Source organism: Buteo buteo, chromosome 1 (genome assembly GCF_964188355.1).
Source record: "Buteo buteo chromosome 1, bButBut1.hap1.1, whole genome shotgun sequence".
Taxonomy (NCBI): domain Eukaryota; kingdom Metazoa; phylum Chordata; class Aves; order Accipitriformes; family Accipitridae; genus Buteo; species Buteo buteo.
In genome coordinates, this window is record NC_134171.1 from 74606648 (window position 1) to 74895005 (window position 288358).

Genomic DNA, 288358 nt, shown 5'->3' on the forward strand with positions numbered 1-288358 from the left:
TCTGATACAATAAATGTAATAATCTAGAACAGGGATACCAAAGAGAAGAATCAACAGAGTTGTACATGGCGGAAGAGAGACTCAATACAATTTTCCAGGAAGGAAAAACTCTTTGGTTTCTCCCTCTCACCACCATAAAAGAGGCTTAGTTCAGCACAGCCAGATGTTAGTCAGAAAACCAGTACTATGGTTTCAGTGGTACTTGAAGACATTCTCATTGTATGACATCTGCTAAAGCATCTAATGGAAAATATATATTAGTATTCATCTTTACAAGGACAGAATTAATATATTTGCATCCCATGTAATACCACCCCTACAAAACTTACCCCTACAGTTTCTACTTTAGGGTTGGATTATGCATGACAACTGAGAATTAGACTTCAAGTATAACAGAATTCAGCTTTATCACCATCAGGATAAAACTCTCCGTGCATCAAATAATATCAAATTATACTTCTCAATAAATTATCACAGATCTTCACATTTATTGAGATTTTATTATGTGAAAGAACAAGAAAAAGTAGGAAAGCATAATAATGATAAAATAAAACAAAACACTTGGGATGTTTACATTTCAAACCTTGGAACCAAGGAGTGTGAGAAAAGAAATTAATGTCAATCTTTGCTCCCTTTAAGATCAGTTTACAGCATTAACTTTATAGATGTACTATGTATCATAAGATGTAGGTGTACATTGACAACTGATAATTTTGTGAAGCTAACTGGGTAGGCATATTAATAATTTTCAGATGCTTTTGAATGGGACAGATATAAATGTGAAAGATTTTAATTTACATAACTGCCGGTAACATTTATAATCTCAAAATAATTTATCAAAATCGCTCAGACATGTTTTGCTCTCCTCCTCTGTCTCCACTTTCTCTTTATTTAGTATTTTCTTGCAAAGGAGAGCTTCATGAGCAAAAAAATGTGAGCAAAAAAATGTGACCAAAAAAACGGTCCGTAAGAAGTCTGTAAATACTGATTGTTGTGTTCATTGGCTGACTCTTACTTTTTTTTTTTTCCCTTCTCTGTTGGGATTTTTGGTTTGTTTTCATTTTTTGCCCAGAGAGGTATTCCTGAACTGCAACCACCATAGCTTCATCTTTTCTGATAAATATGCAAAGACAGTTTTGAGTCCTGTGAACTTTTTTATTATTATTAAGTTTGTCAATTGTCAGCATTTGTATTTCATTGCAATGATGAATGGAGGCATTAGATTTCAGCATTAAAATGTAGTTAGGATTGTAATGAGCATCATTAGGAAGCATAATGGGAATCAGCACTAGATCTCATTTCAGGATTTTTTTTTATTTGCTTTATTTATTTATCTCCTTTTCTTGCTAACAGGCAGGTGAAAACTCTACAGTGCTTATTTATATATCTTTAAACAGACAGCCATATCTTCTTATCCAAGACTTTTGATTCTTTTAAAGCCTGTCTTGTTTTTTTTGAAGTCAGAGCTAGAAAGTCCTTGAAAAAGCATCACCACAATGCATTCTAACACACATACTTTGATTCTAAATTTTGCTTTGTAGCTCAATTGTATGTCCTTACCAAATACAAATTTTTATATGAGTATGAGACATCCTTGCACATAAATCTGAATAGATACAATTACTTTTTACAGAAATGAATAGATTAGTACTCTGAGGTGGCCCTATAGCAAAGAATTGCAAAAATGAAAGATAATCCATATTCCAGCTGAGTGACTGGCACATTTTTATTTTCAAAAGTTTGCAAAATATTTGCCATACCCTAGCTCAGGTTTCTGTACAATAAAATACTAACACTAACCAACTGACCCCGCAGGGAATTCTTCTAATTTGTGAATGTGAGATTCAATTCTTTATAGATTAAATATAGATTAAACCCTGTGGTCTGCAATTTTATTTGAAATTGTATTAATTCCTTGCTCAAGCATTATAATTTCTACTAAGACATACTTTAAGAAAAATTGTTTCTGCAATAAGACTATGCTCATAAAGTGCTTTTTCACCTTCTTTGTGCAGACTGTAGACTAAATCAGTTAAACACATCCTTGGATACTTTGTCATTGAAAAGAAAGAAAATAGCACTGAGGACAAGAAAAGCAAACCCAAGATCATTACTAATGAGTAAATCAAAGCACTTTGCACTTTCTAACACAGTGCAAATGGGGTGTGGTACACAGATGGAAGATCACTATTTATGTAATCCCAACTGTCTAAGAAATAGAACCCTGTAAAAAGCAAGGCTAGAATGCAAAGAATCCTAGAAGGGCCTTCACAATGAATCTGGACAATCTACCTAAAAGGGTTTTTTGTACTTCAGATGTAAATGGAAAAATGAAATCAGCATCTGCCTATGTGCTGAATAAAAGATACATATTGCTGGAAATATATTACTATGGGTGATTAAGATCACTCTACACATACTTGGTCAGTACAGAAGCATCTCCATGAAGATTACTGACGTGATTTTAGAAACTTGACAAAACATCAAGAATGGAAACCAGAGATTGAAACTTGTAATTATACCATGGGGCTTGAGTAATCATAAATGCATTTCTGCAACTGGGTCCTGACATGATCTGTGGTCAGAAAATACTTAGACAAAAAGCAAAGGGAAAAGAAAAAACAGTAAAAACTAAGTCTGTTCCCAGAAACTGTGTTGGATAAACACAAACCTGTTTTGGTTTTTTCCCCTATCCCATTATTACTTGTCTGTCTATTAGTATACTTGCTTCTGCGTATGACGTCTAACCTTCTGTCCTAGCTCATATATCTATTTTTGCATTACTAAGGCTTCTTTCCATGCTAGCAACACATTCATACAAATACAGGCACGATTCTATCATGAAAAAATAAAAAGAACAAATTCTGAAATGAACAGATTAAATGAACCTGATGATTTATTAAGCAGAAGTACAGTCACTCCTGGCCACCTCATTCTGAGCCATCAAGATTATCTACTGTTTGACTGGCCCTGTGACACTACTCACGTCTCATAACCATTTTCCATCCCGGTATCATATCTTTCTGGCTTAAATTGTAATTGTGTAATGGGAGGGGTTTGTCCCAAACCTGACGTTACTCTTTTGTTTAGAATTCTGTTCCTTTGGAAATCCAGGCTAATTCCCCAGTTTCAGGCTTGCTGATGGTTTTTTGTATACAAACTGTAGTGAAATGAAATACAGCATGTGGATATCCATTTTCATGTATGCCATAGACAAAATGACTATGGTTATGTCACAGCATGCAAAATCAAATCTATTAAGAACTTTGTTCTCTTCTGTAACTTGCAGAGTTGGTGAAAACGTTCACACTCAGAAACTGCAAAATCTAAATCATCATGAGATACACGATCTTTGTATGAGTAAACTAAACAGCAATTGAGAAATATAATAAAGTGTTTCTAAAATTGGTAATCCAAGGGTAAGAGTGATGAATTTGTCTTCTTTAGTAAATGATCCATCATGGTAACATTGTTGAAGCAACCTTCCTTAGTTTTGTGAATTACAATCCATTTATTTCCATTTGTGGTTCCATAACAAAGATAGATTACTAAAAATATTGGACTTTCTTCCATATGCATAGCTTCAATTTTACCCTTTCATGCACATTAAGTGCCCCGTTGGGAGTCTGGGAAAGGAATGGATAAGAAAAAAGAAATGTTAATTAAGTCTGCTGTGTGACATGGGGTCATGGCCTTGATCTTCTCCATACCATCTGTCGGATCCTAGCTAATGCTGTAGGGAAACTCATAAAGAGTGAGTCAGCTAGAGAAAGAGAGAGTTCACCTCTCTTGCATACTGTTTTCCACCTATGTGGTGCAAAGTGCTTTATATAGGAGATTTGTATCACTTTCCTTTTAAAGTTTCCTGGTATGGTTGCCATCCACAACATTTCACAAGGTATAGTGGTTTTTCATTTTATACTCTGGCTCTATGTTACATTTCACAAAAGAAGAATCTTTTTACTTTTATATGCCTGTTTATCTAAATCAAAACAGGAAAACATTTTTGCTTAAAGGCAAAGCAATCCTTTCTTAAGGCTATTTTAAAGAAGCAGACCTATGTTCTGCATACGCACATTACGTTTTAATTCAGAAACAGACTTTTTAGCTCAAAAATATTATCTTATAAATGGAAGAATGCTTTAAACTGTTAAAAAGTACTTCTAGGTGTCTCAACTCCCTCAGCCCTGCACCATCCATTTTCACTGAAAAATATATTCTTGTCCCAGCTAGATGTAGGAGTTTTTGAGAGAGGAAGCAGGGGGCAGGAAAGGGCCATTTTACTTCTACACCTTTTATCTGTCCTTAACACTCATTCTTCTATCTGGCTGTCCTGAGAACTCACTTTTAATATGAAAATGAAAACCATGGTTCAAAAATAATAATATTTTTTAAAAACTGCATTTCAGATTCAATATAGTTTTAGACTAGCTTTAGGTGTTATAAATACAATGATCTTGCATTGAATGGGATTCTAACTAGAGGGATTAGAAGGATGTTACCCCCTTAAAAAAATTAAGCACTCCTAAACTAACGCATTTAGAAATAGCAGTAGAAGAATTTTAAGCATTGTAAGTTTAAAATTGAGCCTGCTAATCTTTTGACTACAATTGGTATTTGCCTGTCACTGACTGACTTTGGTCTTTATTTTATCAGAGTTTACCAACTATGCATAATTCTATTTTCCAGGAGACTGACCAACATTAGTCCACTGCACCCATCATCAAAGTGTCTTTCATTTCTTAGCAGAACAGCGGGCAACAGTTCTCATTACAGTGGTTTCATTTCCTGCCTCTATTCCTGGTGGTGGTTTAGATTTCTCTAAACACACACTTTGTCATCACGATCTTTAGATGATACCAGCCAGAGAAGAAAACATTCCACTGCTGTTATTTTTTATGTGCATATGTCCAGCACTCTTTTATGGGTATTTTGCCAAATATCGTATGCTGTGTTTTTTAGGATGCGATCAGAAAGAGCCTGCATGTGAGTGTTGTACTTGTATGTGAAATAATACAGATACATATGCTTTAAGGAAGAATTTTCCTAATAAATTACGGTTTTGAAAAGACAGTATTTCAGGAGGAAAAAAACCCACAAACTTGATCACACTGTGGGACTTGCCCTTTAGTTCTTAATATGAAAGAAATCCCTACTGAGTAGCCCCACTGACTTAAAATAAGGAGAATACTCCCAGGATTTACAGTTGTTGGATCAAGCCATCACATGCATTGCTTTTGCAGTTGTTTTTTCTCCACAAGGAGGTTTTATTTTCTCTTCCTTCTTCCTTTAGAGCAGCTTAACCCCACAGTGAAGTCAAAATCTTTTTACTTATATGATGCCACAGCAAAAATCTGTGCTGCTATGGAATTCAGCAGTACAACTTCACTGTAGGGATCAAGTATGAAAGGGAGATTGGCTGAGAACAAGCAAGCTTTTAATCTCTCTCGTAATTATCAAGTGTGGTGAGACAAATTATGAAGAACAAATGAAGGGTGAATATTTTAATTATTTTCAGTCCGCCATGTTTCAGAGTTTCTCCTGTGTCCTTAAGTTCATCATTACTGTTCTGTTTAGTTAGTAAGCATATACAGACACAAAGTATAAACTACACAAAAGCCCAAGTCTTAATCATTCTTACAGGTGACAATTATGAATTACAAAGGTCACAAAGGAGAACTCCAGGTCCACCACTTTCTAGCTTCTTATTTGCATTCCAATGAAATTTTCTCATTAGTGAAACTGATAGAAAGGACAGACCCCTCCCCCGAAATTGAATATTTGGGGGACACTCATTTCTCACAAGAAAAAGATTATGACTTAGCTGCAAATCAAAATTGTTAGTCATTACTACTAAAGATGAGTGCAATTTCTTTCCACTTAAAAAAACAAACAAACAAAAAAACAGAACAAACCAAAAAAAGCCCCCAAAAAACTCAAGGACATGGAATAACTTTTTTGCTCTAGACAGTCATTTTCAAAGTATAGGCAAGTGTCAAATTAGGCTATTCATCAAAATAAACAAACTAATTTTATTTCTCACCTATAAGAAATCTCTATTCTCTAGTAGAGAATACCCTACAAATACAGATAAAATACTACTAAACATTTTTCAATAGAGAAGGACAGCATATACAAATAAAAAGCCCCAGACAACAGCAAGCACATAATACAGTATTATGCTGACTGTCTTATTAATAAAATCAGCAGTGTAAGAGGAAGCACGGTATAATTAGTAGTTGTTTGTCTGTGATTAAGGACAGTTGTAAAATGGCTGGTCTGAGGAAGAGTCACCTAATTTTTAGGGGCATGATGACACTGGATAACTATGTCACACATGATCCTGCTCACTTAAAGCAGTTCAGTCGAGGCAATAGAGTGCTGTACAGACCATTTATCGTCCTAGGAAACAGCGTATCTTCTCTTTGGTTTCCTTTCTTATTTGTTCTCTGTCTCATTTTAGACCTTAAGCTCTTTGTAGACTGAATAGCCTTTTTTAAGTATTTGTTCATTTATGTATCCTAGCAGATATTAATTCCAATTACATCTTTCAAGAATATCCAAGAGACAAACAATAACTAAATTACCCATAGTAATAAAAAAAAAAAATTAAAAAGGCAACACTGAATAATCAACTTCAGCACACAGACCAAAAAATGAGCTGTATAAAGCATGTTAAAAGAGGCCTAAACCAAATATCTAATCCCCAAGGGAAGATAAAAAAAAGTCTGAATGATTTCTCTGACAGCTGAAACTTAAAAGAATATAATAAAACCTCTTGGTGCCACTATAAGGACAATTCCCTTTCCTCGGCTTGTAAGCATAAGACAAATTCTGCTCTGCTGACAACAATGACCCCTCTGGCTGAAGTTACCTTAAGGAACAAGAGACAGCCAGTGGACCCGATGGACAAGAAAGTTTTTGCAGCAAGTGGATGCTGCCTCTTCAGTCAGGCTTTCATTGATTATATCCAAGACATTTCATATTTTCAGTTGTTTGACCCAGTTCAAGACTCAGAAACCAACTTTAGATTAGAAAACACAATTTTTTTCTACGTTATAGACCTATGTTTATTAACCATACAAAGGTCCAAAATATAAATTCTACAACTGAACTAAGTGCGCAAGATGACTTTTATTGATTCTTATTTTTTTTTTAATCTTCTCATATACATTGCCAGCGATCAGTGGAAACTACAGACTTAGGTTCTCATTTGTTCAAGTATCACAGCAATAGGTCCTGCATGCGTTCTAAGACCTACCATTGCATTGTCAGACTGCAGATGGTCATCCTGCAGACAGAAGGACATTTCTTACTCTGTGGGTGTGAATGGAATTATCACATAAGGTTGTATTTTAAGGTCTAGTCTGGATTTCTCTTTATTCCTTATCTCATTCTTTTGTTATTGTTTCCTTCTTTACTCATCTTCACTTCTAATAAACTAACGATTATATTATTTAACACAAATGCATTGGTAACATGTAATGGCAGTAAGAGAACTAGTTTTGAGCCAAAATCTGAAATTACAGTGTGGTTGCATACATGTGAGTCTAACGTTGCCTCATCCCCAACCTCAAAAGCATAAAAATTCAGTCATTTACACTGGACATTAACTGAAAACATAACAGAGATGCAAAATGACAAATTAGAAAAAAATAACAACCACGTGCATACAAATACAAAACCTGGTTGGAGCGGAAAGACAGACAGAAAGTAATCTCCTATATGCTGTTTGGAACAAAAAGGGGGAACTGGAAGTTCCCAGTTAATTATACAATGTTCACTACCTGCTTTGCAGGAGCACAGTAAACACAATTAGTTTTGAGCATGATATGCGAGATAAAAAAGCAGAACTGACAATAGCATAAAACAGAGCGTTTGCTTGCCTTCCTTCAGTGACAGCACCAAGCACCCCGATGTCAGCTCTACGCAGAGAAATCGTGTCAGCTGCATTCTCTGATGACCACTATTTCCCCATCCATGAGACATTCCAATTTCTTCCTGTACTAAACTTTAGCCTCCCAAAGCTACAGCTGCCAAATTACAGGCTCCCTTCCACATTATGAATCTGTTCCCTTAGGAAAGATAGTATTTTCTTATTTCACTTTTGACCTTTTCCTGTTACTGGTAAGAGAGGATGATAATTGACCCTATTGTAGAAGAGAGGTTGGTAGGAAATAGAAGCCTTATGGAATACATAAAAATTACTTCTCTATAATCCCCATACTTTTAAAGAAAAAAGAAAGTCTTTTCGTCCAAACCCACTAAAGAGAAAGCAAATAAAAATGTTCTTTTTCCTTTAACTAAAAACTGTAGCTCTTATTTACTCTGCTACTGTGTACTAGGGATTGCAATGCAGTAATAAAAGTTAGCATGTCTATAAATTATCTGCTCTTTTGAAATATTCTTCTCCACATCTGAATCAGTCAGAGCTCAGTATTTTTTTTCTGGCAGGGTGTCCTTGCTAATATTGAGTTTATTTGAATGGAAGGTCAGATGTCCATTATCGTGTAACTGAAACAAAAGATTCTTGAATTTCCGTCTGTCATGCATTTACTATTGGAACCCATAACTCCGCCTGATCTCCTGGCAAAGGGCAAGCAGATAAAAGAAGGAAAATGTTTAACCACTTCTGGTCTAGAGTTCATGCATAATTTATTTTAAACTTCTTGTTTAAACATCAAAGTTGTCTTGTTGGTTTGGTTTTTTTTTCCCAACTTTGTGATGGGTCCTATTCTGAAGCCTCTACACCTTAACAGTGCTTCCACTCCCACAGCACAGATTTTGGTGTTCCTGTCAATCAACTTCACCTTGTGAAAGTGCTGGGCAATGGTAATTGATGTGAATGGAGCTACTCCTTATTTATCCCACTGAAAGTAAGCAAGAAAACACACTCTGTAGTGTGCGTTTCTCATACATTCCAGTTCACTGCACAGTGGAAAATGAATGTTTCTTGACTGTTAACTATAATTTAAGACTGGAAATTGTGACTTTTCAAGTCATAAGTGTGAAAAAGCTTTCACTTTAAGGGTACTCATGTGCATAAGCTTTGGCATAAAATATTTTGTTTTGTAAGCAGAAGTTAAAATTACCCCAGTTTGAAGCAAAAGCCATTACAGATTGAATTAAGGTTTAATTCCAGCGTTTGACTGAAGTAGCTGGCTGAAAGAACGCTAGTAGGAGTAGATCACATATTTTAACGGTATACTGAAGGCACTGTGGTGCTTTTTAGATTGATCTGAAAGAGCAGATTAGAACATGATGTTCAGCTTCCCACTGAATTTCTATCCAGGTAATTGTTCAGCAGACAGGCTGGGAGCTGCCTTTAGGCTGCTGAGGACAAGCTGTGTGGCAACACGTTATCGCCGCCCTAATCCATCAGGTTCAATGGGGCACACCTGCTGGAGGCAAATGCGAGCCATGCTGGGGGCATGCCCCGAGGCTTGCAGTGAGGCACATGGCAGCTCTAGGGGGGCAATAAAAATATAACCTATATAGGCAAAGTTAGGGCTACCACACTGGTTTGGCCCGTTCCATACATCTACATTTAAGCTACACTTAAGCACAGACTCTTTGATTTCCACGTACAACAGTACACTTAGGACTGTGCCAAGACGTGCCATAAAAGCGTCTGTATACTTAAAAAGATCTCATATTGGAGTGGTCTGACTTGGATCAAGCCGAACCAACACAGTTCTCACTTAAGTTATCAGGAAGATAACGTAGAAACTTAACAAATACAAAAAATTATATCCCTGATCATCTTCACAGTTTGCACTGTTAACAAGCAAAAATCAAATGTTAGTTCATTGCACTCAACCTAATCTAAACCTACAAGCTAGGTTCTGGATAGAAAAGGCTGCTGAAACAGAATACAGATAAAAAAAAAAAATCTCTATTTCATAAAGTCAGTTTTGAAAATTTGTTTTCTTTCCTTCCTTCCTAGCTTAGAATATTGAAATATAACTATATATTAAAAGATGATATTTTCTTTGTTTCAGAGAGGCTATAAAAAAGCGTTACACAGTGACAATCAATCTGAACTTTAGCACTGGAATTCTGCTGTTTCAGCTCTTTTCTGGCTGTGTCATTAGTGGAAAATAACTCCCAAAGGCTTACTTACACTTTAAAGATTTATTTTTTTTTTTAAGTGCTTAAAACAAATATTTTCAAAGGTAATCAACAAACTTGAATTTCGTTTGCTTACACTTAGTCGTCTAAAAATACTGTTCCTAGAATGTTCAATGACAGAAATATTTTACACAGTATGCACCTCAGAGTCCTCCCTGGGATGCAGTTATACCATGCAGATTTGCATTTCAGTGTGGTTTTTTTTTCACCTCGACCACATACAAACTGACAATCCATGAGCTAAAAATCACCCAGTTCATGTAAACAGGCATGTTTGACTTTTCTATATCAATCTGCATCCACTACGGTAAGTTACAGCTCTTAAATTTATCATGCTACTCCGTTTAGGAAAGCATTGAGATAATCACAATACTGCCATAAGGGTATCCAGATAGCCTCACTTTATCTCATGTAACAACACCTGGTAACAGCAAAAGTTGTGAAAATAGAAGTATTCCTTACAAATCAAGAGAACGTAACACTAAAGAATGTAATTTAGGATGTATTCTGTGTTAAATGTAAGTTTATTCTGATAACAAACAGCATGGTATTGAGCCCACACTAGAAAACATTCACAAGAGGTAGACTCTGTTAGGGTATTAGTCTAAGTGATTTAGTCTGCTTGGAGGTCAGGCAACTTTTGATCAGTTTCTCATCCACTCAGTATAGACAGAGGCTACAAAACACTGTAACAACAGCTTCTGCACCAAGTCCATAATTTGCTTTATCTGTATGTAGTACAGCTGCTAAAAATATGGAGTCTTCATGTAAACTTCATGTAAAGATTACAAAAGAAGATGATTTCAGTGGTTACTTTCTTCACCCAAATGTAAGGTTTTATTCTAGACTGCTTTTGTGTCTATCAGAAAAAGATGGGACACTACTTCATTTTTAACTTTAAGCCCTTCTTTCTTCCTTTGCATTAAGTGCAAGGCACCTTACAACAGTTAATTTGCTGTAGATTTGGATCCTAGTTTCTCTTTTGGAAACGTACTGTCATGCCCAAAGATCAGCATTTTTGAATGAGCTCAAAGGACCAAATTATGTCTATAGCAAAGGAAACTAACTGGCTTTTTCCCCCTCCTGGATAGATAATGGCCTGTGATTATTAATAAGGCATTTGTACTCAGTCAAGAAGTTTCTTTTTCATTTTATTTGGGTTGTACATGCATAGGGGTTGCATAGACATGGCTTGCACATTGAGAAGCAGAAGTGCAATACCAGAAACTATCATTCAATTTTTTTTACATTGCCCACAAGCAGCAATTGTCTTTTATCCTGCTGAGTATGTTTGCACATAAATTGAAGAGGATGGAAGATATTTTGAAACTCTAGACCTTCTTGCTGTATGCTCACATACAGAATGATGTCTAGCTCTTTAAAAAGCGTAGGTGGAAAAAGATTAAATAGAAGAAAATACAGTGAGGAAAGAACAAAACGTGCCCAATTCCTTCCATAGAGAGTTTGGAGATGGTGAGGGTCAACACTACATATCGGAATGTCTCCCTTACTTATTTTCATTCATCTTAATATCTCTTTTAAGAGGTTTCAACTCATTAGCCAAAGATAAAAAATTGAAAAAGCCCTTCTTACCCTTGTTTTTCCATATGAAGGAGGGAATTGAACCATTTTCCTATTATTTCATTACCATTTCTCCCACAAGTATATGAGTAGGAGGAAACATTAAGTAAAAGACTCTGTGAGAAGTAAGATGCATTCCATTTGCCTGCATGAAGGCTGAGACCTGAAGGCTCAGGGAAGTCCACTGTGTCTGCTCTTAACCTACCAACCAAGTAACTCCATTGCTTTCAGGAAAAGCTTCATGTACTTCGAAAAGGTTCTGTAACAGCCTTTGCCAATCTCCCTGACCTTACTGAGTTTGGCTTAATGAATGCAGCCCTAGAGGGATACACGTGCACAGCCAGTCACTTGTTTGCTCTCTCATGTTCCCTAATTTCCTTTACACTTCGGTATGTATCACCACACCAACTCCAGCCTCTTCGCTATGTATGCCTTCGAGTCTGCTGATCTCTAATACAAAAAGCCACAATCACAAAATTAGGAAGGAAGAGAATTCACCCCTTACAGAAGATTGTCAGAGCCCAGCAGCTAGAAGAAACTCTTCACTTTGCTGGGGAAGACCCAGCACATTTCACTTGCAACTTCGAGGTCACATCAGAATTTCTTCTCATTTTATCACATCAAATCAGAACTAGTTTTTGTCAAGCTAGGGCAAAAGTGTAATCAGGCCAGTATGTGTCAAGTTATGTAAAGAAAAAATGAGTACTAAATCAAATACAATGGGAAGCTGGCCTTCAAGGTATTCTTTTTATTGGAAGCATGCCCCTTTGGAGTTGTCTGTGGATGTGAACTCCCTATGAATAAATCTGAAATTATTGCAACTGACATTTCTAATGACTGGTGATCTAGCTACCAAACATCTAAATTTTTTATTATATATCTAGGGCTTCATTTTTACACAGAGATACGACTCGTGTGCTTACATTTTGCATGGGAGTTTAGGCCCTAATCCAAAGCCTGAAGTGGGCATAAATTTAATGGAAAGATGCCACTTGCTTCCAGTGTAATTTTGAACAGATCATGACTGTGCCTGCCACTAACAACCATCCAAGACAATTATCTGTATCTGCACACCCTGTGTGCACCCATATACACATGAGCAATTGCAACAAGCACGAACCCAAATTTAAATTAGGATGAGGGCCTGTAAGTTAAAACAAAGAAAGTGGCAGGTACTACTGGAATTTAAAATAAAAGAAAATATCCAGAAACTTTGAAAATATTGCTATATTTCTCTTTGCAAGCAAAATCACAATAAGAAACACAGCACCATTTATTCATTTTATTATATAAGGGAACAGATGTCTCGTAATGACCTGTTATGTCAATGACATAACAGGTCAAGGCATTCAAAGCTGTTAACATAACTCTGGCACTTCTACAGAAAGCTTGGGTCATGATTTCAGGCTTCGCTCATGATCAGCATTACAGATCTGTTGGAACAGCCTGTTGTTAAGGAGAGAAAGAAATGAAGGCAAGGCATTGCACAGATCTAGTCTGAAGTTGGACTTGGTTTTAACAGTGACCTTACTCCTTTCCCATCGCTTCTACTGTCCTCTCCCACTACTTCCTCTTTTCAACTGTGTTTTTGTTGGCATTGACTACCCTTTATGGCTATTTGGTTAGAATGACCTAAAACATCCTTTAGAGGAAAACAAGACAGGGATGAAAAAGAGCAGAAAGCAGGTAGGACGGCAAAATTAGGGGTTTCTTTTCCCCTCCCAGTACTGATTTTTAGTAACCTGGCTACTGGAAAAAGACGTTAAACTGGCAAAAGTACTGCAATTTTCTTTTTGGTGTGTACTGTACTACTTGCTATTGCTGCCAATATTAAGAGCTTGATTTTTGAAGGTACTTAAGGTAGGAACAATGACAAACCAGACAAAGTTCCAAATGAACTAAACACCACAGGAAACCTGGGAACTAGCTGAAGATGTCTAAAGTAGGGCTAGTTTTTTCCAGTTCCCAAGAAAGAAATGACAAGACACAGCTGGGAGTTGACCATGATAATCTATTGCGATGAGAAGTTCCCTAGAAGACATGGAAGAAAAGCACCTAACTAATGCAGAAAATTCAGCAGAAATCCACTCTCAAGTTTCCAGTGGTTATACCCATTTCTGTTACTGAATTTCATCTATTACTCTAATCCTAATGGGATCTAGCCCCTTATAATGTCCCCACAAGGGAGGAGGATTTTCTTGTAGGATCAAGTTCTCATACGGAAAAACCACAGAACTACCATGCTTAAACTGGGCAGCGGTGAAGTATTTTTCTTCCTCCCAAGATTTTAGAATAGGAAAGAATACATGAGCCTTTGGAACTTCCTAAAAACCAACGAAATGAACATCCTGATGTTTTAACTCACCTAGAATTTCCGTGACAATGTACAGTTCAGATTAGACTGTTTTTATTTTGTTTTAGCATTTCTCTTGAGAGGAAGCATTTCTTTTGAAGCAAAGTAATTAATGTAACCTAACCATCCATTCTACAAGGATCATTTCATAATTATCAAGATGCTTCAATAAAGTCAGTATTCTTTTCTTCTATATACTATTGTACATTAAGAAAAATAAGAAATATTTATGCATCTTAATCCAAATTCTAGTCTTAGCAGTATTAATCCAAAGTTGGGGGTTTTTTTTCAGTAGAACAACATGCAATATTTAAGGGTTAGGATAGTGGAAAAAGGTGACATTTTAGTAGTTTCATTCTTAATTGCCCTTTTTCAGGTGTTCATTTTCATTGTTCGCCATATTAGTAACTAGAATCAGTTCAAGTCAGTCCTTAAGCACTGGTTTCTTGCTGTTTTCCACAATGAGTTTTAAATAGTCCCAAGATTCTATTAAATGAAGTAGTCATTAATTTCTTTTAGTTTTTATCAATTGCTTCCCACTCGTCAGCACTGTCTGCCAAATAAATATTGCCACTTAAATTTACAAATTATTCCAAATCATATATTTTGGTAGCACGCATTGTACAGAAAAAAGGTAAACTTTACCGTTTCATACATCTGATCTACAAATAACTTCCACAAAATTATTTACATCAAAAATGAGTCACCAAGCCACATTCGTGTTTATTTTCTAGGTCTCTATCTTTAGCACTCTAAGTAGCCTGTTTTTCAGAAGTACAGGATCAACACTATATGTGCTCTGTCTTTTTAGGAGAGGAAAAATCAAACCCAGGTAGAACTGTTATATGTCTGTTTCTAGACTAGTAAAAAAGAAAGATACAAACAAAACCTTAAAGACACACATATTTAATCTTATTAATGACTTCTCCTTAGCTGTGCTTAATCAGGGGTATGAGTTACCCTAATTTGTGCTTAATCATGGCTGACAATTTCAGTATGATTGAAAAAGTAGTATGTTCAAAAAGCAAAGCTGAACCATGGGTCTGCACTTGGACTGCACCAGACTCCACAACCAGAGTAAGAGGTCAGAAGGCTCCTGCTCTGCCCACTTAACCCTCACAGAAGAAAGGTTACACCTGCAAACACGAGAGCTATGTTTCCCAGAAAGGGCTTGGGCTGAGAGCCATGACATGAAAGCCAACATGCCCTTCATCACTTTCCAGAAGGACACCAAGATGGTGGATTTCAAAGCAGCTTAAAGAGTAGCAATATCCAGGGAAGATATGCAAGTTGATGATCTCTCACACATCAGAGATCATTCTTCTCAAACACCCAGGTTTCCCTTAATCTCCCTTTTCTCATTCTTCCACAGTCATTGATAACAGTTATTGCAGGCATTCGATATAATGATCTTTTCTAAATAGTCTTGAGGCAGGACACAAGAGCAACAGCAGGTGAGGAAAGCATCCTATTCCAAATCAAATCTTAGTACTAGGCTTTATATCACATCACACTGTGCCTTTGTGGAGTTTCTGAGAAGTGGCCAAGGTTGCCTGCTACTTGAGCAGCTCAGAACCTCCACATCCTTAATTAGCTGTGGATAGGAGAAGCAGAAATTCACCCTTTATGAGCTTAGGTAAGATTTATACAACAAGGAAAGCACTAGATCAGCATCCTAAAACTGCACAAGTGACAAACATTACAATACCAAGAAAAAGCACAATAACAATTATTTCTAATTTCACTGTGCAAATGTCTAATAGAGAGTGTTGTGCTGGAATCTAACATCACCCTTTCCATTCATAGTTTGATTTGGTTACAAAAGAGGATAAAAACCCCTTTGAATCTCCAGACATAATACAATCATACCATTTATTATTTTTACTGCCTTTTTTTTTTTTAATCATAGGAACATCAGCATTATTTGTTAATTCCCGATTGTCAACATCAATAAAAATTAGCTTTTAGGGCTCAGACTGATTCTACTTAGTTTGGCAATCAGTGTAAAGGGAGCTGGGGAATGTCTAATGTAAATTGATGATGCTGTTGTTATGCATCTAATTAAAGAGATGCCACTGGTAAATAACATAATGGTACAATATATGGACAGTTCATTAGAATCAAAACAGGAAGAACTATGAAAAAATTAGGCATAGATTAACTTTTTTTTGGTAATACCCAAGTCCAGCAAATACAACATAAATGGAATGTGCCCTTAACACACTTCTCAAATAAGCATCTCACATTCTTCAAGTACGAGACATATCACATTACAGACTTCCTTATTTCAAGTTTCTGCCAGAGGCAAAAAAAATAGACATACAGAAAGATAGCATGGCAAAAGCATGCAAGCATAATATAATTGGCCTAAACACAGATTTTCAGCATCAACTTCTAGAAATTAAATCTCTTCTAAAACTTTCACACTGTGTTTTTTAATCTGTAAAATAACAGTTGAAAGCTGTCATGTAAACTGCTGATGGTAAGGTTCCATTCATTTTTATTTTTTTTATGACTCACTACAGTAATTTGAAATTATCAGAAGAGCATTATTAGCAGTATAAATCAATAAAATGAAGGTGCTTCCCGAAGTAACTAATATGATAGTTAACCCTGAAATACGAGTATTAAGATGTACAATCACAAAACAAGTAAGAGGTTATCACCACCAGTAAACAGAACAAAACCCTTAACAAAATAGCTAAGTAAATAGAGAGTAAACAAAAGAAAGCCATAAAATGATTGTGATTAATGATGTGTGAACTATTCTGTAAAATCAGAATGTTGACTTATCTCCAGTGGTTTAAGAAACCTAATGGTTTCTTAAAGATATGAAACATAACTGCAAGTTTACCAAAATTCAGAATTTAAGAACTGAACAAGCACTTAGATGAGAGGGGCAGATGAGACTGCTTATATTGTTTATTCAGCTTGGGCAAACCAGGGAACTTCCTGGAATGACATGAAATCAATTTCATTTCATAAGCAAGAATACAGCTGAGCATCACAATCTTCCACACTTTTAAAACAAAAAACCCACCATAAATTGTAAACAAAGTTTAGCATTGTCGACAATCTGAGAAATAACATGGGGTGTAGTCAAAAACTAAAAGGTACACTAATCTCGTTTGAACCATTCAGAAGTGAAAAGACAGATAACCAGCAAGCTGCCTGTTGACTATGTGCATTACATCATTTGACACAACCTATTGTCATACTTTTATGTAGGTAAACATAAAAGCATTGAAAGAGCAATGATGAACAGACTGTCAGTATTCTGCTGTTTCTTTTAGGCAGAGACTGTTAAAGTATTTGGCATGTAGCAAATTTCAAGCAGACTCCACAATAACTGGATGTGCAATAATGAAAATTAGAAAATTGAGGCAGAGTGAATTGTATAGTACACATCTGGCTGCATGTGGATGAGTGGGCTGCCCGAATACCAGGTTATAAGACTGGATCTTAATGATCATAAACTCCCTCTTGAGACAATAAAGAGGAAATGAGGAGTACATACCAAGAGTATCAGAAGAGATGGGGGGACCTCAAAGAATTCTAGGAAAGTAAAAGTCAGATGACTACCTAAACTGATAATACAGAGGCATAAGGTCAAGCTGAGCTACCTAGGCTAAGAGGTCCTAAGCCAGCAGAGTTCTTGAGCAGCTCAGGGGGGGAACAGGACAGCAATGGTTTCCTTAACCAGCCACAAATAACAGAGATGACATCTCATCTCGTGTTGAATATTAGAGGCCATGGTACAGGATAGCAAAAATTCACCCTTCACCTCTAAATAAATGTGCCACAAGGAGTGTATTGCTTCTCGGGGAAATGCCTCCTTACAAAAACAAAAAAAAAAAGTCACCCTTCCAGTGTCATCCTTTACTCTTGGCTACTGCAGCTTGCACAGTCCTTTACCTGAAGATAAAATCTCCTAATTTCCAACCAGTCATCCCAGAATCTTTACAGCTTTCAATGCCATCTGATCCATTAACTTACTTAAGAACCCATCAGCCATCACTAGCAATACTGGAATAACCATAAAGCGATAGCAGGAGTTGACTTTAAATTCTATGTGGTAAGTTACAATGTACCCTTACTAACAAACATTTCTATACAGGCATTTGAAGTTGGGCTTAGTATAACACTTTCCATATCAAAGCATGTTTCTGTGTAAAGAAAGTAAACAAAGATGAGTAATAAGAAACATGAAATATACCCCTCTAAGAACAAAGTTAAGCAAGTTAAAATATTGATGCTATATTTCCAATAAAGACTAGCAGGGACTACATCAGTTTGATTTAAATGGAGGCCAAAGTAATTTTGTTCTGAAAAACATTGCAGCAAAATCCCCATCTCCAAATCCCAAACAAGTCAGACACTCCCAAGCTGTACCTGCTCCGGAATTCTAAATAAATTTGCTTTTCTGTATGGCAGAACTGTTACAACAGGGGAGGTGAAAAGCATACCCAAATGTCTGCAAGTTGTAAGCTGCTCACAGAGGCAGGCACAGCAGAAAGAGATTTCTGGAGATAGCTGCCTGGTTGTTAAAAGATTAGATGGAGCTATCACCGCCCGTCTCCACCTCTGCCTTTTTTAGATGCACTTGGAAAGAAAAAGCAAAGACTTTCAGTCGCTCTGTGTATACAAACCCATTGGGGTTTTTGTAAGCATTCTCCAAGGACGCCAACCAAATACGGGCCTTAAGAGATATTGCAGTTAAAAAAAACAACAAACCACATGCATCCCAGACCTCAGAGGAATGAAGCATGCTCAATGGGGGACCCACAGCCACCCACAGAGCAAGAAAGTGAAACAGGGAGGCCAGTGGTGACTTTTAGCTCCTTTCCAAGTTAGGCTTACAATCTTTCCCCAATTCCACATAGGACCTGCTTTGGATGCTTAAGTCTGCAGTGGCTCTTGTGCTAAATAGTTAAAACCTATTAGAAAGTAAAGGTGGTTTGCTTTTGAAAACCCTTTAAAACTTTAGTTACTTCTGGTTTTGCGCTATGAATTTGTGCTTGTTAAAACCCCCCAGTTCTTAAAGATGCAGCATCTCTCACGATTACATGAAATTACAAGGGTTGCTTAATTAAATAGCACCTCTAGCATAAAAGTCATTACCCCTCACAGCTCTCAAGTGACTTTGTTCAAAACTCCCTGGTCTCTGCCCATTCCCGGGTGGACAGGTGCCGACATTACAAAAAATACCATCACAGTATGAGCTCATCAGTGCCATCTCAGCAGAGACAACAAACAAGCATTAACTGGGTCCCCCTACTGATGGTGCTGTCAGACTCAAAATCAGTATTTCTAGAAGAGTCTGGAGTAATATTAAAGGACTCCACAGGAGCTCTGTATTTCACCTGCTATATTGTATTTCACCCACATCCTGTGGGTATGTAAAAGTTGTTCAGCATCCCGTACATTCCCCATGGCAATTTCAAGTCTTTATTTGCTTTACAAAGCAGAACTTCTTACTTCCCAAGTTTACCTCAAACATTAAGATTTGAGATGCTTGCATATTTCAAAATTATATCTAACAAGAAAGAGCATCACGTGATTTTTTTTTACTGGTAGATTTTTAGCAGTTCTGTATAATACAGCACAGCTGCATGAATACTTCAGAAATAACGTGCAAGACATACTGCCTTATTTCAGCTACTAAAATCTATAATCAACTGCAGACTCATGAAACCACAGTTTAAAGAGATTACACTTTTAAATCATATTTGTGCAAACGAAAAGGTAGCATTATCCCACTCTTAAAAATTATTTCCAAATTCCATTTTTTTGTTCAAATTGAACTGGTACACTCCTGTAATTTCTCAAACATCCATTCATCAAAGTATAATTCTACCCTATTAAACATAGAAACAATACCTTCTTACCTCACAAATCTATGCTGTTATCTCGCAAAACTGGCAAAAATATGGGTTTAATTGATTATTTTACTTCTATAAAACTGTTGAGCCAAGACAGCTGAAAAATTCTATTCCATCTTCTGTATCATCATAAATACCAACAGCTCCATGTAAGACCTGTGAGTTCCATGAGCATTTTGAAGACAAACCAAAATGGTTGCACGGCTGCAACACACGACTTATCTAACACAATCTTTGTCATCACTGATGATGCATAAAATAGAAATTACCCCCCCTGATTCAAATTACTGTATTCTTAGAAGCTTTGAAATAAACCTCTCTTTGTTTCATTGTAATCTGGGTGTACACATTCTGAAAATTAACTGAAGCAAAAAGCCATGAATTTCATGAGAATTTTACAGACTCACAGGAATAGACTTGCCACTAAAAAAAAAAAAGTTTCTCTGTTGGACTAGAGACACATTCCCCTCCCAGTGAACCTTAGAAGTAGATTAACTGGAATAAGGAGGAAGAAAATATTCTTTACAATATATTGTCCCACATGCTTCTTGTCAGACCACATCTATCACAAGAGCACATAGTTGTTTGCCGGGAATGTATGGTAAGAGCCTACTAGACTGAAATCCCACTTATCTGTAATTTACTTTTGATCACCCAAGGCAGAATTGAGTATCAAACTAATAATTTTCTTTAACAAACAGAGCATTCTATGAGGTACTGAGAGCCTTTCACCTCCCAGTAACACAAACAAAAGCTGGCAGCACCTTGCTGTGTTGGGATCTTTGCATTTAAAATGTAGACACCTTGAATTTATTTGTGAGGAATTGATTGCACCTTTTGCAAGAACAAAGTTAATTTAAAACCTTAATGTGGGATACTTTCTTTCACATTTGTTATCTTTTTCTGGGAAAGTTCTGGGAAAGTATAGTGGCAACATTGCTGTAAAAGAAACAATACAAGACTGTAGATGAGAATGACAGCTTTTCCAAACTATTAAAATATCCAAGGAAGATATGGAAAACATAGGTTCAGTTTCTCTTACTCCTTTCTATCTTTTTATCTCCTGTACAGACAGGTATTTTAAAGTTTAAGGGTTGTAGTAGATATCAAATTTTGCCTTAGGTGGTACAGCATCCTCATTGAAAAACTGCTCTCAAAACCTACGACATTGCCGAGCATTTCAACACTAGTGTAGTGTTGGTCTATTACTTTTTTTTTATATTTTCCTTAGCATATATGAATCCACTTTTTATTTAGAGCAATACTTATTTTTTCTCTCAACATTGTCTCCTTTTCCTTCCCCTCATACACTCTGATTAATTCCAAGATCCTGCTTTCATTTCTTCAGTTATAGAAGTTCTTCTCTAACCATTTTTCACCTTAATTGATTCGCAGTAATGCTAAAGTTTTATTTAAGGAGCTAGCTGATTTCAATAATTAATTCTACTGATTTATCAAAGTTCCATATTAAAATAAAAATCTATTGCTAGTCAGTGGGTTTTGCTTTTGTTTAATCTGAATCAGCAGCAATCACTCAATTCAAGGCTACCCTGAACCCACTCTTACAACTACTGCTTAGTAACTTCTGTTCTTCATTAAGAGAGCCCCCTTCATGCTACAAGACACACCATTCTAGCAGGAGTTCTTTTGCCCCCAGCAGCACTAACATCATCTGTAGATCAAGCTATACCCAAAGCTAAGGAGTCTACAGTAGATGCATAGCACTACCCTAACAGAAGTTAACTCCAGCTCCTATAACTGTTCCCCTAGCAGCAGGGAAGACCAAAAACTCAGCCCTACTGATTTTCAGTTTACTATCACTTCAAGCACTTCTTCCTCAGTTTAAAATCCTCTGCCTAAATCAGACCCACCTCCTCGTTAGGTGTTAGCAATTAAACACCAGCAGCAATCAAAAAGAGGCTTCATGTGTGTGGTCTATCAGAGCAGCACTAATGACACAAAAGGCTTGTTCCCACCCTCCTTCCTTACCGGGGGTAGTCCTATACATACTTTTGTTTTATTTACTATTGCTTTACCCTTCTTTTAAGATGTAGGAGATCCCAATTCAATTCTCTGTCCCAGTGTATACTTAGTGGTATGTAATAAAGTGGGTCTGAAGGAGAAACATGCAAGAATATAGCTCCATTTATTGTCAGGTAGTCATTCCTAGCAAAACAAGAGGAGAGGTTTAAAGTTTTGGTCTGGATTTAAATCCAGTTCTGTTTTGTTTGGTGCAAGAACCGAGAGAAAAAAATAACTGGACTTGCTCAAGGTAAAGTTGTGTATCTTCAAAATGTTAGTGAACTTTTCCAGAGTTTCTGCGTTTGAATCCCTCTCTGGATTTTTTGAATAGACTTTTTTTGTATTAGTAATTTTGTTATCTCCAGGAGAATGAAAAAGCTATGAAGTATTTAATTTCAAACAGATAGATGAACAGGAGTGCACTTGAAATTATAAACAGGAAAATTGAATGATAAGAAATATGCTTTCATTACTTTCTAAGTACAGTAATAACACTTGCTACCTTGGGCCAGAAGATTATTTGCAACTAAAGTTTTAATCATCAAAATTGAAAGATTTTGTGTGTCTGGGAGATAGCTGTTTCTCTACAATACATTTCTTGATATTTTGAGCTTTGGCTAATAAACATTTAATAATGATTATATTAAAAGTTATTGTCCTTGGGGCTTGCTTTTGATGCGTACCATATAAAACAGGTGTCTCGTATTATTTTACTGGCACTGGGGCTTTCCGGTTTGCACTGAGCTTAGAATTATTAGTTTAGAATCCAGTTGCTATCTTTGTTATTGCTTTGTAAAGTTCTAATTAGAATTTGGGGAGTCTAAAGAAGTAATATGCTTTATGAATAGCGCTATGTCTTTTAGATGCACGATTGCTATTCACTTTCTTTCACCTGTTTTATTAAGCAGAGAACAGCAAAGAAATGTTTGAATAATCTTGTATATTTGATCTTTGTGTGTTGGAAAGAATTTATTAACAGTAAGAAGATGGGATGACAATCAGTATCCACTTTTAAGGTGTTAGAAAGGAGATGGTGCTAATTAAAGAGTTTGAGCAGAATCTGGTCATTTAGACTGTACAATTCCAGTATCTTAGGTTCAAAGGGATTTCTCAGGTCATCTAGCCCAGATGCCTTCACAAGCACATGTGACACTACAACCTAAATGTTGCACCAAGTTTCCTCTCGAACACCTCTGCTGCTGATGGCCCCAAGATTTACAAGGTAATTGAGTGTCCAACCTCAAAGCAAGGAATCTTAAGCAATACTACTTTTAAAAAAATTCTTTTTTTCATACACACTTCTGCTTTAACACACACATAGTTCAGACTGCCATTTCAATGGAGTAATATGCAAATGACCTTGAGTCCTACCTTCTGGCCAAACCTCTCTGATATCTTACTCTTCCACAGACATTGCTCCACAGATTTTCATATAGCTCGATAAATAAAATGTTTATAAAAACTCAGTGATTGTGTGGAAAAATCAACGGACTGACTTCTGAGCTCTCTGTCCCTTCAGTAATGAAATAAGATCACAACAGGACTGCAGGTTTTCCACAAGGACTGATACACTCTCCATTAAGCTATCACATAGTCTACTACATAAAAGCGGGGTGAGGAATGGGAGGTTGAATATCTTAGGCAAGAACGGAAGTTGTTGAAATGCCCGTATCCAACAACTGGCTAGCAAAAGAGAAACATGTAGTTAGAGATCTGTAAATAATTGATTTTTCAATTTAGCTACTGACTTGAAAAACCAAAGGAACAAATTCAGACCAATTGACCCAGAATAGAAGCGTTTTGGGGTGGTCCCCCCCCCACCATTCTCTCTTTTCAAATACACTGAATGTGACAGGCTATTGAGTCTCTCTTTTGTTCTTTTTTGAATAGTTAGTGTTGATCTATATAGTAGAAGGGCTTCAGCTGATGAATCAGAGAAAGGTCCATCTCAGAAGGCCTCTGGCTACTTTTGAGAGGCATAAGATGCCTGAGTTCAAGTCCATCTTATGAATTAGAAAAAGATTACAGGTCAGTTCCCTAGCCACTGGCTTAAGAAACCAGAAATGCTTCAGTTCAGAACAATCAGACAGAATTATTTTGACATTTCAAAACTTTTTCTTTTCTTTCCCCAAACTAATTCTCAAATTCAATCTGGATATGCAGTTTTAGTTCCAAATAAATACGTACACATTTTCTGCCTGGATAAATCACTATTTTTAGTTTGGGTTTGGTTTGGGTTTTTTTTTCCCTAGGAAGGGGTTTGGTTTTGGACTTTTTCCCCTGAGCTCTCTATGCAATCAAAAACATATTATCTTCAGCACTGTGGGCTATTTTCTTCTTCTCTTTAATGGTCCAGCAGTGGAGTGGAAAGTCAGCCAACTGGAGAAAATCTCTTGCCTGTGTTAGGCAATCCCTATGGAACGCTCACCACTGATGTCATTAGTAGGACACAAAATGCCGTGTCATTTTACCCGAGTGTCTGATCTTTGGCAGCTGTAGGTAACTTATTACAAGATCTAATAGCATGCGTGTTCATTTTACTCTTGAAAACAGGAAAGCTGGACTTCTGATTATTAACTAGATGTAGCAGCTATTAGATTTCCTGCTTCCACTGGTTAGTCACATTAGTTAGGTCCATGACATTTCTGTATTCCCTAGTTCATCTGTGTGCATCTGTTACGTAGGCAGTGCCCCTGGGGGTTATATTTGTTAAAAACTTAACATTTTAAGTTTGGTACTCCGTGCACTGTAGAATATTTGTGATGTCTCTTGGACTTGATTAGCAAAGATGATTAAGAGACTGAAGCATCACTCATATGAGGAAAGGCTGAAGAGAGCTGGGACTGTTCAGCCTGGAGAAGAGAAGGCTCAAGGGGATCTTATCAATGGGTATAGATACCTGATGCAAGGGAATGAAGAAGAGGGACCCAGGCTCTTCTCAGTAGCACCCATTGACAGGGGCAAAAGGCAGCGAGTAAAAAATAACAAAACATGAAAGAAATATTAAAACAAAAAAAACTATGAGATTCAATCCAAACACAAGAAAACAGGTTTTTACTGTGATAGCAGTCAAACACTGAAACAAGTTGCCCAGAGAGTTTATAGAGTTTCTATCAGTGAAAATAATCAAAGCCTGACTGAACAGAGTCCTAGACAACCTGCTCTAAGCTCCCACTGCCTGAGCAGGGGGTTCCTTCCAACCTAAACAACTGTGATTGTGAACCGAACAAACCTACCGATGCAACGTAACACAAACTATCGGATACACCGAGCTGGTGCTGAATGCGTACAAATAACACTTACTGAGGGCAGGGCATCGCCCTGCTGCAGTTCAGTGCTGCGTCCCCTTCCAAACAGGTCAGCACAGTTTCCAAACACAGCACAGCAACTTTGCACCAGCCTGTAATTAAGCACCCAGGGAGACACTTTCTTATCTGTCTAAAGTAATAGTCATTTACAAAAACTCACTATGAGCAGCCTACAGTCTCCTTTCATCCAGAAAAGCAGTAGTTAAAGCATGGGCTCAGGCTGCCCACCCTTCTCCTATGAGCAGGATAAAGCCTCCCATCCTGCAGGTGAGTGCTTTTGCCACCTAGGATAGAAGGAAGAGAAAGGGCAAGCAGCACGCCTTCCACTTACTCATGCAACAGGTTACAGAGCCAGCACGATGCAGGATGAGAGCGAACAGCTCTATAGCCTCATGAGTCACACAACTGTAACATGAGCCAGGTCTAGAACTCAGGGTTGCCTTTTAGTTTTAAATACTTTATACCACTGCTAACTGCCCTGAAAAGAGAAAAAATTAACTCTGGTTATTGACCTTTTCTAAAAGCTACGGCATTCTCTTCCAAAGGAGAAATCAAAATTTACAGCCAGTCCTTTAATATGATTTCAACTTTTGCACATTATACACTGCATTGTAGTTCCTAGCACTAATACAAGGTCTCAGAAGTTGCTCATCTTCCATGCTGCTCCCATACTAAGAAAGTTGAATAGCTGCCAGATTTCTGAAGGTATTTAAAATGTACTCAGGTGTCAGATGGGGTTTAAAATAACTTTAAAAATCTGGCTCACAGCAACTAAATCTGTCAATTTTCATGGGGTTTTTTCCTTTTAAAAATGGTTTCCTTATTTGATGGGTTTTGACCCATTTATTATTTTTAAGGTGTAGCTTTTTAGCAAAACAGGTTAGTGCTTAACGACTACATGGAAGCAAAGTGAAGAAATACTTCGATTGCAAATGAACAACAAAATATTTAGGATGCATTTATGTTTCCAATGCTTTTTAATGCCCTTGGAGCATGTATACTGACACTATAACATTTCATATGTGTTTTATGTCCTTTTCCTTAGTTAAAACTACAGATAGAAGTTATCTGATTTGTTTTACGTATTAATATTCATTTACAATATGAAACAAGGAAAATGTGGTTAAGTAGGAAAAAGTGGAAAATACCTTTTCTGTTTCTCACTAAGGGTCAATTACTTATAATTGCCTCTGTTTTTAACTTTGTGGTCACATTTTGTCATCTTTTTTTTTTTTGACAAAAAAAAAATCTAGTGTTATATCTTTAAAGCAAATTTGATAGCCCACTCAGCAAACCACCAGTAGCATAGTGGTTGAACACAAGATCTGTTCCGATTGCCTCGTTCCAGTAATCTAATGGCACAAACGTGTGTGTGCCAAAATATATATATATATATATGCAAAATGAAGGAGTCATGAAAGTGTTGGTTTGGGAAATATTGGGAAGTATAACAAGTTTGGGTTTTAATGTGCTGTTTAACAATTTTGTGCCTAACCACATACTTAACTAAATACACAAGTAAAAAAATTAGCTAATACAATTGGATAGCTAAGTAGAATGCATTCATACAATTGTGCTTTGTGTTAAAAAAAGCCAAAACCCACCAGACTTCTAGCTAAATCTTAGAATTCTCCTAAATTACACTGACAAAATGCTCTGATATCCCTGGTTGCCCTAAAATGGGGAGGTCATCTGACCAAGGGAACTGATGAGCAATGATAGCCTATTGCTCTGTTAATTAACCCTCTGCCTTGCCCAATAGACAGCAGGTGTCCTCTCTTGCACTGAAAGGTTAAAAATACCAGAATTCTTAAATGGGAATGACAGAAGATACTCAAGTTATGGTCTCTTCAGTGGTTTGCCATGAGTTTAAAAGTTAGCATAGGAAGGAGGAATAAAGAAGTCCTTCCCTGGGACATGGCCTAATGAAAATTCTCTCCTGTATTGCTGTGGTACAAAACTTATATTTCATGCCTACAAGATTTGAGCCTTTGATTTTTCTGATTCACTGTTGAAGCTCTCATCTCTTTCACAGTATGAAAGTCACAGTACATGGTCATTCACACATTTTATTAACAGGGGAAGGACTGAAACAGATACACAGAAATACAGTAAGTAAGAATACAACAGTGTTCACCTTGGGGAGCTCAACTGTCAAATATCCTGACCTGTAGCAAAGCTATAAATAACAGCTCAAAAAGGGACAAGTTAAGTAAATTAACTTTTATGGAGAGGATTTCTACTGAACTCCTACTTAAGTATTGCATAGCTCACAGTAACAAGGCTCACTCTTACTGATACTTTGAAAAAATCAACAGCAAAAACACCATACAAATTCAGCTGCCCACATGTAAAAATGGCAACACCAATGCTCAGTATTCCAAAATTACTAAACTAGTTTGCCTCAACTTCATTTAATTTTGTAAGCATTAATGAGGCCTGTGAAAGAAGAGGGTATGGTTTGGTCCTATAGGGGAATGTTTGCAAAGTCATGGTTACAATTCAGCTGGTAAACAGCATTTGTATCTTTGAAATTATCCCCTACGGGCTTTAGTCAGTTTGCCTGTGTAGAGGGTTTTTTTCCCTTATAACACTACTACAGAATTAAGCACTCATACGTAGAACACAACTACTCACTAAGATGGAGGGGAGAGTCTGTCAGTGGGTACAGTCTGAGACAAGATCACTGCAAGCCCATTTCTGCCTCCTGATGGGGATTATTCAACCTGCAGTCACTGTGGCATGACATTTTCTTTGGTTCCATGCAAAGCCTACTGTAAGAAGAGTTAAAAAAAAAATACACACAAAAAAACACCCCTTAAACAATTCTTCCTTAACCAAGCAATACTGTCCAGGCAGAAGGATAGCAGAGGACTACTGGTAATTGCAGCACATACTGCCTTTAACAGTTCTAGAGAAAACATATCTGGTTTACAATACCACATCTAGGGCCATGTTTGTCTGTCACTGAACAGAAGCAAGTTTATATTAATTCTTATTAAAGATTTTAAGCAAATCTTTAAGTAGGAAAAATATTGCAACTTGAAAAAAGAAACCCCAAAAATTCAGACCTCAGGCTGACATAGGGACATTTTAGTCTGTATTGATTACTTTTCACATTTGAGCGCTGTGCTGTATCAATTTTGTTACCCCTTGAATTTTTTCCATTTATAAATGTTAATAACAGTCAGACCATAGGGGATTTTTTAGCAGAGCTTTCTACAGCTGTTGAGTTACATGTACACTTTCTGTAGTGAGCCGAAGCAATAGAATTGAAGAGACAGTACCACTCCAAAAAAAAAAAATCCTCTTTTGGGCTAAAGTCCAATACTTTAATTAAAAAAAATCAAAAGCATCAGCTGAAGTCCAGATTTCTTTTATTTTTTTTAGCTGTTGTACAGTTCTGGTTTCCCAATACCAAAGAACAGATCCAGTATGTCTATGAAAAAAAGAACAATAAGAGCATGTAACTGATACTTTTGTAAGATCCATTCAATTAATTCACTAGCCGTTAAAAAATAATCAAGATATAAGTTTACAAGATTATGAGCATAACAAATTGAATAAAGAAGGACCTGTTCCCTGTTTTCTTAAACACGATGCCATCCCATGAAACTAATAAGCAGCATGCAGAACAATCAAAAGGCATAAAGGTAAGCTGTAGACCTCCTCACTGGGGCATACTGTAGATGCCAGAAGTTGACGAGGCTCAAAAGGTGTTTGGACAGATTCACAGATGGGGGGGAGAACATCAAGGATCATTATAGACAAAGGCACCAGTTCATGCATTCCAGTTTGGAAAATCCTGAATCAGAGTTCACTGAGGACTAGGGAAGAATAAAGAAGTTGCCTCAGCATTTACTGTCAGAGACTACATAACTGGACAAGATTAAACTTCATTTTCTTCCTTAATCTGATGTTTATCTACCCCCATTGGTTAAAACAGGTTCCAGATCAGATCCTACAATTAAGTCAAAACAAATTCATGAGACTCGTGTGATAAAATAGATTGACTTCTCTGTTTATCTGTCTACATTTGAATTTTAAGAAATAACCTATTTATTTTGCTTCAACCTAATAATTTAAGCATTTCTCAAACTCACTCTACTGCCAGCCCTGTGATCTTCTCAGCAACTGAAAAGGGTAATGGAGCTACCATAGCTTTGTTACTTAGAGAGCTCAGTCTCAAGTCATAAAAGGTATCCCAGTTCTGTCATGCCATAAGACATCACAGACCAGCTTCTCTCAGGCAACAGGAACCCAAAAGATACGGACAACTGTATTCCAGAAATTGGAGAAGCAATGTACAAATTCCAGATCCTCAGTAAGTTAATCTTTCTGAAACCCTAAACCAGCATCTATTTACTAAAACGCTCTACCACTGAGTAAAACAAACTATGGATCAGGCCCTTGCAACTTTGTCCAAGGGGCAAGGGAAGACATGCAATAAGGTAGAGTTAAAAATTTCTTCATGTCCTTCAAAACTCTCACAACTAGCTAAATAAATCTTCAAAGATCCCAGTAGTAGATATTAGGGAAGTGTTTCCCAAAATGAACACTGAATCCTCCCCTTGGACAGCTGTTGTTATTATGCACATTCAGACATTTAAGGAACAAGGAGTTCACCTGAAATGCGTTAGGGGGTTAATTAGGTTTTCAGTAAGCACTACTCTAATTCCTCCTCCATGCATAACATTTAAACTGGATCATTAGGGGATAGCTGGCAGCTGTAAACATGAATCATGACAACTACAAGTAATATTGGCAGTATAGTGATTTACTGTTAAGGTCATTTAAAGATAATGTCTACTCTTCATTATTCAGTCACATGCAATTCATGTGGCTTAAGGAAGACTGTTACTTAATGAGGATGGTCCAAGTATGCTTCTATCCACAATTTTTCTTTTTATATTTTGGGGGTGTCTCACTTTGTTCAACAGCTTTATTAATCTACTTTGACCCTTCTGGAGTTTTTGCAATAAAGAGTAGCAAAGTGCTATTGCACAATCACTATAGTTTGAAAATTGCACTTCTGAAAAAGCTTTCTGCAATGAGTGTTTTGGTAGATCTAGAAAGCATCTGAGACTGATTTGTGGTGTATGTTTAAATTTATCACCCTGTACCTATGCAAATTTTTCTTAAAACAGCACTTGCCAGAAGAACATTTTGCCCCCCACTGTCATGTAGTAGCTTTCCCAGATCACTACTACTGTCCTATTGATTCTTTCCCAGGGAAAGTGGTAAGGAAACAACATTGTTTTGTTATTAGTTACTCATAATAACAGAAACAACATTAAAGCAGGATTAAATATGATGCTCACACAGATCCTATAACCCTTCTTTATTTTTATTCTCAAATAAGATTAAGAGGAAGTGTGCTATATATATGAAATAGTTCGCAGCTTTTCTACCTGTACCTCGGTACTAAAGTGTTATTCCCATATTTTAGACACACACAGTAGGATCCAGCTGCTCTTTATTTTGCCCTAATAATGCAAACACTTACAGACCCAAGTAAATTCATGCGTATTGTAAATTTAGTCACATACATAAATGTTTGCAGGATCATGCCTTCGCATATAAATTAGCACCTAATATTGTTTGCCCTTTGTCATAACACAATATACAATGTGTGTAGTTTTATTTTACTAATTTACTGTATTAGATTCCCAAGTAGTGGAGTTGCATCAACATAGGTGGGAGAAAAATATGAGCTACTCTTTTCTATGCAGGTGGTAAGACACCTTCTTATTTCCAGAATATTACTTTTATTAAAAATAAGAAGCATTGTTATACAAGTTATTGAAATGCAATTGATACTTACTTTAAATTCAAAATATTACTTATATTCACTGCAGCTCTTTTAAACGAATAGCTGATAAAAGATTGTAATCACAGTGCAACCAGGAAGAAAACAGAAGAGCCTATTGAGTTGATAAAAGTATAGAGCTGTTAGATAACAAGATATGTTAAATTACATATTTCTGTGTACCAGACAACAATATGTTTTGTTAAACAGCAAAGTCCTTTTATTTAAATAATTGAATGCTAAAAGAATAAAAGTACTACAGTAGTGCAATGGGTTATCACCTAATCAGCTCCCTACACAGTGTGCCAAATACACTTTTATTAAAGTTGATTGTGCCTTAAGAATAAGCCTGCAGGTACTTCTGGAACAGTTCTAATAGCTGGTGCCATCCATACTACTGTAATTCTATATTTCACTGTTATAATGGCAGTCTGTTTTCTCTGAATTCTATGTGTCTCATTTCCCCAGATACTTTTATGATTAACCATCTCAGCACCAGCAAAGCTTAAAAAAGAAACACATTGTTCTATAAAATGAACAACCTTCTGGATTTCACAAATACATTTCCTAACCTCTAGGGTAAATGGTTAAGCTTTCTTTTCCTTTCTCTCTTTATATCCCACTGACTCATGGATTTTTTTATTTTTTTTTTTGCTTCAAAGAGCAACTTTCAACCAGAAGTATAAGAATACCCTCCCCACACAGAAATAATATCTTTTTTTGATAGCTATACTCTTCAAAAGGATGTAGATTTTAATTTCCTCAAGTAAATACAGCAACTGAATCTAAGTTTTCTATATTGAGGATGCTGACTATGGAATAATATCCATTACATTTAAAGAAAGCTTCCTTCTCGTTGTTTATTCTAGAGAAAACTGGTGCAGCCACTTTTCCATCGTATTGTTATTCATCAGGGACATCCTGAGAACACCTAAAGGATCAACCCCTGATACAGCCTACACGTGATACAGTACATCCCTGTCTAAGGTACATGCAAAGACAGAAGACTCTGAACCCAGGAAACAAAGGATAGAAATAAAGACATTTACTGAATCATCCTGACATGGCAACTAACATTTGGTTCTTGCTGTTGGAGCAAGAAGCATCACACAAGTAAAAACTAGGTACCATGTGAAAAGAAATTTCTCCACAGAACATGGGAGGAGCAGAGCTAGAGGAGGACAGGGAAAAAGACCCAAACACCCCACACACATTACAAAGGTTGAAAGTGGAGTAGCAAAAGCATGTGATTGTCTTTAGAAAAGAATACTTTAGAATGGGATGGGTTGAGCCTGTGACTTAAATCCCCTTGAAAAGAATGTAGATCTAAGCCGGTACATATTTTGTCACAGGACTGAGTGTAAAACAGCCAAAGCAACAACCCTCACAAGAAAGGTTTGGCAACCATGGAGATGAACTATGTGAAAAGAAAGCTGCATTTTATTAATTATGGGAATTATATATATACATACAAATATGCATATACAAGTATGGGGATTATATCTATTCCAGTACAATCAAAAGAAAAGTGGAGCATCTCATTTAGAAAAGCTAGTTTATACTGTATTATTACACCAAAACCACTACCACAAAGAGGAAGAATGACCTCATGCTGAGAAAGGAACAGAATCTTACTTTTATTTACTCATTTTCAAGTTCCACAGACAGACATTTATGGGGACAGTCACGTGTGTTTATGTTTTTTTATTACAACATAATTCTCTATCAGATTTATCACCATTTTCTTTCTCAGCACATAGAAAGCACACAAAGAATCTTGTGTCTTAGCCTTCATTTGACAAACCTATAGAGTGTAAGTGGACCATTCATGTACTTAAAACTACATTTGTGGGACTGAGACCTGATCTTACAGTGCAGACATTCAGTTATGAACAACATGAAACATTTCTTTTGCCCTTCAGGCAGGCACAGCTAGGGCCAGTCTGTATTTCTGAGAGCTCTAGGTAAGGTCCAGGTCACCCCCAGAGATCACAGCACACCCCAGTTAGATGCTAATGCACTGAACAACAATCCTTGTCTGGGAAGGCTCTACAAGGTAAGTGATTAAAGCAGGGTAGGAAGAAAAAAAAAGTTTCACAAATACAGGAAGACTAACCCACAGGTCGTGTGTACAGAAAGGTTAGCAGAGAGATTTACACTCAAACCTCCTGGCTTTCTAGTCCAGTGATATAATTAGCTTTTATTGCAGCACAGTGGAAACATGGTCAGGTGTCTATTTTTTCCACTTAATAGCTCAGCAGCTCCTGCTTTTTCTTTTGAACTTTTTTATTCCATAATTTGACACCTTGATTACAAGTTGTCAAGTTAATCAGTCTTCAGATTTTTTTTGTAATTATTTTGAAAGATAGATCAAGTTCTAAATCTTACTATGTAAATACATCAAATGTTTTAAAACCATATTTAATAAACATTTGTCATTTCCTACATTTAAAATGGATTTCTCAAGCCTCCAAGCAATTATGAAGTAACTTGTAATCATGCCACAATTACTGCATATGGACAGGATGGAAATGTAATAGAAATACATATGGAAATCTTTTCTTATCTTCATCATTAAAAGTTCAATTTCTGTTCTGCAGTATGCCACATTTAAATTATTTCTTCCAAATTTTAGTGTCCCAGTTCTAAAATGTTTTATGAGGTTTTCACCTCCATCCAAAGGATATCAACAGCTTATCACACATGAAGAGTTGCCGATGTTTCTCCCTTTGGATTGCCTCAGTCCCTCACACTCACACACTCATTCAGGCCAAAAGCATTTCCAAAATGTTATGTATTAAGAGATACACTTGTCACACACTTCAGTAGGATTTGAGGCTGGTATTTCCAAGTGTTTATTTTTACTTTTAAAGGGTATAAAACTTATGTATTAAACATTAGAGATGGAGTAGAACCTGGAAATCTGAACCGTCTCAAAGTTCAGGACTTTTCAAGATTCTGACATCAGTTTCTGATAGATTAGTAACTCTCCAACTCCAGAAGGTATGTGCAGACTAGGGTTTTGTTTGAGGTCTTCCAAGAGTGAGGTACAAAATTTATATATTTAATTTTACCATCTTCAAAAGTTCTCACATGGTTTTTTTTGCTTTTATCCTGACCTCTTTCCTTTTAAAATAAATGTATTATATTTATTGGAAATGAGAACAAGACTTTACTGATATAAGCTATTGTTAGTTCTTTTTTTTTTTTTAAATTTTTGCACATTGAACAAGTAGAGCCTCATCTTCTTAGCTTCCTGCCATCTGGAAGGTTTTTCCTCTTCAAGCAATAAAACCATTGTATTTATAATTAGAAGTGTACTCTATAATGAAGAAATAACATAGATATCACAGATCACATTGACAGTGCTTACAAGGTGGTAGGATATAAATTAAAAAGACCAACACACTAGCAAGGGGCTGATTAGGTCTGGTTATACATCTTCAGTGGTTTTCAGCATACTTCTCTAAGCAGGGTTAACAAGAAAGACAGAGACATCACATTTATTTTGTAGTTCCTTTAAAATTTAAGGACAACTTAATAAAACCCCATTTGTCTTAGACTTGTACTGCATATTGTACTTCATTAACAATTAAATGGCTTCATCCTAAAAGCACAAGCTGAAGACTCATGCAAAGGCCTTGTTAACTTACATTTTTAAACTGGCAAGAATAGTTTTGATGAACCATTATGTTACTTTACTGGGGTAAACTATTATCCCTCTTGTTGAATTTAATTGTTATTAAATGTTAATTGCTTAGTGTCTGTTCGTCTCCCCCCTCCAAGTAAATTAAACCCTCCCTGCCTTTCATACTCCTATTTTCCTATTCTTTTTGATGACTTCATATAATTATTTCTGGGGAAGTTAAAGAAAAGCTTCCACCACTGTTAATACATTAAAGCCACAAAAACAATCACATAATGCAAATATAGCATTGGAAGAAGCAGCTTTGAAATAAAGAATCCAGCAACACTCAACTGAGTTTTAGATAGATGAGATAGAACTAAACCACCCAATCAAATAGTTGCTAATTGTATGGATTACTAAACAGCATCATCTGCAACAAGCCACATGAATGTTTGCTCTGGCTAAATTAGGCTCCAAAACAACAGTGAGCTGTCAAAGGAGTGGATGGGAAACTGAGAAGCAAGTGTTCCTGCATCAGGCAGATCACTGCCTTTCATTAACGGCCACACCATATTCCTTTAACTTGACACATGTTAAGTGAACAATTTCCTCTCTCTCATCCCTGTTCTGGTCAAGCATATCACTATTTCAAAATGCTTTTACTGATACAGCTTATTCCCTATACACCTTTACAAATAACAGAGGTTGTGCTGGCACAAACACACAACCACACAACCCTGATGTCACTAAACACGAGAAATGAGAGCTTGGGTTTACATACACCCATTTGTGTAGACCAGAATCATACCAAAATGAAAACTGTGCAGAGCAAGTTTAAAAACAAAGTGTTCCATAAGTTTTTCTCTACTGCAGAATAAGCATTGTAAAACTCATTCTTTGGTGCTTGGCACAAGGATTTCCTTTGCAGTCTAGAAATCACTAAGGAACTCAAGAAGAGGAAAACAGAGTTGCTAGTACCTACCATGAAAGTTGCTTCAGTTGAAAGGAGTTCAGCTTCCATTTAGTTTAGTTGCCTATTTAGCCTTATGGAACAGTATTGTTGTACTCCCAGAAGGGGATCAATCTATTATGTTCCATGAATACAGCTTAGCCTTCAGAAGAGATGGTAGTCTTGGAACAGAGCATCTTGGAACTCTCTTCAAACCAGTTGATTAGAATTGGATCACCATTTTTTGTCACATTTCTCTGCTTGCTTGCCTGCCTTAAATTCTTTAAATAATAATACAGGAAAACATCTTAGCCTTCAGTTTGCCTGAAATTCATTTTCATATTAAAAATAATTAAATTTGGACTAGACAAAAATAACACCTGCACTTCTACTCTATTCAAAATCTAAAAGATGGTAGGTATTTTCCCCTGAAATGAGAGTGAAATTGGGAAACTATTTCCATGAAAAGTCAAAGAACATATTTCTCACTAGCACACAAATCCAGAGCTTCATGACAAGCAATTTTACATGTAATCAGTCTCAGTGTGTACTGAAAATAATGACATCACATTTTAAATACTGAAGGTTTTATTACAACATTTAAAAAGAAAGGTCTGATTTTTATTTGCAAGAGATGCTTTTTCCATTTACAAATTAGTTTAAGGAAATTTAAAAAATGGAATGAAACATTTCACTCTTTCTTTTTTCTGGCAAAAATGAAATTCTTATCTGTCAAATCAAAAAGGTATGTTTGTTGATTCAAAAATAAAACGTGAAGATCATACTAGTCAGAATACAAAAATATGAAAGGAATTCCATTGCTTATATTGGTGTCAAGTGACCTGGGGTTTTTTCCTACAATAGTTTGATCTCATTTAAAGCAGCACATTCTTTGACATGTTTCAAAATAAGTAAATCCAAGAAAGTTTAGGAGAGAAGCAAAAAAGCTCAAGGATGTACGGAAAAAAGCCCCCCAGGATATATGAACAAAGATTTAGAGAACAAGGCATGTTCATTTTAACAAAAAAAGACTGAGTGTAGATTTAGCTGTCTACAGATACATAAAGGGATGATATAAAGAAGAAAAGGATCAATTATTCTCATTAGCTAAAGACAACAGAAGAGGATACAGTGGGCTTAGCCGCAGGAAGGATATTTTAAGTTAAACATTTGGGAAAAAACAATAGGTCTAAGAACTGATAAGCAGGGTAGCAAAGGGTCATTTGAAAGGCTGTGTTTTAGGCTTAACTTGACACCCATCTATTGAGACTAGTTTGCAAATAATTAAATGTTTTGGAATTAAGATTGGCCAAGATGTCCACTAAGCAGGCCTTTCAAACAACATGAACTTACTTCATTGTTTGCCATATCAACAGTTGCTTTAAGAAGGGAAATGGAAATTGAAGTGGAGGTTAATATTAAGTAAATATTGGGAAAAGAAACAATAGCAATGAAAGGTAGAATTAAGATGGATATTTCAATTTTTTCAGCAGCTCAGCTGAAGAGAAAGTCTTTTCTGAATGTGTAACGTATCAGATGTATAAAATAGAGAGGTCCAGCATCCACAAGACACTCAAGTATAGTTTATCAGTCACAGTGTTGAAGTGATAAACTGTGTCTCAGCTTTTGAATTATTAAGAAGTTGTATTACTAGGATCAGAAACACTGCCAACATCAAAAGTACCTCATCAAAACTAGGCTTCTTATCTGCACTTAACACAGCAAATTATCACACAATTTGAAGGTTCCCTCACTGGCAATGTTTTCTCAGCTGCTTGGCTTCCTTGTCAGTGGCACACAGGTTAAAAGTTTTTGCTCAGCAGTTGGCTTTTTTTTTCCTCAAATGCTTCAAGTGAACTAGAAAGAGTGAAGAATAGGCTGATATTGACTTGCAGCTTCAAGGAGTTCCTCTAGAAATTTACTTTCATTTCAGTGTCTGAACAAACCATATACTAAATGCAATTATATTTGGCTGCATTAGAAGCCATCCATCAGCTGCCATAGATGGCTAACTGCTTACATATATTCTCCAGCATTTGCCTAGTTATAAAGGTAGAAAGAATTGTCATCCACATCTGTAGCTCATACTGTTCAACCAGGCAACATAAAGAAGATTCTTAAACTGTAAAAGTAATACCAAAACCACATAAACACACATTACATGAGACAGGGTAAAGATCTCACAGCTCTCCTACTGATTTTGTTTAGAATACAAAAGTGCTTATATTTGCTAGAGATGTCAATGAAAAACGTGTAAGGAAGTGTTCAACTGTTGTTAGTAAAGCTTGAAGCCATAATGCAGACCTTAAGCTGTTTTCTGTTGCTGTTTTCAATAATATGTCAATTATATTTCTTCCCTGAGAAACTAGAAGATACAGTGCTGCATTTCAGGGAGACAGCCAGCAGGCAAATTATAATAGGGATCCAGAGTTTGCTAAATGAACCTTAGCAGTGGTGAGATAGTTTTCTAAATTCTTTCCTTCACTCTGGGATAAGGAAGGCAAATGAGGACAGCTACTCTAAAAGGCAGCAAGAATAGCACTGTGAAAACCAGTAACACTCTAGTAAATAAATCTATGTAAGTACAGATGAAAAGGACAACTTACTGGTAAGACTTTATTACACTTTAATGGTCAAGAAAAACTCTTGATCTTAAGACATCTGATCTCTGTGTCCATCCCCCCCCCCCCGCAACCTTGTTTTGAAGTCATCAGGACTGATACTGTAGTTGTATATGTAAAGAGAAGAACACAAGTTTAATTAATTACTCATGAAGACCCCTTTTCCATTCAAGGTGTCTTACCAAAGAATGTGTATTCAATTATTTGTGTTTGTATGCAGTATCACTCCTCACAAGTAGGTTGGATTTTTAAGACATTTGCAAGTTGTTACATATGTATGTAGGCATATTTAAAAAATACTTCAATGCAATAGATTTGTCACTAATAACAGCAACAAAACAGTCAAAATAATGTTATTTGGACATGCAATGACTGAAACTATTTCATACAGCTAGCTTATTTTCCTCCTTTTGTTGCTCTAATCACTCACTTTTTTCCTTCCTTTTTGCTTTGCTTCCTATAGCTTAGTACTACTATTCCATCACCTAGCCACCTTGATTGAAGAAAGTGAAGTAGCAAACTTACACTGCACCTTCCCATCCCTTTGCCCTCAGATACGCTTACACCTCCTTCTCTCAGCTTTTGCTTCATTTATCTCCACAGCACTTCTCAGTCTTTCCTCTGTTAAAAGCTCTGGGGTTGATTCATGTAACAAACAAGAGGAAAATGGTTGTGTGAAACAACAAACATCTCTCTAAAGCCAACAGGTCTCTTGCCCCTTCATCTATGTTTAAGAAAGAACCCAAGTAAAGTCTGTTTGTGCCCTGGTGAGAACAGTGATCATGATCAGCATATAGTGATATACCATAATGACAAGATGTAGATTTTGTGCCATTGTTAAAGATGAGTCAACACCCCGGTTGCCCCCCTGCCTCCAATCCCCATCAAGGCTATTTGACCCCCTCTGCCAAGAATGAGTCTTCCCTCGTTAAGAATTTTATCTCAGATTTATTCATCAGTTTTAAATTCATATACCTCCACTGATCCAAAGAAACACAAGATAACTAATCCCTAAATTGTTAGGCTTCTTTCCTTCTCAGTGAGGAAACTGCTATTTTAAATTAAGTACAAGAAGTTTTCATCAAGAAAAGACAGTTAAGGGGCTGACTATATTTGTCTTCTCTGAGCTGCCATTGATGCTCCCCCGATAAATATGTTGTTTATAGATAACTAATTATCAGAAAGATACTTTTATAAGTAACCAGTAAATCTGTACTGTAATTGCTCATCAATAATAGTTTGTTATGTCTACAGTGCGCACAAACAGATGAAGCAAGGAATATTGTAAACCGAAAGGTATACTGTATCCTTATAATGCGTAATAAAAGTTTAGAAGACTTCATTTGTAATTAATTACTGCAATAATGAAAGTATTGTAAGTGATAAAGTGATAGTAGGTGGAATGCACAGTAAATGTCTTGTTAGTACTGTATTTTTATATACCATAATCAAGAAACAAAAACAATTACACACATATTCCAAACATGAAGCAGAACCAAGTTCAACACCTGTTCCAAAGAAATTTGGCATTATGGAAAGACACACACAGAGTGAGTGGAGGGGGATTGTTAAGTTTTCCCACACACAGACTGATGATGCTACAAACACCCATGTTCAGGAAGACAAATTTACAATCAGTGTGAATAGCAGCATTGAGATTTATATTCCATTTCACTGGAGACAGCCAGCAGTAGATACATCAGGCCATAAGCTTTTCTATGAAGAAGTTGCATATGGGTTTGATACACATTGATTAGTACTGGAATGCACAAGTTAATGCACCAGAAGCCTATTTTTCCCTACAATTCCATAACTGAGTACTTAAGGGGTATAGCAGCACCTCTCAATACAGCCTTTTATCTCCACCTCCTGCTCACAGGTCCCTAGATCCATACTGAACTGTTCCACCTCACCATATAACACAGACCCCAGAATTTCAACTGGGCCAACCCTGGGGAGCCTTTACAAGCTAAGGAGACCCTAATAAGTAGCTTCCCAGCTTCATCTAATTATGAAAGCAACCCAGAATGCATCACATTATTCTATAAGATGTTGCAAGGATAATTTTATCTATCAGAAGTGTACTACTTGATTAACAAAACCAAACAGTTTTTCAGGCTTCAAATTTCTCTCATTTTATCTTACTGTGTCTTTACAGACAAGACACTTGGCAAATAGTATCCATATTCCCCTAAAAAAGATCTTTGATAATGCCATTTTCAGCCCTTCAAGGATTTTTACAGCTTCTTTTTCCAAATGCCCTCCAATTCTCAACAACTTTAATGAACTGTAGTCCCCAATATATTTTAACACACTAACTCTGGACTCACTAGTGCTTCTTCCCACTACTGTTTGCTTGTTTAGTCTTCAGGGCACAGTGTTCATTTCCTTAGCTACTGTGCACTCCATTCAACTTACTTATTCAGCATGATGCCAAAAAAAAATTTCAGAATCATAATTTAAAGAACTGTTCTTCCATCCAAAAGGATAATCTGCATAGGTTTTATGTTGGTTTATTTTCTTCCCTACTCGCCAAAACCGCAAACAGAAGTTATTTGAGTGGGACCAGCTTTTGCAGATGGCTCAGTATAACTGAGATATACCTGAAAAATTACATGAAAGAGACTTTAGAACTCTGAAGAATTACAAGCCTTCTATCTTCTCTGCAGTAAGACCATGCCCATTGTTGAAAATTCAATTTAGTTACACCTGCAAACAGTTACTTCTGGAGGTTTTTTTCCAGAACATCCCCAACACTAGCTAACAGCCCCTGCTTTGTGATCACAGAGGGGAAAAAAAAAAAAAAAAGAAAACCACAGATTTCTTCACATGCTTTCAAACTCCAGTCTTTTGGTAGACTGTTTAAAACTGACTTTTGTAAGTCAGTTATGTTTTAATACAAAGCTTGTTCAGTATTGTTGCACAACTCTAACGCAGAAATGCATTTGAACTAGTGGCAGTAAAGACCCAGGTAAGACTGTATGGTGTGGTGTATGCATTTTATGTCTGGAAGCAATACATAACCTGTTCCTGGGCTAACTGAATGGAACTATGATTTTTAGAAGAGATCACATAATGGCACTGTTCCTGAAACCATGGTATAATTATATCCTTAGTGGAGATGCATTTTTGTCAACCAGTTTTAAAATATGTTATAAAAAGTATACAGATTGTTAAAAGTAGAAGAGTGGAAGAAAAACAAAGTAATTGCAAGTGGAAGTACTTTAGTTACACCAAGTATAAATTTTTTCCTCCTTTAATATAGCTGAGAAGTAAGGCCCCATAGCAACAAAATTCCTTAGATTACCTGTCATATATGAGCCATGCACAGACTAAAGTTTTTTTCTTGCCCTAGCTATAGAAACACTTGGCTTTCCACACCAACAATACAAAGCTATATGATGTCTAATATTAGGCACCATAAGCTGGGGCCACAGCTTGGCTGTTTGGTGGCTTCCAGCTGAAAACTCAATTGGCACCTAGGTCCATGTCCACATCAAAAATATGCTGCTTTGACTGGATCTAACTGGCAGATATCAGCAAAGTTAACAAAAGCCTGATTGAATCATTGACATAAGTTTCACCATATTGATTATGAAGGAGACTGTGTGCATACACACATATATAAATGTGAATATATACACACAAATGAGCGTACAAGAGCACAAAAATGCTCTGGTCCTCACCCAGCTATGAACCTAGATACAGGTTCCACTTCAAACATTCAACCCATCTGCCAACAGATTTCATACTCTGAATTTTTATGAACTTAATGAGAAGTGACATCTTTGAAGATGTCAAAGTAGAATTCTTTATAGGCAATGTAAAAAGTATGTAATTAATATGCAGATAACAGTTGGCAGCAGATATAAAAATACAGAAAGTATGGGTAAGTGGAGACTTTTTGGCCTTGCTTTTCGTTTTTTCGGTGGGTCTAGTAGTAGAGATAACTTCTGTATTTTATAGCAGTATCACAAGGCACAGGATTATCTTAGCCAATTGGTCCATAAGCAAATGTGTGGATTATTCTTTCAGCCTTTTGTAGCTCAAATTAGACTGTTATACTGCATTGTGATAGACTACACTGTTTCAACACGGTTAGTAAGGCAATCCAAAAGATCTCACTTTATCCTCGCTTATACCTGCGCAAATAAGACTGACACAGATAGGAAAGACAACATGACTCATTCTTCCATAATGCTGTCAAGTGACAGCAAAAGTAGAGAAGTGTCTTCTGAAACTGAGAACCAAACTCTAGGCTTCTTTTTCTTTTTCATGGTCACTTCCCATTTCTCAAGGAAATGGTTATCACAGCAGGACTGCTCCATGTCCTTACTAATAACCATCAAAATTCACTAGCAGAAGAAAAATTGTAGTGGACTAAAAGAATGGAAACAGCAGTCTAATACTACTGATATTTTAGCCATGCCCTGAAGACCTCTTTGAGATTAATTTCCCATAGATGTGCATTAACTGTGTTCTCAGCTCTGTTTTTATTTCATTTCATCTCCTGAATGATCATCTATTGTCTGAATTGCAGAAACACTGAGGAAAAAATATAACACATACTGTCCTGGTTTCAGCTGGGATAGAGTTAACTGTCTTCCTAGTAGCTGGTACAGTGCTATGTTTTGAGTTCAGTATGAGAAGAATGTTGATAACACTGATGTTTTCAGTTGTTGCTCAGTAGTGTTTAGACTAGAGTCAAGGATTTTTCAGCTTCTCATGCCCAGCCAGGGCACCTGACCCAAACTGGCCAACAGTGTATTCCATACCATGTGACGTCCCATCTAGTTTAGGAACTGGGAAGGGGGGGGGGCCAGTGATTTGCCACTCAGGGACTGGCTGGGTGTCGGTCGGCAGGTGGTGAGCAATTGCCCTGCGCATCATTTGTACATTTCAATCCTTTTATTACTACTGCTGTCATTTTATTAGTGTTATCATTATCATTATTAGTTTCTTCTTTTCTGTTCTATTAAACTGTTCTTATCTCAACCCAGGAGTTTTACTTCTTTTCCTGATTTTCTCCTCCATCCCACTGGGGGGGGGGGGGGGGGGGAGTGAGTGAGCAGCTGCGTGGTGCTTAGTTGCTGGCTGGGGTTAAACCACAACACTTACTAAACTGGAACACCAAATTAATTACTGCACATTAAGAACTCAAACTACGCTGAAGATGGCAAAAAAGCCTGTAAGTAAATTAAAAATTGTCTTAAGACTAACACATGACAGGTAGGTAGGTTTCAAGGTACAGACCAAGCATACTCCTAGAGACAACATGACAAAGAAAAATTTTAATTATTTTTCAATATAAAAATATAAAGTCCTTTCTCAGAAGGGGAAGGGGTTGCTGCAGCAAAAGATAGCAGTGGCTTGTATTCCCATAATTAAAGCATATCATAATAGATACACATGTGGAATACGTTAAAGCTGCACAGACAGCCTCCATTTTAACACCTCATAAATCTGGGACTGTTGACTTTGCAACCTCAGGAATGTGCTTTTAACAATGTGTGCATGTGTATGCATGTTATTTATGTTATCTATGGAGAAAGTATATATGATCTCATGCTCCTATATAACCATTGTACTTGCAGGCATTTACTAGTGGTGAAACAATGTGTGATATTTTACACAGAAGTGTTGTTTTAGAGCATTGCAGGGAATTTATATGCATACATGCATGTGTATTTCTGTATACACACACATGCTGGTGTATGGTCTTAAATCACAAGCCATTAAACTATATTTAATAACTACAACTGTATCACAAAGTCAAGCTGCAGTTATTAGAAATAAGATTTAAAAGTCATAATTTTCAGAGTTTCTTGAATTATCCAGAATACTTTTCTTGATATACTTTTAAAAATCAGAGATTTCTGCTTTTGTCAGACAAGTGACAATTTTCTCTCATTGAAAACTGGGGGTTTTCTGTTTTAAAAAAATCCTAGAAATTAAAGTTTACTACTCATAATGAATCACAGGATTTGATTTTACATCAGTTATCTAGTTGTCATTTAACTATTCAGTTCTCAGGCTATTTTTAAAATGTCAAATAGCAATAACGAGTGGGACCAGTGACTTCAGGGGACTAGGCAAGGTAGTTAAAGGTCAATTTAGATTATAACATTGTTCCATAGTTTACCATGTATGTTTTATATAATGTATGTACATGCACACACACTTGCTTCATTAGAGTAGTATGCTAGAATTTTAGGCAAGTCCTGAACTTTTTAAAGGAAGCTTTCAGAGACTGAAAGAGGCATATCTTTCCAGAGGTAGGTTTGAATGACAAATACATAAAACCCCCTCCTTTTAAATTCTACTATGTAACAGTATACTGTAAAGGACAAAGCTTGGAGTTTAATTTGAAGAGCTCAAGTTATAACAACCCATATTGATCTGAACAGAACTATATTCTGGGGCACTCTTTTCACATTCAATACCTTTCTCCTGGCTGTACCCCTGTTGAAGCCAAGGGCTTTGTCCATAAGGTCTCCACCAACCCAGTTTTATCCTGCCATGTCCTTCACCCCATTTTGTCCGAGTAATTAAAAGTAGCCTGCCTCTATAGCATCTTTTTTTGTTTATTGTGGTAAGAAACAATAGAAAAGTGCTCAGGCCACTCAAATTTATACACAAAATAACTTCTAGAATATAGAAATAAAGCATAATTCTTCCCTTAATAAGATACCCAAGAAAATCCATTTGCCCAGCTCATCAAATATGATGTTCTTGCTTTGTATCTTATAGAACATAACAGATTTTTATAAAATGCTATTTACCATAGCTGATGTGCAAGTTCAGATACATAAAGAAATCAAAGCTCCGTGTCATTATTTCACATACATTGTTATTACTAATCATCCTAAGATGCAATAATATTTTGCTTTGGAGAAAATATTTTCTAACATCATTAATCTTTTATATCCTACACTTAAGACTTTTTTCTAACCCAGGAAGAAACATTTTGCTCATCAGTTTTTATCTAAGATTCATCCAGATGATTCATTAGAAACACAATACACAGATCCTGAAAGTCAATGACAAGCCAACTTGACAGGAGCTCGGACGGTATTGAAGGTGAGGTCTACACCTAGTTTCAGACTCTAGACTATAGATTACACATCTTGGTTTGTCACCCTATGTTCTCTTTATGGTCAAAAGAGGAGAGAAAAAAGACTTTATGTCATGGTTCATTTAACCACAGAACATGTCTCAAGTAGGGAAGATCTTTTTCCATTGGTCCTACAGGGACTTTTGGGCAACCAGTTGCATTCTAGAAGTCTCAGCTGACGTAAAAACTCCCTTCTGTACTCAAGTAGGACAAACTAGTCAAATCAAAAACCCTATACAGATATTTCAGAACCAAGTTCCTTCAGTCGGTGAAAAAAAAACATTAGAAGGAAATAAACCAGCAACACTGGGAACACCAATGCCATGATTTTGCTCATTTGAGTCCCAGATACCTGGTTATGGACTGAAAAAGTCTCCCTTGAGTTCAGTATAAGCATTATATAAACCTCATGCTCTTCATGTCCAAATTCCACTATAGAGTGGCATGCAAGAAGCATAGGTGCAGAACTATTCGACAGTTGAAAACATACATTGCACCACTCTTAACAGCAACGTAACTTGCATTATTTCGCTCGGGGGGGGGGGGGGGGGGGGGGGGAACGGACGATGACTTCAAATTATTTTCAAATTGAAAAACTGCATTCTGAAAATGCACCAAAAAATCCACCTTCCAGAAAAGTGTATGCTTTAAAATTTGTTCAGTCAAGTATGTCAACTCAGCGATGTTACTATTGCATAATCTTTGCAGCAAAAAGAAATGAGCTGCAACTTTCTAATGTTATATAACCTTGTGCTGTATTTTGTCTATACACAAATACTATATAGTTAAAATCACAGAACTAGTCTCCCAAAAATAAAATCACAGATCAAACGAGTACCTGCAAGTAAAAAGAATTCTCAAAAATTTTTGAAATATATTTCAATAATACCAATACATTACATTGTTATTTTTAAAGGCTGTACTTTAGTGTGGTACAGTTAACTCACTGATGACTTACATGAGTTTGTATCTGAAAGTCTTTGAACCTGGGCAGTCTGAGCTTTCACTTATGAATGATGGCTGACATACCCATTAGAAAAGGTAAAGATGCTTATCTTTGTTTCTGTTGTTTGGTTGTGGTTGTTTTTTTGGTTTGATTTGGGTTTTTTTCAGATGTGCTTCCGGTTCACAAGCTAGAATAAAATAAGTGGCAGCTTCTGCTAGATACAATGGTGGTGTTACATCACCAACACAAAGCCATCACACTGCCTGACACTATTCATAGGAGTAGTCTGTGCTGAGAGGCCCTAGAGTGAATCTGAGGGTTGTGTCAGAGCTGGATTAACCTGCACTGACAACTGCACGTAGAAAGCTAGTAAAATGTCTGTTTATACCTGGCTCAACCACAGCCAGATTTGCACTGCTCAGGCATTAAAGTTAGTTTCTGTAAATAGTTAAACCTGTAAAAATTATTCTTTGTTAACATTAAGAGATATTCAGTTTAGTATTCTTTCTGAAATTGCATAACACTTTGCCTTCAAAATGGCTGAAGAAACAAAGTAAGAAAAATACTATTCTTATCCACATTAAAAAAAAGGCAATTAGATGCTGTACTCACCCCAGATTTCCCACATATAGGTCATTCTTCATTTAAACTAACTTTAATAAATTATTATGAAGAAATACTATTACTCTTCTGAATAACAATAAATGAAAGTATTATGCTTCAGGGTAGACTATTTTTTTGTTCTTGATAAATATGCAGCATTAGCAACTACAAAGTCTTCACGTGTTTTATTGTTTTTGAAAGCAAAGGATCAAATGCAGTTACAAAATGACAGAGGAATCTGTTGGAAACCTTTCAAAGAGTGAAGGTAGTGTCAGATGCCTCTATCCATCATATAACTGATAAAGATAGTATTGTAGCCACTGACCCAGTTGCTAAATTGGTCCTTAGAGTAAAATGCATTTATAATCAGTTAGAATCCAAATTCTATAAGGGGAATTAATTGTCCTTTGGTAAGAAAGGATTGATGTTTTGGCTCTAATTTCTGGAGCCTATTCTCTTTTAATGAGGCTCTTCCTGTTTATATGCATGTTTGTGATGATTTTCATCCTGGAATAGTATTTTTTGAAAATGCACAAACATTAGCAGTCCACTAAACAATACATCACCTAAGGAACACAACTGGTTGAATTGCTTCCATCTGAGAGCAGAACAGACTCAGCAGTTTTCTTAAATCACTAACCACCCAAGAACATATTTCCTTTTCTGACCTGCCTTTTTGCCCATTTCAGAAGTGCCTCAGCCCAAACACCAGTGGTTTAGTGACTCGTCAAAGCTAATTTCAAAGCCTGAATATACCTTTAGCTACTGCCAAGCTTCATGGGCAGTGTTTCCCACAGCAAGGCTGCAGCTCTGACCCCAGCAAGCCCACAGCCAGGACATGGCTGGAGCCTACTGCAGCTCCCACCAGCCTGTTCACCCAGTTTTCCCTTCCTTGTGCCCAGGTCTTTCCTCAGTATGGATCTGGGAAGCACCTGGAACACGTCTGGATGGAGAGCGTACAAGTACTCCAAGTCCTGACCCTGGAAGTGTACAGCATGTAGCTGTGCTCAGGTTGTGCAGGGGATGAGCCTAGAGCAGGGTGAATTTCTCCCCCCAGCCCAGTTACTAGACTGTGAAAGGAGCCTGGTGTACTGGGCCCTGATTTCAGGAGTATTTGATTTTTATCCAGCAGCTACTTAATAACATGCATAACCAGTTCTGAAAAAGCCTACTCCTCAAAGAAAAACCTGCAGTTTCTAGCCAAGATCCCCCCTTTGCTAGGCTAGAAAGTAATATTTCACCTGATGCTTCTCTTAGCCTCACAAATACTGCATTGCTGGCTGAAGACCAGCAGTTTCTACAGTAGCAAGTACTCACTGCCTAGCAGTTGGCAACATCCCTTAGAGCAGGTGAAAGTCTGGTCTATTAACATTTTGCCTGGAGGAACAAGAACAAGCCTAGACCCCAACAGAGACAAATACAAACTTCTTCAGAAGAGCCTTTTCCCAGGAAAGTCTAAAAAATTACTCCATACAACACCAGCATATTCTGTTCTTAAGAGATTTCCAGTATTCCTGTGCCTGAATCTGCATCTCTTCTTCACACAAATAGTTTGATTCCTATGTAAAAACCTCCCTGTACAGGAAAAGAATTAGGCAAAACTGACTCCAGGAATATACAGATGCTGCAGCTGTATCCAACAGAAACTGGTTTTAGAAGCCAGTCAGCACCACCCTGCAAATCACAGTTTAAATGTTAGTGGTTGAACTTGTGAAAGGATATACAACGGTTAATGTGCAGCTTCTTCACTTTCTCTGTAAAGTAAGGCCACAACTAATCTCCACTGCCAGGCTTAAAAGCAGTTTATCTCCCACCCACATACTATTTCTTTGATAGCATTTGGTCACACCCTTCACAAAGGTTGTTTGCATTTGATTTATGTAAATCCCAAATTGTTGGTTTTGTTCATATCACCTGCTTGGGGAAGTGTATGAAGTGTTGTATTTAAAAATGAAATACAGGCATACATTTTCAGTAGCTGATTAGAACAAAAGCAGATAAAAATTACTTTCTTCTGCAATATTCAAAAGACACCAAGCAGAATTAAGTCCTGATGTTCTACTATCCTTGAAGTATTACTAACAGCTGGCTTCTGGCTGGACCTTACCATCAGTTCAAGTCAGGTATTTGTACAAAGAAGTTCTGACAGACACATAATTAGCTAGAACATAACTAGCTCCATTTATTCCACTTTTAGGGAGTTACATATCACCCTGGTGTTTTCTTTAGAGTATAAGGAAAAAAAGATTACTATTACTTTGATATGCTAAGTAACATAGTTTTTTATATATAGATGCTATTTATTGATAAATATATTTTATATGAATACATATAACAGGGCATAATATATAATGTAATATTTAATATTACTGCAATCTATAGTGTAGATAAAAAAAGTTCTGTAAAAAACAGAAATAGTTTCTAGCTCTCCAGACTCAGAATTTTTGTTGTTCTTTCAGTGTACAGGGTTCTCAGCCCCTCTATGTATCCTCTTCCCTTTTTCACACTTTCTCTTGGAATACTATATTATGGCTGAATTTAAACAGAAATACAGCTTCAGTTACAAGTTAGATTCTCCAACTGTAAATCTAATTTTGTACCTGGTCTTACAGAATTGTCAAAATGAATTTTAGTTTTGCTCTTAGTTTGTTTCAAACATCAACATTCAAGTTGCCCTTACCTGGCAAAGGGGCACAAACTCAAAGCAGCTACATCTACATCTTGCAGAGGAGCTCCTGAATTTGTATTGAATACAACACTGGAAATATGAAATACCCTGCAGAATCTTACAACTTCAAAATAACAAAGGATAATTCAGAACTTAATGGTCCAAAGAGAAAACAGCATAACACTGTTGAACAGGATGAATGTCAGAAAGGGGTATAAAACTTTAAAACAAGTAAGCCCATTCCACTGCAATATGTAACAACTGTACAAATCTGGGAATTAATTTTTTGCAAGATGCTAATCTTGGTGACCCATCTTACAGATAACTCTTTAGACCAATAACTTACGAAGCAGGCAACACATTAAACAGTTTCCTGTATACAGACACTAAAACACAGCAACTAGCTTTAGTTGCATCATTCCCTAAAGCAAGGAAGGAACTCTCGAAAGACATCCAGGCCTGGTTTTACTGCATATTTTCAGTTATTGACTAGCCCTCTGGCTCATAACACATTGTATTCTTCCTGGAGAAGTCAGGTACCAGCCACATGCTGCTCAAGGTTCGGCACACCAAAACGGAATTAAAAAGCTGGTGGTGTCACAAGTGCTGTGTTCAGTGATCTTTAGTGGCATCTGACCCAGAATCCCTTGAAAGCCTTTTGTTTCACTATCTTGTGTGACAAAACATCATCTCATAGTGCTACTGATACTATCTCTATTAGCAACTTGATTCTGCATCTGACTGTTAGGAAGAGCCAGTGGCAGAAAACCAGCACACTGCAGGTGGAGGCATTATCTTCAAAACTCTGCTTCCACACAAGTGGACAATATTTAGCAATTGAATCCTTTTGTTAGTGTCGTATATTCAAAATGTAATATCATTATACATCATCAAGCCCAACTACAAGACAGTTTTTCACTGGCAAACCATAAATCCAACTGGCAACTCCAGCAATTTGGAATAGGGCACAACTCACTTGCTGTTAGATTCTAGTCTACCCAAGTGGACATTTGTTTACTTTTTTTTATGTGCACCCTAGAGAAAAGTATGATATTGGACTCCTGAACAGTAGACTAGAGAAGTTTATACAGGTCTAAAGTAGCTGTTCCAAAGGTATCATGAGCCCCTGCACTTGCACTCTCTTATTCTGCACCTTTTTATGCATGCCTAATGCGGGAAAGATTTGGACATGGACAGTTAAGCACTGTGGTGACAGAACGTTGTTGATGCATTACTAGATGCCTTACTCTGAGAACAATCCTGGTCTGCTTGCCAAGGCGGCCCTTCTGGATACCACGAGAGCATTCACAAATAAAATAAAGAATTCATACAGCAGACTGCAGGTAGAGATATATTGGAATCATTGGCAGGATGAAATTGGCAGCTTTCTTGCCACAGCAGAACTACTCTGAAAAAACCCAAATACACACAGAAAGCTACATCATTGGAAATGCTGTACTCCGTATGTTTGATTATGGACTGCAAATTAACATTAATGCTTCTGGATTCCTACCTAAACAAATCTAAAGCCCCTCTTAACAAGAACAGGCACAATATTCCAAGCGGGAGGTGCTTGGATTGTATGTAAAAAACACAAGGAAGCAAGACTTCTACCCATGCAATATTAAAGATTTTGCAAGCACTACAAATGAGTTTCTATCGTGCACCTTAGTCATGGAAAAAAATACATACTTGTGGTAGAAGGATACGGGTAAGAAACAGCAGCAATTTATCCTTAATGATATGAAAAGGATATAAGCTGCCATGGATTAATTGTAATAAGCTTCAACAAAAAAACTTAAACAGAAACGTTACTGTGATTCACCTTGTATTCACAGAAACTCCTAAGTATAATGGCGTACACACAGCCACATTTCAGTCAATTCCTACATTACCCACGCTATGCATTTTAGGGCACTTTGTAATTGCCATAAATTTTTTTACCTTTAAGTTGAAAAAAACCCACACACAAAGCTCTATTTCCTCCCCCTCCCCACCCCAAGGCAAATCCCAGAAGTAAAATAAAACTATTAAGTTTAGACTCAAAGCCTCCAATATATCAGAACTTTCTGAACTCATTTGGTAAGGTTCAAAGCACAGGTCAGCTGACAGGCCTCCCTGGTACATTCAGAATAAAGAGACCCATTAAATAAGATGAAAGACAGTTCCAAGACTCAGTTCCAACACACATCATTTTGAGTACACATTGTTCCCTAAGCCTAATTGCCTGAAAACGGCAATAATGTGTTGAGATAACCATTGCACGGCCATGCAGCAACCTCACCATCCTGAGCCACCTCCAAAGGCTGCTGCGACAGCAGAGGGGAGACAAGGACCAGTACAATAGGTAATCAATCCTTCAGGTTAGCAGGATTTTCTGTTGCAGTAATGGGGAATGTTAAAACTTTTTTTGCACTAATAGCCTACCTCTGGGCACACGCAAGACAAATTTTTTAACAGCTGGATGATAGCATGATAAGTCAAGTTGTATAATTTATTAAAGGGAAGTAATGCAAATGGAGAGCTCTGGGGGGGATACGAGCTCTCTACAGTTACCTTGGGGAGTTTGGCAATAGAAATTTATTTCTGTGAGCTTTTCACAGGGAATTAGATTTTTCCTTTTATAATCTGATGTGGTAGCTAAGATCAGCTTTGCATAGGGCCTCAGTTCAGCTGCTTAGAATCACCCTGTTTAAGAGCTGGTTAAAAGCAAAATAAAAGAAATGCATTAACTTGGGGATCCAAATGACATAGTATCAGTTCAACATATAAACAGCCCTACTACCACACTTGCAGAACTCACTAAGCTTGGTCCAGAAGAATGACATCGCTGTTACCATAGGAACCACTCATTTGGAAGGGGTAATACTGCAAGAGACTGACAAAAAGGGATAATCTAAACAAAATGTGGCACAAACACAATGAGGCACAGTAAAATTGTTATTGCCATGCCGACCTAACTTGTATCAGCATTTGAGACTACAGATTCTTAGCAATGAATATTTTATAGCATTGCATATGATCACACACTCACACTGGCTCCTGCACTCACTCACACCTATATACATAACCAAGCTTTCTGGGCTGAGTTTAAATCATTTCTTCTCTCACAGCTACAGGTCTTCACATTCTACTACAACATAGTCTACCTAGATGTAGCTTAATTTTCTCTTCCTCATAAGGTGAGCTCAGTGAGTCTAAGACTAAGAAAAAAAATCTTCAGTTGAATTGAATTCTTTCACATGATTTCTGAAAGTTAATATTTGGTACCTGGAATGCTATGAACAACTAGCCACATTATTCTTCTCGTTACAAAAGCAATCAAAAAGGTTAAAATCCTTATCACATAACCCAAACCAACAACTACTATCTGAAGAAAACTTTTTGTCCTTATTTAGTTAGGAAACATTTTTATCCAATTATTCAAAGCAATATGTAGTGTACTACATCCATTGAGTTTGTTTATATACAGAGCATACTCTGCCTTCCATGTCCACTCCTGCAGGTTTTTTTAATCCTTGTTGTCTTTTCTATCATTAAGAAACCTAAATGAAAGAAAAATAGGGGCTTTTTTTCTGAAGGTCTTTCAGTAACACCAGTGAAAACTGAGGATACACAGAATACAGTGAAACAGAGCCCTAAATTTTAATATTCTGTACAAAAGTGAACTTTTGTCCTGGTTTCAGCTGGGATAGAGTTAACTGTCTTCCTAGTAGCTGGTACAGTGCTATGTTTTGAGTTCAGTATGTGAAGAATGTTGATAACACTGATGTTTTCAGTTGTTGCTCAGTAGTGTTTAGACTAAAGTCAAGGATTTTTCAGCTTCCCATGCCCAGCCAGGGCACCTGACCCAAACTGGCCAACGGTGTATTCCATACCATGTGACATCCCATCTAGTTTAGGAACTGGGAAGGGGGGGCAGGGATTTCGCTGCTCAGGGACTGGCTGGGTGTCGGTCGGCAGGTGGTGAGCAATTGCCCTGCGCATCATTTGTACATTTCAATCCTTTTATTACTACTGTTGTCATTTTATTAGTGTTATCATTATCATTATTAGTTTCTTCTTTTCTGTTCTATTAAACTGTTCTTTTCTCAACCCAGGAGTTTTACTTCTTTTCCTGATTTTCTCCCCCATCCCATTGGATGGGGGGGGAGTGAGTTAGCGGCTGCGTGGTGCTTAGTTGCTGCCTGGGGTTAAACCACAACAACTTTAAAACAGCTGGAAACAGATATGTACTGACTGTCCCAATACTGCCTAGGCAGGTGGACTTTTGCAGTCCATTGCGATTCCAGCTGTCATCTTTCCTCAAGTTTTAGATCCGAATTCTGGAACACTTAGTAACGCATATTAGCTTTTTCACAATTTCTATAACTTTTTAAACTAAATATTAGGAATTATTAAGAAATACCAATCTATAACCCAACTGCATGTCTAGAAGTTAAAAGGACTTGAAAATTAAGTTGATTGTGGTTTAGCTTTCATTTTAACATACACTAGCTGAACACATCATGCAGATGAAGAAATTGGGTCCAATATTAATAGTAGATAGATTTTGTTCAGTATTTTTATGCCAGTTTGTGAAATGTTCACTGTGCACACCCCATTTACTTTCAGTGTCTGAAACCATAGCAGTGGCACTAGATACACCTTCCTTACCCCATCAGGTAACTGCTGAAATAACACTGTAATAGTTTAAACTATAGAAAATATCCTGCAGTGTTTTTTTTTTTTTTATATATATATAGTATCTACAAGCCAAAGCCTACACTCTTGTCTCAGTACAAACTGATTCCCATTGAACTGCCTGGTAATTGGGTAATTTAAAAGCTTAATTTTAAGAAATTCAGTTAAAAATACATATTTCTCTCGTACAAACTATTAAAATAATAAAAGTTCTGAGTACAATGATTTTACAGTCACAATAGAGAGTCTAATAGAAGCTTTATATGTTTTTAATACAAGGGGAGAAAAGACTTTGAAATTGTATGTTCTTTTCTGATTTTACTTATTAAACAACAAATGTCAGTGTAATTGATATATTGGGGGTGGTCTCAACAATCAAACACAATAAAGAGACTTAAAGTTAACAGTGTGCAAGATCAAAAGTCCCTTATGTATTCTTATTCTTCTATGCGTTTGAAGTAGTATTTTAATTATGTGTTTGTTTACCTAATAGGTGATCTTAGAGCCATAGATTCTAAAATACCATTCCCCTCCTATTGCTTTCTCCACTCCAACTACAACTAAATACAACCATCAAGAATCTTTGTGAGATGCCCATGAGCAAATTCAGACACTTGAGCAGTATCTTAAAGTCTGATATGCATATGTTATGTAAATCTCATTGCTCCCAAACTAGGTACAGGGGATAACCCATGGGACTGAAAATAGAAAATAGCATCTTTCATAGCTGGGTTGTCAGTTTGAGACTTTGAGTTTCCAGTGCCTGTAAGTTGTTACCATCTGCTGAAAATTGCATTACTTGGTGGTGTTTGTCCAGTCTCCACTGGGCAAACACTCCTGTAGCAAAACTGCCCATGACAGTTGGCACTTAATATGCATGGATTTTGTTAGTCCCAGCACAAAGGGTCAAAAGCTACACTTTTCTGCTCTCTCTCATTCTAAAGATTTTTTTTCCCATGTCAGGGTTAGGTTGTAATTCTAAATATGGCAAGTTATACTGTAGCTCCCTATGGACTATCTGCTCTCTGATTAAGTCATAGAACTGCAATGAACATCCTGGGTTCTCAATATGCTCTATCTAAGAGCCAAATCCATTCATTATATCCAAAGAAAGACTCAAATGGTGCTTCCACATCAAAAGTTTAAAAAAAAAAATCAAAAAACAGTTTCATATCTTAATTTCACTGCTAGAATTATAACTCATTTATCAAGTCTTGCTTAATCTCAGAGAGTTGCTCTTACCTGCATTTTTAAGCATCAGTAACTGAAACCTTGAGCAGCTCTATTTGTTAGCTACTGGTTTTGTTCATTCTGTACTGTTTTTACTCATTTAATCATGAAGAGGTTGCAAAAAAAAAACTATCATATGCCCCAAGTTTTGAAGCAATACATATTCATTTCCCAATTAGGAACAGGCAGCTACTTAACCTGCAATATTAAAGACTTTTTTTTTTAACCTCAGGCTTACACACTGAAAACTGAATTAACTTTCTAGTATTTACACTCAGCCTTTATACCAATATACTGTCATGCTGATTTCTACACCTACCAGCAAGAGATCATTTTACACAACTTCAATTATACATTATGGGTGGGCACAGAGGAGTAAACTGATGGTCTGGTGGGCAGTTCTCCCAGTGTGTTAATTTAAAAGATAAGAATATGAAATGAGAGGTCTAGTCTAGCTCCTTCAAAAAGCAAGCCTGAAAAATGTACATTGCGTTTTTTATTGGGTGAGGGAAAACCACTTTTTTTTTTTATACAGGTTTGATGCATGGCCTAACACAGGCCTCAGCAAAAAAGATAGCAAATCTTAGAATTTATTATTGTCAATAGTCTGCATGACCTTTACTTTAACTGCATCTTGGCTGTCAGTAATAATCCAAGGCTGCACTTTCAATGATAGAATGAGAGATTTTGCATATTGAGTCTCCAGGTCTCCTTGAAAGTGTTCAGAAATCACAGTCATTTATTCCTATTGGCAGGGCAAGGTCCATTATGAAAGCTCATTCGTCTTTACTTGAAGATGAAGAGTGGAGAAACTCCATTTTTGCTCTGAATCAAGTACTAACTACTGTAGTTTCCTCAAATAAATCAACAAGGAGGCTTCCAGGTCCAGGGTCTGAAATCTTTTCCCATTCAGGGCACCCGTTCTCTAATGGTTCCCTTCACCTTTGCAACGTACAATTTTGGTAGTAGATAAAATAGCACTTTAACACAGACCTGGGGATTTTACATTCTAACCTTTCTTCATTTGTGGTTTGTTTTACCTGACAGGTTAGAGAGTTTGCAAGTTCAGAAAGAATCTAGCAAGGACAGGATTGCAAGGGAAATAATAATAAATAATGGGCTTGCACTGGCCTCCTCTCCCCCGGGACGTTTTTAAAGCCAAAAATTACTTAAGCTATGTAAGACATGATAGGTGTAGCTGTGTAATAAAATATACTCAAAAGGTGTCTCAGGCTAGGTACAGATCAACCCTGGGTAGTTCTCTGCTGTTTGAGCTGACTGGAAGAGTCAAAGCCAGCCCGGAAGTCAAAAGATGTACTGGTATGACATTATGCACAAGCAGGTATGTTCCTTCTGTATAGATAGTCCTATACAAGTACACAAATACTATGTGCTTTTTAAGGAAAGACTGTGGGACACAAGGAAAGAAGGAAACAGAGGGTTTTCCTACAGTGTCTGTAATAAAAGCTGCATTTGAATCTCACCTCTTCAATCTCTCCCCAGGTTTTATATTTCTGGCATCACACAGGAGACCATTCCTGATCTCCATAGGAGCCCTCTTCAGATCCATGAGGAGAAAAGTTAGGGCAGGGGAAGGAAATTATTCACCCTCTGAGACAACAGCAGCATCCTAAGAAGAGTGCCTAGATCTAAGGTCCTGCAAAGGCAGACAGCTGTTCTCCTGCAGAGTGACTTACTGAAGCCCACGGGGTTCTGCAGAGACTCAACAATCTGTAACACATGGCAAATTGCGAGATTCAGGACTAAGCCTGAGTTAATTCTTCCACAGGGGTAAAGAAAAAATACCCCCAACTCTCCTCCTTCTAATCCCCATTTATGGCAGTTCATCACAAGAGACATTCCAAAGGGAACAGCAGGCATAGGAAGCTCTAGCTGCCTGGGTCTATCACAGCCATATTTCTAGTGAGGCTGGAAAACCTTTTTTCCAAAAAAGTTTTCTCATTAAAACTGTAGTTTCAGGTCAACTGATAGTATTCACAAATTCATTTAGCTCATCGCTCCAGTGAACGTGTATTCATCTATATAAAGTGGAACACCATCAACAGGAGAGACAGACAGCAAGTCCTACAGGCACAGCAAGTATTTTCCTTCGCTCTCTAGTTAAAATGCAGGAGCCCATAAGGTATTTGTTTGGTTTACCATTCTGAGCCTAGATACAGAGTCTGCAGGACAAGATTGAGCCAATTTCATACACAGAAAACACCCTGAATACTCTGTAAGAAGGACAAGGATGACATTAATACACCTCACATTCTATTCCTTATAAATTGGGCTGCAATTAGCACAGCTGAATTCCTTAAAACACAACTTTCTCCGCCCCCATCCCCCACCCCCTTCATGCCCTAACATTACTTTAAAGTATCTAGTTTGCATTATAGGGTTGGGAATTACTACCACAATAAGCAAGAGCTAAAATCTTCCATGCCTTACCTATTTTGCTCTCTAACCAGCCTCAAAACCTTCGAGTAAGAAAAATCTAATTGATTCTTGCTGGGCCACGTAACTGCTGGCAGAAGTCCTTCTGTACTTCCACACCTTCCTCCTCCTTCTTTGTTTGACTTCCAAGATTCTTGCCAAATCTGTCTCACTGCCAGTGCTCTTACATAAGTCTCCACATCAGACACACTCTGAGCTATAGCATCTGACATATGGATTGTGGGCTAAGGAACCATCCAACTTCCACAGCATACCTTCTACTGGCTTAAAGGCATCATGACATAGCCTCAAGCTAGTCTACTAAGTTCTCATTCATAACTCCTATGTCTTCTGACTACAAAGTAAAATACATACAAGAGGATGGGAGAAATATGAAGAGGGAGTTTAAGCTCCCTGATGACATCTGTCTTTAACATCTAGTTTCCATAATTATGAGATAAGCCTCAGAAACAGGAAAGAAAAAAATATGAGCTCCTGGGGTCTGCCAGAGTCCAATGACATCCTGAAGCAATTCTTTTGAGAAATCCATAGTTCTGTGACACTGAGAACTCCAAGAACATAACTGCAGCATAGCATCTGCTTAAGAGGCCTGAACAACTTCCTCCATTCAGTAAATGACCAACTAGCCACAGATTCTTCAGAAAATCAAACCTATTGAGTCCACTACGTCATGGTTCTCTAGCAGGATCTAGACATAACAGATGAAAGTAAACAAACATCCTTAGACCACTGTATGCCCCTGAAGTCTTTTAGTCATTGCTATGATCTACATCACCCATACATCTACATACAGAGCACAGAACCACAAGATTTTATACAGCCCTGTAAAAATCCTCAACTGTCTTTTCCCTTTACCAGTGGATATGACAGGATTTTAACCAGTTTGGACTGTCACAACTTATACTAGCGTATGCCTTCTAGGTTCAGCAAGCACAACATGGGTAGTTTACAGGGTAAAAACCCCTTTTATTCCATGCCACTTTTTCCTTTTTTTCCACATGGCCTGAATGATGGAATATATTCAATCTACAACAGAACATTTTTTCTACTTTACATGTAGAGCCATCTTGTTAGTAAAAAACATATGATTACACTAGAAGATATAGTTAGAATGTCAAATTATTTTGCCAATGACTTGATGAGATCTTCAGAGGTTCACTGAAGTAGCAATTTTTTCCTCAGTGGCAGTGGGTCACTCCTCCCTCCTCACAAGGAGAAAAACATAGCAATGCAGTGTGTCTAGTAACTACCGTAGACATCCAATAAACATTTTTTTTTGCCAATTGCAGAATATTTCAGCACTTAACCAGAAGTTTCCAAAACAGGTAGATGTTGATACTTTTACTCCAACTTCCCCCGTTTTGTGTTTAAACATACCACATGACCCCAGTGCTTCCTATTCACATAGGTTACATTCACTTTAAAGGGGTAATCGGGATTCTTAGCCCATAAAGCCAGCAGCAGGGAAGCACAAATATTGATCAGTAACCCATTTTACAATCATAAGGAAAGAGGTGTCCCAACTATAAACTCTGACCACCAGTTGCAAAATACATCTTTAAATCCTAGTATTAGCAATCTTTCAATATTTTCATTGCCAGGTTACATTAAAAGACAACTGAAATGCATTAAAACATACCTTACACTCCTTTCTGAGCAGCTGTTTTACTTGCTATAGAACGTAAAGAGATCATGAGGGGGAGAACATGGTCTATGCATCACATTTTCAAAAAACCTTGACCAGCGTAATTGTATTCCTTGCATTTGCATCTATTCTTGTAGCAGAGTACAGCTACTTATTGATAGCAGCTTGAGATGCCAGAGGTGAATCTAATTAAACAGATTAAAATGAAATGGGCTCTAAGAGATGATAAACCAAACAGCGAGTCTTCCCAATATGCATCACATCAAGGAATTGAAAGAAAGAAGCTAACCTTCAGATGATTTCTGTTTGGATTTTTGTTTGGTTTGTTAGGATTAGTTTTTTTAATAATTTTCATACCAGGATATATGCTTTCAGGAGAATTCTGCTTTGGGTTTAGTTAGGGATCTGTACGTATTTTGTGCAAAAGGTTAAAGAAAGGTTAGATCTTTCAGGGAAGAACTCAGATTTCATGTTTTTTCGAGGTTCTTTCCAGCTCACCAGGGCCTTTCCCACCACCTTCAGCGGGCGCTGGATCGAGGCTCAGGAGGAGTTTGGAAAGAATACCGTAACATTCAAATTAAAAAAAAAAATAAAAAAATAAAAAAACCCCAAAACACTACACGCCTATAAACTTGGGTTGAGGTGTCAGGACACTTGCCTGTTGTCAGAAGAAATTCTCGGTAGGTATCCCCGCCACTGGTTGAAGCCTTCCCCTTTCGAAAGCGGCGGGCAGGCTCCCGCATCCCACCGGGGGGGGGGACACAGCCCGAGATGGCGGATGGCGGCTGAGGAGGGGGCCGGGGGACGGCGACAGCAGCAGCGCAGGCCGGGCGACGAGCTGACCCCCCACACACACACGGCGGCAGCAGGTCCCAGCCGGCCGGGCAGGGCGGTGCGACGGCTCCGGTCGAGAAAAGCGAGGAAGAAACAAGGGAGGTCCGAGGTGCGGCCAAATGGCGGCTGAGAGACGAGGGCTGAAGGGCCAGAGGTGGGCTGAAATGGCGGCGGGGGGGCGGGCGGGCGGCAGTCCAGGTGCGGCCAGTCAGGGCTGTTAACGATCATGAAGAGCAGTTAATGCCCCAGCGCCTGGCAACAGGTGGGACCTAAATTGCCCCTAAATGGGCTGTTTGTGGTGGAAAATCCCAGCTGAAACAGGTTTGACCGACCGAGTTGCCCAGCAGTTTCTTTGCAGGCCTGTGGCGGTCACCGTCCGTGAGCGCCTTGGGATTGCAGCGCGGACACCTGCCTGCTGCCAGGGAAGGGAAAGGCGGGATCCGTCATCCCGGCTAAAGCTGTTAGGTGAAACACGCTGAATCCTTTTTTTGGTCTTTGTTAACTGAATCATCCCCCTGATCCACGGCAGCGCAACAGGTTGTGGCTGCTGGCGGGAGACTGGAGCGTTGCCTGGTTGTGGGTCACGCAAGTCTGGCCCAAAAAATTTAGGAAGAGAGGTAGGAAGGTGTGTGACAGACCCAGCTGCAAAGGAGATGTCCAAGTAGCCCTGCAACAGAACTTAAAAGCGTGATTTTTTTTTTTTTTTTTAAGTAGGAGAAAGAAGGAAAACCCTGCACCAAGTGCGTATCTTTTTTTCCTGCAATTTCCAGCCACCGCTGAATTTTTCTTATCTTAATTTCTTAAAAGAAAAGTCAGACAACTAAAATTTATAGACTGTACTAATCCTTAGAGTACAGATCCACTCTTTTGAAAGCCATAAATACAGAGTTAAAGAACCACAGGAAATTAGTTCTCTGAGTTATGTTAATTGCTCCCAACACTCCAGTATCTATCTACACAAGGAAGGAATACAATTTGAAGAAGACATCATAACATATCATGGTTAAAGAAACATTATGTTTAATGCTTTTTCTTACGAATTAAAAGGGGTTTGAACCACTTAAGAGGAAAAAAAAAAGAGCATGTCTGAAACACAGGCAGAAAGTATGCACGCAGTAGAAATAATTGATCCGAGTGCTGCGTTATCTGTCACTTTAAATCCCCCTCTCTAGCAGCAGCAGCAGTAAGGGAGTGAAACCCATGAAAAGCAGCTGCAGAAAAAGGGAGAAAGGAAACAACGCACTGTGATTACAGTTTTGAATTCAAAAGATTAGCAAAAATACATTTCAGTATTAACAGGGTGGCTTCAAACAACATGAAGATAGTGAGAAAAGTAAATGACATTAGAAGAAAAACATATTGATCACTCTATTAAACCAGTATAAATCTCACAGAGTAACCAAAAATATAAGCAAGAGCACTGTGAAAATTTAAACTGTAAGAAATCTCTTTCATGTTAAAGGCTTGGTTTTGTCAAATTAACTGTTTATCATCTGATGCAAAAGAGGAAACATGTCATTAGTGTAGTATTCCACTTGACAACTCAGAATGCTAAAGTTTGAATACTGGCCTTGTGCTAGCTGTATCTCAAGTATTTTCTGATTTCTGATGTACAGTTTGTGTTGATGTACTGCTAGTCGATGCAAAGTTTTCACTGTTTAAAACAGGATGAGCATCAGTTGGCTCAATCAATGTGAACTCTGACCTTCCGTGGCTCCGTTTCAAATTTGACACTCCTTGGGGGCATACATCCCCTTCAGCTTCTGCATACTGGTGGCTGAATCAGGACTATGGCTGAATGTAGAGATCATCACTATACTCTGTCTGGAAAACCACTGAATAGGATACAATGGGACAGTGCGTATGTAACCTGTTAGATATGCATATTGATTTACAAATAACTCTTTGTAAGATGTAATCAAAATGCAGAGTTTCTAAAGAAAGAAGCTGATGAATTTCCTAAACTTCCTATTAAAAAATTTTAAAGGGCTATGCAAATCTCCCTGTGCCTGAAAATACATAAAGAATCTGATTTATATCACTGAAATATTAATTAATTCTTAATTTCATCTACCCCAAACAAGCAAAGCTATCTTACTTTTTTCTTTACCATATCAAAAAGAAAAATAGTTTGGAGATTTGGACCATACACAGGTACTACCTTGCAATATACATTCAAGGTTAATTTGAAAACTAGCTGCCGAAAATTTTCTTAGACAAATCTATAAAGAAAGCTTTTAAAACATTTAGATTTTTTAAGGCTCCCTCAACTTGTCATGACTACAGGACCTGCACAGGTCAGCCAACTTGAATATAACCAGGTGGCTATGGCAGTGTCACAAATTTCTCTCAATTATATTGCATAAAATAAATGATAGTTAGGAATGGGAAAATGTGCAGTCCTGCACAGATTAGAGCTAAATCCTAAATCTCTGTGCTAGTTTCAAGTTTGTATAGCTGTGATGAATAGAAGACAGTCTGGCATGTCAGGGTTTTCTATATGACTGATAATGTTAAAAGAGACGCGTCCTCATGGCTGGCTACGCAGGAGCATTCAGCTTTAAAAAAAAAATAATGTCTTTCATTTGCATATTCATCTAATCCTAAAGTTGAAACAACTTAATGGAATTTCGGTGGTACTTCACATTTGTAATTGCTATGCAAAAAGCATTTATGAAGTAGGAAATTACACAAAGGCCTAGAAAGTAGGCTTTTTCTCCCCTAGCAGAAGACTAAAACCAGAAGACTGAAACTTCAATATTTCTCTTTTTTTAGCACTCTGGCACTTCCTGCCCCGATTGGCAGTGTAACCAGAATGACACGCCACCATGCTTCAGCATGGGCTGATCAATGACAGTCCTCATTCCTGATAGTAGCCTAAAATTTGGTTGTCCTTATCTGCCAGAATAACCACCATTGTCCCAGCTGAGCTTCAGGACTCTTGTAATGTAATGGTCACTTACTGGAATAAGCCTTAAAAGAACCATGTCCTAAATCAAAATAAGCATCTGTATACACTGTAGGCTGAAATAAATTCAATTTGGGTATACGTTTTGTGCTCTGTTGCCTGCATTCTCAGTGTTCTTAATTGTCATTCTTAGGTTTGTTTTTTGGTTTTTGTTTTTTTCTTAGATGGTTTTCTTTTCAACAGTTTTGTGAAATGAGTCTTTCATTGCTAACATCTTCTTGTTTAAGTTTGGTTAAATATTTCATATTTTAAATATAGCATGTTAATAATTATTTTTCAGTTCTGAATTGGAACAAGTGTAGCTGAATGCATTATTCAAGAACAGCATCTGATCTTATTTAATATCGTGTAACGCTTTGCTTGTTCTTACTCTTTTTTTCACATAGATGCAATATAGCACGCTTGCCAAATGTGTACAAGAATGTACGTTTCTCCCAAACAAGCTGTTCAGAAATGTTATTAGCCTAAATATCTTGTCCTGAATTTTTTAAAGCATGTTTTTTCTGAGTCAATCATAATTTTTTGTGCATCAGTTATAGTAAGCTATTTCAGAAACGGCTGTGCAATAGGATGTACCATAATACGATAAGGAAAAAGTTAATCTGCTAAGAAAGTTAGTGACCTTTTTTTTCCTGATTTCTAAGCTGCTCACTGAGTCTGCTTGAATCTCTCTCTTAAATATCTCTAGGGTTTGAGAGCCAAATGTTTTCAGGTAGCTGAATGCCTAGGGATTTATGGTTGTGTGGTTTTCCAAAAGTATTTAGGCGTATGCAGTAACTCCAGTGACAGTCGGCAAGTATCACACAATTATGTCCTCCTGAAAATTCCACAAGGTGCCTTTTTACTTCCTTGAGAACTACATTTCTTAGTCTTCTACAAGTTGTGATCCTGGCAGTAAAGTCACACTAGAATTTCACCAGCACAGATCTGAGCAGCCCTGAGAGGTGTTATGGCAGATGTTTGCCTGAAAGTGGCATGTCCTCCCTTCTGGTAGTAACCAAAGTTTCTACTACTGAAAGGATAAGTTTTGTGTGTACAGAAAGCACAAAACTAATTGCTTTTTATTCTCCATCTCCAGCTTCTTAGTGCTGACTCTGACCCTTTTTATTTCTCTGTTTTTTTCATTCAGTAGACAGTGCTAAACCCTTCAGTCATTGTTGGAGCTGTTCATTGTCACTAGCAATAATTTTTGATACACACCTTGCCTTAGGATGCATATGCATAAGTCCATATAAGATGCCAAGCTCCCTAGGGTATACTGACTCTTATTTTGGCTCCATAAAAATGCCTTTTTTCTTTTTTTTTTTTTTCCTTCAAAATTCCTCATGGCTATATAAATATGGCTGGCAATACAATGCTGAAATTTGATATTAAGAATGTTGTGCTTTGGTAGCATACTGGTAGCATTTTTCATTTCTAAGTATCATCAAAGGATTGGTCTTTTGTGAGGAGAAACTACTGTGTCAAAAGCTTCTGTAACTATACAGAATATTCTTCCTTTCCTGACCTTTTTTATCAGGCTGAGTTTCTCTGGCAAATTTAAAGCCTACTGTAAATGCAGATCATTTGTTTTCTCTTTGTAAGGATGGGAGCTGTATGTTTGGCTGGGAGGCTAAACACTGGCCTGCACAAATTGTTCAAGTAAAAAAGATGGGTCTGAATATAGAATCATAGAGTCATGGAATCGTTTAGGTTGAAAAGACCTTTAAGATCATCAAGTCCAACCATTAACCTAGCACTTCCAAGTCCCTAAGTGCCACATCTACACATCTTTTAAATACCTCCAGGGATGGTGACTCAACCAAATATCATGAGCCTGGAACATCTGTGGCCATGTCCAAAGCTAATTTTTTTAATTACTCGAAATAGCAAGCAGGATGTGCAGCCAGTAACTTTCCTCACCATATCATAATGTTTTATAGGCAGTTTTACATTCTGTGTGTTCTTCTTCCCTCTCCGTTGATACTAATTTGGATTGGCTGTGGGATGCGACATATGAGTAAGTGTGCAAACTAGAAGTACACAATGTGTAAATCTGCTTATAAAACCTTATGATACAAAAGGCATCTAAGTTAACCTTTTTTATCCTGCTTATGTGAATAACCTGTTGTAGGGAAGCACACCTCATGACACCAATGGTATTTATATAATGAAGTCACAGCTTCATTTCTGTTTGAATCTTCTCCCAAATAAATGATCAGATAAATAATATAGGGGGTGTGTGTGTTCTGGTAAAATGGATTATGTTTATAAAATAATTCTGAAGTTGTAACTTACTTGACTTCACAAGCAATCTCATGTGAAACATTAAGTCTTTAAAGCTGGTCTAATCAGGTGTGTAGGTAACAAGGCATACACAAAACAGCTAGATGTGTCTCAGATTTATGCTGCATGTATTAGTCAGTGGAGTCTGAAATGTTGATTTGATGACTATTTTCCACCATTATATCATTATTTGCTATTTTTTCCAGTATTTCTTTCTGTAAACTAATTTGGTACAGTATTTGAAGAAGACAGACACAAAAGAAGTGCAAGCCTAGTAAAGCTAAGTTGTTTAAATTTAGAACTGGCTGGGAAATTTTCAGTTTTCTTTCATTAGAAAAATGTTGGTTTGTAGAAAACAAAAATTATTCATTCAATTCAAGCAATTGCCTACTAAGGAAAGAATTGGAAAGGGTTTATAAGCTATTAAAATACCAAACATTTTCAAGTGAAAGGTTTGCTTGCAGGTCAAGTCCTCTTTTAGTATTTTTAATTAAAGTGCAATAAACCTATAATTAAAGAATTAAAAGGTAAGTATTTAAGAGAGACTTCTAAAATTACACAAACTTAGGTTGATCTCATTAAAAACGTTATAAATAAAAAATGGGCTGTCAACTTCTTTTACCAGTACTAGGTATGAAGAAATACAGGTATCGAGAAAAGTGTCACATGATGGAAGAATGGGTGTCTTGCATCCATCACTTCTGAAAGATCCTGATGGTGATGATAAACTGGAGCACATCAGGAGTGGTTCGCCTAGGTCCAACTCCAGCTCTCCATTGACCTTTGTATTAGACTGCGTCTTTCCATTTACCGCACAGGGAATTTTTTGCTCAGGTGTCACAGTTCTGTATTCTGAGCACCTGCTTTATTTCCGTTTTTGTCTAATTTTGCTTTTCCTTTTCCATTAATAAGCTTACTTGGTTTAGAATAACAGATTCAGAAGCTGGGGTTTGGTCCCTTTGTACTATAACCCAAAAACAAGTATTCCAGAGAGCATGCATCTGAGCTGATGCATCTGCACTACAGCTGGGCTCTGCATTTCCATGCCTCCTTCCAACACGTGGGGTGAGCTGGGACAGCAGAACAGAAATCTAACGTGGCTATTTTCCAGTGGCACAATGCCCAGGACCTGACAACACTAAGCTCCTTGGCAGTGGCTTCCAATTTCATTGGAGTCAGGCCTGGACTTAAAATCAGGGAGCCGATCACATATCTCTGCCATCTCACTGGCTCCAAGACTTACTCGTCGCAAGAGAGAATGTGACACCCCCCCCTTTCCATGAGACTGATCAATCATGATTAACTCTGCTAATTAAACTTGGGCTACAGAGCTGTAACACTGGTGTACATGATCAGAACCAAACCCATCAGCCATTTTGGTTCTAATTTTCATTTGCGCAAATGTCATTTCACCTTGTTTATTATAACGTACTGGTCTCTTTATACTGTCAAAGCATGAAAAGTGTCCTAGTATATGAGAGATGTAAATCTGACTTGAATTAACCTACCACAAAAATATATAAATAAAAAACCTTCCAAGTCCAAGAAATTAATCTTTTAAATCTTCACTCTTTGGGACTTCTTGCATGTATAGTGTTAAGAGTAATTCATGTAGACAATAGTTTACATGCTCAAACCCCATTTCTACAACCTCTCATTCTGATCAGGGAAAGGACCAAAGCATTTACGTGATAAATATGCTAACCTTTTGCACAGAATATGCAACAAATAATGCAGGTGAAAAATTCCTTTTATATTTTAGATGTCTCCCATTTTATTTAAGTATCTTACACTTTTACAGCAAATACACATATATATTCTAATCTATTTAGGATAATGTATTCAGTCAAAGAAATATTCATGTGATGAATTTCCCCAAACATATTATGCAAAGAGCATTATTCAGAATTAAACAGGAAGAGTCACTGATTTTGTTTGCTAAGATTACAAGTAAAGTACCATAAGGCAAAATTAGCAGTCGGCAAATGCTATTAAGGGCATCCGTTGACTACAATTAGACTATAGAATGCAATCAGATAGATACTATTCTAGGCATCTCAAACATGTTCATGATTAAGAGTCCCCTGTTAAGGAGTTTACCTTATGTGCTCTGCGTAAGAAATATAAATGGTATGATTTAGAGACATTTTGAAGATCAGTAATAAGCCGGTAGATAATAAGTAATATTAATCTGCAATGTCTTTTATTAGCTGCTGACTTACTCTTTCTACACACACAGAAAAGCTGGTGATTTTGTTACCACTACTTCAATACAAATGTTTCTACTGATTTGCCCGAATTTTCTTTGGGAAGTCATGGTTCCTGTTCTGGTAAGAGGATACTCCAGTAAAAGCAAAGCTTCGTACTGACAAATTCATATGAAACAAGAAGCAAAAAGCAGGAAAAGAACACTGGTTTATAATATGACAGTAGCTGGTCATCAAGGGCTAAATTAAGTAATAGACAATGTAGATGATAGTGGTTTAATTTCTGTTTTTCACAAGGTCAATTAATAACCGTAGCGATAGGAAAGTCTGTATTCCTGAGAAGCAACTGCATTCTTTGATGAATTATGTCAGTAGCCAAGGATATTGGGACTGTTCAGAATAACTGAAGGACAACATGGGACAACACATGCTTTTCTTTCACAACTTGGCAATTTTGATGAGGAATTCAGCTGACTGTAGTTTGCTTGGTTTATCCTCTCTTGTCAAATTAATAGTTGTAGAAATCCTGCATATTTTCGTGGAGGAAATCTACTTCACCACTTTTGCTCCACCTTTGATGTATGTTGCTGGTGTTGCAATTTTTATAAATAATATTTTTATGGATTATGATGCACACAGAACTTGTATGCATATTAGATATAGACAATATAAAATTAAAGATAAAAGATTTAGTATACACTCTCAGAAATGTTGGGGGCAGAGCAGAAGAAAATGAAAAAAAAGGGGGGGAATGGAAAAAATGAAAATGTCAGTTCTTTTGGCCATTCTGCTCATTCTAAAATGTGTTTTCCTGTGAATTTCGCAAAGCTGTTTTTTTATTGATGTAGATTACTTTTTTTCATGAATCATTCAAAAATGCCTTTTGAAGAAGAGGACATGTATATTTTAATGCATACAATGAATTGTATATTATATTAGAATAGCAAATTCTTTCCGTTTTCTCTCTACCAATGTTAAAAAGGGGAAATCCATGTGACATTATATTAACAGGGAAAATGGGAAACAAAACAAAATGGTGACAAAATAAAATGCAGTTAAGAATTTGTTTCATTAAGATCTCAGTAACTTCTGCAGATTTTATTATCTATTATTCTCTATTAATTAAAATGCTTCAACGAGAGAAAATGGGATGAGTCCTGCAAATAAGAACTCAAGACCTGAGTTTGAATGTTTTCTTACGTTCTTTTTTTCCTTTTCTTATTTCTGCATTTTATCACTGTGGCAAGAATTTTAATTCTGGAAGTGAAGCACAGGAATAAGCAGTAAACTTGCTATTTTTTATTTTGTGATAGATTCCCTATGTGGGCAAGTCATATAGGATCTGATTCTGCAGCCCTGACTTACACAGTAGTCGTTATTCACATGAGTAATTCCATCAATATTAATAGGGCTGCTTGTGCACAGAAGAATTACTTACATAAAGGTTACAAAACCATGCCTGTAATTTTTCTGTATCATTGTTTCCTAGCTTCTTGTTGTACTAGGAGTATGTCTACATTAAATGTGTCCAATTTTCAGTAGACTGGATGTTTGATAGAAGTGCATTTTTATCAATAATTATTTTGTTTCATAAAATGGAACAATGGGCTGTGACATTTTATGGCTTTAGAATTTCTGTATAAGAACAGTGTAGATAATAACACAAAATATTCTGACAGAGCTGATTTCCAACTTCTCTGGAATTAAATAGCTTTGATTGCCTCAATCCCTTAGTTCCTGTTCAAACTCCCTTTGAAATCCTATCTTATTTTCCTGCTGGAAACAAAATTGTACTATATTAAGAAAGCAAAACCTTCCCTCTTCCTTTTAATACAGTACTTCCCTAAACTCTTGTTTGTAGAGGGACAGAGCTGAATGTAAAATGCAGCTTTCCAACATTAAAAAAAGATGGTTATGGTCCATTTTTTTAATTATATGGCTTTTCTAACATGAAAAATTAACCTGCCTGCAAATACCTTTAGAAACAAAAGCCCTGCATGTACAGTATGAAAAAAAGATAAAAGATAGCTCAGGAGTATAGTATCTGAAAGCCATCATGGGATCACTTCAGGTTTTTTGTTTTCTTATATTTTGAAAGTGTGACATTTTGAAAGGAATGGCAGTGAATGAACTATCAGATAAAGGGATTACTTCACCATGAAATGAGTGTAGTCATTGTACTCAGAAAAAGAAAGTATTTCTTTCTCTTTTTTTTTTTTTTTTAAGAGTGACTAAGCTTTGTTATTTAAAGATCCCTGTTAAAGTTAGGAAGTTAAGTGCAGTGCTTAGCCATTTTTCTAGTTCTGATGGGGAACTGGTCATCCACATTTTGAAGGGTTAGGAAAGATTGTAAAGATAGTAAAGACAGAAAAGTGCCTATTCCTTTTAAAATGGTTCTATTCTTTTTTGTTATACATTATACATCATAGTGATATTTGAAGGCAGATTTATTACACTCCCTGGCAGAATGCTTTGTACATTTATAATGCAAAGCTTTTATCTAAAATTCAGAGCATTATTTTAGAAAGAAGGTGTATCATACCTATGAGACAAGTTCTATTCCTATTGAGAAACATCTGTAGGAGTTGAAAATACATGCTAAAACTGATGGTCAAGGAAGAGCTGAAAATGAAATCTGTATGGTTTGCTTACTGTAGCATTACTTTTGAGCATTACTATCCTGATCTAGCTGAAGATGTCACTGCTCATTGCAGGGGTTTGGACTAGATGACTTTTAAAGGTCCCTCCAACCCAAGCTGTTCTATGATTCTACAAGACCTACGTCTAACTGCTTCATATGTGAGTTATACATAATTTGATAAAGTAAAACTAATTTATATTGTATGTAAATATCAAATCTGTTAGAATTTGTGGAAATATCCTAGACACAGTAAAGCTGTCTTAAAGGAAGAAATCTTTAAGCTCTGTTTGAACTTATTTCCCAACCATGCCCTTAGCACATGAAAACTTGCTGTTGTAAGGAAAGAAGTCTATCCATGAGAGGAGATTGAGCTGTGTTTTAATCCTATATTGACAACTAATGGCTGGAATTTCCAGAAATTAAAGCATTTGGACAATCAATTTCCACCAACATTTAAAACAGCAGGAACTCTGACACTATGTGGCTTTGAAAATGTAATCTGATCTGCCTGCCCTCATACCTACCTGTCTTTTCAAATATCAGTTGTCACTCTATGGTTTCATTGTCAGATGTTCTTGAACAATTTTGAGGCAGCTTGAAAAAACAGAGTTTTGTATCTAAGTCCTTCACTCTGTGCCCATTATCATTGCTAAAAACATCAGTCAGTCCACTGGCTTAGGGCTTGGAATGCACGGGGCTTTTAAGGGTTTTGTTTTCTAGCGTTTCAGTGTTGGGAATTCAGCACTGAACTAAGAAGCATGTAACGATTTCTCAGAGCTTACCGGCAGTTCTTCTACTTGCAGAGGAATAAACATGATACTGATGGAGTCATACGCTGCTAAGTAAAAAACCTGCAATAAAAGTTAAAAATGTTTTGATTAAACTTAGTCATCTTTAGTAAGTTAACGTGTTAATACTTACAAAAAATTCTTGAATGTTACTGAATAGTCTAAAATTTGCTATGAATAATATTTCTCGAAGCAGGTAAAAATGATAGTCAAACAGCATTTTTCCCATTAAACACATTTAAACAGTAGTCAACTTTCTCTTTGTATACTTCATGACCACTCAACACTTCTTTAGAAAGTCATCCCTGTCCACATCGAGAGTTAACATGTTGGTGTGAAAGCCAAATGTAGCGATCCTAATCTGTGTTAAAGGTTTTATTACTGGAACTAAAAGATTATCAATATTTCATTGTAGCAATGATTTCAGTGGGACTATTTGTGAAGTCACATACTGCTAGGTATGTAAGTACCATAATTTGGATTCCCTGGCTGACCATCTTCTGCATCTCAGTCTGTGATAAGATTCCCTGCATCTGAAATGGTGTGGGACACAAATACATTCTCTTTTTTCCTGTCTCTCTGAGGCCAGCTGTCTTCTGTCAGGCCATACTGATGAGACAGACAGGGGAATGTCCACTTTGGAAATACTTCTAAGAGACCCTCACAGCTTCTGTTTTAGATTAGGTTTTGAATTTCTCATTAGCTGTGGAATCGTATCAGCTTTTGGAGAGTTTATCATACATGCCATATGGCATAGAAACTTTGTCAAATTTGAAAAGCTGAGGAGTGTTGTCTGAAATGTTACCAGTCCACAAGGTGGACTTAGGTGTTAAAAGAGCTGGTAAAGAACCTGAGTATCAACGTGTTTGTAAGAAAAGCAGGTATCTGTAGGTGGCCTATTTCTTCTGTAGACACACACATAAGAAGCTTAAATAACTGTAACTTCAAGCCAGACAATTTCATACCAGAAATACAGTCAAGTGCTTTATCAGTGAGTGTAATTAACCATTAGGAAAAAATAACTAGAGCTGTGATAATTCCTTGTCATAAGACTTTAGTACAAAACTCAGTGTCTTCCTGAAGGAAATGTAACCCAAACATCACTTACCTTGATGGTCCTGTTGCCTCTGTACTGCAAAAGGGATGCCCGGGATGGCCACAGCTGGTTCAGAGCAAAGGGCAGACGGAGGCTTCCTCCCACCTCCATTGATAATGGTGTTTTACTTTCCTTTTTATTTAGCCATAAGGGATTTCATTATTCTAGTGGAAATAATACTTTCATTTTACTTTACGAAGATAGACAGATAGATGCTCTTCTTGGTGCTCCTAAAACATAAATGTTTTAATATTGCAGCCATTGCTAATTACACACTTATTAGCATATCTCCCATATTTAATGTAGTACTTTGGACATAAACCAGTTTCTGTGTTCTAGGGAAATACTGAGTTTGTTCTTTGCTTACTCGGAGAAGAGAAACAGAGTGGGAGGGCATAACACATTCAGTCACATGTCAGACTCATTGCTCCTGCACAGAATGCTCTTTAAGGGAGTGAAATTAATTTCTGCTTTTTGTCACATCCACCCATATAATACATGCCACATGAGGCAAATAAATGTTCATCCTTTAGTAGTGCATTTATGTCTTCCGTGAAGTTTCGTACTTGATTTGAAAGTTTGAAAACTCTCGGTGATACAGTTCACAGATGGTTCAAAATCCACTGATAATTCAATGTCTGTTTAGCTCTAAAGTAGACCGAAGACCTGGTAATTAATGTCCTGAGAGATCTGAAAAACCTTATGCACACATTTGTAGATACACTAGTATTTGCTGTCAGTGTTCAAACATTTTCAGTAAACTGAACTGTGATTTGGAGCATATGTTTCTTGTTCCCTAACTGGTAATCAGGCCCACTGAGGGCAAGATCCACACACTGGCAGGTAGCAAGGGCTAGAAGGTAAAGCATTGACTGAGGATTATAGTTGAGATGATGTTTGCTGAAGTGAGCATCAATGGGTCTGCGTATCTCTTGCTCCGTTCTTAGTTTGAAAGTGTTAAGAGAGAGATTTATAAATTTAAAAAGCAAAATAATCAAATCCTTCATGAATGGAACTTAAGTTTCAATCTAATGGGCTGATTTTGCAGTATTTATGTAAACAGGACAACCACTTACTATTTAAAACATACAAAAAAGTCAAAACCGGCACAGATCTAATCAGTCAAAACCACTCAGATTGATTTTAGTAGTTACTGATACACGTTGTGTGTGTGTATCTGTAGAGGACTTCATCACTGCTAGTGAAAAAAAACATTTTTATATTTTAGCCCCTTCCCTCCTCCCTCACACCAGACATTGTCTTTAGTTTCACAGTTCTTTGTGATACAAACCATGGAAACTCAGAACAAGCATTTCCATAACTCACACTTTCCAAAAAAACTAATGGCAAAGATATCACAAAGCATGGCAAGCCTTAAACAGCAACTGTTAGGAACAGAATCACAACTAATGGCAGTAAGACAGAAATTGAGGGATAAAGAGCAGCTCCTTTTATACCCACAGTCTGAATCTTCCAATCTGACAGAAGGCATTTTTTACAGACAAACAAAGAGTGCCTTCCAGGATGTTCTGCACAATCCAGTCGCGGTGACAAAATTGTTTATAGAACAGTTCTCTAGTAGAAAAAATGTTTACAGCACTTTGCTGAACAGAAAAAGGAAAATCTTCCCACAAAGACTGCAGTCTTTCACACCTTGACACATGCATCGCTTGGGTCTTTTCCCATGAATCAGAGAGATCTGTAATTGGCAAATTCTGTAACGTCAATATTGGAAAGCCCCTGCGCTGTGCTGCTTGCTCACTGGGAGACCTGTAGGACCGAGGACCATATTCCCAGAGAACAGTTTGGGTCCACGTTCCCTGAACTTCCCATTCAGGTTCATCTAACTTTTATGAAAATTAGTAATTTAATCTCCATGTTACTAACACATTATCAGCTTCAAAAGTTACCAGTCACTAGCACATGGGTCAGATCACAGTCTTTCATTTCATACTGTATTAAGGCAGTAACAATAGTCCAGCTTTTAATATTATATGAAATTTCTCCTCTATCATTTTCATTATTTTTCCTGTCCTAAAAGTAGATGGCAATCATTTGTGCTCTCATTATAAGCTATATCTTTATCTATGGCTTTTCTCATCATAATATATGAAAGTGGCAAATACAATCTATAAGTAATAAGTATGGTATGAGATTTCACAAGGTCCTTATCATTCTGTGTCATTCTTGTCTTTGTTTCTCTCTCTTCATAGTAGGAATATTTTTTATTTAGTGTGAGGGGTTTTTTTCTTTGCCTTTTCTTATTCTCTTTGATGACTGAAAGTATTCTGCTGTCTAAAATATAAAAATAGTTCGTGGTCTTTTCAAAATGTTGATTTATATTCAAACTCACTGATTTTTTTTTATGTTTATCTCCCTCTTTGTTTTTCAGTCATTGAAATGCTAGAGATTTAAGGTGCATGTGTGTACTTGTGAAATTAATATAACTGAGCAGAGTGTACCCTGATCTGTACCCTGAAATGGTGTAAATTTTGTGCTAATGACTTTTCAGATCATGTATCTATTCTTGACCTTAGAGGACAACACTTGCCTGCTCTTCCCAAAGATAATTCTGTATTTCCAGGTATATTTGTTCAACTGACAGGCAATTACACTTTTTTTTGGAATTGATGTTTCATTTTGCTTTACTTTTGCTTGAAAATAAGTCTCCTTAAAATTCTTTGTGAGGGAAAAGTCTGAGGAAGCCCAGCTGGTTGGCAGCCGTGAGCCATGGAAGCCTCTGATTCCCAGAATTAAGGACAATCTGATTTCCTTTGTCCACAGATACTAGAAGCTTTGGGTTCACAAAAAAAGCTAGAAAGAAAGAAATGAATGAAGCAAGCCATCAAGCTTTCAAGTGTAGGAAGTTTCTGGTGAAGTAAACATTTGGCTCCTTCTTCACGTATCAGACTAACTGTAACGAAGGCAAATAAAGTTAGGAAATCAGAAACTTGTACCTCAGTCCTCTAAGTAGGCAGCCATGGATCTGGACCAGGTAAACCAGTGGAAAGCAAGTGAGTTTCAGATAGAAGCCTGTGTAACATAATTCCACTTGCATACCAGCCAGTATCCATTAGATTTGAATTAATATTCCCTGAGATTTTTTAGCGATTTAATTGACAGCCACAGTTTTCTGATAATAATTTGTAAATAAAAATGAAATCTTAAGATATGCCAGCAAAAGAGTAACATTATTAAAATGCCAGAGCAATCTAGAAACTGAATACTTCAATTAAGGCCTTACGTTTAACAACTCAAGTATTTCTAAAACACAGTGAATTTTGGTGGGGTCTGAGATTCAAACAATCTACATGGAACCAGGTGGAGGAACGCAGGAGTAAATTATCTGCAGAAGGCAACAGGAAGTGGGCTTGTGTACACATGCAAAGCTAGCCAAATTTACAGCATCTCCATAAATACTCATTGTAGTAATAATAAATGCAAAAATCTGCAGAATATGCAAAATGGATAAACACATGATTATACTAGGAACTCTGGCAAACACATATAGTTGTGGAGATTTTCAAGATTCACTTATTAGAAACAGGACCACATGAAGACTTGAGATTTCGCTTTATAGTACTCTTTCAAGCATCTCTTTGAACCATTAAGAAATACATGAAGAAATGCAAGAACAGCTGAACTGGATCAAAGTAATGATGGCTACTGATTCAGATCAATAAGTGAAACCAGGAAACAGGACAAAAAAAATACTTGACATCACTGTTCAGTGCTTATACAGTAGGAAGTAACATGAAAGTAAGGAGAAAAATGCCTGGCTTCTGAATAGTGGACAGTATCCTGAAGGCACACCTACACCCAGGTGGCACAAAACATGGTTTTCCTTGTGGAAAGACACTAGGGTTTCTATGCATTGGAAGAGGAGAGAAAAAATTTCCCATGATCTCTGATTAACATTCTAACAGAATAAAAAATGTATTTCAAAGGACAGATCATATAGAAGGCACACTACAGTTTGAAAAAAGCTCTGATTACAGTGCTTAAGACTATAGAAAGCAGATTTTTATTAGCAGTCATCAAAGCAGAAACAATGTCTGCACAGAATATTCATCACTACACCTGTTGCAACTATCACAGAATGGCTTAGCTGTCTAATAGTGGTGACCATTAAGAAAAATGAGGCTTAGTACAGATCTAAATCCACTTACTAGTTACTTGAGAAAGGCAGTATTCATTACATGTGACTGGAAATGTCCTGTGTTATTTATCCAGCACAAAAGTATACCCTGTTGGTGATGGGTTTTGACACGCTAAGCTGGATAAGCCATACAATGATTTAACAAACTGTCTTGTATTTCAGACTTTGTGGGTACCAACCCAGCTCCACTGTGCAGCTAGTGAATACTGAACCAGACAGTGGAACAAATCTTGCATGGGTAGGTATGTATATACCTAATTTCATACATAGTGATATTTATATTTACCTATGAATGACACTTATACTGTTGGACAAAGTGGTTTTCATAGAGAGCATGTCCAAGCTCATTATCAATGTGAAAATTCTGTAACAGATGTCAGGAAAAAGAAACTATGTGCGAGTAGAATAGGTGGAGTTGAGCGGAACTGAAGTATTTTTGCTAATATGAAGACATCATTGTGCTTTAAAAGATTTTGGCTTAGCCTTTAAAATACATGAGGGACCCGTGAACCCATATGTCAGTCAATATACAGAAAGAAACAACACAGACTTCACATTTAGAGGTAAGAAGAAACACAGAACCCCAACTTGGAAAACTCCGGAACGCCTTTTTTTCCCCTCACTTTTAATCACTGTAGCAATCATTACTTTAATCTGGGAAGAATTATGCAGAGAAGGATCATTGGAGAACTGCCATCTGGAAACTGAAGACATATTTTTTCAATTTCTAGTGTGGACACACAGGCCACAACACACTTCAATATAATTTCAAGTATGAAATGTTTACTTCAGGCACATTCTCCTGCCTGCCCCAAAACAAAAGGGTTAACATGAAATGAAGGATAAAATTGGAGTAGAATTACCAAATAATTCTCAGGTATGATGACTGATAAAGAAATTCAGAGCTGATATATGTCGTGATTTAACCCCAGCCAGCAACTAAGCACCACGTAGCCACTTGCTCACTCCCCCCCCCCCACCCAGTGGGATGGGGGAGAAAATTGGGAAAAGAAGCAAAACCCGTGGGTTGAGATAAGAATGGTTTAATAGAAAAGAAGAAACTAATAATGATAACACTAATAAAATGACAACAGCAATAATAAAAGGATCAGAATGTACAAATGATGCGCACTGCAATTGCTCACCACCTGCCGATCAACACCCAGTTAATCCCCGAGTGGCAATTCCCTGCCCCCACTCCCCCCAGTTTATACACTAGATGTGACATCCCATGGTATGGAATACCCATTTGGCCAGTTTGGGTCAGGTGCCCTGGCTGTGTCCTGTGCCAACTTCTTGTGCCCCTCCAGCCTTCTTGCTGGCTGGGCGTGAGAAGCTGAAAAATCCTTGACTCTAGTCTAAACACTACTGAGCAACAACTGAAAACATCAGTGTTATCAACATTCTTCACATACTGAACCCAAAACATAGCACTGTACCAGCTACTAGGAAGACAGCTAACTCTATCCCAGCTGAAACCAGGACAGCTGTTTTCTCCTCTTTTCCCTGTGATTTAAGGTGGCAAAACATGGCTTTCTAAGACATAAAACCCTTCCTTTCCCTTCTTTTCCCCTCCTCCTTCCCCTTTGTTCAAGCCTTACCTTTTCCTGAGTATCAACACATTTCTCTATTCCTTCCGCAGTTCCCAGTGTATGCATTCCCATGCTTCCATACAGGAAATACTGTAAAGACATTAATAATCATACTATTGTCAATACACAAAAAGATAATTGTTATTCACCTGGATCACATGAGCAATCACAATGACTACTAAACCAAATTGCATAAACGAAGCATACACGTTTGGCTCGAGATTTCATTGCTGATAGCTTTGTTAGTATGGTAAGCAGATCTTTATCATACCAGACAAAACCTTAAGATCTCTAAGCTGGGAGAGCTATTAAAATTGTATAAACTGTGTAAGAGTAAGAATGGATAGCATGAATAACCATCTTTACTGTATTAGAGCAGTGAGATCTTGAAAATGCAACAAGAGAGTTTACAATCTTTCATTCAGGCAGTATTTGACTGTTCACAAGATTTCACTATAGACCTTAGGAGAAAACTATTTTCCATTTGTCTAAACAACAGAGATGCTTTTGTTTTAATCAAGTATTTTAAATGTCAGTGATCTTAATATGAAATATTCTTTCTCCTCAGCTACCTTCCAGGTTTTAGAACCCATCTTTCCTCCTTGTACTTACCAGGGGTGCCTTCCAGGTACACATGCAATTGTGCCTGACATTGAAAGATTTCTTTTGCTGTCTTCCCAAAGTTCCCTGCCTGTAATCATCACTCATTTTTACTGGTTATAAAAGTATTATAAAGCTTTGTGAATCTCAAATCACAAAGGTATTGAAAATAAAAAGTCATTTTTGTACCTTGTCTCTTTCCCCCTGTAAGATTCACCCTTTGCCTCTCTGGCTCTGGGACTACTTGGGGAACAGCGGGTTCCCCAAGAATCTGAATTCAATGCAGGAAGGACCTTCAGTAAAAAAATCTTTCTTCCATGTTTTGTGTGTTGCTAAATAATGACAGAAAGTCTAAAGGCAGTTCATAACATACGTCTCTGCATTCTGCGCAGTACTAGTAGAGTTTAAGGAATAGCCAAACTAATGGACTGACCATCCAGCAAAACACAACAATTAAGTTATTACAGTGTTTTCATTATCATTGTTGTTTTTTCTTTTAAGTTGATTTAAATAAAATGGCACACAGGCACAGATTTCAGAAATGTGAATTTTATTGAGATTTATTCCACAGAAAATTTAAATACAAGAGATTAAATAGAAAGTCTTGTCAAGTGAGACCCTGTGAAACTAAGTTCCAATCACTGAGCAATGTCTGATGGAATTGCTAATTAGATCACATATTTCTCCTTTCCTGTAGAACAAGGAATCACACCAATGATTCCACTTTTCATCTGCAGAACAAGTTTTCAATCCCTTTTGTAACTGGTTAGTACAGTACAAGGTACAAATTCCTACTGATGCTGAACAGAAACATTTACGTATTTATAAGCTAATATATGCCTAGGGAAAAAAAGCCTCCAACTTTTATTTTTCCAATATTTATTGTCCATTCAAAAACAGATGGTAGGAGGTAAGCCAGGTTATCTCAGACTTCCTGTGATGGGTTCAGTGGCAGAGACCCAAGCAGCCTCACATGCAGCAGAGTACCTATCCCACTGGCATCCAGTTTTTTCCACTCAACTCCTTTTTTCTCCTTGGAGCCAATCCAGGCCAGTTCAGCTCTTTTGTAGGAACTGAGGAACCAGTATTGATTTCCCATTTAAACCAATCTTGCGTAAGCCCACCACTGCCTCCCTTGCTATGAATAGGGGGAGCACTGGAGGAAACCAGCTGCAGCATTTTCAACGCAGAATTGCTTCTTCGAGCTGGACGTGAGCAGAGTTGCAAATTAGAAAAATAAAAAGCGAAAATGGCAGTGTAGATAGGCTTTCTTTTCAAGTCTGATACACATTCAGCACTGCCTTCCTAGAGAGGATTCTCAGAAAACAGGGAATTTGCTTGTTAGAGCGAAAGAAGGAGATTCTGATTATAGGCTTCAGTGCAGTTGTCAGCCAAGATAACAAATCCTTGTACCAAAGTGGCCTTAGAATAGTGAGGCAATGAGGGCTTTCCTAAAAAAAAAAAATCAAATTTGTGCAGTGCATTTTTTACGAAAGTGTGAAAATCTGTTGTAACTGTCTTTACTGAGTGTTTATGGATTTAAGCTGAAGACTGCAGTGATGTATGAGGATTCTTGGGCTCTGTGCCATGAAAGTTATGTTACCAGATTCTGAGTGTTCAGCAAGCGTCCATTGCAATTGGGGAAAAAAATACCTCCTGCACAGATATATTTAGGGACTAGCAGTGAAGTTTTCCCACATGCTTTAAAGGAGAAATTAATGATAATAACATTGATACGAACTTTCCAAAGTCACTCAGCAATAAGCTTCCGATATCTAGGATACAATTGCTGAAAATTGGAACATAGTTTGGTAAAAAATTGGGAGTATATCCTGAAGTATAACATAGCAATCAAATAAAATTTTGAATTGTGGACTGAAAGCCAGAGAGAGAATACTTGATCCCTACATGAAATTACCAAGCTAGCCTAAAAATCATACTTTTTGAGCTCTTACTCAAAATGGCTTAGCAGCTCTCTGACCTGATTCGCTCACTCTCTGTTCTTAGCTGTTCGTAGTCTCTAAAACAGGAATCTATATCTGGAGTTTGTCAGGGACAAATTGTAGGAAGCTCTTGCATGGAAACAGGAAACCTCCTCCTCCTGGCATATCTCTGCAAAACACTTCTAGTAACTATCCCCAGGCACCAGAGAGTTTAGGCACTACTTGTTCCTGATTTTCATTGAGAAACAAGCCACCAAACCCAGGTCATGACTGTGTTCTCGCCCCACATAAACACCATCGGTGCAGCGAGATTAGTCTGCTGACTGTGATTAATAAAGACTGAAAGGACAATTTGGAGCAGCCTGATGGATGGAGCAATTGCAAACTCTACCACATGTATGTAGGAAGCCAGAAATGACTGCAGCTTCCTGACTCGGCCTCCCCACTGCTCATTTTCAGGCTTTGTGCAGCCTAGTGAACAAAGATACAAGCTGCTTTTATACAGAGTTTTCAACTAATGTGGAGAAAAGGCCGGGGGTTTTCTGTGTTGCAAATACACAAAGCAATCGGAAAAAATGGATTCCATTAGGATATTATGAAGCTTAGATGTCAGCAACTATATTTTTTGGTTATACGTTCTTTGTCAGAGAACTTTATGCAAGAAGATTTCCCAAGAGAAAGAAACTGAGAGTTAGGTGGATTATTTTCATATAGTGGAATCAATAACCTGAGTTTCCTTGGTGAGTGGTCAGAAGAGCCAAACATTTGTAATTCTCGATTCTCAGGTATGCCCACCAGGGAATAATTAGCAGCCTAAGCTGCTGGTTTGATTGATGAGGTTGCTGAGTGATTATTTCTCCAATTTTCCCTGACTTCAATTCTTGTGGACTAGGGTCAGTGAAAAGAGAAGTTCACTTTAGGTTTTCAGATTCTTTCTGTATTTATTAATACGTTTTATCTGCATTTTCAAAGAGTGAATTTGGAGGCACAGCTGAGAAGGTAAAAGACTTTACAGGGATTTTTGTGGGAGTTTTGCTGAATTTGTGGCATCTGGTAGAGATTAGAAAGAATGACAGAACAGGTTCTGCCTAGCAGAAAAAGAGTCTGAGGAGGAGGCAGTAGTAATATTTGGAGAGAGTGAGAAAGTTGTGGAAGGAGAGATGAACATCGGAGCTTTATTTGAGACGTAGTGCCCAGTGAGAGAGAGGAATAGGAACAAATGTCAACAGGAACAAACCAACCTTTTGCTTTTTAATGTGGTCATAAAAAACTTACGTGCAGATAAGGAATATTTAAAAGTGTGCCTCAGATACAAAATGTCATTCACGTCTACTGAAAAAAAAAGAAAAAGACTGTTGCCTGCGGCTATGCTAATTCTTTAATGTGATGGCATTCCTGTTAGGAGAGCTCTGTAAGCTTTCCAGGCTGCCAAGCATGCTTGGCGCCCATGTCTTCAAGCACTATTCCTGCAAGGCTCCTGAGTACATTTTCATTTTAATGGGTTCTTAAGTCAAGCATCTCTGGCAAAGTTGCCCTCCTAAAAAATGAGTGAGAGCTCATGCAAGGGACAATGACATTCTTTAATATTTACTGCACTAAAAATAGCTTTTAAAAACAATACAAGGTATACAGAACGTTCTCCTTGTTAAAAAATGGCCGTTTTTAACAGCATTTGATGGATGCAGTGGGCTCTTGGTAAGTACAGTTAATATATTCTCTCTATATATTCCTTCAGTACTAAAGAGCAAATTGCTTAATATGTAATCTTGAGTAAATGTTTCCCCAGTTACATTCGCTTTCTCTTTTTGATATGCTTTATTCCTGCCTGAGTATTTTTCTCCTTTTAATATTCTCAGCAGGCTGGATTTATGAGCCTATGAAAGCAAAGAATAGGAAGGATCTTCTTCTGAAGCCAGCTGCATTGGTGAACTTACTGAATAGCTGACCGAGTACTGAATGATAATCGTACAAAGAGAAGAGCAGGAGAAACAAAACAAGACAAAATCACCTTCATTTTCCAAAAAAATTAGAAAGGACCAACACCACACAAAAAGAGATAGAGAGAGAAGAAAAGAAAAACAGGGAGAGCGAACCCATAGTTTGTTTCATTTTTCATTCTAACATCATTTCAACCACAAAGAATGACAGTATAAATGATCAAACAACTGTTTGCTAATGCATTATAGATAGTCCTACACAATATGGCAGCTTTATACTTGTATATTTACCCACCATGAATACAAAATATACTAAGAGTGACAGGTAATGTAGCCAAAGCTTCTACTCTCTGTAAGCATCTGTGTACTATGAATTATAAATGAGAGTCTTGTGTCCAAAGGTAGCAAGTAATGTAGATAATGCCATCTGAGTAAATGAATAAATGTGAAACAGATGCTTTTTGCATTCGGGGCACACAGGTACAGCCAGGAAGCTACCAGTACAGATTATGGATGCTGGTGAGACAGCTGTTGTCTGCATCCAGTGCCAGGTGCATTCCTACCTGGACTGCGTCGAGCCAGTAAAAAAGGCCTTTGTCCTACTCAGTTTTGACAAGTTTCCAGAAGGATGAGGTATCTTCTTATGTAGATTCCTAAGGTGCTTGGATTTCCCCAAGGCTTTCTACAAAATCAAATCAGCATCCTTATTAGAAGAGTCTTTTATAAGAGGTGGAGAAACTGCCTGAATGGAACATTTAGGTTTTAAGTCATAAAATACTTTTTCTTTGCTTTTTATGCAAGTCTCTTCTTGTTTGCTAATTTTTTTTATCTGACCAAATATTTTGCCTCAAGATGAGATTACATGGCATAAGAAATTACTGCTAGAAAGGCATTAAGAGCTTTTATATTATTTTTTTAATACATGTAGATTTGCTCATTTTATAAGCAGAGAGATGTGAGCTTGGACTCTGGTGAGGAAACTGGAGGGGTTTTGTTGTCAGTACAGACTGCCCCCTTGATACCTAAAAGGTAGGCTGAACTCCCCAGATAAAATATTAAGCCTAACAGTGCTGACAGATAGTTTTTACTTGTGAGATACAGCTACTGCTATTCTTTAAAGTTCAAATAAGTTCATAATACAATTTGGGTTTATATTGCTCTTGCAACTATTCTTTTCCTGTCTAATGCTAGATTGCTGCTGTGTATATTTCCATGTTTGCTGGAGAAAAATTTTCATCCTTTTCACTTGTAAAAAGGAAGCCCTGAGACCCGTTTCTCTGCAGATTGGTCCTGAGAGTTACATTTTGTGGTGTAGGGTGGGTAAAACAGTAGTTTCCAAGTATGGATTGAAAGTGTATACTAATGCAGTTTTAAGAAGAAAATCAACAAAAGCCGTAATAGAATACACCTTTTTCTTGTTTAGTCTGAGTACCTTGAGCTATACAAAACTCTAAAAAGGAAAAAGTTCCAGGACCAAATAAATACCTGTACATGTTCTAGAACGTAATTTCACTGCTTCTTGCATAACTGAGCATTTCAGAGTTAGAAAGTATAATCAGAGATTCATGTAAAGTTTTAGAAAAGCCTAAAAGGATAACATACAACTTCTCAGAACTTACCAAGATGGTATTTCAACCCTTAACAGAATTTATCCAAAACTACCAAGGCAGACATTGCAATAATTTCACAGCATTTTCTTAGAAGTAAGCTACTTTTTTTCCAGAAAATATCCCTAGCTCTTCAAGCTTTTTGGTGTAGATGTGGTCAGTCAGGGGGTTTGCCTGCCATTGCCAGGCTTTGATTTCATATTGAGGTTGATCCACAGTAATACAGATGCTATCCTAAGAGGAATTCTGCATTTGTACAGGTGTCATACAGAAGTGAGCTTTGTAGCCCAAAAACAAAGACTGAAACCTTAAACCAGAACAATACAGCTCCTGCTCTCTACTATCTATCTTTCTTTTTTCTTTGTTTCATTTGCATCTGTACAAAGTCAGCATAAAACACTGTCATTGTCCCAATTTGTCACATGTACATCCCAATTTTTCACTCTGTTTGCAAATGTGGAAATAACAGTACACCTCACTGGGGTGCGCAACAGTGAGATACATGCAATCCAAGTAATAGGGACAGCCGAACCGTTCACGGTCTCTTAAATGACCTCTTACTGCCATTGTGATATTCCAATATTTTTAACCTAGTAAAGAAAGCAACTCCTTATGAGTTACCAGTTTTGACTTACAAAGCAAGGACATTTCAAACTGTACAACTTTGAAAGTCATAATATTGCTTTCCAAACAGCATGATTTTATTTAAAATTAGTGAATTTTAACCACAAAAATGCCATTAATCCACAGGTGGCTTGTTCCTATTTTTCTCCATGTCTTTTCCTTTCTTTCAGCAAGCTGCCCTTCCGTTTACTTCAGTGCAAAAGTTAGGGGGGGAAAAAAGGAGACTGTGTAGGTTTATAAGAAGTTTGAGAAGTAATTTGCAAAGTGATAGTTTCTGGTAATGAAGACTGCTACCTTTGCCCAGGTCTCTCAGTATGATAAAACTGTTTCAGAATGTTAATTACTGAATAATCAGATTCCCTTGAAAATGTAACCTCAGCTTTTACTGAAATATGATATTCCTAAATTATATCAGAGCTGTGGTACGGTCAAATCAACAATTATACTAAAAGAACTCATGCAGTCTTTTCTTTGGGATGAGACTCCATTATCTCAAAAGAATTAGAAAAGCATCTATGATGCATAGCCAATATGGAGACATTCGTCCCATTGGCCTCTATTATCTGAATGGAAATGAGAAAACACTTCCATTACATTTTGCAGTGATCCATGCCTTTCTCTTTTTAAGTCAATAAACTATATCTTTCACTGTAGTAGTTTGTGCATGTGTGCAAAAATGACCTTTTGCAATTTGGCTGCTGAGACACGTGCTGAGAGAGGTGGTACAGGAATTGTAAAAAGAAATGCAAACCATTTTTTACTGCCAGGCACGTCCTACCACGGAGTAATAAAATAATGCCTGTAAAGCCTCTTTCTACATGTAATATTTTATTATTCTTTGTATTGTGAGTCAGAATTCCCTTCCCAAATCAGTTCCCCCTAATCAGTTTAATTGAGGTTGATGCTCAAACCATCGAAAAGTATTATGAAGAGAAAGTCCCTCAAGTGGCTCTTGACCTCTGTGGAAGCGCTGTCCCCGCTATCACATCATATGTCTACATATAGCCCGTATTAAAACTTCCTTGAGAAGAACATAAAATCACATTGATTCATAGAAGAGAGGGCATCGGGGCGGTACTCAGTGCTTCTCTCTCTTTTAAAAAAAAGTGGAAAAAAAAAAAGACTTCAGAAAAAGTACTTTGAAACTGGTGAAATAATCTTCTAAATAAACCACCAGTGGGGAATACCCACAGTCACCGAGGATAGCATGCTGTTCAGCGTATCAACAAAAATACATTTGGCCTGAGGCAATGCTGAGGGCAAACATATCCCAGATGGACTAGAGAGGCCCAAATACCTTCAGAGATGAAAATTTAATTAGAGGAAATGTCACCACAGTGAAGAAAAGGACTGCTTTAGTGATTTTTCATCATTGTTTACTACAAGTGAAGTATAGTTTTAAGTGTTAGGACAGGCTAACTACAGGAGTGTTCTTATGCACTCAAATGGAGATGAAAGGAATGGATGTTGAAGGTCAGAGACAATCATCCACACCTGAGGACTGATCAAAAGGAGTAAACGATCAAATATGGTCAGATAGCAATTTTTAATTGCTTCAATGATGTCAAAAGGTGAGAAAAGGTGTCAAAGGTGGTGCTTTGAAGCCAGTAAGGAGGAAAAACTGACCTTATGCTGTTGGTCCGCTTAGGTTTTTGTTGGGGTTTTTTGTTGTTGTAGGATCCTGAGCACAACAGAAAACTTGGGTGTCTCAGAAATACACAGTCATCCTTGAAAGTTGAGGTGGCTCACTGCCTCTTTACCTCTTTGATAATCCACTGTATAATATTAATTCTGATTCTTGCACAAGTCAGGAGTGAAATTGCTGGAAAAGCAATATAGGAGATGTTGCAGCATAGTCACAAGGAATCAGCCCCCTTAAATGAAAATATGTGAGTTCTAGCATGAGTTCCAAAAGCTGTTTGGGATAAATTCAGAGAAAATAAGACATAGCAAACATTATAGAAAGTCTGTCAGACTATAGCATGTTCCGCATTTGGATTTTACATCTTAGGAATGCAGAGTTGAGATTTTTGGTATGTGAATTTTTATATCTTTTTTCCCATTCAGCCTTCATTTTGTATTTTCTATGGAAATGTTCTTCATTTAGCAAAATAAAATAATCACCTTAATTGAAAGGATGCACAGCATGATTTTCCCATCATAGTATCAAAATAGTGCTAATATAGCACTATTTTTATTTGCTATTACGTAACAGGAATTACATACCATTACGTATGGCAAAAATAATATCTACAGAAATAGCAATTATTACCAAGTATCTCTCTCACAAAGGCCATACCAATTTCACTCTATTAATCTCCTTAAGAAGATCAAGGAGACCTCTACCTATAGACAACTATAGGAGAGGAGATTCGTTACAAAGGACCACAATCTAAATGAAAAAATGAAGACAGCATTATAGAAGGATAATTATATACAATTATGTATAGATCAGTATACTTATTTGGGCTTAAAACAAACTTCTGTTTCGAGATAAAGAGCTCATTTGCTTATTTCCATTGTATTTTGGTTAATCTATTTTTTTGGCCATATTAGATCTTTGCTAGATCCCTTGGATTTTACTCCTGCTGCTGTGATATATGTTCTTCTGGATCAGATACAACTACAGATAGAAGGATTCTTTTTGTGTAGAAGGTACTAGGGAACTTGAAGTCCGCTGAAGCTATCAGGGAACCTTCACACTGATTTTAGCAGAGTTTGGATCAAGCCTCTGGAGTACCTTATTGACTTCCTACGGTAACATGTGCCTTAAGTTTAGGTGATTGATTTTGGTCTCTCTTGGTGCTATTATTATTACCTGTTACTCATACTTTTATATTCTCGCCCAAATAATCTCCCTAGGTTTCAACTGACCAGAGGCAGTATGCTTTTGCTGGCAGTCAGAACTGGCTTTGTGTTCTCCTACATTGTCTTATTAGTCCTTCCTCTTTCCCTCACCTGGTTATTTTGGTTTTTTTCTTTCTTTCTTTTTAGCAGATACAGTTCTGCACAAAGTTTAATCATATGTGCAGAAATTTGTTAGACTGATGCCAAAGGGCTTGCCCAAAGGCAGGCTCTAAACACATTATTGTTTGAAACCTGTGACAGAGAGTCCAACCAGCCTCTGATTAGGCAACATGCCATACTAAGCAGATATTCATGAATCTTGGCAACGAAGTATGAGGAATCAGTTTTCTTGCCATCCTTTCTCTGTTACAGATGGTTATCTGGAAAACCATCCAAACAACAGAAATATACCATATGTAAAACAAAGCCTCTCTTCTTATTTTCAGGTTCACAGACTATCAGCTGAAGATTTCACATTATTTATTATTTTTATAATTCAAGATGAGCAAATACATCAATATCCAAATGCATCCAAATTATGGAACACTGAAGAAAGCAATACTGTGCTTTATGGGATGTGATTGCATTATTGATGCTATGGACTTCTTGATGACCCACTCAGGGTATACAAACTGAAAGGACAAATTTCTTCTGTATCTATTTATCAACACCGATGAAATGGAAGCACTGAGGTCAGTAATGCCAGGTGAAAACACGTAAATAGGTGTTTAAAAGAATATATCACCAAGCTAGATTAATATTGGATTAAATTACAGAGATTCTGAAGAGATATTAAAGACACAGTAATGAAGCACAGACATCTATTTTACTATTTTAGACTTACCAAAAGGCTGTTGATGATAAATCCATCTTCAGCTAAAAGACAATTCTGAAGAGGAAACCAGTTCTCAGTATGTAGCCTTCTTCCTCTGCTGATTATCAACGGAGTAGATTGCCCACTAACTATGCACTGATTGCAAACTTGAAGTCAGTATAGTTTGCGAGACAAGATGTGAGACAAATAAGCCTCCTTAATCAGATGTAGGTGACGCTCTCTGCAGAGACACGGGAAACTTAAACATGGGTAGAAATTATGTGTGTATATTTCCACATGTAATCTCTTATTGCATTTCTTATTAATAATTATTTTTCTGCAGAAATTGTTTATGAAGTTATTTCCCAAGCAATTGAACTAGAACAGAGAAAAACAAATGCCTCAGAGTAAAACAAAAATTAATAAATAGGCAAAGGGTGACTCCTTAGTAAGAAAAAGAATTCATAGATACAAAACATTTGTATGGGTTTTTTTACGTAAGTGTGGAGCTGCTTACATGATTTTTCAAAATACTCTGATGACTTACACACTGTATGAACCATCTTGTAATGCTCCTACTCACACTGAGCAGTTCCTCACTCTGAAATATTAGATCTAAGTTCATTAAGACTACAAATGGTGGAAGGTAGCTATCCAACAACAGGAAAGCACTGCAATATACCATTGAATTAGTGAAGTTGCTCACATTATGTAGAAAGTAGAAAAAGGTGAAAGTCTGGTGCAATAGTTTGCAATGCAACATGAGTAAGAATTTTATATTCCTGCCATAAGGGCTATATCCTAAAAAAGCTCCTAAGTGCCAAAACCAGGATGTATGAGAACTTTTGGCATGTAAGTCCAAAACTTCACTCTGAAATAAACCCACTCACCATCTGCATAAATCTAAAGGTAACGAAGCTCACTAGGTGCTCTCATCTAAGTTTTCCACAGACCAAAACCCTTTATTCCCATCTTTTTTAAAAATGACTTGACTGAGATTTTTCCCTCTTATTTGTCTCAGCATAATCATCAAAGTACATTAATGTCTTTTACCTGGTATACACTACTATCAGCATGGTGGGATTTTTATTCTTCTCTGTTTTCCATTCCAGGATATGTCATCACAGGTGTATTTTGAATATCTAAACTTTACCACTTTTACCTCCCAAAAACTCAATTAAAAGAAGAAAAAAAACCCCACACATCAAAGTCTGCAATCTATTATTTTGGCTCATACAGACTTCCATTGGGATAACTAAGCAGTTAACAAGTTAAAGCTTTTCATCATTAGAAGATGCCCGAGAACAGGGTTATGGGTACCGGAAGGTTGGTTTGTTTGTTTATCTGCCAGTTCACAGGAGCAGAGCCTTGTATGGGGATAGGGAGGAGGAAACTATTACATGCAGCAGACAGTTTGCTCATTTGATATTATATACAGAATTCCATGTGTTGGTTATCCAAATTTTATAATTTACTCTAACATTTCATTTGGTTTTTAGATTGGTTTCTGGATTACAACTATGAGCTGAAGAATGAGCCTAAGAGAAAGAACTATTGCTGGCCCTCATTTTTCCTTTATATATTTATAGCTCAAATGTGTACGTCCAGAGTCCTTCGAAAACTCCAGGTTTTGGTACTGCTTCCTAGGACTGAGGACAAAACCATCTAATAAAGACAGTAGTGCTCGAATATGGATAGTGAATAAATCTGATCTTAAGAGAAAGCTTAACAAGGAATAATTTACTCATAAATCCTTTAATATGAAATTCACCTCAGCCAGTAACCCAAGTACTGACACTGACGTCGACTGGAGGAACATTAACCCAGCTATGCCAAGTTAAACCAGGGAGCAAATAATTTGTTGCAGCTAAATCAGAGGACTGAGTTTTAGACACAGCTCTTCTGTGGCTTCTCTATGTGTCTGCTTTAACCTGTGTGCTAACTGAAATAATTACATTTTGCTATCAGAAACAGTGTTGGGAAGCTTAATTAATATTTGTAAAGCAAGTTGGCTTGCTCAAGCAGAAGATACTACTAAAGTGCAAAGTATTATTTAATATCAAATAAACATACTTTGACACAGATTGAATCAAAATGTACTCCGTAATTTGAAAATGAGCACTAACAGAAACCATTAGATAATTCTTCTTACATTGAAGGGGAAAACAATCTTTTAAAATGTCTTGGCAAAAATCATACAGAGTCAAATCACCTGCTCTGAAGACTTTCTCAGCAGAAATCATGTAGATTCAACTTGCAACACAACTGTGGGCTAGAGAAACTGGAGGCTGTTGTTGACACTGACAGCGGATTAACCAAAACTGATAGCAAAGCTATGTGCCTCCCCAGATCCCTGTTATTTCCCCTTGTCACAGAAAATGGTGTGTATGTCATCACTGAAAGCTAGAAAACGTATTCTTAATGAAACAGGGAGAGAAGAGCCATCATAATATAAACAAGTTAGTAATGTTTGTATAGAAATTCCAGGCACCTAGGGAGGAAAATGAAGAAACGGAATTAATGTTGAAATGCGTCAGGCTGGAAGTAACAGAGTTACCAGAGACATGTTGGAGGACGAGTACCAAGGAAGTGGAGGTATTGAACTATGTGCCCTGCATAGAAAAACTAAAGAACGAAGTGATGGTGCAGAATTTATTGTAGGCAAATGGTATGAAAGACTGCAAGAGGCAAAGAGGGATAACATATAAAACTGGACGTTCTGATGTCAGTATCTTTGCAGAGAGGTCTGTGTACTCTAGAAATTAATGAATATGTTGCCTCAGTTTTCAGTGTGGACTACTGACCTAGGGATGGGAGCATGAGAGACAGTGGGAACAAAATTACGGAAATGGAAATTACCATGATAAAAAGAATAATAATGTAAGTAGTTGAATGCACTGAGCTAAAGGAATGAGAAAACATCAAGCCAACAATTCTGAGAGAAGTGGTGCATAGGATTGCAGGCCCAGTGAGCGGATTTCAAGCAAATCTACCAAGTCATTAAAGAATCACAGCAGTACTGCCTATGTTCAGAAAGAGGACTAAAGATCATGGTAATTACAGCCTGTAAGTCTAATGTCCATGTAAAAAATGTAAAGCATTAGAGTAGATTTAGGAGGAATTAATCATTGCAAACATACAGGAAAAGGGGCAAAAAAGAAACATATAACAACCCAGAAATTCTACATTAACAATATAGAGAATCTACCAAACATTTGGGTATTATTACAGTGTCTGATGCAGTAATATATGGCAAATAATGAATTAAAGCAAGGGATGAGATTTAGCTGAAGATAGCAAGGTGAATGAGCTGCTATTTGAATGGTAGCATATTAGGACATATTAGCATACCTATTAGCATATTAGTATATATTACTAATTTACTATCTATAAACCCAAAGTAAATGTAGTTACTTCTAGTGAAAGTTGTTTTATCCTATCTAAAGGAACAAATACAGCTAAGAATTGCTTATGGTTGGTCTAGCTGTCTGATCTCTACCTGTGATGATCTTGGTTCACATCTCCTTTCTGACATCTAAAGTCGTTCTGCTCACTGTCTTTTTCACTAGTATGACTAAAGCTAAACTTGAGTTCTTACTAATGTGTTGATATTTTGTTACATATATTAGCTTAATTCTTAAGGTAATGCTATGATATTTCTTTCATAATTTTATACTGTGCAATACAGTAATATTTCCTAGAAGAGGAAAAATCATAGGTCTTTACTATTCAGCTGAACATGTCAAGTGAAATATTTTTTTGTGGACTGTACACAAAAATAAAGTGTGCCTTGTGAAGTTTCAGTAGAGCCAGAAACAACCTCTTCCCTCACTTAGGAAATGTTACTAGTACATTACTTGGACTTGCTACTTTTGTATCATTTTCCCTTTTAATTTTGAGTGGAGATGGTTGAGATTTAGTGGAGATAGTTCTCTTTTAAAAGCATTTTGAACAAATACCTTTTAACAGTTCTTTATTTTCATATGTGCTTCACCTAATTCTTTCATCTATCTGGCACTCGCTTTTCTGCGTGTCAGGATCTCAGCCTTTGTTTGCTCTTGGTGACATCAAACATCTTCCTTCAGTCTCTGTTGTTGTCTTCTAATTTCTCTTCTACTCAGCCAATCTGCTGTACTCATTCGTGGCTAGTTAAGTTTGGATTGTTAAACTCTCTTTGATTTAGCCTTTAGTCCTGCTTTCCTACCATATTGAGTCACGTCCAATATCCAGACTGAGCTTTTTCCTTCTTTTTAGCTCTTTTCTTTCTCCCTAATGCATTTGCTGACACCTCAGAGTTTTCTTATTAATCTCACAAGTAGCATTTAGATCTCACTTTTCCTTCAGTATTGACAGAATTTAAATCTGTTACTCACATTAGAAATGTATTGTTCTTTCAGATTTATGTCAGGGTTTCTGCAACTTCATTTTTGAGACTTCAAGTCTCAAGCATTTAGTAATCTAAATCAAAATAGTACTTGGATAAGCGTCCAGCACAAAGCCAAGCTGACTCTTTTCCAAAGAACCAAGATGCCCATGAGTTCCACTTCCACTCTTATGAAAGACAGGTAGCATACTACCTGTTGCCAATCCAATTCTACTTTCAGCTTACTTCCTTTCTCTCACTCTGAAAGGATGTGACATTCTTTAATGTCTTGATTTTATTCATCCCTACTTTGTGGCAAGTCAGGACAAATTAGAAGCCTTTTGTGAGAATCAGAGTATTTGACTTAGTAATCATTCATAAATATCTCCACTTCCTCTTGTGAAATTAGGGTATAAATAACCACATCATTGCGCTTTTCATCAGAATTTTAACGTCTCACGGATGGTAGCTTATTATGTACTCATTTGTAGCAAAGAGTTGCTCTAGGAGGTTTCTGATTCTGTCAGTATCTCTAGAGCACAGTCAGTTCTCTGCCAAAGTGATAAAACGACCCTCAACCAACTCCCTCCATTCTGCTGTGTCCACCATGCTGCTTCTTAGCCACTCTAGCTAGTCTTTTATTAATAAAGGCTTTCTCACCTCCTGAAATGTTCAGATGTCCCAGCTACCTTTTTCTTTTTCGGTGTATAAATCCAATAGTCATGACAGAGCTTTCAAAATCACTCTCACTGAAGTATTTTCTGGAAATATTTTCTCTCCCCTCTCCAATGATGTACAGATTCTCAGCTAATTAATGTCAGAGTTATCATTTCTATTCATCTTGTTGCCAGTAAAAGGTGCAGCAAATATCAAAGGAAGGTGGTATAACAATGCCAGCAACCTTAACATAGCAAAGAAGCAAGTTGAGATTGCACATCAACAACAGCAACCAAAAAAAACGAAGGTAGAAGCACAGATATATAAAAGGCAAATGCTCAGGGACACTGTATGGATATTTTCCATGAGTATCCCGTGGTCTCTTTTTGGAGAGTTAAAAGTTAGCTCCACCAGGTGAAAGTAAAGTAGCATTTTCTCTGCAGAATACGGCTCTTCCCTAGAGGAACTCACAAATAAGGCATCCTGTACTATTAAATTTCCTAACTATTTGAACGCTGGCATTCAAAAATGAGTGATGGAGAAGAACCTCTATGAGCATGTTTTCTCTGCCAGAAACAAATTTACATTGATATTTTCTTTTGGTTTTAGAAAAGAAAACTCACTCTGATCATATTACTTGGGTCCTTTGTTGCTAATAGAGTACACAGCAATGAATTCAAGGCCTTTACTTTCCTTTTACCTTGCCCTCAGGTATTTAAAATCTTTTTATCTTCATTTCCTTTTCCCCTCTTTCATCCTTACTTCACATTTATATAACTTTCCTTCAAAGCTCCCCAGTGCCTCCACCTTGTCTCAGGTGTGTATCTTGCCAGTTTCATCACATAAATTACTTCCAAATTCCATTGCAAAAGCTGCCCACCTGGTAACAAGAAATGCATTGTTTTATTTTCATTGCTCTTTCTAACTTTGGAGAAAGTAAATGGAAATACATATTTAAAAGTATTCATGAGAGGCAGACTATCAGTCTGTATATGTATTTCTTGCAATTCATTTTATGTTTTCATTGTGTGCTTCCAACATAGGATTTAGCTTTGACAAATGTAGGTTCAACAGCTTACTTCTCCTAAAAAACAGATGATAGGAAAAAATTGGATTTTTTTTTTAACAGCATAGAAGCTATATACTGAAACCATATGTGGTGTTTTTACTCAGGAGTATGTAAAGATTCCTTGGTTTTAACTGACATCAATTCACATACACCATACAACATCATTTTTTCTCTGTGAATATTGATTTGAACTAGTTGCTTATACAGACTCACTTGTATTTGTCATATTTTATTTATTTTGTAAGGAAATCATGGGAAAGCAAACATTTCTTGGTTGTGCAAATAACTGATTTTTCAGTTTGGCTCAAAACAAAAAGATAATTTGAATTAATCTGGGTTTTGCTCACTTTTACTATTTCCTCTCCTGATTATAACATTTTAAAACATTCCTCACTTGGATAGTCAAGGCAGTTAGGGAAAAACAAGGATATTTAATAATTAATCTGAAAATTATAATACTTAGTTAAATGAGTAAGCGGGTGGGTGGCAGATCAGGCTTCTATACCATACTCCAGTGAATGGCTTTAATACTTTGAATGTATCAAAGTTAATGCAGGATTATTGAAGGGATACTGGGACAACCAAAGAGTTCTGACCTGTTACATCTTACGGGGATGAACTGCTCTAACGTTAGGATGCAAAGATTCATTCAGCCACTAAACCTGTGTTTTTCACATCATAGATACACTCCCCAAGCTCCATAAATCCTGTGGTTTGAGGAACGGGGAGAGCAGGAGTGGAGAAAGCAGAGGAGAATACTTAACTATCATTTCTTTGCTTTTCAGGAAGTTTGGCAAATATAGATCTGAACATTTAAGCTCGGCAACAACTTTAACAGATTTGATCACTTCCTCTGGATTCAATGTGTTCTTTCCATGACTTGTGTTTTGGAGGTTAACTAATAGAAGCCAGAGCCTGAGGTAGCTCAAGGCTATCTGAAAGGTATGTGAATAGTGTACAAGTCTTCGAATATGAGCATCTGTGAATTTTCGTTTTACTCTGAATCTTCTAGACTATGAAATCCTCCTTGTTTGGGTAACATGAGAAAAGACCTTCACTGGTCCTCCACTCTTCCACAGTGGAAGAGTGAATCAGGTGACAAACAGGAACCTACAGAAAGCCCTGGGAAACGGGACAATTTTTCAAAACATTAATGATGACAGCTCCAATTTGAAGGCACTGAAAAAAGAAATATTAAGTAAAGAAAGTTAATCTTTATTCACAGCATTCTCACAAATTAAAGGTTAAAAACAGGCAGTGCAAGCTCACTAGCAGTTGCCAGCTCATATTTAAAACATTGTCACATCAACTTATTCTTTTGAGATAATGTCACTACACTCACCCTATACACAAATGTTGCTTATTTCCCTTTGCCATTTATTCAGCTTTGTGGCAGTAATTAGCAAAGGACTGTGATTGACTGAGAGAAAACTGAAGACATAAAACAGGAACATGATGTGAAATGAAATTTCTATTATCATATTTACACCTTCCTCTTACATTTCACTGTACAAATCAGAACGAGGAAGAAAAACAGTGCATTTTTTTAGATTCTTAATAATCTTTGCCTCTTTGTTTTAATTTTGCATTTCACATTCAGTTTTTTCTGCTCTCTGTCCTTTTTCCACTCAGTTGCCTCTGTTTACAGCAATTTTGTTCTATCTAAATATTAGACTCTGAGTTCCCAAAGCTAGCTAAAAAGCTCTAAATGTCCCTTGAAGCTACTTCTGCTGCAGATTTCTGCATCCATTAGTTGTCCTGATACAACTATTCTTAGAGCATTAGTGAAACGATCAAGCTCAGAAAAACAATTTAAAGAAAGGTTATCATTAGTTGTTTTGGTTCTGTTTTAGCCATATAAGGACAGCATAAGTAATTGAACCAGCATAATTTAGAAAGGAGTTCAGGAGGTCATACGAGAAGGAACATGACACCAGAGGTGGGGTATGGCAGTAACCTCCAAAACAAGCTTTCTTCTCAGAGATTTTAACAGGGAAGTTCACTTTCCAACTTAAGTTCAAACTGCTTCGAGTGTGAACCTATCTCTCTCTTCTGCTGCTTTTCCTGCCATCCCTGGGGCTTCAATGAAATGAAGCATTAAAAAAAAACCCAACAAACTATGCAATTTACAGGAAACAAATGACTTGTGATTCATAGCCTGATATCCTGCTTCATACTTAATTGATTCCAGTTAGGCATAGCAGGACAGTAGTATTCTGCATTTTATGGCCTAACAGAAATGTCAGCCATCTGTTTGCACCTGCTGAAGTTGCTATGGATAAGTATTACAAATCCTGTAAGCGTCTGGGCCTGGAATTCCATACCAAGAAAGTGTTTTTTGTTAATGACTGTCAACATGAAGGCATTGATAACTGATGCTAGAGACATGTTTGAGAGGGAATGCTCCCTCCAATACAAACAACATGAACATTTTCATCTATACCTAACCTTCAGAAGGACTGAACAGACATTTAGTTCTGGCAATTTTGCTATTAAGTTATGGTGAATGAACTAAAGTGTAGAGTCTATATTACTTGGGACAGATGGGAAATTAGCATGTCATAAAATTCATAAAAAAGTAGTTGATGATGCTGTCTGTCTCAAGAAAATAATTACATAATGATTACCTCCTTTGAGAATACAAAGACTAGGTTAGAGAACAGTCAGTTCTCTGATTTATCTAACAGCGATTTTTTAGATGTTTGATATCCTTCAGGTAAGACGTTTCATATTGTTAACTTATTCCTTTAACTTACAGTTTTAACCCTTAGCTTCAAATTTTCAGATGCTTTGTGTAACTGAGCACTAGTGAAATCCAAGTTATGAATCATGTTTCGAATATTTGCTCTAATTTAGAAACTGATTATTTTCTTACTGAAAATGGTTAAAAAGATGTACAAATATATCTTTTTTTTAATAGACCTCATTGTTTCCGTACAGCCTAAAAAGGTTGCAGCATTCAGCAAATTCATGAAGACCTTTGCCATTGTCTTTAGCAAGTCAGATACTGAGCACTAAAAATAGGTGGTTAGAAAGCAACCAGTAATGGGCTAAATAAAAAGCAAAACCCAAGCAGCTAGGTACAATACTTACTCCTGAGTACAGGAAATTTAGACCACTAAAGCCCGGTGAAACGCTTTGAAAACTTTAGTATTCTTAATTCACTTTAAAATGTACATTCAGAATGAAAATTGAAACATAAAAATAACCCTTTTTGGAACTATATACCACAACATTTTGGTTTTCTTTCTGTTCCAGTATATATTTTAAATTTTTGGAGGCAGGTCTAAAATGGGGGACATGTAGCATGGTCTGACTCCATATCTGTGGAGAAGACACTTGAGCATAAGGGCCGAAGAGCTAACGCATCCTCTGGGAGACCAAAATCTTGGCACACTCCCGTAGGACAGTTTAGACCCAACCATTTTATTGAAATGGACTGATTCCAGAAGAGCTATTCTTTTCCACCTGTTCCCTTTTCACAGATGAGCTTTGAAGCTGAAGAGATGAAAGCCCGTAATTTACTTCATTGCAAATTTTGTCAGGTTGGTTCAAATCAATCTCATCTGCAATTTAAACTAAAAAAGCTAACTTTGCAACGAAATAAATGGTCGATGTTTATGGAGTTCTGTGTAGGTTTGCTGTCTACCAGCTGTGGGAAACTACCCAGTAGCTGAGGGACAGTATAAGTTGTTGAACTGAGACATAGTAAATGTGTCAGGATTCTCCTCTAGAATCCACAAACTTCCTGTGCTTGTGCTAATGTTCAGATATTAAACTGCAGTATAATAATAATAATTTTATGTGCTCTGGAATTATAAATACAGAAAAAATATCTGCAAGCCTGAAGTTTAAGGACACTGGTGCATGTGAGGATTTTCATTAATATATTATGAATTGTTAGCAATGCAAAAAAATTAATTTAACTTTTCTATTTCTTTCTCCCAGAACTCTTCTTCTGTTCTAGGGTACCAAAGATGATCATTATACCTTTCAACTTATTCATAAAGCTAAATAACATAACACAGAAAAGACAATACATCCGACATCTCCTTTGTGCAAGAAATTCAATGTTAAAAGCTGCAATGAATTAAGTAATTCACTTGAGAGTGATAGACCGCAAGATATTGAGGGGGTCCAATTACAGAGAAATTTTACAGCAAAATAAACCTGGAGAAAAAGATAAGGTTAATGATATAAAATCTATTTATTTGCATTCTTTAAGACTTTTTTTTTTATTTGGGGATGAGAAGTTCCCCTACAAATGTTCTCCTTTGGAAGGAGGGAGGTCCCTCACCAGTTCTCAGAAAAGCCCTTGCAGGGGCTCCAGGGAAGCTTGCAGTAGGCTGTCCTTGAATGCTAACTATGAAAGCAGTAACAAATATCTACTTGCTTTTCATCTGCCTAGAACTAGCCACCATTTTAAGAGAATATAATCAATTATTAGATGAGTTCAAACAGCAAATAGTCATCAGAAGATCAGGATAAGGAGAGCTGGCTGGCTTGGGTCAGATAGCACAGTTGGGGATTAAAGAGAGAGGGAAAGGAGTTACAGTATGCAAGGAGGCAAGGGAGTGTTTTTGTCAGGTAAGCAATCCCTGCCAGAACAGAGAGTGGAGGAGTCACTCACTCTCCTCCTTCTCTGCTCCCTTCACGCTCAGATCTGGAATGCGGCCAGATCCCTCCTCTGTCTCTTGCACTATGTCCTGGAAGGTGAGATAATCATGTTTTGCTGGGTAGGACTGAATTGGCTTCTCTGCTCCCCTAACAGGACAAAAAATCCAGGGTGACCTTTGGCAAAGTACGGGTCTACCTCCAGGTCATAAGAGCAGGAGCCCAGAGAAGAGCAGGAGGGCTGCTGACAGTCTCTGAAGTGAAACCAGTGGTTTTGCCCTACCTGGAGAAGCTCTACAGTGGTTTCCGTCACATGCTGTTCAGTGTGCTCAACTTGCAACAGGCATGCTCGTGTAGCGGTATCTATACACCTCGGCGAAGCCATGTGCTGAGAGTGCCCTTTCTTGGTGCATATCGCAGTCTCTCAAGTGTCCTTGCGTATCCTTGTCCCTAGGCAGAGGGGATGAGGATACTTGTTAAGATGAGCAGCATGATTCACACTTTTCTGTTTCAGGATACGTTCATCTGGGAAGTGGGGAAGATTCGCAGCTACGATCTTCTCAAGGGAAAGAACACTTTTCTGAAAATCCTTTTCTCTTAAAGCTTCCTGAAGTTTGCAGCTTCTCCAGGTATCTCTGATCCCACGTTTACTCAGGACAGAGATACACTTCTTTTCCAGGCATACAAGAGTGACTAACTGTGCTATCACTTACAGCTGGTCATCACCACTCCTGAGTTGGAATTTATAAACCACAAAACTCAGCTGACAAAATGAAAAGTCAGAAGTGTCTTATCTGCACCAGTGCAGTGAAATTAAGGCAAAAGGTGTAAGACAAAATGCAGATTTGGGCATTGCAGTGCATGAAGACTCACCCAGATGACTATTTTATGGAAGCAAACAGTTTCCGCATGGGAGTAGTGGCCCTTAAGCTATTTAAACTACTCCAGCTCTTTCCAAGAGGAACATGTGACTGTTCCCTCAGTTGCCTTGAAATCTGTTAGGCACCATAAGAATGAGGGGCCAGATTAATGATCCAAATCTGCTCTCACTTAAACTAAGGACTCTCACAGTACAGTCACCTTAGACACACAGGTATATAAACACACACACATCAAAGCTTTCCTAAAGATTGACAGATTCTGTCAACTTTGCATACACAGATGACATTCAATCCATTATTCCAACCAGTTCCCAAAGGTCTCAGTCATTCAAGATTTATATCTCAGCTTGTTGATGGAATCCACTTTATTTCTGGCAAAGAAATACCGAACAAGGAAATTGGAGTTAAGCAGTTCATATAAATATGAATCTAACTCTTTGGAGAAAAGATTTTGTGCCATATTTGCATTTAGCTGACAAAGTTCAAGGAAAGCTATTTCTACACCCATTTACTCGTACAATCTATGCAATGGTATGCTGAAATAAGGAATATAGGATGTCTGTAGGATGTTTGCACCTCTTTCCATCATATCTATACAATGATTGCTCAAAGACCATCCTCATCTCTTATCGTGGGTTTTCAATAGTTAGTGTTTTCAGGAAAAACAATTCACTATTCAGTGAACTCACATGTGAGATATAACCATATACGATTTTCTTGATGAAAATTCTCACTGATTCCTGCCAGCTCCAAAGAGTGAAACAGAAGATTTTCAGGACCTATGGCTTTTAGATGCTCAAATATTGTTAATATTCTTTATACTCTGGAAGGGCATAAGACAACTAAGCCTGACTTAATTATAGGTTATTGGTGTATTTGTTACTGAGAAACAACAAATTTTTTTCAAATTCATGGTCTGGCTGTATTTTATTAAGAAGTATTTCTCCACCTCCTTTAGAAAGGCTTTAAAAGCAAGACTGCAGTACCTATGATTTCTTTTTTATAAAACCTTTTTTTTTCCTTCCATGTGAATGGTACCCTGAGCCTTTTTGTTTCCTGACAAGAGTGTGCAGCGAGGTCGGTTTTTTCGGTGGTGAACATAGAGATGCGTCACCTGGCATGGCATTGCTAGATGACCTCCTATCACATCCAGATGCCAGCAAGCAGCTCCACTACCAGTCTCTCTCTGAATGTAAGCCATAGCAGTGGTGATGAACATCATGAGGACTACACAACTTACCAAATTGGAAATCAGCAAGTCACAGAATCACTGATCTTTCATGTACGGGAATAAATATCAGAATTTTTATGGTGACTTCGATTCTCATTAACAGTTAGGCTATTTCCCATTACTCTAGAGATACAAGGGGGAGAGTCTAAATAAAGTTTAGTCCCTTATAGGGCCCAACAGTAAGATCCTTTAGTAGTCATATTATATATTAAAAAAATGAATTCTGTTTTGCATATTTCTTCTGTGTGTAACCCTTCCAAAGAGTTCTTAAGTAAAGGTCATTTTTTCTTCCTTGTCATTATTTCCCAGAACAGACTGTTCAAGAATGACAGAATCACCAATACTCAAAGCAAATGAATATATACAATATATGCATGTCACTAAATTTAAGCATTTGTATTAGATTTCAAACATAGAGGCAGTTTACTAACCAGATCAGTACAAAAGCCGTTTCTGTAATCGAGTTGGCACTGGTTCACAGAAAATATAATTTGAAAAGGTTCACATTTAAATGAATATTGCTTTTCACGCTCAAATGTCATTCCAAACTCCTAGGATGAGGTATTAACCCTTTGTTCACTTCTATTTAAAGAAACTCGGCACTGAGCTCGAATAACCTTGACTGCACTTACTCACGAAAATATAAAATTAAAGAAAAAAACCAACCCTTCTTCCCTGTATTGCCATCACTTAAGAGTTCCAAGAAATACTAACCACTAATAGGTGGATAAACCTACTGTTTGCAGCTAAACTTGTGCCCTTAGACTTCATCATGGGTGGGACAGCCTAATCCCTGCCTTTATCGATGATGTCTTCAGAAACGAGCCTCTTAACCCCTTTCGAGCAGCATTTGTTCCCCTGCACTTGGGAAGCCCGACAGCTCACGCAGGGGCAGTCAGGGCAGCTTCACTTCTAGTTCCCCCCTTACCCACCCGAACGGAGGAGAGGGTTAAGCTCTCTTCCACTCATTTAGGGCTCCGCTCCAGACAATGCTGACAAAATTTGAAATACAGAGTATTTGAAATACAGAGTTTTTCTAACTCATTGCTGTCCTGAGGGACTCCGCTAGTCCAAGGGAAACTGAGCATAAGAGGAGCACACAGGGAAGTTACATATTAATCCACTGCTTCCTACAATCAGACAGACCACTGGAAAACATGTCAACACATACAGGCATCTAAAATGAGTGTACATGAGTATGTCCTACATACACACAGACATACATATACACACACATATGCATCAAATATATAGAAACTCATATACATTTGTGCCTATGTGTCTCTACACACAACCTGATCTGCCTGGAATCCTGTCTTTCTGTAAAAACCATAGAAGGAAATGGAAACTAGCTTCTGGTAAAAATGGCCATATAGCATGTTCAGCTGGATGGGAAGATAAGAAACCCAGAGCGATGTGTAACTTTACTTTCCACTTTGCCCCATAGCAATGTTGCTATGTCATGACCCTTGAACTCAAAATCCATCAGGAAGAGTGGTCCGATACATGCCACCTGCTCACAGCCAAAACACGTATCAAAAGACATAAAGGTTTATCCATGCAAATACGTTTGCAGAGTTAGCAGTACACGGGTTTTCTGTGAGCTCTATCCATGCCGGTCCTAAGTGATTTCCCACACCAGAGTCAAATGGTTCTCACAGTTTCCTCAACGGTCAGATTTCTTATAGGAGATGTACAGCTTGAATCACTACATCTCTAAAAGCCCCGACAAATACTCTTGCTGGGTGCTGCCACATTGGCAGAGAGCGGTCGCACCGACCTGCTGCACGGCCACTGCTCCTTGTGGGCACGACAGCAAACGGAGCTGTGAGCCACTCTGGTAGCACTTGGTGCACTTGCTGTGCTCTCAACGGCTCTCTTCATTCTTCAGACCTGTTTGCCTTATAACTTTTTCAACAGGATGGTACTCCTCATTAGTGGAGCTTTTGAATTACTGAAAGGCTGTGTAACATTTAATTAGTCTTTATTTTTACAAGTAATAAAATGAGTACCTTTCGGTAAAAGAAGGCAGTCTCCGGCGTGCTGCTGGATAACAGCAAGTTTTTGATTTTCTATTCAAACAGCTATCAAACAGATTATAATTTTAGCTTCATTATTTGGCTAATTCACATTTCCTTAAAAGACACATGAGAGCAGGTTTATAAATATTGCAACAAAGAAATTTGGAGTCAACAGTAAGAGGGGTTTCGAAGCTGACAGACGAGAACAATACTTGTAAAAATACAGTTTGTATTACCTGCAAACTGTTTGGTGTTTGCTAGTTTCATTTAAATAGAAATATTCAAGAACTTCTGATACTTTTGCAATTTACCTGTTGATTATTGACACACCACGTCTTTGTTTCGAATCATCTTCAGTATTATCATATCATTTTCAAATATTGGAGGTCTCCTTCTGATTTCTAACAAATTTTTAGACCTTGTCAACCAACCAGACTGAAAAACAAAACAAAAAATACAAAAATAACATGAATTTAACAGGTTCAAATTCAGTTCAAATACAGTATCGAGACTGGTTTCTCCCAAAGAAATATTGCTAATTATTTCTTGAATCATCACTGTAGAATTTGCTCTCTGAAAATCTAACTCAGATATCATATAAACTAGAGTAATGCCTTTTGCTACGTGAAAGATATTTTTTGAGTTACATCAGTAAAGAGACAATCAGGAGGAACTTCCTGACTATTGTCTAGTACCTGTATAGAAGCAGGACAGGGAAAAACGCAGCGGTTAGTTCAAGAATATTTATTATGTGAAAATGGTTGGGATTGAACTAGAGGACATTTTCTTTTGTGAACAACAGACGTATTTGGGTGAAATATGAATATGTAAGAGTAAGTCTTGAGTTAGAATCACTTTGCCCTTTTTTTTTTCTTAAGCATTGTTTTGTAAACAAAACCGCAAAATCAGAAATAAAAAGTTTGGGGGTTAGGATATCAGACTGAGATTTTGATATTTCAATAGTTAAAATGAAAGTTCAAGTACTGTAATGAATGGTTTAAGAATTTAAAAATTTTCTAATGTTGTTCACATTGACAATTCTCCCTTAACTGAACATTTGCTACTACTCCTTTCCATTTATCCAGCAAACTCGGTCCAACCAGGAGTAAGCAGGTGCCAGTTTTAACTCTTGCAGCCCAGAAAACAGTAGCTATCTTACCCCAGGTATGCTTTTGGCACCTGTGAAACTTGTCCCTGCATGCACATGCCACTACAGACCATTTGCTTGTCATTAGTGACGAGACTGACTCTGTATCGGCAAACACAGCAGCAGGATAATGCCGAGCAGCTTATGACTGCCTGGGTCTCAGATGAAGTTGGGAGCAGAAAGGAGAGAGAGGGGACTTTATCTGAAGCACGAGGATACCCACCGCAGATGTTCCCCTGGCTCTCGCCACCCTGCAGGGTGGGTTGCATGCACTGCCTCCCATTCCTGTACTCGTCTGCTGCCCCTCCAGCCAAGCAGACGAGATGCCTTTTCTCCTCACAAGTGAAGCCTCGCTCTCTCGTCATAAAATGCCTGCAAAGAGAGGTAGAACAGAGGTTAGAAAAGGAGGGACTTTTAGTGTGCTACTTGGGAACTCTTCGTTCTTCTTTTTTTTTTTATTTTTAGAGTTATCCGTGACAGTCATCCTGATCCACTTGCTAGAGGTTCTTAGCGTACAATAGAGAAGAATTTCCCTAGAGAAAATGTAACCAATCTGTTTGGTGTTTGGGTTTAAAAACTGTGAAATATGTAAAATGTACGGAATCTAAAGTAGAGCAGGGTAATCTCCGTTTTTGTGACATTTCCCTAGAGTCACACCACAGGTCACAACTACAAAAAACGAAAGTACACTCCAAGACACACATAAATACACATCCATATATACATTACTATATTCCCTTGGACTCAGCCATGCTAATTCATAATTCCAACTGCAGGATTCTCCAATGTTTTAATGATCAGACTGAATAAATGCAATTAACATCTACTTTATGGGACAGAATAAATTTGATCTTGTCTAATTCAGCTTTTCAATCTAGCCACCATTCATCAAACTGAAAGTTTGTTTCATTGGACTATTTGGTGCAGAATAAATACTACTTTGTAAAGTAATGTGACATGAATAAATGTTTTGTAACAATAAAAAAGAGTGCTTTGCTTAACTGAAGAAATAAGAGAACACTTGTCTTTCCAATATACTAAGATGCCATATGGAAAACAAAAGAATTTCCAGAAAACCTTTCTGGTGACATATTGAGGTCAATGTGAATCTGTTTCTGCCAGTGCCAGGATAACATTTGCAAACTCTTAACTTATGGGTGTTGTGGAGAAAAAAATGACTGATTATATTAAATAATTCTCATAGCTAGTCAAGGTCGTGTAAGTACTCTTAGTAATGCACAGTATTGCTTATCATTGCTGCTCATTTTGCACTACTTAGATGACAAATGTTCCCTCCACCATGCTGCTCATTGAAGAACAGGCAATCAATTTGAGTTACCTCTCTAATATTGGTTTTTGTTTTTACAAGTGATCTTCCATTTCCTTTTTGACAACTCTTTTGATCTGCCTACTTCCCTGTTCCCCTCAACTTTCAATGCAGCCCTTAAGGTTAATATTCCCTAGGATAGTAAAAGCAGAGTGTATTGCTTCGGTTTCTTTAGGAAAAGAAAAATTAAGACTACAAGCGTAGAAAACTTAATTATGTTGCTTTCTCTTTGACATTGGATAGCTTGTGCATGTACACAGAAAATATTTCCAGCCTCAACATCATTTCAAAGATATTAAATAGGAATTATTCCCTGAACTCAGTATTTGTAAAAATTCAAAACGTGAAAGAAGACTATGTAGTGCAGAACAGGGTTTTAATCAGTATTTGGTGTAAAGAGAAATTATGTCATTCTGATATGTAGTAAATAAAATACATTAGGTAAAAAATGCAGCTAGGAGTATGACACTTCTAGAACCAGAAGTAGAAAAGTTATAAACGATACAGTTAAATTTCCTTTTTAAAAATCTCTAATTGCTATAGTTCTAAATGGAGTGACTTGTCTAAATAAAGCAAGTAGTTACTGCCTAATGCCTGCATGACCTGGAATAAATAAATGATGTTAATGACAGGCAGGAAGACACAAATAATACTACACCGTTGACACTGATCTCTCTACCTTTGTTTTTGTTTTGATTTAAAATAAAAAAAAAATTAGTTTACCTTCTAAATTATAGTGGCAAGCCTTTTCTTTGCATAGTGCGGAGTGACTCATAAAATGCAACAACGTACAGTAAGAAAGCAAACCATCAGGATGAAAAGGAATTCATTTTCACTGTCTCACTGTATTCACTGGAGCAGCCTCAACAATTTATTCTGTTGGGTTTTTTTCCTTCTCTGGGTTCTACATTTACACGAGTTCAACATCCTTCTAGCTGATGAAAAAAGAATGTGTAAAGGGAACATTTTATTTCTGTTTAAACATAAAAGATCTGTGATACAGGACTGCTTTTTCTAGCCTTTGGTCAATATATGCAATAAACAACCATTGACAGTCTGAGAGATTATAGTAGGCTCCAGGTTTCTAGGATTTGCTAGAAAACATTTCCCTTAAATTCACACCTGTGATAACTTATTTTTTAATCGATAGAGATGGCCAATAGACTTTTTTTTCCTTTCCTAGGCAGTAAGGAGAGAACAGGGAATATTCTAAGATTAATAAAATTTAATATCTATAAATATAATTTGACCTAGGTAAATGCCAAAAGAAACCTGAAAGCAAAAGCAAGATAAAACTTCTGTAAAGATATATGGCAACTAGTATTCTATCAATGTTTGTTAGATTTTTAAAACTACTCTTTTTGTAAGAGCTATAGGTATAGAGGGAGAGGTGGTCGCTCGTTCCTCGTTTGTTTGGTCAAGGTTTTGTTATTGCTTTCCCAGTGTCTCTGTTCTCATAATTAGTTAAAGCTTTTACAAACAAGGGTATTACTTCTATTTTCATATTGCATAAAGCAGATGAAGTAATATGGAAAAGTTTAGTGAAAATGAAAATAATGTGTGCTAAAGCAATTTACAACTGAAAGAGGTGTGACAATATTGGCTTCAGACATGCTGAACAAGTATTAAGCAAAAGAATCTTGAGAAATCTGCCTTTTTAGCAGAAATCTGCCTTTTAGTTTAAATATGGCTTAGTGCAGAAGATGAGAGAAAAGTTCTCAAGAGCAGAAAAGGCATTTTACAACTAATTATTAAAAAGAAGACACAGTTAGAAATACGATTACTTGCTACCTTCACCCTAGGATCATTACTGCCAAGGTAGACTAATAATGCAATTACTTTTAGAAGAAGTTCTTATTTTGCTGAATTAACAGAAACTGGTAGATGTACAATTTAATATGCAAACTGAAAAAGGGGGTTGTAGAATTCTGGCAAGAATTCCCCTTTTATTTGTGTGTGCTCATTATTTTAAAAGGAATCTAGATACATTTCTTCAACTTAAATAACTCTTCTTTCTTTCTATCAAGTAATGGCTTCTCATCATAATTGCTACAAATTGAGATTTCCAAAATTGCTGAAGGGAGTTAAGTGTTCAATTCACTGTGAAAGCCAGAGGGAGAAGAGTGTGTTACACTGAGTTTGAAACTCACAAACATTCACCCTCACACTGTGAAATAAATGCCATCTGGATTTTAATAAACCCTTTATATTAAAGGACTTGAAAGCATTTATGAAAAGTTTCAGATTAAAAAAAAATAATAATTTTTTGGAGTTTTTAGGTAAAAAGAAATCGCCATCTAAGATGTTCAGATTCTTTTGGTGCTTCTTATACCTAAGCCTGTCTGTTGAAGACTTTCAGTATTACAACTTCATTTTAGATTGTTTTAAAATATTTAAATATTTTTAAAACAACTGAGGTATGGCCTATTTTTTTTAATGTTATATGACATTAGAACCATATTGTGTTTTAAAGCAGACTTGAAGTCCACTATAAGATAGTTTTTCCATTTAAAAGGTTTTTAAACATTTTAAAATGTATTTTTTACTGTGTATTAGTAAGCAAAACAAAGCACTTGGAATAGTTTCACAGACATGCAATTGTGTTGAGAGATGACTTTGGAGATGGGAGGATCAAGAGTTACTACTAGCTTGGGAATAAATTGTTACCTGAAATACGGCAGTCAGACTTTAGTCCTTGCCTTCCCCATTTGAGAATTTTTCACTCAAGCATTTCATTTCATTTCGTTGATTTAAAATAGGAGCAGATGCTGAAAGTTGAGTTTCCTACATTCTAGCTTGAATTATTAAGCACCCAAGCATAAGCACTCATTTCTTTTTCCCATTAGGAAAAAACCCGTGGGTCTGACCTCAAGAACAGACCTAAGGTCCATAATGTCAGACGCTTCATTTTTTTGGTATGTGCTGATACGACATAATACCAAAACCTCTGTATGCATTAAGGTTATTAATGCAGTGTCTGGAGATTGTTTTAAACTACCTGCTGCCATTCTGACTGGTATTTTTACCGTCAGCTTTCAAACAGAAAATGCTCCTGGAAAAGGTCATATCATTTCTTACTGTCTCCTTAAGACTCGGATGCCCATTCTGGGTTACTGAGAGATGATGCTCCTGGAAAACTCTACTGAATGTAGGATGGGACTTGTTTTCTCTCTTTAAGATATAGGGTACAGTTTTCTTATAAAACATAGCTGAAGGAAGAGGTCCACTCTATTTTTCTAGATTAAGCTCACGACTGAGTTGAAGCTGCTGCTCATGCATCCTGAGGATATTTTTTTAGTCACTACTATTTTTAAGAGTATGCCTGCACAAATGTGTGGAAGCACATACAGCAGAGTTGATGTTCTGGTTCTTCCTTCTGTCCTTAAATGAAAATAGTTACTACTACTGCATTTGTGGTGAAGCTCAGTCTTGGATAAGACATCTTTAAAAAGTTAACATCCTGTAGCCACATGCTGTAAATCTGCTCAGTCTTCTACAGACAAAGTTTTCACTAGATATGCTTCAAAGTCAATTTATTGATACCTGGGGAATCTTCTGATTGAAAGGGAGGCACCTATGGAGGTCAGGTCCCTCCAGAGTTAGGAAGTAGTTGAGCTGCATTTTAGGATTACAGTTAGGATTTAGGTGTCTAAACTTCATCTTCAGCCATCAAGTTGCTTCGTTTCAAAAATCACTACGTGGTCTAACCAGCCCTAGTTATACCAATGGAAATAATTTTATGGAATATGCCTTCAGCAATTAAACCTTCACAGTCATGAAATTTATGAATTTTCCTGATTGGCTTAGGAAAAGGCTAGAGCCATTTCAATCAGATAGGATAAATATTTGATCTTACTTTGCCAGGTAAAAGCGCATGTCACTGTAATTTGTGCTTTCAAAACTTTCAAGAAGTGCTTTACTTACAAAAAGTGCAGCACTGTAGCTTCACTGTCCCTGCCTCAAGGTGTGTGTTATACTACCACCTTTCTGCAGACTCATCATCATGCAGTTAATAGAAAGATGATGAAGCAATAGGAATTAAAGAATGAAACCTTTAATAATCCTAGATATTGCAGTGCTTAGCAACATCATGCGTTTGGTGATATCACCAAAACCAGTGAATGGCAAATTTTGGATTTACTATCTGTTGTGAAATCCAAGTTCCAAGGTTTGCAGCTTTTCAGTAGCTACTATACTTAGATGTTTTTCTTTTTTCTTATTTTCAACCGCTTGGTATGTATTTTACTGCTTTACTTCACTATGATCTGATCCTGCTCGATGGAAGGTGTTAAGAATTTTCACAGCCGTAAGATATTTTCAGGCCGAAAGGACAATAGGTGCAAAACTCCTCTTGAAATTCTCTCCTAGTGTTTTCAGTTGTCACAGGATCAGGTCTTGGGAAAAGAATGCTATGGGACAACATCGTCATAGGTGCCAAAGGCCTAGAGCCTGCAAAAACATATCTCATTGATTAGGAATGTAAATCTGAATTTCTGAAAATAATTCATGTTGCTGTAACTTTCAGCAAGTTAACAGATATGGCTAGAAGGATATGAGACCTTATCTCCCTCTCTGACCATTTTTCATGCTGATTGACCATAAAATAGCTTGGAATTGGAAGTTATAGGGCTACATTAGTGGTCATAGGACTGTATTAATGCACTACTTCTCTTCAAGCTAATTAGCTCTGCTAAGCACCTTGAGTACTGTCCAAGCATAAGTTACTGCAAATACTTATTCCATATGAAAATATTAGTATGTATAATAAAAACAGGAATCACTTCAACGTGCCCTAGAGTCTTCTTTTTTATAGAAACCCATATCTTTATCATTGCGTTCAGGGTCCTTTTGCTGTAGATCATATCCGTTGCGTAAGTATAACCAGGGAGTGCCAGCTACTTCATGTATTAGTAGGAATCTAAGAAGTAATGTTCTTGTCAGTAGGAACAGCAGCTCAATTCATCTTACTATGCCCAATCACAACCTTGTATAATAATGTTGTGCTCCCCCAGAGAGGAACAGAATGTTTCCTTTTGTCTTCATTTAGTGTTTGCCATTTGCCATCTACCCTTTATAAATAATATGCTGCAGTTAGGAATCCTCATGCTGCTAAAATTAAAACATTGTTTTCCTTTTGGCATCCAGGGATCTGCGAGACAACATGAAGAACTGGTACACGTGACCCTTTTCAACAAGAAAAAGTTGAAAGGCTGCATTTTAGGCTTGGCTCCTAATTTGCCTTTTAACAAATGACACATTTGTCTTTTACTGCAAACGCAATATTCTTTGCTCCGGCGATGTCCCTGCAATACCTGTGGGGAACCTACAGCAAGGGAAGAGGGGACTTTATGATAATATATCTTACTCTGAGTATGCAAAGCTGTAGAGGAGGCTGCTGCAACCCTGGCAGCCTCCAAGGAAATATTATTCATTATGTATTTACAGTTATTGGATTAAAACTTTGTAATGTGCTCTGTTCAATTAATAATAATACAGAGTGGAATGAGCTATGAAATGCATTGTGCCTTTTAAAAGATCTAATATAAGAAAAGACAAGCAGTTTGTCCTAATGAATGCATCTAATTGGTGCACTTTATTATAAAACACTGGAACAGCATTTTTCACGAGGCAGTTCTATTTGTAACAGGCTGTCTCCAGCACGTCAGGGTGTAATAAATGTGCTGCAGACTAGAACTGCTGATCAGCATTTCTGGAAGCCTGGGAAGTTAGTGGAACTTGTTTGCCATTGCAGAAAGACCTTCCGAATCCTTACGGAGGGACCCGCAGCACTGTGATCCGTTAGGGAAACGCTTACGTGACCGACCTTCTGGAGATCTCTGCTACTGGCCCACGGTACGCGTGCACAACTGCGATAACTGAACAGCCAAAACAACAAAGAATTGCTACTACTTTGTTGTACCCCTGGTGACTTCCACAGTACTGATATACAAAAGAGACTTTCAATAAATACTGTCTTCAACAAAGTAGAGTTTTCACAGCAATAACTTGAGATAGACGTATGGTTTATGTATGACTGTAACTCACTGTCCACATCATCCTTTGTTCATTTTTGATGCATGTAAAGAGGAAGAAAGAAAGGATGCACATGCAAGATTTCTTTTGAGTTATAAGAAGAAGCAAAAAGCCCTAGAGGCACTTCTGAAAACACACCTTAAAGCCTTAGAGGAAAACAGTCAACAGTCAATATTCTTTTGGCAGGACCCATATAGAGAATGACGTGACAGCATTCAAGCAAAATAGTTTAGATAATATCAAATCTATGCAGAAATCAAATCTATACTGAAGACATAAAAGACTACGAAAGGAGTGAGCTTTGACCCAGGATTCTTTTGTTTGCAGTCTCAATAACTAAAAAGTAGCTTTTCAGGCCTTTATTTCCCAAAAAGCTGTACCAGTAAATACAGTCAATTTTATTTTCTTGCTTTTGAAATAGAGGATACCCAAGAAAGCTTCCCTTGGAAAAATAAACTTATCCTTTCAGGCGCGGGAGAGAGACTTCAGTCCTCACATAAGGAAGCCTTTCAGTCTCAGCAGTTGCCTTCATTTCCCTTCATATTCACCGCTGAAAGGCGTACCTCGCGCTCCTCGCTGGGGCTTGCAGTCCATTAGCCTGAACCTGGGAAACACGTCTCCCAACTTTATGGTGTTATTCAGCCTAACTGCATTAATCTGCCTTAATACATTTTCCTATAATAAGATGGATCCACCCCATTACTTTTACTAATTTATCTGAAAGAACAGAGGCTTCCACAATGGTTGCTTGGGCACTGCCCTGGTATCTATAGCATTCAAAAACCTGCTGATTCTCTCTAATGTAAAGGGATAAATTATATGGCCATATAGGGAGAGTACGACTGTATATTTACCTTCATTAATGCCCCTGTCTCTGAGAAAGGCAACTTTATGATCAGGAAGTAGTAAAAACGAGGTCACGGGTTACAAGTAAACACGCTTTGTATATGTATTTCTGGTAGGAGTCTAAGATATTGTACTGGGTTTGTGTGGTGGGTTTTGGTAGCGGGGTAGGGGCTGCAGGGGCGGTTCCTGTGAGAAGCTGCCAGAAGCGTCCCCGGCTCCAAGTCGGACCCGCCGCTGGCCCAGGCCGGGCCCATCAGTGATGGCAGTATTGCCTCTGGGAGAACAGATTTAAGAAGGGGAACCTGCAGTGAGTGAGGGGGATTGGAATGTGAGAGGAACCCCTCTGCAGACACCGAGGTCAGTGAAGAAAGAGAGGGAGGAGGGGATGCCCCTGCAGCCCGTGGTGAGGCGGCAGGCTGTCCCCCCCCAGCCCATGGAGGGGAGCGGGTGAGCAGATGCCCACCTGCAGCCTGGGGAGAGAGAAGCCCACGCCGGAGCAGGGGGATGCCCTCCAAGATGGCCGCCACTCCATGGGAAAGCCTGTGCTAGAGCTGTCTGTGCCTGAAGGACTGCAGCCCGTGGAAGGGACCCACACTGGAGCAGTTCGTGAAGGACTGTCTCCCGTGGGAAGGACTCACGCCAGAGATGTTCATGGAGGACTGTCTCCCGTGGGAGGGACCCCACGCTGGAGCAAGGGGCGAGTGAGGAGTCCTGCCCCTGAGGAGGAAGGAGCGGCAGAGACAACGTGTGGGGAACCGACCCCAACCCCCAGCCCCTGTTCCCCTGTGCCGCCTGGGGGGAGGAGGGAGAGAGAACCGGGAGTGGAGTTGAGCCGGGAAGGAGGGAGGGATGGGGGGAAGGTGTTTTAAGATTTGGTTTTACTTCTCATGATCCTGTTTTGATTTGATCAGCAGTAAATTAAATTGATTTTGTTTCTTTCCCAAGTTGAATCTTTTTTTTATGCCCATGACCATAAGTAGTGAGTGATCCCTCCCAGTCCTTGTCTCCACCCATGAGCTTTTCTTTATATTTTCTCCTCTCCATCCCACCGGGAGGGGAGGAGTGAGCGAGCAGCCGCATGGTGCTCTGTTGCTGGCTGGGCTTAAACCATGACAGATATAAATGTTTAAATGAGGTAAAAGAAGAAAATAGGCATCAAGCAAGCATAATCAGGGTACCACATGCCACTGTCTGTCAGACAATATACAAACTGATTGGCCTCAATCACATCACACTACGTTTCCACACCAACCGATGCTCTGAGACCAAACCACAGCGAAGCCGAGTGGAAGTTTTGGATGGTGTACACCTCCCAGGACTGGGCTCTGCTGCTCAGACCGCCAGCGGTGGCTGAAGCATGTGTGTACAATGTACCAAATGGTCCAGGGTGTGACTGTTCACTCAACTCCTGCTCAGATTTTGGCTAAGCCAGCTCATGCCAAGGCCTGATGTATGCTGGGGGCAGCACCATTAGGCCAAATTGGGAGCAGCACATAGGCAGGACAGGTGGCATTGCTGTCTCTGGCAGCCATTATCTTTTGTCTGGCAGTTTCCTCAGAATCCGCTAACTTATGGAAATGGCACAGACCAAACCTCCAAGCTGGAGGATATAAAACATCAGCTTACCCAAAAGGCTTTTGAAGCAGATCCAACAGCAGCTGGACTGCTGAGGCTTTTGTGCTTCCCGGTGTGATACAGGGGATGCCCGCACCGTGATGGAGGAGGAAGGATGAGCACTCTCACCATTGGCTAGGTAAACAGCTCTTTTCTTTTGCTCGTAGGTGTGCGATATTAAGTTACAGGTTGTAAGTTATGAAATCTTATTACTTGAATGGTAAGTGAATTATTGTGATAGACTAGTGTGGGTAAAAGGGGATTAAGCCCTTGTTTGTCACGTTTGTTTATTACATTTCTTAATGAGCTCATGAAATAAAGATTAAATAACAGAGTATATCGTCCTGTAAATTTGAAAGATCCGAACAGACCTTGACACAGGGAAAGTTGCAAATCCTGCCTTGGTATCACTCGGTCCTGGCTGCCCATTCTTGTCTTAGGATGAAATCAAAGAAGCGTAACTGATGATCTCGCTAGAAAAATGACAAAGGCTTATATAATTCACAGCATATTTACTGTACTGCTACCCCTTCCTGCCCAAGGGTGGGCACTGTGGGAATAATTATGTTGATCAAACAAGTCCAAGTAACCCTGCATCAGTGAGCTATACTGGCCTTGGGCCACTCTGTACAGTATCTGGACCACTGTGTTCATTATATTAACATAATTTTATATGCTGGTGCTTCTGAATAGTATTTTCCTTGTCTTTTACCTACTGGTCTATTAACTACTTTTTAGCGGTCTCTGCTAATACTGATCCTGATCTGTATGTCATTGTGTCCCCAAATGCCTATAGCCTTCTGTTCTACCACTTCAAGCCCCATTTAGGGGCAGCGGCTAAGACTTGGTAAGCCAGAAGGCTGAATGGGAATGAGTTCGGAAGACTTTCTCTTCATGGCACTGTCTCTTCATGAGGCCCTGGGGCATACATTAAATTCCCAAACATTATTTAATGCTATTTCCCCTATGCTCAGATCCCCCCAGTAAATTTGCTTGTAAGACAACAGCCCTTACAGGTGGTTTGGCATCACAGGTCCCTCAGGAATCATGATTTCATGAGGGAAATATGTATTTCAAGAAATAAAGTCTTTATGAGAATTCTGAAATTCTTTGGAGACTTCAAAGACATGACTGTACAATAGTATGTGTATGGCCTCTTGACATTCAATAGACAGCATGGAAAAAAACAAACCAAACCAAACAAAAACAAGAATGAAAGCCTTCTCTTTTGTGCCTTTGATGACAGGATATAAAAGAAATTGTGAGCTTCCTTTTTAAAAACAGTGGTCCTAATTAGGATTTCTTACACACTGGAAACAATCTGCTTAATAGGTCATAAATAAATCATAGTTATTCTACATGCACAGTCAAAATACAAACCTGAATTAGCTCAGCTTGATGGAAAATATTTGTGTATTTTGTAAATCAAACTGTGTCATCTAAAGGCATATTTCGCCCTGCATTTTCAATTGATTGAGCCTGAACTGAAATGTTCCCTTTTGGGTCAGAGGCTGGTATTGGCCTTTTAACTTGCTGTGCAAGAGCTTCCAGGCCTGAACTTTCTCAAGCATAAATGTCAATACAGTAGTCAAAGTGTTTGGCTTATTCCAGTTAAGACGTCTTTTTGTGCATTTCCATATATAGGATAACATTAATATAAAAAAAATAATCCCCAAGTTCTGTCTATTGTTTAGAATATATCTGCCAACATACAAAATAAACTAAAACATACTGGGGAGATTCCCCAACATGTTATCTCTGGAATACATACAGTACTGTAATTTCTTAGAATAAGTGCATAATGCATAAACATTTCTGATGGTAGCTTATAAAAAGGACATGCACGGTATATGGTTATTACAAACTATTTTTCTATGTTTGAAAGGTTCATTATAATTTTTGGTTTAGTGTTCTTGAACAGTATGGGATGCAAAAAAGATATCTGAAATACATATATATAGGTAAAAAATAAAATGGAAAAAACCATACTGAAAACAGATGAGAGCTTTTAGTAAAGAAACTGTTATTTACATTTCAAATATTTTATTATCCCTTCAGTCTGAGCTAAATTTCAGGTTGTTTCTGCAGCAGAAGGCTTTTCAGAGCCTGCACAAATCTTCTTTAGATGAACAGAGGTAGAAATGAACAACAGAGGTGAGTGTCTGCTCACATTTCAAAGTCTCTTGCAGTCATCATTTTACCCCAAAACAACTTAGCAACTAACTACACTCTTAAATTACTGCTCATTAAGCTAGCATCATGGGTTTATAATGCACCAGCTACTGTACGTGAAATTGTTAAAATAACCACTTTGACTGATTTCCATGTCCCTTAGTAAGATACAGCAGCTACCCTTATGTTTGGGGGAGTGACTTCTCCACATCACAAGCCTCTTACATTGTAAAAGAGCTGAAAGGTCTATTTCCTGGTAGATTACAGGGCTTTATTATTTGTAACGTCATGGGTCTTGGTGTTAATTTTTTAAAATATCTTTATCCTAATTAGGAGTTTTTTCCATTATCCAAACATGGTCACTTTCTTCTACATAAGTGAATAAAAATGAAGTTTTTTATTAAAGAATTTAAGTTTTTAAAGACAAGAGTACAAATATGCAAATATGGTCTCCTCACAGTAGTAGTGAAAAAAGCAATATTAAATATATATCATGGCTAATGTATGTTGCTTTTACAAAAGTGAAAGCTGCGTGACTACATTATACTACGTGTGGTTTATTAACCTGATTTTATAACTTTTGGTGGGCTGGAATGCAGGGCTAAGGGAGCTTCCCTCTGCTTAGAATACTGTATACAGTTAAGTCCTGTGTGACAGACAGCATATTTTTGCCAATATAATTCACATAATTAATTTCCTCATAAATTATTGTACAAAATAAAAATCAAATTCTAAATTTACCTATTAATTTTGACACAGTTTGGAGAGACAGAAAACATTCACTTGAAATTGCCTGACCGTACGTGCAGGGAGATAGTTTGATGTCTTTGAATCTGTGAAAAAAATACTGATTTCTGAGAATTTAAGGGGAGTTAATAAATACTTGTCTAAGACTTTTTGGAAAATAGTTAAGCTTCTCAATACAGTCTTCATTAGCTGTGCTAAGTGGCTGGTCACATTACAGCATTTCTCCTTCCTAATTGTGTCATCTTTTCTGTAAAAGCCCAAGCACAAATGCTGAGTAGAGTGTTCAAATGGCAAATAACGGGTTATTTTAGTCATGCGTAGTTTGGTTTGGAAAATAAATGTATTCCTCAGAAGAATATCAATGTCCAAACAGTCGAGTAGTGAGGATGTGAGCGAGCAAGCAAGAGAGAAAACAGTCAATAACCGTTCACGTTGCCAGCTGTTAATACAGACTAATGGAACCCAAAGGTAAAGACATCCCCTTAAATGCTGGCTCGGCACTGTTTGATCAGTCACATCGGAGGCACGTTCACCCATAAAGACGTCTGGACTTGTATTAATAAGCAGATGAATGTACACAGTCATCACAGTAGAGTCAACCTTCGTGCTAGGCTTCGAAGTATACCTGGCGCACCTGGCTGAGGCATGAGACGGCATTAAGCATCAACCTCTCCAGGCCTTAGTGGCAAAGCTCCAAAAACACCCAACGTGAATATGTAGAAGAGGTGTGAACAGATATAGAAATAGATCTCTGCCTTTCCTATATATTTATACACAAAATTGCTACGAAGGCGATGTTGCAGGTACATATGCTTCCAAATACACTGGTACCCTCTCAGACCAGTCAAGCCCATGAGCTTCTGAATGGTCATACACATGCCAGAGCCAGAAAGCAGACACCTGAGCCTGCTTTGAAGCCCTTGGCCCTTTAGAACTCAGACATTTTTGAAAATAAATCTCTCCAATAGCATATCTATATCCATATTAATGTACTTGTATGTCCACGTGAAAGCATGTGTACATACGAAGTTTGTACATGGCATCCAACCATAAGGTTCCTAAATCTCCAGCGTAGAGCCCTTTAGTGTCTAATGGACTCACCGATGTTTCTTAGGAGTTCAGAAACTGAAATCACCAGACTGTGTCTTCTTCAATTATTTATTTCTCATCTACAATCACTTCATCTCCAAGGATATGAATATGATATTACTCAGCTGTTTACTCCTCATAAACCATTTTACTACACTTAGGTATGTCAAATCGACATAGAAATCTGTAATAGGCTTATTAAAACAGGTCATTACAGTCTTATTATTGCTCAGTATTGATAACAGGACTGAAAGATAATAAAACACGATGTTTCAAAAGTGAGCAATAAAAAAGTCACAAAAGAACAGAATAAAAATTTTATTATGCAGTGTCAGGAATGTAAATAGTTTCAAAAGTGATACTGTCAAGCCTTTGGGGACCCATCTCATGGTGCAGTCTCTTCTCAAAGAGAGAAAATAGAAATAATTTCACAATGCAGACTGATAGTTTATAAAATCAGTGCAGACCACACGGTGCTCAATGATCTACATTGATTTACACCAACCTAAGTTTTGGACACTAACTCTAAATACATACTGTAGAACCAAAATTTGACCTACCGCAGGAATATATAAAATTTGTTAATTTAGGAAGTAACATCCTCCCACAGTTAAATCATCAGTCCATCCATCTACACTCTGAAAAACTTTTTTTGGGGGTTTTCATCTCTCTGGAAACATTCCTTATCTATAAAAGTAACATACCTCTTTTTTTACTGCCTGATTGAGTTCCAGGGTTTATTTATGTAAAAGTCTTCTTCCCAGCACAAATATTTATGCACGAGAAGATGAAATTCTGTTACAAGAATACCTTCACAGGGGGGTTGGAAATGCACTTCTTGGGAATATTTTGGACAGCAGAATGCAGTTACTTAACTGCTGCATGTCTGTGACCTTTTCGGTACCTGCGTATGTTTTCCAGCAAAAGTGAATCTGGAATTGAATGAAAATTCCAGTGTATCTTTTTTTCTTTCTTTCTTTTCATTTAGTATCAAAATTCCACTTGGATTGTATTTTAGTCATATTATATGGAAGTCCCTTTACAAAATCTGGCCCTTATGTTAACAGCCAAGGCTGCCACTGTATTTCTAATATTTTACATTTTCTTCTCATTCACTTGTATGCAACAAATAAGCAAGATGAAAGAAAACAGTGGATCAGGTTTGGGGTTTAAAAGGTATCTCCTACATCATCAGTAATAACAGCAATTGAACTACTGTCTTTTTTTGGCTACTGAGCTGAATAACTGTTTTGAAAATTTCTGCATAAAAATTACTTTTTAGGGAAAAAGTAGTTTCATTTAGTCAACACATAACTTCTTGTAGCAAATAAAAGCAATTTTGACATTTTAAAATTGTGTCAAGATTTCTAGAGGAAAATTGGACTTCTTTTGCAAAATAATATTATTGTAATTAATGCTTTTTTTTCTGTTTATCCTGCTATCTTGCTTTCCTGACTGTACATAAGAATTACTAGAGCCAAAATGGTTGCTCAGCTTTTTCAGCCATAATAACTCCTACAAAGGCTAAGCAATTGGAAAGCTGCTATTTCATAACATCCTTATGTAAGATGCTATATTTTTTCTTCTTTATCTTCAAAGATTGAACTTCATAATTTCATATATTGAAACTAGGAAGAAATCAGTCAACTTTTAAGGACTCAATATGATAGAATACTAAATATGTCCTAAAAAGCGATCAACGTTCCAATCTGATGCTGAGCAAGTTGCTTTAAAGCAAGTTTTGTTTCCCCAGTCTTTGTTTTATGATATCTGGTTGAAAGATAACACTCTTCATTCCTGTTAAACACTGTTGGAAGTACTGACGCATGAGTATAAGCTCGACATGTGTATCAGGAAGTAATAACGATACTGGAAAGAGTGGAGATTGAGTGATGAGACTTTGGCTCAAGACAGTAAGTTTTCTGATTAATTACAAAGGAGAAAAAGATATTCTCTTACAACTTAGGAACTTTGGGTGCATTTTGTCACTCAGAGGAGCCAACACTCTGCAGGATTAGGCAAATACCAATTCTGCAGCTGTTATTCATCAATTTTTGCAGATACTAGATAAAGCTAAATCAGAGTCTCACAGTCTTAATTTTTTTCTAACTCCTAGGCCTTTCATTTTTCATCTTGACAATGTTTCTTTAGAAAAATGATACAGTATAAACACAACTTCTGAAGGAATTAAGAGAGACAAATACTTAGAAGTAACACAGAATTCCTACATCCTTGCCTGGATGGAGCACATCCCACAAATAAAAGGAGAAGGCAGCTTGCTGCTCTTGGATTTTCCAAGCTTCCCTGCTCTGAGAAGCAAAGAGGCTGACAGCAGGAGCAGTGGAGGTGAGCATGTCACTGACAACTAAAATAGGAGGGAGCTGGACTGGTATCAAAAGTTTTTTAACAGATGTTAGAACCATTTTGTGGCCACGACTCAGACACGTCTGATGTTTTACCAGAACGCAGCACAGTTTATCTGATAATTTTAGTGTGCTTTACACATTAAAAGTGCAATTAATAGAACACACACCAAGCAATTAGATGACTTGTTGTGACCTTTTGATTTACACTGCAACAAAGACGTGCACTTGGAATTTACTAGTAAACCATTTTCTGGCTTTCATACAGCCGTTTTAATGGAGTTTGGCAATATTTAAATCAAAAGGGGAGAGATGAAAGCTAATTACAGCCAATATACTAATGCTTAAATAATTTGTATTAATAGAAATTAAAAAGAAAGGGGCAAAAAGGAGCTGGTATTACATGGAGCGAGCACATTTTCCTCTACTAATTTAAACATCACTATGGGATAATTTCCGTGTTGGTTTGTGCTGATATTGCATGACTTTTAGTAACACGAATGGGGCCACTGAATTTATCTACAGTAGACTGGAAAAACATACATTATTTTTGAACACAAATGAAAACAACGCAGGTTCTCACTGCATACTTAAGTATCTGAACCACACAGTTAAAACCCTCCCAAATCTTTGCATGGCTCCCCGGTGTGCTCAACGCTGTACTCGAGGTTAAAAATTTCCTCAAGTAAGGAGTGAATTGTCATTTTCAGAAGAAGGTAGGTGCTCTTTCACGTGAAAGCCCTCTTTTTCCTAAACTCCATCCGCGCTGCCCTCCAGACCCCATCTCTCCCACGGGCGCAGCGGGTGCAGGACCGAGGTGCCAGGCTGGGGCTGCAGCCGTCCCGCGGGACCCCTGGGTGCTCTGGGGCTGCCAGCGGGCCGAGCGTGAACCCTGCACCACGAGCGCTTCGGTCCTCTGCCCCTCACCAGCCAGGGCAGGAGCCTAATACTGTGTGTCTCCTGTTCAACCCCCCCAAAGAAGGGACAATTTCAAGAGAGTCAGTATGCCTCCATGGCTCATCTTCCCAGGAAATGGTAAGAAATGGGCAGTCTGGATATGTTACAGCATGGCACCTTTTTGCAAAATTCTTATGCCTATTTAATAGTTGGTTTAATCAACACGCTTCATTATGAAGTTTACAAAGGCATTTTTTTGGTTCAGGGATTTTTCAGGACGTGCAGACTGAGGTATGTTGAAAATGTGTGTGCCGTGTCCCAGGCTCTCACGGGGATATAAAGAAATGTTTCAAATTCTGCTAATTTTTGTTTGCAGTCAGATGCTTTTTTCTTAACTGATTTGAAATATGAATTATTACAATGATACAAAAGGACTGTGCTAATTATCACAGTTCACTCTAGACAAGCCTACATTTTACCAAAAACAGAGGAAAATCCTGGGTAACTGAAAAACCGAGATAAGTTTCCATCGTAATTTACATTGAGAATTCACCATCTAATTTTCAGACTTAGCAATTAAATGACATTTACTGTTATTCTTATTACAGTCTCTTGTCATGGTTTAACCCCAGCCAGCAACTAAACACCACGCAGCCGCTCTCTTACTCCCCCCACACCCAGTGGGAGAGAATCAGAAAAAACTAAAACTCGTGTGTTGAGATAAAGACAGGTTAATTGGACAGAAAGGAATAAAATAATAATAATGATAATAGTAATAATAATAAAATGACAACAATAATAATAAAAGAATTGCAATATACAAAACAAGTGATGCACAATGCAATTTTCACCACTCACCAACTGATGCCCAGTTAGTTCCTGAGCAGTGATCCCCCTCCCCCGGCCAACTCCCCCCAGTTTATACACTGGGCATGACATCATACAGTATGGAATATCCCTTTGGCCAGTTTGGGTCAGCTGCCCTGGCTGTGTCACCTCCCAACTTCTTGTGCCCCTCCAGCCTTCTTGCTGGCTGGGCATGAGAAGCTGAAAAATCCTTGCCTTAGTCTAAACACTAGTTAGCAACAACTGAAAAAATCAGTAAGTTATCAATATTCTTCTCATACTAAATCCAAAACATAACACTATACCAGCTACTAGAAAGAAAATTAACTCTATCTCAGCCGAAACCAGGACATATCTATACAAACCAGCACATCTCTATAAAAACCAGCCTACCTCTGAGGACATACACTTTGCTAAGACGACATTTTCTTTCTTCCAAGAAGTACCTACTTCCAATGAATATGGTTCATTATTAGGAAGCAAAATTTTGGTAAAAAAGTCACTGTGTTATTCCACAGGCCAAGATTTTAATGACAATCTTATTTAGCCAAAATCATGTTTTGAAAACAGATTTACTACAAGGAACAATTAATTAAGGACAGGAGAGTCTTACTTAGAAAACCAGCACTGAACCACGTACTGAAATGATGTAGTGTTTCCCTTTTTTTCCATGCTCTCTCTTTGTGTTGTTGAGTTCACTTAGGGCTTGATTATGCAAGTCAGTGACAAAGCTGCCCCTTGACTTCTGTGTTACAAAATCCAGCCTTATTGAATTTCCTGTTTATATTTCTAACCTAGTTGGTATTCCTGTCATGCGACCTGCAAATGCTTTCAGTACTGGCTGCATGCTTTCAAGAAGAAGGTCATTGTTCTTTTAGGATCATCAAACGATCATGAGTGAATCATGAATCAAGATGGAAAACATGAGGGCAATGTTCTCCTGAAAGATAAGAAAATACATAACTTCGGCAGCACAAGTCAAATGACTCATCCCAAAAAGGAGCATCGTTTTTCTAACGTTGGAATGGCAGCCTGCAGATTTCCATGTGGCAGTCCTGATGCTCGCTAAACTTTGATTAACTCAGGACAGCATGAAGTGTTTTTGTTTTATGGCTAAGATCAGGCCAAATATTTCTTGTCATCTGCTTAAATAAAAAGATCTCTTTCCGGACAGATCATCTGTCTTTAAAGAGCAGGTTGCAAAAGCCAATCCTGTGTGAATTTCACTGATTGCACTAAGTTATTTATCTGAATTTGTTTAATAGCGCTTTTTGGAAGGTAAAGCTCACATGCCAAAGAGTTAGGATAATGGTGGTTATTATTGATTTTTTTCAACCCTAGGGAGAAGTCAAGGAACTAGTAATTACTATTGTCTTCTAGGATCTATATTTACCATCTGTGTCTTGAGGAGTTTCATGCAAGGTTATCTAACTGTACTGTTTGAAATACAGTTTGTTCTTTCTTAACCTTGCTTTTTTTCCTATGAAATATTTAAACTGAAGTTGTTCAAATAATTAATCTTGTAGTAGGCTGCCAGAAATTTTAAAAGGTTATAAATTCTGTTGTCCTAAAGAATTATCCACCCATCTCCGGGGCAAAAAAAAAAAGCCTTTTCTTGATCAAATCTTTTATTTTGATTGCACATTAACCCTTTAAATGCTTTAAAAATTATGTTTATCCTTTCAATTATCAAAGTAAAATATAACTTTAGATTACAATTCCTGGTATTGCACATTTTAATGGTGAAAAAATGTTTTGACATTTTCATCTTCCTTTTGGGTAATATAGAGCGGACCCCTAAAAGAATCTAGAACTGAACAAAAAAATTACTGAAACTTTGAAAAACCATAAGAAACAACAACGAAAAAAAAAGAATTGCATTTGCTTGGTCTACATCATAACAGTCTACAGCTATTTAAAAGAAGGTTTCAGGGAGGGTGGTAATGTAATGTTGTGCTTATCTATTATGCAAAAGAGAATCTGCTGTCTGAAAGCAACAAATACAATGAGTTTGAACTGCAGAGTGATAGCTGAGCTAGACATTACTGAAACATCTCCCTAATAAGAGGTAGTAAGATGCTAGAGTAGATGCCAGGGGACGTTATTCCAGGGACATTTTGGAATCTCTGAGACTGAAGATTTATAAAAGGAAGCTAGACAAACATCTTCCAGTAGTCTGTCTCTTCAGGTAATGAATTAGCTGACCCCGTGGTGTCCTTTGCATCCTCTATGTTGCGCTAAGATTTGTATGAAACAGAAAGAATTGTCGCTAACCAAAACAGGTTATTATCTATAAACATTTCTAGCTCTTTAGAAATGTTTTAAATATTCTTTTAAAGCACCTAGAAAGGTTTCAAGGTTTTTAGAAATACAGCTCTATGTTAGGCTTATTCTTCTCATTTTCATAATTGTTCATAAGCTTTTGAAGGTAAGTTGGAAGAATATCAGTAGTTCTCCTGGATGTTTTTTTCATCTGGTGCTTCTCTGGTATTTCAGGTTTTGTGTCCCCCTTGTATTTTGCTGTTCAATACCCTTTTTCCTTAATCCTCTGCTCTGCAGTTAATTGTATTTCCAGAACTTGAAATCCTCTCAGACATTTGAATGAACTTTTTAAATTGGTACAAAAATAATCTCTAAAAATGGTAAACAAAATCTCACTTATTAGGCAAGCTCATGTTTTCTGCAGTTTTACATAGGGTTAAGGACATCATCTTGCCTGCTCTTAAATTGTATGGATTTTCTAAAAGCAGTCATCGGTGCTTTAAATATGCTCAGCACAAGTCTCCAACCTCGCTCTTAGGACAATATTTTGTTTTAAAAATTGCATGTAACATACATTCTCGGTCTTTGATGGGAAAAAAATGTCAATTTTTAACGACATTTAAAACAGTCTCATGATGCAAGTACTATGTGTAATAGAAATTATTGAACATTTATAAAGAGATTTGGGGTTTGTTCTTCTGTAAGTTGTTAATATTTTGTGTTTGACTGCGTGTAATTTGAACAAGCTAAGAAGGTGACTGGAGTGAGCAACAAAGCCCCTTCTACGGGTAGTGGGTATATACCCAGTCTAGTGGTGGTCAACATTTTGAGATGCTGTGACCTACTCGTCTCCAGTTGCCCAGCCCGAGGAAGATGACACAGCCATGCAGAACAACGTATACAACCTGCAAGCAGCTCTCTGCTGGTTCACATCGAAAATGCCCTCCGGGAAGAGAATCAGAGCGAGCGGTTTGTGGCGTTAGCTCGTCATCACGCTGAGCTGTGTCTCGTCTGCAGAGAGGGAGTTAGCCACCTCACCTCTTCTGCCTTCCCACGGGCCTCCCCCTGCGTGTGAGATATTTGAAAAGCAACCCCGGCGCACCGCGCAGCCTACTGTCAAAACTCCTTTGAGCTAAAACACTGGAGTCCGCCCGTGTTCTGCGACGCAGCCCCTGCCTGGCAGTTTCTAACCCATCTACCTCGGCGCCGTCGCAGCAGCAGCGGGGGAAGATATTTTGGGGCGCGGGGGGAGCAGAGCTGTTCCGCCAAGGCTGGGGCCGCGGGGCCGTGCCGCAGCAGCGGGGCCGAGCGTGCCGTCCGTCCCGCTCCCGCTCCTCGAAAACCTCGGGCGGAGTGCATCGGCACACGTGCGAGGCATCGCAGAAAGAAGTAAGGAAGGATTGATTTTGGTTTCATTGCCTTTTTTTTTTAAACTAGCCAGGTGGCAACCACCACCTTCTGCCAATTTACAAAGCTGGATTGAGGAACCAGCTGAGATCTCTCAGCCAGAAAGCCACATTGGCAGCTTTCGGCACCTACTCCTGGCCACCGCTGGCACAGGGAGAGCTCTTGAACTTGTGAGAGGGGGATTTGATTACAGTAAGCAGCTCTGAGACAACTCTAAATTGCACCAAGAGGTGCCCGGCCCTAGAAGCCCTCAAGGTCAGCAGAGGGGAAAACATAACTATCTTTTTCTCTCTGCAGATTTAAATGCGCCTTTTATTTTTTTTCTCCAGGAAAAAAAGAAAAATTATTGAACTATTCCGTATTTATTTATTATCATTTCTACTGTCCTTCCTTCATGTCTGAATGCACACATATGTGGCATCTGGCCGTGTATCCAGCAATTCCAAGTTTGACTTTAATCCAGCTGCTTCCGTGTGAATGTTGTTACCAATAGCATCCCACGGAAGTCACTATTTCTACTGCTGCCTTTCTAAAGGACTGGTCACGATAGTAGTATTTACCAAGAGGAAGAGAAGCAACGCTGCAAGATAAATAGATTTCCTTGTTTTATATCTGGACGAAAATAAAATTAACATTTAACGTTAATTATCATGTATTTCCATCTCCCGTCACAGAAAGATCCTGCTGTTTTATCTTCGCAATTTCATCCCCTCTCCTACTGATCCTATCCACAAAACATTTTACCATTAATTCTATTCCTCTCTCAATTCCTAAATGCAAGTAACTTTAATTTAACTGAAGTTTCGTGTTATTTGATTTTCTCAGTTCAGTTGTTTACTGCAGTTACCCCACTCGGATCAGTAGTTTACTGATATTGTTGGGTTGAAAGCTGCCAATGGTGTGTCTGTTTGATGTATAAGCTTTCAAAGCCTCCTCAAGGAAACTGTGTAGGCTTATATAGTCTTTTAGTTTTGACAATTAAAGCTCTAAGGGCCATTTGCATGACAAACTCACTGTACCAGTGGAAGACATCAAAGGCATCATCTAAGGTAGAACTTAGATCTAGATCTATACTGATTAAAGTTTTGATATTCATACCAGTCCTTATATCTTCAAATAATATATACATACGATGCACAGAATGATCTGCTTTGTTTTGAGCATGTTCAGAAGACTGTACACAACTGAGCTTTTCTACTTAGATGAAAAGTTAACACTATCTTACGAAAGAACTGATCTCTCCTTCTTTTGCCCAAAGTCCCTGACCTGTAAAGACTTATATTCTCATATTTACTTCTTACAAGCCTTTTCCTTTTGGGTTCCGTAAAATTTGTGTTGGTTTATTTCAGTGGAAGCAAGATCAGGTCTGTTTACTCATCCTCGTGGCTTGCACTTCTTTTACACATCTGTTAAATGGTTTGTAAGTGATATACGCCTAACAAAGACTGCTTGTGGCAAGCTACATTTTCTTGCTTTACTCTTCTGTGGTTTATTAAAAGCCTTGCACTGCCCAGGGTTAGTAACATCAGTGGTTCAGATTAATTCTTTTTGGTCTTTAGCCAAACAACCAGCTAATTTTGTCACTTGGCTAATTTAGTGATGTGCCAGCAAAATTCATAATTACAGCTAAAAGTATTTGTACTACTATTGCTTGCTAAGCTAAGGTGACTTCATGAATACCATGTACTCCTTCTGCCCTTCAGTCCAGAGGAACATATTTAATAAAAAATGTAGAAGTGGAATCTACCATCTACCCATTTTAAACTTTTATTGCTTTTGTTTTTCTTAGCAAGACACTATGCCATATCCTACTCTGACTTACACAGGGAGATATTTAAGGAAAGGACTTTTTTTTTCCCCTGGTTAGGAAATACACTTGCAAGCAGACTGGTTTAAACAGAATTCAAAAACAACGCAACTGAATACAAGTTACAGCTCTGTTGGGTGAGAGGAGAAAAAGCCCTTACATATGGTGGCGTTACTGAGACACGTGATACTCTGTTCTTCACATGAGAAACAAGGAGAGCAATCCTTACAGAAAGCATGATTTAAGGGATGTTTTACTAAGCTTCTCTCTATTTTTAAATGGGTAAGTGTTTCCAATAAAATCTTCCATCAAAACAATGAAATGCTGTTTCCATACAGAACTTTTTTTTGGAAGATAGGATTTAAAAGGCCACTGCCCCCCCATTAACCTCATTAGAGACAGTGTCTGTTTCACATCAGGTTCACCACCACCACCACCATCACCAAACACGGCTGCATCCAGGACAGAGATTTTTCCTTAAATATTACTATTGTGGACTTCCCAAGTGACAATATTTGATAGAGACTTAGCAGGCAAACTAGGAGCCTGGCTGTTTGCTAAAATTCTCCATGAATTTCTTAAGACTTGACAGAACTGCTCAGTGCTTTGGTTTGGCACCTGTCAACTTTAAGTGCTCAAAACCAAGCCTCCAAAAACAATAAACTACTAAAAACAGAGAAAACATGCCAGTAACTGGTGGCAGTTCTTTTCTTTTCTTTGAACTTTGCGGATGAGAATTTCTCTTTGCCCTTCTTATTAAGTGCAAGTCTAAAAGAAAGAGAGAGGCAGGCACAAAAAGAAGAGTACATGTCTGGGGAGGAGGGACTGGCAGGGAAGACCCCGCAGCACAGGCCAGGAAAGTGCAGCTCCTCAGGCTGAAGCCAGGAGCAGCAGGTTTGGTACAGAATTAATCCCCGAGTACCTTCTGCTGCCACTGGAAGTATACGATAGTGCTAAGGGCTGCACATGTTCACAGGCTGCTTCCTCAGCTGCTCCGAGATTAAAACCTAGCTCCAAAGTACACGAGATGCTCAAGCGCGCGATGTCCGCGCCTGCAAAGAGCCCCGGTGGCCCAGGCGGGTCTGCCGGGAGGGGCTGGGAGGCATCGCTCCTTTGCCTGCAACCGGGGGAGCGGAGCAGATAGACCCTGCAACCTGTCGGGGGTCTGGCAGCCTGTTTCGGGGAGCGAGAGGAGGAGTGAGAAAGGCCGCACAGAAGAGGGAAGCAGAAATAAGGACTGTCGGAGGACTATAGAGGAGGGCAGAAAAGCACTTAAGAGTGTGAAAAGGAAGAGCTCCAACTTGTTTGTATTGCTGACTCTGACTTGATTTGGAAGCTTAGCTGTCATTATGAGAATTGGATCAGAAACAGTTTTGGAAGATGATGATATTTACTTGCCAAGCCAATCCCTATCACTTCGAGTGCCAGCTCCCTCAGCTCTCAGAAATTGCCTGCTCTAATTTTCTTTAGGCTGGAAGCAAATACCAATTCAATGGGAGCTGTGGGTTCTCAGCACTTTTCAGGACTAAGTATTAGATGCATGCTGAACTTAAAAACTGACACATAAATCAAGCTGGTTTGTTTCGGTATTCTGCCTTCTCTAGAAAACAAATTGTTGTAATACAAAATTGCGCTTCTCACTTTGATAGCTTGTTTTAGTTACCCATGCTGATGCTCTGGGTAGTTCAAATAGGCAGAATTTGACACTGAGGTTTTCTGACACATCACTTCTGGCGGAGCTGTGATTGAAGTGACACAGCGGTCTTTCAAAGTACTCATTGAGGGTGCACAGACTTCACACAGACTGCTTATGAGCACAGGTACGGACAGATTTTCAGCGACACCAGAAGCATTCATCCTCTCTCAGTGAAGTCTTGTGAACTTCCCTTTTCTGATCCTGCCAATTAAAGGTGCTATCTGTGCGTCTTTGTCTGCTTGTCACCAGAGATTTAGGTTTTCACCACAATAATAGTGGTGCAAATGTTAAATAAGTACATAAATAGATCAATCCATTAAAGCCTTTATGGGTATGGTTTATACCGCTGTCACGAAACTCTGGACGTGGGGCAAAGAAGGCTAAGTACCAAAGTAACAGGAAACAAACCTGCAAACTGAATGGACATTTTCACTGTTACTCGCCAGTTGTTTTCTGTCCTGAAGCTTTATATTATTCCTATCACCTGTTCATCTACCGCAGCATGTGACTGTATCTATATATGATCGTAACTCTAGCTGTGATCAGTGGCGTTTAATGGATTTTGTTGGTAGGGAATCAGGACAAGATCTTCTGGCAGCGAGCTTGTCAGATTTACATTGGCAAAACCCCCATGCATTACAAGTCTCAGAAGGTAGAGGCATATAAGTAATAATATTAGGGTCTTAGTACATTTACTAAAGAATGCGTTTAGCCCTAAAAGATATTTCAGTCTTTAATCTTAAGTACACGGTTTAGTGTTTAGCCCTACTGTCTTCAATAGCCCTGAGTCATGTATTTAAGCAAATGCCTTGATCCGTACAGTCCTACACTATGTCAGGTATTTGAACTAATCACAGTTAATTCAATTAAATTAATGCACTAGGTAAATGGCACTTACCTTTATGAACATAATGAATATATACTAAGCAATACATATTTGAAAGAATAACTTGCTAGAAAACAGTCTGTGGGACAACTTGTGAATGAAGTGTCACATTTCTGTAGCATACACACTGTTGCTTTGGGTTTTATTCATGTTCTTGAAAAGTACACTCTGTGTATTAGATAGGATAAGCATACATCTGGAAATCGTGTTTGTCAAGTTGTAAAGGAGAATAAGAAAAAGGGAGAGGGAAAAAAATATTCTATTGCCAATGTAGTATTCTGTATAATAGCTGTAAACAAATCTAAATTACAGATAGGGTCTAACAAAAAACAACAGGGAAAATGAATTGTAAATTAACCATTTCTCCAAGGAAGAACAATGCTTTTATCTCTTTTCCCACCTTTTTTCATATTGACATTAACATACCATTTTCCAGATAACAAACAGGGATATTGGTAGTTTTCTTTTTCTCCATTCAAAAGTTTCACTGGATTTACATATCTTATATGATTTATGCAAATAACTTTTCCCCAATAGTCAATACATTTTACCTCCCAGATAAGTAAACTATCTAAAACTGGATATTTCAAACTATAGTATAATCAATTAATATCCAGGTGCAATATTTTAGGGAGTCTAATTAAGGACTTATACTTTATTGCTACCAGCTGAGCCCTGCCAAGTAATGTTAATGGAACTCAGACTTAAGATGGTTTACTACCAATGGTGGAGTATGCAGGAATTAATTACTGCAAGTAGCCTAGCCACACAAGTGTCCTGAAACGGATCAGTAAACTTCTAGCCTACCAGGATTCTGCATTCCCATTGTCCCATTGGAGTCAGTGTAAAGTAGTCTTCGGGATATTTATCTTGATTTAATCCCCCTTCCCTTTTTTTGTTAATTTTATGTTTTCTCTCCTTCTGCTGTATCCATTTGTATTCTGTGACATCTGTTCCCCTATCTATTTCCTTCCCTGGTCAGTATCCTGACCCTGCAGTAATATCTCACGAAACCTGATGTAAATCAAGAGAACTTTATAAAAACCAAAAGACAAACCTTTACGGTTCCAGTTTGGGGTTTGGGCTGACGGTGCCAGTTGTACTTCAGGATTTTCTATTTCAACTTTTCTTTATACCTCTTGCTTTCTTTTCTGTTTCCCCTCCCCCACACTTTTCCTGTTCTTTTTCAAGTCTTGTCATTCTGTCTCCCAGCTTCCTGCCTATTTTCTCTTTCCTTTTTCTTTCCTCCCTCTGCTCTGATGCCTTTCATCTCCCCTAAACCATCTTGCAGCTCCACAGCCCAATTCTACCCCTCACTGTTCAAGCCCTACTCCATCACTAACCTTTTTCTCATCCTGTTTTCACAGTCTCTTTGACTCTATCTACGCACTTAACTTTCAATATTTCCTTGCCCCCACTCTGTCAACCTTCATCCTTCAGCCAGTATGCACCACTCGGTATACAGCTTAGCAGACAGCATCTTATACCAAAGAGAATATATTTCCTAGTCACAACCAAAATCCCAGTAACTGTAATGTTTCCACTGCAAAATTCACAATAGAGGCTCTGTTTGAGACAGTGGAAGAATGTATTGGTCTGTTTGGTTTTCTGTAACAAAACAATCTCATTTAATAGTTCTAATAAATCATAGAAAGATAAAACATGCAAGTACTTTATGGCAATCAAAGACTTTACTCGCAGGTAAAAACCAGAGATGTGTACAGCTGTGACTTTACTTATTTTGTAGCCTTTTTCTAGTCTAACAATGAATCAGCATGAAACCATATTCCACTGGAAAGCTTGTGAGTAGAGAGAAGATAAAAAAATCAGAGAAGAGAAGAGTATATAAATATAAAATCAGTAAAATAAACAATAAAATAATTTACAGATACCTGTCGCTTGTTTGCAAAAGTATCCTCTAGATAGGAATAGAGGGAAAGGAAAAGTGAAATACTGTGGAACTCCAAAGGGGAGCAAAAGGAAAAACCTGAGGAAAGACAAAAGAAAGGTGCTGCTCCTGCAGAAAGGGAAGGGGAATAGCACCCTTCCAGTAACTGATGGTTCACTTTATCAATTACCCCTCGCTGAAAGAGGCCAAGACTCAGGGCTAAATTAGCATATCGAACCACCAGACGGGGGCTATAACGTCAGTTGTAACTGCTGATGTGTCCAGAGACACCAGGGCCACCCGAGCCAGCTAGAAGCAGGGACCGACACGCTGATGTTCACAGTTTTACCTGCTTACTGAGGGCACGACTACAATTCTGCATAGCCTTCTTAGTACCTGCAGCTACCGAGGCAGTATTTGCAGGGCAGGAAAGCCCTAAAACACCGACTCAAAGCCCTGATGCAGCCAGACAGAAAAAAACTGTTCCTCTCGGCCAAAGAAACCAATGTCACAGCTCCAGTTTTGACCAAGTCAGCAGTACCCAGTTAACATTTGGGCAGGACGTATTCAGTATTGCAGGGAAGAGCGCTAGAGAGGCATCGTCAGCGCTGAGCTGTTCCATGTGCCGTGCTAGCTGGTATAGGACTTGAAGAAGCACTGCCCTTTCCCACAACATCTGAAACTGCAGGTCTTCTGGCAACCTTTCATTATTCATTCTCACAAGCCACTTTTTGTAGGCATGCAAGTTGTAAGTTTGTTGTCTTGGCAATGACCAATCCTGTTAATACCACCAACCCAGTTCAATTTCCTCTGCCTCTTCAAGTGGCGATGGTGTGCTTCATTTTCTGTCTTAAATTGCTAGGTAGCAGTGGTATGTACTGTTAAAAAGTTGTCACATCTCATCCCAAAGGTGCTGGTATTTCACTGACTGATGAAGTGTGATCCTTTAATTTAAAACTTAAGGGACAGATATTGATAGCACTTTATCCCATAAGGGACTCTATCACTCAGAGGAAGATACTGTTCATTATAAATAAGGTTATCAGAATCTAGCCCACATAGTATTCAGGTAAAACACGTTACTATACAAAAATGTTGGTTTCGTTATCAGTTTTGCTATGCGGGTATTGACAGGTTGCTGTGAAGCACAAAAAGCCCAGCGTCTGACAAGAAAGAAGAAGAATTACAGAGTAGGTGCACACTACTATCACAGGGGTGGAGGGAACGTGGCTCTAAAGAATTCAGGTAGAATCTTTATGTTGTTGGAAGAGATAAAGTCTTCAAAATGACAGAAAATAATTGCCTAATAAAGAGCTATAGTACTGCCCTAAGCTGCAGAATGAAACAATTATTTTTATGTAGCTCCTCGTCTTTAGAATCTTAAATTCTTTTTGTTGTTCTCTCATCTTCCCCTTGATCTGTTTGAAGACTTTTTCCTGTACATTTAACAAGTATTTTTTGTTTGTTTTCTCTTCTCCCTACCCCCACTCTCCCCTCAATGCTTTATCTATGTATTTTTCTCTGTAATTCGCCTCCACAGTGTTGTTACCTTACCGACTGTAACATCACATCATGGACCCATCATTAAAACCATCTGTTACCCAGCACAGCTGACATATTAACCTACAAATGCCCCCCTCTCTCTCCATTATTCTCACAGGTCAGTGCGGTTCATTGGTACCCCGTGATAGATGATGCAAAAGGAGAGGAGATTAGAGCATCCGTGGCAGGAGACTGACTCTGATTCTGATCAGTTTAGGCAGAAGGGATTTCATGTGATCCTAAGATGCAGCTGTAGTATAAAACAAGAGATACTTCTTCATGTCTGTCATAGTGAGTGCAAAATCCCAAACGAGCAGAGACACTGTCGGCAGTTGCTCATTTAATTAACCTGCCCTGACTTGGTCAGGTTCCAGGGTCTAACGTCATTTGATAGAGTTTTCACTTTGCTGCTTAGATGAGATCACCCATTCTGGAGACAGTCTGCGAGGCTGTATCTATACCGTATTTCATGTGTGAGCCCAAACACATCTCACCTCCAAATAGCCTCCGTGCTCCTATGTATCCAGAGCGCAGCAATGGAGAAAGCTTGAGCTTTTTCTATCTGTTCTTCAGTATCGTGGCTGCAACCCTGGTAAGCCCATATTCCCGAGCGTGCCAAATATTTCCAGGCATGCCCTAACAAACAATCTTTGGTGCCTCGAGCACGTGGTGATGAACACTGGGGCTAGGTGGGTGGTGAAGCACTAGAGGCACAGCCACCGGTCCTACAGCCTAAGTGGTATGTTGGAGGATAATTGCAGGTTCAGATTCCTAACCTTTTTTTGCAGGGATTTTTAAAATACCATGCTTTATATAATTTTAAGACTCACATGCATATACCTCTGCCTCTAATATTAAATGGGAAGTTTCAGATTTTGTCAAGTTAACAGCCTACGAGTTGAAACTCCTTGGTCTTATGAAATAAAGCACAATACCCAGTTCAGGCCCTTCCCAACCACTACCAAAAAACTTAAGCGCTTTTGAGTGGATGCAGCAATACAGAGCATTTCCTAAGCCTACACACCTATGGAAGTCTTAGTTAATGTTTCCAATGTATATTGTGCTCATATTGTGTCCTTTAAAATTGACTCCACTGCTAATAACATAGATTTGCAGTATAGTTGCCACTTGCGTGATCTCAATGAGAGCACTTTTTTTCCTCTATTTTCCTGATTAGAAAAAGGAAAATAATGCAGCTGAACAACGAATACAAAATGGATAATTTAGCCTACAAATTTTACCCTAATTTACTCAAACTTAATTTTCTGCTTTTAGAATACTGGCAAGAAGATAATGATTTCCTGAGTGTATTCATTATCACCTCTCTGGATCATTTCTTACAGTATTTAAAATTCACTATTGAAGCTGTACAGTTTAGTTGCCACTGGTCAGTCAAATCACACAGCATCTTGTCTGTTCTCTGACCAGTAGATGAACAAAAAAAGCAGAAAGTGTGTGGAAACATCAAAAACCTAGTTCTGCACATGGTCCAGCCAACTCAGTAAATCCTTTATACAGCTACTTATGAAAAGAACATTTCTATTACAAAGATAGTTGACAACAAGAGAGCCTAAAAATGGGAACCAAAATGCATTCGTTTTTGAAGAAGTAGTCGCTGAAAACGATTTTCAATATTCCTTCAAATTAAGATAACAAACTATCCATCATATTCAAAAGAGAGGTTTGGCTCTGGCTAATGATGTTCTGTGATAAAGGCAATCACTGTACCTGATTGCCAAAGAAATACCAAATTTTCCCAATGATTGATTAACGACCTAAATATGGATTACAGCCTATTCAGAAGGTTTGAGGTGGAAATAGATTATGCCTTTTGTTGCCACCCAAAAAACATTACATAGGTTACAATAGACATTGGAAACTTTCCAGTCAGCCTTTTTGTGTCCTGCTATGCTTTGTAAGAGATTAATACTTTAACCCTTGCAAAGAGAAAACAAAATGCCAAGTTATGTGAACGCAGGACTACATTAATAAAGAAAAAGGTCATACATTCATAAAAGCGACAGAGAAAATCTTTAGTCTAAAATCTGAATAATACAATTCTGGGCTCATTGATTTTAATAGGCTTTGGATCAGGCCATTATTTCTGTCGCGATGACGATATCTATATAATGTATTCATTTTTACAATCATGACAGTGAGTAACTGTTCGATAAGTGTTTCTAATTTTAAAGAAAAAAAAAGTGTCATTAATTAAAGATTATTCCTTGGCATTAATTTTATAAAGTGTGCTGTAGAACTCTTTTTCAAATTAAGAACGAAAATTTATGCCAACAGAGTACCAATGGAGAACTTGTTATGAGTTAACAACCCTGCCTAAAGATGAATAGGAGACACCTCAATTCCTGTTTAGTTTTGACTCTGTACTGATCCACCTTTTCTTAATAGTGCCATCTCAGCCATGCACTCATCTAAAAATAAATTTCAGCTTCACTGTAATCCAGACTTTCTGGCTCTAACAAATAATTTTTCTGTGGCAGGCTGATAGTACAAAGGACTAGTATAAAACCATTCACCTATTTGTCAGCCACTTTGGCTGACAATAATTGGAAGATTTTGTTTGTTTGTTTTAATTTGTTTATTGTTACCTGAATTCAGCATGGTTGGAATTTCAACCATCTGATTTATTTTTCTGAAAGCAGCTGAAAACCATTTATCTCATTGCATAACTCTCTAAGCAAATAGCAGTGCATCCTTCCCCCACCAGAGAACCACCCAGAGAAATGCTTAATGCAAGTTAAAATGACAATAACAACAAAAAAACCCCAAACAGAACAAAGAAGGTGAAGATTTTTGCTATTAGAAGTATTAATACCAGAAGAAGAATCAGAAAAATTTGAAAGCAACTTCAGAACTGTTGCTAGTCTTATTATTATTATATCTGTTTGGCAGAAGGAGAAAAGATGTGGATGTTCAATATTCACTGGACCACAACATTTCTGTCACGACATCTCTCAAAGGCAGGATTCAGGTCAATTCCGCCCAAATCCACTGATCCTAGTTATGGGATTGTATAAAGGAGGATTAGCAAGTTACAGTTTCAAATGGAATTTAAAATTCATGATGTCTTGAAAATCTCACTGGGATTTCTATGTTGTCCTGCCTCCCAACGCAGAGCTTAGTCAAAGAATGGAGAAGCAGCCAGCCTGGTTTGTTACCATCACACCCAAGGGATATCGACTGGAAGGAACAGACAGTGGTCTGGTAGCAGGAAGGTCAATGGTCTTTCCCGATTAATTTAAAGACTGAGGAACCTTCTGAGGAGAGCATCAAATCTGAATAAATCCCAAATGCTAAATCTGGCTTATAAAAGCAAACATAGGACCCTAAATCCAGATCTTTTCCATTAATGCAACCAAAGAACATTGTCTGACAGCTGGATCACAGTGAAAAGTGCCTGTTAATATAAGTAATAGGAAGTTATATGTGTTAAGTAATAGGAAGATACAATCATTTGGGCTTGTTTTAAGAATGACTGAAAGAAACTGGTACACACAAAAGCATCCTGTTCATTTGGGTCTGGCGATGCTTCAGCAGAGGTGGTAGAAACAACTGCAATACTCACCATACTATTATATCTCTCCAGTGTACAGAGGGGAACATCTTTTTTCTGAGCTGCACTGTCTATCTGTTTGAAAGTATAGAGTACGTAAGACAATGTGGGAGAAGTATCATTTGGTAATGAAAAAAAAATTCCCAGCAACAGGAAAAGAACCCAAACTGTAGGGATTTCAAGGAGCTCTTAACCAGCTTAATAAAAACAAACAAAAAAAATAAAATGAGAAACAGAGAAAAATACACTCTTTGGGGGAAGACTGATACCATCTGGGAAAGCTGTTAAGAGTGCCAACACATTTCTTAGCTGTGCAGAGAAGTAACCTAAATGCAGACAATGATGAGTACGTCAGGAGTCTGTGTGTTCACACTAACATAATTTAGCCACAAATATGAGGCATTTTGCTACTGCCCTTTGTGCACATGAACAAAGATGCATATATGCACATATTTTTCTGCCCATACTCTTAAAGCCAAGTCTCAAGGATGGATAAAAAAATCAGTGTGTAGGCTTTAAATCAATGGCCACTTTTTTATAGTCTCGAGTAACTTTTCATGGTTTCAATTACCACTGACTTCAACAGCCCACAACATACCCTGAAAGTTACTCATTTTCTCAGACCTTAGAAATGAAGTTTTCCACATCCATGGTTGATGTCTGTGGTGGTTTACGTAGACATTACACAGTCAAAAGACAAAGAAATATAACATACGGTATAAAGCACAGAAGATATCTCCTCTCAGCCTGAAGAGACATAGTAATTTTCCACTAGAACTGGTGAACTAGAAATTCTGATTTATTGATCTTTGAGGTCAGACGTAGATATTTTTGGTTGGCTGGTTGATTTTTGTTTTGCTTGTTTTGTTTTGCATTGCCCTTTTGAATTTATGGAATGTAATGTCAAAGTGTTAATGCATTAATTCAGTCAGTACTAAAGAGCCTCTCTTACATCTTTCTGAGTATCCTTCAAAGCTGACATCCTATTTAATATCTGTATCCATCATCTCTGAAAAACAATGTCATGCTGGAACTTTAAACTGCCATGATAGCAGACAGTTGTGGTCCTGTTTTTTACTTAAGCAGAGTTTCACTAGAAAAGGATAAGAGGGAGAAAACCCTGAAGGCGAGAGAGATAAGTTTACTTTCTCGAAAAAATGTCCTTTATTAAAGACCCAAGCTTCAACGAATCTGATTGAATTAAACTTGAGCAGTGTGAACAACACTATTTTTTATGGCTTGCAGCAATTTCTAACTGAAGGGCAGGTAACAAGTATAATAGGCTTATATCTGATATTCTGGCTTTTTGCACACCAAGGACTTAATTCTCAGAGGACATGTAATTTTGAGCTCCATTTTCCTGTAATTTTAGTCTTTTCATGCCCAAATCACTATGTCCTTTCAGAATAGTTGCATGGCATTACTGTATTGTAATCTATAGGTACAGTACTAAATAAAAGCAACATTATTACTGCTCTTCAGTTGGTAAACCAAAATGCTGTCCATGTTTCCAGAATGCTCACTTCTCTTTAGTGCGTGATTTGCAAAAGTTTCCGCAAAAAGAAAAAGCAACTGTAAACCTCCTCTTGACATGAGAGTTTTATTTCAGTAAAACTTAACTAAATGCAAGTACATCTCAGTGTTCATGTTTTGTGTTTGTCTACATATACATATATTTATTTGTATTTATATTTATATACACCCTGTACACACATAGATTTATAAATCAACAGTATCTTGACTCTACTGTGCTTCCCAGACCACTGATGTAGATGGAAAAATACCACTTGGTATTTCTTAGGGTGAAATCCATCGTTGCATGATGGCCTGCGAACTACTTGAGGCCCACTTATTTCAGGGTTTAAGTAGCACTTCAGTGATGCATAGCCTTGCACAGATAGAATTTTACCCGTAAGGAACATCCCCCTTCTTTTATTTTTCTAGTTTTAACTGCAGTAGGACTGTAAGTGTTTTGTAACATAATACTGTAGAATGTGATGTTTCCCTCCCTTCCCTCCCTCTCAGTTATATAGATATATTCTTATGCTGAGTGGAGTTTTTTCCGGTTTGAAAAAAGAAAAAAAAAAAGGGGGGGGGGGATTCTAAAGCAAAACATAGTCTTTTTTTCTTTATATTACCACTAGTGCTGATAATACAAATCTCATGATGAGAAGTGAGGTGCAATCTGATGTGTAAAGAAGCGAATCAACTTCACTCTTGCTTAATCATGCTATTGTGCCTCCTTGATAGTAGTAAAATCATGTCCTTTTTCAGGAAATGAATAAGTACAGGAACATTCTGAAAGGCAGTTGGTGCACACAAACTAATTATCACCATAGGTGGGCATAGTGCTTTGAAACCAGGCTAGGTTTCTTTTCCTCAGAAAAAACAAACCGGCTCTTACCTATTCCACAGTGGAGTCAGTGGAAGTCCTTGCATCAGCTTCAAAGAAAAAAGAATAGAGCCTGCACTGCACAGGCTACAAGAAGATGAAGTAAGATTAGAGAAATGTGTGTGAAAAGGCACTAATTGAAGAACAGGGGCATTGAGAAGAAAGGATTAAACAGATTATAAATCTAACATATAGGGAATTGCTTTGTGCATGATCATGAGTTACTCAAACCCAATTGCTATGTTGTGCAGGGCTACTGTTCCCCAGTGCTAACTGGGGAGGACTCTCAAGACAAAGCAAGCAAGCTGTTTTCTAAATGTTGTGGCCCTGAATGATATCCAAACACCATACTCCAGACTGATATAAGAGGAAACTGGGTGAAGTGAATTTTAAGTAACCTGTCAGAATTTATTCTCATAAACATAAGGCAAATAGTTTCAAGTCCAGATGAGCAGTTTCATTACATATATAGCTTTCTGTTTAATGATCTGTTAAGTTCCATAGTTTGTCTTCCCTGTGAATATTTAGGTATCAATAAAATGTCTTGTACTAGTTCCAAGATTCTTGGACATATTAATAATTATGGGCACGAGATCTTGATGAAAATAGGCTCCAGAAGTTGACAGTGAGGGATGTTTCTGAGAAACTGTTCAGGACATTGCAATACTTAAGAGATTTACTGCAGGAAGTAATTTCATGAAAGTCTAGATGCGTACTAACCTGAGAAATAGCAACTGCTAAAGCTAAGTAAATGACCTGGTAAACAGTGAAATCTAAATGCTATGTATGTGCATATACACACCTGCAGAGTAGATAAGCAATATTTATTCACACTCATATATAAATTTTAGATAAACTGAAATAAACGTCCCATGTCAATTACAGATTTACAGATACTGCACTTCTTTATTTTTTAAGATGAATTTTTGCAAATCATGCAGTATGAGAACAGAAAACCTTGCATGTAGAGAAACTACTAGTAGAAAATACCTATAGCACAATTAATTCCAGTCCATTTCATAAAAGCCAGAAAGTAAAGATAAAGCAAGTTCATTTAGTCTTATGACTACAACATTGCTGCTGGTATCAGACTATCAGAAAGACTATCAGAAAGTCAGATCCTGATAATACACCCAAAAAACCCATGGCATACTAATAATTTCCATACTGTGTAGTAGCAAACAGATTTTTACACTCTATGACTTTCACAGTTATTTATTGGTTTTGCTTGATGATAATTCCTTGATTTGGGCAACCATAAGACTAGAATACAACCAAGAAACATAAGGAGCAAGTATTCAGACTTTGGCTCATGTTTGGGACACTGTGGTAGATAATGATGGTTCAAATGTTATGAAAGACTAGAATAATTAATTATACCACCAGAAAACAGACTCGTGAATTTACCATCTGGAAGCCTTATTACACTGTGTGTCTAAATTATTCCCCTACACTTAGCAAAAATCTTCAAGAGTGGCAATTTAATTACACAGAGGGTAAAAATTAAATTCCACAAACAACTGGAAGGCCTCCTCTCCAGTACCATATTGAAGAATCTTAGTAGGAAGATGGTATTTGATGAGACTATTTCTTATGCCATGAAGACAAAAGCAAGTGATTGCCCCTAAGCAACTTCTGCTACGCTGCTTGCCTGTAAAAGGGGAAGCCTCTGATGGGTTTCGCAATCAGCGTATACGTAGTTTCGCACACTGTTAACAATCAGCCTGCGCCAGGGGTAATTGTACACACCTTCAGCTGCCACAGCTAAAGATGATGACTTAACAAGTCTTCCCAAAGCTACAAATTATGACTGTGCAGCCAAGCCATTAGCAAGAATGCATTACTACAGACATGCACTGACTGTAAGTTTATACGAGAGCTTGACATTAGCCAGGTTATAGGCCTTGCCTTCAGAGTTATACAAAGGAGTTTCTGGAGTTTATTCTTTCAACTTCTAAAACAAATACCCCTCAATGCATGAGGCAAGCTTACGTACAGTTGCCAGAGATAATATCTGAGTGTGTAATACACACCTGATAATGCAAGTCTCCAGCCTTCGTTTAGGGATCAGAGAGAAGGCAGACTGTGTGGCAACAAATTGTCTGAAGTCTTCCCCTTGGTAGGCGGGGAAAAAAAGCATGGAACAAAACAAGTAACACACACACACACACTTAGCATTAGGGAATATCTGCTTCAAGTTTTACATTTACTACAGGAACTTCCCATACTTCCTCAAGAGAAAGCTGCAGGTACAGCTGTACCTGTGAATGGGAACAGAGAGCACCAACATAGACTTGGGGCAGGCAGCTCCCTGCGTGCCTGGAGTAAGGATCTCCGCAAATACTTGGAGATGCTGGCTAGACATCAGTTTCCCAATGCTCCTCATACATTCATCACCTCTTTGTGTAAATGAAGGTTACAATTTACTGAGTGGATTAATATTTCTACCACAGTACTTCTACAAGTGCAACGGTTGCTGAATGATGTCGGAGAGGGTAAGGAAGAAGTACGGGGCAGAAACTGCTGCTTCACAATTTTCACGCCTGCCCGCCAGAAGAGTTACAACAGTCAGTCCACTCTCCACAGTACAAAATGGATGTACACGCACCTCAAAAATAAGAGCCAGCTCACACTATTGCCAACCTTCAGAACAACTCCAAACTCGTTTGGTGTTTGGAGTGCTGCTCTTCCCGTTTTGGGTTTGCTTGATTGTTTGCTTTTCAATATGTTTGTGTTTTTGCACTTCCTGTGAGAAGTCAAAAGGAGAAGCAGAAATAACACAATAATGTGAGAAAGGTCAGTCTGTTGACAGCTCCAACCTGATTTTCAGATTAGAGAAGCCAGGGAGGGATAAGCATTGGGTAAGTACTGGAGTGTGTGGATGTTTCAGACCTTTTCAAGGTTTGCTTATCAGACTGTGCAAAATGGAAGAAACCAAAGACTAAAACTATTATAATAAAAACGTGAACATTCACATGCTTGCATGTGTTACTCCTGTAAAGGGACGGTGATTTGGGTCTTGTCTTCACGTGAGCCTCATTTCAGGGGTGATGACTTAAGCAACAAAAAAAAAAAACCACCACCACAAAATCTTGGTCCCAAATGGCATTCTCCAACATGCACCATTCTTCAGACATGAATTTGACTCATTAGGATGGGGTTGTAGGCGGCACTTGAAGCCCATTCTGTCTTTTCTCTTTACTGGAGGGTACATTTATTTACTGGAGAACAATGGGGAAACTTTACTTGGTTTAATTGCACTCTTGCTTGCAAATATGCTTGACTGTACCCCTGTATTATTTATTGTTTCTGAAGATTCTGAAGAACTAATTAAGTGCTATAAATCACTTCGGCGTAAGGAGGGACTTTCACCCGTAATGTAAAATTTTAAACGTTTTAGAATTAAAGTTAGCTTTTGCAGGTCTACATTTTCTCCTATGCATATTATTAGTCATTTCTGAACAAGCATAAAATGAGGAATATTTTAGTCAAATGAAAACTCATTGCACTACTTGAACTGAAAATCAACCCATCAATTTACTTAAATACATAATAAAGAATTTAATTGTATGAGCCACAAACATTTTTTTGGTGAAAACTTTCCAAATTTCATGTAACCAAGCTGAGTGTCAAGTAAGCATGCTCCAGAAATAAAGGTATTGCCTTTATAAAAGTGGGGCGTTTAGCTTGATTCCCTAAATAATCCCAGTCCAAGGAGTTCTTTAAAAAAAATCTACAATAAAAAAACGTTGAGTGAAGAAACCTACACTTAAACACCAGTGTATGGGAGAGTGCAGGAGAGCAGTGCAGATAATTTTTAGCCTCTCTACACTTTACTGAACAGATTCTACTAACCTAAAAATGTCCGATGTAATTCACGGTGTGCAAAGGCAGAACAAACCAAGACCGACCCTGTTTCACAGACAAGATTTTGTATATTTGTACCTTGCAATGGCTCCCCCACAACTGCCCCTTGGAGTTTGGGTTTTTGTTTACATTTGCTGGTTGTTTTTTAGAAAGAGCAGTAAAAGACATAATCACAGCAGCGACACTAACCAATGCTATTAACTGTGCTTTTGTACACCGTTGCTGTAGCTCTGACACTCAGTCTTACTAACTACATAGTAGAATTTAAGCTGGATCATTTAAATAATGATAAAGCTGTCAAGACTCTGATGTGATTTTCTTCTTGAGCAATTCACCTTCTATTACAGGTTTTATTGTACTTTATAGTGGGCATCTGTAAATCTGTGGATCAGCTTAGCTCCCTAATTTACACCCATTGCACGTACTACATGGTTTTAACTGACTTACTTTAGAAGGATTCACAGTAGTTGCTAGGAAACCTTTCTGTGTTCTTTTCACTTCTTATATAGCATTAGCTTTTCAATTGATAAGGCTGTACCTTTAGGTACAGAAGGATTTAAGCAGAATCAAACAATGACGGTAGGACTGCAGCAGAGATAAGCAAAAAAAAAGGGGGGGGGGCGGTGGTGGTGCAAATCCTTGTTCTTTGTACAGGTAATACAGAGGATTAGAGCAAAAGAAAGGACATAGCACATTTTCCATGAATATTTTTTAAAGATATTCTGCATCATATTAAGAAAAGCAGCAAAACAAGACTTCTTACTATAGCTTAAAGTTTATAAATTTGTAAATGACTGTAGCAGAGAAGCCATTTCATTGTGCTACTTCTGTTACATGGCATGTCTTCCCGGGGATAATTTCCAATGGTAATATTGTAAAGCACTTTTCTGTATGAGGGAAGGATAACTCCCATACAGCTTTAAGGAAGTAAATGTTCTTGCCCAAAGTATCTCTATTGCAAATGCATTCCCACCAAGATCACGCTGTTAAGAGTCATACTTTTTTCCTGCTGAAACGTAGTCTGATTGACGTCTTCAGGTTAACAGACACATAGCCTATGTGAGAGCAACACAGAGCCATGTAGAGAGTGGGGAGATAAAAGAAAACTTTACCCTTATCTACTGTAAACTACATTGTCTTACTGCTTCTCATCTCTACTGGGATAAAATAGTCTCCTCTTTCATTAGGAAGCAACCTTTTCCCGACCAATTCAAGTGTACAAACGTGTACCTGATGCACAGCAGTAGTTATATTAGTTTCAGAAGAAGATTTTCTACTATGCCATTTTTTCTCCTCCCCAAAGAATCCCGTCTAATTTCAGAAGTTTTAGATCTTATTGGAGCAGGCAAACTGTGAAGAGCCCACTGACACTCCTCCATCTGCAAATTTTCCTGTTTCCGCTGCACGCAGGTGCTTCACTGTCCTCAAAGCCTGATGGTGGCTGTTCAGCCAAGATTGTAGTACACTCTTGGCATTGCAACTCATTAGCTTGAACAGCACCACAGCTATCTTTTAATAGGCCTCAGAGTAAATTTATGGATAGTGGAAGATAACTTTTTTCCTTCACAATTGAAGGAAGAAAGATAATTAGAATTGTCTTTTCTATGTCTTTTTAATCTGGGACAGCTATAAAACTGTAAGTGTAGGTGGTCCGGAAGGTATTTGCTTTTTTCAAAGTTCCTGAAAGCCAAACCCAACAAAAAGTTTTTTCTTGTTTTTTTTCTATACTGTCCTGCAGAGATTAGAGTATCTCATAACATGACAGGCTCACTTCAGAAGAGAAGCTAACTCATTTCTTCCAATAGCCTTCCTTAAATCTCTTGGGTTAACAAATCTGGGTTTGCATTAGCACTGTCTTGGGTAAAGTGAGATTTTTTAAACACCTACTTTCTAACAGTCAATATGAAAAAAGGAGAGAAAAGTATTCCCCAGCATCTTACTTTCAAACCAGCCAAATCAGAGAACATAAAAACGTGTGAACGTACAGAAATAAGAAGGGTATCATACCTTCATTCCTAACATAGCCTGGCAAAATAAGTATTTCAAATAATATGACAAAACCACGAATAATAATTCAGGAATGAGTTTAAAGTTCATGAAGTTTAAAGGCAAACAGACCACTGAAAGAAATAGTGACTGGCTACACTCTGTAGATCATTAACTCCAACCAGTAACCCCTGTGCCAAATCCATATCCATATCAACCCTTCTTGAAAGGTGTGTTTGTCTAAAGCAAACATCATCTCAGATGGATTTGAAAACATCCTGAGATACAAGTGAATCTGCCACCTCCAGTCATAAAGAATACCCTTTCCATTAAAAACATTTGTCAAATTCTAATTGTCGGTTGTTTGGTTTAACCTTTTAGCCCTTCTCCTATTACCCCTTTTTCCACTACTGTTAAAGACTCTTTAGTACTCAGTATTGTCTTAGCATCAAAACATTCATTTATATACTGCAACAAAGTAATCTCTCAATCTTTTTGATAAGTTAAACAGATTGACTTATTTAAATCTCTTCTTGAAAGACAGTTGATCCAGTCTTTCCTCTTGGTTTTTTTTGTAACTATTTTCTACAATCCCTCCAGTCTTTTAACAACCTTTAAAATAGGGACAATAGTCCCATGGGCAAAATGGTAGTACCAATCTCTAAGTGAGGCATGCAAGGAAAAGCCCCCAACCCATTCCCCAAGAAAAACTCCCCATTTATGCATCACAGTCTTGTACAAGCTCCTTTAGCCACAAGATCAGACAGAAACCTTCATATTGTTATTGTGAAAGGAAAGCTAAGTTTTAAAAGAACTTGTAGAATTAGGGAGTTATGCAAGACATCTTTCGTTATTGTACAGCCAAGTATTCAAAAACTTCCATCAGTGTTACATTGGCTACTACTTTTCTTTGAGGCATATCTTTCTCCTTGATGACATCCTTTGAAACAGTAGAAGCAACTGAAAAAATATCAGAGTAACAAAAGAACATCCAAACCAAACAAAAAAAAACCATACAACCCCCAGATCTTAAAAACCAAGTGAGCAGCTCTCCATGCAGGATATGCTCTTATTAAATCTCTTAAGGGTCATTCTGAAAGTGGCAGAAGAAACATTACAGCACACAGGCTGAACTTCTCCCATATCGTCACAACTGATTTTGGATTGTATGCTTTCTGCTATTCTTCTGTGTATTTCCTAAAATGACAGATGAATTAAGTTATATACCATAGATTTATGTTGCTAGCAATAAAAGAAAAAGAAAGGAGGAAGACGAGGAGGAGCAGGAACTTAAATATATTTCATAAAGGCTCAAAATAACTCTTTGCTTGAAAGGAATTCTTAACACCAACAGATGGAAATTTAGAATACAAAATTCCCAAGAATAACTACTAAAAGCTACCTTCATCTTTTGGTTAAATGATTTGGATCACATCGACCTGAACAGATCACTAATGAAATATATAGGTGAATCTACATTTGAAATGCTGCGGAGAGCCAGTAAAAAAAAAAAAAGACTAATGCAAAGCAAAACAGGAAATTCAAATTATAACAAAAAGAGTTTTGCATTGGGAATTACAAACTAATATACCTACAGGAAAATTAGACTGTTTCTTTTTCTAAAACACACAAAAATCATATTAGCTAAAAATATACAGAAAAGACTGCTTTCACTCAGAATTATGTTTGCAAAGGCATTCTGAGAAAATATACAGAACTAGACTAGATTAGCTCTCATCTACTTTATTCCCACCTTCTTTAGAAGGAGAGATATGAAGCTATGAAGTACCATATTCTTGCAAGAGGAAATGCCTGAAGAATGTTGCTGCACATCTCAAACCAGCAATAATAGACAAAGTACTAAGATTTTGTATGGAATGAGCTTATATTATGCAGGTAAATACAAGAAAAATCCGACATCCTTAGTATACAACTGACTGTTATTTGGTCTACTGTTCAAGTGTAAGTAAGTTAGGGTTAAAATACAAGTGATGAAGAATGAGTCTTCTACTTAACTTTTGCTTACCAAAACTAAATCATGCATTCCACACTATGTTATTTGTTGTGAAGAATGTTGTGTAGAAAAGAAGAGTTTAATTCAGTTTTAAAATTGCACTCAAGGAGAATATGACTACTAGACTATTCTCAGTTCCAAGTTCTCTACTTCACCTAGCACAGGGTTACACACCAAACAATGAAAACAATACATAAATTGTATGCTTATTGAATGATGGCAGCTCTCACTTCAAGACACAACTAAAAGCTCTCATTCAGCCACTCACGCTATTTCTATCAATACAAACACATATTACTGCATTAACTCTGCATGAGAGAGATCTGAAATGCCCAGAGGTTAGCAATCTCTCCATCATCACAACCTATTTACTAGCTGAGTTCACTAACTCATCAGTAGGATCAGTTTGCTTCCAAATGCCTATTGAGTCTCCTAGAAGCACAAATTATGATTTTCTATTATTATGATTAATACTGATTTTTAAAATTACAGATAATGGGGGAAGACTGTAACTCTGTGTATTGTAACTCTTAATTTTTCCTTTTGTAGTTTTTAAATATCTAGCAGTTAGTCAGCAGATTTGTCATCTTTCACAACTTCTGTTGCACCACTGAAGAATGAATAGAACTTGGCTTCTTTTGTATATTGCTAGAGTCTTGACAGGTAATACTGCATTCCCCACAGTTCAAGTCTGTCAGATACTAAGTATTCTCATCCTTTAGAAAAATGCTAGGCGCACACACACACAAAAAAAAAAAAAAGAAAAAAAAAAAAGAAAGGCTTCCTTAACAACCAGAGGTTAAAAGCACATAGTAATAGACTGTTGGCATATGTAGATTATCCTTACACTGCAAAGGCAGTGGTCCTCATATGCCTCAGTTCCCTCCATTGCTGTGTCACCAATGCTGCTACACTTGACTTCCCATTTATCAGCTTATAAGTATCGCTACCTCCAGTCACCTCCCAAGTATGATACGACACGTTGTATTTAACTACAATTCCGAATCAAGACCAGATGAAGTCCTTCTCAAGGATTGAGAGGGCTGACAGAGTCAGACACACACACACTGAAAAAAGAGATACAATTCTCATATCCTAACTCCTGTTAATGATCAAACTGCCCTTCAGCTTGTGAGTATTTCTTATCAGTCCCTTCAACACAGCAATATTCTCATTGTCAAGTGATGCTAATGACCTCATGAGTTTTTTCTTCATCTTCCAACTACTGTTCCCTCATCCATCATACTTTCATGATGTCTGTGTGACTATACCTGAGCTGAAGGTTTTCTCATCCTCAACAGAGTAACAAGTCAAAAGACAGCTTCTATGCTCTTTGGGTTTTTGTAACTAAAAGAGGATTCCAAAACTAAACCTCAATGCTCTTCCTCGTCTTCTGTCCTCCTCCTTTTCTCCTCTCTTCCCTTCAACGATCAGCATGCTTGAGTGCTTCTTTCCAAAAAGCCCTTCTAGCACGTCTTCCACTCTTCAACACCAGGAGGGTTGGCAAACCACACCCTCCGCAGCGAGTCAGAACAAATCAACCAGCACTGTTCTATAAATTAAAAAAATTGTATGGCTTTTACTTTTATAACAGCTGCAAAGATACAGTTGTAAAGGTGTCGCTAGCTCTTTCCTCCTTTGACTCGTGAGCAAGTCAGCGTACCCGTGGAAGCGCTTGTGTACTCAGAAAGGTAGCTTCTAAATACACATGTGGGATTTTCGAGGGGAAAAAAAAAATCCTACAAAATCTGTTGATGCACTTCCCCAAATAGTATCGCTGTCATGAATCTCAAACATTATAACAGACTGTTGTGACATATATGGTAAGCATTTGAAAACTGATGATTAAACAAGTTTGTTTTCCTATGCCAAGTGTAGACTTGAGAAGGAAACAGCTTACATGGGTAATAATGTTTGTTTTGGATCGATATGCAGTAGATTGCCCAGTGCTGATTATTTTGAACAAATGCACAACTCTACCCCATGTAATAAAAATCTGGCTGCCCTTTGTTACTCATGAAACTCATAAAGGTTAAACCTTTAGCCTGAAGGAAAAAAACATCCTTTTCATTCAATGAAAATTAATAGGACTGAGCATCCCTCCCCTTGCAGGCAGCTGTAATTTTTTAGCTAAGAGGCATAGAGGTTTAAGAAGAATTGATGATGGAAAGTTTTTGTCACCAACATAAACACATTTTAAAAGCGGCTAGCAGTAGGCTCACACTGAGAATTGTACGTCTGAGGCGATGCCAGTGGTACTTAGCACAGCTGCTCATGGCTGTGCGCCTAATTGAATGTTGTTTGTCTCAAGATTTTCCAGTGGACCATTTCAAGTGGCAGCACACAGCTGATGTGCCATATAACCCGCATTAACACCTCACCTGCAAAATACATAATTACATTCAAATCTGCTGATTAGATGCAAAATACAAACACATGCCAGTGGTTGCATTTCAGAAGTAACCATGCCCATCCACAGCGAAGAAAATGAGTGGATTGTTACCTAGAACTAGTGCCACATCCTGTCTCTCCAAAAAAGATTATTGGTATCATGTGTAGGAATTAAAATTTCATATGATCATTTTTTGATGATGGCTCTTTAAGGCTGGGTAAATCTAATTCTGTTTATTTCGCACACGTTTGTTTTGCATCTTAACTCTTATGTAAAGGTTTGTAAAATATATTTCTGTGATGCTAAAAAAGGAAACCTTCTGATAAATTACTTCTTATATATATAGAATGAGCTGTCAAATTGTGTGATTTGTAAAATTAGAGGATGTTAATCTAATATCTGTTAATATAACTGCTACTCTCATGTCAATCTTTTTTACTGGAGCATGTTTGTTCCAGATTTATTTATTTTTTAATAACTAGCCTTCACTTCGCAGTGAAGTTTATGTTTGCATTAAACTAATTTACATCCATTTGAAAATGTTGAATCCAAGTCATTTCATTTTTCCACTGGGAATGCAGTCAAGCACAGTTGCTGCCAAACAACTATTTGGAAAATATGTTTTTATTATTGTTGTGTCTTCAGGTGATTACATGCAGTGGCTGATCTGAGATGCCATCACAGTCACTGTGAATAAAGCGGACTGAGCTTTTTTCTACCAGAGCAGTTAATGAAAAAACTCCAAACAGAACCTAAGCCTTGAATTTAGGAATAATTTCTTAAGACTTACTTAAAATAATGCTTTTGTGTAGCATAATCGATTAAATTAACATCCACAGCGAGACATGAAACATGGTTTGGGGTTTTTACCTTAGAAAATACAAGTAGATAGTCTAGCAGTATGTAGTCTTGCTAAATTCCATGTGTTTTAAGGTTATCTTCATTAAAATAATGAATTCTTCCATAAAAAAAAAAGTCATTGTTTCAGATATGCTATCCCAAAAAAGAAACAACCAACCTTGAAAACCCGTGTTATATTAAAACAATACCTAGTGGACAAAACCAATCTCTTGAAAGAGATTTATGACAAAGGAAAAGCTTAGGGAAGCAGGCTTATAATGAAGGTGAGAACTGAAGTCTGTCCCTTTGTGTCTTCAGACTTTGTCCACTTTGTGAAGAAGGGTCCCTCTGAGGAAAGCGGTGATCTGAATACCTAATGAAAGTCTATGTGTGTTCTATAAAACAGCAAAAATGACGCTTGCATAGACAATCATAAAGCTGATGCTTCCTAGTTTTACAGGCTACACAATCTACTTCTAATGTAGTCTCCTAGATTAGAGACTCCTAAGCATGAGAATATTGCTAGAGGGAAAGGTAGGAATAGATTTTGTTACCTATGTACATCCCATAATGAATTGGCAGAAGCGTTTGAACCTTTTTCCTTCGGTTACTGTAAAACCAGCTGCTGTTACTGGACTTACCCGGCCAGCAGTACTCAGGGAACACGCTGCTGCTGGCAAGACCTTAAACGGGTTGGGGGAAGAAGCCTCTACTACCCTGCTTCTCCGTCGGTGTCATCCCTGAGCTGAGGCTACAGGCTTTGGAGCTGGCCAAGTATTCTGCAGGTGGGATGCTGCTAGAGGCCATCCAAGTGGTTTTGACACGGGTGAGATTTGAAAATAAAAGCCAGCTCATTCCTCTGCTTTTTCTCTTGCATGCTTCCTACCCCCAAAGCTATAGTAACTTCTTGGCATCCCCACTACAACGAGCATGCTGCCATCAGTACTTTGAGTTACAGACTTTACTCCATGGGCGTGGGTTTATTCACTCCCTTTTTAATTTTTACAACATTAATGGATCTCTTAGAGGTTTTCCACATTTAAATCTCTTACTTTGTCAAACTAATTAGTGTTGTTTTAATCACTTTCATATCTCAGAGCATCTACATCCTGATAGGTGCTTAAGAGAGAATAAAAGAACAGCTCCTTCCCTGAAGAGCTTGAAGTCATTCTCACTGAAATAGTTCAAGAAAGCAGCTACTCTTAAAACGGACTTTACAAAGTATAATTTAGGAACTTGTAAATGACATATATTGAATTGTTAACCCTTACCTTGCACCCATCATGATTTTTGTATCAAATCTTTCTTTGATAAACTGATCAACAATTCCTTTTTAATAAACTCTCTTCTTGAGAGTGTCTCTTACCTTGATCAAACAATTGATCTGCTTTAAGGAGCATGGCTTTTTTACACAATTTGTATATTTTTACAAAGTATTGTATCACAAGGAAAAAGAGATTGACTTAGAGCACCTTTGGTAAACTAATAAGAGAAACAACTTCTCCAAGTAACTGAATTTACAAACAACAAACAGCCTTTTTTAGACACCAGATTTCACCAAAACTAAAGCGCAGTGAGGCAATATGACGCACACCCGTAATATTCAATGTTAAAGCCTTAGAGAACAAATGACTGGGGGTTTACTGTAATAAGATGCAATTAGGAGGGAATTTAAATTTCTTATTACTAGAAGTGAATTTTAAGAGAGAATATGACCAGGAATTATGACTCAGACCTTTAAGAGAGCACTGTATTTAATCTCCTTATGAGCAAATTTGAAGCTTTGATTTATTCTCTGTCACCCAAATTCAGTTAACAGAGTAAATAAACTACATATTTTTAAAAATCTCATCTATTATTCTCAACTCTCATATGTCTTTTTAATTTAAAAATTAAATATTCTGGATATTAAGTTGCAAAATACTGTCTTTAAAAACTCATTTCAATATATTAATAAGATAAGCTACTGATTACACTAGTCCAGGTGTTCAGAACTGCTTAGACATCTCTATGGAGCGTGGCACTGTGCCATATCATCATATTCTATCTTTTGTCTGGCTCATTTTGTTAGCAGAACATTTCAATAATGTACAAAAAAAAAGCTTCTATGTTTCACTTTATTTCATTCATTGCTGTTCTTATCCACACCAGAATTACAGTTTTTATTTGAAGGTGTTATGTGGGAGGTGATGAAGAGCCCAATGAACCTTCTTTATTCCCTTTCTTCCCACTTGTGGTAACAGGTCATATTGGGGTTTAGCTAGAAGAAGAATTTGAGTGGCCTCGATTTGACAGAATAATTACAGTGCCATAGCTATGCTGATATAACTCCCCCATGTGGATACTCTATTCCAAGGATAAAAAATATTTTATTCTGGAATAATTACTCTGATTTTTAATTCTAACTGAACAAAGTTACTTTCCCTCCGAAGGGAGGGATCACATGGGAAGCATATCAAGGTATCTACAAAGTTTTGTTTGTTCTTGTGGTCCAACCCTCCCGGGGATCCCGAGATGCTGGAATGGCACGGACTCCAACTCACCAATTCTTCTCTGTACTTCAGTGAAGGGAAGAGCATGATCTTTGCCATCTAGTCTAGTCAAAGAGCCATCTCCACAGAGAAGAAAGGGACTGATAATGGGATACCATCAGATATCTCAACAGCATCGGGTAAGTAGCTAATATATACGTTAATATCAGCCTGAACTGAAAGGGTGAATTTTCACTTGGTTAAACGCCTAAACTAAAATCAAAACATTCATTTCTTACATTTTTTTTTTTCTGATGGACAGTTGAAAATTATGCTTTTCTTTGACAAAAATAGCTTGATAGGAAAAGCCTAGGCAGTCCCAATTACAGACAACTAAACTGAATAACATTTAGTTTAGGGACAGAAGTAAGGTTACTAGCATCATAGAAACTACTCACTTTTTAACATACATGAGTGCTTTTCAAGTTCTTTTCCACAATGGATCTAAGAGGCTGCATACAGGCACAGATAGAAGATCTGTCTGTATAAGTTTCCCAGTATGGAATGTTTTCTAGACTTGCAGACAATTTCCATGCTTTCGCTTCATGTATCAAAAAGACTTCATGCATTAAAAATGCCAAAATAGGTTATTCAATATAAGTGAAAAGAAATAGGTATGATGTTCTATTATTTACTCCAGCCTTTCTTTTCTTAGAAAGAGTGAAGCTCCGGAGTGGCGTTAGATAAAAAATCAGACTCCGGCTAATCTAGAAATAGAATAAAAGGTTTTCTGTTGCTCCCATGATAAATAGTGTGGATTATCTAGAGCTGCCTGATCACAAGTAGCATCAAGAATACATTTCGTATCATCAGCATGGAAAGAAATTCTCATGGTTACTAGCAGAACCCCTAGCACAGCCTGAACACAAACAGTTAAGTTCACAGCATCTGGACTTTCAAAATCACCCAGACAGAACTATTTTTACCTATAAAGCTATTTTGTAGCATTTGATTTTTCTTAAGAGTGCAATTTTTTAAAAAGAAAGTACCTTGGTTACTGCTTTGCAGCTTTACACTTCAGTTAGTAAAGTGTCGCAGGTTTTAAAGGCCATCTGAACTTCCCCTTGAAAGGTATGAAAATACTCTTGTATGACTTCTAAACAATAGACTTAAGGGCAGACACTTAGCTTGTGTAAATCAGCATCACTCCAGTTAAGCTAATGGAACTATGCCAAGATACCAACTTTCATGTGACATGTCTATTTTTTGCTTCCAACTACACTTTCATGGAGTTAGAGAACAAAAGAGTTTCAGAAGAGATCTTCCTGGGTACAGACTGACCTCCGCCAGCCTGACTGATACCATAAAATGGAACTTTAGCTGATGAACCAAACACTGCATCACATTTCCTCCAACAACAACAATCTGAAATAATGATCTATAGGAGATTACTGTTGCCAGCACTTTTTAAACATTTCCCCTTGTGCCTCAACAGTTGAAATCCCAGGAAGTTAAATTAGCTTGCAAATTTGACTGAATTAACACCTGCTCATTCAAAACACATTTTAACTACAGGAAGGAATTCTTCGCTCTCATTTGGAGCAGCAAAAAAATGAAACACAGAAATCACAGCCAAACAATTTCAAGGCTCTGCAGGAATACAGAATTAAGCCATAGCATGTCCTTGCTGTTCCATCCTGTTTTCTACTAGTTCCAGTACACAAGCAGACCTAGGCTAGAAGTACATTTATCATTTGCCATGCTTCTGCTGAAAGATAGTCAAATATAGCCACAAATCTTCTCTCAGGCAATGTGAAACTAACAGAGAAATGGGAATTAATATCACAGTATCATTAATAGTTTCTGCTTCCCTTTGTTTTCTTATACGCCTGTACATTGATACACATAATAGTGTGATATACTGAATGCAAAACAGTGGGATATATAACATCCAAAACAAGTAAGTTTCTTCTGAAGCTATGAATTCTGTCAAAACTGGTTTTAACCTGGCCTTGCAATCATAAAAAGATATAATTTTATATATTATATATATCATAACTATTACACCAGTATTAAAATTATTCTAGAGAGTTTAAGAATATTTAATTTTTATTTTATATTTATGTATCTGAAAATTTGTTGCTACTGGAATTGGTAAGGACATTTTTGAAGGCATTTCAAATGTACTTAACTTTTATTGTTAGTTTATTGCACCTTTGTAAAGGAAGGAAGGAATGTATGCAGTGTAATGTTAATGAATGTATTCCCTTTGTTCAGAAGATCCAAAATCGAGATTGACATCTTGATGACTTAGGAACTCATGAAAAAAAAAGGAGAAATTCAGATTTACAAACCTGTTGTAAAGCTGGTGCTGTGGCTGTCTACATGTACTCAGCTGGGGCTGTTATGTGTGAACTGATAAGCTGATAAGCCACAAGACCATGGGCTGGAATCAAGGAGAGAAGGAATTTGCACTATCGTCTCCTAACTACCTAGGATGTGCCACAGCAAATGGGGCTGTAGCAGTTTTAATATGAATCTCTCCCCCATGAATATGTTTTTCTAACTACAAACATTTAAAGAAGAGAAATAAACTGAATCTCCAACTAACATGTCCAGGAAGCAGATTTCCTGATTCCCAGAGAGCCCTAGCTGACACAGACTTCCTATATACGATGATACTTGAGCAGCTACATTTGAAATGCCAGAGTAAACCCCCAGAAAGAGACCAAGTATGCAAGAAATAGGTACAAGATTTTTAAGCATATTGTGTATTCATTTGTCATGCAGCAGTATTATACATCATGTATGTTCTCATTCCTAACCTAGGAAATTGTAGGGTGTTCCTATAAGCCCACACTTAGATACAGGTGGCGGTGCCCCGACATATATGCATTCATTCTTTTACTCTTGAGCCTCAGTATCACAGATTCGGGGAACACCTCCACCACCAGACCCTGATCCTCATAACAACCAACACATACCTAACTGGATCCACAGAAGCACCTTATCATGGAAAAAGTGCCTTGATTTTCAAGTGATTCACCGTTGCGAACATTGTTATTAGTTTTTGTCAGTGCATCACCATCTCTCAACTAGCAGCAGAGAGGTGACCCTCGCTAGAAATTAATGACAGGAAAGAGTGAAACACTTATACACACAGAGAAACAGAAAAATCAAGTGAGGACATAAAAGGATAAAGGGATCTTAACTGAAGTTAACTTTTAGTTATTGATAATAAATATCTCAAGCTACTTTACTGAAGTTGTATCAAGGGAGTGACAGTCATAATTATGCTGCAAACATATTCTATGTATATGCATAGCTTATGCAATATTTTTACTGGAAATTTCCCTGCTGCTTTAATTTTGTGCCAGCTCTTTCTGGAGCCCTGTACTAACTATTGTCAAGGGAACTGTTTGTATTTAGTTCCCTGTAGAAGGGGGTGAGGATTACACTAAGACTTTAAGAAGAAGAGAGATAACAAAGAAAAAAGGCAATAAAGAAGAGACATGGGAAAAAATAGAACATCCATAATCTTGTAGTTCTCAACCTTTTAAATCAGTCAAATTAGGATGAACAGTAATTTAATATTTTCTAAGACCAACAAGAAGTGAATTTTGGAAGGCTGCACCTTACAGAACTGGAACAGTCACTTTTTGTGAAAGCTTTTATAGTTCATGGCAAGTTTCTGAAATGTTAATAAACAATGAACAGAAGTTCACTGTTTCTGAGTTTCGGACTGTGTTATAGTAGCTAATGTTGCATTAGGTACTGTGATGCTTGGGAAGTATGGAGCTAATATAAAATCTCACTATGAAGAGACAGTTTGATTGTAAATAGGCTCATGTTGACTATGCATGCATTATGTGGAGAAGTACTAGCTGGAGTGAACAGCAACTGCTGGTCAAATATCGTAACAGTAGTAGAAATAACTAGGGGGGAGCAGGTACCTTTACTTTTTTCCAGGCCACAACTGCAGCACAGCATCACATTGTCCCATACTGCTAACTGCAGCATTACACAAGTGTACTATAAATGCTGAACCTCTCCATCATGAGTATCAGAAATACTGTTTGTGCCGGTAACTAACATTTAACCCCCCACAATGAAACATACTGCTTATGCCTGATAGGTTTTTGAAGACACGAAAACCTCAAAACAGTTAAAAAACCCAAGTAATCCGCTGCCTAAGTCAAGACCAGAGAACGCAAATTTCTTCCTAGTCGGAGAAGCTGATCAGATGATCCCATAAAGAATCCTGTTGCCCACAGAATGGATGAAAACACCTGGCCAGTGATGCACACTGACTCAGATGGTTCAGGGAGAGCACTTAACCTGCACGGGTTTCTTGGACAATAAAAGCTTGCTGGATTTACTGTGCCTGCACAACAGATTTACTAAAGAGATGCAGCGCCTCTGCTGCCAGTTTTCAGTCCCATAGTCCCAGAACTTCCATTGAAACACAAGAAATATGAAAGCTGTGGGAGACAAAAAAACGTGTGGTGTAGGATTGCCAACCAGTGCAAGGAGTGAGAGGGGTCTCCTGGATACTCTTCGGACAAATGCAGGGGATCCAAGCTGGCATTAGACCTGCAGTGCTTGAGACAAAAGAAGACTAAATCCTGAACAGCAGTTCCAGTCATGGAAGCAGAAGAGGGAAGATCGAGTTAGACAGAGAAAAGTGACATGATGGAGTGACAACTTGCTCTGGAAAGAGGGAAGAGAGTGTCAAAACTGACATAGGAGTTGTAAGCCTGAATGACAGGGAAGATGCTGAAACCTCTGATGGACATGTAAGAGGAGATGTCAGGAAAAGGAGAGGTGCACCTGTGAAGAAGAGGTAGATCTGAGCCAGCATATTGAATACAGCTAAAACAGAACAGGAGCATGGGAAAGGTAAGACTGTGTTAAGACCTAAGGCAAGAAGGCCTTCTCCAGGGACCAAGGAGAGAGGGAGAGGAACAGAAATAGACTCAGAAGTAGGAGCAAAATTTAGATATCTATTCAGAGAAGTGCTAAAAGCAGGAGTTATATTTTTCTGTCCTGAATTGTTAAATCCATTATAGATAACTGTATTTGGTAAAGAATGTAGTCTTTTCATGTACTGAATTCTTGTCAAAATTACTCTTGGGACAGTCAGATATCACGTAACCCACACTGAAGTCCTATACAGAACTGTGCTTGACACATCATAACATATTAACACCGAGAAGCTCTCTACTTGGCAATCTAGGGACATTGACCTTGGATGTCTTAGCTGATGCTCCAGAGGCTTGGGTAGGTAAATCTGAGTTTGACCTTGGGAGGTCTAAACCTTACTATGGTGGACATCTGGAAAAAATAGACAGGTGCTGAATCTATATTACATTTTGAAAAGTGACTGAAATACAGATGGTAATAATGGAATTCTAGCAGCATGGGGTTCGGTGCCCATATCTCTCATTGCAAATACAAACCTTGGGGATAGAGAATTGCTCAGCTGTGGACTTAATGCTAGACAAACAATAGAAAAGGAGGAGGAATCCCAGGAAACATGAATCACAGCAGGGTTGAGATCACACTGGGGGACGAAGCAGTTAATGAAAATTGTTGTTCCAATATATGTACCTTTCCGTGGAGAATAAATTCCTTCCTAACTTGTATTCATTTCTTGCCCGCCATGTGTTTAGTTTTACTTTTTGCTTTGTTCTTTCTCAAGTGTTAAAGGAAAAATAAGAGTAGCTGAAGTCCAGTGAACATACACTGTGATATGCAAGTCTGAGGCCTTAATTTCAAAGACTAGCTATGCAGATGACAGAAATGTGTTATCTGGAAAAGTGTTAAAGGAGTAAGGCAAGTGGATGTTGTATAAAGGGAGGCTCACCAAAACTCATCTTAAAATTCAGTGGGAAGTTTCTCCCTACTATCACTGAATGACTACTCCAGAATCTTGGGACTGCTAGAAACGTCCTTCGAATCTCCACCCTAGAGTTTCTCAAGGCCTTTAAGATCTAAATTTCCTTTATAAAGTCTAACACAGATTAAACATTAACAGTTCTCACTTAATCCCTGCAGTTGCTAACCTCCATGATGTGGCCATCTTTGCCTGTTAGCCTATCTTCCCCTTCCAGGTATCACCCTAACAGTGTCTTTTAAGTCATTTATCTATGAAGCCTGATGGTCATCCTAACAGCTTGTCTGCTTACACAGAAATAATTTCTAGGTATGCAAGCAATCAGTATTTTCAGTTCACTTCACCAACCTGTTTCCTAAACACGGGGTTTTTTGCATGTCTTTCAATTGAAGCAATGGACTCGTTTCTAAACCTCCCATTTAACTGCATTCTTAATCAGGCCATCAAAGTTGTTTGAGAGTTCTTTGTGTTTTGCATTTTTAACAACTGATCTTCTACAACATGCTCATTACTTTCACAAACTTTACTGGTAAGGAAATCTATGCAAAAGTATGTCTGCGTCCCACCATTACTTGTAGCATTTTTTCTTCCCATTAACATCTGGAAATAACACAATAACATAACTCCTGGGAACATTTATTCTTGTAATAACATCATAGAGACTTTACATATCCAAGTCTGATACTTGCCATATGGTGGCTGGAAAGGTGAAATGAGTTTTTTTCTAAGGATGACAAGAGACCACAAAAGATCTGAAGGGAAAAAAGGAAGAGAGGAAGAAAAGAGAAGGCAAGAGCAAAGCAAGGAAGTTGTCAGAACAGCTGCTGAGAAAAACAGGCAGAGGAATCAGGGAGAACAAAAGCAAACAAACGTGATTAAAAAAACATGCTGAGCAAGATTTCTACCTAGTCTCTGTTTCAGGGCTGGAAAGGAGCGGGGGTTCTCCTATAATTCTCTGTAGTTCAAAGGCTATCAGAATCGATATACAGGGGAAGAGAAGATACCTCAGATGGCACAATACTTGGACAAAGTATTCTACAAAGTCTTGGCCCATTTTACAAACGCATACTAAGGCGTTGTCTTTAGGCAACCCGAAAACTCAGGCTTACTAAACTCTGTAGTGCTGGCCTAGAAGATGACAGCCGCATAGGTTGGAAGAACACAGCTCTGCCTGAGCGGCTGCTACTAGATATCCCGTGTGCTCTTGAGGAGACTTCAGATAACCTGTTCTAAAGGGTTTCGGCACCACTTGCTGTAAGGAAAGCAAGGATTTTTAGGCAGTGTGTGACCACTAAACACAGGGACGCTTGCACCCCATCAGCCATATGCATATGTGGATCCAGACGGTGGTGAGCTTTGGCTTTAGCCCATTACCTGGTTTAGCCATGAATAGAAACATAATCTTAGAGTGGAAGGTAAGAAAATTGGATGAGAGAAGACCTTAGATAGACAAACTAGAGGTTGTAGAAGTACAAGAAAAGACAGAGCTCAACAGACAGGGTGATGTAAGACAAAATAAGCTGATTATTAAAGAAGACAAATTCGCAACTAGTAGACCATGAAAAAAAGAAGGGTCAGGTAAGTCCCACATCAAGAAGAGACAATGACCAAGACTGTAAGTGAGGGAACTGATCCAGAACTACAAATAAAAAATGGTCATGTTAATGAAGAGGAGCAAGATGAGGCAAGATGCAATGCTAAATAAAAGCTAAGCAACAAAAAGTGAAAGGAAATGGCAAAGAGAGCTCGAAGAGTCAAACTCGTTGAAGAAGAAAGAAAGAAAAAGACAGCTGAAACTACAATAGGACCCTGAAGTGTAAGAAAGCCATCATTAGTTATCAGTGTCTGAGAAGGGATAGAGAAAGAAATGAAAATGGTATCTGACCTACTATGAAAAATAGAGTATTAATTTTAAAAGAAAGGAATTATCTGGCTGTAGATAGCCAGTGTACTAATAGGACTGGTACCATTCATCTTATATACTCATTACTATGAGTAGTATCTAAACACAGGTGCTATCGTATCTATCTAGTGCAACATTACCAGGCAACTAATTTAACCATGTAGTTTAGGGTGAATATTCTAAGACAAACTCAGATTCTCTAGAAGAAAAACCAAACTGAGTTTGCAATACTGTCATTTATGTATCTGTCCCTAGAGACACCATTTAATCAGATTTGTCTCAAATATTAATTTCTATACAAAAGAGTTTCATAAAAATACAGTTAATTGAAATATACTTGGATATGGAGGATTCCTACTTCTCCATCAGAAGGTAAAGTACTTACTTCTAGTTTTAGAGAAGATTAAAAAAAAAAAAAATTTACTCCAAATATTGGAATCTGAAAGTGAAACGGACTGTAACTGACTATTTTCATTTTTAAATGAGAAAATTAATGGTAATTATAGCAAAAATTGCACCTAACATTCTTCTTTACTTTTTCAGTTTAAATAACATAATTTGTTCATTCCAACAGAGTCTAAGTAAAAGATATTTACATTAAAAGTATGAGGCTAAATTGCTAGTATAGTCAGGTACAAGTCCCACGAAGTCACGTTAAAACCGATCTTTGCATACTTGCTATGGAACTAGCCCATCATTTCAACTGGATGGAGCCTCTTTAAATCAACAGTCTGTGCACAGGGCACAGTTGGATGTTCAGTCACTGGAACTTCTAACCACAGGTGGGAAAGCTAGATAATTTTACTACATTCCTTCATTATTTTTCTTATCCCTTTCTTCTCCTAAGCTGGATTGAAAGACCTAGACCTATCTCAGTACCTGAATAAAACATACGGCAAATTAAGAAAGCTCAGTTGTGGGACGGACCCTCCCTCTCCCAAGTCTGAGAGTTCAGACCGCACGCTTGTGTTTCTGCTTCTGCGCTACCACCAGACAATAAGATGGGTGAAAGCATGAACTGGAGTGTCACTGAACACTATGACCTTACTAGTCTTCAGAGGTTTTCATTTCTTACTTCTAAAGCACAGAACATCCATTACGTGACATAGACCAAGCTCCAAGTCAAATTAAAGTTTATATATATTTTACGCTTTGTCTTCGTGTCTTTGCACAGAACTCTTATGTCACCTACTCTATACTTGTATGATTCATGACCTGCAAAACATATGTATAACATGTATATTCATAGAATCATAGGATGGTTTGGGTTAGAAGGGACCTTGAAGATCATCTAGTTCCAACCCCCCTGCCATGGGCAGGGACACCTTCCACTAGACCAGGTTGCTCAAAGCCCCATCCAACCTGGCCTTGAACACTTCCAGGGATGGGACATCCACAACTTCTCTGGGCAACCTGTGCCAGTGCCTCACTACCCCCCATAGTGAAGAATTTCTTCCTTATATCTAATCTAAATCTATTATTGATATGACAAGTATATTGCTGTGACTCATATCACAGTAGTCCGAGAGCTACACAGGTAATTAAAAAAATTTTTAATTTTAAATAAGAAGTAATATATGCTTCAGAGTATCCATGGCAGACTTGTATGCAGAATTCAGGTGCAAAACTGTACTCCCTTTGCTCCAGGTCTCGTCATAGATGTGTATTTTATCTGCCTATTCTGTGGTGCAACAGAATGAGAATTCTTCATGTGGCTGTGACAGCCCCAAGGAGTTACAAACACAGCCATGGTCAGAATGAGGTCAGGTTATTCCATATTCTTTTTCTCTGGCATAGCAGCAGCAGGAAAAACATATGGCATAACAGACATTAAGTCATATTGCTCTTTCTAAACTTAGTCTTCTATTTCTGCCACATGTGGAAAGTTCCATGTGTAATAAATGTCAAGAGCCCTTGCATTGCCCCATACTTTTGAAAATTCTTCCACTTCTTCAGGCAGCTGAAGCAGGAGAGACACAGACTAAAGCCTGTGCACCCTGACACAAAAGCACTCAAAGACTTGTATTTTTCTTCAGGCTGCAAAGAAATGAATTTTCTCACTAAAGCATCCCAGAGAAGAGAACTACAATCAGATGTGAAATGCTCCCAGTTTTTTATTGACGCCATTGATCACATACCCATAATAAGCTAAGATGACCGCATTTGGGCTCCTTTTCTCATTGCACTTTATGGACTAACCCTGAAGTCATCCTGAAGATCACACTTGGTGCCAACAAAGACCAGAAGCGTTCAGAGGCAGGCTGAGGTGTATGTAGTCGGTATTTCTACGTTGGCAATGCACCGCCAGGCACAGCTAGGTAACCTCACCACAAGCCGTGGACTTGCGTTCACAGGGAAGCAGGCAGCTGGCGGATTTTTCAGTACGCAGAGATCCTTTGGACACACATGAAGAGACACAGCTTGGAAGTAAATTATGGCCGACGCTATATGGATTGGTAGAAGTGAGGGTGCAAGAATCTTCTCCAGCATTCAAGTACTGAACTTAGAGGGAATGCTTCAACTGGGACTAAAAACTGCTTATAGAGAGCTAGGATCACAAGCCCATTTATCATTATACTGGCAAGTGCTCCCTCTGCATTCAAAAGGAATGGAGGAGTCTCACCAGAAAACGTGCTGTGCCTTCTGCAGTGTCCTCTGGGACAGCATGGCCCTTTACTCTTACTCAGAAAAATGCCTTAAAACCCTTTCATATTATATACACTTCACTGGGAGTGTTACACAGTTATTCAAGAGGAAAGGGAAAAAAAAAAAAGATAATTAAAAGGACATTCATGTATCGCTTTAAAAAATGTTTATATGCATGCATACATCTTCAGAGTATTTTTATTGGAAATACCATTAATAAAATCAAGACCTACTGATGTAACTCCACCCTAAGGTGAAATTGTCATTGACTTCAATGGGATATTTGCCTGAGTAAGGCCACAGGAATTAGATTCAATACAATTAAAGCTATAAAATATTCCCTCACCAAAATAAAACTGTAAAAAACCTGCCACCACTACCATAACACTGTATTATTCCAAGTGTGTGCTATCGGACTGTCATTATGCCTGTGTAGATAGTTGCAGGGGAAACGGTGCTCTACGTTATCTTCTACCAAAGCAGATCTCTGCAGGTAATTTTAATGGGGCTGTTAATAACCTGGCAACCGTCCCAGCCAGATGTAGCACATTTAAACATTGTCCTTACAGCTTTGTCAGGACTGTTGACATTGCATGTCAGTAATGGAAAATTGCCACTGCACCAAACAACCATCTTCATTATATGGAATCACATTGTTAATCTACAGCCAAATGCAACTTGAGGCGGAAAGAGAGTTTAGATTGCACCCATCTGTATACTATCACTCCAGGTGGCAGGTCGTTCTTCAGGATTAGAGATTGAATCAGTCTTTCCATCATCAATAAGCCCTCCTCCACAACGAGTGCCTGTCAATCCAATATTTTACTTTCAGCACCGTGAGGACCGCACAGCATGGTAATGAAATTTCTCTGTAAGTAGACCACGGGGATCTATACCAGAGAGATACATCTCTTTAAAAAGCTCAGGGAAATCAGACAGCGTGCTGCACAATCTGGACAGTAACTCGGTTTCAAGCACCACCCTAACTGTTTTATCTGTTTAGGGACGAGATCTACCAGATAAAACAGCATTTTAATGCTGGGTTATTTCATTTTTTGTAGTAATTGGTATTGGGTGATTATTTCCCATTTGGAAAGGTTTGACAGCCTCAGAAAGGATAGTCATTTCTGAAACAAAACAAGCTTGTTGGTATAAAGCTTGTACATTTAACATTTCTTGTCACATTTTACAAGTATGACCTTGGCTAAAAGAACTATTTTAAATTGCCCATTATTAAAACTTACTGGGTATTATTTATTAGTACCTTTTCAAGATGCAACTTGGCCTCTTCCAGCAGCAACTGGAATTTCTTCAAAGCCCACTTGCTACCTGCAGGAGACATTTTGTTGCATTGCGAAGTCTTCTGCCTCCTTAAATTATCTGTCTCGCTCTTATGTATTTATAATATGACTCTAACCATGGTACCTAGCCACCATCACCAGGACTGTCCTAAATCAGTTAAAATGATTGTTTCAATACTTTAGGCATTTTGACTTTCTGATGATAGGTTTATTATAAAAATACATACTATAAAAATGTATACATGCATAATAGCTGCAACTCATGTGCTTCAACTGTTACAGATGACGCTACTTTTGTAACAAAAATATCATGAGTGCAAAGTTCTCATATTGTAACAGGCATCTAGCTTTTAAAAAGTATAAGTATTGCATTCATTCCCACTTGGTTATATTATGGATATTAAATTCAGCTCCCCCCCCCTTTTTTTTTTTTTTAAGTGTTCATGTTTTAACTGAAAGTGGTTAGTTACAGCACATTTTTTCAAAGCATACAGAAATAAGAATAAACGCACTGTTCAGTTTTTCACAATCTATTGTTAATTCTGGTAGGTTACACATTTGTTAAACACCTAACAAGCTCAAGCTAACAATTATGATCATTTAGCAGAAATGACTATGTGACATTGTCACAGAAACTGCTGAAAATAGGAAAGCACATGAAACAGAAGACATTTCAACTATGGAGGAACAGAAACAAAAGACAGAGTCTAAAACCAGAATTTCTAGAGCAGTAGGACTGGTAGAAATACATCCTGGAATATGTCTTTTACCTCAGTACATCATTGGGGTTTGGTTTATCGCATCTGCAAATACAGGAAAAGTATTTGTTTACAAATATAGTTCCCTTAGGAGACAGGTAATTTGATTATTATCAATCTATTCCTACCGTACTGCCCAGGAGAATAAAAGAAAAAAATGTTAGTATTTTCTTCTGACAGATCTCCTTTTTATTATACTGACAGTGGGTCTGGTTGACAATGCTATTTCCCTTCCAACTATATGGACTATAGTTCAGTACCTATGGAGGGGCTCTGCCCATAGAACTACAGTGGAGTAAGCTAGAAATCCCTGCTTTGGCTAGACTGTAGCTCATGGAATTGAATATTAGTAAACACCCCACCAGTGGGCACCTGTTAAGCCCATCCTGCACTGAGAGGAATAGAATGATTCTTTTCTTCATTCTGTGGTCTTTCTATCAGAAATATGAGATTCAGTAAACTATCAGCATGGACTCGAATTTTATCTGAAGGATAAAGTCCAAAATATGGAACTTTTCTCCCATATTCCTCAGTCATTTTATCAATTATAAAATAACAAGGCCATATTCTTTTGTATATCCTCTTATTTTTTCTTGGAGGTAAACTAAACTGATGCCATGAAAGGAAACATCACATAAAAAGAAACAACTCTAACTCAGAAAAAGAAGAGGTTTTGTGGCTAGAACTAAGGAACTCCTCTATCTATTGTCAGCCCCAAACCAGACCTTTTTGATGACCTTGGCCTTGCTTGGTAACACTTATAAGAAGATAAAGGCTACATCTACACTATTAAAAATATTCTCTGGCTTCAGACCATCTGGTATGGCGAGCTTGCATCTACATCTCCTTGGGGTTCAACTCCATCAGTAAAGGATTAACTCTGTCCAAAGTGTACTGCAGCCCACACTGTGCCGTGCTTGGCTTTAATCGCTTTGGCCCCATTTGCTGCTTCAATATGCACCCTGAAAAAAGGGGGTTCTTTTTGCTGTTCAAAACACACAAAATAACCATCATAACACAACCTGCCAGAACGATAATTTTTTAAGACGATGCCAAAAGTCTAAATTGTGTGCCGTGGGTATAGCACATGACATACGAAGGTATTTTAGGGTGCAAGGTTTGCCAAGACCATGTGGGAAGACCACGTAAACAAAGATCCCAAGGTCTTGCATACATTTGAAAACGAGCTGTCTCTGGAGTGAGCGATGCACAAAACCACATCCAGGTTTTATTTTAAAAGGAACTGGCTGGTGTACGCCAAAAGAAAGCCTGCAAGTGAACTACCAGGTATGCACTGTGGATGATCAGCAAACAGGGTCCCAAGGGCCACTGGGACAGCTGTTTTGATGAAGAGTGTGGGTAATACTCCGACACTTCTTGGCTTTACGTTGCAAATAGTCAACCTACTGAGTCTTTGGGAAGAGTCAGGATCCTGGATGGAAACGTGTCCCTCCTTCAAGGTCTGAGTAAGGAGCCTGCAATCAATGAGGATTCCCTTTTTCTCCCTTTCAGAGCATTTTTAACTACTAGCGTCTCCTTGTGTGACCTTCTTACATACTTAAACACATGCTGTAGAAACAGCTGGAAAAATTTAGGACACCGCTTTTCCCGAACTGCTTGTTACCACTCCGTTGCCCCAAGAACCAAGCAGGATTTGTGAGAGCACCGCTGCTACTTCGCTGCCACAGCCCTTGGATGCGCGAGGAGTGTGCTGGGGCTGGGGCAGGCTGTTCACAGAGTAGCAATAGCAAGGAGGAGCACGGACCACGCTAAGTGGTCCCAGCTATGCTTTCGCTGAACATCTCCATTTGATTTGTCTCTGCCTTCGCAGTGATAATTTCACAACGATAGCCAAAGATTAGTGCTGCAGCACCAACGTTCCTCTTGTATCCCCTTTTGGTGGTCTGTGAAAAGGCAGTATTACAGCACATCCCACCAGCGTGTGGTAAAATATAACCAATCAATGTCTGAAGCACTTTTTTATGTCTTTGGATGGATGTTAATTCTAATACCATTCTTTGTGCAAATGGACCTTCCAATGGAGACAAAGAAACAGCACAAGGAATGAAACTTAAAGGATGGGAAATTGAAATAAACAGGCCATGTGTCATACCCCAAGGGTTGTTGCCTCAGTGCTACAAGCATCCTCCAAGAAGATTAAATCCCAAGCATTAAATCTGGCGTCCCACTCTGCCACCCTCAAACTCAGTATAAATTTTGTTACTGAGTTCCAGAGGGGGTAAATTTACCACCAAACTTTCTGAATCACCTTTGCATTCCTTGTATTTTCAGGTTGCCTGGGAACCTGTTGAACTCCTGGCATCAATTAGAGAAAGTTTAAAGCAACTCTAATTCATATTCTGGCTGCAAGCATCCCTTACGAGCCATCCACCTGTCCAGAAGAACCAGATAATTGACCATTCTGGGCCTGCCTGTAACCCCAGAACACCTCCAAAGTGGGAAGTGTTTCCAAAGGCTGTTTTACCCTTTTATGACCTCTTTATATTGCCAAAGTGATGTAATTTGGATGAGTCCAAAGGAGAGTTAACTCTTCCATGTGCATGTTAAACTGCTGAATGCAGAAATGCACCACACCGCAGTCCGTGATGGATTTACCAGTCACTCAGGCCTGATGAATGACTCCTCTCACTAAGTGGCATTACAGCGGAATTTTCTAGCTATATAACTAAAGTCAGACTTTACAATGTACGATGCCCAGTTACAGTAATTTAGTGAACACACCTGTTTAAGAGAAAGGAAAGGTGGGCGATTTGTATAGAAATGAGCAACATCTGAGAAATCATTTTAAAAGGATGATTACAGCCATGATATGTGTAGAGGTGGAAAGAGGCATAATGAAAGAAATTGACTTACATGGCCGGTCATAATATGTTTCACATCACGGAAAAAAAGCTGAGTCAATGAACAATTTTGTATCACCGTTATTGTGAAATGATTACAGTCCCCTTTATCACAGCTTTACAATGTGCTGACTGAACAGGGAAACATGCAGAACACACAGTGCAGTGATTTCTACCACTGTATAAGTAAATGTCAGACTTGTTCCATGTATTCAGTGATTTTCTTAATGAAAACGTCAGCATAACACTGGCATTTTCCTCCTTTCATTTAATTCTTGCACTCCCCTTTCATGCACTAGCTGACCTTTGCATGCACTTGCTAGCTTGCCCAAGGTGCTGTCACACCGTCATTGCTCCTCTCTAATGATGGTCTTTTGCTGCCAGATTCAAACAGTATAGTTGGGAAGGAATTGCAGGGCCCTGTTCCCAGTGCAGCACAGCGATGAAAATTTGAATGCTTCACTACTTTATGTGACTTTTCGCTTCTTCTCTGAAAAGAATAATCAACAATTGTTTAGCAGAATTAACCTGTTCAAATACTACCCTGTTATAGTATTCTAGGACTCAAGAGAAGGAGTCACTAAAGGACCAGCTATTGCACCGGCACCATAGAAACACTGAGAACTAGTAACTGTTGAATGAGTCAGACAGTTAATGGAGTATGTTTGCTCAGTACAAAAGGAAAGGGATGACACACAATTAGAATGAGGGGAGTTTTACATGAGACAATGACAAATAGAAGTAACTTGCGTTTTATAAAATAGGAACAATTCTATTAAATCAGGCCACGTTTGTAGCACCATGTTGCGGAGAAAAGACTTAATAATACTGTTGACCCAGTAGTTACACTGAAAGATCAACACTTCATCGGGATACATATTATTCCTAGTATAAATACAAATAAATTGTGATCCAAGTTACTGAAAGAGAAAAAAAGATGAAAATCTTTTTTTTAATACAAATCCTGATTGTGCACCATTTTTACTGCTGGTCAGAGGAGATCTGTCTCCACTGTACTGTGTTTAACAACCTCTTGCATATGTTAGCCAACCACTGACCCCACGGCAGAGTCAGCAGGCAAGGGCAAGGCGTATAATAAATTCTGGAGTGGCTTGAAGAGGGAAGTAGTAAAAATGGAGAGAATACGCAGTAGCAGGTGATTCAAAAGGAGACTAAGTCCAAAGGTTCCTTCCCGAGCAATGCCATTTTGAGGGTTTGTTCTCTCTTTCCAGGGTCTCTACACTCTCAAAGACTAACTTTCCACCACAGAAACTCCTGTTCCTGCCTTCCGAGCCTCTGGGAATGAACAGAACACATGCAATTACCTTTTCTACATCATCTTCCCACTGCTTTATGATATGCTTTTACTTTGCCTGTCAGTTAAGAAAGGAATGGACTAACTGCGAGAACAAACAGTTCCTGGCTGGTGGATTTCACAAGGTTCAACAAAAGCCAGACCCATCTGGGCTACACAAGTTCAGTTAGCTTTGCTGATATTGTGCTATGTCAATACGTTACTTTATCCCTAACATTTACTGCATACAGAAACATAAGGAATTCCTGTCTTGGGCATAAAGCAGTTAAACTATAACTGCTAGCAGCAGTTAACTCTAAAAGAAGGGTGACCTATTTGGGGAAAGGAATGATCAGTTATTTAAATCCCTTTCTACGTAGCATAACAAAACATATCTCATAAAAACAACTAGGTTACAAATTTGACAGGTTTTCTGCTACACCACAAGTCTCTTACTGTTAGTCAGGTCTCTACCTGTAATACCTATAATCAGGTTTTCTCATGAAAACGTGGATCAAAAGAAGTTGAAATAAGGCATACAGCAAGGTGTTGAACATAATAAGTAGGCTAAAGTAATTAAAGCTTTAGCTAAATATTTTTCACTTTTATCAGCTCACTGCATGCTGAGAAAAATAACTTACAAAAGGAGGAAAAGTATTTCACATGCCATAGGGGAATGCTCATAGCCTGAAAAATGAGCAAGCAAAAGGATCAGAAGTCTGCAGGTGATTGCGGTGGGCGCCTCTCTGCCACGAGCATTGGCACTCAGGCACCGGATCAGCATCTCTGAAGTTTGGAACACCGACCACTTCTTTAACCAACTTTAGACACTTGTGATTGAGATTTTTGGCCATGCGCTCTATACAAAAGCATAATTGAATGACAAAGTTCTGCTGTAACAAATGACTCCTTGTAATGGTGAGTGCTAGAGAGCAGATTGCTTATTTCTAGGAGTGAAACATATAGTACTTTTTCAAGGATAATCTGATAATAGATCACAAGGATTTTCGATGCCACAAAAGACTAAGCAGAGCCTTGGGATTTCACTGAGAAGAGGGACGGAACTAACCTACCATAATCTACTGATGAAGAATTAGAGGTTTACTGCAAGCTGATATACTCAGTTATACAACCTTCTCTTGTCTCACTGCATCTTAACGAACTGCAACATTTTCCATAATGGGCCACAAAGCCTGTGTTTTCCCCTCCAGCAAAAGCCAACAGGTTTTACTTTGTAGGAAAGAAAACTGCACAAGTGCTCTCAGACTACGAAAATAAACCACTTCTTTCAACTAAACAAAATCAGTGCACTAATACAAATTTCCTATGTTCTACAGAGGAGAACATTCCTTATAAAACTCTGCAATAACGAGCATATGACCTGGAAAAGATGATCTGGTTGTAACACACCCTGCCAAACTATCAGTTTTACACTAACTGCTATTTTGTTAGATAGCGTTCGCTTGTTTGTTTGTTTGTTTGGAGGGGCAGGCTGGGCTGTTGTGGTAGCTAATTTCACAGAGTGGAAACTTTTATAGGAAATATTGCCTCTTTTTATGTTGGCAAAACTGAGTTAATGGTTGACAGATTTGGGTCAATGATACTAGTTGTATCAGATATATTGATCTCTCTCTCTGGAGTGGTTAGAAGTGTATGAGAAATGTATTCCATGGCTTTCTTGTTTTCTTACACACATCGGCAACCAAGATAACACTTGGCTAAATAATATATGAGGAAAGGCAAAAGGTGCAAGCGCAAGTCCTAGAATCACTGGAAAAAAATAATTTGAGCCAGCTTTCTGGATGCTCCAGAATAGGAAAATGTATGAACAGCTGATTTTAAATAAGAGAACAAATAAGGAGAATAAAACCCTACTAGATACAGAGAAAAGCTGAATTCTTTTCACAAGTGCTATATCCATAGAAAGTTCTCAAAGGAAAAAAGCATAGAGTTGAACACACACTCTTTTTTTCCTCTCCCTGCAGAGTCTGGGAACATCATTCCATAATGAGCAATGGAAAAGTAGAAAGCTCAAATTTTTATAAAACAATGAGTATCCCCATACAGGCCTGGATGGTCTTTCTTGTTCATCAGAACATGCATTGCCATCAGATTAAATCTACATCCCATTTCATTCAAGACAAGCAAGTTTGCTTCATACTTTCAGCAAATTTTTTTTTTTCATTTGCACATTTACCAGAAAGAGTCTATAACCTTAGATTGATGGATGAGCTTTTAAAAACTACATACTTGGCATTGTTATCCATGTAAAGCATGACCGACAGACTTTTTCAAGATCTAGCTGAGTATTATCAAACTTTTGTACAGGCAGACGTAAAGTTTTTAGTGTGATGTTACCCAGGTGGCTTCTGTAATAGTCACTCCCTCCTCTGCCCTGAAAAGTAGATCACTACTGTGATTATATTTTTAATTCAAACTTGCTTCTTCCCATCTGTTTGTTATCCTGTGATGTAATTAATCAAGACTAGCTGCATGTGTTTTGGTATGGGAAAATGGAAAAAATAATTTTATCTATTTTTTTTTTCTTTTTCATCCAGTTCAAGCTATAAATAGTTCAGTTTTACATTCTTCCTCTCCTCTTCTTCTCTTCCCTGATCCTGTATAACTTTACATGATTTTATAGACTAGGAGACAGGGTAGGATTCAAAGAGTTTTAATGACTAAGAAATGGTTGAAATAGCTGTTTCTACTGCAACACATTAATGAAGTTTGCCTAACTATGATTTTTTTTCACTACACTAATTGTTAATCTGACTAACAGCTTGCTTGTTAATTTAAATAGCTCATTCTGTTTTGTAACGCTTAGAGCCCCAAATTCTCTTTTAAGATGTTCTTCCAGAATTACCTACCAGCAATCCTGTAAAGTTTCAAACATAAAGCTCATTACCATTTAAAGTAGATAACCTTAGGTAGTTAGAAGAAGTGATTTATGACATAAGTCAAGTAATTTTAGCAAAGATTAAGGAAAGAGAATTTTTGAAGTACTATAATTTTCACGAAAATTCCCCATGTTTGAAGGAGATATTGTACGTGACTCAGATCTACTCTTCATACAAACTTCTCCAACTGCCTAAGAGGTTGCGCTTTATTCATTTATGATAATAGGCCACTTCATATAAAGAGTCTTATTATTCTGACTGAGTAATTTTGAAGGAGAGCATTTCCAATGACCTAGCAAACCATGAGTTCAGAATTAGAGAGGAAAATTTATTTGAAAATATTTCTTAACCAAAAGAAAAGTCTTAAGTACTACTTTTAGAACTTTCCTGATTACTAAGTTCTCAGCTTCATGGATAATTCTAAGCCCAAACAGTGACTGACAACTCATCTGCTTAATGTTAAAATAGCACTGAAGTGCTTTAAACCAGGATCTAAATATTTCATACAGATATGATCAGAAGCATGTACTCATCTTGGACAGGGAATCACATTACATTTACATACCTCCTTGTCTTTGAATAAGTGGTCTGAAGTTCAGAGCCTTAAAAATACCACGTTGATTTCAAAGGGCGCGCTGGATCTGGCATTAATAACTCTAGCTGCAATAATCCGCTGTTTGAAAATATTTGATTGAGTTTTGAAAACTCCATGGGATACCAAAGCAATTTTTAGTCCAGGTTGACTAAATTCAATGGCAAAACTTTGTAACAGTGATGGAACAAGCCCTGTAAGAGCTGAAACCAGAAGACCTGAAGGCATGACCCTTACTGCAAAAGAACTAGAGCACCAGGGTGTATCCACATTGCCTCTGCAGAGACAACGCTTTCATTCCAGTCCTCTGACTTACCCTGAACACAGTCAATGAATTTGCTGCCTTGGAAGCAAATAATGGCAATAAGCAACACTGGCACACTACTGCAAGTTTTCAAAGCTAATTGAATCAGCATATAAAAATGTTTTCCCTGTGTAATAAAACCCATTATAATCAACCTTTCTATGGCAGACACTTCCCTATGATATGCAAATTTCAATTATTTATGTAGGATATATTTAGCATTTCCATGTGACTCCATTTTCTATTTAAAAAAATTGAGAGTTGCATTAAACGCCCAGCTCTCCTTTGGAAGCTGTTATTTGCAACCATGTATGCCAACATAATAATGGAGCTTTTCAAATATTTGGACTACAAATATAATTTAGAAAAGGTGAAGAAAGGGTTTCACTTGAACTCCATTTTAGGAGCTTCTTGATCCAATCTATAGTGCTGACTTCTTTACAATATGGAACATGGAAAGAGATCAAGTTTTTTACTGATATTTTACTTATTTTTCCCAACATGAGAGAATAAACCTCATGACATAACCATCATATGTTTCCCTATTAAAGTTCAGTTCAGTCTCAATGAACTCATGCTGGATTTCCAAGTGTAAAAAGAATCTTACAGCAACGTCTACTGAGGGAGAAATAAAACCACTGACCAAAACGTACTAGTGATCCACTGATGCTATGAATCTCTGTCTCAACCAGTATTGTTAAACATTCTGGAGAATAGATTGATGCGGTTTGGTATTTTTGAAATCCTAGTGCACCCCAAAAATTACCTTATTCAAGAAAAATTAAAAAAAGTCCTTTGCTTGAGAAAGTACAAGAACAGTGACCTGAGTAGGGAAAACCCAAGCAAACAGCATCTCTTGAAATTCGTAAGTCTCCTGGCCTAAACATACCCCATCATTCTACTCTGCTGGGGGCAAGGAGAAGGGGAAGCATCAGAAAACAGATTATTGCCTAGTGGAGCCCTTTCAGTGTACTGAGTTTCTTATTGTTTCTTGTAAGACATGAAGAACATGGCAAAAAAAGTCATATATAAACCACACACTGAGATTAAAAGTTAGAGATGTGGAGTTGTTTTTATATCCTGAGCAGCAAATGCTTCCCCTACATCATAGTTACTGTGAGTATAGAACAGTAAAGCCAGACCGGAACTTGTCCCATGGATAATTACTATTTGAATTTGTATTAAGCATCTTTTCTGTTGTGATTCTAATCATGTAATCTGCCATAAGCACTAGGAACTAAAGCACTTTCATGATGATGGCCATCTCTCAGGATGGCAAAACCCAACCTGTGAATTTCTGTTCTTCTTCCTTTTTATTGTTTTTGCAGAAAATTATATAGAATAATACATTACTTCAACACAGACTAGACGGTCTCTAACAATGACTTCCAAAGAAGCATTAACATTTAATAAATACTTCATGCTTGTTTGTTTTTTGGGATTCACATGGAAAAGTTAAATTCATATGAAAGAAATAACTGAAATATATATCATGGTCAAAGAACTGATCAGTAAAACACACAATATCAACAGCAGGAAAACAAGGATTCATAATTAATGTATATTAAATCATACATATCATCAAAATGAGGCAGTTTTCAGAGGGGTCAAGAATTAAAAAAAACTTATACACAAAGCTTGTCTATATCATCTGTTGGATAAAGCATCTCCAGGTATCAGAGGAAGTTTTGATGATAGACACTTAAATGATGAATCCTGAACTATGATAGAAAGATACGTCATAAAAAGATACTTGAAGGTCCCTAAATAAACCCTGGCTAAGACCTGTTTGATGCTAGATTCAAATATCAGCCGGTGAATGAACTAAGGTTGCACCTATCCCAGGTGGATTCCCATACCAGATATTTCTCCTCTTTTTTCTTTCTGGTCCCCCGAATATGTAATTACTCTGGGCAAAACACAACAAATTCAAAAGGAGAGACAGAGGCAATGCAATTGGAGAAAACCCATAGGAGAAATACAGCAGATACAGAGAAGATATAGATTTAAATCTCCTCTGATCCCACCTCTTTGACTATGCTTCATGTGACAAGTGTAGGTTAAATAGGTAATTGCAGAAAAGGAAGGAGCCTGGTAAGAATATAAGACAGCTTCTGAAGTTGCTTACATATATTCTTACCTTCAGCATTTCCTATTAACTGGATGTAATTGCTCTGTGTTCTCTGGATCGCATTCTGATGCACCTAACTCTTCCTTGTAAAAGGGAACAAAGAAGGGTTGTAGCTTTTTGATATAACGATTGGTTTTGAGCGTAGTTACTACCATGTTTAATGTCATGCTGCTTAAATGCCTTTTGGATATGGGCCTGTGCGCACCCCTTTGCAATACGCACGCTATCAAACAGGAACTGCACTCCAGCGGCAGTTATTACGATGCTGAAACTCTTCCCTGCATATAGCTCTAACAAACTATTTCCAGGAAAACAAAAATGTTCAAATCTGACCGCTGTGTTCTGTAAGAGCAGTAATTGGTATGTAGTGTTAGGAGGTAGGTCTTTCTTAATGGATGGAAGCTAAGAGGAATTTCTGATTGTTACTAAAAACACATTCTGGCAATGCTGGCTGGGCTCTTAACTACCGTGAAAAGTCTCATAAACTATTTCTGAATACAATCCCTATATTCAATTTGGCAAAGACAACAACACACTCAGGTTTCTAGTTTAGGCTTGTAATATCTCTTTCTCTGCAGAATAAAGTATTGTCTGGGATTTTTGCCTTTGTAGAGTAAATCTTACTGTGTGGTTTTGAGGTCTGCCTACTCCCTTTCCAAACAAATAAAATAAAATAAAATAAAATACAATAAAATAAAATAAAAAGTGGTCTGGAAAGCGTTACTCCTAAGAGAGAGACATACTCTGACTTTAAGAGAGAAAAAATGTCGTCATTAGGATGATAAATGACTGACTATAATTAATTAATCAATTAATTGTTTTTACAATAAAAGCCAGTATTGGAAGTAGAGGCCTTAAATGCACCGTGACCCACAGTTTTATCTGATAAATTATGCTCCACCAAAATCCACAGTCAGCAGTTATTTACTGCGCAAAGTTCCAAATTGGATCTTCTACTTCTGAATTAATATGGATCCTAAGTATTTTGCATTTGTATTGCCACCCAAAAGAGTTCTTGTAAAAATCATGTTTTAAAAAGGGATATACAATATTTACAGTAGGAGCATACTTGACTTTCTATGATATTAAAAAAGCTTAGCAAAAGGGAACAATGCTCATCATCTAAATGTCTGGTCTAGAAAAATTACTCCTGGGGTAATTTTAGGATGCTGCTCTCCCTGGACTCAATTTATGTTCTGCATCTACAATAAAGGGCAAATGTCTCTGCAGTTCCCTGCTGAAATCAGTGTTGGGCTTGTACTGACTTCTCAGTCTCACAGCTTGGAAGAAGGCCATTACAAAGAAGCACAGAAAAGGGAAATGAGCCACCGCAGAGAAAGTCAAGAGTGAAGATATACTTCAAATCAATTTTGGCATGAAGTTGAGCTCTTGTTATGTCTGGTAGGAATGGATTTTAACAGATAGGAGCGAATAACCCTAGGGCTACTATTCTCCTAATAACACAGCTTTTTGGTTTGGTGGGGTTTTTTTTGTTTGTTTGTTTTTTTACTTTGCTGAAAAGACCAAACTGTTATAGATATTAAAAAAATATTTATTTTAAGGGTGCTAAATGTATAATAAAGTCTCAGAAATGTGGTTCCGTCTTGGAAAAAGACATTATTTGCCCTATGAAACATGTTAAACAGATTTTTAAAGTGGGACTTTGTTATTCTGTTATGCTGTCATGTTCTTATGTAAGTGCTCTCCCAAAGATGATGGAGAAAGAGACAAAAGAAGTGTCAGTCTGATGAAGTATTAGAAGGAACTTTGAAATGGTATTTGACAACATATCAAATAAAGGGCATAATTCAATAAGGGATCACAATTCAAACATTCAGTAGTATTTAAAAGACTACACAATTTTTAAACCCACTAAAGTATGCATTTATAAGTGCTATCCTAATGCACAGAACACAAATTGAGGAATAAGATTTCAGAAGAGCTGAAAAATTGTGAGCATTGCTCATAACCACTCCAAGGCTTTTCCACAACTAACTGAAATATAGGTCATAAATCTCACAAAAATCCAGTTTCTAATACTTACCATAAACCCATCACTACAGTTACACACATCAGCATCTTTGAGTTCAGCTTGCAGTAGCAAACAGTTTGAGTTAGGTATAGTTGGGAACAAGAGAAAGCCATGTTTGTTGCTACAAATTCTTGGATTATTGCTCAACTATCCTGGTGTATAGTGTGGTTTAGAGCAGCTCGACGGTCAGTTATGTATTTGGGGTCTGTTATCATTTGGGTAAGCATGACCAGATAAAATCTCAACTACTATATTCCAAACATACACAAGTTTGTTTATACTGCATACTATGCTGTATTGATTCCTATCTCTTTTCTGGGTTATTTCACTACAAAATGGTCACAACAAATGTACACAAAGCCAAGAAGCCTACAAATATTCAGACATTAACACTCCCTGCCCCCCCCAAAAAAAAGAAGAAGAAAAAAAAAAGTCTTTTTATAAGTGAAAATTGTGCGTGGTTGGTTGCAGCTTAGGTACAGTGCCAAAAGAGTTTTCATCAAATTGTCACTTATTCACATTGCAACATTCTCAAATTCACTTAATCTATTTTTAGAGACAGATAATAAACATTTATGTGATCAAAATAAATAATATAGGACCACTGAAACATCTCAAAGGCTTTGCGGGCTCCTGCCAAGGAAGCACACTCAGCACTAGCCACACTTCAGCTTTCAGCCATTTATTTTTGAGATAATGAAAATGCCTTTCCTCCGAATACATGGCCTCTCTTCCTCTCTTACGTCAGAATCTACAAGCCATGGAGGGTAAAGATGCATGAGCCTGTTCAGACTGAAGAAAGCCAGCAACTTAGTCAGTATATTTCTTTTTGAGTATTCAATATCTTTCTTGACTGTGGTGGATTTAGTGCTCTTGAAAGTTAACACTGGAATATTGGGACTACCACTGTGTGAGGGACAGCGACTCCTAAGACAGGACAGAAAGTCAGAATTTTTGCTTGCCCTACTTTTAAATACATTGTTAAAGAGATAGGGTAAATATTTTTTTAAAGAACTCCACACATCAGGCAGTGCCACTGTGAATCACACATTGCTGCTTACTAGACATGTCTCTGTAACTGCAGCTGCTCACATTCTTTTGTGTATGCTTACAGCTTGCAGACTGAAAGTCCTAAAATGAAGAGAAAAGGAAAAAAAAAAAAAAGGATTACAGATGATCTGACTGGATTCAGCCTGAAGAATCTGAGGCGGCAGCTGCCTAAAGCTTCTGTAGGGGTTATCTAGCTAAACCTGAGGGATTAATACATGACTCTGTTCCTAGATAACCTATCACCAAAGGCATTAACTAGGAGTTTGTAACACAAGTAAAAGCATTCACCACTTCTACTTCAGCAGCCTTTAAAATTGCAGCCAAGCACCATTAGAGTGCATACTGACATCAGATCAGTCCTTTCTAAAGATCTATACAGAACTGCATTGTTTCCTGCAAATCAGCAGTTTTAGGCCAAATTCTATGAATCCTAGTGACCTTGTCTTTCATCAGATAAAATGTGAAGCGCTGGTAAATTAAATGGAAACTTTAACCAAGCTGAATAATAGTTTAAGCATTCCATGCTGGGATATGCAAAAGTACAGGCTATTCTGTAAAAGTACAAGCCGCCATGTAGTAGATTAGATTGTCTGTAGCAGCATCTCTGAAATTCAATCCTTTCTTATATCATTTCAAAGGCAGATGGACAATGTTTTGCCAAGTCTGCAATTTGGTGGTGATGGAATTGCCTCATGAATGTGATGGAAGTAAGATGACTACTTAGAATTTCATATATTTGTGAGAGAACAGAGGAAGAATTATCTGAGGTCTTCTAAACTGCAAGAAAAGAGAGGAAATTGGCTCCATGCTGAAGCATCGGCAAAAGGACAAGCGGAATCTGTTTATAAGAATGCTGGCAAAAGATTAAGTGCCTTACAATTTCAAATCAAAGGCCTGCTGGTGGAGAAAAGCTGGAGAGAAAAAAGAGAAATCTGCAAATACAGTTATACTTTGCTTCTGATACAAAAGAGGAAATAAGAACAGAGAAATTAACAGAGGGAGAGGAATGTAAGGAATTTTTGTACAGCTAAGTATTTCTGAGCTCAAACTTTAGAAAAGATAGGAGATACTGGGAAAAAAATAATAAATATGGTAAGTACATATGAAAGAACCACCTCACGTATAAAGAAATTGTACTGACTATTTAGTTGTGTATGATAGCAAGGATACTTAAACACTTAGTGGTTATATTCTGTCTTGATGCATTTGCTAGAATACATGCACTATAAGCTGTGCAAACTGCTCGCAGTTCACTTTGCCATAGTACACTTCAGTTATTTGCAAACTGCTCGCAGTTCACTTTGCCATAGTACACTTCAGTTATTCCCTGTGTTATATTTAAAAGGAAGGTTTTATAATTCATTTTCCTACACTTGTTTTTCCTTTGTGTAGAGCGTATCTACACAAAATACAGCAATATTGGTAGATAATAACATACAGCTAAAATGTACTCCTATCTATATAAATATACAAAAAATATTGTTACTCATGATATGCTATACCAGGTAGTTTTCTACAATGGAGACAGAAAAGGAAGGACATCCCCAGCCATCTCCTTGTTTGGAACATCAACATTCCTACAGCTACTAAACATTAATAACAGAAGACAATAATGGCAGACCTATTCTGAAGTAAGGGATGGAAAGAAAAGCCTAAAGACCATCCTTAAAAGGACTCAAACTTCTAAAATAAACATGACTTTGGATATCTGGCTTCAACTATGTGATCCAAATAGCTTCTGTTCATTGTCTCCCTGAACACAAAGGTTTTGCAAACACTGAATATCTGGTTTTGATCTGAAACTTTATTTCTACATTTACTTGTCCCAATTTTGCCTTGTTTAAGCCCCAGCAGAATACAGAAAATGGACAGGATAGTGTTTACGTCTTCAGGTTCTCATTCTAGTGTGTGCTCAGGGCATGTTCATACACCTGCTGATGGCGTGCTTAACCCACTCATAATTCTCTTTAAAAGGCAGTCTTAGTGGTTTAGTTGACACTCAACTTGTGTAATAGCCTCATGCAGAAACATGTATGTTCAGATCCACCTGAGCCTAATTACAAGGAATTAAACCCCTAGCTTCCCTCTACAATGCCTCAGCCAGGAAACAAGGCAGTCTGGATCAGAGCAGTAGAGATGAGCATGGGAAAGCCGTGATTCAGTCTGTCCCGCAATATCTGGACCTGACTACTTTCATCATCCTCAGCAGGCAGAAAGATCGCCGTCTGATGATTCAAGAAAGATCTGTGCCATATTTTTAGAACTTATTTCAGTCCTCTCCATTTGCTTTCATCACAAACTTTCCTCTTTCTTCCCTGCTACTTACTTTCATTTTCCCTATCGCGAAACTGGAACAAGAACTTCAGATTTTGCTAGCGTCTGTTCTTATTCCCTGTTTCAATCTTTGCCTTACTTTGACATTCTCTCACGTCACAGCCCAAACATTTTTGCCCTACCCCCCTTCCCTCTTTAACTACCATTTCTCTTCTCTCTTTGATCTTTTTTACACTCAGAAACAGCACTCCATATCCTGCCTTGAACTGTCAGCTCCCTTCAATACAACTAAGTTCCTCTTTAAACCAGTCTCCTTTTGGCTTCTCTAACTGTGCACTATGATCATTGTTTCACTGCATTTCTCCTATAAAACCCTCCAGATTTTATTGCAGTTCTTGGTGGGAACTCCAAAATACTTTGTATTTTGTCTCCTTCTCTCCTGCCTTTAAATTATCTCGGGGTATTCTTACCTGCAAATTTAAATTTAACTACGATCTTAAAGCAACTCACAGCCCTACCTCACCATCCCAGATCCACCACCTCCTCGTCCCTTTGACATCTTCTTATGAGTAGTTAGTTATCAACTTTTCAAGTTCAATAAATTAAAACAGGCATACTGATAGTCACTCGCAATATTTTTCCACTATTTTCTTAATCACTTGGGATAAATTCCTCATTCTTTCACTCAAGTAAACAATCCAAAGATACAGGTTTTTTATTTGTACCTTTCACTAGCCTCTCTCAATCTGGGAGGCAGTTTTGCAAATTCTCCTATTTGGCACCTCCTAGGTGTACTCATCCTCACAACAAAACCTCTTTTTTCTAGCTCTGATCAACCAGCATTTCAATATCATATTTATTTAGAAGTACAAGACATATTCAGTCTCCCCTCACTTATTCAATATGCTGCTGCAAAGACTGCTCTTCTACTACAAAGTTTTGTCCATGTCACCTCTCTCTTTTCATTTTTCCACTACTAGGTCACTTTTTGAATGAAATACGATGTATTTGTTTTTATTTTTAATGCCCAATACATCATAGCCCCATCCTAGTAAGTTCCAGTAATTCAACAGCAGGAACTCCAAATGACTCCTCAGTTCAGTCTCCATATATTAACTGCTCTACCTCTCACATGATAGAGTGAAAATATCTCCCCATCTTCCTCCCCTCCATTCATAAAAAATTCCCCTTATTATGAAGCCTCAGACAGCAAGGAGAGAGACAAGGAGCTAACAAACCTATTTCTGTTCTACACATATGTAGGTATGTAAATTAGTTTATTTTAATGGTTTTATTCTAAACCGATGCACCTATCAATACTGTTACTGATACTGTAAGCAATTACAGAATCTGTCCAATTCTCTTCAGTATAGATTTCTATGATTCTTTTCAGCTGGATTTACAAGATCAGTATTACCTTTTGGGCTGCTGTCCATTTTGAACTAAAAGCTTAAGGTATTTTTTAATATTCTTCATGAAATAGTATTTGCAGTAAAATGGTACACGGAAAAATAGTAGGAATATCTCATGTAGAGGGCAAGCATGTTTATACTGAATTACCTGATTTCTGTCTTTTGCGATTCTGCACATTTAGCATCATTTTGTTTAGGATTAGAGACTAGCAGAAATGACTGATAAAGACTTATAAGTGTACTTAATCCTATTTTATACTAAAGTCTTTATTAAATTATGTATTTTAAGTTACACTCACAAGAAGTGCAGAGAAAGGCGCACCGAACTGGTCTTATAAAGCAGTTAAAAGTCTTCTTCAAATGCTAATCATTTATAATTAGTCTACTTCAATTAGTAATGAAACCACAAATTGCCCTCTCCAAGAAAAGAGAATATATTCCATGCGTTGATTAAAAGGGAACAGTGATCTTCAATTTGTGAAGCGAATGATTGATGTGAAGCAAAACTCTCTCACAATTTTGTTCTTTTAACTCTTTGACGAACTGATCAACAAAGGCAAGTTTCCCCAAAGTCTCAAAAGCATTATTACCAATTCACATAAAGAAAAGCACATCTGTGTTCATACGTTCACACTTTAAATACATCCTTACTTTAGTGTTATTTTATGCCATTTACTAAGCAGGTGTTATCTTCCCTCTTTTTCTCTCCAGGAATCAGATCTTAATTGGCTACTTTCTAATGTGCAATAAAATCAAAAAGCAACTGGCTGGATGGCAACTGGTTATTAGGCGGTAGTCCCAAAAAAGCTTTGGGCAGGAATAAAGGCACCTTGTTGATTCAGTACAATCTCTATCACTAAAGATGACACAATTTATGAGAAAATACCTAAGCTGAATTTTGATACAAGACTTTTCCCACTTACACCGTGTCAGTATTCTCAATAGCCAAGAGGAGCATTTACTGGAAAAGTGGCTTTGCTCAATCTTAACGTACGTGTTCTCTGGGCAATAGCGTACTTCACGCTCAAGCATATGCAAATAAGCAGTATTGAATCAGCTATAATGAAATGGGGCAGGGACAAGGGAAAGAAAATTAGATAATTAATTCAGAAAGTAAGTTTCTGCTTTTTGCTGATATCCCAACCCATGGATTACAGAAAATCAATGTTCTGTTCTTTATGTTCTGTTATTAGATGTTCTGTTTTCAGATGTTTGGAGGGGTCTGGTATAACTGGGGGTTTGTTCATTGGTTTTGGTGGCATTTTTATTTTGTCAGGAGTGTGTAGCATATTAAGTGAAAATATACAGGATAATGTATCTGCTACATTTAAAAAAGTAGAGAAAATCCTCATCACTGATATGAGTGTGTAGGCGACTGCTGTAGGAGTGGTAAGGAATATATTAACAAAAAGATTACAAATGGAAAAATGCAGACTTGACAAAATGAGATAAAATTTCTTCAACTACAAATTTGTCTCAACAAAAGCAGCTGACCTAGGTAGAGTGTTTCTCTAATAAAATTAATGGAATTTAACAGAGATTTCCAGTAGTTCATTTTAGCTTTACACTTCTTTCACAAATTAAAGTCTGCATGTAATTCTTCCCATAAGGAGCCTCGGCACAGTCTCTGAAGAAGGAGGTGGTATCTCCTTCCAGTCATCCTCCATGGGCATTGATTGCCCTTCATTCGGGGAGGCAGATAAAGGCATAGAAGCATAGCTTGGAAGCTGATATAAACTGTAAATCATTCCAATATTACAACATCATTTGAAAAGATGTAGACATGTATATAATTGTAATCACTCCCCTCTGTATGTAAATAGGGAAAAGGACATCATCTTACATTACATAAATATACAGCTATAGCATGATTAATTTCCTGATTAAATTTATAGATAACTTTGTAAAATACTTAGGAATAGCTTCATAAATCATTTACCAAGTACCCAGAATTCTGACAGTAGAACATGGTTTCTCTAAGAAAATGGTTGGTTCCCTTGTTAGTCTGTTTCTTCCTTAACTATCAACTACATTAGTAATATCATGGTGAGCTCACAGCAATTCCATAAACGTTCTATCAGATCTGAAGAATGATCATTATCCCATAAAACATCAGTATAAGCATCTCTTTGATTTCACACACTTATCCCTTTGCCTCAGTTCAACTGACAACCTGCTGGTTCTGGAAAAGTTACTTATTGTGCATAACAACAAAAAAATTTTCAAAGGATTTATTGTTTGATTGCAAATGATCTCGCGACCCTAGTAAGATGTTTGGATCGCTGTGATCAGAACTAAATTGTATTTTTCTTTCTTTCTTTCACGGTTTCCAGACACACTGCAACAATAAAACATCCATAAAACATGTGCACAACACATGTAAACTAGCTATATTGTAACTTACCTGTTTGTACTTTTTATACAGCATACTTTACAGAACCACTGTTTATTAAGGGATTATTCAGGAGATTAGTTAGGGACAGCCTTTGGGTCAAGTGCCATTGTTTTCTCACACAGAGAGAGTTTTAACTTCTACCCTAGACATTACATCTGACTTTTCTGAAGGAGAAAGTTTAGGAATTTATGGTATTAGGAAAACATGAAAGTATGTGTTACTGTTACCTCATCCACTTTTTGAAACACAACATGAAATGAGAAACTGAAGATACAGTCTATTTAAAGAGAAAATCTATACTGTTCTAAGACCTGCCTTCTTTCTGGCCTCGTGATGTGGATATTGTTTTGTTTGACAGAAAATGTAGTATTATCATCAGACTACTGATGGACTTCCAGAGTTGTGAATATTACTAATTTTGCAGAAATGAAATGAGTATATGAAATACTTAGCAGATATTAGATTTGTATGTTCTGTGAACACCGGTCAGGAAAGAGACATAATCCAAAGAACTAGTGAAAATATACAGGTAAAATAGCAATCTGTTTGCCTGGGAACTCAATGAGAAACTCAGAATAGCTTTACAGCTGATCAGGGTTGTATTCAGTAAGTGATGGATACAAGGTCCTGCTCTAGCAAGAAACAAAGATGCATTTCAACCACATACAACATAATCAGTTGTTTAAGCAGTCCATAAGGATGTTCCCTTATGCTGGGAACATACTTATGGAAAACTTTATGGATTCTTTTTGTGGCAAAACATCACAGAATACCGTAATGCAGTTGAAAAATTTGTCTTCATATCTGAACCACAGACAAGTAGACACCTAAGGAAATCATAAGAATGCAATACAATGTTGGATTTTTGTAGAGGGCAAAACGCTAACTGGAAAGAAAATTATTTAATTGTGAATGATACCCTAGAAGTACAGCTAAGAGTAGTAGAGTGAAAAGAAAGTGAAAACATAGAGAAGAAATTTTCTCTGATAACGCGTTCTTCTGGGTTATGGAAAAATCTCTGATGGAAGTCACAACTCTTGGAATTTAGACAAGGCACTATAAAATGCAATATAGGAAATACTGATGGATTGGCAGAACAGGAGCTGGAAGAGCGGTTAGGATTTCTCTTCTTCTTTTGTAACTCTTTACTCTTACCACTGACAGCATTAAGTATTTCTAATATTTTTGCCACTGTTTCTGTAGTAGTAAAAAGTAAGCTAACTCCACGTTTTAAGTAAAGGAATGCTCAGTTTCTGTGGGAACATCTTGCAATGAGCTAACAGATATAAAAATGTGAGAACTATCACCATTTAGTTAAACATCTACATAAGAGCTATCTATACAGGGTCCCTTTATACACAGTAGAGATAAGCACTCCTAGAGCACACATCATTTTATATTGCCAACAGCTTATTTATGAGCTAGCTCCTAAGAGGTCAATAGAACAGCTTGCAGACAGAGATGATAAACACTAAGTAAAAGTTGTATGAGCAAGTGTACAAACGATAAGGTTATTAGGATGTAATTAGCCATTAGGATGTAGTGAAGTTAAATGGACATCAAATGCTTAGTTCCTGGGGCGCAGGGGCAGGATGCTGTGGGGTTTTTGGAGTAGGGTGAAAGGATGAAGCAGAACATAGTGGCCAACTCTCCTGAACTGAGAACCTGGCAGGATCCTTCTGCTTTCACACAAATGCACGCTGTCGTTAGCAGCAACACAGACCTCCAGAGAAGTTCAGACTAGCGTGCTCCTTTCAAAAGACGCAGGAGCTGTCTTAAAGAACTGTGCTTCTCAGAAGAATGTACTTTGTACCTCCTATTCTCTTGTTAATAGCCTGTGATTTGGAGCTTATTTCTGCTTAGATATTTCCAGTTACTTCAAGAATCAAACTTCCTAATTTGTCTCCTACTTGTTCTTCAGCTATACCCAGCTGTGTAACAGACTAGCAAGCAGACTCCACCATAAAGGAACTGTCTGTTCTTTGCATAAACTGGGATTGATGATTCCTAATAAACCTGTGGTTTGAGTTGTACACATTCAGATTCAAAAATGTATAGCCAAGACTGCTGACTGTGATCCCATCACACAACAGTATGCTTGTGTTCTGCTACTGTGACATTTTGTGTAGTTATGTCTTCTTGTCACAAGAAAAACTGAAAATGTAAAGTAAGCAAATATAAGATACAGAGGTTTTATTCATCTTTTTGCAGCACTCAAAACTCAAATCACTCTGATTATACAGCAGTGAATTTAGGTATATTACAGAACACATGAAGACAAATACAGCCTAAAGTCAATCTTTGCAGCAGGTAAGGTCTTGATTTGCCCCTCAGACTCGAGGCTGCTGCAATCTATTCTGAAAGTTGTATATTCTTAGGATAGATTTTGTAGCTCCAGATCACAAAGAATCAAACTTTATCTCCCAGCATACTTTTTTTATGCCTTTTCATTGTACAAGGTAATTGTTCACCTGCTGTTTTTCTGATTATTTAGATTATCAGGCATCAGCAAAGGTCCTTTAATTATAAAAAGAAAAAAGTGTGGGGTTTTTTTAATACCTTTATGTAAATGTGTAATTTAAAAATGCGTTATATATTTATGGAAAACAACAGCTGACTCAGCCCCACTATATACTTTAAGTCAATATTATTAAACTTAAGATGCAAAAGAAAGTCCAAGTTTACCATTGCAAACTGAACAATTTTCTCACTGAATAAGCTAAACTCACGGGCACTGTTCCAGATTGTCTGGGATCTCAAAATGACTCTTGCATCAGATCGTCTCTTAGCCACCAACGTACGGAATGACGCCAAGTGAAATAAGACGGACACTCCCAAATCTGGATAACCTGTAACTCCCAGAAGAGAGGTCCGGGGCTACAGGCAACCAGACGCAACTTAGGGTAGACTTCACGCAGCTCTAATTTCAGCCAACAGTAGGGAACTGTCTGGACCCTGGCCAGCGTCAGGCTTGAGGAAGTGAAAAGCTCTTTTTGTTCTCAGTCCCTTTTGTTATTTTGCCAAATAAAGCTTGCACACACTACCAGACCTGCTTTTCTATTTATATCCCTGTTTAGACATATATCGGTAACTTTGCAGACCTTTCAAGGAACACATACTTCATGGGAGACACTTTGCCAATGCACAGACCGCAGGGAAGCAAAGCTCGTCAGCACTCCCCACAGCCCTGCTCCCTCAAACACACACACCACCGGTCTTCCAGGTTAAGCAGCTGTCTTTCATTCCCATGGAAATTGAGCTGGAGAATGGATATGGGGAAGTGACACATTCCCTTCTTAAATTTTGGTCTCTTTCAGTCTAGAGGCTGCGTGCAGCAGAGTACATACTCAGACCCGTAGAGCTGGAATTGCTCGTGTAGTGCTGTTTAGCTGTAGCAGCAGAGATCCTGCTTTGTAAAGTTACATGAACTATAAACACATTTTACCTTTGAAATACTACAATTTACAGGGTTAGAAATAATAAAATAATAGCAAGCCCAGCAGAAAGAACAGAGCTCGTGTTTAAAGTATGACTTTTCCTCTTCTAATGGGTAGATATTTATAATTTACTAACCCTGCAATGATAATGAGGATAACCTGACAAAGCAAAGTAAGCTCTCTGACTTTCCAGCTTAGATTTCTGTTTGCTCAGGTAAGTGAGATGGTTTTCATTTTAAGGGAATATCTAACTCTGTTCATAGGCTGCTCAGCATAAGAAGCTTGGCCTCTGGGAGTTTCCCAGCGGCCAGCGTGTCAAGAGGGTCTCGCAGAGACTTACCCGCACAGCCCAGAGATAACTGGGGTCTGGGGCACACAGGGAGAATGAAAAGCAGCTGCAAAGTGTTAGGGGACAGAGAGGCCCCTGCCAGCACCCACGGGTACGCAGGTCACGCCACGGGCTCTCGGCTCCTCCTCGGGTACCTTTTTGCTCATTTCTCTGTTGCATGGTGTCACTCACAGCGCCGATTCCCCCAACATCTTTGAGAGAGCTGATATGCTGGCAAGGCACAGTACTGCTTAAGGTGCTAAATGCTGTCTGGTCTGTCGGGCATCGCCTGGTCACCCAGGCTAATAATAACAGCTTGCTTTCTCAAGCTCCGCAACATACTAATTCAGCCACACTGCATCCTTTTCTTAAAGCTGACTTGGTCTCTGGCGACTTGGAGACATCTGAACATCGCTTCAGTGCCTACAGTTATAACTATTTATCTTTGATGCTCTCAGTGGAAAAGACCTGCATCTCTTTCCTCTCCAAACCCACCAGGTTTTTAGGTAAGAAATAGCCTAAACAGAGCCACAAAATGCAACACTTTAAGACTAAAGTGTGGTGGGTTTTTGTTTTGTATTGTTTGTTTTGGTTTTTTTTTGGGCGGGGGGGGGGGATGTCAGGGGGTCATGACACAGACGAGACAGACACAATTTCATCCTATGCCTGTATGCTATTATACAGGATAATCTGGCTTTTTGCACAGATACATTAGAATCACTCTAAAAAAATAAATCACTGAATGTCTTGGTGTGCATATTATTTTCCCTGTATTTTAAAAAGAAAATAAGCCTCTAGTCTTATCTACACTATACTTCTAAGATTTGCTTCTCACCATGTCCAAACAATCAACGTTCCTGTAATAATTAGTGCCTTGATATTACCTAAATCTCTAAGGTATCTTTTCATGGAGTTTTCATAGCACAGGCTGATTTATTTAATTGATGAATAGCTTTGTATGTGCTTATTTTTAATCCTACCCATTTATCTTATGAATAATTGCTATGTTTGTAATTATTCCAAAGAAATAATACCAATATTTTTAATGATAATAATGAATGACACGGCTTTAGCAAGCTTTTTTAATGTTTGTAAAACAATACTCTGATTAGTCAGAATGAAATATTTGCTCAGTTAATACATAAGAGCTTGATTTTTTTACTTGATCTCATGTCAATACAATGAATCCAACAGGCTGAGCTTCTCTTTGAAATCCATGACCAGATTTTTTTTTTTTAATCACACTCTCATACTTTAAAATCTGCAGAACACTCTTGAAGATCTGTATGTTACTAGTTAAAGAACATGAAATACTACCAAAAAGAACCCCTATAGCATTTTACCTGCTCTCTCATCTTCTGTATCCAACTGTTGTGTCATGTTGAGAATTTAAATTGGAAGGTCTTTGTGCCAGGGGAGGGTTTTTTTTCTATCTGGCAGAACAGCTTCATGTCCATTGCTAAGGTTCCTTGTGCTAATGCACTACAAAGAACAGTTATTATTTAATGAATACCTGTCGTCTCCAGGATGGTTCACTGAGGTTATCATTGTCAGTAACATTTTCTAAGCTTATATTAAAAATTACAGGAATAACTATCCCCTTGTTCACTAAAGAGAACAGAAGATTTTACCACTTAAGCAAAGAGCGTGCATAAATACCATCTGTAGTTGCAGTCTCAAGAGTTCTTAAAAATAGCAGAGAATCCATCTCTGGATGCCTGGCCCTGAATCTTGGCCTGTGATCCAAAACTCATTTTTAGGCCCTTAAATAGGCAGAGGAGTTTATAAAAGCCCTCATTATCTAGTCACGTCACACAAGTCACTGGCTGCCAGTGGAATCCATCAGCCCCATGTCATTGGAGACGAGTCATTTCTCTTTTGCCAAGTTCACAGACTACAGAGGCTATTATTTTGATAATAGGTCTTCAGATATTTCTATTCTGACATCTGAAGCTTTTCAGAAGACTTCAGAAGACTTTCAGGAAATATTCAAACCATTCAATCTTAAATATGAAGAGAGGCCCACCTATTGCCTGCCATTCTCCCCATCTTTTCTCTTTTGATTCTTACAGAAAAATTTAGAATGAGATTTGCATTTTCAAATTCTTTTTGACAAGTGACTTATTGATTGAGACCGTAAAGCACGATTTTAATCTGATTTTTGACTAGTCTAATCAGTTGATATTTACACTATTTTAGCTTATGAAATGAAACATTTTTTACATTCAATACTTCTCAGAAAATACCAAGAAAAAAAACTTTATTAATTTCAACAAACTTTTTGAAAACTTTTCCCAAGTTTTTAATTCATCTGCTTCACTATCCACATCCTCCTTCCCAGAACACTGTAAACAGTTTGGTGATCATTAAGGAAATCGTTAACCCTGCAGCTGATATCTCTTTCATTAATCTCATAACAGAGGCTTTTCTGAACAAGCAATACACTTTATATCAGTTTTGCTTAAAAAAGTAAACAAGGACGAAGCACATTTATTGTTAGAATTTTATCTCTCTGTTGCATGCATGCTATGTACGACAACTTTGAGCAAGAACTGAGGTCTTCTGAATATCACTGTGTACTGAAAACTGATAAAACCAGTATGAAAGTTCTTTCAGCCTGTGGAAAAACATTAAGCAAATACTTCACTGTGAAAAAACACTGTAAATTTTGCCTCAAATTTTCAAAGACCTTCCATTCTTGGGAGCTTTGCTTCCTTGGTTTCTGTTGTCTTGCATTTCTTGTGTACATATACATAAGCAGAGAACACAAAGTGTGTTTGGCTTAAACAGAATGGCAACTTTAAGTAAGTTATTTCAGTTTACACATGATGAGATTTCAGATTATCGTGTCTATTAAATTAAAACCCACCTAAGTTTTGCTTACTCTAAGCTTTGTATCTAACTGCACCTTCCCATAAAAGCTCTCAGGTGGAAACGTAACTGCATTATTTTCTGGGTTATAAGAACTTCCTCCTGCCTCTTCTATTAAAAGAGAGAAAGACCGAAAAACCATAACTGTTCATCAAATTCATTGTGCTGATAACCCCCTAAATTCCAATTTCAGTGTAGTTTTTATTGGTTGAAAAACTTACTCAAGCTCTACTCATGAATTATGTATTTAAGAACTGAGGACAGACAGTATCTTATGATCCATAATTGCAAATCAAGTCTTACAGAAGAGTCTTTTCCTGTATCATTTTGGTATTCTCTCAGCAATGTAGTTTTGTGCAACTTTTGTATCTCTAATCTTAGTTTTTTATTTCTTTGGGGACTGCATATTGTTAATCAAAAATAATTGAAAATATTCTCACAACAAACTCTTGTTGACACTGCTGTGGCACCATCCCCATAGACATGCTGCCATGGCTTCATTAGGCTAATGAGTATCCTTATAATTGTATGATAAAGGCTATATCCTCGTAACCTCGAGTGTTTGTACAACTTTCTAACATGGCAGGTCTACAAAATTTAATATTGCACCTAGATACAACATCCTGTACACACATGCAAAGGGTGGTAAAAAGGTGGAGAAAAGTAACAGTCCTGCAGCCGTACAGCCTACTTAGCACTGGAATTGCTGGAAGAATAATTTTCTGAACGTAAGCCAACTTAGCCACTTAGTCAAGTACGAAGTTGGACTCACTGTGCTCTTGAGTCAGTCAGTCACAAGAGATTCCTGTTCTGAATTATCCCCTGGAGGAGCATCCCAGTCTCTGCAGGCTACATAAAAAGCCTGAAAAAGACAAACCTCCTCACATACGTGTTTAAGCTTAAACCTAGAATAAGGTGCTGTGAGCGCTCTGACTAAATGGGAAAATGGAAAGCTCCAGAATCTGACGGTGTTAGACTGGGAGCTCTACATACTGGGCATCTCAACAGGTAAGAGAGTTCAGCTAAAAGGTCAGATGATGGAGGCACCTTCTTCAAAACCGTCATATTCCACACAACAGTCTGTACTGCTTAATCTTCCTCCTTTCTCCAGGGAGTTTAAAATATTATAGCTCTGTAGAAATCTAGATGCCCAACTCTTGTACTATTCAAACAAAGAGTAAACATAGCAGTCCCTGCTCAAAATCAGTCACAGTAACTTGATGATTAACTAAAAAACCTGAATACTATTTCCATTATTTTTATATGCGATTTATTTTAGAATCCTAGAGTTCTTGGATATGTGGAGAGAAAATGAATGCAAGTTTTATGTTATTTTTATATTCTTATTTTATCATAATGATTGAAGGCATTTATGTCTTCTTCAAACTAGAAAGCACATCTCGAACTTCCAAATCTATGAAGAGCAACTAAACTGTCTGACTGAATGTTAGACACAAACCTATGATTTTTTTTTAAAAAAGCTTTGACTATTAATGAACACTTTCTAGAAAATTGTTTAAAACCTTATGAAATAGTAACTCTAATCACAACATTAACAATTTTTTTTTTAGTTCCCCGTAATGGTAAGAAAGCAGGAATTCTACCAAAGGATTTAGGTTACTTTTAAAAGAGAAGAAACAGAAACACTCTTCTACCCTGAAAGTAAAGCTACTCTGATGCCACTCAGGATCAACGTATTCTTAGATAACAAAATACCAGCCAAGCATGAGATTTGCATCTTCACTTCAGATTTCTCACACATGAACTTCTTTCCGCCTTATCAATGTAGCTACCAAAAGGCTTAGCGAACGCAGCCAGAGTGGAGTCTCTCACTGTAGTTCTGACTGAAAACTTAATTGTTCGTGTCCATGTCTAGCAGCAAGTCATGCCTGCAGACTTGTGATAAATTTAACTGCAGGACAGGAAAAAAACAGGGGATATATGCAAATAAAATATTAACCTACATCTGTAAGAGTTAATGTGCCAAATTATATTACATGTATTATGCACATAACTTAATTTCATTAATAGTTTAAATCAAATGGCCTGATCAGAAGGAGAAATACTCTACCTGCACTTCAAGCAATATGGGTCAGTTTAAACATGCTTAATGTTACCGTGTCCTTAGCAAATTTATTTCTGTCATTTAGATCAAAGGCATGTATTTGCAGCATTTTCTATGCCTGCTCTATAGATACAGATACGTTACTTTCATAAGAACCTGGTACTAATGCTATTGTAATTGCTCAGAAAATACTAAAATCACAGAATTTAATATTGTGAAAGATTCTCTTTAATAAAATATTGCCTTTTTTTTTCTTATGACTATGCAATTATTTATTCTTTTCATGCAGTTTGTTTCAGAAGTTTCAAAGTGTTTGACGGCAACAACAAAAAAATCAATTAAAATACAAAGACAACACTACAGTAACATGAAAAGAAATATAATAAAATTAAATGCAAAGTTCTAAATCATTCAATTTAAAAGTTTTTGTAGGTGTCCACAGTAATAAAAAATAATAAAAAGCCTTCAAAGGAAGAAAAAAGGCAACAGAGGGTTTGAAGACTGATATTTGTTTTAATATCTGTAATTAGTATAATAATTTGGCAATACTTTTGCCTCACAGGATAATAGCAGTTGTCCATAGAAATTACATACACACTTGCTCAAAACTCCATTTTTTTCTTTTAACTATCTGTGTACCATTTTACAGATCCTTCATGCTGTATCTACTGAACACAGAAATATTTTGTGGTTTTATGATGCCTTTGATCTATAAATCTCAAAGTAACTTGAACAATCACAACATTCTGGAAAACGAAAATTGTTTTTACTTTATAACTGGGGAGACTGAAGCATAAGGTTCCCACCTTCAGACATTTCACGTGTTCCCGAATAAAAATTACAGTGGCCAAAAATGCAGAGGCGACAAACATCCATAGTTTGCAGTAATGTATGTATGAGTTACGAAGCCTCGCTGTGTCAGCAGCGTTGGTCCAGCTGCACTTACTCAGGTTCCAAGGTATGAACCTGAAGTTCTTTGCTTTTGGTGCCTGAGCGTACAAATGTTGGGCTGCATGATTTATTCCCTGATTACATATTATGGCACAGTATCTAGAAACCCATGTTATGGAGAATTCTTCTACCTCATTTGATGGCCTCTATTGTAATACAAGCTGAGAATCTCACAGATGGTGTATTTGCCATCATTACCCCTCGTGACAGCATCCCAGTTTTACAGACTGAGGACCCAAGAACAATGGAATTAAGGGCTGAGTGTATGCCTTATCTAAATTCACCTACAGCAAGATGATGCACTACCCCAGAGATAATGGAGGAATTAGCATAATGAGGCAAACAAATGCTTCAGTCATAACTTTCCCTGCAATGCCTCTTGCAACGCTTCCTTTGCTCTGTTGAGTACTAAAACCATCTCAGGGCTGCTGACAAGTGGGTGATAAAGGAAAAGAATAAAATGCTGCCACAAATGCTGCCCATTCCCTTTACGCTCTCCACACACATGATCCGGGGTACAGAAAGATAGAAACTGCCATGCAGGGTTAGACCGAAATGGCTAAATCCTGCCTCCAACTGCAGCCAGGAGCTGATGCTTAGGGGACATGGGAGAAACAAGGTAAGGACAGGCTGATCCTTCTCAGCAAACATCACTGCTTCTGGCAGTCTGAAGGTTAAGGATTTCCTGAACTGCCTATCCGCCATGAAGTATCCATTCATCTGGCACCAAGTTCCACAATTTAATATCAAATTTTATGAAAAAATATTTCCTTTTGCTCGTTTTAGAACTGCTCCTTGAAAACAGACATGGGGGTTTTCTTCTTTCCTAAGTAAATTGTTGTTCACGGACACCTTTGTAACAACATGTTTTTATTGATCTCTCTGTGATCCCTCTATTTCTTGTATACTTCATGCCCTCTGTTTCTCAGAACAGGCGCATCCTCACCTATTTGGTAACATCCATCTACAGTAAAAACTCCCTTTATTCATAAACCTCTACCACACCTTTAATCCAGTCACTAATCACCACAACCGATAATTACTATGATTAAGAAACAGCGACACGAGTAAAAATATTTCCTCTCATAATAGCTTGTTTCCTAAAGGATCTTTCAACAAGGGACACTGTCAGAAATCCTAGTTCACCAGTGCTATAGCTATTCCAGTAAACTGAGGTGCCAAAGAACATTCCCACTCAGAAGACATTCTCTCTCTGCAGTTTATTAAGCCATTAAAATTGCCCTTGCCACACCTTTGGCGCAGGCAAGCTGGCACTCTCCGGACAGTACCATCTGTGACGCAGTGTGTTGGGTTACGACTCTTCCCCGGGGCAGTTTGGAAGCAGCCCTCCACCTCTGGACGCTCAGAGTGTTTAACGCCACGGCCAGATGCTGCCTGGTGGCCCCGGGGCCGGGGAAGATGCCCTGGCACTGCTGGGTGCGCCAGCATAGGAAAAGTCCAAATCAACGAGGTTATCCAAAGTAGAGCACAAGACGTGATTTACCTTTCACGTCCCCTCCCGCTTATTAGAAGTGGTTATATATGATCAGCGTATCCCCACACAAACCAACCCCCCAGATTTTGGGATGTTTGTAAAGGTATGGGGACTCCTACAACCTTCTGTGGCCACCTAGGCCAAGCACGTGCTATTCATAAATGTTTAGCATAAAGAGAGCGAACCACAAAGTGACAGCAGTATTCCTACATTCCAGTCCACTGCCAGAATCATATTTTCCTCTGTTTTGTACTACAGGGTCCATACAAATTTTAAGTCACAGTTGTTGGGGTTTTTAATTAAAACAATTAAACTATTTAATCATCGTTTAGAAGCTCTGCTGGGAGGATGCTTATTCCTGTAACAAACCATATCTCATTTTTTTATTTTAAATGACTACAAAATAATTTCTTAATTTGGGTCTTTTGTTCCAGGAAAGAGGTCATCAGAGATAAGCTATTTCTTCTACTTTGAACATTAAAACCTAACACTCCCCCACCACTTCCCTACGTGTTGTCTTTCAACCCTTCATTAAAGACATGTTTTAGCATGGTGTACTTCCTCACTCTTCCTTGCTTAATTGTTAAGACTACACTAACTGATTATCCAGGTTTTCAGTTGTTTCCTTAAAGTCACACAGTGTCTCATGCAGTTGAATTGAACTGACAGCTTACTGAATAATGAACTCTCATATGACATTGTGATTCTTCTGATCAAACATAATTATACCTTTGCCAGGTTCTATTTAGGAAACCTTATCACCTTCTTATTGAAACACAGGCTTTTATGCAATTTTTATGTATTAGCGTGAACCTTATTCCTACTACACGTTCACACTTTCCTTTGTGTTTCTTCCATGCCCGTTGGGTTTTGTAGGGTTTGACTGCTGCACTGCTCCAGCTAGTTCAAAAAGCACCAATTCTGCTAAGCTCTGCAGAAAGATGACTTGTTCAATTTAACTTCAGGTGAGATTCATCTCACTAACTTCGGATAGCTACAACACAGTCATCATTTGAGTCTGCATTGCTAGATCCCTGCTACAGTCGGTGGAGACAAAAAGGCTTTTCATAGGCCAATATACTTCAGTCTAGTGAAATCACAAGAACCAGCTGAGATCCAGACTTTTAAACTGCAGCCATCTACAATTAGCTGAAATAATTCTGTTCCACTTGCATATTTTTTTAATACCACCTTCCTCATAAGTACAAGAGGAGAGCTAATTCTTTGATTGTCCTGAAAAACAACAGAGGAACAGTACTTGAAAGCAATGTGTTGTATTTTCCCAAGTGATTAGCAGTCAAAGAGTGCCAACCTGCAAGTGCAAATCATATTCAATTACCATTAATCTAGAGTAGAAAATAAGGGCACAATTGTTCACAGAGGTTTAGCGTGTAATTCTGTCTTTTTCAATGATTTCTCCAGAACATACTGTACACCCAGTGAAAATCTTCCAGGGACTTAATTTATAGCATGGTCTAAAACATAAAATTGTCCTCTCTGATGAGTTATGATCAAATACATTGTCAGCCTAAGACAGAGTGAATTTGAACCAGCAGTGGTTCCTTGAGCCACGAAGAAGGAAGTGGTAGTAAGAGATAGTGAGGTTTGTTATGTGCTCTGGTTCACTATGTTCACATTCAACAAATCATTTTCCTGTTCTGTGACTCAATTTACCCTTGTGCAGACCAAGTATTCATATTTTCTGAAAAAGCAGCTGTGAAGTTTTACGGCTCAGAATTACACTTTGCTTTCAAATACACATGAACTTCTGTTTGTTTCACATCTGGAACTGAAATCAGAGTTCAGCCCTTGAGGTCCACATAAATAATTTGAGACTCTCAGCTGAAAAGGGCTAGGATAGTGTGCATTAATATTTAAACTTGCTTTGCATGGCATTTTCTGGGACATGTTTTCTAATCATTGACATTATCCAAACATGCCACATTTCCTCTTTAGCAAGGTTTTACTGTGGGATTATCTTGATTGATGTGGATAACAGCATTGCTGTGAAGAGCGATCTTTTATGCATGCACTCCAGTTCCTGTTAACAACTGTAAAGATTAGGGGTTTATACAACAGGTATTAACAGACTTTTCCTGTTATTAACCATTTAGGTCAGTATTTGGCTTTATATTTTGTGCATTAAGGCTTTAGTATTAAGGATTCAAAGTGATTCTGCTTTCTTTTTCTTGTTTGATTTATTGTTGGACAAGCTTACTTAAGTCTTTGCTCACCCTTTCCTGTTTGAGGAATTCAAAAAGTCTGCAGGCTCAAGGAGGGTGCATACATTATATCATATATTAAGGCTGAAAGTAAAATGCATTTCCACCTTACTTTGTATGACTAAAAACCTTATCAGTAAAGTCATCAACTTCATTAAAATCACTTGTAAAATGACACATGCCACGTCTTGGACATAACCCACATCAGGGTCACAGCAAGACGTTCACAGCTGAATGCACTGTTCTCTGTACAATGCTGTGAACAGTACTGTGTGAGAGAAGGAAAGGTAAGTGCCACTCAAATAAATGATTACATACGATTAAAAGATTTAAATCATTTTCTACCTTGAGTCCCAGCATATAACGTTCTTCTCTTGCCCATCTTCTCTCAAAAACCTCTGTTAAGGTTTTAATTTTTATTTTTTTCAAAGGGCTTAGAAACCTTTTACATACTTGTCTGGAGGAAAATCTATGCTGCATCTATTCCCTACTATCTACAAGTTTGAAAGTTAAAGGTATGCAGATATTTTTCTTCATGATGACAGAAATATCAGAGGGTTAAAATGAAAAAAATTAGAGCAATAACATTAGCCTGAAATACATGTATTCACTTCGCTTCGAAGCCTGTAGCTTCCAAAAAACTTGGTGTTTGCATGATAAAAGGAATGAATGTTCGAGCGAGAAATTTTACATATAAATAGGTTTCTTACAAATCACATATGTATATAGCTTAAAAAGCATCCCAGAATCTTTATGGTTGTAAAATGTTTAGTTGTTGACCTCACTTCATTCTTCCTAAGGAGAAACAGATGGCTGTAATTGAAATTATATGTGATTTTAAAGTTGTGCCTAATTTATGGATTTTGATACAGCTCTTCATTATTATACAATAAAAGAGGATTTCTTTCTTCCCATTTTTAATTTTGATTTATATATTTATTTTTTAAGTCTGGTCAATGCCATAGGCAAGGGCGTAATTTTGGCACAAATCTTTGCTCTGGGATATGTCTACGCTGCGTATTTGGCCCAAACACAGGCTTATGACATCATCCACTATCTGGAAAACTGGCGAACCCCCAAATCTACACTACGCTCCCCTCTCGTTTTTGGGTACTGCAACCAGGTAAAGATCTCTGTCTCCCTCTCCCCAGTGCCAGCCAGCGTGGGCAAGCTTGAGCTCTGCCGTGAGCCAGGTCTGGGCCAAGCCACCGGGCAACTTTGGCGAAAGCCCAGCCAGAGCTGGTACCCCTGTCATCCAGCTCTCAGCCCTCCTCCTCTGCGGCACCCCTTGTCCGAGGGAAGCCGAATTTCTTGTCCTTCACCTGAGGACGCAAGGGGGAAGGGAACCCTTGCACAGTAGGGCACCACCCTCGTGTTCACGAATGCAGGAATATTTAAAAACAACTAGAAATCACTGACGATTTAATGCAGTGAAGAGACAGTCCCCGAAGATATGAAGTAATAAATAACATGAATAGAAGGGAATTAGAAGCTCTAAGAATATAATATATAATCAAGAGCTACGGTGCATAATCTGAAGAAGGAGAAGTAGCAATAGTTCCGTGAGGCAAGGTCAGTGGCTTTTTAAATTTTTTTTCATTTTTATAAAATAAAAGATACAGCATCAGAAGCTAACCCTGCTTGGTGACATCACAGCTTGACATCAAAGGGAGTAAGATCTGGCTGAACTTAGCTGCTACGACTGTCTTACTATCTCATTTGAAAGTACCAGGGTGGGAGGGTTCCCCTAATACTTCTGTAATTCTGGTTAGCATAATATTTCAGAAACATGTTTCCTTTAAATAAAAACAGGGGAATGTTCTCTGCTGATGCAGAACCATTACAATGTGCCCAGTTTTAAGCAAAGTAAATAATTTTATTTTGTTTGGAAATTAATTGAAAATGTAGTTTTCTTTCACAATTTAAAGAACAATTAAATAAACTACGATCAGCACAATTCTTTTTAGATTCAGGTGATAAAATTCCATTTAATGCTGTGTGGCAAAAACACTTTCCCAGGGGATTAAATCTCCCCTGTCCCATTAACATTGATCTAAGATCTATAGGACACGTAATCTCAACAGCAAAGCCCTGCTTGGCAATATTACACAATCTTTTCTGGAACCTCTCCCTGTACCCTATTGAGCTAACACCATGGCAAGTCTCAGGATCTACTTTATAAGATGAGGTTAAACGTTCAGAAATCATAATTAGTCTACTGAGCATTTGCAATAGGTACATATACAAAGACCAAAAAAATAAGGCCCACCAAATATGGGAGGAAATATAGTTAACAGAATAAAGTACAGTTCTCAAAAAATTGGAGACAGAATTGGAAGTAACAACATATATTTGAACATTTATGGTAATTTTTAGATAACCCTATTCACAGTGGGGAATCACTGAGATTTTGTTCAACTCTGAGACTGATGGTATGCTTTAAAAATTATTATATTTACAAAATGTCAACCAGCTTTCTTCTGCTTTCCTGCTCAGAGAATGACAAAAATTTAACCCACGTTCCTAAACACACATTATTGGGGTACAGTCAAGAGCTACCTGAACTGCTGTTCTCAAATGAATTCCAAAGCTCCTCCTCCCTCCGATTCTTCTGTAAGGGAGGAAAAGGAGTCGGGACCAACACGGCCAAACCAACTCAAAGAGGAAGGCCTCAAAATCTTCAAAATGTTTGGAGCTATTTTTCACCCAGTGCAAGCGGATGGAACCGTTCCAGGGCACCATACAAAAAATTAACGCCTAGCACCAAAGGCTCACACAAAGAAGCACTGCCTCTGTAGTGAGGAGCTGACCATTCACAATGATGCTTTTCTCTACACCACTGCCTTTCAAGGCCAAATATTGGTTATGCAACTTCCGAAAAAATGCAACCAGATAAATTACTCAGGGTGTTATCATTAGATTTCTTCAGCAAGTGTAAGCAAGTGGCTTGTGGCTTCAGGTGAGAGGCCACCCACCTGAAAAGGCTGCGAAAATTGTGCTAGAACAGAAGCACAAGTTTCAAATTAACTGTCACACAAAGGAAAACTGTCCAAACTGAGTGAAATGTCAATGTTAAACAGCACAGGTCAGAAGCTATTTAAAAAAGTAAAATTGATTTTATTTGCAGAAATTTAAGAATTTAGTTTTAAAATCACTACTTTTTGAGTACTGAGTTTAAGTACTTCTCTGCACTCATGTTTTTAAACGTATCCTATATTGAATACTGCATTCAAACTGAAAATAATATAGCAAGGTGATAAAAATTTTCCAGTGGCTGCTTTGGAGGAACCAAATGGAATGGTTTTATTTAGAGTTCCTTCTGCCACCGATAAACTGATGGCCTCTCCTTTTGAGAATCCCTCTCACAATTTTTCAGGCATTCCTAATATCTGGCATGGTAAATACCTACCTGACTAAAATCATGATAGTTTGTCCATTGACTTCAACGCGTTGCATCAGACCACTTACTAGGTAACATTTTGCACTGACTTATCTCAGGAAAGGAATGGATAAAAGATTAATGCCTCTGTACGACCAATTATATCATTGTCTTTAGTTAGCAAGTATAGTTTCAAGAATATTTTCAGGAGCAAATTCTCACAAATTTTTACAGGAGTATTACTTTAAAAGACACAGGGTGTCCACTTACTGCATTTAAAAGGGGAAATAGCTTCTGGATACATTAATGCAATACAGAATTCTGCAAAAATTAAAATTTCAGCACGCTAAACTTACAATGATGCAGAATAATGTCATTTTCAGGACCAAAAAAAAAGTTTTACCACACATTTCAAATATATTAAACTCTTAGACTGGAAGCTACATTCATTTTCCTTTCTAAACTCAAAGGAAAGGAAAATCAAAGCAAGTCCACAAAATGTTTTACATTTTTGGTCAAACAGCAATGCTATTCACATACATCACCTAATTAATGGAGACCTAAAGTATTTCTCTTTTAAAATGCAACAGGTTTATAGTACCACACTACGTGTTGCAAATAGCAGTAAGCATCTGAGATTGAGATACAGAATAATTGATAATGTATGATGAGACTCTCATGACAGCAAAAGTAAACACGTTTCATTTATAACAGGGGTGGCTGAATCATATGATGTGATATTTTCCTGAGCTCTGATCATGTCCTCTGGGTTGCCTTAATGCTTGAGCAGATTTCTATCAGAATTACAGAAAGAAATGCCAAGCACCCACTGGTTCTGGCTATGACCCTTTACTTTTTTGCCAGGTTTTGATGTCCGTTCTGCAAGGATCCTAACTACATCATACTCCCCACCTTAGGGCATACAGAAATAAAGTGAAATATGGCAGGAAAGATGCCTACATCTTCACCCATGTGAAGTGATGCTCTCACTTCAGCCTGGTAAGAACTTTCCTGCTTGACTACACACTTATGTCTTCGCACACTAGATTTTGGAATAAAAGGTAAAACCTATCTTCTAGGTTTGGATTAATTATTTTAAAAGTAAATACTACTTCTTCCGAAAATAATAGTTGTGGAGCAATGACACTGAGTAACTTCCACCAAATAATAAAAAAGAAACAAAAGCCCCAATCATGCCAATGATTACTTCATAGAATCATAGAATCATTTAGGTTGGAAAAGACCTTTAAGATCAAGTCCAACCGTTAACCTAACACTGTCAAGTCCACCACTAAACCATGTCCCTAAGCACCACATCTACACATCTTTTAAATACCTCCAGGGATGATGACTCAATCCCTTCCCTGGGTAGCCGGTTCCAATGCTTGATAACCCTTTCAGTGAAGAAATTTTTCCTAATATCCAATCTAAACGTCCCCTGGAACAACTTGAAGCCATTTCCTCTGGTCCTATCACTTGCTGCTTGGGAAAAGAGTCCAACACCCACCTCACTACAACCTCCTTTCAATTAGTTGTAGAGAGCTATTTACTAATTTCAGAGTGGCAACTTCTTAATTTTCCACAATATGTTTACGATTTTTAGTTTCACAACATTTTGCATTAAAAGGAGCTTTCTCACCTTGCAGCCCAGCAATAAGAATGGGCTGTCAGGGGCTCAGATTCAAACCTAATCTCTCTCTGAAACAAAACAAGCATTTAAGAAAATACCTTACAGACAAAGTAATAAAGTATTGTGGGCTGGGGCCCCCTCAGTCTCTCATTTTTTCTATTAAGCACTTAAATATTCATTAATACAGGAACCTGGGCATCCCCAGAGAGTGTTCCAAGCAGCAGGCTATAGAGCCACCTTTTTGTATTACTGACCAAAATAGATGCTTAAGTGTTTTATACATAGTAGAGCTGTTCCAACAGAAAAGCATAACATTCTGTAATAGCGTATAGCTCCGCAGTTTGCGCATTTTCTTCCAAGTTAGGGAGGGGGGGAAAGTACATCTCCGTAAAATCAGTAGAGATTTGAACTGTTTCTGATCCAGCACACATAAGAAAATTGCAGCAGCTATATCCTCCTGTAAATCTAGCTTTTGCTTTTATCTAAAATGTCTGCAAATGCATTTTTAGTCAAATAAAGCATGCTGCTTTGATTAGCTGGAAAAAGGGGGGGGGGCGAAGAGAGATCTGTTTCTTGTCAACTGGAACCATTTTTTTTTATTTATTTATTTTTAAGTTGGTCACTGAACTGACATATCAATTTATTGTGTAGCCGAAGTGCAGATCGCCTGCCCTGAAGTCAAAGCTGCACATATGCAGGCAAAATTTGGCCTTTGCTTTTTGAGCGCACTCCTCTGAGCTGCGGAGTACAGTTCCTACTGCAGGCTCTGCAGGTTCCATGTCAGCAAATGCCAATGGGTAAACTAAAAGAGAGAAGCTTTATAGAGATTAAGAGATTACAGTTTCTCTGCAAGATTTAATTAAAAGAGAAGGAAGCTTAATTTCTCTAATTCCTAAAATGAAATAAATCAGAGTAAAATATCTTGTATTTTTATTTTCATAAAAGTATTAATTTGTGTTTCACAAAGCATTGTATCACTACATATGTACTCCGACAGCAACAAAGCAGATGTATCCGTTAACAAACACCTGCTGAGATAAGCACTTTGCACTATACTAACTCATACTGATACCTATTACATATTGCTTTTTATAATTTCACCTAACTTCTTAATTCAGTAATTGTACAACAATTAACAAGAGCAAGCTATCTAATAAAGGAGTAGAATTGTGGCAATTTTCTGCAACCTAAAGCAAAACATAAATACCTGGAGCAGATTTACTACTTTGCCATTTACTGTGCCCAGGCTGCACCTACAAATTACGGTTAGGTACTTCCTGATCATAATTAGGAAGAATTTTCTGCTTGCTATTTAAATCCCGTATCAGTAACTGGCCAAAATTGGAATTCCTGTTTCTGGGGAGCACGAGGATGGTTTCTGGATTAAGCTTCTCTGGACACGTCATGTTTAATAAGAGGAAGCAAGAGAAGTAGCACCAGTAACGCAAAGAAGCCCCTACCCATAGGGATACCACGAGGAGATGGCATATACCATGGCAGATTGGTCCAGATCTCTGGAATTTTTTTTGAAAACTATCGAAGCGCATTCTTGGAAAGTGCCACTCGATACTGTCCCTAAAACAACACAGCGCATACAAATTAAAAATCCACCCTTGGCTCTTCAGGCAGTTTCCCTTGCAGCCGACGCGTGGTGCCGCAGAGAGCGATGCCTGCGCCAGAGGGGAAGCGCTCCGAGCTTTTCACCTTCCCGCAGCCTCGGGAGGAGCGTGAGGGCAGGCTCTGCCTCCGCTCTGGCCTGGAGCACTTGATTTAGGGACCCAGTGGCCTAATTTAATTGTTACAACTGACTCGGAAAGCTGTTGCACAGCGTGCCTTCAACAATTAAAAAGACAGAAAGTACAAATACGTTCATCTAGCCTGACCTCAAGTCTGTAAAATTCCCCTAAATGCTGAGAATTTCTGCATCAAACCAGAATATTCTGGTTCCATTGTTGTTTCTTTTAGGAGGATATCCAGGTGCAATTTAGGGTTCCAGTGACAAGTAACCACCACATTTCAAGACATATTGTTTCAATAATGCATTAAGCTCATTTAAAAATACATATCTTGGTTTTATCTGAATTTGTTCTCCCAAATGTGAAATTTACCCATTCCATTCACAATGCATTTGGATACAACCTATTCTTCCATTTGAATGGAAAGACAAATTAAACAGAAATAAACAGAATAAATTAAAACAGTTCTTCTCTTTGGAACTGGCTGAGTACTTCACCATTCCTCATCTATTTTTAAATGTGAATTTTATTAGCAGTTAATCTGGCATTAGAAAAGTTATTCTTTCTGCATCCCTAAAGTGGAAGAACTGTAAATTATCAGGAAGAAAACTATCAGCAATCCTCAGCAAGAAAGCCAAACATGATCCAACCACAAAGTCTGAAATCTGCATCTAGGTATAGGTTTGATTTCTCAGAAACTGGGGAGGTATGAACATGACTTTCTATTTTAGATCCACTGCATAGATACAGAGGGAGTTGTAAGAGTTCCCTGGCAGAAAAAGAAAGAAAACAGGAACCATCTAGACTATCCTTTATCTCCCTGACCCTGCACTTTCGTGCAAACAACGGGACCTGCGGGATATTTCCCTCCCACTGCCCCAAAGCCATTTGTCCTGCGCGTTTAGATGAGAAAAATATTTTGGAGACTCTAGTCTCTACAAATAAAGAAACTCTCCCCAGGAGGAGGAAACATAAACTGAAACCTACCACTGGTGCTGTGACCACCCTGCTTTCTAAGGTTTTCCCTCGGGCCATTTCTCCATTTGGCAACCCACCCAACCCCGGCACCCCCACTCTCACTCCTACCCATCATGTTCCTCCTGCACCACCTTCCAGTTCTCCCTCTTCCTCTACTCACCGTCCCCTTTCCCTCTATGGTCCCTCTTCTTGCCTCTTGAAGACTAAAAAATCCTCCCCTAGAAATCCCATGAAAATATTTTAAAAACTCAAAACTCTGTAGGCCCTGAAAAAGACCTCTCCCTTGATAAAAAGAAGAAAAAAATAAACTACAGAAAACAAAGTCCAGGTGTACTGCTGTAATACCTGCAATCACTGTATTTATCATTCTTTTTTGTTCTGTCCCCTTCTTCATACTCTGTTTACACTGTTTAGTTGGATACTATTACTTTGTCTTCATACAGTACGTGGGCAGTTCTTGCTCCCTACATATCTGTAAACACAACAACTATATTGATTTAATATATTAGCAACCAAATCATATAAAACGCATGTTTTGACTTTTATTTCCATCCCTGTGTTAACCCTCACCCTGTACATATCCTTATACTAAAAAATATTTTGAAAAAATTCAAGCAGATGCAAGACTGAATGGATACCTCCACAAAGGATATAAATCAATTTATGTAATTCAATTGCAGGGTTTAATTTTATGGTAAATTTAAATTCTAGAATAAAGAATGATGAATTCTATAGTTCTTTTTTGCCTCATGCTTCTATCAGTAATAAAAATCTGTTTTTCATAACGAGTAATTAAAAACGAGCATATTCATAGAAAACTTATTCTATCTATAGTGAAAAATATTGTTGTTTACAAAAAAAAAATAAATCACATTTAGGAAAAAAACAAAGCAACCAAGGTCCTTGCATGACATTCCTATACTTAGGTTAGGACATCTTCCTTATGTTACAGCAATCTCCTACGTTGCTGTAACAGTAAAATCTAAATAACTAAATAACCACACTTAGAGAATACTCTGGCACACATATGTAAAAATGAAAGAACAGACAAAAAAATTCCTTTCGTCCGAAATCTGGCTGGTACCAGCCGGTCTCGGAGGATCTCTTCAACACTGCGGGCTAATGGACTAGATGAGGCTGGAGCACCTGGGCTCCCACCAGACAGTGCAGAGCCCACGGCCAGTGCTCCAGCGCTCAGTGCGGCTAATGCTAGAGCTCTAGCAATCGAGTAAAATCAGCAGGAAACCCATCAGATGGGCAGTTCATAGCAAAAACCCGTAGACAGCTGCAATGAAGTAAAAGCAGCAGGGGATGAGAACAAACAAAAGATGCTAAAACTGCAAACAACCAGAAAAAAAAGTGGCAACAGGCAAGAGCGGTTTAAGAAACAAACCTAAAACTGAAGCAGACAGCGCATTATTAGCAACACAAAGCACAGACGGCTTCCCACACCCTAAAAGGCAGGCAGGAGCTAGCGATGGATTTCAAACGCTTGATTACAAAATAAAATTAATTCAGCAAATAGAAATCTTCTTTTGGAAGGAGACTTTTTTCCTTTAATCATCTGTTTTGTATTTGTCCTAGTACTATCAGATAAAAGATTGAAAATTTTCAAAATCATTCTCTCAAAGATGATGACATGACAGAATGACAACCAAAGCTGGTGAGCAGATCTGGCCTGTTCAGCAGAAAGTCATTCACTAATAAGGTATTAATAGTTTACTAATAAGAAACATCCAGGACAGAAGTGTGAGTTCACAAAAAAACCTCTGTCTTAACCAAGAGGTGACCAATGTTACCTCTTTCAAAACAAAAGAGAGGCTGTCCTTATTTTTTGAATTACAGCCACAGGATAAGGTACGTCTTATTTGCCCCCATGAAACAATTAACAAACAGTCAGAGCACTCTTCCAGGCTGCTTGAGCTATTTCCTACGCTAGGAGAATTCAGCCCTGTATTCCTACCTGTCTATTAAGAGGTAGGTTACCATACCCATCAGGGCATTGCCCATTGTCCCCATGGAGGTTATGAAATTATAGAGGACAGTGCTAAACTGGAGAATTCTGCAGCGTATTAGCCACCTTAAATGGAAAGGGAACTTCAAATCCCTGTGCCAAAAGCTGATGTAGAGCTGAAGCTGTCCTTAGCATGGGAACTGGAGCCCTCAGGTGAATACAAACCATTAAACCTCATGCTCACACATATTTTCTCTCTGGCCCACTGAATCATAAATTATTTTCTGCCTAAAATAACCGAGACATATGAGGTTAAGGAAACTCCTTGTACGTGAGAAGAGATTCTGAATCAGTTCAGATGTCAGGTAGTGTGGGTGAATGCTTTAACTGCAAATCAAGTATATACACAGAGAGACTTTTATATCAGCAGCCCTTCAGCTCACTGCCTTAAATGCAAGAAACTATATATTGCTTTTTTAAAAATTGACCTCTATAGAGTATTCTTGAGACAAGTCAGTTAGGTAGAGCATGAGGAGAGGGCGTAATGTTCTGTTTCTTTCCCATCTCCTCCATGAGGGATGGTAGAGATGGCTATTTCATTCTGTACACGCGTAACAGCCAGGCTCACCCTCTCCTGCAAGCCATGAAGGAGTATGGAGACAGCCAAAATAAAGTGGAGTTGTTGTTAATGCTGGCCTTTAACAGGGGACTTTGATTTGCTCCCTCCCTACCTGACCAGGTAAGTCTTTATGGTGGCAGAGTCTCAAAAAGAATCTAGGATCTGGAAGACATTCCTATACGGCAAAATTTGCCAACTACCTTCTTACCTTTGATATAAAATTTAAAATTTTTACAGCAAATTTGGTAGGTTCTACCATCATTAGCAAGCTAGGAAGGTTCAATAAGGAGGTCCCTAATCAGTTAAGCTGCCTGAATGTAAGACTTGATCACACCATTGCAAGTTCAGGGAGCACCTTAATCAGAATTTAGCTTCTTTCCTCAAATCTTTTCTGGCACCTGTAAGATAACAGGAATTGGTTTAAGCTTCTGGGCTTGTCACTGGGCACAGCAGCATATTTGAGAATGGAGAGAGAATATCACTTCTGCGTATTCCAGGACCGCCAGTGCCCCATGGGAGTTCAGAGGGTACTGCCAGGCAGCCTGAGCCATGGTTGTCCTTTGAGGAAGCATGATTAAAAAATTCCCAGATTCTGTGTTTAACCATATTATGGTGACTGTTACACCTGATTCTTTCTGGGTGAACTACAGCAGTTCACTACGTATGGTAGGCATCCTGAATTTCTTCATACACTTATGGAATACAGAGATTCCACTGGCTACTTCAAAAAATTAACTGTTAATAGTGGCTGTTCTCTAACAAACTGCTGAGAGATGTGATTAAAGAGAATTTCACTGTGGCATCAGCTCTCCTTTAAAAAATAAAAGGGGGGGGGGGAGGGAGAGAGAGAGATGCCATAAGTTCAGAAGCAAAACACTGTTATTATTCTGAAGCGGGAGTGACATCCTTGCATTAACACAGTATGAAATCATGGTAGCAATTTTCATGCCGTATTATTTTGTTTTTGTCAGGTCACTGATTTTCAATTTCATCAATACTATATAAAACTAAGGAAGATAATAGAATAAAAAGCATCCATTTAGAGTCCACTACTGAAGCAAGAACATGTCGCTGCTTCTGTGAATTTAAACCAACCAATCCACCCACAGAAACCCAGGGGTTACTCTTGTCCTGGAATAACATAAACAAACCAAACTCAGAAGTTCCGGAAAAGGCAATATACCAAAGTAAACCTGATCGATTTCTGAGTAAGTGTATGTTACTATAGTTTACAAGTTGATCTTTACCCTCCTCTAACATGCAACAAGGTAACCAGAGCAGCACAAAGCCAAAAAGCTGCAGTAGGCTTTGTTTACGCTCATCTGGACCCATGTTCTTAAGCTTTTCCCAAACGCTATTCATTTAAAGTGAAATTCTCACTTAAATTATCCCAGATGTAGCTTACCAATTCTCATCTTTCAGCTGTCTTTCTATGTTTTGACTGTATCATTACGACTGATCTGAGGTCTTCTAAACCACAAATTACAGCAAAACACAGAACTAGGAGAGAGAGACACACGCCGTTTTCAAAGCGCATCTGCCAAGTCACCACCTGTGAGGGTCCCCGTTCAAGAAGAAAAGCTCACAGAACTGCAGCTGGGTAGCAGAGAAGCCCCTAGAGATCCATCTCTCCATTTAGAGGCATTTATGAAGTTCTTTGCCTGGAGAAGGGAAGAAGGGAGAACAAAGAGCAAGCAGCTATCGCTTACAAAAGATCCAAACGAGCTTGGAGTTGGGCAGCTTGACTGTGAAGTACATCAATATCTGCTTCTCTAATTCACGACTGCTCCACCAGGGTCTACACCCCCTGAGCTCCTGATCTGAACCTCTGCATACAGCCTCAGCCCAAACAAGAGAACCTTTCCTATGAAGAAGTCACCGAACTTTGAGGTTTCCTCTCAGGCGTATGCCTGTGCAAGATCAGAGATGACTTTCCAAGCAGAAGTGTGCAGCTTCTTTCTTCAGAGATGACTGGAAGCCCCTACAAACTTGCCGCGGTGGAGGATAAGAGCGGCAGGGAGATGGACGCAGCCAGTCCTCCTCCCTTTAGTCTCCATTTGTATCCACAGCAGGCATGTCCCTCGCTGATTCCAAGTCCATTGGGAAGACTACCTGCTGCTCTCATTTCCCAGTATTCTTGTTGATGTACAGAAGAGACCCAAGTAGCCTGGCTGGAAGAGACCTAATGCTCAGTCTGGCCAAGCCCTAATCTGGATGGGTGAGGAACAAGGCAATGCTGCACAGCACACTCACCCTGTAGTTGACACAAACTCTTGCGAGGGCAACAATCTGTCTGCTTTCTCTGCAAGAGTTTAAACATGGACAATTGCTGTGATTTTCTCCACTGTCCTACCAATATCAGCAGCCACACACTGCCCTATGAAAATACTGTGGATTAAATTGGACATTCCATGATTTTTTTATAAAACTGGATCCTTTCCATCTCTATTTGAAAATAATTAGTCCTTCTCCAACACTGAATGATTAAAATGTAACTAACACCACACTTACTTTACATGATCAATGCTGGTACAATGAATAGCACATGAATTAATAATGTCTAGGCACTTTTTCTAATTGTTTCCTAATGTTCTGTTATTATAGATTCATTTGATATTCACTGTAATGCTAGAGATCACCGTTTTTTCATTTGTTCCATAAAAAATCACACATTTTGCCTTTGCTTTCTGCAAAAGAATTGAAAAAATGAAGTCACCTGATTTCTCTTTCATTCTCATGTTTCAAAAAGTTGCACAGTCAGTCATGGACATGGCATTTTTTTTTTTTTAAAAAACAAAACAAAACAAAAAACCCAATACTGCACAGGCTAAATGCTCACTTGGGGAATCAGATCTCTTGAACAGGATGGTCAGTCACTGCCCAGAGGGCAGGAGGAGTCTCCATTTCAAGCCTCCTTGTAGCAGCACCTTCAGCTGAATTGGGTTAGACTCCCCAAACTGCTGTCCTCTTCACCTCTTATAATCCAGCTAGCTGATGGTCCTGTGCAGCCACTCCAAAACAGGCATCATCCATCACTATTGGTCATCTTAAACAACACACAAAACATATCTTATCTTAACTATGCAAAGAGACTGTTCTACACAGCCATTTCTCCATCTGCAGGAACTGTTTCTACTGACTACTTACAGATGTCTCATCTATGTATAATTTGGTTGATTCTGCAGGAAGAACCACCTGGTTTCTCACCCAGCACATAGAGAGAGCCTGTCCACTGGTCCAGGCACAGCAGGAGCTGCCGGGAGAATCAGCAGAACAGTCCAGAATTCCCACCTGGAGCCCTCCGTCAAAATAAGAAATCACATTAATTCCAATGTATCTGTTCACAAGCGCTTCTGTCCCTGGAAGCTGATATTTTTCTCACTCTTGTAGTGTCCAAATTTTCCAGGTGGCATCAGCCATCTTATTACAAGGTACCTTTACTTATCTGTTCTTAGGCTGGGAGGTATCATGCAAAGGAAATCATATTGGATTGTTCATGGACTCACAAACTTGCCTTTAAAGAAAACAACATATTCTAATTACACATATTACTATCCACAGACTTAGGAGAAAAAATGAAATGCATTGTGTAGAAACACATTGTTTAAAAGCAGAGCACCTGAATCTGATGGAAGTAACCAATGTAATATTCAAAGTAGTGTGTGCAAGTACTAGTTTCATTTGTTATTAGGCTTTGTTTGGCTTGATCACAACTCCCAGAACAAAAATCAACTAAGACAGATCAGTTGAGACAACACCACAAACTATTTTCTTATTAAACACAAAGAAAAACCCCCACATTTTGTGGCTACTAACACTTATTGAAAAGGCTCACAAAATAAAAAATATGATACAGAATGACTCCAGGCTTTGTTTTGTGCCCTCATCCATATCTTCAAAACATCTTATCATGCAAAACCAAAAAAGTACTTCACATCAATATTTCATTGAAATTCTTTCAGAGAAGACTTATATACATTATATTTTCAAGATGAGATGCAGACTATTTTAGTTGCAGGGGAGAGCAATATATTGGATAATAGCTGACATTTGACTCCCAGGGTTTTTCTTTTATGAATCAAAATTCATTTAACGATAGTAAAGTAGAAAAGTGTGGCTAAGAAATCAATAGAAATGTTCTGTATTCTAGTTATGGAACATAGAGATAACCCTAAGTCAACATTAATGATGCTGGCCTGTGTAAACATTGACAAAGCCAAAGGAATGATTTTAAATAATAGACTTCAACAAGCAGGTATCAACAAGCTGTGTTAATGGAGATTGCTGCCATAACTTTATGATGGTTTTAATTTATTCAGTGTGTGGAAATGATCAGTGGCATCCAGTTGATAGCTGTAGGATGATGTGACTTGGACAAAAATTTTCAAACTACATGACAATGGTCATCTCCTCCTTTCCTCTAACAGCCCTGAAATAATAAAACCTCTCTTAAAATACATAACATTTATTTACTGGCTCACCCCAGCTCCATGTCAGTTGACAAAGATGTTTTATTTTTATTTTCCTTATAGGCAATGAACACACTGAAATTACACTACCAAATGCATGTATCCCATGCATTAATAAATCAGGTAAAGTCCATAAAATAAGTAGAACAAAGACCTTGTATTTCCTGACTATCCAAAATATGACTGCTATTGGAAGGAACTGTTTATGTTCAAATAGTGAAACATCAAAACAGAAGAGAGGGGTGAGGATGTGAGCCGTCTGCTCCATACATGCATGATTAAGCCCATCTTCCCCTCAGCTTGGAAAAAGAACTGCCAGATACGACTGACCAAAGCAAAGGGGTAAAACAAAAGGAGGGGAAGAAATACAGCTGCAACAGAAACAAAGAAGCAGTATCAAGAGTAATGTGGGTAAAGACCAAGATACATTCCAAGTGATTATATCAAATAATTAATTCTAGCAACACCTATTCTTCTATTTGGGGATTTAAACATTTTGTTTCTGAAACGCAGAGGCCTAAGCCAACTCTTTAATTAGACATTAAACAAAAACAAAAGCAAAAATGTATTTCTATTCTGTTTTACTTCAAGGAGTTGATTATTATTAAACCTTTGCCCGTTTAGATACCAATATGTAATTTTTCCCTGATTCAACCAGCTGCTTGAAATAGAGTCATTCTTGAGATCTCTCAGCTAAAGCTTTAGAACAGCCACTTAATTTTCAGTTTATTCAAAAACAATTCCATTTTATTAGTCTAAGCGATCAAATGTACTGCATAGGAAACTGTCGGGCATACCTGTAAGTACACAGTTCAGGACTCTGCAATATATATCTTATTTCCTTAAATCCAGCATAAATCAGAGGTTAATACCGAATCATCTGTAAGAGGTGGCAAAAAAGCCATTATACAGTGAGTGACAGTAACTATGCAAAATTAATTAGATGTTTCAGTCAGTGTCGCAAAGGCAACAATAAACAAACATTTTGGGTCATCCTTCATTTATCGAGTCTTCCAATACTTCTTAGCAAGTATTGCTAACAAGGCCCCAGCTCCTCCGCTTCTGAGAACTTCATGTTAAAAAAAAAAAAAAAAAGGCATATCTACCTCTCATAGTTACAAAGACAAGCTTAAACATTCAAACTTAATGTTCCCCAAAGACACAAGCGAGAATGCAAAGAAAAAAGGACATTTTCAATTCTTTTTTATTTCTCGTTTTAAGCAAAAGTCCCAATTCTTGTACATTTAACATAAGCAATACTGTACATTCAAAATGTCAGTAAAGAAACTCTTTGCCAGCAGGATCAACACAATGAGAATGAGGAATAAAAAATGCCCAGACGAAACAAAGTGCCTTCTCTCCCCTTAGTTTGATTTCTTAGTAAGAAATCAAAATATGCTTATTACTCTCTATTGGGAAATGCATATCAATTCCACCTTTATTTTATGAATATTTACTTAGCTGAATACCTAGTGCTGCTAATCCATATTTTATGAATATGCGTACACACACACACACAGAGAGAAGCTATACGGAAATTGTCTCCCTTAAAACACAAAAAAACTTTTTCTCTTGATGAGCATCTGTTTTTTGAACAGGGAGGAGGATAAGCCCTGTCACCAGCCAAAAATATATATGAATTTTGATAAGTTTTTAAGACTATTTGCAAGCCATGGATTATTTTTTGTTTTAATAGAGTACCTTTTGAGGCAGAAAAGGAGAGAACCTTTTCCTTTTGTCCTTTATTATGCCCTTACCTATGTTATCTTTAGTGAATAGTAATACATTCCATAAAGATAACTTATTTTCAGGAGAATAAGCAGCAAAAAGCCTCAGCGACTAAGAATAAAAATGCTTTCCTATTCACCACCCCATCATGTGATATTTTTATATCAGCTATTTTCCATTGCAAGGGTGCGGGGAGAAGCATCAGAAGCATTTGCTACTCACATAGGAGAGAATAACTCAATATATGTGTTTCAGAAACCATTTCTCAGGATCTTTCAATTCTATTTATTTCAAATACCACTGCCTCAAGAGTAATAAATATACTACTGCCTGGGGACAAAACAAAGTGTTTAATCTTGATGCAAGAGGTTGCACAGTTGTTAAACAAGAGAACCTCAGAATTTGTTTCTTTTAGACACAAGGAGAGAAGGATTTTATTCAGGATACTTTCTGATGCCCGGAAGAATTAAGAAATGTAGGCCAATTTTAGCAATAAAGACGTATTAAATGAATGTATCATGCATGAGGTTTTTTGTGTGCTGACCTTACAAAGAGTAATTTGACAGAAGGCAGATCAGACAGGAAAAATTGCTCTATTTTATAACAGAGCTGTGTAATGACACTAATGTTTACATATTTGTTGACTCTGGTTCAGGAGAATATGAACATTAATACTTCCTTTATGAAAGCCTGATTACTAAACCATTGCAGTGTACCACCACCATAAGAAACTATGTATGTTCTTGCTTTGTTCAGCTCAAAAAAGCATGCTGGATTTTAAATTGTTGCTTAGTCCTGCCTTATTTGTATTCATGTATTCAGGATTACCCTAAAGTGAGTAATTTTTTCAGGAGTATTACAGTGATTTAACCAAAACATATCATTGATCTTCATCTGAAGTGAGATAGTTAATCTTCAAATAGGGAAGACAGTCTCAGAAGACAAGAGAAACACACAGATTTTGGGTTGAAAGGTGTCTCTAGAAGTGCCAGCGTTTTGTCCAGTCATGCAAGAAGACAACCTTTGCCTCAATAAACTACTTATACATTAACCACAGATAGCAAAGGCATTAAAGAAGATTAAAATGCAACATTATGGTTTAGTTTGAAGAAATAGTTTCCAGTATAGAAACATTAAATAATTCATCCAATTGTATTTCAGGCACCTGAACAATCTGTAGAATTTTTCAAGGGAAACGGATTTCAACCCTACATTTCCCATTTTTCTGCATTAACTGTAGATAACCCACAATTTAGTATATGGCAAGACAGTAGTGTCCGAGTCTGCTAGAAATGATGGCCTTTAAGATCCTGCACACCACCACCACACCATCAGTCATCTGTGCTCTGCATTCAGCCACCGAATTGGAAACCCAGGTTCTTTCCAGAAGACAAAGATGACAGCAACTAATTCATCTGGAAAAATCTGTATTGATGAAGCCCAAGAAATTTATTTCAAAGTGACAAAGTGGGTCACAAGAAGATAAATTTCATTTTGGAGTTTTGTTTTTAAACAGAAATATTTTTTCCTTAGCGAGGTTGCCTAATTGCAGCACTTAGGCAACCAAAGCTAAAAAGGGCAAATGGATTAATGATGACACTCCTAAAATAAGGGTTATCTTCAAGCCAAGCTTATGTTTTCATTTCAGCCATAAAAAATGGTAAAGAGCCACAGATGAGACAACAGGGAGGCTATACAAATTCATTTAAAGACAAATTCATGAATTCCATCATGATGATAATGTAAGCGTACAGAACTGAAAATAATTGAAACCTGAAAGCTACAACTTCAGCAGGCAAAGATGAGAATAAAGTTTACAAGCCTTTCTCCTTATAGAAGACAATATGATACAAGACACCTGAATACTAAAATAAAGATTCGGTACTCCTCACCCCTCTTACAGGCAGAGATTCTGTCTGCATGTTACTGTGCACTGGAGTATAAGTATGAAAAACAAAGCTGCTTCTCCTTCACATGAACTATAGTCCAAGCACCAACTTGGAATTCATCAGTAGGAAGACTCTGGTTTTGTTTTAAATTCACCTAAATTGTAACTATTTATATTTTGTCTTACATAAGAAAAAATAAACAGTTCTGCATTAGCTAAACCAGATAAAAAGACTAATGGGATAGTACAATTCTAGGGAACTATTAATACAAAATAAGAAGTTTTCTTTTTGTTAGAAAAAATACATATATAAAACTATTTCTACATATAGAAGAGAAAAAACTCATTAAGATGGTCTTTTATTTTACTTGGGTAAAACAAAATCCAAGACAAAAAAACCTCCTCTGGAAGTCAAAGTTGGATGATAAATAACCTTTAGACTAAGGACAAATTGTAGACTGTGAAAGTAGCATGATCCAGTGAAAAAAAATCATGCAGCACAAGGTATTTTGGTTACAGAGTAGTATCACTACTACCATCACAGTACCAGCTTCTGCAGCCAGTCCAGAGGAAAATAAGCAGGAAGATCTGTAGCAGTAACATGGGCACTTACAGACCCCCAAAGACTGAATACAACTGCACTACATTGCAAAACTGTGGTAGAAGCTGACCTCATTCTGTATGGATACAAACACAAATCCAGAATTATCCTCAGTTTTTTGAGATATGGCAGTCTCAGCATCATATTCTTTTTGCAAGAATAATTCCAAAATGCCCACCAAGCACTAAAATGCTAGAATAAATTTTGATATTGTGCTAAATCTATGTCAGCAGAGAGATACATTTTATATTGCACCTTCTACATTTTCAATGTAAGTAAAGCGAGAGAACATCTGGATAGAGGGATGCACGCGGACTTTAATTCCCTGAGACTGTGATGCGGCAGGACTGGCACGGCTCCAAATTACAGACTTCTTGCAGCTGTATAGAGACCGTGCTGCACCACTGCAAGAGGGAAACACTAGGCATCCTCCTCCGTGTAAAACTCACCCGCAGTTTTAAGGGCGCTTTTGCCCTGTTATGTTAGTTTTGTTCTTGATGTTGGGCTTGGTCGCAAACTAACCAGACTCCCACCTTGCTTACCTGTTGCCTTACGCGAAGCCCAGAGCAAGCTCTGCAATTAAGCAGAGAAACCAGTCCTGGAAAGGACACCTCCAGCCTGGCCTCAATGGGGGAACTCATACACAACGGGGAGGGTGGTACACTGCCAGCTGTACCGGTCTCACAGCGGTGCTGAAAACTCCGTGGAACACTATTTGAGCTAAGTATTTCACTAAACCCCTGTAGAAAATCTGTGTAAGAGACCAGTATCACAGTACTGTATCTACAACACTCCAGCCCTTGAGACCTTAGAGCTAACCTGCACTTCTTTGCTCTGTACAGCCCTGCACAGCACAGCTATACCCTGAGCAGCACAAGTAACAGAAATCCCATAAATAATCCCTTGCCTTTCCTTCATTGTGAACTCTACAGACTCTCCCCGTCCTCTGAGGCCGTTTGACAAGACAGCACCCACCAGGCCCTCCTGTGAATGCCTGCCGCTCCCAAAACATCTCCCCAGCATGGAGCAGAGAACTGTAACCTTTAAATGTGTTTATTCCTACCCCTCCTCACTTAACCCTGCCTGGCAGCGCGGGACTCCGTGCCCGCCTGGAGACGACGTTCGGAAAAGCAGCACGCCGAGAGCTCCCCGCTGCCGGGGTTGGACCTGGACACGCAGGCACAGTTCAATGACACAACTGAAGTTCAGGGCTCACCATGCTGAGGCTAGGCAGAGGCATCTCTCTCCTGCCCTGCAGGGTACCTGCTTTGCTCTTCCCCGCCTGTCTGTCTCTCTTGTTCTCTTACACTTGGATTTTCTCTGCGGTGACTGACACATGACACTGAGTCAACTTACCTACAAGTAGTGCCTTCCTGTGCGTTTTATGTGACCAACAATCAGAACCAAAAAAGAATGACGATGCACTGGAATAGATAATAAACACAGAATTATTTGTCCTGCTTCAGATCCAAGGCAGCTACTGATCTGGAGACATTAAGACACTTCCCTATAGAAGGGCTCTATAAATATCTCTGCTGGTGATTTCTAGTTTCCTTTGAAGTGTCAGGCACTTGACATTACCAGAGAATCCTCTGCATTAGGCAGACAGATGTGATATAACATATTAATCCCAAGAGGTAGATTGCTATATCCCCTCCTGGCACCCACCTAGAACTTGGCATAAAAGAGTGAAGTTAAAGCAAACCGCTTTGAAGATGTTTGTTGTCTCTTCACCCATTTAGAAAAATGGTGTCAAAGCCAAATACTGTATCGCTAGAATCTGCAGGACAGCCTACAACCGTGTTAAGTGCTATTTCTTCTTTGTTGTGCTGCAACTGTAAGGCCCCTCTAAGCAGAAATAGTTCAGGATTGTGCCACATTAGACCCTGGTATCTTTAAGAAAGAATGCTTCATGTCATACTCAGGATCGAGGCCCTGCTGTGTTAGACACTGTGACAACCAAGGGGTGACCCAGGCCAGAAGAGCTTTCATTACAAATAAAGGGTCTGTGGTCTTTTTGTCACGGGTAGAGCCAGAGTATTCGATTGTACAAGGTCCCTAAAAAGGAACCAGGGCAAGGGACAAGGCAAACAAGTATTTGCCAGTGAACCATGCCTTCCCCGCTGCGGTTACATGGTACACTTCCCAAGAAGATCTGCTACATCACAGCTAGCTGATACAGCAGGGTAGGAAAGGAAAAAAAAAGCTCCCGCCACCCCTAACCACATCTACACCCACAAACACGAGCAAAGAAGACAGCATCCCAATGGAGATCACCCGAAGAACAGCGCACATGATTCAGGGGCTTTTCCCACCATGATTATTTGAGGAAGAGATATATTGTAGTTTTGTGCTACAACTGCAAACATAATTCTGACAGGCTCTATAGACTTGTAATCACCTTACTGAAAGAACATCTGTGTTTATGAAACACAAGTAATATAAGGCCTTTGTCTCTTTTTCTCCTTGAGATATGAAAAGGCACTTAAGCCCATATCTCCAAAGGTATTTCTGTCTTCTGTATGTCACTTAACTCCCACTGAACTCGGTACTTAACTGCCTTGGAGAAGCTGACATTTAGGTTTTATCTAGACAATTTTTGAAAATACCTTCAACTCCCCGGGAAGTAAAGGAACAAACATTAGCAGTGTCTCTTAAAAATGGAGAATATTTGAGGAAGTCATGAATAATCAGAAACACTCAAGCCTTGAGCAAGTTTTGTGGAATGATGCCCTTTTAAGGTAGCAAGCATAGTTTTAGCACAGCGATACAATCGAACTAGACTAGAAAATGAAAATAACGAAAGGTGAGCTCACCTTATTTAAAATTTACCTTGGCTGTATATATTTTGATTTTGGCTATCCCCACAGAAATCACCTCTAGTCCAGTTTTTATGTTTTTAATTATATAGTGACAGTCAAAAGCATGTACAATTTTTTTCCTCTTTATCTAATGAAACAAAAAACAAAGTAGAGTTTGAAATGTCATAGAAAGTTTCCGAAGGCTTTTACAGCTGTTTTTAAATACCTTTATACTCTTATTTCATTTTATGAATAATTTGCGACACTTCATCAGCTGTGTTTTGCTTTGTATTTATAAAAACACCATTAAGGGCCAATGTTGTGTCACAGTGTTGGAGGCATCTAGCTCTGTAACTTGCATGCAATTGAGTTCAGTACCTACGACCTCCCACCCTTCAGTTTTCACAGCAATAGTACAGTTAATTTCAACCAGCCAACTTTACAACGCATTCAGAATACCTACAAAACAGGTATTTCTCTCTCTCCTCTCCTCCTCCCCATCCTTCGTTGGAAATTATTATTTATTAATTGTTATTTACAGAAAACATTCCTCAGTATGTGTGTGTGACGGGAAGAAAGGAGAAAACAAGCTCTAGTGATCACATTAAATGCATGTGCCAGTTATTTGGATATTCCCCACCACCCAAATTAAAACAACTCTTAAGTTGTTCAAAAAGCTGATATTTTTCTGGTTGGTTTGGGTTTTTTTTGTTTGGTTGGTTGGTTTTTTTTAAATTCGAAAGTTGTTCTGTCCAAACAAAATATCCCCCAAAACTTTCTTTTAGAAGTGATCACTACCATGGAGGGAAGTATGCTCTTGCATACTCTAGTGCCAATTTCCAGCTTTGTCCACAGCCCCAGTTTTGGGAATATAACAGCCAAAATTGGCATCAATTCTATGTACTAAAAGTGAATGTTGTCTACTTTGTTATGCAGCAACAACTAAGAGGAGGAATTTGACCCCTTCACCTTTTTCCTAACAGGTGTTCAAAACCGATCAAGAACAATGTTACACAGTCCCTCTGTTCATCACAGAAAAAAAACCAACTGCACTAGTTTCCTAAGGTTGAAAGTTATTTCATATTAGATTTACCAACCATATCCCTCACATTGGAGGAGACAAGAAGTCCTTGTGAATGGATCGGTAAGCTCATTCAAACTATTCAAATAACTTCTACAAATGTCAAGTTTTAGAAAACAAGACCCTACGCAGAATATACTTATACAATTTTACTTTACAAAATATGCTTCAGCAATCACTGCCAATAAATGATGCTGATCTGAAAGCTCTAGCTGTATGAAGCAGCACCTTCAGAGAAGAGGAATTTTTATTATTAAAAAGTGCTACAAAACCTTGTGATGTAAAAAAGAAAGCTGCATACCTTCTTAGAGAGAACCACCATAATCCTGCTGAGGAACATTAATCTGTGCAGCTGAACTATCCACACAAGGCTGGTAAAATATTTGACTAAATTCTCACAGTAAGTTCTGTATTCCTACGCAAAACTCTTTGGTAAACTGTTCTTAATGTTAACCAGGTGTCCAGAAGCAGATGAAAACCCTTCTGAGGAGTCCTTTTAATATAACAGTTTAAAAGTAAATAATCATTGAAGTACAAAATAAAGAGGGGTTTTGGTTTTTCTTTTTCCTAAAGTAGAGCTCAGTACTACTTAGAAGCTGCACTGAACTAAGCAATTTGGGGCTGGGGGGTCTTGCAGTTGTATTGAGAAATAGAGGAGATTCTCATTACACTGATGGGAATGTACTTTTAAAATAGGTATTTAATCATGATCTACAGAAATAAAAACTCTGGATTTTTTTTTTCTTTTTTTTTTTTTGTTGTTTGGGTTTGGCGGTTTGGTTTTTTTAGCAGACCTAAAACCCTCACGTGCCCTTTCGAACAATGCAAACAGAGGAAACGCAGCCCTCAAAATCTAGGATTATGTAGAACAAAATAAAACAGGTAAACTATTTTTCAAGCATGAATAACAAAGGATTCTGGCTTCAAGCCCAGCCATAGATAGGCAGAGTGCAGAAACCTCATGTATTCAAAGCGCTGAAGAACACGTTTCCCAATGAGCATCCGATAACTCACAAACTACACTCTTCCAAGGCGAGGCTGGCGGGCAGAGAGGAGGGCTGGCTGCAATGCCCACAGCCATAGTCCCATCCTTACAAAATAAGCCTCTGCACCAGGGGAAAGCAACTCGAGCAGAGCGCACACAGTTTCTCGCAGACGTTCCCTCCTATCAGTCCAGAGGGACAACGGCTCCTTATGCACAACCTCGCCTTTTGTGTAATTACCCCATAATGCAAGCCGTGCTTCCGACGTGTCTGCAAACACCCACCTATGCTTGTTTCCAACTTCTTAATTATGACAGGCCTCCTAATCGGGTTTTCCAAAGATTCTTTTCGCTCATTTGGTATAATCCAAAAGAAAAGTATCTAACTATATTGCTCTGTGTGCTTTATTTAAAGATAATCTTTTCATGTCTTTAAGCATCCAGCCAGAATAAATATGGCTTCCAATTCTAAGCAGGGAAGCTTTTTTCTTCTTCGCTGGCTTACTTATGACTATACAATTTAATTAACATTTCTGTAGTACCTTTTTTGCCAGATAACGACTTCTTTCTTCTACTTTGCTTTTCAAAAACACTATATAATAAATCACAAGGGAAAAATCTTTATTTTTAATATTTCCATTTATGTATTTAATGAACATTATTGAATTTTTGCCAAGTACTTATTGGAAACTTAGAATAAATATCTGTGAACTACTATTTCATTTCTGTCTGTGAGGATGAAGTGTTCTGCTGACACCAGAATTTTAATAATAATTAGCTCCTTTATTAGAAACCTGCTCTTCATTTTCAGTAACATTGTAAAAGGCTGAGTTTTAAACTAAACTAGAAATCAAAAGCTTTTTTTTTATTGAAGCTTTTCCATCCTTTGAATAAAAGTTTTGAGGAAATCTTCAAAAACACAGACTGAAGAATGCCAAGCCATGCCTAGTACTAATTAGTACTCAGCACTGAATTCAGAGTTTTCACCAACGAGTACCGGCCTGCCCTCCTGAACTGCCTTAGTTATACCTGCAGTTCCCTCCCTGAAACATACATTGTGCTGATGAATCTGCTGCATTTTTCTGTGCAGCTCCTTAGATCTTTTTGATACCTTGCTACTGGAAGGCCTCACTTCCCAGCTGACCCTTGATAGGTGCACCAGTACTCCCATCTCCCTGCTTTGTCAAGGATTTAATTCTCTCTTTGTAACCCTTCTTCCCATTTATTAACCTACCTCTCTAAAGGAATTGTTCGTCTTCCATTTGAGTATACGCATATTTCAGCTTTAATTCCCTAAATATAAGAAATTGAAATGCCAGCACAAGCACCAGAACTCTTGCTCTACTCACGCCTAAATTTTTCTGTCATATGCCCATGGAACAATTATTGTCCGTAAGTTCGCAGGGGTATATTGAGCGACAAAATGGGATCTACTTTATCGCAGATCTTTACGGAATGGCATTGATTGTTTAATTATGAAACACAACAAGCCTTCCTTAGAAAAAACGACTCTTTCAAGAAGCTGTGTTATCCTCAGAGTATTTCATCAGTAGGGTGAAATAGAACTCAATATTTAGAAGTAATATTTCTTGCATGCTGATATTTTGACAGGATCAGGTCCATTAAAATAGAGCTTTTAGTGCACAGTCCTTTATGTCTGTGTGTAAACTACCATAGTTATCTGAAGTTTTCACACTTATAATGTATCTGAAGCATCAATTATAAATCAAAGCGTTCAATTTTCAGTAGGTTTCAAATTATGAATGCTCTTGATCATATTTCATCTTACAGCTTCTTTGACAAACTATAAGACAAAAGATATCTTTTTTTTTTTAAAGCCTAATCTTTACTAAATAATTGGGTATGTAATTGTTATGTTTTTGCATTTATGTAAAGGCACTGTATATTTTCATTCTGAATTCTTTTTAGGCTAAGGGAACAATAAAACCAAAACAAAAATCTTTGAGACCGCATGGCATACCTCCCCTTTAAGCAAAGGATCCTTCCCACAACATCCACAGATACATTAGAGACAAAAGTTAAATTAAATATGCCAACATAAGAACAAAATTACAGAGTGGTTACTTGGTATATATGTAGTCCTGTATCAGAAGCACTTCAACTGGAAATTACAGTATGGCAAGTACCAGTGCCATAGTATTTTGATATGCAGCCCTGACTAGTGTTTTAAGAAGAAATATCAGTTTCTTTTTTGGCCATAAAAAAAAAAATTTGATTCAAGAGGTGAATACTGACTGTGGCTAAGCTGTAGGCCAATATTTATATGACTGAAAAATAAATCTCGATATTGAGGAACATAAATGTCAGTGTTTGGTGGAAGTCTGTGCACGTACACATACCCTTTTGCTTCAAATCAGGGTAGATGTTTCCCTACCTCAGAACTGTTCTGTACCTCCCTATAGTCCTTCACTTCACATCATACCCGGGATTAAGACCCAGTGTGAAATACTATCCTCTCTTCTGCAACCGGGAAGAGTAGAAGTTGTGGCATATTCCTGTAACAAAGCACTCCTGTGTTTCATTAGCAGCAACAGCATAATGAGCAAGCTGACTTGTAAAAAGCATGTTCTTCATATGTAGAGCACAGACTGTACTGTTCATGGCGAGGCTGTTCTTTCCTGTTATCGACCAACCAGAATTAACTCCGGATTTCTTCATCTCTGCTCTAAGATAAATAGTAACTATTCCCCAAGAAACCTCATCCTATTTTCTGGTCTGCTTTTCTCCAATTCGTTTTTTTTTTGTTTGTTTTTTTGGGTTTGTTTGGTTGGTTTTTGTTTCCCCCCCCCCCCCCCCAGAGTGATGCTTTTACCAAGGTGTTCCCTGTTTCTCACCATCTGGGAGAGCTAGCCACAAGACTTGCTATATTTTTATGCCATTCTCAGCTGTGGAAATATGAGACATGATTCACTGTTTACTGAAATAAGTGGACAGCCTGCCATTGATCTCAACAGATAAAGAACCTGACCTTTTATGTGCGAGTTTTTGCTCCCAAAGGAAAGCCAGGAATAGCTGGAAAAGAACGATTGGATGTTATCAAGACCTAGTGCAGTCCATTTTTTCGCTGACATCTTTTCCTTCCTTATATCCCGATATCTTTCTAGATTTGTGGGCAATTCTTTGATTTGAAGACAGATCTTTCTAGTATTTCTGGAAGAGATGGACAAGCACAAATCATATCCACTTTTTAGGACAGAGTTCTCCTGTAGTGTGACCATCGAGAACAGCATGGCAGATTATAATGCTTTTATTTTAACAACGCTTTTTTACTTTTACTTTTCCAAACAGATAGATACCTATCTACTGAGTGATATTTGATATTCTGGTTTCTCTTTGTTGTTCATTGGAAGACTCCATAAACACGGCTTCGTAATTATATGTAGCGGCAGGCCTTTACCTATGTAAAAATGATATCTTCTAGTGGCACACCTTAATTCTAGCACTTCCTAAAAACTAAGTACTCGGCTTCAAACCCCTTTCTAACGTAATGATAAAAGCATATGTATCTATGGGATTGTATATAGGATACTGTTAAAGTGCAAACCACTGTACTATATAGAAAAAACCTAGATAATCTGCACATCAGATTTAAGTATAGTTCAGCATTCTCCAGGTTACCAGACACCTTTAATCCCATTTTGTCAATTTAGCTATGCTTATTTCTTCAGTTTATCAAAACCAAGATTCTAAAGACCTCACAGAAGAAGAGTCTGAAAATAAAATTTGGAACAAAGTTTGCCGTTCTGCTGACATCACGTACATGTGAACAAACTGTTCAACTCCCTCAATGCTGCTTTCTTTTCTATGCAAATGCAAATTTTGAAAGCACATGCAGTTTGGTGCAGAAGTGTTTGCCTATGTTCACAAAGAACCTGAAACAACTTTAAAATGTGAAGGGCCTCATTCATTTCAAGTCTGATAACTCATAGTAAATTATTATCCCCTCAAGTGCCAATATAGTTAACTGTGATCATCAGACCTGTCTGAAGCTTCACATTACTTCGATCTACACAATCTGCAAAAACCACTCTTTAAAACAAGTAGCAATATTGTAGATAGCTAAGATTTACTTTAAGAGGTAAAGAAAGTTGTGCTTGAAATGGTAATATTTAAGCACAGAGCAAAGAAGAAATTAAACATCCCTCTAGAAAAATACTGAATTTAAGTGAAATGCCACAAATTGACTAATAGTCTTTACTTTCCCCTACATGACATCTTTTAGATTAGGATACCATTAATTCTGACAATGAAACAATTCATAACAAGTGCAGTCAGGACAAATCTACAGAAGTTTTTGCAGGAAGGTACTACTTACTGAACCATTAAAGTTGTGGGAAGTGGGTATTTTATCTGTAATTTTCTACAACAAGACTCTTGGGATACATTAGACTAATGATTCAATAATCATTAAGAGCTTAGAAGTATGGAGCCTTTTAAAAAAGATGCTTATTGAACACATCACAGTTTTAAACAGAGTAACACTATATTCTGAATTCTCATTTCTGGCAGAGTACTCATACTTGGAGGACTTCAGAAGAAACTGGGAGCAACATTTTAAGAAATCCATGATATCTTTAATTTCATTAAACACTTTTCATGTATCACTTATGATATTTGAATGTTGTCTGGGTTATTTCAGACAGATCCCAATACAAGTTACACTCGAATAAAAGAAAAGAGTCAGCCTTTCTAGCTTTTCTGCCATTTCAACTACAGTCAGGCTGATCCCTGATCATATTATTCCTAGACCTGCTGGAAGGTGTACAGTGATTCCTGAACCTCTTGAACACCACTTCTGTCCATTTTATTTTATTTTTTTTTTTATTTTCCTCGAAGGTTCCCACTTGATCTAAGACCCCCAGCAGCTGCAGCACTCAGAAAGCTCCCTGTTCTGAGTAGGTCCCCTCTTTGGTGGCCCAGTGAGTACTAGCCTGGAAATGAAATCTCGCTAATACCAACAAGGAAGTTTTCTTTGATGCCTCAAAACAATATATTCAAACACTTTAGGAAAAAAAAAAAAATTAACCACAGATAACTTTCAGAGATTTGGGAAACAAAAAGAACAAAAAAAACAAACAAGCAAGCATGTTGCCTTCCTCCACACACACATTTTTGCTGCTGTTGCCTCCCATAGAAAGCTACTTGTGTTACGCCTTCAGTGCATTTCAGTGAGAAGGGCACCAAGGCAATCTAGTCTTTTAGCAAAATTAAGACACATAAACAAGGAGTTAAATGCTGCTGATTAAGGAATTGGTACTTATCATACTTTTCAAGTATGGGGTATATAAATATACTATCTCTTGTATTTATGCAAGAAAGAAGTGCTGTTCATACGTAATGGAAACAACATAGCAAAGTTGGTGACCTTTTAAATCTCAGATGATGCCAGCATGTGATATAGACGCACACTTAGTACAAGGAGCTGTGTCTTAATTATTATGCTCTCTTTAATTCCACGCATGAGACTGGTGCTGAAAGAGTGCAATAGTTTTAATTCATCAGCTGATCAGTGAAACAAAAAGCTGCATTAAACATGCTGAAATGATGACTGTCACTATCATGCAAATGTTTAATTCAGTCAGATGGCCATTTGAACAGTTTGAAACCGAAATACTCATCGTATTTCATTTGCAGGAGGGAGAGATTTCATCATTAGAAGTTTTGAAGCCGTAATGTTGGTAATAGACAAAGTTACAAGTGATGCCAAACAAGTCACCCCAAACAGACATTTTCATTTTCCACAGTTTTGAGATACGTTCTAAGTTCTTCCTGCTCTCACATACTTCCTCTAATCTTCTCCTATTGTGTTTTAAATTATATTTAGACTGGGGAAACAACTGGCATTATGGGGAACAGGCCCAAACTGGCTGAAAAGTAGAAAAAGTATTATTTTGTATCTGAATTAATAGCTATATACATTCAGTAATCTTTGCACACACAATCCAAATGCCCATAACTGCATCTCGTGTTCACGTATGCAGTATGCAGCAGACAAGGACCACGCTATTAGTCAAGTTATCAATGCTGTATCACAGACCAATGAATGGAGCTGCTCTACTGTGGCTGCAGTCATCCAGAAAGAAGCAAAACCAACTATAAAACAATACATATATATAAAACATTACTGGACAAGTTAAGTATGTGCGTGTACACAGAAAACTCCAGTTCTCTCTGAAGATTTGTTTTGTTTGTATATACGAGGAGTCAACAGATAGCATAAAGTTTCAGATGTTGTGACGCCACTGTCTAAATACATCTTGAAAAAAGTTGTGAAATGCTGCATTACCCTCTGAACGTAGTTAAAACCTAAAAGATTTATGCACAAATGTTAACTAAATAATAAAGTACCATGTGCACAACTGTGAAACCAGACCCTTACACATTTGAAGGTTATCTACATAATTAGTCCTCAAATATTTTAACTCAGCCAAGATAAAGATTGTGGAAGCAGGCTGAGGGGAGGTTTGATTATTGCTTTTCCTAAGAACCTCAGAGTTAGTTGTTCCACAAACCTAAAATATAACTCTGACCATTCATAGTCATTTTACAACTGGACATTTAGACTGAGTTTCTGTGATATTGTATCCACACAAGTGAAAGCAAAATCCAGATTCATAGCTTACATCACGATAAAGCCTGCAAAATCCTCAAATTATTTTCGCATTATACAGCTGGAGCAACATATGAATTTTTATATCTTTCATTAGGATTTAGCAAACACAAAACTATCATTTAGATATGGAACAAGTAATTCTGCTTTTTCCTTAATCCCAAGATTTCAGGAGGAGAAAAAGAAGTCCCCCTTCACATTTTCCTTACTCTTGTTGCCTTCAAACACAGAGTTGCTGAACAAGTCAGATTCATAGATTGAAAATAGTAGGCAATAGCATGCTCTTTCAGGCATTTGGGCGTACAGAAGACTCAAATTAAAATGCCAAGATTTAAACATTAGAAATGAATGAAATCCTTAACAGGAAGACTCAAGTTGTTAGAAAAATAGATATAAAACTGAGCAGCCTTGTAGACAGTAGATTTATATTTTATTGCCAGTAAAGTTCCACATTAAAACAGCCGGTGGGGCGGAATCACTTCCCATGGATCATGAATCAGTTGCTTTTCAACAGTGTGCAATGTTCAACTTGATACTACAACCAAGACTAATGCTATGGTACCTTGTAATTGAAGCAAATTTGCATTGTCTTTTGGAATTGGATTGATATCCATCCCAGTTTTTTGGGTACTAACCCGATCATTGGGAAAAACAGATTAAAAAATTTATCAGAGTGACATTATAGAGTTCCCACTCATTACACAGCACTGAACGTCTTATCCTGCACTGCTTATTCCCATGAGCAATACTTAATGAAATGCCCATTCTTGCTCACCTAAAAAGAGTAATTCATGAGCAAAGATTATTCATGTAAGTATTTACAAGATGAGATCTTCTCTTTGACCTTCCAGTTACATTATCATACACACTTAAAAGCCATGGTGTTAACAGCCATATTTTATGGCTTCATATTTACATATTCTAAGTATTTTAAAAGTTACAAATGGATATGGCAATAATTGTTTTTCTCACTTACTTCACTAACACTTAAAAAGTCATCTCAGAAAACTTTCACTCCTAGCATTAATTCCAGTTTCTATGAGTACACGCTGACCGTAGCAGGAATACTAGTGTTAAGGATTAAATAATGACCAAAAGGTTTTTGTTGTTGAAGTCAAATGAATAAAAGTTGACAGGATGAGTTTCCAAATCAAACCATAATCCTGACTGCCTAATATAGGTAAAATTAGATTTTAATGTAAGATCAAAGATTGCTATTTATGCCACTTATTTACTCTTAAATATTTCAGTTCTCCATACGAATATACAATAGCAAGCCTTTGTCAATCTAAGCCATTATTCTGTAATATACAAGAATTATTTAGTATTTGACAAGCATACACTGGATGTTAGGTTTTGCAGAGAGTATGGAATAAACAAGGAACACTCTGCATCACATAAGTATTGTGATCTAACAGATTATTTTTACCTTGTTTAGTTAGGGAGGAAAAGGAGCAGTGTCACTTAAAAGGCAATGGCTTGGACATTGTGTCCTTTGGAAATAAAAAAAAAATAATGTAGAAAACATTTTTTATTCAAAGGGAGTGAGCAAAAGCTGAGAAGAGGTAATGCTTGACTCAAGGCAATGAGACGATAGGATCGTTGCTGTACCTTTCCCTGGCAGTGATGTGCACCCCTAGCAGAATTATCACATATCCCAGGGCTGATATGAGCGGTCCATAAAACAGATCATAAAGCCCTTGTCTTCCTTCTACTCCTCGTAATTAAAGCAGTGAAATGCCTAACTTTCTTGCCTATCTTGTCTACCTATTTGTAATTTCATTTCATTTCATTCTACCGATTTAAAGCCTTACAAACTATATCACCCTTCACATCCAATCACAACATCAGCTCAAGTTTCAGTCCACAGCAGTGAATTATTAAGCTGGGAAAAGAAAGAGCAAGAGATCTGTTTCTGCACCTAAGCCCTGAACAGCCTTGTTTACCAATGTCATTGATAACAAACTTGGTAATTCCATTTCTTCATAAATATTTGAATGTTACATTTTGCTAGGTAGATATCTGCTCATTTGATCTAATGGCTGTCCTTTCGAAAATGTCATAGAAAGCCATTAGCATAGCTTCACCAGTGTTAAATGGTTAGACGTAAATGGTGATTGCTGAGAACAATATCCTTTGCCCACAGCACAGTGATGTAAGGGTTGGATAATTTTATTACCTTTAATAGCATTTGCAGCTATGCAAGCTAAGCCAATGATATGGGTAATCAAATCTCCGGCTTATAAGATGACCACCTGTGGCCATTAGGAAAGGAATCCCCACTATCTCAGGCCCAGGCACAATGCTGCATAACCAACAGCCCGTCATTTCAGAGAGGGCAAATAGACAGGGGAGAGGAATGACAAAATTGCTGTGGATGGCAAACAAATGTAGTTTTCATCAGAATTGATCTGAACCACTGTTCATTCACAGAGCTTCTTAAACGTGAAGTATGGGAAACTTCTGAAATCTCCCTGTTGCCCCCTGCACCTTCCAGATTGCAAGTCTACTGCTTTGGCAGTTCCCTAATCTATCTACAATAGGCAGATGTGCAGTGCTGCCACAAAAGGTAAATGTGACCCTGTGAGTATCAGGTGTGCTATGCTCTGCCCTGTTCTGGGACTGCAAATGTTTGGAAGTACAAAATTTTCAGTTGGAAGTGGTGGTCCCAATGCCACTGCTGACTGCCTTCGCTGCAAGGAGCAGCGCAACGAGGTGGGAAGAGCTCCAAGGCATGTGTTCTGTTCACTTATTAAGATCGCCTCATTTCCTTAATTGTAGACTAATTGCGCAGGCTGACCAGATTTTAACTGGGTATAAGGAGAGAATGGTGACCTCAAAACTAGTAAAGCAAAGCTGAGGTTGTAGATATTTTCCAGCTTACATAGCATTTCCTTCATTATTTCTTAGCCTACTGTATTTTTGTGGTCCCACCTCTGCAGACTTAAGCTGCATTCTCCCTGAATGTGGCACAGTGCAGAAAAGATATGCTGCACTTCTGGAGTACTTGAAATAAGCAGGCAAGCTGCAATTTCAGAGTGATTTTATGCCTCTCCGTTGAACTGTGTAAATACACTGCATATTATACAGTGCATACATTAAAAGGTAGAGCAAAAATTATTTAGACCTGAACTACTGCATATTTGAGGTGAGATCTATTCCACGGTAGCTACCATGGCTACTAAACCCTGAATTTTAGATCCCGAGATCTGCTAAACCAGATAAGCAACAAAGTATTGTTTAAACCAGTAGATGGTAAGTCAGAAATATCTCCTATGTGAAATTAGCAAACATGAAGGTAACTTTTTTTTATGATGTACTCACTTCCAAGAATACTGCATTGCAGAAAGCATTTAGCTTGTCATGTTCTTCTATTATTTTATTTTACACTTCATTCGTTTCTATTACATAGCCTTGCACTTTATTATTAGGGTGTTCTGTTGTTGCAAACAGGCACACTGAATTCTGATCCAGTTATTCCAGTGGAAATTTTTTGTCAGCCTTTAAACTGAAACAAATGAATGAGTGTGATACTCAACAGTTTTAATAATATGTGTTGACTCTTGGGTATTCATGGCCTTTAGATGCCTAAAAATAATAATGCTTTTATATGAAAAATGAATATTGATTAATGAGCTGTAATTTTTTTAAACAGCAGTCAAGCCAGGAGCTATACTTGTCATGTAACTTGTTATAAATCACATAATGTATATACCAAGCAAAGATATAACAAGCAAATTGAATTTTTCCACTGCAAAATGCCTCCCTATCATAACCATATATCCTCTGTTGTCCTTAACAATGGAGGACAAGTACACAAATACTAAAAAACCAACTATCCTCTGTGACATATGCTTAACAAATTTATGCATGAATAATTACCAGAAAAATTTCAGCAATATTGTAACCATCTGTGAAAATAACAAGCTTTTACCTAAGTTAATATCCTATATACATAAGAACTCCTTTATCTGTCAGTGCTGTTACTGGAAAATATTATGCTTTTTCTGGAGCTGAAGATATGCTCAGTATTAATTATTTGCAAATACTTTTTTTTCCAAGCAAAATACAGACTAAACTATCATTACTGTAATGAACCAACCTAAACTACTGCTAAGCCAGCAAGACCCTCAGTATCCTCAAATTTGGCTGGACAACTAACTTCAGATCAAATGGAAAAAATATGTACCAATCGATCCATTCATGTGATGAAAGAAGCAATGAAAGGAAACTAACTTCAATATGCACAACACTCAGGAAAAAGATGAACAGTAGGATATTTAACATGAAAATATTAGCAAATATTATTACATTCATGCAGACAAACTAAACACACTATGAACATTTGAACAAAAACAAATATAAATCCATACTCCCTTATTTTTTTATGTTCATCAAACCAAAGGATTTCTCTGGAATTTGAAACAGGAGATTCAAAGGTTAGTAGAGCATTCAGGTGCAGTGCCAGGTAGCACACTGCTTCTACTAAGACACCGGCTGCCAGCACACTCACCTGAAAAGCACACCCAAAACTTTCTTCCCCCGTCACCCCCAGCTTGAATATTTTGATGACTTTATTTTCCCCACTTGGAGTTACTGCTCTTAAAGTAAAAGGAACTAGAGAATCACACCTTTCTTTTTTTTAAAAGCATTACCCTTTTAACACTCCATTATATGTATTTCATTAACTGTAACACTAAGGTCTATTGCCATGACTCCCATGATACTCAAAACAAATAAAGGTCACAGAATCTGGATATATCTTGCTTCTTTCATCTCTCCCCCTCAGATTTAACTTGTTTCACCATACTTAAAAGATCCGGTAATAACGGATATAATAAATAATCTGCACATAAGCATTGGGAGTTTTACTTAGTGGCTTCTAGGAAATCTGTTGTTACTTTTTGTACTGAAACATTCTCAGGGAAGAGTATCTTCTCACTACATTTCACATAAAAATTTTCCTCAGTCACACACATCATGATTTTCTACATTTTCTCACAAAGCTCCTTGTGGAACTCCTTTGATTCAGACATAATCTAAGTCGCCTATTACTGGAACAATAACTTCCTTCAATAACATGTAAAATATGGGTACTTCCATCAATCTGAAGTATTTTCCCTAATCTTTTAGGTAGAAGAAAATTATGTTATTTTAGAGGAAGAAACAAACACATCAATTTTTATGTGAGAAGCAACAACCCAATGTTGCAGTAATGCAGTTTATTTCTGTACTTCTCAATCTTGAGTATTCCAACAAAGTTACTTGTTCTTTTCACTCACCAGATCCACCACAGAAGGGTCGCTTATAATAGAAGTCATTCTCATGCAGCACATAAGACAGGACATTCCTTAAATCTAGAAGTAAGACAAGCCAACTCTTCCTAATGATGTTTGTGAATAAAATTTACTCTTTTTCTAGTATGCCTAGTAGCACTCAGGAGAACAATTTATGGATCCAAAAAGACAGTTTTGCTTTAACATGTCTCTATTTTGCAGCAATACACTTACTGAAGTTTATTTCCAGGGAGCCAAAACAGTTCACAAAATAAAAAAAGATGTATAATTCATAATTATGCAAATGATCCTGATTCATTTACATATATTGACAATACAAAGTACAGTTTTATTAGGAGGTTGTAATTGGAATCAACCACCAAAATCCTTTAAAAATTTGCCTTGGTGTTCTTCAGTCTCTGTTCTCTGTGCTTGAAAATATTCAATAGATTTCATTTTTGCAAATAAATATAAACACGTTTTGCTCAAAGGGAATATAGTCTTGTAACCCTATTTCAGATTGTGCCATCCCAGCATTTTCCACAAGTGTAAAAAAGTAATTATAAATCTTCTCTAAAATATTAATGCATTTAAGAAAAATAAAATAATTTTCATTTTAGAATCAATGATTATTTTTTTTTTTTTAAATCATATTTGGTAATTGAAGCTGCTTTGGAAAAGTTGCATCTTTCAGATAAAGAAATCCTAAACAGCTGGGGAAATACTAGACACTTTCCAGTGGAAAAAAATGGAGTATTCAGAGATTTCTAAAAAAAAAAAAAACAAACCCCAGAAGTTACAATACTACTTTGCATGTCAAGTCAGTTTTGAAATTACATTTTGTTTATTAAGACATCTTTTAACTACCAGGTTTAGGAAGCCTCATAGCACAAAATCCTCAGCATTCCCACACAAATCAAGAAAAGGAAGGATTCTTACACAGGATTCTTACAGGATTAGTGTATGTGTAAACATACTACATGAAGCAGAAATAATGTGTTCTACAGGTGCACAACTGAAGTCCTCAACACTTTTCCTAAATTCAGGTTAATTTCGTCATGAATCTCTATTATAACTGCTAAAACACAGGACTTGTCCCTCTTTATTTGATGTTAACACTCAAGAACAAGCTCAAAGAAACCTTTAAAAGCTCCACACAGACATAAAATTTCAAATTGCCAACAAACTCTCTGGAAGAAAGTTCTTTTCAAGTCATTTTTTAGCTGTTCCAGATGGAATTAAATACACTACAGAATATAAAGCTACTGCAATTTTATGTTTTAGGAACAGTAGAGAATGTGGAGGCAGGTAGGCTACAACAACTATGGATTATACACCCTGGGAAAAAGAACCCCTATGGAAACTCCAGAAATATTGCAGTTCATAGTGCTATAACAAATGCTTTTAATATGTATTTATTTCACCAGTTACTGCACCACAAGGCGTAGAGTTCTTTCAGGATTAAGCCATTAAGCCAGTGATTTAAAAAAAAAAAACAAAACAGACAGAAAAAGATGAAGAAAATTTACATTTTTGCTACAGAGATTTATTCAGTAATATTATCAACAACAGAACTATCAACATTTCACTGATCTGGTCAAGTCTAAGACCTTCCTCTTTCTAATTTCACTTGGATTCCATCTAAATAGTTTTATTATTGGCAATTTCAGTCATGAGATGAAAGAACACATTTAAGACCCAGAAACAGTGGGAAAAGCCTAATGCAGTACGCCTTCACAGCTATCTTTGTAATGCCCTTTGCAAATAGGCTTTCCAACTACTCTCTTAAATAGGATAGCCCATATTTCCAGTCTCAACTGTTTTTTAAGCTTCAAAATTACTTAAGTGAGAAAAGAGTTGGCTGTGTCATTGACGGAAAACCATCCCTATATAGGCTAGTGCAGGAGATGTGATTTGCCCTCCACTAATTTTTGCTTACGAACATCAATGTACATTGGCAACTGATATCTTCATGCTTTTTTATTTTTTTATTTTTTTTCCAGAAGAAGAAATTAGGCAGATCTGTAATTAGCTTTCCCCTCCCCAGGTTTCAATATGGAGACTAGCACAGGAGAAACACCCTCCATAACAAAATCCTCACATATACATCTTCCTTTTGAGAAATAGGAAAACCTGCCTCTCTCCTAGCATGAGGGAACAAGAAGTGCAACCTCTGAAGCTCTGGTGGAATCAAAGACAGAGGAGAAAAATAAACAAAACAAAACCTGGCCAGCTCAAGCTTTAAAGGCAAGGAGAACGCCACCAGCCAGAGCAGCCTGGGATGAGACTCCAATGCTTGCAAGTTTCTAAATATGCCTAGCAAGAAAGGAATAAGGAAGCTGTGTAAGAGGAGCAGATGGAGAAAGTCTACCAATACATACGTAATGCAGACGAGAGAGGTCGCGTGTTCTAGTAGGAAGGAAACAGAAGCTTCAAGCAAACTGTTGTATAAACAACCTTTAAAGAAAGCAAGCATGACCTCACTAAAATGCTTCCTAATGATGTGGTTTCAAGATAAAGCATAATCTAGTCTCTTTATGATAAAACGTATTCATCGGCAGAATGAAAACAGCTTCTAAAAATAACACGCAACACTGAATAATCCTAAGCCACGTTTTCATCAATAATTGAAAAGTTTAGCCAGCAAAATAATCTATTGCTAACCTGTAATAAATTTAGTAAAACTGAATTATATTAGGAAAGTTATAAGTGTAATTGAAAAACGGAAATATACTAAAAACTAAATCTCATTTTAGCATAAATAAAAAAACCATTTCTTTTCTTATTTTAGAACTGTCATTCACATGCAATTTAGTTTACCATACAGAAGAACATGAACCTGAAGTCCAAGGCACGTATTCACTTCATGTTTTTATCTCTCCTTTTTATCCGGGACTAAATTCTGCTCCTGGCTTATTTATATCAGCTAACCAGTACATAGCATTGATGCACAGGGGGTTAGGTTCCCTTACTCCTTTCACCAAGTTCTCTCAGTACTAAAGTGAATCTCCACTTATTTTGCATATTCCTAGATGCACAACCCCTTTCTTTGACCTGCTTTATTCTTTTGAGTAAAAGGACTTCCACAGATTGGATGCAAGTCAAAACATCCTGGGATAATAGCTGACTGTACCCAAGAATCAGAGGATTAAAATAAAAAAAGTAAAACAAGATTCTTGTGTGAATCAGCAAGATGTCCAGTCACATAGCTGTGAAGAAGCTTTAGAGATAGACAAACATTAAGTAGCAAAATACTGCTTGTATTTAAAGTGTTTGAGATACTGAGAACTAATTATTGAAATTAAACCTCTTTTTTTGTTAACTATTTTACTTTCAATCAGTGAACACTACGAAGCAGCGAGGCTTGGTTTTGTAGCAGAGTACTTGCTTCATACACTGTGTGAAACATCTCATTTGCTTGTATGAAGCAGCAGATGCTCACCTCTGCACTGATAAAAGATACTATCCTTGTATTTACCCTATACCCTTTTATAGGGTAGTACCCCTATGTATAGAACACATAGAAGTTTTATTCAGCTCCTATGTTATAGATGGAATCATCTCACTATCCCAAAGCTACTTGGTAGAAAATTAAAAAGAGAAAATAACTTAACCTTACAGACCAAATACTTTTCTCATTGACTCTTCTGTCTGTCTGTGAACACCCAAGAATTTTATTTTAATGACTAACTTCATAGGCAGGAAACAATAGGCTTTAAGAATGCAATGCAGAGCAAAGTTTCAGCTAGTAATAAACCTTGGCTAAATATAATCTTAAAAGGTAAGTACATGCTTATAGACTTTTGCTTAAATCCACTGCCTAAACAGTTCTAATTCTGAAACCTGCATAATTTTTGTGTTTGTTTACAAATACATTGTTTATATTAACTGCATTATGATCATCGTTCAACATATGTAGGAGACTGAAGAGGAAAAAGTTGGAATAAATGTATATATTTAGTATATAAAGTATATTTAGTAGTTTTTGTATAATAAATGCTTTCTGTAGAAGAAATTAGAATTCTAGAGGTAGATACAGTTCATAAATCACTGAACATACAGACATTTCTCAATATATTTCCAGAGAATATTCGCATTTCAGTTAATTTGAAGATTCCTCATAGTATAAACAGGCCAGCCTGTTTTAAAATGCAGAATACAAACATATCCATTGTGTTTTCAGTTATACCTTTCAGCAACATGTGATTAAATCTTTTTTCTTTTTTTTTTTTTTCTTCTTGGCTTTTAATGTAATCATATTCTATTAAACACTATAGCTCAGGATGGTATCCCATTACAAATTTATAGGCCTAAGACCATGTAAACAAGAATAGCTTCAGGGGTAGGAAGAAAGATGCGTACAATCTGTATTTAATCCTACCTCTTTACCTCTTCTAGTCATTCAGCCCAACTCCCCCTGCACATAACAAAAAAGCAACATCTGCTGCATGATTCATTTTGTATGTTTAGGCCTAAAATAAGTCAAGGATTCAGCATGTATTAATAAATATTACTATTTTTATGTCGTTACTAAAAGAAGAAAACAAAGATATACTCAACGAAAGGCCTGAATACCTTCCATGAAAGCAACGTACCACTAAGAAGTTCTTGAAAGAAAACAGGATTATGATAACATATGGACAAACAACTCTAGATTATAACCAAGGGTCAACCTCAAATGTGAGAAGTATTTTAAAGCGGAACAATCATCAACACAGATTTAATTTGGTCAGATATAATAATCTTCCTTCTCCTTGGCTTTTCATGGGCATAAATATTTGTATAGATAATACACCTGTGTGTGAAAATGACAAACAACATAAGGAAAGGCAACAGGATTTCACAGTATTTTCCAGTACTGCTCCATTAATTAGGCACATCAGGATATGGACCACAGAAGGACATGACATAGCTTCTACCAAGGACACACTAAGATGTATTTCTTCACTTCCCTGAAAACTACTGCATACCTCATGAGATAGGCCAACACATACTGGCACAATTTGAAAGCAGAATACATTGGGACGTACCATTTGGCCGACACTTCGTATAGTGCCTATGAAATAGTTATGGGCAGATCTCTCCCTCGGGGTCAGGGATGCTGGGTGTACTCCAGGCTCTGAGGAGCCCTGAGGAGCCACGGTAGAGGACAAGCTAAAGATGAAGAGATGGACACGGGGACAAATGCACACATTGGCATCCGCTTCTCATGACCGGAATGACATCAGGGAACACAAACATCCCTTTTTGCTTACTGTGCTGATGATTTCAGCTATATATCATAGCTATAGACAATTGTGTGACAAGTGGGAAACTGATTTTTCACCGGCCACAGTGAAGGGGTGCACAAACTTTGTCCTTTTGCTATGTGAGGGTGCATTAAGCGGCACCAGGTGTTAACAAATGCCTGACTTCAGAGAGAATGGGTAAACACGACTTCCCTATGGCACAGCAGGAAGCTCCAAAAAATCCCAGTGCCACTGAACTGCAAGGGCCACCAGCTACTTCTCCGATTGACTCCTGGCTTCCAAAAATTCTTCAGACAGAAAAAAAAACATTCTTCACAAGAGAGGCTAAGGTTTATATACTACTGCGGTACTAATAACTCAAAACCTTCTCAAAAAGGAATCAAAGCCTTCTTCCTATGACTTCTACTCCATAGCTTGATCTGTATTTCTCCATAGTTCTTCCCTAAGGAGCTATTGGAGGACAAAGTAAAGCGATTTTACATCAGCTTTGTAGTTGTTGATCTGTTGGGTGCTGCTGTACAGCTATGCAGCAGCTTTGCTGCTGCTATAGGTAGAAGGAAGCCTAAAATATTCAAAAAGAAGCCTAAACAGTAGTTAGTATACAGTTTGCTTCGATATGGTCTGTTTAAGTTAATTCACCTCAACTGAATTAAAAAAAAAAAAGAATGAACAGCATAATTAGTGAATACGGTGAAATAAAATAAATAAATCCATTCTTTCTGATGAATGAGAGGTAACATATTATTATAGAATTAATGAGATTGCTTATCCTGAGGATGCTCTTTACATTATTTTCATGTAAACATTTCTAAAATGAATAAAAAGGGTGTGTCTGAAGGTTCTATTCAATGACCATTTTTAAAAAATCATTCACATCTGAAAAATACAAAATGGATATCAAGGACAAAATTTTGTTTGCACTTTACAGAGCATATTTGAAATATGTGTTTCAAAAACATCATTATACAAAAGCAAATCTTTTGCAGAAAAAACATGTATTTTAACAATTTTACTTTTTTTATCAGTAGATAATACAATTAATTACTTAAAGAACTTCTTTGACGTATACCTTCCATCCATTAAAAAATATTCTTTAGTTATCTTGTTCTGAAGTATAAAGAAATATAGTCATCTTATTATGATTATCAGAAGACTGGTAAATGAAAGTATACTACAAAGTAACATTCTCACTGAAGCCAGAGAATAGTAGAGTCTATATATAAAAGGTTACATGTCTTTAGTACAATTAGGCAAAATAAAAGAAAACTGATGTATTACACTGTATATGTTTGTTCAGTTTTTCCATCATGATGATATTTCCTTTGATTCTACTTCTTCCTTTTGAAGTATTGCCTTAACATTTAGCTTGCAAACTAATGTGCATATTAGCATAAACCTGTGCTTAACATTTATTCTATAGGCCTCTAGACAAAAGCCTGAGTTAGCGTATAAGGTCAGAAAAATAGACTTTGTAAATGTTACAACAGTAAACCACAAGGTTCAGGAGAATATTACATAGATTGTATAAAAAAAATTTAATTTACCTGATTCAAGGCTATTAATATAAACCCATTTTAAAAAAAAAATCAATAAGCAATATCTAAACGCATGTGAGTTGTATACAGAGAGAGAATGGTCTACAAAAAATGATAAAATGTTTCAAAATGCCTATGTTTATAGTCAGAGTTAACAAAGTTTAGAACCAAAAAGTGGATTTTCTTTTATTCCAATGTAAGTCCAGGTAATATTAGTAGTCATGATATCCCTGATGTCACTACAGTTTTCTACTAGTTTAACACCGAGAACACCATTTTGTTCTAAAAGTTATCTTTGACTATTCCAAGCAATTCCCCACCCTAATAATGCAGTCATCAGATGAATTCATAGGGTCGTTACAGATGTTTGGGAAGAACTGTGTGGAAGACTACAGAAGAGCCATTTCTCATAAATACAGCTGGGTAGAATGACAGCAGATGAGTATTAACAGATGCAAACAGGTCTCTGACAAGAAAAGAACAGTGGATGTTTAAAAGAGTTTCTTATTTTGAAGCTCACTGACAAGCCATTCTACTGAAGACAGAAGTGGCAGAGAGCTAATTTTTGGAAACTTTTCCAGCTCTTAAACTTTTACCATGATCCAAGACAAAACAAATATCACAAGCCTCTTTTCAAGCCCCTGTTCATGGAGGCAGGCTCACGCTCAAGAATCTCCAGTTTTATTTGGAAAGTAGCTCACAGGCATGGAGAATTGGATTCCTGGGACAAAAAGGTTAAACTTGGCTTGAGCCCTGGCACTAAAAATGCATCAATACAGAAGAAAAAGATCTATATGTAGCCTAGCCCTATGTATGCCTTATGCATGCCTAATGCATGCCTACTATCTGCATACTACAATTGAGAGAGCTATTTGATTGCTTCAACGTTAAGCATTTATGGAATGTCTGGGGAGAGCTTTGGGGGGGTGGGAAAGGGGGAAGTATTATAACCAGCCAAGAAAGCCACCTACAGACAAGAGAAATAACATAAGTGTAAATGGAAATAAACATAAGGCTTGGATGCAATCAAATTGATTATTGTTCATGTATTCTGAATTATCATTGAGGACAAGGAAAAAAAAGTAACAGCCTTCAGAGATTTTTCTTTCAATATACCCTGAGACAGGGTTAAAGCAAGAGAATTAGAGAGAGAATTTTATTTAGTATACAGGGATAAAGCCACAAACGACATTGGGCACTGAACCGCCATTTAGATGACAGAGCACTCTCATGGTTCTGGAAACTCTTTTATTCAGCCGGTAGCTATACCTAACACTGCAGTACCTCGCGAAAGCTGATGTGCTTACATGCTGATCCCAGTGAGTTGCTCTGTCATAACCAGCATGGTTCAGGCTCACTGTGAATCAATTTCATCTGGATCGAAGATGCTCAGTGCTGCCAGGTCTAAGCATTCAAACTCAGTAAACAAGGTCCCTACCTTTGCCAGGCAATTTGCAGAGCTTCCATTTCAGCTTCCACTCCATTTTGTCCCAAAGGTTCCACTGCGTATGCAGTTGTCAAGGAAATTCAGGCACTTAAGGAGCAAGATATCAGCAGAGAGCCAAAAAAAGACCAGATCCACACCTGCTGCTGAAGGCTAGGCCTTACTTTCTTTCAAATAGTGGACTCGAGCAACACCTTCCCATCAGTTGTAACTCTGAAAGCTCCCCTGATTAAGTAACAAATTGCTCTCTGTTGCATTTGTTCTTCAGGATGCCAGAATTTTAAAATAGAGTTAAAATATACGAATGGAAAAACCCTAATACATCACCAGAACAAAGGTCTGCTTACCCTGTTACCTGACCTCCAACAACAAGCTATTCACAGGTGTTCAAAGGAAAGAGCATAACGTGTGACACGCAGTATATGTCAGGAGAAAGATCCTTCCCTGCAAATACCCCGCGAGCATCCGACAATCACCTTTTTAGGGAAGATATTTTATAGCCACTAACGGACACTGGATTCTCCAATTTTTTTTCTTATTCTCTTGGCCTCCCTACCCCTAGAAGCCGTAAGTTTAAATTACTAACTTCTCTCAAAGGGGAAAGAGGGATATTTTCTACTTTAGAGCTGCTGCTTGAATAATGGCATTGGGCACCTCTTAGAACTGGCATTGTCAGAAACAGTGAGCAATCACTCCCTATTCACCTTTTCTATACTCTCATGATTTCGTAAATCTCCATCATATTTCACCTCTCCAGCACATTTTTTCCTCATTTGAAGAGTCAGTTTCATCTTTCTTTTAAGACTCTCTCCTCCTCCACACCTCTGTTCTTTCCCACTCTGGGCCTATTCTGGCTCTTTAATGTAATTCCAAGCTGTCTTTCGTAAGTGCTGAGAACTAAATTAGAGCCCAACATTGCATACGTGTTGATGCAGCTGTTTTATCTTGTCCTTAAGTGCATTACTTTGCATTTATGAATACTGTAGTTCTGCACGCCTTTCAGTCACATCATATGAGTATTCTTCAGAAAGTCAAATATAAAGCTGACTGAACAGCTGTGTACTTAACTGTCATGTTATTATTTACCCCTTTTTTCCCAGATCATTTACTAAGGTTGCCAGCCCAGTTTCCAGCCTACGTTCTGTGAGATTTTAACAGGAACCCTACCCTGTGCAGGATCAGAACAAAAAGTAGTATTTGCAGTTACCACCTTTTATTCCCTTGATATCAAGGCTGATTTACTGCAAGGTCATGCTACACAACCATTCGCTCAGTCACTTCGTTTCTTAATTTCCCAAGGACTCTTAGGTAATACTATGCTAACCTTAGATTTGTTACAGTTCATTTTCTTGTTTTAGTCTCAAACTCCTACTATTGGTACTGCAGTTTGAGACTGTTCTGAGGGTTTCTTACTAGAGAAGGCAAACCCCTGCTTTAGTAGTTTCCTAAACTTACTTTACTGTCTCATCATTTAATAGAGGCTTATGATCTACCTCACATCAGCTGAAATCCAAATCCACCATGGTCTCTTCTAATGATGTTACAGAGCTTAAAAGGAAATCACATGTACCTGATTAGGAAAGGAAATGACTTCACTAAACTTGTGTTCTCCTTCTTTCAAAATCAAGGACAGAATTTTTCATCATCTGGTTTCTCAAGGCAAACGAACCACACTAGTAAGGTCGGCTGCAATTGAGTTTCTACAGCTTCCAGTGATCTGGATACTGACTTCAGGGAAGTATGTTCAACATCACTAGAGTGGCAGATTAAGCCCTTCGTTGTCATTTGGATATATTCTATTCCCACAAGCAATGGACAGAGGTTTCCAATCAGGGGACAAAAGGCTACATTTTAAATTTTTCACATGAATAATATGAAGTGACAGGAACTATTGTTAAGAAGAAAATCTGACTGGTTTTATTTTTCCTAAACTGAGAATAGGTTAGATGCATTTCATTTGAGGTTCAGGTTCACTCTACCCACTCGGTGGGACAGTAATAACCACGTTTAAAGTAAAAATACCTGAGGACCTGCAAACTCTCAGTCTCGTCAGTTCTAGCTGACACATCTAATACTCAACTGGATTACTGAAGTTCGTACTGCAACAAGTATTCCCTTCGAATTCACAGGAAACATACTGTGAATTCAACTGAAGCTAATGGGACCACCTTTGGAGCAGGGCACTTGTCAGCTGAAGTAGTGCTGTCACAATCTGGCTTTTTCAAAATACTTTACCAAAACAGAGTTAAGTTACTACGCCATAACAACACCTGCTGCTGTGATATCACAAAATAAATTTTACAGCTGTTATTTTTAGCTGAAACTATTTTATTTTTTTTAATTAAATATCCATCTCTTCTTATATTGGTTGCAGGGCACCTGTTCACTTGCATGATTATGACTCATTATGACTTCAGCCCTGTATTTGCCTTCTTACCTTATTTATTTATTTTTACCTATCCTACCATTGTAGCAAAGATTTTCTGATCTGTTCTATGCTCTTCCTCCTTCTGCTGGAGACCATTCATCTTAACAGATTTAAGGTTATGAAATATGAATTGATAATTCTTCCAAGTCAATACAAACACATGCCAGTATACATATCCAAATAGCATGGGACAATAGCAATGTAATAATTTAAGTACTACAACATGTTGGGCAATTAAAAACCTATGAAAGAGCTTAACAAGGGTTTCTGAAGTTTAAATATTTAAATCATATTCAGCTGATGCAAGCATACAGTTCTAATGACCTCACTGGAATTACTAAAATTTCTGTGCTTCACAACACCTAGCATTAAAAAAAAAGTCAACCATAATTGAACTTCCAGACATCTTTCTCTAAAGAAATAGAAACATTCAAAAGAAAGCTGCTCATCTGTCCAAGGCAGGTGCAGGTAAGTGCTGCCATCTGTCTTATGATTCTCTTCATAATATTCCTACGATTACCTTGTACTTCTGTGTGTAATTCAGTCTGTCTCTCTCTCAGAACACTGAGCTGCCCAGAAATGAAGTGCAGGTATTTAGCAGCTGTTCTTTATAATACTCAATCTACCAGGTTTTTTTTTCCCCAGATTCAAATGTAGTGGATTAGGACAGAAAAGTCTATTCTTTGCTGTTCAATTATTCAACTGCCAACATCTATTAAGGCATAATTTAAGCAAGGAATATATATGCCATTTTCTTCTATATTCACAATATTTTTAAACCTCATACTGCTGCAGTATTTAATAGATATTAACTACATGAGTTAAGCAAGAGGCTGTTTTGCTTTTAAAGAGAAAAGCCAATTTACTACTTTTTTTTTTTTTAAGCTGGCTCTCAGCTAGTGTTATAAATAGTGGACAAAATTATCTATTTCACAATTCCTGGTGGTAAAGCCATTTCTTAATTAATATCCACTAGTAATTATAGAAGTTAATGTCAAAATACCACTTGAGAAATCACATGTGATGTCAAAGAATCCATATCGTTTAATTTTTCCCTTTGTCATCTTGCATACAGCAAGGGCAGCAAATAACATCTGAACATTAGCTGTAGAGCTGTATTATCAAACCATAACTGCAACACATACATCTCTATTCCAAGAGGAAATAGTCTCAGGTTATTTTAGAACCTCCAGCGGGGAACATAATATCAGGGTTCAGCGCGGGTTTTTTGCAAGCAAATGTTCCATCAAATTTAAAAAGAAAAAATAAAACCACCCCAAAACAGAAAGAGTGCCACAGAAAAGCACTAATCAATTAATATTGATGGATCTCCTGTTTCAGTAGCATAGCAAGAAAGTAAAATCAAATTCCCAAGAGCATAAGGAGGCCATAAGCAATGCTCAGGATCCCAAGTCACAAATTATTCTTACTTTTGTACTTATCTGCTCTGCATAATCAACAATTTTTTTCTTCTACCTTTATTTCTTTTGTCACTTATTTCATCTTCCGATTTTTAACTGGAAAGCTATGTTACCTCATTGCTGACTTCGCTTCAAAGCAGGGTCTGCAGTTTGGTTTCACATAAGATTTTCATGAAAAAAACTATCAAAACGATTCATGCAGCCTGCCCTGTTCTCAGGGACGAAAAAGAATATCAAAGCGCTTTGTACTTATTGTAAACGTGTGACCCTCCTTCCCAGACTGCCAAAATGCAAATGTATAGCTGCATTCAATTTTGATGAAATTCTCACAGTGCAGTAATGCATCTTGAGCTTTGCGGTTCAGAAAGGAAAGCACCAGAAATTGAATACAGATGTAAATAAACTCTGAAAATAGTATTGTTCTTGCAACACAAACCTTTTTACATCACTGAAGGAAAACATACTTTGTAAACTGTTTTACATTAACCATTTATATATTTTTTTATATACCTTTCATTTCCCATTTTCATTATTCAAATAGAAAGCATTCAGAATTTCAAACAAAAATCACTCTTGACCTTTTCAGTAAGGGGAAGTTCAATGAGACTTGACTTGTATTCTCAATACTTCTAAATCATACTACCTGACCCTGATGCTTCACATTATCAGCTTCTTCATTACTTAAGATGTCTTTATGATCTTCTAAGATAATTAAAGAGACTGCATCATTCTTTAAATCAGTAGTCCATAAGCTGAAGATAAAAATGTAAAACAAGTTACCTACCTCTGTTCCCCAAAGCTTAATCCTTTTATTTTAGCTTTCAGCAAAGGAGGACCATTTCCTACAGTATCGTACTGAAGAAAAAAAAAAGAAAAAGAAAAAAAAGAAATAGTTTCAGTTACTGAGAAACAAAAAAATATGAGTTGCAATTTATCAAGCTTTTGTCCCATCTGGAAGTGTGAAAGCACGCATAATTTTAAGTTATAGAATTTAAAGTATCTAAAACATGTTCTATTTAATCATTTATATCTCGCAGCACTATTTTATTAAATAGTGAAATATTTATATCTTCTAAGGGTCTAATTAAAATGTTTTCTTGAAATTATCTTGCTTATTTCATATGAAAACTTAACATATGAAAACAGACAACCCAGTAAATATTTGAATGGAAACAATCCATGAATATTCACTCATGAGTGGCAGAGCGAAAGAACAAGCACACAAAAGCTACTCCGAACATAATCTTCTCCAACCAGCAAAGCATAACCAGATCCAGCTCATGTGGCTACAACAACTTGTAACTGTCTCTTGAAAATGCTTCGATTATGAATAAAGGACTGGAAGAAATTCTTGAGATAAGCAATTTTAGATTGTCACGATAGTAATAGATGGACCATTTTTGTTCCCTCATTTTCAAAAGCAACACAACAATGGAGGTACTCAGCTGACCCTTTAAACATAGAAAAGCAGAGAAGCTAGACAGAGTTAAAACTGAACCACTGGATTAAAACAACTGGTCCTGCAGACATGAGACAATATTCACATCTCCTGCAACAGAGATGCACGTTCCTGCTTATGCTGTCTCTACAACCACCAGCAGTTTGCACCTTTCCATAGGTGAGAAGAGTCCTCTCTCTTACTCTTCTCTTACTCTGTACTAGAAATCTTTTTTCTGTTTTGCCTTTAAAGTTGAAAACTTAAATGCATCTTTATCCAGAAAAACAGCTCCCAGGACTTTACTCTCAGGCAAAGGACTTTCATTTATTTTAAGCAATGAGCAGGGTGCGCCAGCACCAGCAGGGTTACCTGGCTGCTTTCCTAAATTGCTCTTCCGTGGTTGAACTGATCTGCGTAATGGACAAGCACTTACAAACGGAGGCCTTCACACAGTTTAAATACAGGGGTGCCTAACTGGCAAAGCCCATGCAGGTACCGGCACGAGACCGGCATCCATCGACAGCCACGCCGTGGCAGAGAACCCGCTCCTGCGTGGCCGCTGCCTCCCAGGCACCTACCGCTCGTGATTTGGGAGCAGCCGCGTGCTTACGGCTTTCCTGGGGCGCGAGGGCAGAAGTGGGGCAAGGAGGGCTGCGTCAGGGACTCGAGTGCATTCAGGGGAAAGAAAGAGGACCAGGAAACTACTGTTACACCATTACTCACGTCCTCTCTGTCCTAACAGCGGCTGGAAGGATACCAAACTCCTGCAGTTGGGTATCGACGCTCCACTTGGTGCCCAAAATGGAAGTTAGTGACTCCTGTGAATCTCGCGCCAAGCCCCAAAATGATACAATTTATAGCATCTACATAACTGAGTTTCCTTTGCTTTACTTCAAAATGGATTTGTAATAAGACACCTAAATAATTACATACCATTTATCAGTTGCATCAACAATTTACTGACTTCCGCTGTCCGGCTGATTTCAGATAAAGTCAGTTTGGATTTTTATAAGCATAGGGACTAAATATTTACCAGATGTAGTGACATTCTTAAAAAAAAAGTTATTACATTGCTAACGCAGGCAATACAACAAAAATTACTACTCTAATACTTTATTTATAATAATTGTTGTGGTTTGGGGATTTTTCTTGTGGTTTGGTTAGGTTTTTTAGGAAACTGGTGAAAAATGCTGATTTTAAAAAAGGTAATATTTTAAAACCTTACTTAAAAAACGCTGGAGGCATTTTATTTGACATTTCTAAACAATACCATTTCAATTTCCCTCTGAAAAGAAAATACAAATGATTGCCATCATTCTTGTTACATTTCTTTACATATTCAGCAGTAACTTTTTTTGTTTGTTTGGAGTTGGTGGGGGGCTTGTTTGGTGCTGTTTTTTTAAAAATCAGGTTATAGATGGGCTTGTGGTAGGTTAGCTTTGGCTGTCTGCCAGCTGCCCACCCAGCTGCTCTCTCACTCCCACTCCTCAGCAGGACAGGGGGTGAAAATAAGACAAAAAAAAGCTTGAGCCTATCTAATCCTCCAGTAACAGACAAGAATGAAGAACACACCTAACTTCCAATATTAACTTTTAGATTCTGTAAAGGGCAACCATCCTTAAATGTATAGTCAAATCAGTACTGCCTCAGGTTTTGTTCTTCTGGTGTCAATTTAGTATAAATACATATAGATAAGAACAAATATTTCACACACAACCAAATCCTCGATGCTACAAATCTGTGGGGAAAGATGTGTCCCGCTTTTCCATTTGAAGCATTCAGTACTGTGCATGCTTTAACTCATCCAACAAGCTTGACACATACAGTACTAAACCCAAGTATTTTAGCCCCCTTTCTTAAGTTTTGGGCTTAATTTCTTCTATCACATTTTTTTTATCACAATGACAGAGGAAATTAACTGTCTCAAATACGATAGAATTAGTCAACAATATATTTTAAGCTTTGAAATATTACACTGAAGTGATAACTGATAAGTATTCACATTTTCAGATCAAGAGAATATAAAGCCAAACACCATTAGAGATACTGAAGGAAAGAAAAACGTACAATTCAAATGAGTTAATAAGATACAAATCACTAAGGGTCATGTTCACTCCATGGAAAATCGTAAGTCAGAAGGTTAGCACTTCGAAATGGGTGCACTCCAAAAAAACCAACTTGAATTTGATATTTTTTGATAAAAAAAGATAGAAGTCCAGTACCCATGAAATAGTAAGAGTTGTGGAAATAGCTGTACAGCAAATATATTCCTATAATACATTATACAAATATTTGGTGGCAAAATTACATCAATTTTCTGCTTTTTGTTCCCTGCTAAATACCAAATCCATGACACTTGTGCAAAAGCAATAACAATAAAACTGATCTACTGTCAGACTGTTGTGGCCTCACAAAAGGTATTTATGGAGACAACTTGCACACAGCAAGGACCTAGCTTAATCTTTAGATTCTAGGTTAAATTATGTTACCGAAACCATAAAAGAGGAGTTGGCAACCTTTAAAAAAAAAAAAAAAAAAAATCTCATCAATAGATCACATCTGATACACTCGAACAAAGTTACCCTTAATCCTCTAATATGCTTCTGTGGAGTTCATCTAAACATTAAGATCCTCAATTTTGCATGTGCGTCTTCAAATACTGCAAGAATTCTTGTAAGCCGTTATTCTATTACCATGATTTGCACATATTACTACCTTTTCACTCCACTATAAAGGAAAGAAAAATACTACAGACTACAATATACTCCTCCATCTTCTTTTTAAACGGTTGAGAAAATTCTGGGCTGTTATGATGCACACTCTGGAAACTCATCCCAGCAATAAGATAATGGCTACTCTATGTTAAAGTAAAATGTAAAACTCATCATTACTTGAGGAGGTGCTCTCTAAATGTATAAATCCTGACTGGCAGTCAATTAGTTATTACTTTTACCACTTGCCCACACACCCGTTAAGTTAATGTTTTTGCACTCCCTCTCCCTAAAGACCCAGTAGAACTTTATGAAATACAGTGACACAAAACTCTGACACAGTCCTTGTTACAAAATACGCCTCAGATGGCAATTAATCAAAGGATGCCATGAGCTCAACAAAACCTTCAATAAATATGACAGGACTGAACATCTACAGCTATTGTTTCAGCTGTAAATCTTGTGAATGCTTTTTACTGTAGCAACAAACTGCTAATAAATTCAACTTGCATTACCAGAAACATATAAAGGACAGGATACACTTCATGATGTTTTTTCAGTGTCCTCCCCGAGCCTATGCACTCAGGCATATTGTTTCCAGAAATATTTTATAGTTAGCAGTGACACACTGTCCCCCCTACCCTCTCCCATGACTGATGAGACAGACAACATTGACTGAATGCCATTGTCTGGCACTACATCCCTCTTGCTCAAAAGAGATGGGAGGCTTTATGCTTACAATTCACATTAGCTTTAGCAGCAATCAACAACATTAATTGCACATGTATCATTGGGCAAATAGACTTCTTTCTTAAAAAAAAAAAAAGTAACAATAGTAGAAGTGCTATCCCTGCTACTGTGCAAAAGCGATGGAGTTTTCTAGCATTCTTCTAATGCATGTATTCACTAAATGGGACTGACAAGCCAGCCACAGCTAAGGTTACTCAGTGAGGAGTCTCAGATTTTCAAAGTACTTCAAATATTAATTGAATAAAGTAGCACAAAAGATAGGAATTTCTCATCTACATTCATTTCATTTCAAAGAAGAAATGATTCCTCCAATGAGATTTATGGAAGCGTTCACATCCTACATGGCCTTAATCCCTGTCAACTACAACAAAGGTCATTAGCTTGTTTTCCCTTTCACCTCATATTACCATGTTTTGTTCTTAATGAGGACATGAAAAGCGAGCGGACAGGGTACTTCAGGACATGGTTTAGTGGGCATGGTTAATGGTTGGACTCGATGATCTTGAAGGTCTTTTCCAACCTAAATGATTCTATGATAGATCCAAAGAGAAAAAGGGAGAAACTGATATTGTTTGACATCAACTGAAGAGCCGGACTAAACAAAAGATCATAACCCTTACGCCTCAGGTCTAGAAATCTCTGTTACTATTAAGTTGGTTTAGATTCAAACTGAGCCAGGTTAAACATACATGGCTTGTCAGCAAGCTGTGCTCCATTTAATACAGTAGTTAACTACTGACCACAGCATACACCAGCTGGGAGGGGAAAAACCATTCAGACAAAGCTAGCGGGACAGGTGTTTGCTCTTCACAGATTTCATTGTACTCTTGATGTTCTTACGCAACTTTTTCTTTGTTTGCTTCTTTGTTTCTTGGAGGTTTGAAAGCCACCATCATCTGCGGCCTTCAGAAATGTAAAGCCAATTGAGCACAAAGGATTAAAGTGTAAGGTACTGAAGGTCTCTCTCTCTCTCTCCACACCCTCACCTACTTGCTAACAAAACCCAGAAGAGGCAAATAGAGAACTGTTGCACAAAAAAGTAACTTGTTGCCACCTACCTCAATAAGGGGAGGTAAAGACATTACAACTGTTTCTCTGGTATGGTTCAGCATAACCTGTTGAGACAGGGAAGACTGCAAATTTAAAGTTTATCCCAGAGACCTATAATCTCTGTTTTCTGGGATCTCAGAATTTTGCTGGTGTTCATCCTTAACAAGTTCTACGCAGCTCTGTTGTACTGGTCTTTTCCCGGCTGGCCATGTGCTTTCTGGAAGTAGAGCCATCTAACAACTAAGAGGAAGCAACAGCTTGGTAGACTCTCACTACTAAAGACAGAGAGAAAGAGATTCCAGTAGAGAAAAGGGGGAAGAGGAAATGGAGAAAAAGATGAAGACTCCCCCATATAAAACTAATTTCAAAACCAGAGTTTATTTTCTGAAAATCTTACAAATTCCTTTCTATAGAAATACTTGTCATCATGAAGGGTACCAGACTTCAGAGGCCAATTGATTTTGCAAATGTGAAGGACTGACTATGGTCACTAATATAGTAATAATAAACAAATAGTGCTGGTATGTAAGGAAGTGACTATTCTCTGTTAGGAAGAGTTACCTTTCCAAAAAAATACAGTTTATGGAAATGACATTTCAATTGGGCGTTTACTCCATTAAGTTCAAAAATAGCAGAAAGTACCTTCTATTGCCAGGAGAACCATTAGTATCAGTACATGACATGGATTTCTGGACAACTTTTTAGTAGCTTTGTTTGGTTAAAGACATACAGGTGGAATTTTCTGGAGAAACTGTAAACAGCTGCATTACAGCAACAGATACCAGCTCACAAGAGGTTTGATTACCTTCTGCTTGGAGACTGAGCAAGTGATTGTAAGAAGATACCTGGTTTTAGAAGGTGCTGCCACTGGTGTTTTGTTAGTTGGCATTTACTAACAGAGACCAAAACAGGTCTGTTTGGTTCAGGGCAGTTTAAGGGAAAGCTGCTTATTCTTTTACAAACTAATCCGTCTTCCCTTGTGTTCAGTCACATAATAGTCTGCAGTTCACAAGTACCAAATACTAGCTAGCATTGTAAAGATGGAATCAATAGTATAATCCTATTAAATTCTGCAATGCAGGCTACTTTTCAGATATATAGTGGAATCCTCTTAAATTGATTTTTTTTTTTTTTTTTTAAATAAAAGGTAGGGTTATGTGAGGCTCTAGCTAGAAACCTGAAAAATACTGTCTACGTAATGCTCTTAAGGTAGCAGTTCAGTCTATCTTCCTCTGTACAGTTTCTGTATATTGGCTGGCACGTAACTGTGATACTTTACTAGATGATCTTCCAAAATAAAACCAAAGCTTCCTTAGTTGTTGTAACCATAGAGCAATGAAATAACTGATGATCTTACTCACATAAGGCTTCAATGAGAACTGACTCTTCCATTTGCATGTGAGCTATTGACACCTTTTGCCAAAATTCCTTCACTAACACGATCAGATTGTTCTTATTTATATTGAAAGCTAGTGTCACCATTTTCTGGAGTGTCTTTCCAGGTATTAGCTCTTGTACTGTTTACTCCATCTCAAACTTCATCTGCTTATATTTGAAGATTGCAGGATGTCTAAATCTATTTTGAAAAACTGTCACATTTGAACCTATAGGAAGATTTAATCTATTTCCCTCACATAGCAGAAGGATAAGTACCACCTGTGGCACTAGCTACCTGATTCTTGCATCAATGAAAACTAATGTTATCTACCCCAATCCACACACGGGCCACTGCAGCTAAGCAGTATGAGTTATGGTGATACTTGCTGATGGGCAGACCTAGATTTCCAGTTCTATCACAGCATCCATCCAGCAAGTCATACAATAGTCCATACATATTCCAGGACAGCCTGATATTTTTCTCTTGTCTTTCAGAACAAAGAAACTACACACAGCAAATTAAGAAATTCTTTCTCTGCTTCCCTAGGAAAGATCATCTTTAAGTGTCCTACTTCCTATTTTTCCCTGTACCACCAATAATTCCCAGTTGTGCAGTTACTATAGATCCCAATGATATTCGCAGATGTACAAAAAATTAGGGCCTTTACAGTACCTCAACTACCTTGAGAGGGATATAAAAATCTGTAACTACAATTTGCAACTCAGAAAATCACAGCAACTCTATGATCAGAATGATATACTGACATTGCCAAAAATATGACGGATGTCTCATTTCTCCAAGCAATAAATGTACATATTCAATGCCTTCTAGACTAATTTGATGCATTTTGCAGATTAATTTTTATTGCCAGTGCCATACCAATACCAGAATTTCTATACCCACAAATCAGCAGCAGCATCCCTCACATATATGGCACTAGCTAGAAACCTCCTTCTCTGAAATGGAGTCGGTGGAAAATGGACAGGAGCTGAAGGCTGGGCAGTGCCTCTGCTTGACCCACTGCTGCAACAGGACCACAAGGGAGCTGGGGAGAGCACCCAGAACCCTGCCTTTGCCCCATCCATCTTTCACATTTTAAATTAATCTCTCAATAGATCACAACATGTTACAAAGGTTTGGGATTGACAGGAGGAAAAAAAAGCGCAAGTGTAGCAACCTCATTAGGATTCTGCTCTCAAAGGCTCCACACAGCTTTGTCTTTTGAAGAGTAAAAGCTGCTTAACAAGACAGCAATAGCTCGGTCCCCCCCAGAACAGCTATGGTAACAGTCTTCATTGCACAAACACGTTTCTTGAACTACTTTCCCAAGTCTCCGCTAATGCGAACCTGTGGAGTGAAATAAATGCAAGACAGCTCTTTTGTCTCCCTGCTTTTTTTAAACACTTCACATGACAAGTATATCACTCCTGTTTCCTGTCTTTTGCCTTCTGCTAGAAAGAATTCATCAGAATACACATTTCTGCGATTAGGGATAAGTAGTTTATGTGACTAAATCCACAGAATCAGTTGTCACAACTGCAGTCAAAGTTAGCCTAAGATTTCAAAGGATTTCTGCCCAACAGGAGCCAGATGGCAGTGCACTTTAAGATGTACTTGTTCAAGAATTTGAGCAAACTTTTTTTAAGGTTAACAGGAATGCTTTTGGGTGGTTACGCAATTATGCTAATCAGAGGACCACAACAAAACCAACCTACCCACCCTAATAAAACAGTTGTAGTTCTTCTCATTTTTGGAGACAAGCAGGCAGAAATGCTGATTTTCCCCTTTACTCCCATTTTATCTCAAAACCTGGACACAAGCCTCTCCCAGAACGCAAGCTGTCCTTACTGGAGTGCCCGCAGCCTGCGGGGAAGAGCACTCAAGCACCATATCTGCCTGAGGAAGAGGCGGCACGTCGCTTTTGCACTCCAGGCACTCCGTGGCTATTTCACCTAGCCTGAAAAGATTCATGTTGAAATAGTATGGCCAGAGAAATAAATTAAATGGCTTAAGCAGTGTCATATAGATGTCTAATATTAAAACTCGATGGACTGCTGTTCTCTCGCCTTGCACAAAGCCTGAAAGGAACCGCTGTGGTTCTGTATGAGTGAGGGTCATGGGTCTGGCTATATCAGGCCCTTGCACAGCAGCCGGTCCAACGGGTTATGTAATCCTTTATGGGAATTTGATCCCTTCTTTCTGCCATCATGCTTCAGTGTTCTATTACAAACATCACAGATATTAAACACTTGCTTTAAAACCTTTCTACCGTACTGCATCCTTCCAAAACACGACCCCTGGGGATAAAGGGCAGGAAGCATGCGCTTATTAACAAAATGTGTAAAAAGCAAATGCTGTTCTGATTAGTAAGTCACAACAGCAGCATCAATCTCAAGAGTAAATGAATGAGAACCACAAAGCAGAGGTCAGTTTTTAAGTTGAGATTTCTACTGATAAAAACTGTATGTTAGCTGTACCAAAATGTCAGTTATCCCAATACATACCCAAGTTTCTATAGAGTGGAATCAGAGCTGGAAATAAAGAAGCACTTAGAAATTGATATACATTTGCTTCACACACCATTCTAAACACGAGGCAAATCTAGCCTTTTTGAAGGGTTGCTAATGCAAGTATTGTTTCCCTTCTCCCTGCTCCATCCCTTTGCCCTTATGAGAGATTTGAATTGCAGAAGCAGAAACCATCCTGTACTCCCCAAAGCACACCACTGACATACCTGGCAGAGCTTACATATGTAGAATCACACATTTTATTTATAAAGCATAGGAAACCCTAAGCATTTTAGAAATTCTCAAAACAACAAAAGTCAAGTAAATATACATGCTTAGGGTAGCATATGCAGTGCTGTGCTCATTCAGAAGATGCTCAGGGACTGAACTCTTCAAGAAGTCCATGAATTTCTAAAACACATCAGCCTTGCCCTTTGAACAGGCACAGAGAGACAAGCTCGTAGCAGAAAGTCTTTCAACATCCCTGGAAGGAAGAGGGCCGTTTAAAAGCAGTGGTTGGAAAGCCCCGACACAGGACAGAGCAGTAGCACTGATTTCCCTGAACAGCACAGAGCTCTTCCGAAAGAAACTACAGGATTAACAAGTCAGACTTCTCACGATTTTGAACAGTATCTGCTTAAATTTAGTAAATGTAGAGGCCTGTACACCCCAGGAGTGGAAACACATTACTGCATAAAACCCTTCATTTGGAACAGCTTGAAGGTCAACATACTTCCGGTGAAAATCACTTTCATTTTTTTTCTTCCTTCCTCTTTACTTTATACACAGAATAATAAAAAAACGCAACCCTGAAACAACGTGTTTTCTAACAGGCACCGACAAACTGACAGGGAAAAGAGAACAGTCACATTTCTAAGATCACTTTGTGTTATTTTTACACATACAAGAGAAACATCAGTGATCTAAAAGTATTATACAGAATATGACTGATTTAGCTGGTGCTACTGAGGCAAAGAAGATGAAACACACCTTGCACGTTCAATGATTCATTCTTGATAACAAATGATAGAGAAAACAGAAAAACATGCATAGATGATAAGAAACAGGTGTGGCGATCAAAGAGAGAGTGCTCAAGCAGGACATACAGTGCTTAGAAAGACTCACCTAGGTGAATAAAAAGAGCAGAAAGTCTCAGTGTTTCCAAACAGCCTGACAGGGCAAGAGCTGTGCAGTGCTTTGGCCTTTCTTGGCAACTGATCAGTGCAGGAGAGCACCAGGAGAACTGTGGTGGTACAGGTCAGCAGCACATCTAAATAGGCACAAATGAGAAAAAGGTGTGTCCACACCTGAAAACACTTTAATGAGTTAGCTAGTTAGAAAAATGTTTGTGTAACCAAGTATGTATATGAAAATTATTTCCAGTGGAACACTTCTGATACTTGATGGAAAAAAAAAAAAAAGCAAGAAGTGTTCCTGTAAAGATCCATTTTGCAACTGCTACAGTTTTATCTTGCCCTTTAAGACTAGAGGGAGGAGGGGGGAAGACGAATTAAGATTCAGAAATAAGTCTGAATCATTTTTCCCTGGAACTATGCTTAGAAGAAGATAGTATTAAGCCTGCTGTATTCAGAGTTAACATCACAATATAACTCTTAAGCTCAAATATTTCTAATTTGTCTCCTAAATTCTCTAACTCAAATGTTTAACCTGTTGCCTTTAATCTAAATGAATTGAACATCACCATAATGATGTAATGAAGAATCTGATCTGCACATCAGCACACTTTTTCTGAGAAAAAAGGAAGCTAGAACCAGAATCTACTATTCCTTTAAAAAGGTAATATACCAAAGGACAGGGGTTTGCTGGAGCAGGTTCAGACTACCTCAGCTGAATTCAATACTAGTATCATTGAAGGCTCCCAATGAAGCAGTTACAAACCAATTTCATATTCTACTTCTGTGCCCACCCAGCCCGCACTTGATGAACTAGCTTCTCATCTCCTGGTCAGCACCTTATGGAAGAGGTGGCAAATAGTTTTTTACACCTTCTTGGAAGCCCTCCGTGTACTTCAGGCAGCACGCTCAGGCCACAAGAACAGCAGTATTCATCGCGTGGGTAGTGCTGTGTCTTCACAACCCTGGTTCTGCTGCTGGTAGCACCCCTGTGGCCTTGTGCAAGAAAAGCAGAAGGAGCTTTTTCTGAGCGCAGCTTAGCAACTCATGGCCTTTGTGAATTGCAATACACAGTTTACAGACTGCGGTGACCTCTCTATTATTGTGAGGTTACACTTAGAATCGGCTTTTTCAGAAAGGGAAAGTCTACCACTTACATAATATTTTAATACTTCAGAGGTTTTTCTGGGTTTCATATATATAGCATGAGTTCTAGAAATACACACTAGAGTGTGTATGTATATATACACACACATACATAGCTACACCTGATCCAGTACATTTTGCTATTTGCCAATTCATTAACATGAACCCAATCATAAGCATGTTTTGCTCTCAATTCTATCTATTTATATTTAATTTCTAAATATTTAAAACCCAATTTTCTCAACACTTACAGCATCTAACATTTTTTTTTCCTGACTCATAGAGAAGAAAAAGGCTCATTTCATCCATAAAAAACGATGTGTCTTTTGTAATCTGAACTTTTTCAGCTAATTGCCAAATACAGAACCTTTTATTCAGATTTTAGTAAGTCTAAAGAAATGAGCAGGTGAGGGGAGCTTTGGTTTTGTAAGGGCGGGTTTCACATTCTATTGAACACAGATCTGTGAACAGAAAGTGATTTACCTGAGCCTTTGAGTAGGACAGTAAAAGAGCTATGAAAAACTATTCTGTCAAAATTTTGTTTGGAGAAAACCCTAAAGCCTCAGTTTATGTAATTCAAATAAGGAAGATTTAGTTAATTGTCACGTGCAGGTCTTGAACTTCTGACATTCTTCAATATGCTGCTCACATACCCTACAAAGCCAAATCTTAGTCACACATCCCTAACTGATTTCATACTTCCCCCCCAATCTGTCTTGCTAACGTTAAAAATGGTCTTGGGAAAACTCTTTGTACAGTTTGGCAGTCTCAATATCATATTTGTTTTGCAATGAGTCAAAGATGACTTATCCTGTAGTCTAAATCATTCTTAAGCTATAACGTTTTGGGGGCTAGGGTTTCTTTTTTTTCCTTTGCTTACTTGTTTTCTGTATGTAACTGGTGATTATTTGGACAAAGGTCACAGACTGTAGCCCCAGCCTAGGAAAGGTTGCGTGTGTTCCCCCCACCTATTCAACCAAAAAGGGCAAGCAGGCTCAAGCAAACTTCACATTAGCCCAAAGATCAGTGCTGGAATGTTTAGCAGGTTTCTTCCTCAAGCAATCAAAATCCTACTCCAAACACAGTTCATATTTCAGGGGGGGGGATATGTTTGATAAGCCACCTGCTGCTTGTAATAAGGAAAGTGGCCACAAATGTGAAAGGCAACCTACCTAAGAAAGGCAGCCAGCATTTTCTTTCTAAAAAATTTGATGTTAAAAAAAAATAAATTAATGACTTTTACTATCTCAATATTACTGCCACAATCAGACTCTGTTACCTTCTGTGGACATTTATTCTGCAAACAGCTGCCATCCCCTCTGGGGGTGGGAGGAAAGATCTCCAGAGGAGCAGCAGGACAACAGCTGTCCCTTGTCTCCCCTTCAACACAGTGGTCTGTTTCTACTGATAGGAAAATCCTTTCTAACACCAGTAACACACCAAGAGTTTATGTTCTGCAACAGATAGTGTAGCAACAAAACCAAAGCTGAGTAGATTGAGGACAGAAGAAATTATTTTTGAACCACACAAAAACATGTCATTTTTTCATTTTACTCTCCATTTCTGCAGTAGTCTACATCATGTCTAGTTTAACTCACAGCTTTTCCTATTTCAGCTGCCCTCCTTTATAAAATATTCAAATGCACAAAGACTGTTAAATAAAGTATTTTTAAGAGCTTGACTAGCATGAAGGTATGCTCAGAAATTCATGGGAAATGATGAAACTGTATTACTAATTTCCTTAATTCAACTAGTGCATGACATTCCTAGGCTCGAGTAGGTTTTTTTCTGTTACTAAGAGAACACAAACATGACAGCATCTCTCATGACTTGGACGGTCAAGTATAAACCATTCTCCCGTACCCCTACCCACTCTTCATTACTACCAGAGAGCAGACTTTTTGAGCCTGCTCCAGAGGATCTTTGCCTTCAATAATGAAACTAGTTAATTAGCAGGTCTGTCACTGGGCAGTGTAATGTGGGTAAATGTAGCTCGCTACTCTCCAGTTTTTAAATTACACATTCAGGAGACTACATTTGGTTGCATTTGACTTTTTTCTTCTGTCTTTCATTGTTGTTTCAACTCAGAATTATAACCAAGTCCATCTATACAAATTTCCTAAATGTTTTAATGAGGATGGGTAGCCTGAATTATCAAAAGGTTACAGAAACTGTTCTTGGCTCATATCTATCCTTCACACCCACAATTGTGTTTGAAGACCAAGGTCTCTCTAGGATGAGTATTTATCACTGTTCCACAACCTTCCCTACACACATTTATGGTAAGAGGGTCCACGGTTCTCCCATCCATGAAAAGAAAAATACAGAGTAACAGAAGATATCCAGCTGCCTATTGATAGAGCAAAAGAATCACACACATCCTTGTTAGGATTTTCTGTACTTTAAGACTTTGACAATAACCCCATAAATACTGACTGCTCCCTAGTCCCTCATTAGGAAGCTCTGTAGCCAGAAGATATAAATTTTTGACGCTGACTAGTGATTTGGAGAGGTCCTATTTTTTTTAAACTAACTTGAAACAATTTAAAATGAATCAACCCAAGGAAGAATTCTTTCCTTGAAAGTGAATTGAAGAGGCTCTCTAAACACTGAAGCATAAATTTACTGGTCAATTCTGACAATTTAAGACAATATATTTTGTTGTTTTGTTACTAATTTAAATTATTCCACAGGGTACAATTTATCAAAGTTAAAATTCTTTAAAGCAAAATCAGTATTATCACTGCAGTCCAGCAATATGTTATATCTTCTGTGGTAACCCCTTCAAAGAAGCAGAAGTCATTAGGTTAAGACTGGAAGAGACGACAGTCCTTGCTGGAACAGATTTAACATTTAAGCTGAAGAGATGAACAAAACAGTTGATGCATTCAAACTGAACCACTGTGCTGAGCACCGAGATGTGTATTTTATCCAAATCGTTAACTATTCGGCTTTTAGGTTTTTTTTTTTTTTTCCTAAGCCATCTGTATTTTCTTTAGCTCCTGTCATACTCCTAGGTCCCTCTAGTTACACATTTGAGATTTAGCAAATGTGTAGAAAATTCTAAAACCCTTAGCAAATGGCTTCCATGGCATTAATGGATTAGGCACACTAATTTTTCTCCATTGGTTTACTTCTATGCCAACAGAAAGAAAACTGTCCTTTGCTCTTTACGGAAGTTACGATATGTTGTCCCAGTAAGTATGCCAACCTACACCGATACTATTCTGCCAGCTCCAAAGCATTAACATAGCCTGTTGGTTAGCTGCTATTTTTTACTGGCATTTCAGAGGGCTGTAACGTAGCTATTATGTGCCAAATACAATGCAGCACAGCTGCTATTTGAAATTGTTCTGTCGGTGTAGTTCTCCTGTATAAAACACGCAATTTTATTTATCTTTACAGAAGACGTTGTTCAGCAAATGATGAACATTGGTCCTTATTTGAGAAGTGGTGTATCATTAAGGAAAACTGTGGTCTCACAGTGGTGGATATTAGGAGGGAAAGAAGAACAGACCACGTGTACTTGCAAAGGATATGTTACTGGGTAGAGGTTTATTCCCAAGCCTGAACTATGTGGAAGGAATAGAGGGTATAGCCAACTAAGAAAAGCTAATTCTTTTCAGACTTCATCAGTAAAAGTAGAATCAACTTCCACTAAAAACACACGTTACTCAGCAAAGATATTCAGTAATAGCACTATTAATTCATGAATGAAGATGCAGCTTACAACAGCATCCCATGCCTGTGAAGATACAGCATTCTCACAAACTGCTCATATGTGGCTTCCAATGTTTATACAGGCATTTTAGACAAATAATTGTATGGCTTCATCTAATTATCATGATTCCCCTGACACTGTAGTTATAAAGGTCAAGTAGGGTATTTCTAAGCAGTTCAGTTTTTGAAGCAAACTAAGAAGAAATTAAAATTTAGGGAAGGAGCAGGGGTGCGTGATCTTCTTTTGAACTCAGCCATGTGGAATTCAGTGATTAGAAATGAATTAATATTCTGAAGAATACATTAAGCTCAAGTTTATTTGCAAGTAGTTCATATGATGTACATCTCTATTTTAAAATAATTTTTGAACAGTTTACATATTTGCAGACATCTTTACATTAAAGGAAAAGTATAGTAAAAATAGAATGCAAAGCAAAAGCATTGCTACTTTGCTAATCCCCGGGTTGCCTCCACGCTAGCATTAAATTACCTCTTCCTCCAAATTCTTCCTCATCCCTATTCTTTTCCAACATATACTTCTACCTGAGACAGAGAAGTGCATTAAGGACTGAAGGATCAAGGACACTTCTCACAAGCTTACTAGCAATGGCTAGAATAGGAACAGTTATAAAAGAAAATGGTATTTTTTTCAAGTGTTTCCAGTATAGCACCTGTATTCCAAAACACATGGTTCACGTAGATAATTACTTGCTTTCACATCCTTGCCAGGAAGTACTGGAAATTTATCTTTGACATTATAGAAAAGAACAGCTTTGTTGATATTAGCAATTTTTCGATTTAGTCTCGTTAGGAGACATTCTTAACCTGCTGAAAAAAAAGCCTGATCAAAACTCACTGATTAAATTACAAGCAAGGGAAGAGTACATTGCATGACTTCCTTCTACATCTTTTTAAAATTATTAACACTGCAGCATTGCTACTCACTGTCAAATATCTTTCACTTATTTTTGAATAAGGTCTTAAGCAAAACTGCCTTCCTGTTGATGTTATGTGGGGAAAGTTACATTGTCCCTTAGAGATCGACTCCCGTCCTTCCAAACGTGGTGTCTTCAAGACTACTGATCATGACAACATCTGGTCTCAGCCAAGAGCTAGCAACAATCCCATTTGTTAGTGTCATCTAACTATTTGCATCATTCCTGTATGTTCATCAACGTAAATCCGGATACAGACATTCACTTAAGTGGTAGGTGGGGGCAGAGAGGCCAAAAGCTATGCTTCACCGATCAGACTGCTGTTCATAGCCTCTGGTCTGGTATAGCAGTATTTGCACCTCCAAAGTACGCTAGCCCTTTGTTTATCAGGTGTTTCAAGCACCTTTCATAAAATCAGGAAGCCTCTGCAGAAGCTAGAGTTTAAACTGAACTCAAGGAAGACTTCAAGTGAGTTCCTGAAGCTGCTTAGGTTTTACAAACAGGAGCTGACTCTGGAAGATGCACCCCAGCACTTAAGGGTAAGGGAAGCAGCTCGGGAGGTCGGAGGAATGCAGATACAGGGAGAGCAATCTTTCCGATTTTACTTCTGTGTAGAAATGCTTCCCTTATTTCTACACTAAAGTCTAAAATCATTAGTACCCATGTTACCTATTTTGGATGCTCCAAATAATTTCATTTTGTATTTTAATCTAATCTGCTTTGAATTAAAGGTCATTTCCAAGTGAAAATCTAATTGCTCACCAAAGGATAAGGTATCCAGCTACAAGGGATTAAATAACAAGCATGCACATTCCACATGCAGCACTTCAGGAGACAAATGGGTAAGAAGATGTTGTTACATACTGCTTTTGTGGAATCACATGAGAACTAGTACAACAAGACTTCGGAGAGCAGGAAGCATCTTCCAACAGCAAATGACATCCAGGATCTCCTTCCCTATTGTCAGGGTAGCAGACCATGAAGTGTTCTGGTGGTTTGGTTGGTTGGTTAAGGATTTTTTTTGTTTATTTCTAAAACAGTTGATATCAGCTTCCTTTAATGAAAAGAACATTGGACTCATCTAGTTCTACTTACAGCAGTTTCTACCTTCATACTCCTAGCTGCAATATGCCCACTCAAAACTTTGACGAGAAAATGAAAATTGGCTTCAAGCAAAAGGATAATACTAAGCCAGTCCTCCGATCAATCTCATGCTGCCCAAGTACTAGGGTGTATCAAGTGGCAGCCATGAGCTTCCAACATCACCCACTGCAATACAGTAAGTCAGGCCACTGCCATCCCATGAATTCGTCCCCTGAATAAGGCTCAAGAAACCAGTTAAAAGGCAATGTTGAAAAATTGAGGATTATTTCCAGCCTCTACCGAAATTGATAAAATCTCTTACACAAAATCCTTCCTTGATCTACCCATAAGCACTGTCATAATTATTTATGTTTAAGAACATTGTATAGAATTGATTAAAAGTTCAATAACAGAAAATTACTCTTGTCCTTAGGAACAAGAACCACTTAAAAATAGTAGGGGAGTTTGAGAGTTTAATTGATGCATTTTGTCATGACAACACTTCAGTAAACAAGCTGTAACTTGAAGAAATGAACGCCTTTGCTACCATTTTCAAAAGGTACAAATTTTTCAAGTAGCAAGATGATTAATTAATAGAACAGACTGAAAGCTACTAGTTATCCATCTTCAGATTCTGTAACCAAGGCATAATACTACTATTTAGTCAAGCATGTTACTTAGATCAACCCACACACATTCAGCAGCTGTACAGAAATTCAGAATATTAGAGATTATTCACTATGGACTTAATTGATAAATTTATGCATTACTGGATTTAAGGTAATATTTTACTAGAGAGGATTTAAGTGGCTTTACTGTGTATACAGAAGACAAAGTATGTTCGGCTGATTGTCTCAGCAGGGCAGAAGGTCACTGCCTTCCTAGCTGAGGGACAAGACTGTCTTAACGGTTCTAGCTACAACAGCAGGAATGGATCTACCTGCTTATCTCTCAATTCACGGACTGTTCCTGTCACCGTTAGCTGATGTTTTCAGAGTCAGTGAAGCTATTGGTATAGCAGACTCTATAATTATCCACCTTACATTACTAGAAATATGCCCTTGTATTCACTAGAAAATAATTTAGCCAAAAAGAAAGGGGGAATAACTTTTGTCCTAGGATAGCAGAAAGCTGGATTTCCTTCATTTAAAGGATGTTTTTTCAAGATCCCACCATGTTTGAGAAATGACTGTGTATTATGTGTCAACATCAGATATCCAAACAGATCAACAACATATGCTCTATTAATTTCTTTTCCCTACATGTTGATGGTCCTCAGAAAAAAGCGCATGATCAGCATGCACCAACTGTAATGGGACTAAATTAGATACCAGCTGATAGAAGACTGTTGAGTAGTCCACCTTTCTCTTCTGCATTTTCTCCTGAGGTAATAAGATTTTTGGTACCGTTTGGGTAGTAACTCTTTGGTTAAACATTTTTGTTTTTAAAACGTAAATTACCTGTTAAGTGCCTTTTGAGAGAGATTAAACAGACTCAGTTAATACTAATATACTTTAAGCTCCTATGAATAAAAATTCAGATATCACACTAAAAATTACTGCAGGATATAGAGTTACCTCAGAATTCAAGAAAACGTTAATGACTGCTAAAGGAACTGATTTTGATTGCCAGTATGTAAACAAAAAGTATCTTCTGCTTTTATCTACTTTTTTGTTTTTATCTACTCTATATATTCATTTTCCAGATTTGCAAAGAAATCACAATTGCTAATACATGAATCTGTAACTCTTCTGGTTACGCAGATTAACTTTGTCTTTTATCAACATTTATGCTTCTGCAATTATATTAAAAACATAAATTTGCTCCTGGCTAATGCCTAAGAATAATCTAGTTATCAGAAAGTTGTATCCTAAAAAAATAGCAGGTCATTTCTTTCATTTCTAAATGATAGATTGCAATAATCTTTTCAGATAATAATGTAACTATTGTGTAACAACATATTTGCAATGCAGTTCACCTCTATGAAGCAAACTTTTTAGACTTAGTTTTTCCTAATTACATTTTCCTGGATCAAGACACCTTTTAAGGGTTGATAAGACTTTGGTCAAGCATGTGAACTACCTTGAGCTCATCTTCAATACTTGATTTTCTTGCTTTAAGGGAAGTCCAGTAATATAATTAGGATTTGTACACCTTGTGTAAAATAACTTATGCTATTTTGTATGTCTTCTTTCAGAAGAGTAGTAACACTATTAAGAGGTTTCTTTTAAAATTATTTTATTATCTTCTAATACATAAGATACTTTTTGTAGATAAACTTGTTGGGAGCAAGCAGTGTTTGCACCAATTGTCATGAGTTGATGCTTTTAACAGCTGTAGACAGCTATGGCCTTTAGCATAAACCCCTGCTGGTTTGCAGATTTGAATGATGTCCCTCATCAATATTTCTCTGCTCTACTTTGTGACAGTAAGAAACTCACTGAGTAGTAAAAAGCATCTTTACTTCCCTAATGTGAACAACCAGTGACAACTGCAAAATCATTTTGACATTTGGAGAGTTGTTAACATGCTCACATTCTCTTTAGCATCTTGAACATGCTAATTACAAATTTCATTACTGGGGGAAAAAAAAAGCAGTAAGCTCAATGCTTGAATTCTGCTGCATCTTCTTCTCACTGCATGATCACATTAGAATGATGAATTTGGGATAAAGTAAGGTACTGGCTTATGCCACTTCAGAGCACTACCACATTTAGGAACAAGACTCTTGCTAAAAATTGCACAAACCTACTCAAAGTAAAAGAACAAAGTCAGTGATATTCACGTAGCAAACGGCACGACGGTTCCCCAGTGCCAGAGGTGACGTGCATCCTTTGTCAGCTACACACTGAAACTCGTGATGCCTCAAGAAAACAAGAGTGGTAAGAAAGGACACAGGACACGTGCACATCCCACCCTTTCACTCAGAAAGCCTCTGGGCGGACGCACAGACCCGATTCTTGAATTCCCAGTGTGCTATGGCTCTACTGCCAAGGATATATCCTCCGCCTGGAACAGTCTTGCATTTTACCATATTCTACCAGAAACTCCTTAAAATGGGGTGTATTTTTCCATATTTGCCCGTAAGATGCTGTAACTGAGTACCACATGATTAAGTTATCAGTTCATAGTTTATGGTATTGCTTTTTGCAAACTTGTCGAAGGGCACATTATTATAACAGATGAAACTGGCAACCTTCCTGCATGCTACAAAAGTTTCCTTCAGCAGGACAGCCATTTATATGAAAGCTTCCTTACCAAAACCACTTCTCTTATGTATGCATATGAGCCGTATATAGATATATATATAAACCACTGACTTCTGTTCTACCATACAAACATTCGATATACATAAAAATATATCTTTCCTAGATGAAAACAGTAAAGAAAAAGCTATAGTACAATCAAGCTTTTTAATCAAGAGAGACATGCACAGAAATATGCTGTTACTACTGAGTCATGATTGTCTAAGCAAGGCAAGAGAAAAGTGAGCAGAATCAGCTAATGTAGCTCAATAAACAGGCCTTCAAGCACAGAAGCCCTTCTTTGGGTCTAAGACTGAAAGAGCCTGCTAAGGAAAGGCGATTCAGTTCATCTCCAGAAACAGGAGGTTCAAGTTACTGTTTCTACTCTACACCTGAACAAAGGCTTGCATAGGTCCGGCATACATAACCCCCAAACTCCTCTCATTGAGAGCAGTTTTCTGGGAGAACAGTCCTTCAATGAGAGTATGTAAATAAATGTCCCTAGCCCTTCACTTTGGCAGGTGGCATTGTAAACCAAATAAGATCAAGCACAAAACAATAATCAGTACTGTATTAGAAACAGTACGCTTTTTTAAAGTGCCATATTGACATCAATTTCACAATAACACAAACAAGCTATGCCTTCTCTTCTGAGGCAAGGCATTACTTTACATAATAAATAACTATGGGGAAGATGACACCTTTATGCTGCAGCATTAAACCGTAGCCCCCAAATCAGCTTCACTGTTGCCTGCGTTCTATCATAGTGGGACTGAATCATGTGCTGCAAAGGGAAACCTTGTGTCCCCTTTAGTTTTAAAATTCAGCTTTACTACATACCCAGTATATAGAGCTGATTGTTCTTTCTTCTTATTTGCTAATTACCACAGATCATGATGATCTATTTATATCTTCAAAAATACTCCTAAATGCACTGCAAAATACTTGCCAGAGGATTCAGAGACCAAAAGTGATCAATCATTTGGCAGATATTGTATATTTCTGCACAACCAAATTATATTGCTGTTTCTCATTAAAAAAAAAAAAATCACCATAATTCATGGGGAGAAAAATGAACAAAATGAGGACATCTTTGGTTTTAAATCTAATATAGAAGGGAACTGTAACCAGCCTGCAGATTTTTACTTAATCATTCCGTCTGCATGTGGCAGGTATGCACATTTTACATGATAGCCATTGCTAGAAGAGTCATCTTTGAAGAGGCTACATCTGCCATTCTGAAGCAATGCGTTTCAAACTTACAGAACATAAAGCATTACCAGACTGCAGTCCAACGTGGATATCTATAGTTGGCCGTGACTACTCAAATTGTGTCTGGAGAGTCACACCCCAGCAGCACCAAGTACCCCTAACCCAGTCCTGAGAAATGTTTGTCTCACTGACCTGTCCTGACAAACCTCCATGGACAGTGACTGCCCAGAGAATTCACCCAATCTGCTTCAGCAAGCAGCTACCCCGACCGCCAGCAGATCGCTGCTAACCTGCTCCTCCTGTGCTGTTACAAACCATTTACAGGTTGTCTTCTGCTAAGCATACATGACAAGACTTCATGTCTTTTGCTACAACTTGCCTTTCTGACACTAAACAATAAATAGCATGAGCTGGCACTCAAACCCAATCAGCACATCTGGGCAAGTGTCCTTTCCTCCTAACCCGCATCCCAGTTACTATAAGAATGCTGAAGACGGAGGGAAAGGATTTCTTACACAGAAGGGAACACTTCTCGGTTACTGCACTGCTCAAGGCTTAGCAAGTTTATGGCTTATGAAATAGAAGCAAAACAGAAAAATAAAATCACCACCATGACCATGTCTTTGTTTTTTCTTGGTTTCTCCTTTCTAAGAACTTGCTCAGCATCTTACTCTTTCCATCAGTTTTAATTAGTGTCTGTCAAACTTCTCCACTCAGAGGAATGGCAAACACTTGACTTTGATGAGGAACGTCAGGTTTGTAAGTTTAATAGCACTAGCATCTACTTAACTAACAATAGTTGAATCCATTCAGCTATACAGACAGAAAGAAGTCTGGTATCCTACTTTACATACTTTCATTTTCCCTTTTTAGCAGCTGTAAGGTCATAACAGGCATTTTTAGAGCTTGTCAATGACAGAACGGAGGAAAAATGTGGCCTATAAACAGGTCAACAGTTCAAAACTCAAGTTATCTGCATGTTTGCTTTAAGGTGATAGCCTGCCATTGTTTCTAAACTAGTCTGGTTCTTACTCTAGAGTAGGCAGGACATGTAAAAGGCAGTAAATCATAACTCAAATAACAATGAAGACAACTATTTTGAGGACACAAAAGGCGCAACATACTGATGCATTTGTATTACTGAACCTTCAATTAAAACTATACCTCTCATACCACAGGGCTGAAGAATTACCTGTTGACTTTACATCCTCAGAAACAGCCTTAGCAGCTTAACTACAAACACGAAAAAAATGGACACTGGAGTTTCAAGCAGTTTTTGTCCTAACTTGATAATATAAATAACACAAAATATGCCTTTCTACTAGCAGCTCTTTGAAGCTTAAAGGTTATTAATGCTGCTACATTTCATGTTAGTGTTGTCAAGATCCTTCTGAACAGATCCTGACAAAAATAAGATTTTAAAAGAGCGTATATTTTCTTCCGAAAGCAAAGGGCCTTTGCAAGTGACAAGATGAGGTCTTTGCCCAGGAGCTGGTTTCGACAGCAGAAATCAGAGGGTCCTCACTTTGTTCCACACTCATTAGCACTGTCAGAAATAGTTGTAGGTGAGAAGCCGTATTATTCTGCTGCTCCTCCTCCTTTGGGATGCCAGCAAGTCTTAAGATTGACTGACATGATCCATCTTCCCAATCTATTAAATTCTCTTGTGCTTTATAAAATGCATTTTTTTTACAGCTTTATCATCTCTACCACACTGTAATCTTATTCATCTCTCCTCCATAATTCAGCACTTTTTAGCATATTTCATCCATGTAAGAGGAAAAAACTTGTTACATCTATACAAGATTTGTTTATTTATAATTAACTTGGATAGACTTTCCTATCTATACTGGATCTGGCTGGAATGGAGTTAACTTTCTTCACAGCAGCCCGTGTGGTGCTGTGTTTTGGGTTTGTGGCTAAAACAGTGTTGATAACACAACGGTGTTGTGGCTATTGCTGAAAAGTGCTTACACAGCACCAAGGCTTCCTCTTTTTCCCACTCACACCCCTCCCAGCAAGTAGGCTGGGAGTGAGAAAAGTAGGGAGAGGACACAGCCAGGACAGGCGGCCCAAATGGGCCAAAGGGACATTCCTCCCCACCCAATACCATGCTCAGAGCTCACTGCTCCCTCCCATTTCTCCCGGTGGGAAGCAGAGAGAGAACAGGAAGAGCAAAAGCAAGAGAACTTACGCGTCAACATAAAGAGAGTTTAATAACTGAAGGAAAGACAGGGGCAGGAGGGGGAAGGCAAACAAGCGATACAAAAGCAATCACTCACCACCTCCCACAAGCAGACTGACACCCGGCCAATCTTGGAAGTCAAACCCCTCACCTTCTTCCTCTGTCCCAGTTTTCTTTGGTTTTTTTTTGGTTTGTTTTGGGTTTGTGGTTTTTTTCCCCGTTTTTTTTTTTTCCTTCAGTGTTCAACCATTTGCATTTCTAATAGTAACAATTAATTGACAAAATCAAGAACGCAAAACTGATTCCAGTCAAAACCCAGAAGATGACTGAGAATGATGCAAGTTACTGGTTCTCTAGGGCACAGATTCCACCTTTGCATATGAGCGCTTAGTACTTAACACGCTGTGGTTATTACACAGTACAAACTTTGTGAAGGATACTACATGTCGTGGTTTAACCCCAGCCAGCAACTAAGCACCACACAGCTGCTTGCTCACTCCCCATTAGTTGGGATGGGGGACAGAATTGGAAGAGTAAGAGTGAGAAAACTCATGGGTTGACATAAAGACAGTTTAATGGGTAAAGCAAAAGCCACACTCGCAAGCAAAGCAAAACAAGGAATTCATTCCCCACTTCCCATGGGCAGGCAGGTGTTCAGCCATCTCCAGGAGAGCAGGGCTCCATCACACCTAACACTTACTTGGGAAGACAAACACCATCACTCCAATCATGTGTCCCATCCCTCCCTTCTTCTTCCCCCAGGCTGATCATGACGTCTTACGGTCTGGAATATCCCTCTGCCCAGTTGGGGTCAGCTGTCCTGGCTGTGCCCCCTCCCAACTCCTTGTGCCCCCCCAGCCACTGGCTGGTGGGGTGGGGTGAGGAGCAGAAAAGCCCTTGGCTCTGGGTGAGCACTGCTCAGCAGTAACCAAAACATCCCTGGGTTATCAACACCGTTTCCCGCACAAATCCGAAACACAGCCCCATACCAGCTACTGCGGAGAAGATTAACACTATCCCAGCCAAAACCAGCACACTTTATCACATTTTACCACGTGAAGGATTTTTAAAAGATAAGGTGGTAAAAAAAGGATTTGATTCAGAAAGGAAAAAGTTGACTATTCTTGGCTGTGTGATCAGATGGCAAAGTCAGTCATCCTTTTTTCAGGCTCTTCATAACAAAAACAAGGTCATTTAGAAGGAAGGAATGCCATTCTAATCTTATCTGCACAAGCCCAAATACAATTAGAAACTGTATTTCAAATTGCATCAAGACGAAGAGCAAAACTCATAACAGTGTAGAAAAGCAAGTGCACAACCATCTGCCTGATACATAGTTTGATACATTCTTGGGGATGGTTAAGGAGAAAACACCCTAGATACTACAGCATCAATCCATTAAGCTCTAAATCAACTTTCAATTCAATTTTTGAGAAATTCTGTAAGTCTGACAATATATGTATTCATTCAATTAATTCAATCAAGCGAACTAATTCTGGCCCCAGTTCATGTTTTTTTATTTTGTGATCTCAAGCAATCTGCAATAATTTGTCCGAGAAAATTATTTGTTCAATTCGACTTAAAAAAAAAAACAAAACAAAAACAAACTCTCCCTCCTTCTCATTTGGGCTTTCTCACATCTGACTGCTGCCAGATGTTACAGGTAGAGGCAGACAGAACACGCCATCTGCACAACAGAATGTCTTGGGCATATCCTAACAGGCTGTTGGCTTCATCTGAACATTAATGGCTGATGGCAGCACAGCAGGTGCAGTGAAGGACCAGTGGGAAATGTGTTGAGAAGCCCAGAATGGGCTCAGTACTTATGCAACAGATGAAAGTTGGGAGTTATAAAAAAAGGCTATGCAGTACAGAGTGAAAGACATTGAGAATACTGTTTCAATCACGACTTTCATTTCCAAGTAATACTACATGGTGTTATATTTTTAAAAAGAAAGTCTTAGCCTATTGTATTTCACAGAAGTAGGAAATCAGAAACATAATTACCAAGATATTTATAAACTGAAGTGCATTTTAATAGCTTGCTTGACATGCTGCAAAAAGGTCCAACAGTATACATTTCAACTACATCGATTGTCAGATACCACGAGACAAATATATGACTACATACACACTTGTACAAATACAGACTCATTCCTTAGTTGGTTTTAAAATACAAAGCTATCAGAAATAAAGGGCATTCATTATACTATTCTGCTATTTCTAAGCAAACAGTTCATGTACAAGAGCACAGAACCCTACCCCCACATTCTTTCAAAACAGCATAAAATGAAAACCTGGGGGGGGGGGGTTATCACAGTGTATCAAAAACTTTCTTCCATGAGGTTGTATCTAAATTTGATAAGCATGGCAAGAGAAACTCACTTTATTATTGATGTATCAAAGTTACTTTCTGTTATTGTTATCCTTCAGTCCCTCTGTAACTAATATAATTTGTTACTTTGCTTCACAAGAATTTCTCTTCCCCCCTCAGGATTTGCACTGAATTATTTCACCACAAGATGTTAGAGAAAGAGTTAAAAATTTCAGCTACTCTCAGCAATCATCAAATGTATTCCATAGCTCTCGAGAGCAATATATAGCTGAAGGACACTTTGCTCCAAGACTTTTCTACTGTGAGAAGTCCAATACATACAGCAAATCACATCTGAACTTTGCTGACATATCACCAAAGCTTTTTCATGATACTCTGTCAGTATACCTGTACCTACTGTGAACAACATGTCTTTAGAGAATGAATAAATAAAACTAATCCCACTTACTATTCTGTTAAATGCCCAAGTTAGTTCACAGTCTCTGTGTTAATGTGGAAAAATCCCAGCTAAGTTATTTGATATGTAATGTTTTCAGTTCTTTACCACCAACTGAACCAAGACCTACTCATTTCACACAGACAAAACTGTTTGTTTGTTTTTAAAGATCACTGTAAATTAGTTTCCTTAAAGGGCTGAAGTCGCCATATCTCACTATCTGTTCTCTGACCTTACCAGTTACCTGGCACAGCTATAAGAAAATAAGTTCACAGCAGAGCCATAATTCTAAAGGTCTTTGTATGCCTACAAATCTTAAACAAAGAATGGGAAAGAAGTAGGTATAAAAAAAAAAAAAGACTAGACACAAATCTGATGAACAAAGTGATGTGCCTGATCACCTTTGCTCATTAAAAATTTAATGACTCTCTACCATTGCCTCTCAGTCCCTAGATTAAATTCAAGTCTCTCCCAGCACACCGGATAAATTCTAATGCAGGTTACAAACTTCAGGCCGCTGCTGCTTCAGTCAAAGCTCTCCTGTAAAAAAGCCCACCGCGCAAAGCGCCCGTGACACAGAGCACCCACCGTCCTCCCCTGCCACCGCGCAGGACCCGGGGCCAGCGGCTCCAACAGACCCCATTACCGCGCGGGCTGTCCGCCGGATCCTTGGGATCGCTCTTGATGCACAGCTACACATACACGCACATACCTCAGTGGTTACCACAAGCAATTTCAGACCAGCCGCTGAGAGATGTCACCAGTGTAATAATAAAATCACCTGTTTTGCTTTGGTTTGATGAAGTGAAGGTGAAGATCACACTGCACTCCATCTATTCTACTTTGCCCGACTGCTTTGTCAACCAGCACGGTATCAAAATGCAGGAGGACTCTCTTGTTTCTCTAAGTCAAACCCAGTAGTTCAAACAGGGGGGAGACAAATACTAGAATTTCATCACAATAGCTAAAGGATTTTGAAACCTTTGCTTGCTTCCCCCATTTAGGATTTAGTTCATTAAGCCTTGATCAATACCTTAAATTACATTCTGTACTCCCCTGTATCTATCAAATGCAAATAAGCACTTTCATTAAATAAAAAATTAGGATTCATTTCCCAGTCACAGAACATCCTAGACGTTCTCCAACTGGAACAGAACAAACTCCTAGATTTTCTTTTGTTTGTTTGGGTTTTGGCTTTTTGTTTTAGTTTGGGGTTTTGGTGGTGTTTTTTGTATTTGGGGGATTTTTTGTTTGTTTTTTGAGTTAAAAAACCCCTAATGCTTCCAACGACTTTAAAATATTTAATTCACTAGTCTAAAGCTTTGGCTGCCTATGTGCTTATCCCTTTCTCAATATTTAATTGGATAGCACACAAATTGAGAGGACAAACTGTTAATTCTTTAATTCACACAATTAGCTTTACTGATGCCAATAGCTCCATTAGAGTCAATGGAAGCATTTCTTTGAGGGAAGTTCATGGTTTTTCTTGTTTACTTTTCTTTTAGGCAGATAAGGGTAAAACAATGGAGTAAGATCATTAACTTCAAAATAGCTCCATAGGGTTTCAGTGGTATGAAGTTGATCCATTGTTTAACATTACATTTTCTGACGCTTCCCTTTATTATCCTTTGAATAATTAAAACCCTTGAAAGCCTGTTCCATTAAACAACTAACTTTCATATCATTAGTTGCCTGAATAGCTGAAAGAGCAAACATAATATGAGCTATAGGTAGTTTTCAAAAACCTGTTCATTTCTGTATGTTAAATGACACCCACAAACCCTGTCAACAGAGATCTTTACAGCCTATATTACTGAGAGGTAGCTTCTTTAAAATGTGCATACAGTATTAATAGTAGATTTGAGTTCAGCAGCAAAATACCACTGCTATTAATCATAATCTGATACTAAATTAAGGGATATTAAGCTCTTAAAAATTTAAGATTTTTACGTTAACCACATTTGCTCCATTTCTTCCCACACGCTCAAGTTAGAGGATACTTTTAATTTAGCAGAAGGACAGGTAATGTTTTTCCTCAGATTAAATCAATGTTAAGGCAGGTATCAGTTATCATCTTAAGAAGAGAAAGCTTGGGCCCAAATGCACAAAGACAAAACAAGAATTTATTCCTACCAATGAACAGGGGCAAATGGGAATCATATTATTCCTTCTTTCCTCCCTAGAAACTCTAACAGTCTATATATCATCATTAGTGGAGGGGAAAAAAAAAGAAGGGTACCAAAATATCACCCCACACTTTCTTTAATCATATAAAAAAGTCATCACATAAGCATTATTCATTCAAAAACTGTCTCATTTTCAATAGCCTAGGGCTAAAGGGAGATACAGATGGGAGGAAGTTAACAGAACAATCTATGGAGAGGAACTTGCCATGCAAAGTACTATTTCAAAGGAAATAAAGGATAGAGGAGGAGTATTCTGCGCTTGCTCCACGGCTAAATATAGGCTGGAAGATAGCCACTTAAATGTATTTATTACTATTTATATGCACATATATATGCCAATTACTTCTGTAAATTTGCTTCCAATCAAGAAGCTTTGTAGGACCATACGTCCACTTAAAACATGAGAAGGTTAAAGAAGTTTCCAATTTTGCATTTTCCTTCCTCTAATGATTTATTTAAACAGTCCAAGTTACTGGATCTTTTTCGGCATGTTAGTTATAAACATTCTTTAACATAATTTGTTTTATGGCTTTATGAACTGTTGCAACATCTTTGAATATTTAACCAGTAGCAAAGATTTGGCTTTTGAGAACAGAGCTACATGACATCTCTACCATAACAGTAGCAGTAATACATTAATCATGTCATCCTTCCAAGTTCAATGTGTCCAAACACAGCCTAGAAAGAACCTAAACAGAAGGACTCCATGTTCAAAAGCAATATTTCTCAGTAAAATATTCCATATGCAATATACATTTCATTATTAAAACTGAGAGATCAATCTCCTGCTGCTGGCAGAGAAGAGACTATTACAAAAATGTTGAAGATCCATGCGAATAGCTTATTGAAAGCTTTGCTGTGTTGCTAGCTCAGAGATCAGCATCCCATATCATCTTTCATATCAAAAGTGACGTGGCTGAAATAAAATTCTGACACTTGAGAGTTATGTCAATCTACAATCCATGAGTCCATACAGGTAACATAATCTGCAATTATGTCAAATTTATGCAATGTCAAAATTTAGCCCCCTATTTTAGAGACAGGATACTGATCTGACTGGGAAGAACAACGTTTCAGGCAGGACAGTTACTTATCCTGAAAAAGAAAAGTTAGAGAAGACCCCTGTTAGTGATGAATACTTCACAGTATAATGGACACTGGTTAACCATGAGCATAAACACATTTGACCATGTAAAGATCAAGTCTGGTATGTATTAAGTTATAAAGGTTTTTCTGAACACAAAATTAAATGAGAGTAATGCTTGTACAAATGCAGTTATGATAAATTCTGACTTTTACTCATATTACCTGGTAGAACCTGATGAACATTTAAAGTTTATGGAAGAAAACCAACAAGTCTGGCTTTTTGCATATGCAATGTTTTGGCATTGTTTTTCTCAGGATGTGAAAGGGAAAGAATGATTCTTTTGTCACATCTTCAACACCATCCGTTCTAGCCACAGCAAAAATACTTAAACTTTGATTTGCATGTGCATCTATGCATTGGCATCTTGTTTACAATGCTGGATGGGAAACAAACCTCTTGTGATCTAAAACTGTTCCCTCTTCCATGTGAGCCTGAAACTACAGGAAGGTATCTTAACCACAGAAGCAGTCCCCTCCAGCCCCCAACATGTATTACTGTAGACAGTTTCCTAAAAAGCTAAGGCCCAAAAATCCAAGCTGTGATCCCTCTGGGAAGAGCCAGCTTCAGAACTCCTGGTCCAAATCAGTCACCAACTCATCAGCGGTCATTCTTCTTGGGTTTTGACCTCAAATTGCTGGCTGCTCTCAGAAAGCTGTCTCAAATAACATTTCACTGACACTAGTAACTAAATTGGATAGACTACAGTACATGCTGTGAAATAACAGCAAAGCAAACTTATGATGTCCATAGTTAATCATACAGGAGGAAAACTAAGGCTCTATTCTGGCTTTTTGACTACTGTACTGCATACCATAGCAGGGCTACTGGCATTAAAGGCCAAGAGCAAGCTGATAATTTCTAAAGCCTATAATGGCTTTCACTGTGCTCCTAACAGTTAAGTGCTAGCACTGCTGAGTAATCCTATAGGCAAAAAGCTTCTTCACACCGTTTTCTTCTTTTCTTGACCCTATAAATTAGTTGTGGTGTCACTTTTCTAACACCAGTCCCTTCTTACCTCATGATACATTAAAAAAAAAAATTTTCTCCCAAGCCAAACTGTTTCATGAATGTATCTTAAGTATGACTGGGGTACTGGATGAGTTGAAAGCAAATTTAAAATGTAAGCATACACTTGAAAAGTCCATATTATGACACAGACAACATCCCCTCCCCTTTACATACAATATAATATACTAGAGACCTCCTTCCAACTGCACGGAAGAGGCTGGAACTGAACACCATGTGTTAGTCCAAGCAAAGGAAGACCTGCTCAGCACGGTCTGCCTGAGCTGCACCCCAGATTATGCTAGTTCGAAAAATGAGAAAGCTGCTGCCTTCTCTGGTGCCATCCGAGCTTTAAGATTACATTTTGCTGCTAAGCTCCCCTTGATAGACCAGGGCAGCTACAGAATACAGAGTGCCTTGAAGGCAGAATTCTCTCTCAGAAACATAAGATCCTTTATATCCTTTACTGTTTTTGCCAATGCACAATATGGCAACTTCAAGCATATTACCCATTGGAACATTATACCACTGAGCAGCACAAGATAGCATTCCCTTGCAGTGGCACTAAAATAAATTTGCTGAAGAAGGAAATAGGCAGTAGGAGATGAAATGCACGCTCCAGTTTCCAAGGAAAGCATGTTAATGCCTAATACATGGTGGGGGGAGGAATAGTAACAAAAATAAGAAAAAAAATGTATCCATTATAAAAATGTTGCTTAAGTGCTGCCAGGGGAAGATCAGCAGGACCTATAGTGATCTGCTGAGTAAATGCCGGTCATGCAAGCTAAAACTGCCCAAGAGCAGCTTTCAGTGACATATCCAATTTCAGCGTTTACAATGCATGAACTATTAAACTCAACCAATATGACTCTTTATGGCAGCCTTTTTCAGAGCTATATGCTGACTAACACTTTAATACAGAGAAGTATTTTGTTTGCTTTTCAGAACATATTTCTCAAGGAAAAGTGCTAGCTTGTAGTACAGACTGATTGAGATCCTGATGACAGCAAGAAAATATCCCAAAACAAACTCCGTTTATATCAAGAATCCTATTCACCAGCTATCTGCACACCAACATGACTCCTCTTTTATGGTGTTTTCTTTGAGAAACAGGGACACAGTGGATATAATTTAAAACTAGCAAATTAAGTTTGGCAGGCATTCTTGTCTCAACCAAATAAATAGTGCCATTAATAGGAGACCAAGATTAAGGTTAATATTTGTCTAAATAAATATTTACTTCTAGTTTTTATGTATGCTGCTAATAATATAATGCTATCATTATTTAAATACACACCTTGTAGCGGTACAGGTTTGTCACAGGCTAAAGGCCAGCCAAAAGCACTGCTCAAATAAATGAGTTCTTGACCACATCTGCCTGGCTCCAAGTGACTAGATCAAGCCATTACAAGCTGGAAAAACAAAGGAGGAATAGACAAGTTTGTTAGTAACTGCTGCTAACTTCACATCTCCATAACACACTTGGGATGGGAATCTAGAAGGGAACAGAAACGCCAGAACAACCACTAACTGGCCTTACATATAGAAATAGTCAGAGGGATTAGCCTGGGGGCTAAGCAGCCACCAAGGCCATGAGCAGTTTATGTCAGCAACGTAATCTGGAAAGCCCCAAGTAGTTAAAACAATAGCTCCTCCTGGGGTAACACCACGGACTGACATCTGATACGCTGTAGAGAGCGGGGCCCTAGGTGGAACTGCTACACGTTGGGGGACAGCCACCAGCCCAGGCTCTAATACAACAAGCTGTCAGAGAGCGTGTCCTGTTCCCCTGGGTCTGTGGTGTCGGTCTGAACTGGACTGGAGACAAATCACTATCCATCCACTGTACCTGTCGCACTCAGCAAATATTTTTCAGGATATACAATCACCCAGTGGTGCGGTTCTGCTCTCCCAGCCTCCTAACCCAATCCACCATAACAAGTGCCCTTCCAAAAGCTATTATAAGTTACTCTTAAGTATCATTTTATCCTTAACTTGTCACCAGCAACCTAGATTTAGATGGTGGATAGGAAAGAAATGGAAAATGAGGGCCAAGAACAGCAACAAAATCCATTGTGCTGGATTAATTCTTTGGGCTCTTTCTACGTCATTTGACAAGTTAGCAAAAATTGCAAGTTGGTATTATAAACACTGGATTCTAAATTGCACATTGTCACATCTGTGGAACCAGGTTACAGACCCACCAGCATTTACCACACTTGTGTCAATCATATGAGGTTAAATTCCTGTGGAGTTTAATGGCAGAAGTACAACAGGTTTCAACAAGGTCCAGATTTCACTCTTAGAGGACATGTACTGCATGACTGTAAACAAAGAATGTGTAGAAAAGTAATTAGTAGTTCTAGATTTGCTGGTTTTGTTTCAGTTTTTAAGCTGCATTGGTACTATCATTTATCGGTTAAGACTCAGAATGTGATTTCATCAGAGGGTCAAATTGGTTTAAGTTTGGTTTCTGAGTGACAGAGGCTGTCCACCCACTTTTTAGGACAGAATTGTTTTCAACTGTATCAGTTGATCTTATCTAGATCACTGGGCAATGACACAGGCATTAGGGACACCTTAGGAATACAGGTGTGGGAAAGCACATTTGTGGGCAGGACTTCATGGGAAAAAGTACCTTCCAGACCTAATATGGTTCCTAATATTTTAACTACCCAAAATTCTATTTTCATGTTGGACATACATACGGAAGTCCAAACATGGACTGGAAAGGTCAGTATCATTGGATCTGCTCAGCTGTGGTGCAGGGTACTCCAAAATCCCACAGAAGTCAGAGTTATCCAAGTTTCATATAGACAGCACATTACTGAAACTGGCCCTTTATTTGGCACTGTATACAAAGAGATGCTTAGCAAAACAGATTTTTTTTTTTTTTAATGGACTGTTCAGTGACTTGTGTCAGGCTAAATTAGGTTTTAATTTTAAGAAGGAGCAGAACTAACTGCCACAAGATAAGGATCAGGAACAGCCACCAGGATCAGTACAAAACAGCCTCTCTCCACAGCACTACCCTTCAGGCTAATAGAGCACCACGCACCTCTTGCTAATCTTTGCTTCGGGAAATTCAGCAATTCTCCTACAGAATTACTTATTGTGAGACCAAATATTTTCCCCAAGCGTCTAGCACTGTATTATTTTGTACTTGTCAATACTGAAAAAAACCCTCTTCTATTATCTACTGACCTAAATAAAACATCACCCTGCAGAGAATGCCCCAGGTCCTTTCAACACAGATTTGGCAGGTCCCCCCCCCCTCTGTTCACCTTCCCCAGCAGGGACTGGTAATTATCAGCAACACATTTGTTCTCACTTCACAGTATGTGTCCTGTTGAACAAAGAGTTGTTGAACAATATTACGTTACCAAAACACCTGCTATGACATTAAGACTGACAGAAGTCCAACAGCTAGACTCCATCGTTATCTAATCTAGCAGATTGATTTCTCTTTCTACTTCTACCTATCTCACTATTGTAACCTTTAACTTAAGTACTTCAGAAACGATTTGCCCCCCCCATTTGTCATGTATAAAAATTCAGATTTTACATAATCACGTTTACTCTCATTGTCCCTCAGCTTAACCAAATAAATACTCAAGTGAATTCTTCTATTATTTAGGATGAGGTGACTGCAGTTACTTTCCAAATCTTCTCAGATTCCTACAGCAGGATAAATTCGGATGAGTTCTATTAAATACAAATAGCAACTCTCAGCCTTCCCTGTGAGGACAGATTAGAATTGAACATTCAACCCATGGCCAAAAGGACAGCAAGAAAAAAGCAGCAACAGCTTATGAAGATTCCTTGTGCACATGTAAAGACCTGTTCTTTCAGATCGGTCAATCTCCAGCCAAGCACTCCAGCCAAGCTAGATCAAGCACTTAAATAGCAGCAGGAGGACCTCCAAAGCTGTAAAGGGCAGAACTGAGTGCTTCAATGCAAGCAAATGTTATCAAAGCTTCAGAGGAATCTGAGCCCAGTCTCTAAAAATAAAAATAATAATAAAAAAATTTAAAAAAGCTCTTATAAAGACTGCTGAATTCCTTCTTCACCTTGGAAACTTTGCACATTCCCTCCAATTCTACAAGGGTAGAAAAGACCAGAAATGACAAACGCTAGCCAGTCTATCCTCCCCTGTTTCAAGACATCATCAGCAACAGTTAGATGAAGTGAGGAAAAGACAAGAATTATAATCCAAAGAAACACTTCAATGCTATAAACACTGAGTAATGCCAGCCCTTACTTGAAAGGGTATTTTGGTACATTCTGAGCCCAGTGGAGTAACAACAACATCGATACATGCCTACCCTATCTAAACTAGCCCATTTCAGAACCATGCAAGGCAATCATATCACCACCTGCAATTACACTGTCCTTTCCTTAAGAAATACAGGAGAACACTAAAATGGAAAGTCTGGAGAAACTCACACTCATGCAAGTAAGACAGCCCAATAAAACACCATTCAAATGTTGCTGATATTATTTGTACAGTACAGAAGACTACTGACATTAATCAATTTTTTTTTTTTTTAAATTCTCTAAACCCCACTATTCGAATGCAGCATCTAGAACATTGCAAAACACATTAGCAAAACACACAAACTCTTCTCTTCCACCCCAGCCTGTTAGGAGTTCAAGCTGCACTCAATTTAAAAAATAAGCAGTTGGACTGGCTCTATATGATCCTTTTTGCAAATGTTTGGCACACTACGATCTTCACTCTTTACAACTTCCAGAAAGTGTTACCAGTCAGCAAGCCTTGTCAAGCCTGCTGACACAGAGTAAAGTGACATCAGTTTGTATACAGCAATTTTAAATCTTTCAAAGAGTCTTGTATGACTAACTAGAATGCTCTATCACTTTTGGCATTTGTCTATATAGAGACTGAAATATTCATGCAGATGGTCTTCACAAAGAACAAGCACACTGAAGCATCTCAGAGATACTTGGACATCAATGCATTGATCAGGCAACATATGAAGTTAACTAATGCCAAAGTGTTAGAGTAATGCCACTTCATCTAATGGCACAGATGGAGATTCATACTATCACCGCTTTAGGTGGGTGTGCAGTCACCCTAATGCAAGAACAAACAAATCGTTCAGATCCTGTAATGCCTCTCACTCAGCATGGCGACACCCGACACTCCCCGTTTTCTTCACGGGTACAGGATAATCACATTTTGTACAGAACTGCTGCTGGTGTTGCTAATGAGGATGCCTGTACTTAGCTTACAACTATTAGATTTAGAACAAAGTTGAACACAGCACCCACAAATGGAGAGCACAGAATTCACCCCGCATTTTTATCATTAAATCCATGCATGCAAATAGCTTAATGTATTAAAAACAAAAGAGCTTGGGGGCAGTAAAATATTTGCTTTTGTTCCAAGTTGAGATTAAAAATCGCTGTTTCATTACACTAACATTTTCTCTACAATTTGACTGCACGGGCTTGAAAAAAACCAAGGTCTGTGCTTTTAGTGCACTTACCATTGGACCTCAACCAGAAGTCAAACTTACCCACTTCTGAAAGGTGTTACTAATTTCCCCTATGGACTGCACGTTGGCCTGTCCTCTGATTTGTACAATGAAGCAATGGGATACCTGCTCTGTCTTATTGAGAAATACTGTTTCTGATCATACTGTTTATGAAATACAAGAAAGCAAATTTCAGTGCAACTGCATTTATAGTGTTCTGCATAAACTCAGAAGATCCTGAAGTTGATAGTAATTGCAGGAGGAGAGGAAGAGTTGGGTTTTTTCCCTGCTTTTTAAAAGAAATAATGTATTAGGGCTTTAGGAATACCATTCCCAGGGAACCTAACTGTGCTTTCTTAATTTATTTCAAATACACCTTGTCATTTAGGACAACTACAGTATATGCCTAACAAATGAAAAAAATACTCTACTGTATATGAAAGGTAAACTTTGCATTTTATTCATAGTAAACAATGAGAACTACCATGAAATTTTCTTAAAAGTGTTGCCAAATTTGACTCGTTTGTAAGAGCTAGAACACGCATAAAGAAATTGCTTTTTAACGAAAACGGAGTATCAGCCATACAAGTCTCAGGAGGAGCTCTAAAGAATCATGATTTTGAAAACTCAGCTCAGCAGTAAATTAAATTAAAAAGCCAACCTATGAACAGAAAAAAATCTTCCTGTCCTTCCCTCATACAAACACATATTTCTCAAAATAATTCTAATAGGTATATCCCTCCTTTAAAATATTTACCCGTGTCTTTAAACATCAGTAGTAAAACAGAATTGTATTGCTTCCCAGGGCTTCTCTGCTAAGTATTTAGCATATTTTGGCAGAAGTTCTTTTCACATATACTCACTTGTCTTTAATTAAAAAGGTACAGATGCATTTTGTGTAGTATTTCCCCTAAAATAGTCTCGGCCAGCCTGGATCCAGCCCTGCTACTGCTGATTCAGCAACATGCCTATTCATGCCAAAGGTTAAAACAATTACATATGAACTTGATGAAATAGCAGCACTTCCCATTTACTAAATGATGTTGAAGTGGTTTCATATCTTTGTGTGTTTGTAACTGCATTACATTAGCCCTATGCATTAGCCCTAATGTTCGCCTCTGCCACTCTGACTTGTAACCATGAATACAAGGAACAGATTATAACCTTGATAGTCTGATTATCTCTGTTGTCACATTTCTCTGCAGTACTGTATAATTGTTCCACTGACAAGTACCAGTGATGTCTTAATGCCGACAACAGGATGCATTTCAGCTAAACTGTCTAAACTTTAGTTGTTCCACAGAGAGGAAAGAGAGGTCCCAAGGGTCAGAACATAAGGAAGATAAATTATCAGATACTTACCAACACCAGGCAATAGGCAATGAAGGAACATCATGCACGCAGACCATACACAACGTGCATTATTTTCACTACCATGGATTAGTTGGATTTCATCAATAAAAGCCAAAGTTCTTTCCAATTTTGAGTACAGCTAAGAAAATGACTCAAATTTCTATTCATACAACATTCAGTGATGAGGCAAAAGAACAGAAATGAGAATCATCTCCTGTTGATGGCAGAAGGCAAAACTGAGGATGATGTGTTTAGAGGTAGAGAGAGTCTTAGCAAGGTCAGTTAGTTTCCACGTCCAACACATGGCAGGGATTTTAGTCTCCTGAAAGCCCAGGTGAGGGAGTTGGAAGTGCTCATCTCTAAAGAATTAAGCATGGTAAGTTAAGTCTCTGTTCCGACCCAGGATTTTGATTTTCACTTACTAATCTTCTCCTCTCAGAGCATATGAAGTACTTTACTCCCTCAAAGCCATTTGCAAAGCACGATTGCTAAGCAAACATATGGAGCAGATGTAAGGCTGAGTACAGACCATGGAAGCTTCAGCTTTATCTTTGGAGATGATTTACTCGTCATCCATTTCTGCTGTGGAAGCAGTAGATTTTATTTTTTAGTGAAATAGCAGGGGTTTGGGTGGGGGTTTTTGGTGCATGAAATGCAGACTTGAAAAGGAAAATATGAATACTGTCAAAGAACATTTCAACATCGAGTAGCATCGAAGAAAATAAAAAGCTTTGGGAAATCAGTGAACTTTACATTGTTCCTTTTCTTGTCTGCAGATGTTGTAAAGAGGTGAGATGCAGGAAACAGAAACTGAGAAACAAACAAATTATAATTAAATTACATATGAAGACATAAATGAAGAGACATATAAAGACATTCAGAATTACATTTTAATCATTGTATCAACCGTTTAAGTATTTAGGAAAAGGTGTGTCTATAGAAGAAAATTAAAAGCTACAGAAGGCATACCTCGGGGGCATCCTTGTGGGACACACCAGGATATTATCCTAGAGCTTCTTCAGAGAAACAACTGTTACCTGCACTTCAATTAGAAGACTAACGGATATTCATCATAAGACCAAAGGCAACAGAATGGTGTTCAGTCTGCTGGAATAAGAAAAATATAAAGTGTGGTTGCCAGAGTAAGCTGACAAATATCTGGTGTTGACATATGCTGACATCACACAAACCTTCACAGATAACAGAAGAATTTGGAGACACTTTGACTTCACTTTTTTTTCAAATGGGAAAAGAGTTTCTTTGAGAAGACTTCCCCCATGAGAGAAACAGGTCAAGAAAAAGATGTAAGCAGGTCATTGAGTACTGGATATAAAGGTAAAGGATGAGTATAGTCATTAAGTTTTGATTAAGTTTAAATTCAGTAAGAAAATAAGTTTTTCCTAAAACCATTCCACACTATGGCCAGATGTTGAGTGACAAGGAAGAGGCATGGTATTTGTCAGTTTGAAACAGTATATATTTGACATAATTGGCACTGTTGGTGAGGTAAGTAAGTCATATGACAACAGTGCTGAACTCCTTGATAATAGCTTGTTGGAGAAGGATTGAGGGGACAAAAGAAAATGAAGGAGTGGGACAGCTGCTTTGTGAAGCCTAACCTTAAAGAAAGTAGGGCTTGATTCAGGATCACTGATCACCCAGAAAAAGGAGATAAAGATACAGACAGATCAAGATAAGTCTAGAAGGATATTTTCAATACCCTACCTAAATCCCAGGTCACCAAATCCCAGGTAGAAGACATGATTAAAAGATTCTGAGGAAGCCATAACATCAGATAAGATAAATTCCAGTGTTACAAGGACAATTGCAGCTGTACTAGAAAGAAGATGCACTAGATGCACTAGAAGGATAGGTTCAAGAAGAGGATTTTGGCATCACTTAGCCCACATTGTGTCTATTAAAGATAGATAATAAAACTGAGTCTCAAAAAGTAAGAGTCATCAACATTTCTAGTATTAGCAAGTGCTAGGCAGGAGATACTGCAGTCCAACAGTCATAGCCACAGATCCTCATGTACTTAACCCCTATGTGTATTTGCATACACTCAGGAACACTGCAAGGAACATCTAGATTTTTAGCTCTTATCTAAACTTCATTTTGATTCAAGAGTAGAATATATGCTTAACTCTACTGCAGTCTTTGAAGTCCAAGCCATTAGGTATGACCAGGTTATGCCAAACTCGTTGACGCTAAAAATGCAACCCTCTTTTACACAGTATTCAAAAGCTTTCAGTTAAAAATGAGTAGGATATGGAGATAATTGCACTCTTCATCTACAGCAGGAGAGCCGTTAGCCATGAAATAGGGGTGCTAAGGCCCAGATGCAAAGGCAACAAACCAAATTGTAATGCTGACCGTAGAGTTTGCTCAACCTCATCCACCAGTGTGCCATATCACTCCCAGTGGTTACTGCCCCATTACACAATCAGTACCTCCACCAACATGCCTCACGACGCAGCTCGTCACAAAGCCACAGTCACTAGTAACCTGAACTAGGAGGCTGGGCAAGAATTCACAGCAACTGAGGCACAAGAATACATTTAATTAAGGGTAGACAGCTGGGACTGATGGCACATTACACCAGTACAGCTAGGCCTTGCAAGCTTTGCTGGACACAGCTCTTGGGTTGTAGGCCCACACTGAGATGCATTCCCTGCGAGAGCTCCCTATCCAAGGACAGACCCTTAACATGTATATGCTAGTTTAAATATTTTTATATTCCTTTTGTTGAGCCATTACTGCAGAAAGAAACCATATTGCAAGAGATTCACACATCAGCAGAAGAAAACCTAACCAAGAGGAAGCAGGATTTTCTAAGTCACTGGAGGCTCAAACCTCTTCCAAGGGCTACTTTTGTATTTTTCCCAACAATCCTTTAATGCAAACATGCATGTGAAATGAAAGTGACTTCTTGCTTTGATTTTCTGGAAACAGAAATCAGGACTTTTTAAACAGCAAAACAAACCAAAGCATAAATTTGTATATGAAAGATGATCTGATATTAAGGAAAAATACAGTAATTAATCTTCCCTCTATCTCAATGAATGAAAAAAGTAGGGGCTTTAAGATCAGGTCAGTAGTATGTTATTTATATAGCCAAGCTTATAAGGCAAGAGGAGGACACAAGGGTCCAACGCTGATAGGCAATCAGGACAAATGAATACAAATCCAAGCTCTCTTCTGAAGTCCTCCCATTTCTCTTGCAGGTGTCTGACATGCTGTGAAGAACAACAAAAATAAGGATGTTTGAAAGAGAAAGAAGCTCCCAAACCTCAGAAAAAAATTCTTTTTTAGCAGTCTTCTCTTTTCTTAAGCTCAGGCATCTGGTTGTACCGATGCCAAAGAAGGAAGAGAGAAATTTGAAAATGAAATCCCACATTTCCTAGCTTTTCCTACAAAACAGTCTTTGCGCAAAGGCAGAGTGACAAACAGAGACATCACTTCAA